Source organism: Opisthocomus hoazin, chromosome Z (genome assembly GCF_030867145.1).
Source record: "Opisthocomus hoazin isolate bOpiHoa1 chromosome Z, bOpiHoa1.hap1, whole genome shotgun sequence".
NCBI classification, from domain to species: domain Eukaryota; kingdom Metazoa; phylum Chordata; class Aves; order Opisthocomiformes; family Opisthocomidae; genus Opisthocomus; species Opisthocomus hoazin.
In genome coordinates, this window is record NC_134454.1 from 90,803,520 (window position 1) to 91,013,025 (window position 209,506).

The 209,506-nt window shown below is 45.2% G+C and overlaps 1 protein-coding gene and 1 long non-coding RNA gene across 11 annotated transcripts; one reads left to right on the forward strand and one right to left on the reverse strand.

Annotated features, from left to right (window-relative positions):
* Positions 1–23,517: 23,517 nt before the first annotated feature.
* On the forward strand, positions 23,518–194,625 carry LOC142358773 (E3 ubiquitin-protein ligase NEDD4-like). 10 transcript variants are annotated; one of them, XM_075447106.1, is made up of 32 exons: positions 23,518–23,623; positions 59,693–59,766; positions 97,814–97,895; positions 102,971–103,009; positions 106,243–106,296; positions 146,544–146,594; positions 150,887–150,948; positions 151,053–151,155; positions 152,089–152,255; positions 154,466–154,598; positions 155,717–155,893; positions 156,976–157,050; positions 159,019–159,078; positions 164,380–164,511; positions 164,984–165,103; positions 167,613–167,810; positions 169,152–169,229; positions 171,253–171,307; positions 171,397–171,453; positions 175,924–175,982; positions 179,111–179,176; positions 180,518–180,747; positions 182,415–182,536; positions 183,392–183,462; positions 185,466–185,561; positions 187,660–187,733; positions 189,784–189,844; positions 190,253–190,312; positions 190,865–190,972; positions 191,213–191,309; positions 191,864–191,936; positions 194,223–194,625. In XM_075447106.1, exons 1-32 carry the CDS (start codon positions 23,576–23,578, stop codon positions 194,323–194,325), a joined length of 2,985 nt encoding a protein of 994 aa, XP_075303221.1. In that variant the 5' UTR covers positions 23,518–23,575; the 3' UTR covers positions 194,326–194,625. The 10 variants fall into 10 exon arrangements, with proteins under 10 accessions (XP_075303221.1, XP_075303222.1, XP_075303225.1 ...); XM_075447109.1 differs by lacking the exon at positions 23,518–23,623 and adding an exon at positions 51,630–51,648; XM_075447107.1 differs by lacking the exon at positions 171,397–171,453.
* Positions 190,489–194,328, reverse strand: LOC142365754 (uncharacterized). Its single transcript, XR_012766624.1, has 3 exons — positions 194,243–194,328; positions 192,539–192,799; positions 190,489–191,524 (listed from the first exon to the last, which is right to left on the reverse strand). It is a non-coding gene; the product is annotated as an uncharacterized LOC142365754 (long non-coding RNA).
* Positions 194,626–209,506: the final 14,881 nt, after the last annotated feature.

Below are 209,506 nucleotides of genomic sequence, written 5' to 3' on the forward strand. Positions count from 1 at the left end.
CTGGACCTGTCTGGCACTTAAATGTGACCCATGCAAATTCCTCCTTTTTCAGGCTGAGACTTTTCAAAATAATTTCAATTTTTTAAGTTTTGCACAATATTTAGTCCCACTCTTTTGCTTTATTGTATTTAGCACACATTTTTAACCTATGTGACCACTCAAACTCCCATACATGCATCAGCAATGTGACTCACTCTTTACGCATTACTTAACCCCAAAAGATGAATATTGATTTTGCGTAACATATCTCTGGCAGAGAGTGTTATTTGCAGAAGTTTTTGTGTGAATTAGAAGAATCTGGGATACCCTTTGTAGGCTTGTTTTCGTGCCTCAGTGTTTGACTCACGACTCTGTAATCTGGTATCATCTTCATGGCTTTATGTACCTCTCACCCGCCTACGTCTCAGATTTATTTTCCTCCTACTCACCCTTTTGCTCACTACACTCCTCCTAGTTCTCCTCTAACTAATCCCTTCATCTAATTTTCCTCTTCTCTATTTGTTCATTCCGTCTTCTTATTCCCTTGTCTGTGGTGCTTGGAGCGTCTCGCCGATAGGATGCCTGGCCAAGGGTCCGGTGTGGACTTCACAACCAAGGGTGAAGAGCCTTTCTGAGCTCCTTGAGAGACTCACGCTGAGTACTTTCATGAGTGTTTTGGTATATGGATTTTCTTAACTGATATTCCTTATCCCACGCCACAACTCTCTTGTGATGTTAATCCTAAGTAACAAGATATCTAGATGGCTTTTGTCAGCCTTATGGATATACTTACAGAGCTGTGTAGGTAATAGTGGTTGTTGTGACAGCTATCACCAGATATCCCTGTGATATGTACTCCTAAAGTGCTTGTTTCTCATGTGCACAAATGCTTGGGGTTGAGAAAACCTGCTGTTACGTGAGGTGGTTTGGAGATGGCAGCTCTTGGCAAAGGAGCTGGTGAGTCATCAGTGAGGCCCGTCTTCAGTTAAGGCTCCTTGCTCTCTTGGAACAAGGGATTAGTGCAGTTGCCTTCTGCTTATGGTACATGAAAAGTCTGTTTAGAGTGTACCCCACGTCTGTATCTGCCTTATTGAGAAACCAGCCCACAAACCCTGGAATTCAGCTACTGAGCAGAAGTAGCATGCTGGTGTCAGAAGACGATCCTTGTGAAAGATGAAGCTAAAGCAAAACAATGTTCAGGCAGATACATCCGAATAAGTAATGTATCAAAACTGGTTGTACCTTATAGTCAAAATGTGGAAAAGCTGAATAAAATAACATATCATACAGATTTTAAAAATGCATTCCATAATTAAAGTCCATATGTAATCTAATATTAAAAAGGGCGTGTAATCTTGTGGCAACATGCATACTATTAGTTTAAATACGGAAACAAATGTCCTTGTGGCAGGTCTTTATAAAAGGTGCTCAAATCAAAAAGGTATTTTTGATTCATTATTACAAGGTTCTGAATCTGTGTCTTGAAGAGAGACACTGCTGCTCAGACATCATCCTCACCTCCAGTCTCCGGGGAAAGATATTTTCTCGTAGTAGATGTGTGACCGAGAGAGCAGTGCTGGTAACAGCGGGGCGTTTTAGCTGCTGCTGAGCAGTGTCTGCACGGTGTTAAAGTCTGCTCTGCTCCTCACCCCACTGCACCAGCGAGCAGGCCGGGGGCTCCGGGGCACGGAGGGGAGCCGGCCCCGCCGACCGAGGGGTACCCCAGGCCGCACGGCGTTGTGCTCAGCACCGAAAGCTGGGGAAGGAGGAGGCCGGGGACGCTCGGAGTTTGTCGTCCCCGTCACCGTCAGGCGTGCCGGAGGGGGCTGAACACCTGCCTGCCATGGGAAGGGGCGAGGGAATCCCTTGGCTTGCTTTGCTTGCGTGCGCAGCTTGTGCTTTACCTGTTAGACTGCCGTTATCTCAGCCCACCAGTTTTGGCACTTTTACCCGGCTGGTTCTCCCCCATGGCACTGGGCGAGGGAGCGAGCGGCTGGGGGGCTGCGCTGTCCACCGGGGCCAGCCCACAGCCCACTCCCCGCCGCAGCACGTGCGGAGCGCTGTATGCTGGCCCAGCCCCACGCTCGTTCCTACGGGGTTTTGCTGTGACCTCGCTGACAGGCAGACATGCAGACTGCCTGTGGCTGGTGCCGTTGGTGACAGAGAAATGCATTTGCAGCTTGCGTTTAAGTTGGACAAACAGTGTGAGAAAACAGGCGGAAAATATTTCAGATCTATTATGCATGTCATTGATTTCATGGTATGCATCCCAGTTTCCTCAGCCTGCAAATGAACTGTTGATAAAGATAATTCAACTAACGTACAGATGACTGATTAATTTTCATACTGCAGCCACACTAATGAAAATTCTACTGAAATACTTACAAGTTTATTTTACATTCTAAAATATTATTGCTGCAGTATTCATTGCTACGGTATTCCCGTGTTTTAAGATTCTTTGAGAAGTTCATTAAATAAATTGTGCTATTACAATTTTCTTTGGTCGAATGCACAGAAATTCTTGAAAGCAATATGAAACTAAATGGAACCGAACAGCTCATTAAACACTAATATCTAAACGCCTCTGCTTGAGCTGATGGGATTTATGCCATATCCTGACAATCACTGTGGAGCCTGATCTTCCTTCTCTTTCAGAGTGATGCTGTTGTTTTCTGTGCCCGCGGATTTGCCAGGGTCTCCAGGCTAGCCTTCTGCAGCCAGACAATAGAGAAGGCAAGTGCCTTGCTCCTTACAAAACTGCTTTGCTATAGCTAGGAGACAACTAAACCCTCTGGTTTCACAAAAAACAAGCAAACAAGAATAGTTGTGCTTCTTTTAATGTAGCATGTTTTATTCAAGAACAGGTATTTTCTGAAAGATTTTATCTGGGGACATTACCTGGTGGAAACCACAAAAGGTCACTTTTTTCCAAATCTTCGTAGCCCTGTATTAATGTGCTGGAAACCTTGATTAGGAGCAAGAGGTTCCCAGCAGAGCAGGCCTGGCCAACTGAGTTTGTCCGTGTTGTTGCTGCTCTTGCTGGAAGCGAGGTGAGGGAGGTTGGCTTCTGTGGGGTCTCCTGGGCTGCTCCGAGCCTCGGCGCCACGGGGAGGCAGGGCAGATAATGGCTTTGAGGGAAGAAACAACTACACGAGACCTTCATTTTAAAAAAGTAATCATTTTACTGTTTTCTTGGACTTCAGTAAAATTAGTTCCTGTTTACACCACTGTAAAATCTGAATAAAGTCCTCAGGCTTTCTCAGATCATTGACTTCTCCGCAGGCAGCAGCTGAACGTACAAATCCAAGCACTGCTGCAGGAGGTGTGTCAGGCAGGCCTAGACGGCCGAGATAGAAGACAGAGAAAAGGCTGGTTTCTCCATGACACAGAAAGCCAAACATTAGAAACTGTAGAGAACACTAATAAAGATTTTAATTTCTGTCTCAGACTTCTCACCTGAAGACCTCCATGTGCCTTGGAAATGCCCCAGAGCCTCTGTTATCATTGTCTTAATTAACATACACAAAATGAAGGCCCAGAAATGGTAAAGGTCATTGCTAGTCTTGAGAGAGGGAGAGCAAAACTCTCTCGTTATGACAGGCAAAAAGATGGTGGGGCTGAAATTTCTTGACATATCCCCTTGAAGTAGTTTGCCTGTTACTAATTGTATGTTTGTCACATTTTAAAGGGTCTAAAAGGTCGGTTTGGGGATCACTGCTGCTCCTCCTGAAACTTCAGGCGTGATCAGATGGGGCTACGACTGTGCTGTGAGAATACCAAAGATTGTGGAGAAGATCCATTTGTTGACTGACCTGCCTTGAATTCTACTAGAAGCAAATTCCTGAGGTCATCTGAATTTAAGGTAAGCAAACAAGTTTGCCTTTATAAAGATGATATTTAAAAAGTAGGCATAGCCCTAATAATGTATCTCATTATTAATAGAAACTGGCATGCTCTAGGAGGAGGGTTGGATTATGTAATCAGCCTTTCGTAGCTTCAGCTTCAACGATTTTCCCCATCAATCTCTACATTTCTCACAGAAGAAATGCCACTATATTCTACATTCCTTAGTAGACTGCCTGCACTAACGAAGTGGGAAACACCATTTCTAATGGGTTAATGTAATGGTGTTAAAATGGAGTGAGTGTGTGTGCATGTGTGTGCAAAATGTCAGTTTGGTCAGAGGCAATCCTAAACAATTCAGCAAAAGAGTGGATGGAAATGTCTGTAACATTGCTGAGTACTGGATCTATAACAGCTACAACATAAGATGAAAAATCAGATACGGGTAGACAAGACTTGTAGAAAATCCCATCAGATAAATCAGGATGTACATGACTCCCTGAATATTTGCATTCACCTAACCTGGACTTTTCGTAGAAATAGTGGAGCTCAGTACCAGTGAGAACCCAGTACCACGTGAATGAACAGTACAGTCACTACTATTTGTAGATGATAGGTGCTTTGCCCTTCAGGCTTGCTACAAAGCCTTTTAGCAAGTCCCCATTTGCCTCCTGGCTGCTGACCAGGACTTTCCTTCTGGTGCCGTTCGCAGCAGTTTGATTGCAGCTCCTCTCTGGCTCCATCATCGCCATGCACATCATGTCACTGACTTGGCAGAACATACGTAGCTGGCCTTTATTAACATGTGGAGTGTTGAATCCACATGCACGTGCTCTGAAATTACCAAACACTGCTTGGTACCGCTTTGCATAAATGAGCCGGTGTGCTGCTACAGGCCGCTCCTGGCGCCAGCACCCTTGCTCTCTGAGTGTCGGCATGCACAGCCCCTACAACAGCTCTTCATTTGGTGTCAGCAATAAACCGAACTGCCTGGTAGTAAGGGGCAGTTCTGCTATAAAAAAGCTCTTAAAATAAAAAATTTCAGTTATAAAAAAGCTCTTAAAATAAAAAATTTCAGTGGTTGTAAATGAGCTTTAAAAGACAGTTGAATTGATTTTGGTTAAGAAAAAAATGTCAGATACTAAAATATGTATAAATCTCCTGAGTTATGTCAATAGGTTCTCATGTAACAGTACATGAGTGTTTGTATTTAACTTTCATGTTGGTGTAGTTATAAAGTAGAATTTTTAAGTGTCCCTCTCCTTTGTGATTTGCTCTTTATGCTAGTTTATTTTAACAAAAAGAAAGAAGTAAGAAAGACAAGCCAGACACCTTTGTATGTAATGCCTGGAAGAGTCTGGGAGCCTCGGCTCAGCGCTGTAGGTCTGGTCTCCTCTGAGAGGGGTGCAGTGGTGAGGCACAGCGGTGTGCTGGCTGTCTTCCCCCACTCTGGGGCATCTTTTCACCTCGGTGTTTTAATGGCCCTTTTTGAAATGTATGCAGTAATCATTACTGATGGAGACAAGATAAAGGACTGCAGGGATAAGGCAAAAGTGCAGAGGGTGTAGGATAAGCGTAAATAACATTGCCTGACACCTGAGTTTTGTGTTTGTCACACGAGTGGTTTAGAGTAGTGAAAATAAGATGCCAGCAGATATGTGTGGATGGAGGCAGACATGCTCTCAGCCGAAAGCAGGCCCCTCGACACAGAGCAGCTGAGAGGTACGATCTGTGAGCCAGCGGCGCAGCAGTGAATCACCACCCTCTCTCTGCTGCTGTAGGCAGAGCCAGTCCAAAATACCTCAGAGAGTTCACAGCAGGTGCGGTTTGCACACAAAAACACAGCTGGAAGCCATGTCGGGGAAAAGGTGACTAAAGGCAGAGTATTTCTTAATAATTCAAAAGGTAAGAAACAAAAGTTACTGACTCTTAGGATAATCTGTTCATGTTCTCTCACCTGCATCCAGCTTACCTTTTACTTAAGTAACACCGTGTGCATTGGTGTACACCGTACTGCCGTTCTTCGCTCCCTGTTTGCTGTTTCTAATTCCTGGTATAATCTCCAGTCTGAGTTTTTAGTGGGACTGTTATCCCACCTCTCTGCTGGTTTGGAGTCCCTGTCCATGCTGACCAGTTGATACCATAACCGTCGTCGGAGACCAAGAAGTAGTGAAGGTCAGGTGGAAGATGTTAGCATATGTGATACGCTGAGGGTAATGACTCTTCCTACGGCACCTTCTGTGATTTCAAAAAGTAATGCAATCCAGTGTACAAAAAGTAATGGTAATAGCTGCGTGACCCTCTGGTATTCGTACGGACACACACTGTGCTACGGCAAACTCACTGTGAGTGTACATGTGCAGAGCAGTGACACCATGGGCCAGATTAGCACCTGATACAAACTACCACTGCTCTGTTTACTTTGGTGGAACTGTTGTTCTTCTGCTCTAGTTGCGGGTTCGTCCTGGGTCTGGTGTACTGCAGGCAAAACCCTCCAGCACAGGCACCCTGACTGCGTAGACAGGCCTGAGGGCCCTGGGTGTGCACCACAGCCTGTCCCAGCCCCGTGCCAAGACGAGACCCCAGCCCGCACTGCTGTTCATGCTCAGGACCTGCGTTAGGAAGGATACCCAAGCCTGTGGGATGAAAAGGCGCTGCAGCACACATTGGTTTCATCCCTTGATCTGGGTGGTGGTGGGAGCAAAAAACACGAGTGCACTTGCTGTGCAATCTAATTACCTTAGCCTAGAAGACAAAGAATGAATTAGCCTAGAGAAAAAGCTGTCCTTCTGCTTTCAAAACCACCCAGGAGTAGGAGGAGGACTCACAGAAGCTTGGATAAGCCTGTCCAAAGCTACTGTGCTGCCACTTGGCATTTAGAATGGGAGAAGCCATTCAGTACCCTACAGACACAGTAGGAGAAATAATTGTTATCTGCAATACAAACACTGATGTTATGAAACCCAAAACAGAGGGAGAGGTCTCTACCCTAAAACATGTGATATGCATGACTGATATGGAGTCCAAATGGGACGGATTGGTGGTTTTGCTGGTTACTGTTTGGAGCAAGAATGATAGAGGAGAGGTTGTGCTTCTTCCCAGAGCTTCCCAGCTTGAACACGGTAAGGTCTCCTTCCATAAATGTCTGGAGAGGGGAATTTTAGAAGGTGCTTGCTGAAAGAGGCTTGTGAATAGGGAAGCTGTATCAGGTGCCCAACAGTACAAGACTAAGCATTTCTGAAAATAAGGGAATTAGCCTGTCTGGACTTCTGCTTGGAAGTGAAATAACCTACACTGCAGCCTTTTACCATCGCTCAAGTTCAAACAGTGCAAATTTCCTCACTGATAATCCTGCAGAGAATGAGCAATACAGGCAACGATCTGGAAACTTCCATGAGACCTAAATTCATGCGTCCCTCTTCCCATGGGCAAGGCTGCAGAACTCGAGCTGACCCCTCTCTTCCTTCCTTCTTTCATTCCTCCTTCCATTTGGCCAGAGCCCAGAGCTGGTCACGTTTGGCCGTATAAACATTGTTTATTGTTGAATTCTCAGCAGTGAAAGGCAACTTTCGCTGCAGACAGCTTGTGTATATTGTCCCAAGTGTTGCAGACCAGCTCCTGCATAGCGGGGAGGAAAGGAAGCTACTGCTCAGCCTTTCTGCATCAGCAGAAGTATGGCTCAGGGGCGTCGAGGTAAACTGGAACTGCTGAATTCTTGCTATCTCTGTTAATCAGACATGAGATGCCTAAAATTGAGTGCTGGAGGTCAGTGAACATTGGAAACGCTGGCTTGGGATTTTCACTGTGGGTATGCCAGCCAAAAATATCATTGCGGTGTCCTGGGCTTGGAATCCTACCCTTACCAAACATGTTTCAAGCTTATACAGAGTGTACCACCATGCCCATGTGTTAGAGTGGATTTGTGCCAGTTCTCAAGGTGGTACACCAGCTTTAATAGGACACACGTGCTAAGAAAAGACATATTTAGCAGGGCAGCCCTCCTAATGCTGTAAGTACCAAATCTTCAGCCAAAAGTCCCTTTTAGAGAAAGCTGCAGGCCTGTTGACAAGGGATTGTGTTTGTCAGTGCTCTCACTCCCAAACAGCCAACGTGTAATGGGCTAGGAGGGGCTAAAAGAGGTTGTGCTATAGCAAAAAAAAAAACAAAAACCCAAAAAACCAAAAGAGGCCCAGGGATTAAAAAGGCAGGTGGCCTAGGAAATCTATTAATAACGCAAGGGACAACAGAATGTGGCTGCACAAAATCATAGCTTTGAGGCACAGCCTGTTAAGGCATGACAGTGGCAAGTAATGACTTTTGGGCAAGATTTATCACAGCAGCTGAGTAACTGTCTCCCAATATACAAGTTACGCATTTGCCATGAGATGCAGGAGACCAGCAGAGTTTTCAAATAAATACTGGCTTGAGCATGCTATATTTTCAGTCCGTAACCGCGGGCTTGCCCCCAGGACTTTACCTGGCTCCATGCTGAACATAATGTTTGCCCTCACTTGTGACTTGACTATTTAAATTGGCAAAAGCAGGCTTGCCATTTCGCAGTGGTTGGTCGTAATGAATGGGTCACCTGCCTGCGTGCTGCACTCTGATGAAAAATAAAAGGAAATTGATAAGAAAAAAGCCTGCTGTTACTCCGAAACTTGAAGCTGGATTGTTAGCAGGTGTATGGCAGTCATTCACAGAAGTCCTGCATATTCTCTCGTAAAGTTTTTGGCCAGTGCTGTGCCCCTGCCGGTGTGGTTGGGCAGAAGGACGGTGTGTGGACAGTCATGGCATGCCCTCTGTTCTCAAGCGCTGTCCTGCCGGGGGGGTAGATGCATCTTCCTGCCTGCAGCAGATGCTGGAAGAGTGGGGGACTTATCTGGTGAGCTGTTTATTTCACCTGTTTTCTAAATCAGGCTATGAATCCTCTGCAGCTAAAAATGTAGAAACTAGCTGTCTGTTTTAGGAGTAGAAAAGCCTTTCATGTGGAAATTCAAAAAGGGAGATAACTGAGCTTCAGGCTGACTACTAGAAGGGCAATAGCATCAACAACAGCTTCTGATCTGTTTTTCAGTCTTATAACGCATTCAGCATGGTAATGGAGTACACAATTGATGACATTGCCCATATCTTATACTTAACCTAAAAACCATGCATGATACTTTACAGAGAAATAAAAATGTTCCAGGATCTAAAACATGAATTCCTCTGTCAGTTGTGTATGGAGAGACTGGAGCAGCAGAGCCTCTTCTTATTTTTAAGTCAAGACCCAAGCCAGCGCTGCTTAGAATGAAGAATACTGAAATGGGTGTTTTTAAAGGTCACTCTGAAGGTCACACAGTGACCCAACGCACTCAGACTGAACACCTTTACGGGTGCAGACAGAGATCCGTTGTAGGACTTTCCGACTGAAGAACTACACGAAACTGAGAAAGCTGGTAGAAAAGGTAATTAAAAAGAGGAGTCAGACTGTATGCAGGCAGGGTAGATATTATCTATCAAAACTGTATTAGAATTTAAGGGTATATTTCTGATTTGAAAGAACCTTTGAAAAGAGCAAAGAACCCTGGGTAAACAACAAACTTCCTTAAGTAAAAGGTTATATCTCCAAATTTTAGATTGTGCCCAACTGAGGAAAGGAGAGAAAAACATAGATTTGTGAAGTTAAATATAACATCATAAGACGACAATCAAGAGAAGACTGTGAGGTATAGAAGATCATGCGTGTTTCTCAAACACATCAGACAGCAAGAAGCCTTGCAGCATCGCTTGATGACAGGCATGTAAGAGGAGTGCTCTGAGAAGAGGTCCTGGCAGTAACGCTGGCTGAGGCCTTTGCCTCCGTGCTCGCTAGCGGAGAGCCCGAGGAGGTGCTCGCCTCGGCGGAGAGCCCGAGGGGGTGCTCGCCTCGGCAGAGCGCCCTGCAGAAGATGGCTGTGGAGCAACGCCGTTAGAGCAGGCAGCACCAAACTGCTAGGAGTTCAGCGGCCGCAGAGACCAAAGTAAGGACATGCTGAGGTGCTGCCTGCAGTAACAAAGTGCTGTTTACGGAGAGGAGTGGCGGGTGACGACGGTTCCACCAGTTTGGGAAGGGCTCTAGGAGGGAACCTGGGAACCACCGTCCAGCAGGTCCACCTCTGCAGACAGCTTGGCAGAAACGGCAACAGCAGTAAGCGCATGGGCAAATGTAAAATAGCAGGAGAGAGTCAGCAGCGTTTGGGGTGGGACGCTGCCTTCGTGCGCCTGTTAGGTCATTCTGAAAAAGTCACCGAGCATGTGGAGAGGAGCGATCTGCCTGACAGAGCTGGGGTTCATGGAAACTTTCATGATGGTCACAGGCGAAACGGTCCTTCTGTGGGGCACTAACTGGCCGTAGAATAAGAGACAAAGGAGGATCCGTTTTTGCAATGCAGAAAGATGACAAGCAGAGTTTCTTAGGGATCTGTGCTGCAACGTAATATTAGGTATGCTCGTAAATAATTTGTTAAAGATCATAAAGTGAAAAGTTTTACTGGTGATTATTAAATTATTAGAGATAATTAAAAAAAGCCAGCTGCAAAGAGTTGCACAGTAATTGCATGCCACTGTATGAGTGGGCAGTAGTACAGCAAGATGACATTTAATATGGATAAATGCACAGTAACACAGAGAGCCAGTCCCGATACCACAACTCAGTGACATGTTCTGCCCTGCTTATGCAGGTTCTTGGTGTTGCTGTAGGTAGGTTTAAGGAAACATCAGCTGAATACCCTGTAGCTGTCAAACAAAACCACACCAGACTTAACAAAAGGTGTGACAGGGCCACAGAGATGAGCAAAGATTAAGAAAAGCTCGCGTACTTGGCGGGACTAGGTGTGCTACAGGTCTGCGGCCTAGAAAGGAACCGAAAGAGGGGGTTATGAGCCGGTGAAAGCATAAGTCTCGGGAGAAGCTGAACAGCTGATAATTACTCCCTATTAACTGTAATATAATAAACAGGAGAAATAAAATTAAACAGTTAAAACTATAGAGAAGCAAACAGAAGGAGGTAATCTTTCACACAGTATGTTGGAATTTGCTATTCCAGGATAATGCCAAAAATTTCTGTAGGTTCAAAAAGGATTTTGATCAGTTCAGAGAAGAAAAACATATCAAAGCCTACAAAACACAGAGATGCAGACTGGTTCAGGAAGCCTTTGAGCTGCAAGCTGCTGGAAGCTGGGAGGTTACACAGTAGAAGTGTCCCTGCACGCTTGCCTGGGTGGTTGCTGCTGGCCGCTGGCAGGGACGAGGTACCAAACCGAACGAGCCTGGACACTGATCACAGCAGGCCTGTGGGCCTGGGGCTTTTCCCCGGAAGGGGTGAGCGGTACGGGGAGCGCTGGTCCAGACGGCTCGCAGGGAGGACCGGCAGGCTGGGGGTAGGATGCTGCACGGGGGGGGGGGGGGGGGACGTGCCCCGAGCGGTCTGACAGGAGAGACCGCATTGCTGGGTAGATACCGCGGAGATTAGAGGCCGTAGTCCTGAATCAGGCAGTGCTACAGCGAGTGCGGTGTCTGACTCATTTGGCACAACTGTATTTCTCAGTGAGTCTGTTAAAAGTTTCTGTGTGACTTAGGTCTACCATCAGATCTCACCTCCCGGTCTGCTGGATGCTCTCCCTCACCTACCACCTACCTACCCTGGCCAGTATCCCATGAGTAGACTCATACATTGCTGAGTGAGCCTGACAGGACGTGTAAATTTGAGAAACTTTACTTTTCATCGCTTTTCCATAAAGGTTTCAGGTTTTGTGGGTTTTTTTCCCCCAGGGATGTCTGCCTGGGATTATCAGTACCGCAGTCATCTGAACAAAACTGAGATTTATTAAACATAGACAGAACATGAAATCCAAGTGAAAGTAACAGCTTGCATAACAAATCTCTTGAGATTAGCATTTCTCCTAAACTAAGCAAGGTAAGACATTCTCAGCTTAGTTACCGAGCAGGCAGAAAAGCCTCTGCACCGTGACAGCAATGCTCTGTCTCTCAGCAGCTCGAGGCCTTCTGCCAGCACGACACTGCTCTCTGGGGACGCGTATCCTCCATTCACCCAGCCTATCAAGTTGCCCCACAGACTGGAAAACTGATGGACCATGAAAGACAGTAAATTGTAAGGATTTCCTGTATGGTCCCAAAAACAGGCCACTGACTGCAGCAAAGAGCTTTAAGAGTAATTAGCAGCCACTTTTCAAAGCCTTGCCGATGCCACACCTCATAGATCAGGTCATGCCATTCTATTATGACTCTTTTTAAAATATCCCTCCCAATTTTTTTTTTTCTTTCCTGTAAACTATTAATTACTGATAGAAACACAGACCTTCTCTCAACTTTTTTAAATATTAATTTTGCTTGTTGGCTCAAATTTACAAAGAAATAGAGAATTTTGAAATTTGTCATGAAGGTAGAAAACCTGCTACTTCTGAGAAATACTGTTTCAGGAAACTTTAGAGACGTGCATTTTCAACCCACTCCTTTTGAAATGAGTGCACAAAACTGTTAGCACAATGACCAAAATTAGATTAGATATTATATTCCTTGCTGTAGAAAGAAAGGACTATACATGCTGAAGTGATCCTAAATACAGAACTGGCTTCATGGACTGCAGTGTTTGTAAGTTCAGACCCTTACTAGGAGCATTTAGATGTACCTAAAAATCATTCTTCAAACCAAACCAAACCCCTTTAGACTGATGAAAATCCAGCAGATCAACTCACTTTTCCTGAATAACCCTACATTCCCTACAAGCAAAGTAGATTGACATGAATTTTACAAAGTTCCTTTGGCCACTGAAGAAAGTAGTTACTTAACAAGAGAAGAGACAACTGGAGAATTGAATGCTTTGTTGAAATGAGCTAAAAGTGAAGGAATAAAAGATAAAACATTTGATCTTAGGTGACTTATGGTAGATAGTATTTAGTATTTATTTGTAAATTATGTAATTTTCATAGCAGTCTCAATATGCCACAGTAGCATAAATATTAATTCAGAAGCAGAACAATTTTGTGAAGATATGCCTGACAAAAATATTTGCCAGTGCTTACACTGATTTTCTCCTGGTAGCTTCCCAAGAAAATGCATTTTTCCAGTAAATCTGGATGTTCTCTGCTTTGTTTTCCTTGAATCTATGTTTACTCCATCTTCCTGTCGCCTCTGCTTGGCTACTGCTCCCACAGTGGTTCTCTCCCCCTCTCAGGGGGCTCCTCAGGCGCCAGGTCTCTGCCCGACTGAGCAGCGGTTTCCGTCGTGTGTCCAGCTGAGGTGAGCTGATGGCCTGCTGCTCCTGCACATGCTGGCCCCTCTTGCTTTCCATGCGGCAGCCCCAGCGGCGAGCTTCCGCTGCATCTCCTTCGCTGCCACCGGCACGCGTCGGCACTGTGCTGCATCCGGAGTCCAGAAAGGAGGTTGCTTGTCTTACTTTGGAAATGGTTTTGATTGTTTTACATGACATTAGGTAGGAAGGTATGAAAGCAGATCTTTATGTCTAACGTATCAGCGCTTTCTGCCTGTGCGTGTTTGACAGACATCCAAAATGTTCAAAACCACGGGGAAGTTACAACACAGTAAAACCCTGTTGAAGGAGGGGCGAGCATCTTGCTCATGCCTGAAGTATGATAGTGCTACTGGAAAAGGAGTAACAATTAACCCAGCCAAAAGTCAGGTCAGGCCTTCCTGCCACTGGAGACAGCTAGAAAAATCCGGTGACTTTACAGACGGCGAAGCCTAGCACAGAGGTGAGATTAACCCACCCGCTGCAGCTGGCGGCTAGCGGTGGTGAGACGGATTGACTCGAAAAGGGGCCTCTGAAGCCTCAGCTCACAGTGCCCACAGCTCCTTCAGGCTTTATCTGCTGATGAGGTACAGCCGAAGGAAATTTTAGTGTGGGATTTTTAACTGGTTGAGACACAAAGTTACCGCAATTAGAGGACACTCCTTCCAATCCCACCACCAGGAAGGTTTCTGCCTTTCCAGGTGTTTGCCTGGGTGTTGTTCCCACACCGCACCACAGACGTTTGAAAAAGGGTGTCCTGACATAGGCTGGGGATTCCTGCTTCATCTTCGTAAAGCAATGAGAGCAGAAAAGAACAGAATTGAGAAAATAACTCAGTAATAAAATATTAACAGCTAATTATGCTTTGTGGGATTTCGATTCAACCTGGTTTATAGCTTTGATGAGTTTTCTATGAAATTGTCAAGATAGATTACAAAATACTAACATGTTTTGAAATAGTTACCCTTTTATGTTCAGAACCAGTTTTCTGTGTTCAGAATCATATTCAGCCCCTAGACATTTAAATAATGTTTTAAGAACGGCACATACTGAAAATATAGAAGCAATGTTGTCATTCAGATGTAAACCTGATGAAATATTAACATTTCTTATGAAATTCTTCCAGAAATAGAGAAAAAATATCACCACTGACAAGATTTACAGTGAGAAAAACCCTTTTTTTGAGCATAAGATTGTTCAGTAACAACATTAAATATTGAACTATGTTGAAGTGTGTCTGTAAACAGCCTTCTTTTGGCTCAGTAGGATGTAGATTTATTTTCTCCACTGTGGAAACAGAATAATGAAATTCTATTTTAAACTAAGGACTGAAAAGACAGTAGGGTAAAATCTATAACTTTCCATTATTACTTTTACGATTTGTTAAGCTCAGTGGAACTAGCAATACATTGTGACTAGAACAATTTTTAAATCCCCTTCGAAATCACTAGAGTGCAATAATCATTTGAAAGACAAAGGAATTACAGAAATCAGCATGCAGCTATGCCCCATCAAATAAAACGCAGTCTCGCTGCGTGCTTGTTAACTAACGCTGTCGTACGCGGTGTCTGAAGACATCAGAGCCGCAAGGCAGAGAGCATGCAGTACGCCCTGTTTTCACGCCAGACTGTTTGCGTTTTGCGTCTAACGAGGCTGGGCAGTCAATCAGTTCAATACCTCAATCCTAACACCACTTGTTTACAAATAGCCCAGTTGCTCATGTAATTAACGAGGTGCCTTTCGTTATCGGTGATGGAACTGTCACCTCGGCACTCTGCACAAGGCTCTTCTGGTGGCTCGAGGGAGAGCGGGAGCGGAGTGTGCCGTGGGGCAACATGCCGAGGGGCCGCGTGCCGTGGGGCCGTGGGGTCGCGTGCCGTGGGGCAGCATGCTGTGGGGCAGCGTGCTGGGGGGCAGCGTGCTGGGGGGCCGTAGCGTGGCGTGCCATGGGGGCCGCGTGCCGTGGGGTGGCATGCTGTGGGGCAGCATGCCATGGGGCTGTAGGGCTGCATGCCGTGGGGCGGCGTGCTGTGGGGCGGCACGCCATGGGGCTGTAGGGCCGCATGCCGTGGGGCAGCATGCTGTGGGGCGGCACGCCATGGGGCTGTAGGGCCACATGCCGTGGGGCAGCATGCTGTGGGGCGGCACGCCATGGGGCTGTAGGGCCGCATGCCGTGGGGCAGCATGCTGTGGGGCGGCATGCCATGGGGCTGTAGGGCCGCATGCCGTGGGGCAGCATGCTGTGGGGCGCTGTCCTTTCTTACTTCGCCACAGTAGTTTAGAAACTGTTGGTGTGAATTTACCGCTTGCAGTAAGTAGGATGGCGTGTCCTTCTGGACGGGCTCTGGCAGCAGTTTATTGTCACAACACTGATTGGTAAGCCGGTGAAGCATCCATCTGATTTCCTAAAGAGCATTTTCTGCTTAGGTTGTGGCTCTATTAATCTGTTCAAGCCAATTCTATAAAACCCAAACCATCTGTATTTGTGAAGATCATCATTTATTTAGATTTTCTTTGTGTCTGCTGTCAGTGGATGATTAAAAGTACTAGGGATTTACAGTGTAAAGTCTATATATTGGCATGCTACAGTGACCTTCTAAGTAGTGTCTCCCAATGTTTGAGTAACAGCTGGTACAGTTAAGTCCAGCAGGAAAACAAAGAACAGCTACAAATAATGGAAATAGCTAAGCTTTTGCAGTGTATAAGGGCTGCAAATAGTGGAAACAGCAAAGCTTTTGCAGTGTTTCAGCCTATTCACTAGGCTTTTGTTATATTCGTAATTACTGGCCCCATGGAGGACTCCTGTAGGGTTTGTATTAATATATTAAATCAGCTCCCTTGACTTATGTTTCTCTTTTTCTTTTTCTTTTTTTGCCCCCAATTTTCTCCCGCCTCTCTCCTGAACATAACACTAACTTGGGTTCTGTTGCTTGACTTGGCAAGAAGGCATTACTTGCTGTTTTTTATTATACCTACCGGCACAGGTACCACACAACCCCCGGGAGCTCCTGTGAGAGACTCCGAGCTGCGCAGGTGGGACAGGAGACTCTGCACACCTCTAGTGCAGCTCCTGTATCAGGTTTCCTGGGGCCTTGTCCAGTCAGAGTTGGAATATCTCTCAGGATGGACCCCAGCCTGTCTGAGCAACCTCTTCCAGGTTATCCACCTGCATCGAGAAAACTCTTTTCCATATGTAATCAGAATTCCCCATGTTCCAACTTGCCCCCGTCACCTCTTGCCTTGTCCCTGTGCACCTCTGAGAAGAGTCTGTTGCATCTTCTCTGTCAGATGTCCCTGAAGCCCTGCTCTCTCTAGGCTGAGCACACATGGCTCTCAGCCCTCCGTGTGCTCCAGCCCTGTAGCATCTCATCTCATCTCCTCGTGTGCTCCAGCCCCATATCGTCTCATCTCCCCCGTGTGCTCCAGCCCCGTATCATCTGCGCAGCCTCAGCTGGACTGGCTGCAGTACCTCAGCTGGAGAGCCCAGTATGGGCTGTACACAGACATCGCCTGCAAATCCAAGCCGTGATGCTTGGCTTTCCTTCCACGCGTTCTTATGAAAATGCTGAAAAGTGAAGGACGGGCCACGGCAGGGGCAGGTGGTGCCACCCGTGTGGGGCTGTGGCTGGGCCGAGCACAGTGGCCCTGTCCGCAGAGGAGCTGCTGTGTGAGAGCAGACACGAGGAGCAGGGCAGCCAGGAAATGCACGGAGACAAACTGTTCTGTGGCTACTTGTATTTCCCTGCTGGGTTTTACGTAGCGTGCTGCAGCGTTCAGTGCCTGCCAACACAGTGTCACACACACTCCGGACGTGCAAGACGGAGGAAACGAGCTCTGCATTCGCACTTGGGTTACTTCTGCTGAGAAAGGCTTCAGCGCAAGCTCTGACAGTAAAGTAGCCTCTTGAAATTTGGAAGTCTAAGGAATTATTTTCCATATGACACTGGTGTTGACATTAAGGATTTGCTCTGGTGCTAACATATGTTTTCTATGTCTATTGGCAGCACAAGAAAACTGGCAGAGCTTGGAACATCTTTTTAGTTCATGTTGTTCGTTATAGTGAACCTGATTGGATTACTAATAGGAGATGTGTTGTTTTAACTTCTTTTAATGTGCAATTGGTACAGAATAGTTTGTGAAATATTTCCAAGTTAATGTAAAAAAATACAGGAGTTAATCTTAGGGGCCCTGACGGAGCAAAGAAATACAGCAAGCGCTTCATCTTAAGCAGATGCTTCCGTCCCTTTCTGTTTAGCAAAGCACGTACGTGTTTGGCTGAGCTGTGGCCAAGCAGTTTTGGCAACCGCTGCGTTCCGAGGGAAGGGTTTTCTCCCAAGAGCACTTCCTCGGTGCCCGCTACTGCGACACGATCTGAACAACAAGAAGCGAATGTGGTCCGGCAGGCACTGGCAGTAGTAAAGGGGTTGACACTCTGCCTCTGGTTTTCCCTGCGTGAACTCTGGTTCGGGTACTAGGTGGGTTGTTGTTCTGCTTGTTGAGAAGCTGTGTTAAAATACCCCATACTCCATACTCAAATCTCAACACGTCAAAATGCGTTCTTAAACTGTTGCATTTAGTTCTAAAAAATTATGAAAATTGGGTCAGGTGAATGTAGGCTGCCTGTGAAGGACAAGCCGTGCCCACCTGCGATGCGGATGCCTTTATCGGAGCTCATTGCCTTGGGCTTCCTCACAGCCAAGAGACAGAAAGAGGCGCTTTCATGGTAACATTCATTTGACTTTTTTCAGATGTCTGCTTCAGGATGATGAGTTGAATTGCTTTCAAAAGCTCCTTTTTCCCTCTGTTGGGGATAAAAGGATCCCGGAGTGACTAGGTCGGATGAATTCCATCCCTGTGCCCATAAAAATGGAACTGTAGAAACAAGCAGCAATAAAATGCAGAGCTGAAGTGATTGAAAAGTAAAATCTGGTCGCTTCATTAAATCCGATACCACAATTTGAAAATCGCAGAATGTATCATGAACCTCACCTGTTTTCTCATTAACAAAAAACCTAAAAGCTAAAGAAAAAGTTTATTTTAATTGTAATTATTATAATAATTGTAACTGGAAATAATTCACTTCAAGCACAATGGGCCAACAAGCTTTCTCCCACTGGAGGAGTTCATAGCTCATAGACCGTGATGTCAAGTGTCACCGGTTCATTGTGGGAAACAGAAAACTTGTCTGAGAAGGGAGAAGACCAATACTAGTACAAAAGTTAGAGGACGGTGTTATATTTCAATCTGAGCTAAAAATGAAACAAAGTTGTATACCTGATATAAGCAAATGTTTATGGTGCAACGTATATTTACAAAACCTCTGTTCAGAGTATACAGAAAAAAGTGATTGAAAGAGACAGGGAGCAAGTGTGCTGCTTGGTAAATGAGCATTGCTGATCTCATTCCTCTTAATCCTTCACACACGTTCTGAGGAAGAGATTCAAACTACCTGCGTGGGGTTTGGAAGAGGGCTGGTAGACACTGGGATAGAGTGAGTTCCATCAGCAGCGTTTTAAGAACATACTGAACCCAAAGAGGGAAGTTTGCCTCTTTGCCAGCTTATTGTTACCTTCATTTTCCATGACATACATTGGTGCCTGGTAAAAACATAAAATGCAGTTAATGTTGTGTCTGCTCTGCAGACTGTCTGTCATCCAACAATGGACTGCTGGATTGCGAGAACGTGCCCTGCTAATTCAGTCCAGAAGCAGATAGTTCTGATCCTTCTCACTAAAAGACATTTTTTATGAAATGTGCTCTGTCACTTGGCATTCAGAAGCAGAAGGATATTCCTGTTGTACTTGGGGGATGTTTGAGCATTTACACTGTAATACCAAGGGGAAAAAAGGACACATTCACTATAACAATTTCCTGAGCAAAATTTAGATTCCCGACTGCTGCTTTCACTGCCTTACATCAGGCTTAGCACGGGTGTGTTGAGGTATAAGGCTTTCTGCTGGGAGTGATGTTATCATACCTATCTGCAGCGGCCCCTTTTCTCTTCACAGTGTAGCAGCACGTGGTGTGCCGACCCCGGATCCCCACAAAACGGCAACCTAAATAGACCAGGCAGTAAATGGGAGAGAGGCTGCCACAGAGGGTGAAAGCACAGTAATTGGTGTTGTCTGGCAATCTCTGAATGCAAAGCAGAGTATCTGCAAAGCATCGTGAGACCACATCTTATTTGTTAGTGAATGAATCAAAATCTCATCAGATAATACTACATACGTCAAAGGTTCACTTTGATGTTTAGTCAGGATCAAGTTGGGGACCTTCTAAAACTAAGTAAGGGAATGCTTCTCGAAGCAAAAAGCTAAAAATTAGTGATACAGGAATTAAGGCATTGCCTTGTACTGCTGCCTATCTGGTATTTATACGCAGGAGCGTGCTGGGGCTGCTCTGGATCTTACGGAACAGTTACATATTTTACAAGAATTTTCTTCTCCCTGTCCCTGCAGTTTGATGTACGCTGGAGAACACGTGTGTTGAAGAGAGATGTCAATTCATTTTGCCCACGGCTCTGAACGTGATGGACACCACCCATCAACGGCGAAGCCGCACAGCCAGGTTGAAGCAGCCAGGTGGTACTCGAACAAAAAAGCAGCGCGTGGGCTTGAAGCCTGTTGTTCAGCAGGGCTCACACTCAGTGGGGCAGCACAGCTCTTGAGCTGGAGCTGGTTCGTGTTTGAACAGCCTGAAACAACTTCCATGCATGTGCCCAGCAAAGAGCTGTGTAGAAAGCATCTCGAGCTCATCTTCCTCTCTGGAAAATCTGTTGTGTCTCTTCAGGCCAATATTATCCTTTTCTCTTGCATCTTGGACTGTTAGGATAATGCCGTTGTGAATTTCACGATGCACGGGAAAAAACTTGTTAGTAGACGTATTCTTGCTTCACTGTGCTCCAGAGAGAACTGACTGGAGGCTAAAAATGGGTGCGTGCTCAGGTATTTTGATGACTTTTATTTGCCAGATGAGGGAATTAAAAGCCAATAGACTGTGGGTTCATGCAGGAAAGCAGATAAAGTATTCTCCTTTTTTCTACAGAGAAGTACGTATTGGCGTTATTATTCAGCTCTTTAGTATGAGTAAAAGAACGGGGGGCAAGTGCATGCATACATTAAAGGGCTGAAATTTTTTTCGTAATCTGTATCGTCAGCCCAGGGTGCATTGGTGCCGGAGGATGCTGCTGAGGAAGCGGACAGAGAGCTTTAGAGAAGGATGAGGCGTTTCCGTGACCAGGAGCAGCTCTGGCGTGGTGCTGCTGAGGTGAAAGGAGTTAGGAGGGATATCACTCCTCAGCCCAGGCCCTAAGCGAAGCACCCGCTGGACTCCGGACTCTTTGGCACAGCGCTGCACACTTGGTTGGGGCCGCTGCTGATGGTTCACAACGATCTCCAGCCTCACGTCGCTGTCAGGGGCCAGATGCCTGCGCCGGCACGGGAACTCCTCTCGCTACGCCCTTCGGTACCTACCTACCAGGGAGCGCCGCATCCTGTCTGGCACGGTTGGGTGAAGCTTCATCTGTAATTGAGAATTGCCATCCATAATATCATCTATTTTTTCTGTGAAAATTTTAAATAATTAACGGGCCTTTGTTATATAAAGAGGCTAGTTGTAAATCATCTGAGCTGCACCTAGAGATTTGTGATGTCAGCATTCCCAAGTGAATTACGTCTCTCTGGGGTGATCTATTGTTCTAAATACACTTCTGGAGAGGATTTACGCATGTAACATTCACGAGTGAAAGAGCAAGTAATCTCCGTCACAGATTTGACACTAAAGCCTTAGAATCCAATGAGGTTGATGTGTTAGTGGCAGAGAGTAGAAATTTTCTGCTCTGTCACCAGAGATCCTTGCATTCAGCCTACGAACATCCAGATTTTTCCCTCGGGGAGAAGCTGTCGGTGGGAGTGCTGCCTGCTTTTACACCACCAGCAGTGTGGCTGCTGGCACGTGGAAGTACAGACCCGCTGCCGTGCCTTCAGAGGCCCAGAGACGGCTGGCAGAGCACGCGTGCCTCGAGCTCACCCTCTGTGCTCATGCCTTGCAGAAAGGACCCGGCTTCTGGGGTCTCCGGGAATCACCAGCTTTACATGTTTGGGTTGCAGTCCAGTTACAGTCGCTGAATTACGGCCAGCTATTTCCTTTTCATTCTACACTTCAGAAACAGAAATGCCCACGATGGTCCACGCCAGGTTCCTGACAGCTTCCAGTTACGGCTCACGGTCTCAGCTGCTGACACACGAAGGTCGGGGCACGCAAAGAACTGAGACGAGTTTACAAAACGGACTACAGAAAAAAAATGTTTCAAGGAATCCCGAGATCACAGAGTTTGAGATGTCCAAGTACCACCTGCGCTTCCCAGAGCTAGCCCTTCAGGTGATCTGGGCTCGGCTTACTGCTGCTTTGCGGTCAGATCCCCGGTGACGGGGCAGGGCTCATCTAACGGCAGACGGGCACAGAACACTGCTGAAGAGGCGGCCTTTTAGGACAAAGCCTGAAGTGACTCGTGCTCCTGCTCAGGGCTCCGAAGCCGCCACGCAAAGAGTTAAAGCAAGACAGAGGTAACTGAAGAGAAAGACCCTTGGGAAGGGGAAGACTGGAGAATCCTGACTCTCTGTGGCACCCAGGAGTGAGAGGTGGTGGAGGCCCTTCTGCTAGGGAATCAAAGGCTGTGATTGAAAAGCTCGGGAATACAGCTCAGTCCAGATCTGAGAAGGATCTGCTGAGCTCAGGAGTAATAAGACTGACTTGATCGTGACGTCAGAACCAGCGAGCGAGCCTGGTGCCCGGGCACTCCTTCGGACCGGCCCGAGCGAGGGGACACCCCGGCAGAGCCCTGGGGCAGGGCAACGGGAGCGCTGTCGGAGCACCGTGCGGGGGAAGACCCTGCCGAGATGCCCCCGTCACCAACTACAGCCTGCGGGTTTATGACCAGGAGACGTTCATGTGAGTACAAAGGCTCCCGCCGTCACACGCCGCACTTTCACAGCTTGCCATTTTAGCTCTCGTGCACTGTTGTCTGGGCAGAGGTCAGATCCCTCCTTCCCCGGGAAGAGCTTTTGTAAAGGCTGGAAAAAAATCTTTCTGGCTTACGGGCTGCTTGTGGAATCTGTCCAGAAAAAGGGGTCTCCCCTTTCCCGTTCCCCTCAGCTCTGTGGAGCAGCGGCCAGGTGGAAGATGGCACCTGAGCACAGAGGTCGGTGTGTCTGTCGGGCAGCGAGCCGAAAGCTCCTCGGGTGATGGGGCTTTGCTCGTGGCCAATCTACCCTTTGCTGTGAAAACACAGTAAGGGGAAAACGGCCACCGAGCCTTCGTTGTTGTCGTTTTCTGTTCATGAGAGGCATCTCGGGGGCTGCCGCCCCTGGGTGTTTCCCACATTCCTCCTCCCGAACGACCCCAGCGCTCCACTGGAGCGTGCCGAGCGGGAGACGGAGGTCACGGGAGAGGAGCTGAGTGTGGGTGCCCAGCCCGGAGCCCCACGCGCTGACGGGAAGCGCCGTCGGGGCCCACTCAACGCACCAGGCCCAGCCAGGCTGCTGCGGCCCCCCGAGGGGTCGGGGACACCGAGCCCCGCGGCGCGGTGCCCGGGGGCGGTGCGGTGCCCGGGGCGCCGGCTCCACCGCCCTTTATCAACGCACCGCGGGCTCAGGGGTAGACGTGGCAGCCGCCAGCTGCTGCCCGGGAAAAGCATCCCGGCGCCCGGGGGCTTCGTTTCCTTCCACCCGCGGCGCCGAGCGACGGAGCAGCCCCGGGGCCTTTCCTCCCGCCCGGCCCCCCGGTGCGGGCCCCCCGCCCGGCCGTGCCCCCGGGCCCTCCCGTCCCGCCGTTAACGCGGAGCGCGGAGGTCGCCCGCGGGCCCCCTGCGCTGGGGTCACGGCCCGCGGCGGGGCCGCCCCCGGGCGGCGGGACAGGGGCCGGGAGGGCGCGGGGCCCCGCCCCGGGGGGACACCCGCGCGCACACCCGCTCGCGCCGCAGCCCCCCCGCGCGGCCCAGGTGCGAGGAGCGCGGGGACCCCGCCCCGCCCCGCGCAGCTGCAGCTCGGCCGCCCCGCCCGCCCCGCGCGCGCCCGGCTCGCGGGCCAGCCCCGCCGCTCGCGCTTTGTGCGGCTCCCCGCGCGCGGCGGCCGGCGGGGGAAGGGCGGCAGCGGCGCGGCCCGGCCCGGCGGGGCCTCCCGCCCTCGGCCGCCGCCATCGGGCCCGCCCGGCCCTCTGCCCGCCCCATCGGGCCGCCGCCGGGGCTCGCGCGTTCCCGCGGCCGCCGCCAGCCCTAGCGCCGCCCCCGGGCAGCACCGCCCCCGGCCCCTTCCCGCCGGCGCTCGGCTCCGGGCGGCCGCCTTCCGCCGGCCCCGGGCGAGCGGCAGCGGCAGGAGGCGGCGGCGGGCGCCTCACCTGGGCCGGGCCGGGCCGGCGAAGCCCCCGGGCGGGAGCGGCGCCCGGCGGGACGCCCCGGGCGGCGGCTCCATGGCGACCGCGGCGGTGGAGCCGGTCTACGGGCTCTCCGAGGACGAGGTGGGTCGGGGCCGGGGCCGGCAGCGCGCGTGTGCCCCCGGGCGTGCCGGTGCCCGGGCGTGCCGCGCCGCGCCGCGGGGTGACAGCCGCCCTTCGCCCAGCGGGCAGCCCCCGCCGCCCGGGCGAAGGGCGAGGGTCGGTCCGGGAGGGCGCCTGGCGAGCCCGCCCCGCCCGGCGGCGGCCGCGGAGACGTGGCGGGGGGCCCCTTGTGCCGGTGCCCGCCCGCAGCCCTGCAGGTGCGGCCGGCCGGAGCCCCCCGCAGGGGCCGGGGGCGGACGGGGCCGGGCCCTGGAGCGGGCCCTGCGCGCGCCCGGCGCCTCAGAGCGGGGCGGCGGCGAACAAAGAGCCGGGGGGGGGGGGGGGGGGGGCCGGGCCGGGCCGGGGGAGAGGCGCTGCGCGGCCCCGGGCCCGCCGGTGGCCCCGGGAAGCCAGCGGCGGATCTGCCGCGGCGGAGGGAGGGAGCGGCGCGGCCCCCCCCGCCCCGGTGCCGGGAGCCGGTGTCGAGCTCGGCCCGGTGCCTGGCGCCGATGGGGCTCGGCGGCTCGGTGCGAGTCGTGACAGGTGATGGCCGCGTCCCGGCGGTACCGGCCGCTGTCGCCGCGGGCGTTGGACCGGCAGCAGGCGCCCAGCCGCCTGCTCTGCTGTGCCGCTGGAGGTGGCGGTCGGTGCCCCCCGTCTCGACACCGCGGCGGGGCCCCTGCTGCGCGGCAGGCAGCGAGGGAAGGCGTCGGGCCAGGGACGAGCCGTGTCGCGGTTCCGCGGGTGCAGCGTGTCCCTGTCGCTGCCGGGCGTACCGCTGGGCCCAGCTGTATCTTTACACGAGTGAATAATGGTAATTACAGCAACGTTACATCCAGGTTTATGGGGCTGAGGATGAAGGGCTGGCTGTCAGCCTGCCTGCGGTGTGGCAGGAGCTGGCACAAGGAGACCTGCTGACTGTGGAGGCTGCCAGATGGTTTTATTACCTGTTATGTTTGAATGGCATCGAGTCTGGATGGCTGCATCGTCCAAGTCTCGTTGGGAAGGAGGTTCTTCGGCTGGAGTGGGTGTTTTTATCGAGGGGGGTGGTTGGTTCTGCCTTTGTTGATTTATGAAGCTGCGAGCGCAGTCGGATTTGAAGTGCTCTGTGTGTATGTGCAGGCAGGGGAGAAGCAGCGCGTTGTGAGAGCCTCGGGCGCTCGGGCTGGCACGCGCAGAACCGGAGGAGAACCTTCTCCGTCCCGGGTTGTTTCTGTGAGCCTCTGTGCGAGGACAGGACTGGCTGGCAGCAGCCCACCGAGCCGCTCGCCTGGCCGGCCCCGGTGTGCAGGAAGGCTTCTGCCTCGCCTGACCCCCTGCCTCGCCGCAGCAGCAATCCGGTGGCGATCCCGCCTGCTCCCGGGGTGCTGATGGCCGGCACCCGCTGAGGACCCGCGAGGCTGGCGGGCTCGGTGCCCAGCGCAGCACCCCAGAACGTGGCTGGCGGGGCGGCGGTGACACACATCTGTGGGTTTGAGTGTGGCCTGAGGAAAAGGGGAGCCTGTGCGCCCTCCTGCCGTGTCCCGGGTGGGTGGCTGAGAGCGCGGTGCTGGAGTCTGGCGGCTGCTGCTTTTCGGGGTGTGCGTACTCGCCGCTTGCTTTTGTCCCTGCCTCCTTCCTTGACACGCGCTGGTACTCGGACAGAATGTTGAAGAGAAATGGATAGACAGAGAAATCACCGCTGCTCAGCACCCCGCTCTGCACCGTGGCTCTGAGCTGGAGGGGCTCTCAGGCCAGCAAGGGCGCAGCCACCGCATGGTGCCCATGTCCCCGGCCAGCACCAGGGACCTGGCCTGCTGCACGGCAGGCACGGCAAGGGCAGGCGTCTGTCGCTCGCCTCCCGAGGGAAAACCAGGCCGTTTGAAAAGAGCTGCTTGGAAGAGCCGGCCCCGGCTCTCTCCGCAACAACCCGCGGCGGCCCCACGTCGCAGAAGCCATGGCGGCTGCAGTCGCCCTGCCTGCGAGGAGCAGCGGGCTGGTCGGTGCTTTGTTTCCTGTGTTGCTGCAGATCGGGACGGTGCTGGGCACTTTGCAGAACAGAGCAGCGATCATCTGAAGATATGGCAGGAGGCTGCAGATGGAAACGGGGTGGAGGAAAGAGGAGAAAGGAACGGGGTGAGGACAGGCACAGAGGAGAACGCGGGCAGTGTTCCGCAGCCTGATGGGCTGCAGTGCCAACAGCCTAAAGCGGTGTCGGGTCTGTGGCGCACATACGGGCGAAGGAAGGCGCTGAAGGAGGAGAATCTCCCTGGGGAAGGCGGCTGTAAGTAAGCTTCGTTAAAGGTACAGCTAACGAGAGGCTGAGAGCGGCGGGCACGGTTACAGGTTCATTGCCCGCTGGCCTGTGTAGTTAACGCCTTCCCATTGGCATTGCCTTGGCCTTGACTCGTCTCTTTGTTTGGAAAAGCAGAATCTCCTTGCTGGCCTTGAGAGGCCGCATCGTGTATGTCGGCATTTTGTTATTTTTTCGTTGTTCCTACCTTGGTTTGAAATGCAGTTCTGTTGTATACTTTGTGTTTTACGTAGGGCTTAAAGTAGGCCTTATGTAGGACTGCCTGCCCTAGCATATTCGCTAGTGAGAAAAAGTAGTTATTTAAATGTGAGCTACACTTGCTTAATGGCTTCCCATAAAAGCAGCAGTATCTCTTACAAATAATTAAGCATAGGCTTAACTCTGCTCGCACAGTGGATGTACGTGTCAGTAGGCCTACCTCATGTCTTAAATTAAACACGTGCTTAGGTGTTTGCAGAGTTAGTGCCTACATTAATCTCTGTGAATAGCTGTAATTCTCAGCAGATACCTTCAGTGTGGACATCTGTTCTCATTTTGCTCAAATGCTCTGACAGGCGTTAAGACACCCGGTAGTTCAGGGACTCGCTGAGTCGCAGATGACAAGCCAAGCATTGCACCTAGCCACTGACAGACCACCTTTCTCTTCAAATGTTGTTTTCATAAATCTGCCTCTCTAAATATGAGGTGTAAAATATAAAAAATTCGTTTTATTAGTTAAAATTACCTGCAAATCACGTTCACTTCCTATGACTTTTTCGCTGTGGCGGGTGGCCTTAGCGTGGGTGCAGGCTGCATGGGGAGGTGCTGGGGTCTCCATCCCTGGAGCTGTTCAGAAGACACTGGACGTGGTCCTGGGCAGCCGGCTCTGGCTGGAGCAGGGGCGGTGGGCCCGGTGACCTCCAGCGGCTCTGCCAACCTCAGCCAGCCGGTGGCTCTGTGGAATGGTATCTGTGCAGTCTACTGGAAGCTTAGGTGCTCTCATGCAATCTCTAAATACCAGTGTGTCTAAAAGCTTATACCCCTGAATAGCAGCAGATGGTTTTGCTCCTGCGTGGAGCTCCCCTCCTTCCATCTGCAGCTGTGTAGCCCTTGCACACGCTTGGTTTGCAGGACAGGCGCTGGTGGGACGCTGTGTGCGTAGCGGTGGCGGCAGCGGTGGCTCTGCGCACGGCACTAGCGGGCCTGCAGCCCTGGCCGGGGGGCAGAGCGAAAGGGAGCCAAACCAGAAGCCCCAGCTCAAGTGATGCAAGTGATTTCCCCCAGCTTCTAGTGTCCCTTTGCAGGGAGTTCCTGAACCATCGAATACAGCGGGACCTTTGGTTTTTAGGTATTACCGGATTAATCTCATAAACTTAATGTACTTTGTAGTCTTTGGGTTGTTTTTTTCCCTATAAGAAGAATGGAAATATTATGTCCATTAGAGAAGTACACCTCTCATTTGTTTCAGTTTGGGTTTTGAGGGTCATGGAATCGAATGTGGCCCAAACAAAGCAGAAGTTTCCGCAGGTATTCCCTACCCCCTGCTCAGTGTTCTTAGGTGGAAGGAAAACTTGCAGCTGCTTGTGTCTGATCTGATTGAAGGAGTAAGGTGTCCTCGGAAAAAGATCCTTGGAGAAAGAGTATCTTTTCATATGTTAGAATACAGGCAGAAAAGAGATTTGTGTGTGAAACTGCTTTCTCCAGTTCCAGCATTTTTCTCTTTTCAAGTTCTATTCAACTTCCATGACTTGTGATTGAATAAACTGAAATTAGAAGCTTCCTACTGAGATGACATTTTGTCATGCATTAGAAATTGTCAAAAAGGAGCTTGTGTTCATGAAAATATCTTGATGCAGGAGATATAATTACATACGCCTTAAAATAAATAGTTCTGGATGTAGTCACTGCAGCTTAACCTTTTTTCCTCATCTGAATTCTTGTGTGCTGTGCTGGGCAGAGCACTGTGTGCGAGAAGTGAATCCAGAAGGATTCCAAGCCCTCGGGAGCCCCTGTGGCTCTGCTTTTAATGGGATGTGCTTTTGGTGAACACGAGCGGAAGCAGTGTGTGGGTGTGATGGAGATGGTACCTGTGGGTGGGGGGAGTTTCTGTAAAGCATGAGCTTATCTCTACTTTATCTAACATCTGGGTAAAGAATAAAACCAAGATTGGCCACAATGATGTCATGGTGAAGTACAGCCTGGGCCGTGAGGTGGCAAGGAATAAGGCTGCGATGCAATGGATGAGGCGTCTCTGGGCAGACTGGCTCAAGGTGAGGCGTGCGAGAAGCTGGCTTTTGTGTCCTGTGTTTGGGTGTTCCCGATGGCTTTGTAGCTCTGGAATGGCCTCCCTCCAGGGTGTCTTCTTCCCATGGAGTGGGGCTGCGTCGCTTGGTGCCCTCCGTGAGATGGGGCTGGAAGGGAACGCGTTATCGCTCTGCTTTTGTGCAGGAATCGCCGTTGGGTTCCGGAGAAGACAGACGCACCTTTTGTGCCCGGCGCTGTGAGCGCAGGCTCTTTAAAAAGAGAGAGGGCTGCGGTTTCTGCTCTGAATACCCTGGTTATGTAAAAGCGCAACGCTCGCATCGGAGTGTGAGCAGGGCCTCGCTTGGTCACGGCAGTGACATGGTGTCTTAGTAATAAGCAATTCAGCATAGTAACTTTTTTATTGACTTTTTAAATGGAAAAAAAAATCTGAATTGGTTTTATAGATTTGAAGTGCATTGGCTTCCCAGGGATAGCACGTATAATTTTAAATGGTGATCAGAAAGTCCAGATAAGGAAGCGTTTCATGAATGAAAGGGCTGGCATACCTACTTGTGCGTACTACACACTGACAAAACTAATAGGCTGTGGTTCTCATTAGGTCAACAGATTTCTGTGAAAGCTTGCATTTTAAACCTGCTTTTAATGAGTTATCGGCATATTTTGGCCACTGTTGTTGACACTAAGTCAATTCCAGTTTTAATGTAAAATTAATGTAATGGCGTTTAAGGTGGTTTGTATTAAGGTGTGGGTCTGAGGCGTGAAGACATTTTAGTGTTGCGTGTAGGCGCGTTCGGAGGTGGCTCTGTCTCTCCTCCACCCCTGCTCTGCTGTGCAGTGGGCAGGTCGCTCTGCAGCCTGGCGAGCGCGGGCAGGGACGGTGCTGCAGCTCCCTGGGCCGCTGGGAGGGAAGCCACCAGAAGCGTCATCTCACGATGGGCATCGTCTCCCGGTGGGCATGGCGCTGGGTGTAGTACTTTGCAGGTCCCTGTTATGGGCTGGCCGTTGGAGGGCACTGTGTGATGGTGAATGCGGAGGAGAAGTTTTCATCTGTCTCTGCACAGACGCCGTTTTCCTGGGCTGTGCACATGGGCTGTGACCCCCACGCCTGCGGATCAAAACCTTTCTGTTGCCACCAGCACCCTGCTCGGTCTCGGCTCGCAGCTTTCTCTGGGAGTTAGGCTTAGTGACTCTCTGATAGGTTTTGGTTTGTTTGTTTCATTTTGAAAACATAACCAGGCACCGCAGGAGTGCCAAATAGGCTTAGCTTTCAGAAGGGAATAAAATTAATGTCTTAGGATGTTATGGGAAGGAAGAGCGCACCCCTCCAGCTTCTAGGTTGGAGCTGTGTCTTCAGACAACGTGGGGTTCAACAGGTTACGGTATTTATCCTTTCTAAACCAAACACAGCTTGTTGTGCAAGACGGGCTGTCTCCACAGGTGCTGTAGGACGCAGAGGCCACGCCGGAGGAGGTGGGACTCGGTGCTGTTATCTTTATCCATGTCCTGCTTGTCACGCCGCGTGAGCCGCAACAGGGGGTTCGTGAGGCAGCGGTGTGCTCCTGTCACAAGATCTGGTGTGGGAGCAGCCTGGTTGGCAGCTGACTGATTTCAGCTGAATCAGGCTAAACTGGCAGCTCCGTAGTCCTAGAGGATTACGTGGGGCCGAGACCTCTTGCTTAATTAAACTCTGTGGCGTATAACCTGGGACTTTTCTGAGCGAGCTGGAAGCCTCTAGGCCTTTTAGTAGCAGCGAGGGATGGGTTATCTAACAGCTTTGGTCAGCAAAAAGTCGTAGATGCAATATCAGCGTGAAGAAGTAGCTTGACTTAGTTACAGTTTTGTAAAGTTTGGTGCCAGTGAACAGAAAGTTTCACTAACTTTTGTTTCTTCCTCTTTTGCTTTCATTGCTATATCCTCTTAAATGTTTGGTTTACTTGTGTTGTATGAAAGAGTTTAGCAGTAAAAGAGATGCTGCTAGACAGCTCTGTCCCCTTTTGGAAAGAAATGAGGTCTAATTTTGCAAACACCCAGTTATTTTTGGTGCGCTGGGTAAGAATGCAGTGGCAGGTTGGGTGACTTCTCCGGCTTGAGCACTGGGAGAAAGGAATGCGGTTTTACTGCTGGCGTGCTCAGCTCAGCTCGGGGCTCGAGCTGCTGCCATGCCAGTATGAAACCCGCCGGGAGCTGTACCTTCAGCCAGGACTAGAACTGTAGCCTTCAGAAGTGCCGAACCCGCTGCCGTGCCAACTCGCTCCAGCGTGGGGTTCTGAAAGCGCTGAGTTCCTAACGCTGGCGCGCTCCCTTCCCCCGTTCCCTCCGTCTTTTCCTTTCCCCTCCCATAAAAAAGGAAGAAGAACAAAACGTGAGGAAAGGGATTGTTTTCTGCAAAGCGGCAGCAATTTACTGGTAATTTTAAAATAAGAGACGTGGTTAGACCGCACAGGCCTGGAAGCTAACTGTGGTTTAAATTGTTTAAAAAAATCCCAAGCAGAACCACCCAAAGCCCCAGCAAGACAAATCCAATAACTCGATTCTTGAAATATATTATGAAATGTCTGTCTTCCAGGTCATGTCTTGACTGGGCAACAAACTCCACGTGTGTATTTGTAGTTGTTCGTTTTTTCCTCCCTCCATTCTTTTAACCTTATTTCCTGTGCACTGGCAGGGTGTAGATATTTGTCACAGTCGTGATTTCTAGGAAATGGGAACCTTGCCTGTAATCAACAGAAATGTCTGCAGTTCCGAGAACACTGGCAGGATGTGAGGAACAGCTCCATGAATGCGCTGGGCTTTGCAGTGAAGCTGTAGTGCCTTGGTTTTGTGCCTGACTGCATGGGCTGGTGGTGTTTGTGGTACCCTGCCAACGCAGGGCGGGTTTTCCTTCTTGGGGTAGTTTACCTGCTGGAGAAGAGCGGATTTGCTCAGCGTGCTGCACAGTCCTGCTGTCCTCTCTCCTTTGGCAGTTCCTGGTTTTGAGTAATCCAGGCTTGGGGACGGAGGTGTGATCATGCAATCTCTCAACAGTTGCTCTGATGAGAGAGAGAGTGTCCCAGGTCTCCTTCACGCCGTGAAGCAGCTTATGTAAATGGTCATCAACTCTTGAAATAAGGCAACAGAAGTATTTAACTTTTTAATAATTGAGAAATTACAATGGAGACGTTGCTTCACAATCTCAGTATTTTATTTATTTCTGCTGAATGCCAGCCAGGCTTTTTTTTCCCCTAGCTTTTGGTGTGTCTGTATGAAATCTTGCTCCATTTTTTTTCTGCTAAATGAAAGCAGAGATGTTTTACTCAAACTTTTTTTTCTGTTTGTTTGAACAAACTTAATAAATGCCTTTTCTTTTTTTTACATTTTTTTAACTGATATTCTGAGTTTTTGCCACCCCTCCTGTGGCCAGCTAGTGATAAGGTGTTCTGGCCAGCAGGTGATGGAAACCGTAGTCTTGCAGTCCTGATTCTGCTGTGTCTAAAAGAAGTAATAGTAATAAAAACAACCGAATGAAAATGAAGGACTGCTTTCTGTTATAAACAGATTGCCTCATTGTCTTGGGTTTGAAGTCGGAGAGGCAGATTCTGTCTCTGGAGGGTCCTTGAGCCGTAGGTCCCTGGAAGCCAGGAGGTAATACCGTTTTGGTGTTGCCAGGTGTTTGCCTGTATCTTGTTCTCTTTCGTGTTTGCTTGTAGCCAGTGTAGGAAGCCATTTGCTGGCCCAGTTGTACCTCTGGCTGGTATCCTACATCTGTGAGCTGAAGCCTTTCTCTTTGGGTCCTTCCAGTTTCTCGTGTTTATTGCGTGCTTGTTTACGCGATACGGATCTCTGAGCTGGAATGGGGAAGGGCCCGCAGATCTTGTGGCTCTGTGACGGCCAGCGCTTGCCCCTCGGGTGGCGGGAGCCGCAGGCGGTCCCGGGCTCGTCCCAGACGGAGCGGGGCTGCGGTGGGATGTGCTGGGCGAGGGGGATTCGCTCCGGAGCGGGGTGAGCGGGCGGTGTCCCGGTGCGGCCGTCCCGCCGTCGGCGAGGTGGAGCCGGGTCCGTCGGGCGGTTTGCGGCGGGGACGGCTGCAGAGCTGCTGTCGCTGCCCGGCTGCTCGGAGCCTGCGAGCGCCGGGGCATGCGCTGCGCTGCCTGCGAGGGTTCGGGCCAGTGGCCTTGCAGGGTGATGGAGGTAGCACCTCGGAGCTCGGCTGGCGCTGGGCGCCTTGTCTGCCCGCTCCGGTGTGCCGCTAAATCCACGATTGCTTTCAAAGCTTTTCAGTCCTCACACGACCGTCAAATGGTGCTGCCTGAAGGTGTCAGAAAAGCTGATTCCCCGCTGTGGGGAGCTGACCAGGCGGTCCCAGCACACGAGCTCCATGCCAAGGGTGGGAAGGTGAAGTCCCCGCAGGGTCTGGTGTGGGAGAGACGTGTCAGGTTTTGCCGTGAGGAGGAGGAGGCCAGGCTGAGGCTGTCGGTGATGGAGACAGCCCAGGTGTCTGGAAACGAAGCTGAAGTGGCTGCTTCTGTGAGAGGCCCCTTGGCCCGGTTTGTTACAACAAACTGAGACGTGTCTGCGTGGCCTCGGGGCGAGGTGCTGGGCTGCGTGCTGCACGCCCGCACTGCCCTGGTTTCCTGCAGCTGGGCAGTGGGCACCTCTGGCCAGGGTCCCTCTCGCTGCCACCACCGGGTCATTCCCTGTGACCACTGGCTGAGTGTCAATTAGGGCAGTGCGTGGGCACCACCTGCCCTTAGCAGAGGGAGTCAAGGCTGCTGCTGTGAGGCCATGACCTCTGGAGCAGCTGATAGGAACCCAGTGCTTTTTCCATGTGGTTGGGAGACTTTCGTCAGCTACGACAGAAATAGTTGCTCTTACGTTGTGATTGATTTTTTTTGTGCATCGAAGGAGCTAAATTAACCTCTCGTTGGATCCAGGATGGGTGGCTTTGCTTTCCCATTGCCCTTCCTTAGCTCCAGCTGCGATCCCTCCCGGCCGTCTGTGCTGGCACGCTTCTGATACTGAGGTAAACTGGTACAGTTTAGCCAAAAAGGATTAAAAATCAATCACAAGTTCGGACAGGTCAGCTTCCTGCGATTCCAGTGAGTTCAGTTTGCCTGCTGTGCAGTCCCATGGTTGTCTCGGAGAAGCGATGAAGGCCTGTGGCTGGGTGGGCCAGGAGGGAGACCGTTATGTTCATCCTGGCTGTCTATTTGTGTTGTTTTGGTTCCATCTGGTCAAGTCTTGTCACTTGACATTTTATTCCTCATTTCCAGTGTCTGTAGGAACAAATTGACTCCTGGAGGTCAGGTAGGGAGTAACAGACACAACACTAAAAATTCCTGTGCGAGTTCGGCCAGGATTTTGGGTGAATGATGCCTGCTCCCACAGCCTTGGCCTGAGGAGGCACTTCTCATGCGGAGGAGTTTTGCGGGCGTGTGTTCCCTCGCAGGGTGGGCTGGTCCCGACAGCGCCGTGACAGCCCTGTGTCCCGACAGTGCCTTCGTGGCGACTCGCCGGTGCTTGCTGCTGGAGCAGGGGCTTGTTTAGATAGCACAGGCGGGATGATGAGCCTTGGTTCCCATCTTCTGCTCCGGTAGTACCTCCCTGTCTCTGCACATCGTGGTCTTACCCAGCAGGAGGGCGTTCTTCTGCTGTGTTGTCATCTGCCTGGCCAGATCTTGTGCTAGTTCTCGCCCACGGTTCTGCTACTAATCCTCTTCCGACAGTAATGCTTGGTAAGAGACTTGCAGGAGACAAATCCAAGAGCATTCTCATGAAAAGCTAGATGCTCCTGGGGTATTAGCAGCCTGAGAGTACCGCAGGTGTTCCTCCTTGCTCCCAGGCTTCTTTCCAGTTGTGACCACAACCGGCTGCCTAACTCAGTAGTCCCTTCCGCGCTGTGTTGTTGTCGCTTTGCTGAGTCTTGATGAGTAAGCGTTACAACGTACACTTTGTGCAGCAAGATTTTTTTAAACCCTTTGAAGAAATAAGCTCCGTTAACTTGGTGCAGTGCTACCTTTAGTAAGCCCAGAGTATTTTGGCAGCCACACATCTCTGTGCGCGCCGGTTCCTTGGTCTCTAGTACCGTCCCGCGCCGGGGCAGAGAGGCTGGGAAGTCGCTTCGAAGGCTCAAGTGGCCGCAGCCCCGAGCCCGCTGCTCTGCAGTCGGTGTGGACCCCGGGGGAGCAGGGGCTGCAGCTGGAGACGTCCCTTCTGATCCAGATTATTCGGTGATGCCGAAGTCTCCAGAGCTGCTGCAGTACTGCAACAGGTTCTCGGAGCATGGTTTTTCCACTTGTCAGAGTTTCTTGTATTGTAGATACACGTTGTGTTGGTCAGTTTATCCTGGTGATTAGGAGGTGGCTTTGGGCTGACTAAAAACTGTTTGGGTTTTTTTTGAGTGCTTTTCTGACAGTAATGGCTGCCAAGGATAACATCTCCTTTGCCCAGTGACCGCTTGCTCAAGGAATCAGTGGTGGCTTTTGTCTGATGTGTGGGCTTCCTCGGCCGGCCGTCTGCATGCCCACGCGAGCGAGCCGGTGGAGCACCGGCAGCGTATTAGGACGCCGGGCAGTGCTGGTGCCATGGCAGCTTGGGAGCCGGGCAGGAGCAGAGACCAGCAGGACCTGGCCACCGGTACGCTTGGGCGAAAGGTTTGGAAACCGGACATAAATGTGGAAGCCTGTGGCATTTCAAAACAGCTTTTGAGAGAAATAATGGTCAGTTAAGGTAAGTGAATCTTTCAATCTTTGTCTTTTTATTTCTTTTTAAGCTAACAGTAGGTATATTTTTTTAATTTTCGATTGTTTTTGCCAAGGGGATTGTCCTGGTGGTGCTGTCCTGTTGCCTCTCTTACCCAGGAGGCGGCACCTCATGCTGTGCTCTGTCTGGCGTGACAAAGAAGCCCTTGCGCCTTTCTGCCCCGATGTGAGGACGCGACTGCATTGCAGGCAGTTGGGTTCCGGTCCGGCGGTGCCGGGCGGGTGGTGGCCGTGCGTCCCTGCAGCGCGGGGACGGGACGGGGTGAGGCGGCGCGTAGGCCCCTCCGGCAGAGCCCCGGCTCCGGCAGCGGCTGGGCTCGCCTGCCCAGTGCTGGGGCAAGGGTAGGGCCGGGCTCTCCAGGGTCGCCCCGCGATTGCTCCAGCGGTCAGGCGCAGCGAGGCGGTACCTATGGTTGGGTTTTGTTTGTGTCTCACTAGTTCCTGTGGTAGTTTAGAAGTCAAAGGCTGTAAACCAGACTGGGGTAAGTGGTTAGGGGCTGGGCGTGGGTTGCCTGCGCGGCCGTTTGTCACCAGGTGCCTGTGTGATCTCAGCGCACGGTCCTGGGAGAGCCCCTGGGGGAGCGGGCGAAGCCGCGGGGCCTTCAGAACCGCTGGCGAGCAGCCTCAGCGTCCTCCCAGTGAAGGCGGTGAAGCGTGTAGCTGATGGGGTTTCAGGTCCTGTGGAGATCTTCGGACATCTTGTGTCACCTTCTTCCTTAGAATATTGTCCACGATTTGGGCTGGAACAGGTGCATGTTTTAAAGGGTTTCAGTCATGACTTCAGTCACTGCATTTTGATTGACATTGTCATTAAAGAAACGCTTCTGATGCTTGCTTGGATTGAGTTAGCAGAAGCTGGTGGTCTTCTCTCATCCTGCTGATGCTGTGAAAATTTACCTTTGATCTGGTTGCTGCTGTCACGGAGTCTGGTTTTATGTGAGGTCCAGTCAGTTCAGTTGTGAACTACCCGTAACCGCATTTGGTTTTCTTCGTTTTGCTCCGGTGAGAGGCGAGCAGACGTAACTCGGCGCAGGTAACTGTAGCCCGTGCGTGTGCTCTGCGCCGCGCAGCCACCGGCGAGCCGGCTCAGCTGCCGCACACCGCGTGCCCTCGCCTGTTTGGGCCCTGCGAGCGATGGAGTTCTTGTTTCAAATGCATGAGAAGCAAAGCCGTCAGCCCATGCAGCATGTGCCATGGGGAGGGGAGCTGAAGGAGGGTGGCAAAACGGCTGCGCGCCGTTGGGGACCGTGGCCGCCTCCGGTTTCCTGGCTGCCGAGGCCCTGTGATGCAGACGCCCGGACTGCAGCGTTCGGGCGATGCAATGCGGGTCCTCGCGCCCGTGTAGCTCCGCAAGCTGGGGCGCGCGTGCTGATAGTGCCCGATAACGCAGGAATGCGCTGCAGCAGCGCCGTGTGTCATTGCTGGCGTTGCCATGGAAACCTGAATTTTACCACCGGCTGGTTTCGGGGTGCTAGCGCTCGGCATCCCCGTGTTTATCAGAGGGGCGCGGCAGCGCGGCAGCGGAAGGCCCCCAGCCTGGAGTTGCACCCCGGGGTTGTTGTGACCGAGGTGGCTGCTGTCGGGAGGTCAGGGGGTCTTCAGGTGTCTCCTGGGGCTGGCTTTGCCTTCCAGGGCCGGGGCTGCTGGGGGGACGTGCTGTCCCCTGAGGGCTGGACCCTCGCCCTCTCCCTGTCCCTGCGGTTGGGCCGGGGCTGCGCCGGCGGGCAGAGCTCTGTACCCCACCAGACCGGGGTGCCTCTGGGGAGGAGTAGCGTGTGGGGAAGAACCCCTTATCAGGAGCAGGCGCTCTGCGCGTTTGTGGTGTGTTCCCTGCAAGCGTGGTGTGTCTGAAAACCCAGGGCCTCCGTGGAAAAACCCGTCCGCGGCTCTTATCTGGACTTCCTGAATTCTTCTCGCTCTGGCATTCACCGAAGTCGTGTGTTTGCCTAGCAACAGCTTTTTTCATTTTGAGACAGTTTCTGTTTTTCTTCCTGCCGGATATCACGATCTGGTTCCTGCTACCTGTGAAAGCAGGCGGTCGTGCTCTTCCGCTCCGCGTCGCTGGGATCAGTGGGAAATACCCAGTTAGGAACAAGGGTGGGAAGAGTTCACGTGTCTGGTCGTTGCTGTTAAGGACTGCTGCGTGAGGATGGGTGCAGTTCCCGACCTTTGGATTTCAAGTCTGATCTCTGGTTGCAATCTGTGCCTTTTAGGCCTTCGTAGATAAAGGTGGTATTCACTGCGCCTTTCAGAGAGGGTTAAGCCCTTCCCCGCTGTGAAACTGCTGGTTGCTGTTGTGCAAGTCCCCAGGCTTGTGTGGCTTAGGCTGAAGTGTACGTGCCGTTTTACTAATGCTGAAGAGATTTTGCTTTTTGAACAATGAGGAGTCTTCCAGGCAAATGGAAAGACGTGGTTGTTGGTAACTGGAAGCAGAGAATGACCCACACTGTGCCATCACCTTAAAAAAGCTTTTTCATGGAGGGGATTCCCTCCCCAATATTCCATAAATGCTTTCAGCACCAGGAAGGTGCATTAAAGGCAGGAGGTATGTGGGAGCACAGGGCAGGGGGTAGAGTGATTAATTGTTGTCTTTTATGGTTTTCTCACCTCGCTTGTAGGTTTTAGGGAAGGCTGGATTAGGAAAGAATAGGATGGCCGTGTCACTGAGAGCTAAAGGTGCTGTGAGGAGATAGCACTGTACTGCTGATGGATGCAGAAATACTTAGATATTCCCATCAGAAGATAATAGCAAATTAAGCAGTAGGCCTTGCATGCTGGTGAAACAGTCTGCTGGGTTGGCCAGCACTCTTAAAGACTATTAAGTAAAAATTACCCTTTTCGTGCAGTGACTTGGGAAAGACTACTTGAGATTCTTCCGTTTATTTCACCTGACTTACAATTTAGCGGTATTTCTTCTGGCCGTGCTGCTGCTGGGGTGGAGGATGGTCTGGTTGGAAAATCGCTGAGCTAAAAAGCTGCCGTGCTTCTTCCTCTGAGATGATCAAAATGAAACAAGACGGTTGTTGCAAAAGGTTGAAGCCGTAGTGATTAATGTTAATTTCTCGCTCTCATTACTGCCTTGCATCTTTGGCAACCTACCTGTGGTGCTGTGACTTTTTTCTGGTTTAGTCATCTTCCCATCCCCTGGCAGTGACTCGTTACATGGGAGGAACTTGTACTTTTCCTCTAGCACTGTTTTCTCCAGCCTGCCTGTTGTGTCGTTCTCTGCAGCAGCGCTCCCAGTTCACCTGTTTGACTAGGTACCTAAGTTTTGTGGCTTTTGGTTTTTTTTTTTCTTTGCTATGAAAATGCTTAGGAATACAGAATAAATACCTCTGAGTGCTGCCTGCTTCGTGGAGCTGTCATGTGACAGTCTGTTTCTCTAGGCCGCTGACTGTCGGATTTCCCCTGGTAGCGAAGCCTCCCGTGATGAAACGGGCTGTGATTTGTGCCGCACAGGCTGCTGCTGTCCCTTCCCTGGCCAGGGCCGGGACTGCTCCTGTTCTCTCCACAGCCTGTCTTGGAAAGCCAGCCTGGATTCAGCAGATAGGGGGTAGTCCTGGGTAGCAGACATCAGGCAGCCGGGCTGGTTCCTTGGGTTAGGAATTACTGCCGTGGGCCTGCCCGCCACTGCCAGAGAAGATGGCTCTGCTGTAGCTGTGACCTCGTCCTTCTCCCCAGGCCCCTGATGCAGCTTCGGGTTGAGGGTTGCAGGTCTTTGAGCAAGTGAAGCTCACCTATTCACACACACTTGTGTATTTCGCATTCGGCAAACTGTTCAAACCATTTTCTTCCCCTCCTGTGCAGGTAGGAATGTGTCTAGTACAGCGTTCCACCAAGAAGCAGAAGGATGATGTTACGGCAGCGTAGGGTCACGCTGAGTTGGGTTGTGTGGTGTGACCCCTTCCCTTCCGTCAGATATAGCGACCAAGAGCGGCCAGCCTTTTTCAGCTTGGGGAACGGAGCGGGAAGAGAATGGATCTCTCTCTTGGGGTTATTTTTCTGTCAAATCGACGTGCTGGCCAGACTCCTCTGTGTCTGAGTGGTGGATCGGGTGGAAGGAAGGTCTGGAGAGTGCACAGCGGCGGGAGGCAGGCGCGCTTTGGGGGTAGTGGCAGTTAGGCTTGGTCTGATATAGCACAGTTGGGCACTCAGTCCACCGTGTCCGAGTTGTCCTGGCTGGGTTTGATGTGTTAGAGCTTCCTGTTTGTTCGTGAATTGTTGGTACCTGTGTAGGTTAGCCTAGGGATCCGAAAGTCTCTTTGATCTCTTGAGGAAAGTATGTGGTGCTTAAGTCACTTTTATTTTAGATGATGTATCTTCCCTAGTCCCTTTATATTGCTTTAGCAGGTTCATCTATGGGACTCTTGTGATTGAACACACTGGGTAAAATGCTGCGTCTTTTCCTCTTCTCAGTGTAATTTGTCTTTTGACAAACAAAAACACAGCTTCAGCTCAATCTCCTCATGGTGCTTTGTGAAGGTTTTATGAAAAAGCCAAAAGTTTGAGAAAATGTTCAGATACTTCCCTGAACTTTCTTGGCAATTGCTCGGGAGCTGTACGTGCTGTTTGCTGGAGATCTTGTGTGCAGAGAGAACGTGTTTGCGAGTACTCGGTGCTCGCTGGTGTTCCCTGCAGAACGCGGGAGGAGAGGAGAGCCCAGCAGACTCTGTAAACAGGCTTTGACCTGGTGTGCAGCTCCTGTGTGCTGGGCTGGTTCCCCCCGCTGAACCCTCTGCTGAAGCTGTGAGAATGCTCCTGCGCTGGAGATGGGTTCTGTTGTCTGGGGGGTATTCGCCTGGGGGCGGGAAGCTGCCGGCGTTGTGTAGCAGTTCTGGGAAGTCTGGGTTTTTTCTCCGTTTTGCACCAAACTTTCTGCTTGCCAGATAAATCTCAGCACAGCCACCCTTGTTCTTATTTTGTGTTTGGTGATGTAACGCAGTCTGTCTAAAGTCCCAACACACACGGTGGCTTACCTGGTGCTGCACGCCAGCGCTGCCTGAGCACTGCTGCAGGAAGTGTTGTCTTTGTGGTCCTTCGTGGTGGCATCTCGGAACGTACTGTAGCTGCGTTCCCTGACTTGGTGGTGGCTCTGCTTCTGATCCAGGGCCATGGCAGTGGGGTTTTGTGGGCAGCTTGTGCATTTCCTAAGTTTTGAGGCACTTTTCTTAGTGTCCTAAGTTCCATAGCAGCAGTTACATTTTCTGGAACTGTTACCTGATCTCCTGGGTGGGTTTTGCTGCATCCAGTATAAGCAACTGCAATATGAATTTGTGTATAGGCCAAATAACATTCCAGAAAACGTCCAAGGCCGTATGTCGGTTTGAACCTCCACCATATACGAAAGTGGTGGCCCATTAAAGGAGGCAGTTCTGTGTGCACTTGGGTTTCGGTATCTCTGCAGCAGTTCCTAGCTGTTGTTCTCCCTTCGCTGTGTGCAGCCACAGTAATAATTTAGAAACAAAATCAGACTTTCTGTAGATCATCTTGTTATTTCTGAAAGGGGATGTAACTTCATTTAAACCTGCCTGGAGGAAGCCGGCCTTGTTCTTCAGACTTCTGTTAATTTGTGTTATCCCAAGAGCTTTTCACTGCTGCACTTCGTTCACTCTAATATTGATTTGTTGTCTTGGAAAAAAAATATCCCATCCTTGATTCTCGATGTTCTGGACTGACTCTCTGAAGGCAAACGGCTGCGTGGCGTTAGAAGCACACGCTCTGCAAGCGCCGCTGTGTCTCAGCTCCCCGTGCCGCTTCAGTGCTTGGCTGCTGCTGCGCTGGGGGAGATGCCCGGGGCTGCAGGACGAGGCTCAAAATTCATCCGAAACTCTTGTGTCTGGAATGGTGAGCCGAGATGTTAATAGTTCCAAAGATGGCTTATGTTTGTGATCACGGGCTGCTGAGGTAGATGCAGCTAAGGAAACGAATGTGGAACTCTCAATCCTGAAAACTTTATACAGGTTGTGTAATTTTGGGACTGCAACCAGTTGTGGTGAAGAAGTTACTGCTTCTACCTGCGTGTTGCTGACCCTGTATCGTGTTGCTGACACCACAGAAGATGGGGTAGAAGCTGTTCAGTTGCCTTGTAACTTGGCTAAGGAGTCTGGAATTGCTGTGCCCCCTGCTCCCTCTTTTTTTCTGCTGCTTCCAAGAACACACATCTGTGCTTCTCTTGGGGGGAGGCCCTGCTCGGAGCTGGTGAATGGCTGACCTTATTGAAGATCTTCTGCAATACATCGATTCTGAATGTGACTTTTGTTCAGGGCATGGAGCCACATTTGTCATCCAGAATGCCTGGCAGAACATAAAGTCCTGCCTTTGTTTTGGGTAATGAGTGATGAATATTTTAATGAGTGTTTCTTAGTCTAGTCAGTGTCAAGTACCATTCTGGGAACAAGCAACTGAGCTAACCTCTGAGCTTCGTCCAGCAATTCCACAAATGCTGAAGGAGTTCCCTATGAGCGATTGATACAATTTAAAAAAAACAACCTAAAACCAAAAGCAAAACCAAAGCAAACAACACACCAAGTCCCCCCCAGCAAAAACCCCAAGCCTTCTACCCTGAGTATTTGTGCAGAAATTATTTATGTAAAATAAACAAAAAAATTATAGAATCATAGGTTGGAAAAGACCTCTAAGATCATCGAGTCCAACCATCAAGTTGTATCATTGGATATTTTTCCTTTTGTTTTTATATGGGCTGCTGCTTTTGTAACATGAGAAAGATGAACATATTTCATTAAAGGAAGACAGGTGCCTTGGATATTAGCAGCATTTCCATGGTACAAATACAACTCCCAATGCGTGCTGGCTGCCTGCGGACTGAGTGCATTGCTCACCAGTCTGCACACTAAATTGGGGTGCATGAGGAGGAGTGTGGGCAGCAGGTCGAGGGAGGTTCTCCTTTCCCTCTACACCGCCCTGGTGAGGCACCATCTGGAGTCCTGTGTCCAGTGCTGGGCTCCCCAGGTCAAGAAAGATGAGGAGGTACTGGAGAGAGTCCAGAGGAGGACTACGAGGATGAGGAGGGGACTGGAGCATCTCTCCTACGAGGAGAGGCTGAGGGAGCTGGGCTTGTTCAGCCTGGAGAAGAGAAGGCTGCGAGGGGACCTTCGAAATGCCTCTAAATATCTGCAGGGTGGGTGTCAGGAGGACAGGGCCAGACTCTTTCCAGTGGTGCCCAGCGACAGGACAAGGGGCAACGGGCACAAACTGAAGCAGAGGAAGCTCCAGCTGAACAGGAGGAAGAACTTCTTCCCTCTGAGGGTGACGGAGCCCTGGCCCAGGCTGCCCAGGGAGGCTGTGGAGTCTCCTTCTCTGGAGATATTCCAGCCCCGCCTGGACACGGTGCTGTGCAGCCTGCTGTGGGTGACCCTGCTTGGGCAGGGGGTTGGGCTGGGGGACCCACAGAGGGCCCTGCCAACCCCGACCATCCTGTGATTCTGTGAAAACAAGACACAAGCGTGTGATTGCTGGGTACCTTCCCGGGCTCCTGGATTGCAACACAGAGCTCCTCGTTGCAAATCTCTTATTCTTGTTACAGGTCTTGTAGTATTTTATTTTATGAATGTTTTTCATAATAGGTTAAGTTTTTTCCATGTCTTTGGCTGTTTATAATGTAATTTTATTTCAGGCAACACATACATATGTGTGTATGTTTATATATGAAAACACAAATGTTTTACGTTCACCTGATTTTGTATAATGTTTTCATTTAGCCAGAGAAGTCTTGAGAATATCTAATATACTCCAGCTGTAGCACACCAAAGAAGTTGGCGAAGCTCTCCAAAATGTGTGAATCCATCTCCTGCTCAATTTCTGGGATTACAGCCTGTATTTCATCCTTTTTACTTTTACAGTTTATCGGGTTTGCTGTGCACCAAGTTTCAAACAGGGTCTTTTTTGTAGTAAATTAATGCTCTGAGCACTGAAATTGCAGGGTAAGGTTTAGTGCCAGCAACGTTCACTAATCTTTCTAAAATTGCTTTCAGAGATGTGTTTTGGATGAAAGCCTCTCTAAGAGATTCCTCGTCGTGTTCCTGCCCTGCCGGTCGTTCTCTGGCTGCAGCAGCCAGTGGTGGGCCGTTGGTCTGCGAGCGCGGGCTGTGGAACAGGTCACCAGCCTTACCTGGGGCAGAAGTAAGCCTCCCAACACAGTTTGTTGTGGGGTTGCGTTTCTATGGAATGCATGTTCTGTCGTTAAACAGTGCAGCTGTCATAAAGCTGACTGTTTATGGTCTAAAACCATTAAATACCTAACAAGAATGTAGATTGTGGTGACATAAACATGCTTGTGTGGTCAGTTGGCAACTAACTGGGCTACTGGAATGAAGGAAGAACTCCTTCCCTCTGAGGGTGACGGAGCCCTGGCCCAGGCTGCCCAGGGAGGCTGTGGAGTCTCCTTCTCTGGAGATATTCCAGCCCCACCTGGACGCGGTCCTGTGCAGCCTGCTGTGGGTGACCCTGCTTCGGCAGGAGGTTGGACTAGATGACCCACAGAGGTCCTTTCCGACCCCTGCCATGCTGGGATTCTGTGAAGTACAACTAAACCTCTCCCCTTTTGATACAGGATCGTCTCTTGTACGTTTTGTATGCATAATCAGCTTTTCAAAAATGCTGAAAAGTTTAGTAGGTATTTGAGATTTGCATGTCTTAGGAAAAAAAAATTGAAGCTGGTGACCAGCACCATACTTGTGAATGTACGTTTTCTATGCATAAAGCTGTAAGATACTGGCTTTTTAGTTACCTACAGCCACTTCCTAGCCTTTTCACTATGGAAATGTGAATATCAATCTATGGCATGATAACGATCGACAATGGCTTTTTTAATCACAGCTGTCAACGTCTCAGAGTTTAAAGAAAGAAGATAACAGAATTTTCATGAATTGCTTTAAACAAATGATCTCTAGGATATTCTGTGTGCATCGGAAGCAGTTGCTTCTCTGAAACATAAACATCTTGAAGCTTGGGCTGCGTATGGAATACGTGTATGGAAACAGCACCTTGTGCAGAGCAGCAGCGTCTCCCAGGAGAGCGGTCGGAGGGGAGGGAGCCCTGGGGCCGTGCCTCTCGACTGGCTGCAGCGGCCGCCTGGGTCAGCAGCCTGTCACTTGTGCGAGGTTGGAAAGTTGTGACCGAAGACTTATTTTCAAGCTATTATATGAAACGACAGAAGCTTTAAAGTTGCTTTTTTCAAGGTGTGTGAAGTGGCGGGGGTAAAATACAGGTTGGTGAGGAGCATGATGTGTGTTAAAAGGGCATCGTTTTCTTACGACGTTTGGCTTTTTCTGCTTAGCTAGTGAGTAGTCCGTTCTCAAGAACTTTCAAAATGAACTGTTGGCCGTTGCAGAGGCTCTTGGGGAAGGTGTTTGAAGCACGTTAAGCTGAGCGCTAGTCCCACTGCTCGCGGGATGTCTGGATCCCCGGCGCTGGTTGTTACTTGCAGGTGAGTGTCTGAGGAAGCGCTCTGGTGCCACGCTCTGAGGCAGGCGGGTCACCCCTTTCTGCCCGGACGCGCCCGGCGCGCCCGCCGGTACCGCACCCCGCGCCTGCCTGCGTTCTTAGCTCTGAGGCACCCGGAGGTCGCTTGGCGTCAGCCTGCCTGCGGTGCGAGTGCCTGGGCATGCGCAGCGTCACGCGTGCGGCTCGGGACAGGCTCCTCTGCTGCGTCGGCGGTGCTGATCGCCGGCCACCGTGAGCGGCTGAAATGCGGGCGTGCGGCACTGAGCCGACGGAGGTGCCGGCTCCTGCTTCCCCAGTGCTGGCAAACCTGCCACGGAGGAACCCGGGACCCCGTCCTGCAGGGCCTGGGGTCGCCCGGCGCCACAGAAGGACGGCAGCTCTGCTCGCGGGGCTCCAGCGCCGACTGGGTCCGCTTCGGCAGCCGCGGGCCGGGTCTTGAGCTGTGGGTACACCCGAGTTCTGGTCAAAGCTCTCCTGCTCCTGCAAGTGTTTTGGAATGTCATTAACCAAGCCAATATTGCTGGGGGTGCACTGATTTGTCAGGGTTGTATGGCCTTCACAGAAATGTAGGTGAGTTCGAGTTTTATTCTACTGAACGTCTTCCTCCTTTTCCAGAAAAGCAACAAGTCACCATCGGAAAGTGGACTTATTTCCTCTGCAAGGGAAGCCTTCCAGAGATACTCGTCTCATACTGCCATTCCACTGTGAAAAACTATGTATAAGCCTTTTCTTATGAGCTGTTCAAATATAGGACCGTGATCTTCCAACCCCATGAATGTCAAAAAACCACCCCAACCCAAACAACAAAAACGAAAAAATAAGGGACCTAATATATACTTATAAATATCTGCAGGGTGGGTGTCAGGAGGATGGGGCCAAGCTCTTTTCAGTAGTGCCCAGCGACAGGACAAGGGACAACGGGCACAAACTGAAGCAGAGGAAGCTCCAGCTGAAGATGAGGAAGAACTTCTTCCCTCTGAGGGTGACGGAGCCCTGGCCCAGGCTGCCCAGGGAGGCTGTGGAGTCTCCTTCTCTGGAGATATTCCAGCCCCGCCTGGACGCGGTGCTGTGCAGCCTGCTCTGGGTGACCCTGCTTGGGCAGGGGTTGGGCTGGGTGACCCACAGAGGTCCCTGCCACCCCCTGCCATTCTCTGATTCTGTGATTCCGAGTCAGGACAGCGACATCCAGCAGCGTGGGAGCTGGTCTGCCAGGGGCCCTGGGCGGTGAGGGGGCTCTGCCACCCGGCCTTTAACGCCACGAGCTGCAGAGGCAGGCGTGGAGGGACCCATGGAGATGACAGACCCGCCCCGCTGCATCCCGCGTCCGGACAGCACTTTCCTGTGGGCACTGGAAGTGTTGACGCAAGGGCTCGTGTGACTTTGTGTCCCGGGAAGCGCACAGACTGTGCCAGCCCGGCTCCTGACGCAAACCAACCCCCGACACAAGCCTGACGTCAGTCCGTCTCCCCACTCAGGCATCGCCACTTTTAAACCAATTTAGCGAGGGGGTTTTATCAAGAAATCCTGGAGGACTATTTAGCAGTCTGAAATCTCTCAAGGCCACACTTCGTGGTCTCCTTTTGCTAAAAAAAGCCTCCCTTTGCCCTCACCTCCTCTAAATTTGGTTCCCTGCAGTTTCTCAGGATACCCAAGGCCCTCAGATAGTGGCTGGCCTGCCCTGACCGGGGAGTGGGGGGCGGAACAGCAGCGTTGAGATCAGCTTGTTGTAGGTAATCTTAGAACCCGGTGGTGTGTGACCACACCGCGCTGCTCGGGGCATCCCCCGGCCCTGCCCTGCCCTGCGAGTAGGGGGTTCCTGGCGCTCGCTGGAGCTGGCCGGATTTAAAATCATCCTGAGACGCACCAGGAGTTTGCGTTGTGGTGCATCCCAAGGCAGACGGTCATTCCAGTGTCTAATAGCTAATTACAGGAGAGTCATGCTGAGGTTGGGTTTTTTTCTGAACATAAAAGCACTGATATTTGTGAGGACATAAACAGAAGTTATTCTTACTGCACGGTTTGCAATAAATAAATCTTGCCACGTTCACCCGTCTGGTGAACTGCAGCGTGGTTTTGGTTCTCGGAACAGCAGCCAGGAGTAGCGATGTGGTGATGTTGTGAACGCTCAAATTCAGTTTAAACAGTGAACAACAGAGTTACTGGGCAGTATGTTGGACCTGGTGTCGTGCTGGGTGATGCTGAAAGCTTTTTCAAACCACGAGGCACAACGAAGCAGGGCCACAGCCACCCAGGTGAGCGCTCCTGGCAGTGGCAAGAGCTGTCCGTTTTCAGAGCAGCTTTCCGCTGCGTGCAGGTACGAGTTGCCCTTTGGCCAGCAGGCCAGCATGTATCTTCTTGGAGCCTTGCACGTGTCGTTGCCTACAAATAGAACTTGAGCTAGATGTTTTCCTACCTGCCTGATTCTTAACCACAGTTGTTTGGAAGCTGTTTTTCTGGGAATTCTGTTTTTATCTGTTTCCAAGCCGTCTCTAACTTGCCATTTATAGTATTATCATTATTTAAATTAGAAAACGCTGCCTTCCCCTTTGTGCCCCAGTGTAACGTGCTGTTGGTCAGCAAACTGAGGCGGTGGTGATGCACAGTGGAGGAGAGGTGAGTGCACCGGGGGTTGTGCTGCCGTGCGGAGGCACCTGGGCTAGCTGGAGGAATGGGCTGGCAGGAATCTCGTGGAGTTCGGCAACGGGAAACGCGTGCCCTGCGCCTGGGCAGGCACAGCCCTGTGCTCCAGGAGCCCGAGCAGCGGGAGAGCGGCCGGCGTGGCCTGCGTCATCTCCAGAGGTCGATCCAGCTCGTCCCTGCCGGGGTTCTCTTTGAGGTGGTACACACTGCTTACTCATGGAGGCGTTCTGATAAATCAGGGGATTTGTATGAGAACTGGCAGTCTGAAATACAGAGTTACCCCTGGATTTGTGTGACATTTTGCATAGGGAAAACCGAGAGGATTTCATAGTTTTTCACTTTCAAAAAGCTTGAATTTCAGTGGCCTGGTGGTTTTCATCATATCAAAAAAACAGCACTTCAAGATCTTTGGTGTTCTTTTAAAAGAATGAACTGTGTCAGAGGCTGGTGTAGTGAAAAGTAAACACCTAATTGTCATGCTGGAAAAGGTGCTTTGAAAACAAGTCTGTTGCGTCCTTCGGTGACTGCTACTGCAGGCTCTGACTCGGTAGCCGAGACCGTTCTTCACTGCTGGGCAAAACTGCTAGACAGTTTTTGGGGAATTGGGCTTCTTGTATTGCTCTTTTAACGAATAAGTTTTGAAGTACTGCTCTCTGCTGTGTGCTGGGAAGTAATAGATCTGTCCAGACATTGACCTGAGGATAACGAATATCTGAAATTAAACCAGCTGGCCTTGTTTCACTCTCTGGTTGGCAGAGCTTTTACGAGTGTCAGGGCCAGTGTAATGCAATCATCCTACATGTGAAAACATAATGCCTTGATTTTACGGTAGTTCGTGCTTGGAGAGCTCTTTTTGCGTGCCAGGAAGTTAGATAATTTGGTTAAATAAAAGGTTGAGGTTTTAATGAATCGGTTGAGTTTCTGTATCCCCTAAGGGAAGGAAAAGAAGTTACTGTCAGGTTTTCCTGTATGAATACTCTGTTTAAACTTGCAGTGAATTTTCAGTTTGGATGCAGATGATCTTGGTGCTGGTCTCTGGTGCAGGATCAGGGTTGGGTGGTTGGTTGGTTTGTTTTTCCTTTCAAAACTAACTCCATGTGGGAGAGTCACTTTCAGGTCACAGACTTCTGCAAATGCACCGGTAGCTCCCTGTCAAAGCTTTGTTTGTATTTTTAATAGCAACGTGTACCAAATGCTTTTCCTGTTTCTTTGCTGCCACCACACTTTAAATACTTCTCTTGGCTTGTCCGGCGAAAAGCAAGATGGAGTTTTCCTTCAGAAAGAGAATTTCCCATACCATAAATTTGTGACGTATACAGATGATTTCGGCGAACGTTCTTTCCTTTCTCGTACTTTACTGGTTTTTTTCCCTTTCCTTTGAGGTGCTTGCCACAAAATGGTGCTAAATGAAGCGGATAGGAGTGATCATTGTGCTTTTTGTGGCAAACTTGTTGCTATTGCAGGCTTCTTGGCGCGGTCCTTCGTGTGGTGTGAGTGGCAGGAGTAGGCGTTCAGACCAGCGTCTGCCTGTTTAGATGGAAGAGCCGAGCAGAGGGAAACCCAGGTATGCCCGAGCCCCGCGCGGGAGCCGGTGAGCAGTGGCGGGCCCTTGGCCGAGGCAGAGCTGCTCTGCTGGCACAGCTGGCTCCGGGGGACCGCTGTGCACAGCCCGCCTCGGGCTGTGGGAGGGTTCCTTGGCATCGGCTGTGCAGAATCACAGGATCACAGAATGGCCGGGGTTGGGAGGGACCTCTGTGGGTCACCCAGCCCAACCCCCTGCCCAAGCAGGGTCACCCAGAGCAGGCTGCACAGGACTGCATCCAGGTGGGTCTTCAATATCTCCAGAGAAGGAGACTCCACAGCCTCCCTGGGCAGCCTGTTCCAGTGCTCCGTCACCCTCAGAGGGAAGAAATTCTTCCTCGGGTTCAGCTGGAACTTCCTCTGCTTCAGTTTGTGCCCATTGCCCATTGCCCCTTGTCCTGTCTCTGGGCACCACTGCAAAGAGTCTGGCCCCGTCCTCCTGACCCCCACCCTGCAGATATTTGTAAGCATTTATTAGGTCGCCTCGCAGCCTTCGAAAAGAAAGCAGTGGCTCACTCAGCTGGAGCCCTTTCGTGGGCGATGTAAATAGGTCTAAACGTTAAATAAGGAGAATAAAGTCTTGTGCAGTACAGCAAGTCTGTTAATTTAAAGTTCTTTTGCGTTCTCTTAAGTATTTTTAAAGACTGCAGGTGACCTGGTTCACACGCTTGCTAAAACTGTTCAGGTATATCTAGCTGCATGGGGTTCAGCTGAGTTTTGTAAAAATAGATCACAATTCATCTGGAACACTGGCATTTTTTTTTAAACATGCAGTAAAAATACCTTGTAAGCAGATTCCCGTGAGGTCAATGCTGTGATTTGAGCCTGTTTCTTAATGAGCAAGCTTTCAACATTGGACTGGGAGTTTGGAGTCCTGGTTCCTCACCGTGTTGCTGATGCACGCGTACCTGTGATCTCCATACCCTGCTCCTGACGTGCGTGTTCTGAACTTGCTCCCTGCAGCTTTGTGTGCAGTTTTGTCCATGTGCATGGCGCGTCCCGCTAAGGCAAGCTCGTTTCTTTCTGAAGCTTTGCTTGGTGTTTTTACCTCCCAGCTGTGTGAGTCTAACCAAGGAAAACATGAGTATGGTGCCTCTTCCTAGAGGTCCTATGTCCTAGAAGTAGGGGTGATCCTAGCCTTTTAAGCATGGCCTGACCTGGCCTGTGGCTACCCTTGAGGAGCTTGGCTTCACATGGCCGTCCTGCAAGCTTACACCCCCATCCTCTCTGCCGACGGCTACGCGCCTTGTTCCAGTGCTCAGAAGAGCAGGTTCCCCTCAGCTCGGGTGAAGACAAGAAGCCAGGTTTTGCTCGGCAGCAGAGCTGTGGTTTCCTCAGACCTTGAGTTTGCCTCAGGTTTTGCCACTGTGCTGTGCAGGAAGTCCTCACCTTGGCCTGGAGACGTGCTGGGGAGCAGCGCGGGTGCCAGCACGCGGAGCTGCAGGCTCCGTGGGGCCAGAAGGGTCTTTCTGATCCAAACCACATGGCGTTCTTTCCTCCAAAAGCTGCTAGCTCTGGTTGCTCTGATTTTGACATCTGCTTCAGACAACATAATTTTTTTGTACAAAATATTGCATCATGCAGCGAGGATTGAGAGTTCTGCGGGGAAGAAAAGGCACGATTTGTTTTACTCTCGGACTTCGTAAGGGGGAACGTGATCAGCGCCTGAAGGGGGGAAGATCTGAGCTGCGTTCCCAGGTTGCTTGTGGTGAAGCTACCTGAAATGAGATTTAAATTCTGGTGCTTCAGCCAGGTAAGCAGGGGCCTGTAACCTAGGGACCTTTACTCGAAGTGTGTTCTCCTGTGCCGAACAGCTTCGCAGAGGAGTGGCGATGTGGTTCATAGCCTCGGTGCCTGGTTTTGTTTTCATTGCAGAACTGAGATTTTTATCAAAGTCTGTTTGTAAAATTGCCACTGACAAATTTGAAGATTATTAAGATATCGCAAGAATTATACGGAGACTTATCGTGTACCGCTGCTATGGCCTCAGAAGATCACTGTGGTGTCCCCAGAGGTCGAGCTGTTGCTTTGGAAGCCTCTGTTCTCCGCACGTCTCCAGGAAGAAGCCCAGCCCAGGCAGGTGGCTGCGTCTCGGAAGAGAGGACGGTCTGACTTAGGAATGTTCTGTGTGAGGGGTTGCCGTGGAATAGCTTCCTCGAGTACGGTTTTTTTCACTCGGCCGTAACGTGGGTTGGTTTAATCCACCAACAGATCAAAGTCAGGATCAGCATCACTTCTGCAGTCTACCCAGTCTTCTGCACTTTCAGTTGCTGAAAGGTTTAGGAGCAGCCTAACGGTATTAGCTTGCTATTGAAAACACTTTTGCTCTTTTTTTAAGTAGATGACAAATACGCTATTTTGTTTTGAAAGCGCAGATCCTAGTTGATTTTTCACAGTAATGGGGAGAATTACAGAGCAGTTTGTTTGGGTGACTGCATGTTTTGGTGAGGTTCAGCACACCAGGGGCTCTGGGTGTGTGTTTGCATTTGGTAACAAAAATGCCAGCAGTTAAAACATTGGCTTAAAGATTTGTTGTCTTTTCCAGTCTGATGTGTTTTGCAACCAAAACACTGAGTTAAAGATCTGTTGTCTTTTCTGTTTTGTTATGTTTTGCAAACTTTCAGGTATAATAAAAACAGAGAGGAGGTGCTCAGTGGATGAAACCGGATTCACAGAGTCTCTGTGTGCAGGCAGCTTTCCAGCGTGATCCGGTTTCGCTCCTTCCCCTCAGTGGAAATTTACCTTGCTGACGCCTATCTTGGTTTGAAATCAAAAATGTCTCTGCACAGAGAGAAGAAAAAACCCCAAACAAAGCCAAGCCAGCACTCCCCCGCCGTGGTTCGTGTTCAGCTTTCCTCAGGTGAAATCCTAGATCACCGTCCTTTCACCTCGTTGCCTTGGTGAGGGACATTTATTGCCTCCATCAGCCAAGCTTCCGCGTTGACCGGCTGCGGCTGCCAGGGCCGCTCTGAGCCGCGGCGGCACAGCACGGCGTGGCACGGCGCGCTGCTGGCGGGGGTCCTTGCGCCGGAGCAGCCGGGCAGCGCTCGGTGAGTTCGGCTGTCGGTGCTGGCGTGAGGGGCACGGGGCGATGGCTGGGTGGGCGCCCCAGCTGCTGGGCAGCTGCCAGGCCCTGCCCCGACGCGGGTGCCGCCGGGGCTCCGTGCCACGCGGAAAGCGTGGAAGGGGGTTTGTCCTTGCTTATGGATGGTTTCTTGTACCTTTTGTAAGGCAGTGGTGGGAGACCGTGTTGGCTGTTTCATCTCTGGTCTGCCTGTCTGTTCAGATACTGGTTTGCATCGATCCGAGCGCTGTGCCTTTCACACTTGCCTGTTCCTTTCAAAAAGGCGAGCTGCTGATTTTATACCCACATCGACTGTTATTTCAGTGCCGCTCTCTTCATGCGTGCTCCGAATGCTTCATGGGGTTTCGTCCCCTACGGGAAGCCGACGTCTGCAGCTTTCCTTCTTGCGCCGGGCTGTGGATCGCTCCTTTCTGTGTATGCAGAACGTACTGATGTGTGCTCCAAAACTCCTTCAGGCTGGGTTTTGTAACTGGTCAGTTTAGCTGGTGTGGACTAAGCCGCCTCTCCTGGGTTATTCTTCGGCGGGGCGAAGCGGAGAGCTGCTGTTGCATCCTTGGTGGTGGGAGGAAGCGCGCAGGCTGGGGCACTGCGTTTCGCCCGTGTTCTTTCCCTGTTGTTGCCGTAACTCTTCCCTAAATTTCCCAGCTCCAGGATGTTTTGTTAATACAAGGGCAGGAGGACTTACTAATAAGTTTTCTTTGTGTGAATGCTTTTAAGGTGTTAGAAATTACTTTGCTGTTCAGAGCACCTGGAGAGGGTAAATGTTGTTTAAAAGTTAATGAAGAAATGTGGATCCTGCACATAAATGTACATACGAGAGTCTCCTAAATCTGTAAACCCATCTGTATTCTCTTAGCTGTTTCCTGAGGTGAACTGGGGTCTGTTCATTGTCGGTGCAGCCTGGGTTTTGCTGCATGATTGGCTTGTGGTTTCCTATCTCGGTTCCACCTAAATCAGCCAAGTCTTCTAAAATACCAGTGTGACTTACAGATGAGAAAACACGAGCTGTATGGAGGTAATCCTTCAGCAAAGAGGAGAACTATGTAACCTCTGACATTTTGGGGGGAGGCAAGAGTACATAAACTTTGTGTTAATCATTGGACAAAGCAGAAGTAAGTATGAACGTGGCTAGCAGTGGAACTCAACATTAATACTTAACCAAGCAGTTCATGGCACCCCTGCTGCTGTGGGTGAGGTAAGCTAAGGTTAGAGGGGCGAGGACAGAAAGAGCATAGGCATAAATAGCTCTGACAAGTGAGGCTTCGTAAATGTTAGCGTTTTACTGCTTCACTGCTAACAGCCCGCCAACAGCCGCCATCCCGAGGTGCACGTGCGGCTTTGGGTTTCTAGCAGTAATGTTGCGATATTATTATTATTTTTTTTTTTTTTTAATCGCAGTGCTCAGAACAATGTAGTTCTGAATTCTGAGCCACGCTCTGCATTGTGGCTGTGAACACTCGGTGGAGGGAGGAACGCGGCGCAGGTGCCAGGCTCGGGCTGTGCCGAGCGGGTGTCGGGGCTGCCGAGGAGCCGCCCACGCTGGGAGCAGGGCCGCCGGTTCCCCCCCCGCAGCTGCGTGCGTCGGGGAGCCCCGTCCAGGCAGGGCGTTACGCTGACAGAAGCACTCCTCGGCGCGGTGAGCTGAACTTCTGTTTCAAACGGTGCGTTGCAAAAAGAAGCTTTGGAGATAATGCTTTTCAAGAGGAACGGCGTTCAGTGGAATACAAAAATGCAGAGTTAGATGTCCATCTTGTCTGGTTTGCTGTTTATCAGTGGCTGTAGTAGTTGTTTCAGACAGTGCAGGGTCCTGCACCTGGGGAGGAACAACCCCAGGCACCAGTACAGGCTGGGGCTGACCTGCTGGAGAGCAGCTCTGCGGAGAGGGACCTGGGTGTCCTGGTGGACGACAGGGTGACCATGAGCCAGCAGTGTGCCCTGGCTGCCAAGAAAGCCAATGGAATCCTGGGGTGCATCAAGAAGAGTGTGGCCAGCAGGACGAGGGAGGTTCTCCTTCCCCTCTACACTGCCCTGGTGAGGCCCCATCTGGAGTCCTGTGTCCAGTGCTGGGCTCCCCAGTCCAAGACAGATGAGGAGCTACTGGAGAGAGTCCAGCGGAGGGCTACGAGGATGATGAGGAGACTGGAACATCTCTCCTACGAGGAGAGGCTGAGGGAGATGGGCTTGTTCAGCCTGGAGAAGAGAAGGCTGAGAGGGGACCTTATAAATGCTTATGAATATCTGCAGGGTGGGTGTCAGGAAGATGGGGCCAAGCTCTTTTCAGTGGTGCCCAGTGACAGGACAAGGGGCAATGGGCACAAACTGAGGCACAGGAAGTTCCGTCTGAACATGAGGAAGAACTTCTTCCCTCTGAGGGTGCCGGAGCACTGGCCCAGGCTGCCCAGGGAGGTTGTGGAGTCTCCTTCTCTGGAGATATTCCAGCCCCGCCTGGACGCGGTGCTGTGCAGCCTGCTGTGGGTGACCCTGCTTGGGCAGGGGGTTGGACTAGATGACCCACAGAGGTCCCTTCCAACCCCTACTATTCTGTGATTCTGTAATTGCACAGGAGGTGGGTACGGTTTAATCTTGCCTCCAGAAGAATATTTCTCTTTAATACAGATTTTCAGCTCTGAGCAGAACCAGGAGAGTGCCTTTTGTATATCCCTTAGCAAGGTTATGGAAAGTGATTTGGAGATGGATGCAGCGGAGAAGTTGTCACTATTAACCACTGTCAGTATCGCAGCATCTAAATCGTCTCCACACCAGTTCTCTGTGATTACTACACGTGAAATGAAGAGGAAGGAATCCAGGTCAAAAGCTCCCGTCCACGATATTGGGGAAGTGGGGAAAGGAAAACGATCTTGTGGATCTCAGGTGTTCCCTTCTGCGTTATAGTGCGGGTGCTGGTGGGAACGGTGTGACCGTGCGGCGGCTGGTTGCTGCTGACATGGAGCGAAGCCGTGAGAACGTGCGGAGTTGAATAAAGTGGCCTTGGCACACGAAGTATTAACTGATCTTGGGTAGGTTAGGGTGGGCCAGTGGGGACTGCGGACCATGAGCTGTTTCTGGAGTGGGCTGCTGCCTCTTGCTTAGAGGGTGGCAGCTCGGGCAGCCAGTGGCTTCCCAGCAGCTGAAGTCCTCTGGTAAGGACAGTGTTTCTCTCCAGTAGCCTCAGTTTTCCTAGCCTTGTCTTCCCTTTACTGTAGCCCCTCTGCGTGTTCCTGCCTCCGGTTCCCAGTGATGTTGCAAGAAGGAAAATTCAGCTGCTGGTGGGAACATGGGGGTTGCTGAGCAGGTGAGGGCAGGTGCCAGCTTCTTGGGGCACAGGGGGGGAGGGAGCATCCCAAGGTTGTGTCCATGGGCCTGACCACCCTGGTGGGTGGCAAGCAATGACCTCTTTTCACTTTCTTTATCCCCTGGCTCAGAGGGATGTTTGAGGCAGTTGCCAGAAAATGGAAGTTTGCACTGGGAGAACAGCTCTATGAAAATGCATTACGTGACTCAGTACTTGCGAAAGTCTTTCACTCAAGATACTTAACTGCCAGTAAATTGTGCCCTGCTGGATTTGTGTGTGTCAGGTTGTTGTCTAGACAGTTGAAGGTTGTCTTTCTGCTCAGTGGCGTGTCGATTCGTGTGGTACCTAAAGCTATTTATCTGTAAAGAACTCATGATTACAGTACGGTCAGGTGGCATCCGTTTGACTTTTCAGATATGCACAGGCTAATTAAGCAAGTACCTTGAAGTCCAACCAAAAAAATGATCTTGCTCTGGTCAGGGGCCTGTCCAGCATCGCTGAGCACGTGTTGCGGCTCGGCTGCGGTGGTGTTGAGGCAGCCCCTCGCTTCCCGCCTCTGGCGGCCGGCGCAGCCTCTGCTCCGCGCGGGGCGAGAGCACGAGCGTGCGTGCGTGCGTGTGTGTGGATCCCTCGCCATGGAGCTTTGCTGCTGCGGTTCACATTTCTGGTTCCTCGATCCAGGTCCCCGCTGGTCTGTGCTTGTGAGTGTCCCTTTTCTGATCAGCCTTGTTAACCCACTCTGCGTGGTCTTGTTCATTTATTCATTTTGCAGATGAGGCCTCCTGCCGTCTGTCCTTCTGTGTGTCCTTCAGCCTCGCTGCAGACTGCCTCCCACACGTGGGATCCCAAGAAGAACCATGGCTCTGCAACATACCACTTCTCCTTAATCCTCCAGAGGTGTTCCCTTGTCCCGCTCTCTCCTTGTGCCTGGGGTTCCCCTCCCTCCTGACCCCAGCCAGCTCAGTCTTTGCGGGGTGAGTCTGGCTGGGTGCTGGTGAGCGTGCACAGAGGCCCTTGGAGGTGGCCCTGGACGTGGCTGCACTGGGTTACCGACTCGGGTCTCGCACTTCCCAGAGGCACCAGTCACCCAGCGAAGGCGTGAGCCGTGAGCCCGGGGCTTACAAGAGGTGTTAGCTTTACTGGCAAGCGGTCTGGCTTTGTGGTTAGCTAGTGCTGGAGTGATGGCTAAGTCTTTGGCTTTTTTTAGTATTATTTAATCCAGAAGGTGTGTCCAGATGACACACAACTCAGTGAAGACATTCTCTGTGCTCGTACATAAGGACTTCCCCATCCTGGAAATCTAAGTATTTGGAGTAAAAATAAAGGGCAAGTCAGCATTTTCTAAGCTCAGCTGAATATTACTGGCAGTTGTAGACTGTAGCCTCTCATTTCTCGTCTCGGTGCCACGTACATCTTTGCGTGGCAGTGCTGGCTTTTAAGCAGCTGCCTCCACCTGTGCTTCATCCCTGGCTCTCCATTTCTTCCTCCCCTTACCTCCCGTTCTGTTGGCGTGCCGTTTGTGGGCTCCGCAAGGAGGTTTTGGGCTGCTGTTTGTGGGCTCAAAGTGTTGACCTAGGTTCAGGAAAACCTCGGTGGGAATGGAGTTCAGTTGGCACTTCCACTGAAAAAAATGTATCTATAAACATGTCCTTAATCTCAACAGGCAGAAGTGCTGCTGAACTAAAGGTTGGCTCGGGCTCAGAGGTGCGAAGGGGTCACTGTATTTGAGGTTTGGATCCTGGGTCTTCTCACTCGAGATTTTTCCACACTTAGTGATCTTGTCTTGGCTACCCTCTGTCACTGAGCCCTGGGTTTACAAGAAAACCAAAACCAAATCCCAGTTTTCTTTTCAGAGAAGGGTGGGTGGAAACTTGTGTCAGGTAATTGGTGCTCAGTGTTTCAAGTCTCTCACTGTGCCTAGCCAAGCAATCCTTTATCTGATTTTTCTGGTGGATAAGGAGGTGAGATTACCTCTCTATTGCTGTGAAAATTTAACTCCTTTCTTTACGTAGGCACAGCATACTTAGAGATAAATGAAGAAACTGGGACACAAGGAGCAGGCATAAGAATATGAAAACTTTTTTTTTTTCTTCTCCCCCCCTGCCCTTCAGTCTTGCTGTTGCCCAGCAGCGTTCCCAGCTGAGGCAGAGGGGGGGATCCCTACGGATGGGAGCTGTCAGCCCGTGCGCAGCCTGGGAAGCTGCGAGCTGCCGCTGGCTCCTGCTGCTGCCCGTGGTGATGCCTGGCAAGCTGAACGTGGGAACCCTCCATCTGTGTCGCTGGAGGCTGTGTGTATCAGAATATTCTCGTGTTAAGCTTTGTATGCGTGTGTGTGCGCAGGAATGCACCCATGGTGTGATGCTGCTTCTGGGAGTGCTTTTAGACAAAACGATACAGAAAGGAGTTCAGTGCATTACAAGAGAGTTATTTTACAGATGAGCTGTCTGCACAGCTGCTTGTATGGTTCAGAATACTGACATTGTCATGTTCTGCAGAAGGATGTTCCATCATCCAAAATTCACCTTACTCCTTGTATACAGTAGGTGTTATCAAAATCAGTATCTTACTGACTGAAGGAAAAAATTTGAGGGTGTATAGGTGAGGCCTTGTTACTAATTGATGCCTTTTAATTCTTTTTTTAAGCCATTCCATACATTTTATGAATATGAAAATTTGAACAAACATTTGCAAAAGCATTGTTTATGCTTGGCAAGATGAAATATTTAGCGGAGGCTGAGGGCCTGAATGTGCGGAGGGAACAGGGTCTTCTGGTGTACTTAAAGTCTGAAGTGAAACTTCAGGTATAGTTTTTGAGAATCTCTCAGTTTAGATGGTCTGGAGCATCGTCTTTTGTATCCTGCAGAACCTGAATTGGGGAGCCTCGCACAGCTGGACTTCCTTCTGCTCTGTGGTGTTTTTGTTTTGGTTTTTTTTTGTTTTTTGTTTTTTGGTTTTTTTAAATATGGGGGGGTTTTGATTCAGTTAATATGCAGAGGAAATTTTAGTACAGAAATAAGATGCCACTCTGGCAAAGCTGGTGTTGGACTTTGTGGGAGGAAGTCTGAGTAGCATTAATAATACAGTAACTGTCAGAAATCCCTCTTTCTGTCCCTCTCTACTTAGTATTACAACCTCTTTTCCTCCAGTTCTCCTTCGGTAAGGTCAGAGTAGTCTACGTGTCTTTTTTCTGTGCTGCCTTCTCTTAATGAAGGAATTTTCTTGATCGCAGTTTGCAATTTCGTTGCCTTTTGTCTATTAGAAGCACTCTACCAAGCATGTTGCAGCAACGTTAGCAGATTGAAAAGAGTTAACATATGGAAAAAAAATTTCAGTGTGCATGAACATAACATGATTGACTTGTTCTTCTTCACATACTGTTTTGTTCGTCTATCTGGTAAGCGTTAGGCTCTTCTGGGAAGGCGTCCTGTCTTCCTAATTGGAAACTACTTTGGACAGGGTGAAGTGCTGCTGGGAAGGATACCAACAAACAGATTTTCAGCAAGGGTTGAAATCCTCAAGCTTTTGTTTTAATGCAGCACAATTACTACGGTAGGATGTGTGTCAGGATGAAACTTGCCCTGCAGACAGGTTCAGTGAGACCTTTGCTTTTTGTTCTCTGAAGTAATCTGTGTCTGACTCCTTCCAGAGGAATGGCATTAGCCTGGACAGGTAGGGCTTTGCTGCTGTGGTGGTTCTGACCTTCCTAATGATCTCAAAAATCTCGGATTCAGCTCACAAATCTGTGTCTCGCCTTGAGCTCTAAAGCAAATAGAGTAGGTGTAGTATCGTCATGCCAGAATAAACCTGTGGGAAAATGTTATTGTTTTCTGAGCAAGCTTCAGGGAACGGAGTCTCAAATTACTGTAATTGAATCTTGTGTCTTGCAGTTCTGGAAGGCTTATCAGAGGAGAAGGCAGAACTGATACGGGTGACTGCGGAACCTGTTTCTGTAGGATCCTTTCCAGATTTAATTTTGGTGGCCTCTTTCTGTAGCAAAAATAAACTGGTCAAACAGCATGGAAAAAAAAAGTAAAACTACCCTTTATACCAATGTTCCTCAGGAGCTGAATGCAGTGAAGCGATAAACTGAGCATTAGGTTGATCTCTTAGTAATACGCGTCTGCAGAAATTACCGTGTGTCATTGAGAGCTGGTTTTGAGCTCTGTATATACCAAGTGATGAGACAGGTTTAAATGATGTCATTTTAAGGTTGTATTTTTAATCTTGCATCCTTTTTTTTAAACCGTGGGCATCTCTCTCACCAAGAGGTATTAGCATTATTGGACAAAAACGTTATGAATATTTTCCCTTGTGTTTGAAGAGACAGCTTTAGAGTCTAAGCAGAATGAATTTCTGTGGAGTATGGATCATTAAGGATTTGAAGTGGCCCTGCTTAGCAAATTGTCTAATACTTTTATTACTATTATTGTTACATTATTATTACTATGATGTTATTACTGTTAATCTACTCTTATTCGGCTTTTATTTAACTCTTGACAGGTCTGACCAGAGTTGGATGCTCTTCACGTTTGGATTCGGGCTATTCCTTAGCACGTAAAGTGTATGCCTCCTTCCAAGAGGCTTTTCTTTTCCAAGTCCTACCTGGGAGAGACTCCTGCTAGCTGAAGGCTGAGAGTTTATTCACAGCTTAACCTCTTGCCATCTTCACAATGAGTTAGAGAATAAACATTAAACCTATTTTCTTTTTTGTTAACAGGAGGAGTCTCGTATCCTAAGGGTGAAGGTGGTTTCTGGCATTGACCTAGCGAAAAAAGACATCTTTGGAGCCAGGTAGGTGTTCTGCATTGACAGATTTACGCATTTAAACAGAATAAACTTAGAGCAAGGACGCTTTGTAATTGATTGTTCATAAAAGTGATGAGAGATCCTATTACTTGATTACAAGCAGTGCAAATTACGGGCTGTGTGTTGGCAAGAAAGCCATTAATCACAGCAGTGCCTGTTCGTGCCCTCTCCCACCGTACGGAGCCGTTCAGAGTTCACCGTCTGCCTCCGCTCTGTGAGCGTGTGAGGAGCACCTCAAACTTTGGCAGTGTTTGGCAATACTTAAAATGAATCCCAGCTGTCTCCCCGTGTGCCCTACATGATGCAAGAAAGACCAAAAGCCAGCTGTTCCCTCTGTCTTATTTGGGGGAAGTTCCGCTTTCCCTGCTGGCTTTCGGTGCCAGGCATCGCGAAGTCTGACTAGGTAGCCAGACGGTGAGTTGTCTTGGTCTTGGACGTATCCAGCTGCCACTGCTGCAGTTCCTAAGGGCGGTACCTTGGAAGCGTAGAACATCTCAAGCTGGAAGGGACCTGTAAGGAGCATTGAGTCCACCTTTTGGAGAGAAAGGCGATCAAAGCATTTTCTCCTGTTCTGCCTGTGCCACGAGAAGGCTAGCAGTAAGTACTAGTGCAGAATGGAGTTCAGAGTGAACTGTGCTGACAGAGTGCTTTTCTGTTAGGCTGTGGCAAGTCCAGGTTTTAGTTCCAGCTGAGCCTTGAACCACCTTGAGTTTTAAACCGGGGACTTAAGAGGGAAAAGAGAAGTTTCTGGAGTGCCTAAGGCAGTCTTCATATGACTGCTTCCCTGTTCATCTGCTTATCAACAGATAGGGCGAACAGACCATAGTTTGCACGGGTCTTTGGCCGAAATGACAATTGTCAAACAAGAAAACTGGTTCTAAATGGTCAAATGGCAAGATAAGGTAAGTTACGTTCTCAAGTATGTGTGTTCTTAAGTCCTTTGTTTTGAAAGAATTAGTCACAGATGTAGGAATAGCTGTTCTCCAAGTCTAGGCTTGCTGTGCAATGACCTAAAGCATCAGATCAGGTCATACTTGAGGGAGAAGCTGGTTCTGAAGCCAAAATGGACCAGAAAGCATTGATTCCACACCCTTCCCCCGTCCCCCTCCCGAAGGTTAATTCAGGTTTGATGTTCTTGCTATCTCAAGCCTACGCATGAGGAAATTCTTTACTGCAAATGCTCTAATCAGAAGTTTTTTATCGGATTGAGATTAGTGGTATCCAATTTAGCTGTTATCAAAATGGCTGATTTCTTAATGTATAAATGAGTCTCCCTGTGGATTTTCCTGTATTGGTTTAATGATGCTTACAAATTGTTCATTAGCTTGCATATCTGGCTTGAAACTACATGAAAGCAGCAATTAAAAGTTTAATCAACTTTGATTTTTTTTTTTTTTGTGAAATTTGCAACAAACGTTCCTTTGGTAGCTGTGTGCAGAATATGGTAAGACAAAGCTTTCATATTTTCTTTCCCCAAATTTGCTATTGTGAGGACCAGCTTTTGATGCTGACCATAAGCAACAACAGCAGCAGCTGATGTGTAGATGTAGTTGGGCACGTAGTGCTCGCTGAGGAGATCCGGGGTGGTGCTGTTAACAGTGCTGCTGGGCCGCACCGTAGGAGCCCCGCTGCTCGCTCGCACCAGCAGCACCTGCCCCGAGTCCTGCAGCTGGCGCTGAGCTGCTGCCGTACCACAGCGAGAGGGAGGAGCGGCTCAGGCCCCGAGAAGGCAAGGCTGCTGGTGCAGATGCTGACCCTGGAGTTGCCACAGTTGTGTGCTAACTATGCTTTCTCTAGACCTCCTTTAATTTGGCCTTTTCCTACAATTACAGATTTTCGGTTTCCTTGATACATTTCATTGGCTGGATTTTGTTTCTGAATTATTTCCAGAGTCTTAAATTTTAGCACTTCTTTGGAAAAAAGCAAAGCTAGTGGTTGAAATACTGAATCTGCTCATTAAGAGGAACTGTGTAGAAATATTGAAGTGCTGTGGCAAATTCACAGGAGTAATCTGAGAGGAGTGGGAATCTTTTTAGTGTTCGTTTGATTCGTTAAAGGATACATTGGAAACTTTACAGCTGAATCCCCGGCATTGTACTATCTCCTCTGGCCGTACTTCTCGTAGAACTTTTGTAAATATTTAAGGTGGCGTGTTCAAAAGAACTACTAAAATTTGCTTAGGAGTTGATAAATTGTGAAAATATCTTTTGTCTTTCAAAATGCACAAAGTTAAAACTGAGTGAAATTTGAACTGAGTTCTACTGATGTGGCCCTTAAATATTTAAATTGGTCTCAGGTCAGTAAGATCTCCATAAAAACAGAGAGTTAAAAACATATTCCCAACTGATGTTTTTAACTTTCTTTTAAACAGTCCTTTAGGAAAAGTTGAGACTAGCAGCATCGTGTATTGTGAACTTAGTGAACTGCTTGTATCGCTGTGTTGGCAGGCTTTCAGAAAGCTTTCTTTTTTTGGCTAAAGTTCCAGTTTAATTTTTCTGTTTGTTTTAGGGGCCTTACATACCTTGGTGAGATACTGACATTTCATGCTGCTTGATGCTTAACTGTGATTTCGGTTGCTACGGATGGTGTTGTTCAGACATAGCTGCTGAGAGTGTGTTGTGTAGTAGCTGCCCCATTAGCAGCTCTGTGGAGGCCCGGTGCGGTGTACGTGATGAAATTCTCATTTGGGGCGGTAGAGGAGAAACGTGTAATGTTTGAGCTACGCAAGAGGAAAAGAAGGGAAATTTGTGGGTGTGAGAGCTGTACACGTAGTATTTTACTATGCAGTGTATGTTCAGGATCCCTTAAAAAAATAGCAGTAACTAATGCTGTCTGTGTGTTTTCTTCTCTTGGTGCAGACATAGACCCTGACATTCCGTTGTTTCCCTCTCCCATAAATAGTTTCTGTGAGGCCACAAGTCTCTTCCAAGTTCATTTCTGCGGTGGCGTAAGTTGTAGCGCGCAGCCACAGGCTGGCATCTGGTGTGAAAGTCAGTCGTGAATCTGTGGGCGCTGGCTGCTAGGCAGTGCGTGGCACCTCAGACCGCGCTCAGCAGATGTGTCCAAGGCGAGATAACGGTGTGGGCCGTGCTGAGGGCCTTCTTGGTAGGTGCAGACACCGCTTGGTGCGCCCACGAGTGCGGCGGGCTGAAGGAGGAGCGGCCGAGTTCGCGCTTCTGCTCCCAGGAGCCCTCTCCGTGCTTGTGCCGAAGGCGTCTTGCAGCAGCTGGTCTCCCCGTGGCTCCGCTTGCCGCCCTCGTGCCTGTTCCTACCGCCATGGCTGGAGACTGGCGGCCCCAGAGCTGGCTCTGCTGCCCCGGGAGGCTGCGGCTGTGTCGGCAGCGGGCTCGGCACCGGCTTTGCCGGGGCAGCAGCCCAGCGCTGTGGCGTCGGGCCGGGCGGCCGTCCCTGCGCGGAGGTGCGGGGATGGCAGGGAGCTGCCGCGGTGGCCGAGGGCGTGCGTCAGCGAGGAGGGCACGGGGGATGCGCTGGAGCGAAGCTCTGAGGCTGCTCCGCACCGTCAGTGGGCTCTGCCCCGGGAGCGTGCGGGGCGACGGGCCTTGCTTTGGAAAATACACGCAGAGAGCAGAGGCAAACGCCTGGTGACTGGTCCCTGCGTAGGCTCGGACAGGGCTGGCTGCTGGCGTTGCGCTGTGTGCTTGCCGCGGTCACAGCAGGGAGGAGAGCGGTCGTCGGCACCCGAAGGCGCAGCAGCACGGTCTGGGGACTTGGACACGCTCGTGGTATCCCACATGCTGGGGAGCATCGGGATTTCTGCTTGACGTTCCTAAGCGGCGCTTCTGGGTTGTGGACAGATACGTTTGGGTTTGGTTTTTTTGTCTGTTTTCAGAAACTAAATCAAGTGTTGAGGACAAATTCCTGATCTTTGTAATGTTCTTTCTGGGAGCACGACGGTGAAGTGACTGCCAAACGTTTTCGAAGGAGTTAGTCTGCAGTCGTTTGAGAGGTGCTGGCATGGCAGAGCTACGGCCCCGCAGCTGGCGTGCCCGCTGCGTGGCAGGGTCCCGCAGGGCGTAATGCTGGGGCAGGGCGGTGAGTTACCGGGTAACTGTGAACGATTCACTACAAGGCATACACTGTGGTTGGCATCTCAGGGGGTTTTCCTTACCGTTTTTAATCAACGTTACCATTACAAAACATTGCCTGGAGGCTTGCGGAGTCTGAAAGGCGTTTCGTGCCTCATTAGATCCAAGGAAAGTCTCCTGCCAGTGTCGAGCGCTACAGAAACCAGTATTTTTCTTCTGAAGACTGTAACAATAAAACGAGCTCAGTGCTTTTCATTTTGCTTTTTTGGAGTTCTTTTAGGCTTATGAAATCATTTCGATAGTAGATACTGATATAGAAGAGTTGTGAAGTGTATGGAATTATGATTACGATGACATGAAATGTACTAGTGTGTAGAATGAAGTGGAGGCCATGAGCCGAGGCGGTGGTTACACGTGTTGGGTTTTGTCTACGTAGTTTTAGCGGAGGTGGCTCTAAGTGGCCAGTCAGTGTAGACAGAGGTGGCTTTTATATCCTGTTTTATGTTGAGTTCTGCAAAATTACAAGTCTGATATATACTGATGGCCAATAGATACTGCAGACTGGAGTTTTGTGAGTCTAGTATTAGCTTTGCATGCTTAGCTCTGAAAGGCACATACAAGCTTGCTGCTCTCTAGTGCATAGGTACATATATTTACCACCTGACGTATACTGTATTTTAATATATACATTATTATTTTACATTTCTTTCAATTCCCTCTCAACTTTGTAAATGTAATGTCTCAATGAATTCAGCTAGTATTTGTATTCTTGTATGTAATTAAGTGTAATGCAGATTATAATATAATTAATCTTAGTTATGCAACATACTGAACAATTATTACTTATTACTATTTTGTTTTTACTCGCACATTAGGAATGATGCTATGAGTATCATCATGGCTGACGCTGCACTGTGTGAGTGACTGGACGCAAATGCAGTCACTGCCTAGAGAACCTTGGCACATAAAATGAAATTTCCTCTCCTGGATGCGTTTATCACATTACTGAAATCTAAGAATTACTTCTCTGGTGACTCGGTCTGTTTGCTGAGCACCATCTGCTTCAGTGGACAAGTTTATGTCTTTCCCTGAAGGTATGTCCAGTGTAGACTTGGGTTTTTGATTAGGTCTTTTCTTCCACTTTTAAAAAATATAGCTAGGTAAAATACAGCACTTGGAAGGTGGCCCTGGGATGGCTGCTGGGTCACTGGGCACAGCGGTGACACGCTGCTTATAAAGGCAGTTTCCGCACGTACACACAAATGCACTCACGAGTGATGAAGGGGAATGCGTACGCGTAAATGAGAAGAAAATGTCCTCTGGTTATTACTGGTTGTGTGAGATAAGATACTATGGTGTGGGTGTTCTTATTGAACAGTTTGGGAAAGAAATACAGACTTGTGTACACTGTAATTGGGTAGATCTGGTGGAGTTTCTTAGCTGCTGCTTTTGCCTTCTACATCATGAAATAAGTGGAAATTGTGGCTGGCTGGAAGCTGAAAAAGGTAAAGTGCTTTTCAGTTAAATTACGGATGTTTTTTCATTAAGAAGAAGCTACACTTCTAATGACATGGGAGCTTATTATGGGTTGCCTCTGGGTTTATTGCTTTTGCCTGCTCTACCCTGAAAATCCAGCAGCCTGCAGGGCGCTGCCGGGATGCAAGGCCCTGCCCTGCTCTGGTTGCCCGTGTCTGCAGTCGGTGATTGAGCAGTGGTGGTGTTAGTGCTAGGGTATGCGGGCTGCAGGCTTCTGGCGGTATTTTAAGTCATACCGTGTACTCCTGTTGAGAGCAAGGCTGCTTGAAACGTGGCCGAATTCCTGAATTCGTCGGTATGCTGTTACTGTGGACTGGCAATGGAAGGCGAGCACGGGTGGCTGTGAATATGCCTTGCAGATGACAAAGGCAGCAGATGTTTACCTTTCAGCTGTTCCTTTAAGTCCACGGTCACTGCTTCTAGTCCAGTTCGAGTTATGGTAGATCCTGTTTTAACTAACAGCAAAATTCTGCTGACAGCTACACCCCTGGCACCGTCCCCCCTAGCGAGTTGCTACCTTGGAGCTGGGTTTTAAAATCAGCCCGTTCCCCTCCTCGTACTGATATCTCCTGTGTCAAGCACACACAGATGACCTGAAGTGAATATTTTAAAAAGGCATTCGGTTAATTTGTGAGAAACGATCTGGCTCAGAATGAGCTGCCTCTTCACAGTGCTGTCCGAGAGAGCGGGGACGCTTGCTCTGCTGCCTCTTCGGTACGCGGCTCAGCGCGGAAGGGTTTTACCCGTAACTTCTGTTTCCTTTAAAATTATTTACTGTGTGTAAAAATAGACAGAACTCAAGCTCTGAAGTTACTTTCTGTGGTGGGCCTAACAAAATGGATTTTGACATCAGCCATTAGTCAAAAATCTTACCCAGTAAAACATTACATTAGCTAGATGCATAGAAGTAATTTTTGGAGAAAGGTTTCAGTAGTGCAAAATGACACCTGTGCCAGAGTGCGACTGCTGCCGATACCCTGTCGGGGGGAGTTCCGGAGGTGCAAACCTCTCAAATGAACGAGCCAGGAGTTCTGGGCACGTAGTCTCAGGCTGCAGTCACAGAAAATGTTTCGGGCTCTGCTTCAAGAAAGCGTTTGATGGGGCAGCGAAACAAAGGACTTGTCCAAAATGTGTGACTAGCGGTAGAAGAGGGTGATGTCAGAAGAGATCAAGGCCTGCTTAGAAGAAAGATGGTGGATAATAGGTATTTTTCTTTGGGAAGCAGTAGTGTTGATTTTGCCTGGCACTGGTGAGTGGAGTGCAGGCGCCCTGGGCTGCGGCGTGGGCGCAGCGGTGTGTCGGGGTGCGGGTTGGGTGGGCGCAGCGGTGTGTCGGGGTGTGGGTTGAGTGGGCGCAGCGGTGTGTCGGGGTGTGGGTTGGGTGGGCGCAGCGATGTGTCGGGGTGCGGGTTGGGTGGGCGCAGCGGTGTGTCGGGGTGCGGGTTGGGTGGGCGCAGCGATGTGTCGGGGTGCGGGTTGGGTGGGCGCAGCGGTGTGTCGGGGTGTGGGTTGAGTGGGCGCAGCGGTGTGTCGGGCTGCGGCGTGGGCGCAGCGGTGTGTCGGGGTGTGGGTTGGGTGGGCGCAGCGGTGTGTCGGGGTGCGGGTTGGGTGGGCGCAGCGGTGTGTCGGGGTGCGGGTTGGGTGGGCGCAGCGGTGTGTCGGGCTGCGGGTTGGGTGGGCGCAGCGGTGTGTCGGGGTGCGGGTTGGGTGGGCGCAGCGGTGTGTCGGGGTGCGGGTTGGGTGGGCGCAGCGGTGTGTCGGGGTGCGGGTTGGGCGGGCGCAGCGGTGTGTCGGGGTGCGGGTTGGGCGGGCGCAGCGGTGTGTCGGGGTGCGGGTTGGGCGGGCGCAGCGGTGTGTCGGGGTGCGGGTTGGGCGGGCGCAGCGGTGTGTCGGGGTGCGGGTTGGGCGGGCGCAGCGGTGTGTCGGGGTGCGGGTTGGGCGGGCGCAGCGGTGTGTCGGGGTGCGGGTTGGGCGGGCGCAGCGGTGTGTCGGGCTGCGGGTTGGGCGGGCGCAGCGGTGTGTCGGGGTGTGGGTTGGGTGGGCGCAGCGATGTGTCGGGGTGCGGGTTGGGCGGGCGCAGCGGTGTGTCGGGGTGCGGGTTGGGCGGGCGCAGCGGTGTGTCGGGGTGTGGGTTGGGCGGGCGCAGCGGTGTGTCGGGGTGTGGGTTGGGTGGGCGCAGCGGTGTGTCGGGGTGCGGGTTGGGTGGGCGCAGCGGTGTGTCGGGCTGCGGGTTGGGTGGGCGCAGCGGTGTGTCGGGGTGCGGGTTGAGTGGGTGCAGCGGTGTGTCGGGCTGCGGCGTGGGCGCAGCGGTGTGTCGGGGTGCGGGTTGGGCGGGCGCAGCGGTGTGTCGGGCTGCGGCGTGGGCGCAGCGGTGTGTCGGGGTGTGGGTTGAGCGGGCGCAGCGGTGTGTCGGGGTGTGGGTTGGGTGGGCACAGCGGTGTGTCGGGGTGCGGGTTGGGTGGGTGCAGCGGTGTGTCGGGGTGCGGGTTGAGCGGACGCAGCGGCCATGACGCCAAGCAGGGGCTGGCGGCAGTGTGGGTGCGCAGGGACTCCCCGTGCAGCAGCCGTGGCCGGTGCCGGTGCTGGTCCCGCTCGTGGTGGCTGGCAGCAGAGGGCACCAGAGAAGGCCTCTGCCTTCGCTGGGGTGGCTTTTGTGATTCTCGCCCAAACCAGCAGGGTTTTGCCCATCTGCACGTAGTAAGTTCTTCAGGATGCACGGGGTATATAGTTCACTACCTGTACATGGAGGAATACTGCTTATTCAAGAATGCAGTCTTGCTAATGAGGAAGAGGACTTAGTAATAATTCCTGAAGTTTATAATGTCATAGTGAAAAGTAATTTTCGCAGATCGTTGCTCAGTGGAAAAGTTTCTGTGTACAGATAGAAAAATTAAAATGTTTCTCACTGTTTGAAAAAGGAAGGGCCCATATTCAGCCGCTCAGTTTTGTCCACCTGCCTGCCATCTACTGTGGTCGACTAGTTTACCCGAATCTGATGGCCTTAAAAGAAAAAGGGGCATGTGGACAACATCTAAGGAAAACCTTTCAGTCTTGAATTGGTGAGGCAGAACTTCTCTTTTCTTCCTCACCTACTGATCACATTAAATCCTTAAGCGGAATGGACTGAAATGATCAGCAGGTTCTACTTTTTTATATAGTTTATAGTTTTATATACTTTAGTTTTTCCTCCTAGACTTAGTGATACCTCATCTTATAGTTGGAAGATTGTCCACATCTGACCGTTTCCCAAGATGCATTTTATGTTTATTTCTACTTCATTTGAACTAATCAACAGCCCCTGCATAATTGTCTGATGGATGAACATAGCCGTTGCTACTCTGCTGTGCAGTGTGAGCCTGTAACTGTGTTTTCGTCTTGCAGTTACGGCAAGCACACAACAGCCAGGGGTGGTGTTTCATTAGAAGGGTCCCGCTGGCTTAGCCTTCGTTTGCAAGAGCAATGCTAAACCAGCTCTCTCTGGCTTGGAGAAGCTTTCTTCTGTGGAGTTTTTCTTTTGTGTATGAAGTATTTCTTTCTGTCCAAAATTTTCAGCCCTAGGACTGTATATACACATTTAAGGATGTCCGGCACTTTAGACTTCAGATGGCTCTTACTCTGTTTTCAGTCTTTGTTTAATGAGCATTAGGGCTTAGGTTGTGTTGGTGTCTCTCTCAGACCTCTGCAGATCTCCCAAAGGAGTTGAACAAGTTTTACTGCTCTGGCACCTTTTCACTGAAGTGCCAGTGAGACTTCATTCCTGTAAATTCAGAATCATCTATTGCAATTCAATATTTCTTTCTCCTTTCAAAAAGGAAAATTTTCCTGTTTTCTGAAGAAGCAGTAAAACCATTTTTTATTAAAGAAACAATATGAGGGCAGGCATTTTCATTTTGTTTTGAAAAAAACCACTTGTCTCATAATCATACGCTACTCTGTGGGGCTGAGTAAAAGGAAGGCAGAAATTACTGCCTTAAAAGAAGAAAATACTAAAGCATCTTGTGAGGGACATCTTGCATCTTACATTGCGAAATAAAGTCGCTGCTCAATCATTAACTTGTAAAGTTTTGCTTAAGCCTTTGCGTTAAACACTGCAGCTTAATGAACTCAAATCACAGAATCACAGAATAGTAGGGGTTGGAAGGGACCTCTGTGGGTCACCCAGTCCAACCCCTTGCTGAAGCAGGGTCACCTACAGCAGGCTGCACAGGACCTTGTCCAGGCGGGTCTTGAATGTCTCCAGAGAAGGAGACTCCACAGCCTCCCTGGGAGGTTGTTACTGATAACAGACCGTGTACCCTGGAGGTGCGCAGTATCTCTCCCTGTGCCATTCAGAGCGTCGAGAACAGAACCAGTAAGGTGAAACGTGGTGTAAACGGGAAGGACCCACAGCTCTGTCCCCGAACAGGACAGTAGCACTGCCCATGCGGAGGTAGGATTCTGGGCAGCGGGGCTGGGGATTCCCTCCTTCCACCTGTCCTCCTTGATGCCACCGAGTGACCTGACTGGGCGTTTCGCTCTGAAGCGGGAGCGACCAGCTGAGGGCTCTGTGATGTTCTGTTTCCTGTCCTGTCCTTTTCCAAGGTAGTCTTCCCTCCACCGTCCTGAGGTACGAAGGAGGCCCTAAGAAACGGAGAGCTGGATGAAGTGTCCTGGAAAGGCAGAGAGCAGGGCCGCAAGAAAAGGGTAACGGCTAGGAAGTGGTATTGCTGCCAGATAACTTATTTTTTTGCATATAGAGCTATGAACTTGGTGTATTCCTAGCAGCCAGGCAAACACAAGAATCTGTTTCTGGCCATCCTGGACTTTGCCCTTTTCCCATACACGCTTTCCCATCTGCAGTTACAGGTGCAGGCGTGTCTGTGCTGCTAGCACGTGAGTCTAAATGGTGGTCTTGTGGTCTTGTCTTGTCCAAGTTACATGCCATGGTTTTGGTTTGGATCTCTCGTGGCTGTCTAGCCTTCAGCTCAAACTTACCCAGAGCTCTTCATCTCTTCCTTGGGCTTGAGCCCTGTGGTGCCTCACGTTACGCTGTTCACAGCAGTGTCGCTGCCCGTGTCGCACGCCTGCGTCGCTTGTGACTGCGCGTCCAGGCTGTGAAGTTTGCAAATGTCTTCAGCATAGATGAATAAGTTGGAGCCCTGCTTGCCTCTCACCGTCCCACATCTCAGTTACTTCCCCATCGTATTTGTCTTGCTTGGGTTGGTAGATGTTGATTCCTTCCTTGCAGAGGGACCAATTTCCCTAACTTGCTGCTTTGACCACCTCACCCTGCTTTCTTTGAAACTGCTGCTCTCTGTCGTCTGGGATTGTGGGCTTCTGTCAGCGACTGCTCTGTGAGCTCTGGCTCCCTCAGTAATCCATTACGTTTTTAAACGAGGTTTTGCCTACTGTCCTTCAGCTGTGTTGGTCATCATAAAACTCCCTTTTGGCGGTGAAGCTTGTGGATGCCTGGCCAATAGTCAGAGGGACCAGTGCTGATACATACCCTGTCGCACTGTCTGGTGCTGTTTCTTGTTTCCTTCTGTTCACCCATTTGTGTCTGTTGTATCTCATCTCGTGCTTGGGTTGTCCCCTCGTAGGGTCATGGACCATCTTTCTGTTCTGCATTTGTCCAGTACGTGGGGGTTTTGCACTTGTAAAGACCCCACAGCGACTTTTTGCTTTCACAGGAATTACAGTTGAACCAATACTTTATGTAAGTGGAAAACAAAAACAATTTTGAGAGACAGTAGTCTTTCTCTGCAGCTTTACCTTTTGTCCCAACTGCTTACTCGCTTCTCTTGTAGTTGTCCATATTTTCACCTACCTGGTAAAAATAAATACATAAATAAAATCATAATTTATGGTTAAGAATATCCTCCATGTTTTGTGGAAGTGAAGACCAAGGAAATAGGGAATACAAGTGCTACAGACAATGCTTTTTGCCCTGAGAAACCCTGGAAGGACATTTTGCATGTCTCGGTAGCACAACAGTTATTTTTTTATTGATGTCTGCTGTGAGGTGATCCTGACGCTTACATAACTGTGTCAAAACGAAGGAAGCTTCTAGAAGCATTTCTCCTGGAAGGCAGCCCCCACTGCGGCAGGCCAGTGCTGGAGCAGCCAGGTGTGTGTATGTGATCGGTACAGGTGATAACGAGTTCAGAACAGTAATTGCGGATGAGCAACACATGTTGATGCAGTGAGCAGCCATCTTGGTCCCTTCCGAGAGGGCTGGCTCTGGCACCCTTAGGTGCAAACCCACGGCGGTTTAAGCTGACTTAAGTAGTGGCTGCTGTGGTGCCATTTCCCGCTTGCCATGCCCTGATGGTGTGGGTTTGCTTACGGAAGGGCTGCGGGTTGGTGCGGGGAGGTGGTTTGCCTGCAAATGAGCGTGTGATCGGAGCCGCGTGGCAGCTCGTGGCTGCGGTGCATCACGTGGCTGCAGCGGGAAGGATGGGACCGCAGCTGCCTGGCGCCGGGGACCCTCACCGTGGACTGTGTGCTGGGGCTGAAAAGGTAAGCCGACCCCGGCTAATGGCAGCCGGCGTCTCCGGGGCCGTTTTCCTCAAATGGTCAGTTGGGGATGGTCTGCTGTGTCCCCACGGGTGCGGGTGGGTGCCCCTCGGCGAGGCAGCCGCCCTGCCCCGTGCCCCGCGGTGGGGGGTGAGCTCCTTCTCCCTGCTGCTGGGGTCCAGAGAGCGGGGCTGGGGGCTGCTGGCGCCTGCGGGGTGGTTCGCCTGGAGGCTGGGGCTGCGGTGGGACTGTGGGAGCCACCCGGGCAGTGACCTGTAGAAAGCTGTGGGCGCAAGAGCCGTAGCAGTGCGGGCAGACGTGGAGAGAAGAAGGTAGAGAGGGATGCAGACACTTCAGAAAATAACTGGTTTAGCGCGAGCGGTTTTTTCCCCAACTTCTCTGTGAGTAACTGGAGCAGGCATAACTTGGTGGTTGGTTTTGGTTTTTGTTTTTGCAATTTTGCTGCTGGCCTGTATAGTTTCTGTTGCAGTGAGTGCTTCTGATGTGCACTAAAAGACAGCAAATTCTATGTGCATTTGTCATCATCAGTGAACTGAAGAGCTGAGTTGTTTCCCTCCTCACTCCCCCCGATGGAAAGAAGTCCTGATGCAGGCTTAATATTTGCAGAGGATAGATTTCAGTCAAGATGAGTTTATCCAGAAAGTTTCATGTATCCTAGTTAGTCGTTGTGGGCATAAAAAACAGGATATAAATGCATCTCAGCCTGTCCTACCCTGTGAGCTCCATTTTTGAAATAATTTTTCAAACAGTATCTCGAGGATCTTGAATATAGTGAGATGCAGTTTATTGTTTCATGCCTGCCAGTGCTGCCTCAGAGAAGGAAAAGCATCACCCAGCTACCTCTGCCCATGTTTTAGGAGGTAATAAATTGTGGATTAGCCCTCTAAATTGAATTATGTGGTGCAGATTTAACCAGGATGCTGTAACTACCCAATTCTCTGTTTCTGTCTTGGAAGACTCCCGGGCTGGCCCAGTGGTGCTGGGGTGCAGAAGCCAGCCCTCAGCTTGCCCTCTGTGCACGGGGGGAGTGGGGTGCTGGTACACAGATCGGCAGGCGTACTGGAGGGGAGCGTAGCTGCCCTCTCCCGTGAGGACGAGAGCCCTGCTGAGGAAGGGTTCACTGCTCCAGGGGCCTGCCAGGACCAGGCTTGCGGCTGGGTCCACAAAGCGCGGCTCTGACTGCGGACCCAGACTTCCCCTGGCCCGAGCGACCGTGCTCCGTTCCGTGATGTCGGTGAGCCTGCGTGACTGCGCACTGCCGCTCCGTCTGGCTTTAAAGCCAGATTGGGGTTTTTTTTTTTCCCCCCTAGGGCAGTATTGCTCCATAAATACTGTTCCACTGCTGGGGGGAGGAAAGTGATGTGCACGCGCAGCCCGGAGCTTCGGTTTGGACACGCTACCAAGAAGCAGTCAATCTTGCTGTTTTCTTAGGGCTTTGCTATGAAATTATTGTCGGGTGAGTTAGGGACAGGGTGGCAGATGTAATTTTCAGTTCCCATTTTTAGACAACTTATTAGAACCGCAGAGAGTGTGCAAGTGTGTGCCTGCGTATAGCCCTCATGGCTGCATGTAACAGTCATACCTCAGGAGCGGGGTGAGGCAAAATTATGAGGAAAAATCCACTCTGTTTCCTTTTTTTCTTTTCCCTACCCTAGCTAAAATAAAACTATCCTGGGTTTGATGTTGTTCACGTTTCTACGAAGCAGCAGTTCTGCTGGGTTACAGTTTTCTGGGCTACAGAAAACCAAGTTGTTCTTGTTCTGAGAAGTAAATAAAGTAATGTCCTTGAACTGTTTAATGAACAGAATGTGAATTAGAAGGTATTTCAATAATGCCTATCAGGAAACATAGTGCTAAACTTTCAGCTGTGCAGCAAAAGTGAAAGACCCTGGGTGGGTGACAGAGGTTTGGCTCTCCTTTTCTGTTCCTTACTCTCCCAAACAGCATGAAGAAGGGTGCAAATTTGGGCTCCTTTGTAGAGAGCTTTGAAGTAGATATAAGGAAGTGCTGCTCTGGAACTATTACTTTGTGAATAAATATATAATACTCTGTTTTAATTGAAAATGAATGTGAATAAGCTGATGCAGAAATAGATCAATAAATAATATAATGCAATTAAACATAACAGGTTTCTAAGCCTGTGATGGTATTAAAGCGTTGCACTATTGTTTATAGATTGTCAGAAGACACAAATGTTATTCTGCTAACATTTAATATCTTTACCTGTACTTGTGTACTTTACCATAGAAATGAGCACAGAGCTAATGCATAACTTCCAGCATATCCAGATTTTAAGAATTTTCTTATAGTTTGAAAAGTTTTAGATTTCATTTAAAAATTTGTTTCCCCTAACTTGTATTTTGAAATAGAAACCCAAGCCCGAGGTGGATTTTCAGGAGCTGACTCTAGTTTGATAGTACAGAGTGATCGTATAGTTAACAGCTTCGCCATTGAACAGGGTCCCTGAAAAGAGGTGCATTTCTCTTAAAATTAGAGTTCCTGCCAGTACTGTGAGATGTTTCTCAACTCTGAGGTGCAGAGTGGAGCTCTCTGACGTGAGAGGCCGCTGAACCTTTCTGTGCAGTCTTATTAGGGAATCACGGAACAGCTGAGGCTGGAGGAGTCCCTGGAAGTCTCCAGGCCAACCCCGGCCCAAGCAGCGTCAGCCGGAGCAGGTTGCGCAGGACCGCGTACTGCCTGGGCTTGAGTATCGGCGCAGGCTGAGACTCCACAGCCTCTGCCAGCCTGTGCCGGTGTTTGACCAGCCTTACAGTGAAAAAGAGATTTCGTGTGTTCCGATGGAATTTCACGTGTTTCAGTTTGTGCCCGTTGCATCTTGCCCTTCTCAGGGCACCGTGGAGAAGAGTCCGGCTCGCTCTTCTTCATCCCTTCCCATAAGGTGTTTTTATACACATGGATAAGGTCCCCCTGAGCCTTCCCTTCTCCAGGTGACCAGTCCCAGATCTCTCTCTGTCCTTGTGCGACAGTGTCGCTTAATCATCTCTGTGGCTCTTTGTTGGGCTTTCTCCCATAGGTCCATGTCTCTCGCACTGAGGAGCCCAGCGCTGGACACAGCACTCCAGATGCGGCCTCACTGGCGCTGAGCAGCAGGGAAGGATCTGCTCACTCAGCCTGCTGGCAACGCGCTGCCTGGTGCAGCTGGGATACCATTAGCTGCCTTTGGGGCAGGGGCACGTTGCTGGCTCGTGGTCGGCGTGGTGACCCCAAGGTCCTTTTCTTCATGAGTTCATTGAGTGGACAGAGCGGTGGGAGGTATTTCTGTAGTGACGGAGTTAGGTTGTGGCACAGCTGGCATAGGGCGATGGCCTCATTCTCCTTCTGCTTCGACGTTTGGATGCAATCAAAATGCTGCTTAGTCGCTTGTTTCTCTACCCAATGCCATTATTAACACAGCAAACTTCTGACATGCTGCATTGAACATGAATGTTTTGTAAATTTATACAGATTTGATAAATATCTACAGAGAGTAGAAATAAAATGAAGAATGGGGCTTATTCAGGAGTCCTGTATTTGGGAGACAATGTTGACTTACGTGACCAGAGTTGGAAAACTAACCACTTTAAAAGATCACCTTTTAGCACATTCAGCAGTTAATTGTATGTCCGAGGAGATGTGTAAATATGTACTGAGTGGGACACTGCAGCCTGACGTGAAACTGTGCTGTGGGGAAATCGCTCATCTTAGCCTGATGCTTCGCTGTCCTCCCTGGTGTGGTCTTTGCCAGAAGGAGCAGTGTGATAAGGTGGAAAACGTGGTGGTGAATCTCATCAAAACCTCCCTGCAGCAATGAGTAATAGCACACAAGAACAAAACTGAACTCCCTCTCTCAGCGGTTTTTGATTAGTGTTCTCGAAGCTGTTCTCTTCGGTAATTCGTGTCGGCAGCCTCCCCGTGCCTTACTTGAAAGCAGCTGCCTTCTCTTTTACAGATGTAGCTGCAGAGCTTTGACAGGCAACCACTAACCTCTGCACACACTAGCTTTTCTTAAATCCATCTTAATATGCATTCTTACGACAAATAGCCATCTTTGTATCCAAGAACTTAATCTTAGGTGATGAGTGATGGCAAATATTGTATCATCTCTAAAATAAGGAAGAGTTTTCTTGGCTTGATTTGTTTTTTCCTTGTGTTCTGGCATACGAAATGTTGCTGTTGGGTGTTTGTGTTACCGGATGGCACTGGCTGGGACGGGCTGTGGGTGGGAGCTCTTCGGCCTCGGCTGGGTGAAGACATGGGACGAAAGCCGTGCCTTTGCTTAACGTCCTGAAGCGTGGTCCTGTTGTCTCCTCTGATGACACAAGTTCACTTAACCCTGTAAATTTTATGCGTGTTCTCTGGATGTGATTGCAGTAAGGGTGAATACTAAGTACCTAAAATCCTGTTGTGAGATGGGGGGAAGCGGATTTTTGTGTCTGTGGCCTTGTGCCTGTAAGTGCAGGGCCTGCGCCAGCCTCCCGTGACCGGCTGGCTCTGAGCAGGGTGGTGGTGAGAGGTGGGGACGTGCCTCCCCCCCGCAGCTCTCCAGCCCTCTGGAAGCAGCCGAAGCCTCTGCCTCTGCGGGCCCCGGCGTGCCGGCCCGTGCCAGCGTCTGCGCCGAGGACTGGGGCCACGCGCTGCGCCGGTTTAGTTGACTGGCCCAGCAGAAAGCGGCTGGGCGGCACATGGGGGAGAAGACCGTTTTTAATTGAGCTCAGTTGACTGAGTCAGTGGTGACGTGGCCTGACAAGTGGCGGAGCTGACGCAGGCTATGGCTCACGCCTGCGAGGCGGGGAGCGCAGCAGCGGCTCGCACTGCCTGCAGCAGAGACCCTCAGCCAGTCGGAGTCTGTGGAATAGCGCGTACTCCCCAGAAACTGGGCTTGCAGTGTGCCAGCACGGTGGGCGTCCATGTCCAGGCGTGGGCAGGGCCCCTGAGGGGAGCCTGGGGCTGTCCCGTGCCGGACAGGGCCGGTTCCGGCCGGTCCGGCAGCCGCCCCGCAGCGCAGAGCCCGCTGAGCGGGGCAGCGAGGGGCGCGGCTCTGCCGAGGGCGCTGAGGCGAGGGCGCGCGGAGAGGCGGGAGAGCGGCCCTGCCAACGCCCAGGTCAGGCGCGGCGCGGGGAGTCGCGCCTGGGGATTGTGAGGGGTTTTCCCTTCTCGCTGTCTCGGGGAGCTGATTGCAAACTGTGGAAAAACGCCGGCCCTCGGCTTCCGTGGGCGTTGGGCTGACAGGAATAATTGTTGTGAAATAGCCTAACACCCTGGAAATTGGAGCCTGAGGGAAGTCTGTGAGGAAATTAATCGTTCAGCCTTCAGAATAAGGCGAAATGCCGAAAAAAGTGAGCGGGAGGAGGTAAAGCCCGTGGGCGGGCGGGAGGCAGGGGCGGGCGTGCTCGTGCGTCTGCAGGCTCGGTGCCTGCACACGAAGGTTGCAGGGGCCATGTGACACTCTTTTTAGCTGCTTTGTGAACATCATAACACATTTAATATAGTTTTTGATGCATTTTGTTACAATAAAAGGCAAAGAGTTGTGGTGGAGGTGTGGGGAGCTCTGGTCTGCTGCCTGCAGAGCTGCTGTCGCCAGGCCTTGCAGCATGGCTGCCGGCTGCAGCGCGAGGCGGCGGGAGGCTGAGCCAGCTGCTCCTTTGCCTAAGGAATTGCTCGTTTATAGCAATGGCGTCAGTGCTATCGGAGCCCATCCTGTGCTCAGTTTGGGCCATGCACCGTGCTGGAAGTGTGGCTTCGTGAAGAGGAGTGGAGTTATCTGCTGAGGCTGGAGCGAGACTGGGAAGCGAGGCAGGTCCACGGCGCGGGGCTGAGGAAAGGACGGTCCCAATCAAGGTGCTGCTGGACTGGGTTATACGTATTTTGGCTGGCATGATATTCAGTGTTGTACTCTCAGTTGTTTAGTAGTAATTGCTTTTTAATAAAGTGGACTTCCTGTGGCACCCACAAATACTGATTTCTGGGAATTTTTGGCAACTTACAGTTCCTGTCCACTCTAGATGCAGAAGGAAAGTTTAATTAAACTGTAGTCTCAGAAACTATCTTGTAGGTAGCAAATGCGTGCTGTCTTGAACCGTTAGCCATATCTGCACCAGGAGATTTTAAAAAAATAAAAAATCTTCCTTCAGATCAGGGATAAGTTCTGTTCAAAAGTGAACGTCTCCTGCGTTTCTGGGCGAAAGCCCTTTGGAAGGGGCTGCTCAGACAGGTATAAGTTCAGACTTACCTTGTACAATTGGGTGAAGAGTAATCTAGCATTTCTTAGAAGTATTAAACTTTGTTTTTGGGCAATAAGCGTATGGCATGCATCTCCTTTTCTGGTAGGTGGAGACATTTAGGCAGCTGTGTTGCCACATCCTTCAGGAGTGTTAGTTACGGACTGGCTTGCCCAGGCTAGTGGCTGAGAGAGCACGCTGACCCTGGAGACCACAACCTTTTCAATTTACACATAGGAAAGAAAATGATGAAATCAGATATTTCAAGGAGAAACAATCGAGTTAGACGTTTACCTGTCAGCCAGGGAGGGGGGAAGGCTGGTTGAATAATGTGCGTGTTGTGTAACGGTTTTGGCCTTCTTACCTACTAATGACTTCAAAGGCTTGTGGCCTTGAGTAGTGCCCTGCCATTTCGAGGTTTATGTGGCTGGTGTGAATGGGGTTGGCCAGCACCAGCAAAGGATGTGGCTGCATGTCATTGCCGAACCTGTAGGATGTCAGAGACTGCTACTCCTTGGAAACAGTAGAGGCCGGGTGCCTTCTGCAAGGTGTTTGTAGAAGTTGCTTTTTTCATTCAGTTGTTGACACAGTAATCACTGGGGAATTTAATTCATTAAACCCAACCCTTGTTGCCAGGTTCCCCTCCTGTTGCAGAGGTCAAGGGTTCAAGTCTCTTAATGGTAGTGCTTTTGTACAGAGCTTGCTACCTTCTGTACTTGGGATAAATAGCAAGAAACTTTTTCTTCTGCTGCTTTCCTAAAAGTTTAACTGTAATAGAAATGTCGGTCATTTATTTGGTGAGTTTTTAGTATGTCTCCATCTGCATCTAAAGTCAGGATTTAAAAGATGGTTTTATGTGTTGTACAATGTAAATAATTTGTTCTTCATTCTTTGCTGTATTCTTTTGTCATTTGTCCTAATATTCTGCATGCTACACTTGATCATCCCTAACTTACTAGTAATTTCTCTGCAGTGATTGTCCTGAATGTTTTATCTTTTTTCACATGCTAATGATTCACCTTACACCATGCTCCTGTAGAATAATATGGTATTTTGTTTGAGGAATGGTGTGTCCAGTCTGCTGAACAGTTTTAGCACTGCTTAGCTTTTCATTGAGACTATCCTACATGGGGGACCATGCTGTGGAAGGAAAAGAATTGGGGGGTTTTGGTTTTCTTAACTGAAAATACATTTGTTACGTCAGCTGGGAGTGGGTTGAAGGGGAGTGCAATGGAGTCCAAGGACAGAGGGTCTGTGAGACCACTGTTCATTGTTGTTGTGCAGATTCACTCGTGTTAAGGCCTGCTGTTTGGTGCTGGGAGTGTCCCCGTAAATGAGGTGGCAGGAGGACTCACCATAGTGATGGCATGATGCGGGTGACAAAGAACAGGCATGAGTAGCTGTTCTGGTACACAGGACTGCCCCGAAGGGCTGAGGACACTGAGGTGAGGGTGGAGGTCACCGAATGGTGGTTCGGCTCCTTTGTTTTGCCTACCTTTTGTGCTTGACTCAATGCCATACAAAGCTTCTGTGACTGGTTGTGACAAGACGTCACTCTCTCAGGTTAGTAGTGCTAAAATACATATTTCTGGTTAGAAATTTACATTGAATTCTGAGACAATCAGTACGTGGGTTTTTTTCTGAAATAGCTGAAGATCCACTCTTTAGTTGTTGGAAACAGGGGTAACATCACTGGCTGTAGTGATACGTTTGCTTTCATCAACTGTCACTTCCTCAGTTTATTTTGTTAACACTGAGGATAACACAATGTGAAATACAGTTGCTTCTTTTGCAGGGTATTTGCTGTTGCATGTGGCATGATGTATGTGGTTTCAGAGGAACACATTTAAAGACTTCCACTGGAACAGCTTAGAACACTGAATTTACAGTTATTTGGGATCTGTTCTGTAAATTTCTGATGATAGATGATATTAGGTGAGGAGGTCTTCATCTGCCTGTTTCATGTGACTATCATCCCCAGGAATTAGTTTTGCAAAGGTAGATATTTATGCAAGAGAGACTCTCAGACCTCTCTGTCTGGAAGTCGTTAGAACTCGTCCGTTTCTGTCGCGTTTAAGGTAGGTGCTCATAGCGATGTCGGCTGTCGGGACGTGAGCTCAGGCACGGCACGTTGCTGTGGTTCTGGCAGTGTGGGTTAGGGTAGCTGAGCTGCCTGTACATCTCTGGGCCCTGTGTTTGCAGACGCCTTTAGGAAGGAAGCTGGCAAACGTGCCTGTCCAGCAGTGACCTCATGACAGAACTTTGCACTTTGAGACATTCAAGGATATGTGGCAATCCATATCGCTTTAACTTTCTGGTCTGGTTGCTGTTTCCCATTCCCACTAACACAGTCTGAGGCGTTTGCTACATGGCTCTCTCCAGTAGAATACTTCGTGTGCTTTCCACCTGCCTGAAACAAAAGACATTCTCTGGGAAGGACGTACATGAGGCTCGCCAACAGCAGCTGCGTGCTGCACTGGAGTTGGACTGGGAGAAGTAGCATCCCTGGAATAAGTGATTGACAGTGTTAGGTTTTCTTGTTTCTCAGTGCTCTTTAACCTACAATGTTTTTCCCAGACTGTGGGGTGGGTTTGAGTGGTGCTGAAAAAGAGGAGGAATCACCATGAAACCTGTTTGCTCTTGACAGAGACTTCGTATGGGAAGGGGGTGAAATAGCTAGAAAAATAACCTTCCTCCCTGCCTGTGAGGGTATTTTTTTCTTTCCTAGTGCATGTTGCAAAATAAGGATCACTGAATATATCTAGATAAAAGATAGCCAGCTCCTTATTTTGCACCAAAAATGTCATACTTAGTAGGCTGTCCTGAGTTAAATTTCCTGAATCCTTCTGAATTCAGGATTTTTTAGTCTGAAGTTGTTAGAAGTCTGGCTCTACCAGCTAATTCAACCTATATTAGCAAGAATGTAAGGTGCTTCTGATAAGTTTCAGTGTTACCTCAGTAACTAAAGATTAACATCAGACTTCAGGCAAGAGGATTCCAAAGTTTTTGGTGTAATTAGCTGATTACTCCTGTTATGCACATGACCAACATGGTCCCTTTTTGAACCTGGCTAATTCCCTAACCACAGTGAATTCCGCAGACTAATTATACGTTTCCTCAGGATTCATATATCTGCCTGCAGCAGTACGGTGGGGCAAGACTGCAGCAGTTCTGCCAGAAGCCTCCCCAGACCTGCATGTCTCATGGCGGGGACAAGTCCCGTTGCTCGCTGCCTTAGCTGCTCATTCCACCTTCCACAAGCTCTGCCACCAAGCAGCACAAGCATTTATGAGGCTTTGCGGTGAACTGGATGAAGGACCTAGTCTGGGTTCATGGCAGCCTGGCCTGAAGGAACGAAGGCTTAGCCTAGGTCTAAGCCAAGGTCCTTTCCCGGTCTGTTTGACCTCTGTTGTGTGAGGTAGGTGTTTGTTGTCAGAAGAGGGACAAGAGCCAGCTTCTAGCAGCAGTGCTCAATTAGGTCGTTTAAAGTGTCCCTGGAGTTGTGGCCTCTCTTGGCTGTTGGTGTGAAGCTGGGTAAGCCTGTTCCTGAGTGCAGCCAGAGTGTGTGGTATTCCTTGGTAGGGATGCTGCCTGGAATTCCGGTGTTGAACTGTTGTGTTCCAAAAGGGAGGTGTCATTCCGTTTTCTTGTTCTTTTTCTTTTTTTTTTCCCTGCTGGATTTTAGAACTTGTTAAGATATTTTAGAAGTGTGAAACAGCATAGGAAGAATTCAGATCTAGGGGCTGACGTATGCAAATTCTCTGGCAGAGCATGCATTTACCTTTGCCTTACAGTCACAAAAAATGGCCTCAAGGAAAATCAGAAAATACATGTGTTTATACTTCCATCTTTTTTATAAGATCAAAAGATACTTTTTTTTTTTTGAAGGCACATTTAGAAAACTGAGCTTTTCTTCATGCTCTGGGAGTTTTTCAGTACAGGAAAAATGCAAAAGGAATCTGGTGTTGTTACTCTCTATTAGAACGCAGCATTGTAAAAGAACAACCTAGGAAGGTGGAGACACTGTAGGTGGAGTTTGATATATAATTTTTAACTCCCTTCTGCACCCACAGGCACTTCTTTGCAGCTGTCTATGATGTGAGTCAGTATCTCTAGCAGCTCTTTGAAAAAGCTTTGCTAAATTTTTTGTAGTGCCAGATGAGGTGTGAGCCTTGCTTTGGAAAGTAAGAAAACTAGAATGAAAACGTGAGGCCTGTAAAACGGCTTTAGCATTTAGTATGGAGAGGTGAGAGCCTAGGCACAATGGATTGAAGTTTGGCTTTTCAGTGAAGGAGAAGGTAAGGCTTTCTTTTCTTTAAAGCAGATATTCCTTTATCCTAGCGCAGTTAGTCACTTCATGCTCTGCTTTAATCACAGTACGTGAGACTTGTAAGAAGGTGAGAGCAAGATCCGATTTCTCTTTTAGAAATCTCATAATTGTTTTGATAGGGTACAGACAGGAAGATGAACCCCAGAAGGCTCATGCTAAAATAAAAAACAGTGAGCAAATGCAGGCAGTATGTTCTGAAGCATCCTTGTGGTTAATTTCTGTATGTTTTGGTTGCACTTCTCCCTTCTTACAGTGGTAGGAATGAGGAAATTCACCAGGAGAAATGGTGCTTGACTCTAAGAGATATTCTGCCTTATAACATTGTTTTTCTACTCTTTGTAAAACTTTGTTAGAAGTATCTCATTATTATTCTAACCTTATTTAATGATGTTTATTTTGGGCTTTTTTTCCATCATCTCTTTGAATCTAAAAAAATGGGATTTTTAAAAATTACTGATCACTTTTTAAGCTCTGCTAAGTGCCTGCACACAGAGAGTTGTCTCTAAGAATGTTTAAAGGATTCTGTAAAACATTTTCAAGTTCAAGGAACTTCCTCTTGCCAAGTATAATCTGTTTCAGCCCTGACGTTAATTGCTGTTTACTACTTTGAGTAACTGGGAGGATTTTTTTTGTGCATCTTAATGAATTGTGCCAGTGCTGGCATTTTCTAATATTTACATTACCCTGGTGAGAATAACTATTACCTGCTTTAAGGGGTAACATAAGTATGTTACTAAAAACAAGTAAGTCTGACAAGTGAGTTCTGGCAGGTTTAATTGTGCCGGTGTCCCTTTCCCTGTACCTGTACATTTAACTTCTCTTGTATTAAATCTGTCATGCCTGGAAAGTGGCAGGCTGGTGTGCTGCTCTTGTTCCGGTTAAGGAAGGGATAAGCACGGGCAAACCATGCAGAGCTTCCTCAAATTTCGGTACAACAGTGTAAGACAGCAGCAATTTCAAATGCATTCTGCTTATTCTCCTTCCTTCATATTTCACAGAGGTTGAGTTAAAATACTGGAATTCTGTCTGTCCTGGGTGTCTGCCTCAGTTATGGCTAAGCATGGCTTGTGAAAGCCAGGGGCTGCAGTGACTGCTCTCTGCAGCAGCTGATTGAGGCTGCCTTAGGGCTACGGGCAGGTAGGAAGATGCTTGCTTCCTTCTTGCTGCAAAGTGATGTGGACGAGTCTAGTGACAAGTCTCAGAGTTCAAAACTAAGCAGCAGAAACAGATCAGTCTTCTGCTTGTCGATTGTTAGAACTGGACAGGAAGGAGACACGGCTATGGAACAGAACAGACTATTCCAGCTGGAAGGGACCTACACCCGTCATCCAGTCCAGCTGCCTGACCACTGCAGGGCTGACCAAAAGCTAAAGCATGCTGTTGAGGGCAGTGTCCAAATGCCTCTTCAGCACTGACTGGCGTGGGGCATCGACTGCCTCTGCAGGAAGCCTGTTCCAGGGTTTGACCACCCTTTCTGCAAAGAAAAGCTTCCTAACGTCCTGTCTGAACCTCCCCTGGCACAGCTTTGAGCCGTTCCCATGCGTCAAATCACTGGATCCCAGGGAGAAGAGCTCAGCACCTCCCTCTGCACGTCCCCTCCTCAGGAAGCGGCAGAGAGCAAGGAGGTCACCCCTCAGCCCCATTTTCTTCAGATAAGACAAACCTGGAGTCCTTAGCGTTCCCAATTCCATAGGAAGATGACGACCTGAGGTCTACAAATGTACATGACAAATCTGAAGCTAGTAATTTTGGAGAATGTTAAAACATGCAACTTCATATTACTGAAGAACAGAGGGAAGCATGTATCAAGGGGCTCAGGAGGGATTTTATTATATCCCCCCATCACTGGGCACTAACGAGCGTGCAGTTTGATGGGGTGAGTGGGTGGGAAAGGTGTTGGATGAAAATTCACGAATAACCAGATAGAGATCCCCTCAAGACTATGGAAAGAATTGAATTTGGATGTCGTGTCAAGAAAAAGCCTTCTCTGCCTTCGTATTTGAGGGTGTTAATATTTCTCTAGACAGAATTACATGAGCTGTTGATGAGTTCCTTTCACGTATGTGGAACAGAGGCAAGAGAGTGATAACGCAGAGGAAGGTGCCTACATTTCTTACAGAAGCAAAACTATCATCTCATTGCAAGACTTGTTTCCTTTGAAACAATAAGGCTATTCTGAAGTAAGTTTGCCTTCATGTGGCAAGCTTGGCATGCACGCAGTTGCATAACAAGCAATACTAAATTTTACACTTGGGGAGGTGGTTTCAGCTTTTAAAATAAAAATAGAGCGGTATAGGGCTTAGTAGTTTCATTGTTCTTTCACATAGTCCTGTGTTCTCCACCCCCTTGTTTTGTCACTTAAAATAAATAAACAGTACGTTGGGTCACTGGCAAAAGATGTTTTGAGAGTTGGTTTCAGAGCTGTTTCAAGAACATACAGCAAATGCAATTCCAGACTCCAGTGGACAACGGAAACTATTCATGGGCCGCAGTTTCACGGTACTCTGAAATAACATAGTTTTTAAAGGACGCTGATCTGTTTGGGTGGAGTTTTTTTTATTTTCAGAGTTTTTGAGGCACCAGTGCTTTCTGTTGTCCTCCACAAGAAGAAGAACTGGAAGCTTGCCTTTTCAAGCTGAGTTTCAAATGAAAGATGATAATTATCTATCAACAATTGCTTGAGCTTTAAGAAAGTACTGAATACTGAGAGTTGGCAAAACCGTGGCAAATGGACAGTTCTGAATGTCTGAGGGATTTCAGAAGTTCCGGAAAAGGATTTCTTAAGACCTCAGGGTTTTTTTCATGGCTGTTGCTCTGCCAAACTCTCTTTGCACTAGCTTGTGATTATGATTAACATAGCCATTCTTTGGAAAATAAACTGGAATCCTAAGAAAATGATGTTAATAAGAGAAGTTATCAGCTTCAAAGTTCTGCTAATCTGAGCAGGCATTGACATTCTCTTTAGGTTTAGGCAGATCACGTCGGGATAGATGAGATTACCGTTTTTAATCATGTTGGGATTTTGTAGGTAGGTGTCCCAAGACCTCAACTCCCATTCATCACCAGTCACTAGTACGATAATGACTGAGCTCATTTCTCTTTTGAAAAACCTGTCTTTACAATCCTGCTTAGTCCTTTGAATGCCTAATAATACCTACAAATATATCCGCTGACTTCTGATATTAGTGGGTGATGACACTGTCAACTATAGAAAATTTAAAACATTAAAAACTGTAACCCTTCAGACTCCTATTATGTTGTTGCATTTTATTATGAATGCACCTGAGGTTGGCTTTTTTTCATGTAATTTCTGCAGCCTTATTGGAAAGAAGGAGCCCTACAATAGGTAAAAGAAACTTCTGCATACCGCACCCCCTCCCCACTAAATCCTCATTATAAAAATAGCTTCTCTTTCATCAAGAAATATCTTCACAGGTAAAGAGGATGTTATAAAATTACTCTTTGTTCGGCTAAATGTAGGTTTATTATGTCCTACTGTTATAGTTGAGTTGTCTCTGCAGTGGACAGCCTCTTGGTCACAGTGACCTTGCTTGCATTGTGTGGCGTTCTCTGTCAGTCCCCCATCTCTCTTGGTTGGTCCCTGGTGTTGCAATCCTTCTATTTGAAAGCCGGCCAGGGTAAAAGTAGGTTACGGGGTGGCTGGCTGTAAAGAACTGCCATCTGTACTGTCCTCAGGCTCCAGACTTATATTTCATTTTGTGTCCACTTTCTCTTTTTACAGTAATGCTGCTAGAACACCTGTGTAAATTTTCACTTGGATATTAACTACATTAACAGCTTTCATGCTAGAAGTCCAGGATTTTGTTAATTTGTCATGTTGCAGGTTTCATTAAGATTGCATTTTAACACTGGTACTGGTGTAAAGATTCATACAGTCTGAGTTTTCTACTTGTAATATTCTGCTTAGTTATTTTGCTGCATATCTTCATTTACTCTTCCCAAGGCAAAACCAGTACTTTTCCTCAAAGCTACCTCTACAGCAAGTTTTCCAAGCAAACTGCAAAACTGTTAGTTCAAACATATGTCAGATCACAGAATCACAGAATAGTAGGGGTTGGAAGGGACCTCTGTGGGTCACCCAGCCCAACCCTCCTGCCGAAGCAGGGTCACCCACAGCAGGCTGCACAGGACCGCGTCCAGGCGGCTCTTGAATATCTCCAGAGAAGGAGACTCCACAGCCTCCCTGGGCAGCCTGGGCCAGGGCTCTGTCACCCTCAGAGGGAAGAAGTTCTTCCTCATGTTCAGACAGAACTTCCTGTGCCTCAGTTTGTGCCCATTGCCCCTTGTCCTGTCACTGGGCACCACTGAAGAGAGCTTGGCCCGATCCTCCTGACACCCACCCTTCAGATATTTATAAGCATTTATTAGGTCCCCTCGCAGCCTTCTCTTCTCCAGGCTGAACAAGCCCAGCTCCCTCAGCCTCTCCTCGTAGGGGAGATGTTCCAGTCTCCTCATCATCCTTGTAGCCCTCCGCTGGACTCTCTCCAGTAGCTCCTCATCTTTCTTGAACTGGGGAGCCCAGCACTGGACACAGGACTCCAGATGGGGCCTCACCAGGGCAGTGTAGAGGGGAAGGAGAACCTCCCTCGTCCTGCTGGCCACACTCTTCTTGATGCACCCCAGGATTCCATTGGCTTTCTTGGCAGCCAGGGCACACTGCTGGCTCATGGTCACCCTGTTGTCCACCAGGACACCCAGGTCCCTCTCCGCAGAGCTGCTCTCCAGCAGGTCCACCCCAAGCCTGTACTGGTGCCTGGGGTTGTTCCTCCCCAGGTGCAGGACCCTGCGTTTGCCTTTGTTGAACCTCATCAGGTTCCTCTCTGCCCAGCTTTCCAGCCTATCCAGGTCACGCTGAATGGCAGCACAGCCTTCCGGTGTGTCTACCACACCTCCCAGTTTGGTGTCATCAGCAAACTTGCTGAGGGTACATTCTAACTCTTCATCCAGGTCGTTGATATATGATGTCAGTCTACATGAACTAAAGGGCTTAATTCTGCTCATCCAGTGTCATACTCTTAAACTTACCTAGCATTCGGTTTTAAAACCTGATGGAAATCAGCAGTGATTCAAGTTCAGAGACTGGTGCTCACAGGAACTGTGGAATGAGTTGCTTTATTTTCGACTTTTTTTTAGATCACAGTGAAAGTATTCATACATCACTTGTAATTGTGGTTACTGAGAGTGCCGTATGGGGTTTTTTGTAATTCTTTCTTCAAGAATGAATAAGTCTGCCTTATAAAAGTCAAGAAAGCAATACTTCATTTTAGTCCCCTGCCTCCTCTCCTTTTAGTCCGTCAATTTCAAAGCAAAAATATCTGGCAAGTACAACTTCAAACCCTTCTGAGTCTGCTTTCTGTGTTCAGAAGTTCAGAAGTTCCCTCTAACCTGTTTGAACAGATCAGATGCTGTATTTTCTTCTTCTGCAAATTTTCCACAATTTTTCTGACGTTCATGTTGTTGTCTGATAAACCTTCTGTGTCAGTACTAGTTTTACCTTGTAAAGACACGATGTTCATTTAGAATACTTACTTTTAGATGGGACTTCAGGGTGCAATTAGCCATTGTAAAGTTCCTCCAGTGCTTTTGCTACTACTTTGACACAGTGTCTGTTCTCTGGGATGCTTTTATATGTTTTGGTTTGCTGCTGTAGTTATATTCTTAATTGTGGATCTGCTTCTTTCATTTTTTCCTGTTCTTTTGTTGCTTCACCAGGTTGCTCAATGCTTTTGCTATGTCTGCTCTCCAAGAAGTCTCAGCTAGTCTCTCCTCTTTTACTTTGTAGCTTGCTTAGTTTTTCCTAGTAGGTGTATTGATCTCAGGAACTTCTGTTGGATTACTTACAGAGCAGGTGAGAGACATGTATGGGATGAGATTTCTTAATAATCAGAAGTTAGAAACCAGCATCATTCTGCAGGTATTAACCCGTATCTCAGTGTTAGGCACGTGTTATTTTAACTTCAGACCCGGTGTGGCTGTATGTGTTCACGTTACTCGAGGAAACCTATTGGTACTGCATGATGACTGGTGTACTTGGCAGCTGTGGAGATTAGAAACAAGAGACTGCAGTTTGCTAGGAAGAACAGTTGGCTTGGTTTTGCTCGAAACCCTGTTGAATTCCATCTAGTTGTGTATGTGTCTTTGTGACCAAGTGCTACCAATGCTGAGAAGTACAGAGAGAAGAGGTTTACTAGAGGTCATGCAAGAGCTTTGAGGTAACACAGGCTTGAAGTACAAGTTACAAAATCCTGTCTCTGCACCCTCATAACTGGGCTATTACTGATATGGTCAGTGTGATTTTTTTTTTTTTTTTTTTTTTTTTTTCCCATATCCCTGTTTTTGTTGGACATTGGGTGGTGGTAAGGTGGCCGTGGGTTAAGTATCAGCTGTAACGGAGAGGAGCTGATCTGGAAGCCGTGGTTGTGGCGTTGGGGCACTGGAAGTTCTGTGGCAGTCGACATGTTGGCTGCAGCAAGGAGGTGGGACAGGCCTTCTCCAAGGCAAGGCTGTTGGCATGCAGTTTGTGATGATTTGGATGAAGGGGTTGCCAGCCTCAGCTCTCTGTCCTGTCTGCCTTGCAGCAGTTGTTCCCCTGTGCTGGTGACAGCTGAACAGCTTGTGGTGCACCAGCTGAGCTGTGGTGTTTTGCAACCAGGTGTAGTGGGGGAACCAGATTGCTGGTTCACCTGAACATGTTAAGAAGAAAACTTCAGCTGTTTTGGGGGCTGGGGTGGGAGCAGTTTAGCTGGCACTGCTATAGGAGGAAGTCATGTTTTTGGAGGAGTTGTGTGTTTCGGTCACCCAACCTTGATTTCCTGCAGAAGACCTCAAGAGACTGGGCCTGGAGTTGGGGGCTGCAGTGCGGGGGGGCTCCCGAGGCAGCAGGGTGACGGCGCCTGTGCACTGAGGCAGGCAGGAGCTGCTGCCAACCCGGCGGAGCAAATGGTGTTGGGAGGACAAGGTCTGTTCTGGCAATGCCAGCATGCCCCGAGCATGCGTGGCGTGGTGGTGTGCGCGGCTGCGTGCTGAATGCTCGGCTAATGCTGGTCGGCGTTGCCTTACTGAGGAGCAGGAGCACCTGCTCCACAAATACAGAAAATCTTAGTAAAGGTATATCTGGGGATTTGTTGCACTAAGGATTCATTATGCAACAAAAAGCTTGTGGTGGGTGTTGTGGTTTGGGTTTTTTTAGGGTGTGTGTGTGTTTGCTTTCTTAAATGGGAGGCTGATTTTAATGTTCATTAAGAATTTTAGTCAGCTCTGACTCTTTCTGGTTGAACATACTCTGGTGCCAGGAAGAGATTTTCAAATTATAAATTATTGGCAGGGAATAGATTTAAGACTTCTAGGCATCAAAACATGTGGAACAGATAAAGATAGTGGAATGAATGCTTTCATCCTTTCCCATTTTAGCTGAATATAGTAAGTACATATCAGTAATGATTTTGTTCTATAACAAATGCAGAATTATATAGAAACTGAGCAAGATACATTGTTGAGTATCTTTTCCCCACAGTAATAGGAAAGGTTTGTTTGCTAAATGTTTAAAATAATGTGCATTTTCCATCTGAATTTATTTTCAAAAAATGGAATTGGGTGAGTCAGGATGAAAAAGCAGATTATAATACAAATTTTACGTTTGACAGTCTTCTCTCATTTTCTGCAACCCTTTTGGGAAGAATGATGTTGAATCCTATAAGGCTGTCTTAATGTCCTTGCTCTGCTAACAGAGCTCTAATTCTACAGTTGTTTCAGACAAGGGAGGCTTTTCTTTCTGTGGATGTACAAGCCGGTCCAAATAGTTAATCTGGAGCTGCTGAATTAGTGGTGTTTAAAAATCAGATGGTTTATTTAGTTGTTGCAATCTGAGCCTGATTCTAAGTAACAAGTTTCTTAAAAGTGTTACTGTGTGTTTTATTTATAGACTTCCAAACACAAGAAGTTTAATATTAGTCAGATATATTCTAGTCACTAAGAGTTTATGTAACTGCAATGTAAAGAACTGCCGGATTATATTTATGACTGTTGGAAACTCTGTCATGTTACTTGATAAATATGTTGAAGAATGATCACAATGTTGCAGGGTTGGCTTGCTGAAACATGCAGTGCAGAGGAGCCAAATGTAATCAGAAGTCTTTGGAAATGGGAGTGGCACCAAAACTGGAAGGGGGGGTGGGTGTGGGGGTGTGTGTGTGGAGTAAAACAAGGGGGAGGGGGAAGGGGTTCATGTGCTGGATTAAGGAATAAGTTGCAGTATGATTACTCGGACTAGTCAATGATATTTTTTGTCTTGTTTATTAATTAAAAAAAAAAAAAACTTAGCCAGTTGCTTGACCACACGCTTATACATATTCATTTTGTTTTAGGTGTTTTAACTATTCTGTATAGAACACAATCAAAATTAATGAACTGCATACAATGTGATTTGAAACTTTACATTTGGAACAAGAAAGGTGCTACTTTCAACTTCTGTTGAAATACACTGGGTACAGAGATCTTTAAACAATGGTGGTAGCGAAGGTAGGGACCAAGTATGAAGTTGTTTGGATGTGGGTTTGGTCTTTTTTAAGAAAAAAACCTGACTCTGGGATCAGAGTGCTGATATTTTTATTTGAGTATAATTGTAGGGCCATAGGAAAGTTCAGTCTGGAAGGGACCTGTCCAGATGGACAACAAGTTCAATCTTGTTGTCAAAGCAGAGTCAGCTGTGTGGTCACCCCAGCCTGCAGCAATTAAAGATGTTTACAGAGTGGAAATGACCACCTGGAACCCGTCCACATGCAATCCCCCCAAATTCCATCCTCTTTCTCAACCTGTGTCGTGCACTTGTGCAGCCCCTGTTGCTGGCAGTGTGGATTAGAAGCAGTCCTTGGCTGTTTGGAGCATGTGGATTTTGAGATCTAAAACACCTCTTGTTGGAGATGCAGCTTCTGTAGCTTCACGTGCAGGCTCGCTGTCCCCTAGAATCTGCTAACGGCGTGTGCGTGCACGCACACACAGCCGGGACAGCCACTCTGCTGTCTGGTGCCCGTGGTGTCCGATCGGGAGGGTGCCTTGTCCAGCCGAGATGGAGGTGCTGCTGCCAGCGGGGCAGCTTCTGGCAGTGTCAAACCAGGTTTTGACTGCTGTTTTGTTCCCTCCTTTCTGTCTGCACTGTTTGAAAAACATTGTGCTTCCATTAAACTTGTGTTAAAGTTGACTTCTCTTTTTTTTCAGAACTCTTTTCATAATCCGCTGGTTATTATTTAATCCAGCTCATAGTCATCTTCTTCCCTAGCACTACCAGGATTCAGCTGAATAGTACTCCGAGTTCTACTTTGTTCTGTGATCTTGGATTTGGAGGATCCCAGCCTTGGGGCGGGAGGGGAGTGGAGCACTCATGCGTGTTCATGTCTCAAATAGATGCACCGTCCAGGTACATCCAGTGTATCTTCCAGAACTGAATGAAGAAGCCAAAATTATAAAGCAAAGTAGATGTCTTCATTGGGGAAGAAGATGTGTATAACCTGCTGGGTTTTGGTTTGACCTTGTTTTGGTGGAATCTGTATGTTCATTTTCAATTTTCGGTAAACAAGGTTTCAATAATAAGCATATTCTTTCATGGTGCTCTAGGGTATCGGGTGCATCTACCATCCTTCCCCTTTCCCCCTTCCTTGCTATTAACAGTATTTTCACCCACTAAAATTTCTTTAGTAAATTGCGTGCCCACTTCCTTCTGTGTGGTGTATGCTGACAGTCACCCGCCATGGCTGGGCCTTCCCTGCCCTTCGTACTTGCTGGAGCTGCCTCTAGTCCTTCCCTCGCGCAGCGGTGCCTTCGCGGATGGGCAGCGTGCTAAGTGGATGGGAAGGTGAAGGCTGCTACAGGTCAGATACAAGTGCTGCTGTAAACCTGATCAATTAGATACTGGCATGAAGAGTCCTGTGGTGAAACCATGTGAGAGACAGAGTGTGGTAACATATTCTGAATTTTGCTTGGCAGATCTCTTCTGATTGGGGAATGGCCTGGTAACAGGCACTTACTGTAGAGGGATAGCCATTGCTCATTGCTTTTAATGCACCCTTTAGGTAAAACGCCCCAGATTAGGATTGAGTGGATTGTTTCCGCTGTACAATCGCTCCATGAGAAACACAGGTAGGCTGACTGGATTTATAGATCTCAGGGGCATCCTGAAGTCCTGAACCTGTCATTTCTTCTCTTTCTGTTGTTCTTTCTGGATGTCTAGGAAGAACCGGTCTGGTTAGACATGGTGGTTTGTGTTTGGTTTGTGTTTTTTCAGATAAATCAACATCTGAAAGCAGGTGTTCTAGTGATGGATCCGTATTATTATGTTTTCATGGCTAGAGTAGTTGAATGTTTTGCTTACATTTTGATTTTTAGCTTAGATTTTTCTAAAATAGGGACATGGCATTTGCAGTTACAGGCCTTTGAATGTGCAGTGAATTCAGTTAGAAGGCTCCCATTCTCATGTGTGTTTTCATTATGGAGATGTTTTAATATCCTTGGTCTCCTACGTCTCTGCCTAGAAATAAGTTTTGAATTTCCTGAAGAAGTTTTGCAGGTAATGCTAGAGTTTAAGAGGATGAGCTCTCATTTGTGATCAACAATAGAAGTTCAAAGGTGGCACGGCACCAGGGTATAAGAGGAATATCACAAAGAAACTTTAAAAAAACCAAAACAAACAAATGAACAAAACCTGACCTTAATTATTGTAAACTTGACCTTTAACAATACTTCTCGTGAAAAGGTCTTCAAGCTTTTGAAGTCTGAAGTTTGAAGTGTCAATGTTCCTAGCATTAAAAAAGCGATTATTTATTGTACAGTGAGGCCTCTCCAGTGACAGTTCTTTAATGGTTCCTCCTCTTCAGACACTGACACATTCACATGCTCTTTGCCACGGACATGTTCTGGCTATGAGGTGCTTTGTTGTTCAAGCACAATTTTGTAGTTTGTGGAAGTTTTCTTTGGCAATCTTCTTGTAAGAATCAGGTGTTCTGTGGGAGGAAATTGGAATCCTTGTGAAAATGTATTTAATTTTAGCGGTATTTTGAAAAGATTCACGGTTAGAGGAAAGTTGCAGTAAATATTTACTTTACCTTGATGCCACTTACCAAGTTTGTCTGGAATAACAATTAGAAGTGATGGAGAGGCTTGCTCTCTGCTTCGGTGATCTGGAGCTGTGGAGAAGGAAGTCCGGTAAGTCCGAGTGTTCCCGTTGCCCAGGTAGCACGGGCGCGGTGATGCGATGGAGAGCAGAGGGCGTAGGCACTTGGCTGAAGTGCCAGCTCTGGAGCTGGTGAATTCTGCATCAGCCCTGCTGAGCACAGCTGAATTTTGCAGAGCTGCCTTGGAGCATCTGTGTTCTTCTTTTTGGTGTTTTCCTTTTCGGTGGGTTTATAGCTGAGTCACAACGCTGATCAAACGTTTGGAAATAGCTCAGTTCAGCATTGTGCTGAAACTACTAAGTCGTCCTGAACTCTGGAGGGCTAGATACTGCAGTAGAAAGACGTCTTAGTCATCCCATTTTAAATTTTTTTTTAAGATCTGCTGAGTTAGAAACAATTTATTTGCTATATTTCAATTTAATTTAGACATTAACTTCACTGAAATCAGATGTGATGGAACTCTGTCCCGAGTGGAATTGGCTGAAACCTGTAAGCTATCACAGACTGTCTTGTTTTCACCAAGACCTTCCTCTGAAGTGACTAATGTAAAAACACAGCTTTCTCCGATCAAAGATGTAGCTCAAGAGGATTGACTGAAATGGTTCCTGGAGCATTTGGCTTCTGTAATATCTCTTAAACCAAGAACTGTGTGCATGGTGCTTGAGAATTAGTTTGTGTTTTATCTGGACACAGAAGATGCCCAGATTCAGGGTTTTGGAAGTATGTCTGGTTTTAGCCCTTGCCATGATGCGATGTGATTACCGTGATACTGTGTCCTAATGAAGATGCAAGTTAGATGCTTTCCTGTAAACTTCTGCAGGGTTAGTGAGAACTGTGTGGTGAGCAAAGCAACCTTATAGACTTCAGCAGTATTTCTTATTTACAGCTAATTCCAGGTGGAATTTAAGTGTTCTGTGGTATCTGATACTCGTGTACTCTTCTGATGGCATGAACAGAAGTTGTGTGTGTGGTGATTGTTCTTCAGAGAAATAAATTCTTTTAGGAAATTTTGGCCTGGAAGCCACAACCTGTGAATGAGATACTGCATCTGTCACTGTTGCTAAATGAGTTTGGCGCTCTGATCCTCACTCAGTTCCTAGAGCTTTCACATGAAGTTTCACAGCTCTTTAGGACAGATCTTGAGTTCAAAGCACAGAAAAAAATTACCAACTGTCAGATTTGTTTGGGCAGCTGCACCTTCCAGAGTTGTGAATGAAATGCTGAATTTAGCAGTATGTAAAGCAGATAACGTGACTTAAACAACTTTTTCTATAAGCTGTCATCAAATCACATCAGTCACAGCTTCTGGATAAGAAACTGTAGTGGTAAATCGCAGGTCTTGTTTCTTTTCCTCTTTACTTGTTTCCTTATGTTCTATTTAACAGTTTTTTTCTTTTTAAATGCTCATTGCTATTCAAAAAGCTAAAAACAAAAGCAAAACCCTGGGCTGGCAGTGCATTTCACATGGCTTAAAGATGTCCTTAAGTGCTGTTTTCTATTTATTTGCAATATTTAATGTGGTGACAGAGTAAGTCAGATGATAGACTTTAGAAAACATTCAGATGACATTGTGACTTAAAATATTTTCTGCCATTTCCCTTTATGCTCCTTCCCATCTCTGCTGTGTGTTGTGTCTTTCCCAGAACAAATGTTAGCACGTTTGCACGCTGAAATGAGCCAGGGTACTGATCGGGCTGGAAGTGACCTCTTCCTTCTGCCCTGCCTGCTGTGTTTAAACTCGAATCCTTCCTGTGGTCCGCTTCTGTGCGCAGCTCTGTGCAGAGGTGTTCTGCCATTGAGGAGCAACGCAAAGGCCAGAACACGTGGCCAGGGTAGAGGGAGGCGTGAGACGGCGTTGCTTGGAGCAGTGTTGACTTAACGTCGGTTTATAGTATCTGTCCAGCTACGTGTTCATTTGCAGTAAATGAATGCACATAAGTAAGCTGTCTCAAATATCATAGAATCATAGAGTAGTTTGGGCTGGAAGGGACCTTTAAAGGTCATCAATGAGCAGGGACATCTTCAACCAGACCAGGTTGCTCAGAGCTCCGTCCAGCCTGGCCTGGAATGTTTCCAGGGACGGGGCATCTCTCACCTCTCTGGGCAACCTGTGCCAGAGTTTCACCACCCCCATTGTAAACAAAACTTCTTCCTTATAAGTAGTCTGAATCTCTCCTCTTTTAGTTTAAAACCTTTACCCCTCATCCTGCTAAAAAGCCTGTCCCTATCTCTCTTCTAAGCCCCCTTTAAGTACTGGCAGGCTGCAGTAAGGTCTCCCCGGAGCCTTCTCCTCTCCAGGCCAAAGAGCCTCTCTCAGCCTTTCCTCACAGGAGAGGTGTTCCAGCTCTTGGATCATTTTTGTGGCCATGCTGGTTTATTCCATAAGAAAGAGGTTATATTTGAATGTATTATTTGCGAGTACTGTGGAAACCATGCTAGCATACTTAAGGTTGCTGTAGCATACAAAATTCCCTTCTTCAGATCTTCTGGAATCCGTTCACATTTAGAGCTCCCAACAGATGTAATATTCTTCAACTGGTACTGGGGAAGGATCTAGCAGACTGTTCTCTCATGCTGGTGTCATGGAGCCTTCCTCCACATCACCCCCTTCCTGGTAGCTACTGTCTCCCTGCTGAAAGAAGTTAGGAAGCACAGGTTTGGAGGGTAGAAACCTGCAGCACAGCAACAGTGATATGCAGCTAAAGTTGGGGTGACCTCCTGTAGTGGCATGTTTTGTATCTGAAAGGTCTCTGACAGAGAGCGCTGTATGATCTCTGAAATATCTCTACTTCCTTCTCCTGCTGAAAAGAGAAAGCGGAGTTGGGGGCAAGATCCGAGGCCAGATTTGTCTATGCTGAATGGTTCTGGCACAGCGGGCAAGACTTTCCTGAAGTGCAGAGAAACTCTAAGGGAAAGTAGCTGTAGTGGCAGCTCTACTTTGTAGAGCTCAAGGTAGTGGTTATAATACCCCGTGGCTGCAAATTTAATCACAGAATCACAGAATAGTAGGGGTTGGAAGGGACCTCTGTGGGTCATCTAGTCCAACCCTCCTGCCGAAGCAGGGTCACCTACAGCAGGCTGCACAGGACCTTGTCCAGGCGGGTCTTGAATATCTCCAGAGAAGGAGACTCCACAACCTCCCTGGGCAGCCTGGGCCAGGGCTCTGTCACCCTCAGAGGGAAGAAGTTCTTCCTCATGTTCAGACGGAACTTAATGTACACTCTGTTTCATTGACCTTGGAAACTGGATTTGATTGGAGGCTGAAGCATTTGTGCAGTGTGTGATCTGCAGTGACCTAGCAATGAGAAGGGCCTGAGAAGCTGAAGCAGGGTCAGTGTGCTGTTTGGTGTGGAAGGTGGGAGCATCTGCTTCATTAAGATTATCCAAGATGCAGGTGAGGGGCTCAGTGTCAGCGGTCGGAGTCAGGCTGCTGGGGTTGAAGTCAGTGTATCTCCCCCAGACCCGGTGTGCGTGGGAGAGCATGTGTGGCATTCACTGGCGTACCCCAGGCTGGGCTAGGCAGTGGGGAGGAGGCCCTGGGTCTGGGCAGGGGTATAGATGGGAGAGGGTCCTTTCAGGGGGACCCACGAGTGTGGGTTGCCTGTAAGACCAGAGTAGGAGTATCTGTTTGTGGCGAGCACCACAGCGGACCAGCTGGTGAGGAGGAGACGTATGGCGTGGGTAGGAGAGCTCAGGATCTGGACGGGGGTATTGGATGAACAGAAGGGCCGTGCTGGTGTCACTGCTGACACCATGCAGCTTGGGTTTATGGTTCAATAAAATTGGAACCGCTTCTTCAAGACAATTCTGTTCTCTTTCCCATCAACCTTGAACGGTTAGTTACAGGGAGTCTCTTCTAAAACCCACAGGTCAAATTTTTTCTTGACTCTTCTTTTAAATGGACTGCCACGTGCACACTAGTGAGCAGAAGCTGCATGCAAGCAAGTGGTTCTTGTCCATAGCAATGGGAAGAAACTGCAAGTTAAATTGTCTTTAATACTATAATCAGTGTTTAATGGAGCATATACAAACACGTATTTTAAATGTTTCAGTAGCTTATTACAGTTACTGAGTTTTACTGAAAATACTTTCACTAGAAGTGTTTAGAGCTGCTACTGTTATCCAATTAAATGACAAATTTGTAGTGAAATTATATTTGGCTGTAAAATTATATTCCCATTAAATATGACATCTTCTTTTGCAGTGACCCATATGTGAAACTTTCCTTGTATGTAGCAGATGAGAACAGGGAACTTGCTCTTGTGCAGACAAAAACTATTAAAAAGGTATGTATATCCTTTTTTTGTTCCATTGTTTTGGAAATACCAGAACACAATTCTGTAACATAATACAACACTTATTTAAATGTTGCGTACGTGAATAGCAACTGTTTTTTCAAACCAAAACAGAAAAACAAGTGCTTGCATCTTCAGTGTGCATGATCTGTTGACAGGAAAACAAAAGAGAACAAAATCCTAATATGTTGCATCTTATTCTCTAAACTTTGGCTTATCAAATCTCATTACATCATTCACTGTTTCTTTTATTAAAGGCGTATTTTAGTGAAAGACATAGCTGAAATAAAGAACTAGGAAACTATTTTAATTATCATTTATTTGACTTTTAGCAAAGATCAAAAAAGTCATAACTCATGAAGAGTAAAGAAAAATAATGGGTTGTCATTTTTATGAAGTTATTTAGCATCAACAATGACTCGGTTGAAATCATTATTGCAAAACAGAATAGTGAGGAAAATTTTGTTATTGAAAACACAAAATGGAATGATGCTGTTCTAAAATCAGGACATTAGGTGTCATGAGAAAAGTGATGTGAAATCCTGGAAGTATGGAAGAGTCGAGCAGACCTTTTCACAGGAGCCAGGGCATGTTTGATGCTGGAAAGTAGAAGTAATTTTTACAAGATTTCTTGGTTAACCATTGGTACTTGTTTCATAACAGCATTTTTGTGTTCATTGACTCCTTTGAAATACCTTCTTTATAGCCCATCTAGCTTAGTTTTATGTAAAGTTTTTAGACATTAAAATCTGTGAGAAGGGTAACTTTTTCAAAAAGGAGTACCTAGTTTGTTGCTATAGTAACAACATGGACTGTGGCATTTTTTTGTTTCCTTAAATAAGTTCAAGATTTAGCGCCAATTCCATGTAAGTATGTGGGAGGTTTTCTTACACTCTGCATATCTTGTTTTTGTAGAGAGTGTGCTTGTTGTCGTGCCATTTCCTGGGATGTGGTTGTGTGGAATCGAGCCCTGTTGTCGAAGTCACATGATGATAAATCTTTCTTACATTTTGAAGGGTAGATGAAAAGAGTAAAATGAGTGTAGGTCAAGGTTTACTTTCTTATTTAAAAAATAATTTGGACCACTGTAGCAATTCTTCATGAATAGCGATACGGGCTCAGGCTTTAGCAGCTACTAAATGGGCAACTCATTTCATCTGGAGAGAACCTGGTGGAAGTCGGAGACTTTTGAACAGTTGCTCCCCATGAACAGTCTGTGCATTCACTTTCATGGGCTTATTTGCAAAATGTATACTTCAGGATTCCTAAAAAATAATGGCTTACTGAAAAATAACTGTCTAGGCAAGTCCAGTTCTTGTAGCATTAGTTTATTGTCCTAAAATAGTGTGGTAGCTTCTGTTAGCTGCAAATGCCCGAGGACGGGAGGGAGATTTTCATCTTTTACCTTTCACTTCAGTGAAATGGAAGAATGTTAGCGTGAGGTAGTGTGAGTCTAGATGATCTCCAGAGGTCCTTTCCAACCTTAGCTCTTCTGTAAATTGTGGCTAAAACTCAAGACAATTATGACAGCAGAGGGGATGAGGCAGGTCACAAAGGTGCGAGAATCCTTTGGCTTTCGAGAGGAATCCTTTGTAGCAAGTCAGTGAAATGGGGAGAGAGGAGGCAGGAAGTGTGGCATGGACGTAGGACTTTATTCCCCCCCTTGTTTCTTAGGAAATAATGGGGATCACATCCAGACTTTTATTCAATTTCTGAATTCTTTTTTAAATTTATTAATTAATTTAAAAATTCTTATTAGAATAACATTGTCCTTATTTGAAAAGATGTTGCTGGTGTAGAATCATGATTACTAAAGACATGGCATATTTGGCTCCTACACATTTGAAATGTAGTGGCTATAGTGCACAAAGTTAGGAGAGGTTGAAATGAGACCATTAGATTGAAAATAAGGTTGTAACGTTACTGCTGATCTGAAGCAATACTTACCAGCTTTGGATCCATGTGGAAGGAGAATAAGACAGTTTGTGAGAAGACCACCATAAATTAAAAAAAGAAAAGTACTGAAGATGTGAAAGTACTGTATTGATTGTATTGAGATAAACTCGTAGACCTTAGTGCTGCTGTAGGAAGGAAGAGAAAAATGACAATGTGTGCACAACAACCCAGCTGTAGACAGAGGGCTGAGGATGAGATGATGCTGGTGTATTCCTGGGATTGCGTCTGCCTTTTTTCAGTGTTTCTTGTAACTGTCACTTAAAGCCTGGACTTTCTCAGTCATTTCCATAATAGTAATATTAACTCATCCATTGGAAAGTTCTAGCTAGTCATTTCTGTTTTGAATTGTTAAATTCCATCTCAATACTTCTGCACTCAAAGCAGTATTCTCCCTATGCAATCTGCAATCTCTGTTTATTACATAAATAGAAAACATCATTAGTATATCTTGATTCTGTGTTAAAATCATTAATAAAAAAATACTGAGCAAAATCAATTAACCCTTCACTAGTTTCTTATTTTTCTACTCATTTTTGTCTTCCTCAGTTGAATGGGTAGCTTTGCGTGTGGCACTGCCTTGCAGGAGTGCCTTTTACATTACCTGTGCGGTTGTGTGGTGTGTGTCCTACTGTACAGCTGGACCGAGCCTTATGAAGTGCTTAGTTACAGCCAAAGGGCTTAAATGCACATTGTTGCCTTACTCTTAAAAAATCAAATTATCGGAACAACTTCAGATTCATCTGGCGTGATTTAGCTGTGCTGAATTTCTGAGGCTTTGTGTTTTGGTTTACCTCTGTCCCCACCCTTAATTATTCCAACTGTAAAATTTGATTAATGCTTTGTGTTTTCTTTCGGAGCTGTGTTTTGAATGGCCTGCTAGAAACACACTCTTCTTTCTGCAGTAGAAAAAGCTGTATTTGCTGTTTGTCATCTCACCATCTTGTAAGATGCTTAGTGTATTTTTCAAATTTCTGCTATACTAGGCTTGTGATTTCCTTTGTCAGTTCTTTTAAAAGTGTGGATGAAGGCTGTCCAGTTTTCTCAATTTGGCTGCACTGAGCTCTGAAGATTTCACTTCTACTTCAGTAGTACTGATCCCTCTTAGTTGTTCTGCCTTTCCCGTATGTAATGTTAAATAGAATATCGAAATATGCTTAGTCTCCCCGTTGAACTGCGTTGGTTAGTGGCATTGTTTCTTACCGTGTTCTCGTTTTATTTATATGGTTGAAAAACCTTCTTTGTGTTCGTTCTAATATCCTGTGGAAGATCTAACTCAGCTTGACTCTTGGCAGTTCTTTATCTGTACAGTACTTGCCCTTTTTAGGATGTAGCTCTTTTTGCTGCCGAGTCTTTTTGTTGTTGTTGTTTCCCTGCTGATTTCCTTTATGAAGTTATTCATGCATTTATTTCTGGAGCCTTTCTTTACAAGTGTTTTTCTCCTTTGCTAGGATTCTAGTGTCTGTACTTTCTGACTTCACCCACTAATTGCTTGACTTGTAAAGGTAGAAGAAACTTCTGCCAGTTACCAGGTCATTTACCAAAAATTGTGCTGTCTGCTACATCAAATTTCCTGAAATTTGTATTTGTGGTTAAGCAGCATTCAAAAATAATGCATTATTGATGGACAGTAGTGCCTTCAAATTTAGTACAAGACCATGCTTCATTTGTTAAATTACATGGAACCTCTTTTGCCAAGAACAGCCGCATTTCATGAATACAAGTATTTAAAAAGTAACTTTTTTTTCTTATTGCTTAATTTTTTTACTGAATACATTTGTGCATCTTAAAGTGAAAAAGCTGAAAGTTTTTCTCTGCCCCCAACCCCTATCCCTACCCTTCACCTACGCTTACTTTGTTCTTTTCTTCTACTCTTTACAATGGTCTTCTCTTTCACAAAGTTTTCCAGCTCTGTCATAAGGTTGTTTAGGAGAAGCAGGTAGAACTCTTCTCATAGTACAGCTGTTAACCACCTGCATAGCTGTTTATGTAGGTATAAGAGTTTGGTCTTCTTCAATACTATTATTTCCTTTTGTCCTCCTTTTTCCTCCCAAATTTTCTAGAACAGCGTTTTCAGATTTCAGTATTTGATTTCACTGATAATGAGTTACATGTACAGTTGGGTTGAGATTGAGCCCCAGTGTAAAGCGGAATGGAGGATGCACAGCTGTCGGCACGATGTGATCATACGAGTGCCTGTGGAGCTACGATGTGGCTCCTGCGTTTCCGTGTTGTGCAGGAATGCAGTGTCGTGAGCCACTGTGTCCTGGACCTGAGAAATCTATTGTAGCTGTCAAGGAGTTCCGCTGAACAGCCGAAATTCTCCTTCTCTGCTATGACAAAAGTTTGGTGGATGTAGAGCGAATTTTTACCGTTGGCTCTGCTGGTGAATCTCTGCTGTGTGAGAGAATGAGGGAATGATTTGGCAGGAAAACAAAACCATTGGACAGATCATACTTGGTTTTCAACTTATCTGAATCTGAGTTGCCCAGATTGTTAATGTTTGTGGTTCTAATAGTTTTTATCAATTTATTATTTCGTGCTTGAGCTCCCTTCAGATTTCAGCCTATATGCGTATTTTATTCTGTACATTTTATTCAGGTTATTAAAACAATTAAAATTCGCTATAGGCTTGGGGGAGATAGGAAGAGTATCATACCTGTTCAAGGGACATAACCTTTCCTTTTGTTCTTTTTTCTTTTTCTGTTTAATTTACAGTATAAATATGTCCTTATTTTTGTAGCCTTAAAGTTGTCCTTATGCTTAAATATACTTTGTAAATCTGGGTTTAAATGAATCTTGAGAATGAAATGTCTTCAGGTTTTATTTCTATAGGTTCTCAGTGATTTGGCTTTTACTCATAGAATCCTATTTATACTTCACATCTATTTTAGGATCATCTGACTCAAATATCCTCCCGTTTGCTTTAATCAGTAGAGAATTCCTAAATAATTTGTTGGCAGTTCTTTGGGGGTTTTTTGTCAATTTTTATGACATGCTTTTTTCTCCTTTTTTTCCTAGAAAATTGTCACTTGCGTGTGCACATTTTGATGATTGCAAAATGACAACTCTGAAGAAATTTTAGTACATAAATATGTTTATTTCTTTTACAGACACTGAACCCAAAATGGAATGAAGAATTTTATTTTAGAGTAAGTTTTCCTTTACTTGCAATCATTATTTTAGCATGTACAATTAATCACATGGCATTTTATAATGTTGGGAAGAAGCTTATTTTTATTTGTTGTTTATATGTTTACATAAACAAATACTTGACATAATTGTTCTTCTGTTTCTGTAGTGATGGAGCGATCAGCAGAAACTGGCATAAGATTAATTAGAAATGGACTGTTTCACAATTTGAGATTTTATTTAGAGCAAGTTTTGAGTTAATTAATCTGGCAAAAAATTCTTTTTACTTGAAAATGTATTTTTAGCAGACAGTGTTTGCTGTGGTTTTAAAATGTTAGTGCAGTGGCAAATAATCAGAGGTATTTCCAAGAGCTGTATGAAATCTAAGCTATCACAGCAAAAAATAATGAAATATGAATGTAGAGAAGGAAGGTAGAAAAAGTAATTTCTCATGGCCTTTGTTACTTGCCAAAAAGGTCAAAACATGCTTTTTTTTTGGTAGTTTCATTTTAAGCTTTCTATATCTTGCTTAAAATGAAAACCAAGTTATAGCTAAAACAGTGATTTTTATCAGAAAAAATTATTTTAAATATTGAAAATGGTAAAGGAGGGGTTAAAATAGTGATTATCAATACCAATATAATATGAATGAGGAGGGCAATAACAAATTGGTTATTTAGTTGCTGCAAATAATTTTCCAAAGAAGGACTTAGTGCAGCTGTAGCTTTCACAAAAAGAGGTTAGATAGAATTTCAGTGTTATTTAAAATTGAATCTTAAATAGCTGCTTCAGAAAAGATGTCACTGTAGGTGGTTAAAAATGGGGAGCAGATTGAATGTTGTTTATAGAGTCTTAGTGATTGACCGTCTTGCTAATAGGATCTTTTAGATATCTAGAGAGTTCCCACCAATCTAATTGTTAATACACAGGGGTTTGAGCTTTAACTGGAATTTTTATTTTTAAACATGTACCAAATACCTTTTATAGGTTTTGCAGCTGGGTGGTATGTATCTAAAATCATCTTTATATAATGAAATATTTTTATTTTTATAATATACTCAGAGGGTAAAATGTGGACTTAGACTTTTTAAAGTTATGCAGAGTTCGGAGGAACTGTCTTGATGCTAAATTGCAACTGGGCCTAAGGTTTTCTGTTTTCATCAGAATGGTTTTTGATGTTTGCACACTTCTCGTTTTAGAGGTGGCTCTACCATGGGATAACTTAAGCTACCTGCCTGTAAAAACGCAGAGGAATTTTAATACTATATTTTACTAGAAGGTCATTACCCTAGTAAGAGAGCATTTTTTAGTGAAGTGTTCAAAGGCCTTTGCCTTCAGCACAGAGGACAAATTATATGGAGAGGTTACCATCGTGATCGTCGCACGGGAAAGGGAAGTGAAAAAGTTTTAGACCATTTATCTATTTGAAGACATTTCAAGCTCTCCCCAGTTTGATCCCAACTGCATAAGTGATTGAGAAATGGGTGACCTCACCGGCATGCGCCCAGCTTTATGAATACTGGTCTGATGAACATGCTGAGTTGCAAGACAGACTGTAAGGAACCAATTCATGTGTTTTAAACTTCAAGATAAAGCAAACTTGTTACGTATATTTGTGCTTATAATTTTAAATTATGTTACTAAAGGTAGCCTTTTTAATCATTCACTTTTCCCAGGAAAAGAAAATACACAAAACTGCCACAATTTGTGTTGCTGAAACTACTGATATAGTTCATAGAAGCTGTGTTAAAACATCTTGAAAATCCTGAAGAATAATGTGCATGTCATAAAGTAATGCGTACCCTTTCTTGTGTGTCACAGTTCTCTGATTTTTCTCGAAACTGGGAAGTCCATTGCCACCCCCACAGAACTATGAGTCCATTGTGGAATATTACTTCTACATTTTCTTAATTAAACAAGTTGAACATAGTAACCTGGCTTGACATATTTTTTCAGAAAAATTTTGTAAGTGGATCAACTACTGTAGAACTTTTTTCTTGTTTAATAGTGGCTGTTTTGTCTTCCTGCCAGAGTTCTCTTTTTCGTAGAACAGTTTGGGTGGGAAGGGACCTTTAAAGGCCATCCAGTCCAACCCTCTGCCATGGGCAGGGACAGCTTCAACTGGATCAGGTTGCTCAGAGCCCCATCCAGCCTGGCCTGGAATGTTTCCAGGGGCGGGGCGTCTCCCACCTCTCTGGGCAACCTGGGCCAGGGTTTCACCACCCTCATTGTAAAAAAACCTGCTTCCTTATATCTAGTCTGAATCTCCCCTCTTTTAGTTTAAAATCAATTACACCTTGTCCTGTCGCTACAGGCCCTGCTAAAAAGTCTGTCCCCGTCTGTCTTGTAAGCCCCCTTTCAGGCTGCAGCAGGGTCTCCCCTGGAGCCTTCTCTTCTCTAGGCTGAACAACCTCAGCTCTCTCAGCCTTGTTTTTGTTTGTTTTTTTTTTTCCTTTTAAATGTTGGCAGTCTTTTTGGTTAAATTTACTTCAACATCAGTAATTTTTCGGAGTGATATTTGCTGGTTTCGAGTGTTGGAGAGACTTCTGTTGGGTTTTCCACAGGCGTGTGATAAATGGGCTAGAAATGGTGAACGATGGACAGTCCAAACTAGATGACTGTGGAATTCTGAAGGAAATACAGTAAAGCTCTTGCTCCCTACAGTTTAGTTGAGCTTTGCAGCTGTACAACAACAACAACAAAATATCTGGAAGCCCTGATAGTCTGTCCAGCCTGGACTGGTTCCCAAAACACAGAACCTTGTCACTTTGGCCACGCCACCTTTCCTGAGCCCAGGTTAGCTTCGCTGGTGTGGTCGAGGCTGCTGAAGCCCCCCTTAGTCCTTCCTGGATGCAGCACGTACCGGGGGTGACATGAGGCAGAAGCAGCCTGGTTTGCCCTGTGATGTCCTCTCCAAACTCCTCTCGGCCATCTGTCTGCGCGCAGCCCGCCAGCGTGAGCAGCCGTGCCTTTCCTCTGCAGAGCTTTCTGTAGACAGAGAAAGGCAGTAACTGTCTTGCGTTGAACACGGTAAATGAGAGCTTTTAATGTAACTACTGGCCTTTTTCTGGTTGCAGTAGCGTTTAGAAACAAAGTGTTCCAGTGCTCCAGTTTAAGTAAAACTAAAGATTTATGTAAAACCTGTTAGTCCTGTTCTGTTTGCCTTGGTTTAATCACTGTATGAACTACTAGCCATATACTGTTATCTCCAAGCTAATGAACCTAAAATGACATTATTTGCATTTTCTCATAGGTAAACCCAACCAATCATCGTCTCCTGTTTGAAGTGTTTGATGAAAACAGATTGGTGAGTGCTTGTCTTGATAGTGTTTTACTAATCACGAGGCTCTGTGTAACACAGCTAATGAAAATATAGCACCTCTTAAAGGTGTATTTTTGTCTGTTGTTTAAGTAAGTGTGCTAAGAAATGCTAATAGAAGCAGAAGAAACATCTGATTTGGGGGCTAACAGAGCATTAAACACAGAAGTAATAACCGTGCTGGGTCAGACCAAAATGGTCCTCCTTAACCCAGTATTCGGACAGTGAAAACCTCATCACATTCTTCCTGAGGCTTCTCCACTGCAAACCAATAAAGTCCCAACCTTTTGAGTCACTTACAAAGCAGCTGCTTCATCCTGTGATCATTTTACCATCCCTTTCCTCTACCTTTTAATACTTCTGCATCCTTTTTTGGGATGCGGTTACCAGAAATGCACATCGTACTCAAGATGTGGGTGTAGGAAGGTTTAAGGTAATGGCAAATAATGCTCTCTGTTACATTTTCAGTTCTGTGCTTCATAATGCCCAGCATATTGTTAGTGTTTTTAGTCTTGAACTTAATTTGTCTGATGCTGTAGCTCTTCTAGAGAAGTCTTCCAGCACCTTACTGCTTCTTGCTTCTGTTATGAGTAAGCAGATAAGCTTTTCATGCAGACATACATGGAGTAAGTGACACTGTCATTCTGAACATACTAGGTTAAGTATGCCAGTGGAGTGGCAAACTTGGTGAATGACTCTTGGGTTTTTCGCTTTTGAAAATTGTAACACTATCTCTTTGTGGTATCAGGTATTAACATTTTGTCGGTTGGGTGCAGTACAACCTCTACTGAACTTGTTTGCTTTGTGAAGATTAGGATCAGTGTTGTGAAGATCCTTTTATTCGAAAAAACTCGTTATGGAAATGTCTGTCTTCAAAAAATACATTGTTTTCCTCTGTCTTCCTATTAAATATAGAGCAAAGAAAAACATACAAGCTGTAATCTTCTGGGGAAAAAGAGAATTTACACCCAAATGGTTATATCCTCATTTAGGTGGAAGTAAATTGGTAAATCTGTGACAATGTGGATTTAGAGTGGGCTGACTGTGAGTATATTGATTGACATATAAGGATCATAAAGACCTCTTGCACTATTAAAACTGTCCTATACCTTTTGAACGTAAAGGTGATCATCAGTCAGTTCTTGCCAGCTCTAAGGTTCTCTTCCATTGCCAGCTGATGCAACACTGCAGCAGAAATGCTGTAACAGTACCTGTGAGGCAGAGTGCGTAAACCCGGGCTCAGGCCTGTGCGGACGTCACTGCGTGGCTTGCGTGTGTCTTGGGGGATGGTTGGTGTAAGTTTGTGTTGGTGTGCAGGACAAAGCAGAACTCGCCGAAGAGTCTCCGCCCTGGCCTTCAGAGCCCAGCAGCACGTGCAGGAGTGTCCATGTGTGACAGTAACGGGATGGCAGTTCAGGAAAAAGATCTGTCGAGTGACAGCTGAGAAATGACAGGTTTGGTATACTCATTTCAGGTAACGTTGCTCAAGATCTTCAAGTTTCAGTGTATAGCACTGGCCTTATACTGACAGTTCTGGTACTTCATTGTTGAACTGTGTTCTCTTCTTCCTGTGCTGCTCCTTCTGGAGGCAGAGTCTGTCCTTGGGCTCGTAACCTCCTTGCAAGGGCAGCAACCTGCCGTTGCTTTCCTTTCAGAAGGTATTCAGAGCTATTGACAAAGCAAGTACACTGGGGTTTTAGAGCAGCAAATATCCATCAGGTTATGTTTACAGAATGAGGAGACATGGAACTGATTATTTTGGCTTTACTCTGAAATACTTACTGTCTATATTTGCATGGGTTTTATCAGAAGAACTTTTGTCTTCATAATCCCAACTTATCAAAACACTTTCTGTCTTTGCAATATGTCCTTTCCTTTCTGTCCCTCAATCAAAACAGGGAATATATGATGCAAGCTTCATCTTTGGTGCAGAGAGAGACTGTGTCTTTGGATAATATGTTTTATCTGAAAAATAAGATAAAATAATATCAACACCTGTGCTTCCACAAGGCAGTCTACAGTATTGTTGCTGTGTAGAAGCTATTCACGTTTTTCTTGTTGGCTCATAATCTGCTTAAAACAATAGGGGATTGTGCTGTCTGTTGGCAGGCGCGTCGTTTTAAGCTTCCATTTCTCTCGTGATTGGTCATTTTCTGTCTTTTGTAAACAAGCTGCTTGCCGACAGAGGTTTAAATGTCTAGATAGAGTATTGACCCTCCACCTACAAATTTTCAGAGCTGTTGACAAACCCTATGCTTTCAGGTTCTCCTAGGGAACCAATGTCCAGGCGTTGAAACGAAGCTACGCTTCTTGTTAAACAGAGTTTCTTTTCTATTATGTACCAACATGTGCTACTGTGAGCACACCTCACATGTGAGTATCCTCAGACCCCTGAGTCCCTGCGTTGTGATAGAGCTGAATTAGGGTGTTTGTTTTACGTTTTGGTGTATCCTGTCTGTCTGCTCTTCTGAGGTCTTTTGGCTCTTGGAGAGCGTAACTGTATTCCGTGCTGGCAGTCACACTCGTGGTAATATTGCGAAGTTTCTCACTGGAGGCTGGCCAGCAACGGGCAGAGTTTCTGTATGGTGTTTCAGACAAATCAGTACAAAACGCCGTGCAACACCCGTCTCCGGTTTTCGCTCGTCTTTATTGCCTGGTAAAACTGAAAAAGAAACTTTGCCTCCTGCCATCTTGCACATTTCTGCTGTTTTTATTGTGTGAGAAATCTTTGCCTTGTGTACGATTGCTTTGTTTGTTGTAATTTTTAAGTACTAAAAGGGACTGCGCGGGGTAGCGTAGGTTATATTGCGTTCGTAGGGACAGTGTAGAAGTTGTGGCTTTTTAAAGGCAAGAAGTTTGTTGCTTAATCATGTTATGCGCACAGTTAAAATTGAAAGCATAACCGTGCTATATTTATTCACGCTCTGCCACGATAGCCTAATGCTGTAACACACCCCAAAATGCTAAGCTTGAAATAATTTTTCTCATTTGCATGTGGAGTTAACGGAGGCTTTTCACACTAAATCACAGTGGTTTTGTTGTAGTTCAATTTGTGCGTGTGTCCTTTGTACAAATGTGCCTTGTGAATACGATGTGGTTTAGATTTATAGCAGTGCCGAGGGTGTTTGCTGCCTTAGTCAGCTGTGAGAGCTCTCCCGCTGGGGCCGCTCCTCTCTGATGGAAAAGGAGCAGCTGTGAAGGTGCTGTTTCAGGCTCTTGCTGGCATTAAAAAAAAAAAAAAAAAAGGAAAGGAAAAAAAAAAAAAAGAAAAAACAAAACCCCTGCTAGCTCGCATTGGAGAGGGGGAACCGGGCCACGTGACTCCCACCATCCTACCCTATGTCACAGTGTGTAGGAGCACTGATTGCTCTTACCCAATCATGCCTGGAATGCTGCTTGCCACTTGGGCTATTTCTGCTATCTGTCGCTATCAGGGCTGCAGTGCTAACGGTTTGGCAGATGGGACACTTTTTCTCGGAGTTTATGTCTTTGGTTTTTAACTTCTGGCAGTGCCTGAATTGTTGCTGTTCTCCCTCTCCTTTTCTTCTCTCTGTAAAACCATGGCCCATCGGCTGCGGTTTCATTTTGGCTCTGGGCGAAGCAACACAGCCCCTGAATCGGAGATCATCGACCGGGAGAGAGAAGATGATTTTTTCATGGCATTCCACACTTTGCCAAGAAGAAACAGTCCTCACACTTTCTCCCGACACAGAGCAGATTGTGGCGGTGGTGGCAATTTGCAAGAAGTGGGCTCCTTAAAAAGGAGTACATCCATGTTTATTCCCCAGCTGCTGAACAGTATTGATGTACGTCCAACGAGAAGCTCGTCAATGCAGATCTCTCTTCAGCGCAAAGCGGCGAACGGCTGCGCGGACGAGTGCACAACCCTGGAATCTCCTGAGGAGACGCTTCCTTGTAAATTCTCTGGCTTCAGGGAGCATTATGCACCCCCTGTTGAAAACCGTTCTTCTTCTCCGAGCGGTCCAGAGGTGACTCCTGAAAATTCTCCTCCCAGGCTGACAGAAGAGTTAGGGCAACAGATTAATGGGACCGTTTGCTGTAATCGTAGAATATTTTGTACTGTTCCTTCTAATAGCCAGAGTGAGGATGCTTCATCAGCTACCCAAGAAGATGAGGTGAATGAAGCAGCTTCAGGTTTAAACATAAGTGGTGTGAGGATTCAGCATCGGGCTTCAAGTGCGGACGCGCCTCAGGTTACTCTACTGCCCTTCGGTACCGAGGCTCAGAATAATGCTTCCACCCCTGAACCTCGGCGCTGGTCTTTGCAACATGTGCCAGATACGTCGGCAAACTCAGGGAAAAAGTTCTTTGTTCTCCAGTTACAGCAACCGCAGACAAGTGGTGCCAGTGCAGGAGGTGAATATAACTTTGGTTTTACTGGAACAAAAGGGGACAGATTGGTCAGGTATCCTCGGATTCGGCTAGAAAGGAGTACTTCCTACCCTGTCCAGCCTCCGACACAAGAAATAAGCCCCACAGATGATGGATTGAATTCAGAACTGCATGGAAATGGCAGGAATGGGTCAGATACATCTAGAAGCAATTCAGCAGAGCGGATGCCCCAAGGGCAGGGATGCTTGTTTAAAATCAGACCAGATCAAAACACAAGGCAGCAGCACTTCAGAATTCTTGTCACCCGTGGTCCAGAAGAACAAAATCAGGTTGTTGGTAAAGAGGGTCGTGGTACCCCTGGTCCTACAGCAGCCAGTGCCGCAGTAAGTATGATGCATATGCTGTGCTAGTGAAACACAGAATTGCCATACAAAGGCTTCTAGCCTTGAGGCAACTGAAGCACTTCCATTGTTAACGCTAGAACATTCTGCGTTTCTCTGGAGCAAGCCACGAATCGTCTCTATTTCTAATCTAATGTAACTTTGCTCTCAGTTATGATTACATCCAGTGTAACATTTTGAGATCCTAATGTCATATGTTTCTTAATTGAGCATTACATCAGCTGGAAAGATTTTATTTTTTTTAAATCAGAACATTCAAATAGCAAATTAAGTGTTTGTGTTAATTTGGCTGACAGACTTTGCTGCATGAAAAATTCTTTATGCACTCTGTTTTTGAAAACAAATAGTTTGACACTTAAGTATAATGTACACACATGTGTGCCTCTACAGGATTTTAATATGTGTGTTGTAATGCAACAGTAGCTAAGACTATAGAAATCTTATGATAATTCCAGTCAAGATACTCGTTTAGCAGATAAAGTACCAAGAAGTTAGAAAAAAATCCCCTTTCTTATAGAATTTTTTATTTTTTTGGCCTTCTGGAAATTAAAACCGTGTTCTTTTTTTGTGTGTGCCATAAGTCTTGATCAAACAACTGTAGGAGTAGGTTGGCTCGACTAAGTAAACTGTCCTGTTGTTTGTATTTGCCTTGATTTTGCTTTAAGATGACAAAATGAGTCTTCTGGCTTTTCTTTGTGATAATGGGAGAGGATTGATGTTTTATGTTTTTAAGCCACTTTTTAAAAGACCGAAGTAGGAATGAAACTTAAGGGTTTAGATTAGTCATTTGCTTAAATTGCTTTGCCGTGCAATTTAACACTGCCCACTTGAGTTCCTAAGCTCAGTGATGCTGTATATAGAATAGTAAGCGCTCTGTCTCCAGCTGTGAAAACAGATTCACTGGAAGAGGTTGTGGTCTTCCTTGCTTGTGTGCTCTCGTTCTCCTGCGCTTTCGTTCGGTGAAATGTAGTACAGAAAGACAGCTGCTCACTGCAGCAAGGCCATATGATGACTCTGCAGCTTTCCTATGGAAAAGCTAAGTCTCCAAGTTATTCCAGTATAACCTTCTTTTTAGCTTTTCAGTAGGCGTTGTGAATAGAAAGAAAATCACAAAGTATCCCTAAGCTTTTCTTTTAAAAAATAAAAAATCCCTTGCCAGTACAGGTTTCACTTCAGTCTTTATAAGCTAGCAATTTTGTGAAGTAGTGTGTAATGTCTTTCCTGCCAGCCTGAGAACATTTCAGCAGGGAAATTTGGAATGCAGAAACTTCACTGGTTTTCTTCATTTGACTTTCATGTATGCCGTACACTATTTTAAGTGTTGTCATACTAAAATAAATCTAAATCTCATATTAAAAATGAAATGGGGGGAAAAAAGAGGTGTGCCTGCTTTTCCCTTTCCTGTTTGTTATCCCTGGCTCCGCTGCTGTAATGGCTGTTCATGGAGAACCACCCTAACCAATGATACAAGTAGCTATAGCACAGCAAGCCTGGCACTGAGGCAGCAGAGGTTTGCAGAGCTGGGCCCCAGTGTCTCTGCAGTAGCTCTCGCTTTCCTAAAGGATCTACCCCCCAAAGTCACTTCTTTGATCTGCGCTGTAGTAATGATTCACATACCAAAAGCATAGTTCAGTGTTTCCAGAGGAGAATTATGAAATTTGTTCCTACGTGCTCTTCGTTTTAGTTACCATGTGAAATCAATTTAGTCAGCCATGAAGCATGGCAGCCACAGAGGCGCTCAGTCCAACTGGTACTTGCATTCTTTAGTGCAGAAAGTTTCAAAATAAATAATTAATTGAAACATAGAACTTTTTTGTGGTGTTTTCTCATAGTTGTAGTAAGCCCAGAAATATTGTGGACAGAGGGGACTGGCTAGGCAAGATGCCACAGGAAGCGTGGGGAATGAAAGCATTTTGGTGAAAGTTTTGCTTTATTTTGTCTACACATAAAACATTCTTTAGTAAGGTGTCATTTTTAATCTGTCTCACAGGAGTTTGCTTGGAGGACCTACGATGCTAAGTTAAGGGTGTGCCTGAAATATTTGTTCTGTTAAGCTGAGGGGAAAAGTTGCCATGTTTTATAGTTGTTGGTGTGAAAAAAATAATTCTAGACTCTTCCAGTTAAACAAGTTTGTGTGTATTTGATTGATCTAGGGCATGGGCCTGGGGCTGTACGCAGCAGCTGCTACAGCCTTATTTATCTTGAGTGAAAACATTCAAGCGGGCGTCTGCAGTCCTACTGCGACCAAGTGTTTATGACCTTTCAAATATCTTCTGTTTTAGACAGGAGCAGTTTTGGGCAAGCAGGATGTATTTCATTACAAGTCATTATAAAATATTAAGTAAAGTATGAGCTTATGTCCAATTGTGAAAAATCTTATTTGGAAGCCTTGTTACAAATTCTTTTGACTGCTATGTTATTTTATATGTAATGCAATAGCCTGCTGCTAAGTGTGTGTATATACTGTGGCATATAACAAATACTCACATTGTTTATAATTTGGGTTCTGTGAGTGCATAGCTATATTTGTGGGAAACACTTCAAAAATCTCATGTATTGGACAACTGTTTTAGAGACCTGACAAAGGCATCTTTGTTGTGGTAAAAATACAAAGCGCCCTAACAAAATGTTGTTGTAGTAGTAGTATTGAATTATATTCAGTTAACAGAAATGGCAACTCTGAACTCTGCAAGCCTGCGTTTCTCACAACTCAGCTTTTATTTTCTTTTCTTAGAAATAATTTTAGAATAAATATTGTTGTTAAAGTACAGAGAATCTTATGCTCCTGAGGTCACAGAATCACAGAATGGTCAGGGTTGGAAGGGACCTCTGTGGGTCACCCAGTCCAACCCCCTGCCCAAGCAGGGTCACCCAGAGCAGGCTGCACAGCACCGCGTCCAGGCGGGGCTGGAATATCTCCAGAGAAGGAGACTCCACAGCCTCCCTGGGCAGCCTGGGCCAGGGCTCTGTCACCCTCAGAGGGAAGAAGTTCTTCCTCATGTCTCCAGATATCAGCTGGGATTGGGGCATGTAAAACAAAAAGAGCCAGCTATGATAAACACAGTTCAGCAGTCACGAAGGGCCAAAATTCTGCGTTGCGCAGTGCCCGGAAGATTGGAGCGTGGGCACCTGAGACGGGCGCCTCGTTCAGGCGGTGCTGTGTGGCAAACCAGCGACTGATTGCCAGAACTCTAGGTGAGACACTGTCTTTGGCAAAATTTCCTTTATGTGAAAGTGGAAGCAGGGTTGGGTGAACACGTGCAATGCACGTGATGGCTTTCACATGGACTCTGAGGCAGGTGGTTAAAAAATTGATCGGAAGAATATGGAATCCAATGGAATGAAGGAACTAGAAGTGCTGCTCCTCTGCTGCTGCCTCCCCCAAAGGCTGTACTCTCCGCTTCCCAGCCTTACTCTGCCCTTTGTTGTGGGTCACTCCAAACTTCATGCTTCTGTTGATACCCTTCATTTTGCTGGGGAGCGGGGTACCAGTTCCATTGTTTCAATGGCAATGCTTTTGTGGGAGACCTCTGGCTATCATTGGGGCCGTGGACTTCAGATGTATCTGTGGTGAGCTTTGGGTTTGATCAGGAATGATTTTTATTGCTTAAAGCAGAGCCAACTATTGTTAATAAAAGCTGTGTACGGGAAAGGCAGAGTTGTTTGCTAGAATCCTTCTACAAAATTAGTAATTAGCGACTGATCATTACATGACTGCAATGCAGATGAGGAACTCTTATAGGAATCATATAGTAATGTATTTTAATGCATTACTATGTTACGACGTATAGCACAATGGATTTTGACAGTTTGTTTTTTTCTGGAGGGGATGAATGGTCCTCTTGGTTCTTTTGTTCCACTCGCCATTTTTCTTAGTTTCAGTGATACATCTTCTGAGTAAAAAGATTGCTAGTAACCCTTCTTACCTTAGTGACTTCCTGTGATTTGGAATAGATTTCTACGAGGGCAAAACTTTGCAAAGAATAGATAGCAGTGCACTCAGAAAAATGCTGCTTCTGGGCAAGTTTAAAACCTTGAGCCCTCCTCTTTTACAGCCCACTAGGAGAGCTATGAGTCGAATCTGTTTAATCATACTGGGGATTATTTATTTGTGGTTTTGACCTAAGAGAAAGCAGGCCAATGAGATTGTTGATGAATTCAGAGGAACTACTGGTGAAAATTTTCTAGCATTCAACAGTGTTACTAAAGTAGTATCTAATATTAAATTGTGTATATAAAAGATGCACATTTCTGCTCTAGGATTAGAAACATATTTCTAAAGAATTCAACACTTCTATAGAACTTCCTGACACAGTGAAACTCTACTACAGTATTTCTATCTTAGTTGGACTGTGAATTAATATCAGATATATAGGAACTTATGTTCAGAAATACATACAAATTCTCTGTGCAGGACAGTATATATAACTGACCCATCAGAGGTATGTATTGGCAGGAATTTGTCAGAAAAGGGACGTGATCCTGACATACTATATCATATATTCTCAAATAAACGGCAAAATGTGCCAATTAACTTGCCTTGTAGATTGTTGTTTGCTATTATCCTATTTTTGGTCAAAAAAAAAAAAAAAGGCTCTTGACACACCATGCTCCAAGATATTCGTAATCTATGATACATTTAAATAAAAAATAAAGACTAGTCAAGGGATGACCAGTGTGGGGCTTTTTAGTCTGAATATTTATTCTGTAGACAACGTCACAAATTGTACAGTTTTCAGTAGCAAGTGTCTGCTTTAGTGTTGCTATGCCGTCGTCTTTATATTTCTATATATCATTGTCTCATGAGTTACCACTCTCAGCGCTGTGGATCACTGTTCTCTTAACTGGAGACAGCTTTCTGTGCACAGTGATATTCAAGGATGAGGCATCTGAATTGCCGTTAGCTAGCTAAGCCTTCGCTGCAAGAAGCAAAAGAAAGTGAAATAAATTTCATTGTTTACAGTCCTTTGAAGACACTGAATTTGTAGAGGAGCCTTCCGTTGGCCATATCTTTAGGCCATATTTCTACTTTAATATGTACTTACTTATCCGTTTGTTTCAGATTTCTAGTCTGTCTTGGATTCAGTGGGTTGGGAAAAAAGAATTTCTTAACTAGCAATTCCATCCTGTGGCCTGACCTAGCTCTTAATGAAGAAGTAGCAATTGTCTGTACTTGCCCTGTGCTGAGCCTTAATTTATAAGGCATGTACTATACGACAATTAAAAAGGGCAGTGGAGGAATGACATTGTTCTGTACTCTTATCAGTGTGACTTGCAAAATAAGAGACATATTTTGGTTCGTATGAAATTCAATTCTGGATTGAATTTTTTGATTTTTTTATATTAGTACATAAACTGATACATGTGATTTTTGTATAAAAAAGTCCTTCAATGTTTCTGTGTAAACTATGGCAAAGTCTGAAAGTCTCTTTCTTGAGATGGTATTGAGACACCAAATGGTTTATGTATTGCTGATCAGCACAAAAAAAACTGGTAAAAATATTTTAAAGATGAAATAAATTGACGAATGTGTCAACCAACCGTTGAAAGAATTTGTCTGTTTCAGGTTACTTAATGCAGTCCACAGAGACAAATCTTAATTTTCTCTTCTGGCATTGCTGCTCTTGCCCACTCCTGTGGTCATTTACCAGCCGATGCTTGGCACAGCATTCAACACTTAATTTAACATCATTCATCATTTTTAACTAGCCCCCATGCTGATACTCTTTTGGGACTCGAGTTAGTATGGGACGTTGTGGTGCTTTTGAATTGGAAAAGAGGTTTAATTGCTTCTCTTATAATTTCTGAACCAAATCTAAATGTCCGAGAACTGCAAAGAATAAACAGACAAACATGGGACAGACCCTGTTCCTAAGGAATGTGTGTAGCACTGTTTACCTGCCTATCCTATTTCATGTGGATGATGAAGTATATTAGAACCAGCAGTCACTCCATGAAGATCTAACGTGCAGAGTGCAAACATACTTGGCATTAGAGACTGCCATCCGTGCAGGTGTAACAGCAATTAGCTGTGCAGAAAGTTAAAATTGGCTGCATTCACACTTCTGATGTTCGACGTGTGGTGCTTGTGCCTGAGCCATGCTGAGCTCTTTCTGCATCTTCCCTTTCAGAAGCCGTTACTGAGTGGGGTACAGCAGTCTAGATCGTACAAAATAAAGAGAAGTCAAATTCTTATCACTTGTTTGCTAGCTTTTACCAGGAGCATATTCTTGAAAATTTACAGGTCGTCTAAAACAGGCAAAAGCTATGTCAGAAGCCAGTATTTCCTCCCAAGTCTCTTTAAGGACAGCTGAAGCAGTGCAGCTCGCCTGCACGCCGGCCTTGGGAGGTAAACCGGTGTGGAAACGGTTCTGTGCCGTTAAAAGGCTGCTTTCTCCTCCAGCAATACACAGGCCTAATGCTACGCAACGGGTTTCTCTTTTATTCTGCACGTGTCTCAGTTTGGAGACCTACTTCAGGGATTGCTGCCTGGGCTCTAAGAGGCATTTCGAGAACATAATTCGTGTTGCCCTTAGCTAGCTGTTTGAAATAGCTCAAACGAAGAGCGCTGTGAACTTCGTCTCTCCACTTGCTATACAAGGAGCACGGTGACTACCTGGAAAGCCTCTGTTCTGTTGACGTCTGCAGGTACAGGTGGTGAATTCCATCCCTCAAGTCTTGTTAGGTTTTCTGTCAAGGACGAAATCAGTTCTCCTGCCCTACTCTCTCCTCAACATACCTACCTCGAGGTTGCAGTGAAAGGTATCTCCCTGACCAGAACAGACTGCACCTAGAGATTACTGTTGTTCTCATCCTTTGCTGTTCAGGGGTCTGCCTCAGGTTACAGCCCAATTCGGGCCTTGCCTTCATGCATAAATTCCCCCCCTCCAGAAATCACCTGGCCCCCTTCTTAATTAGCCTCTCCATCAGCTTGCACATCTTTTCTTGAAAGATCTTCCAGTCCTGGAAGGGGCAGGCTGTCGCATTCAAGCACATGCAGAGCAGCAGCTGGGTTTACAAGGAGGAAAGTACCAAGGGGCAGACTGATTTGGGTGTTTTTTGTTTTCTTTTCTTACTTTTTTTCTTTATGTGAGTGGAGGACAAATAGTGCATTGCAAGTGAACTAGCTTGCAGAATTAAGAAATCCATACGTAATTTTTAGTGAAGTTTTCAGAGAGTCAAGAATTGGCGATCCTGTCTTCACCCTATCCCTACACATTCTCACAGTTCCCTGAGAAATGACTCTGGATTTTATTAGACTTCGTTGTTAGGCTTTTTTCTCGCCAGAAGCTGTCTCTTGTGGTATTTCTGTGTAAAGAAACCGGAGTAAAACTTCGAGCAGAAGAGCTGGAAATAACACCACTTTTTTTTAGGAGCAGTAATAAACTATTTGCTCCTGCATGGAAAAATTGTGTGCTGAGTTTCAGTACGCAGTGATCTCTTTAAAGCTGAGTTTATAAGACTCTCAATTTATAATGGAAACGCTGACACAGTCTTAACACTGCAGGTGCCAGCCAGAGCGGCTCTGGTGTAGATCTAACCACAGAAAATTACAGATAAAAAACCAGATATAGCATCTTGATTGCTTTTTATACTATTTAGCTATTTTCCTATTTAAGAAAAGCTGTCAAGTGAAGAATTTAGGAAAATGTGTATTTTATGACTGTCCTAGTTCAAAAAGCTATTCTAACTCCAAATCTGTCCTGTTTACTTAGTTTCCAGATTAAACCTTGTTATACGTTACAGCATACATTCATCTGAAATCTGGTGCTCTTGTCTGTTTTTTCATCCGACAGGATGGCATTGGTACCTTCCAAAAGTCAGCGATTATTTACAGAAAAATACACCCATAAAATCACCAGTATGACTGTGCAGGTTTCTATCTCCAAAAAGAATGAATAAATAAAAAGGAAAAAACTGGCCTTCATTCTATTTAAATCCTCTGATATTATACATCTATCAAAATGCTGGGCTGTGTCTTATATGTGAGAAAAGCTAATTCTAGAGTTAAAATGCTGGGCATTATCATTACCAAAATACCATTCCGGTTTCCAGGTCTGTCGTGCTGACTTCTGAAGCCTCGGGGGGAGGGGGGTACAGTGTGCTGGAAGTGAAAGTCAAAAGAAAAATGTGCTGCTGATTAGATGAGTTGTGCAAATAAAATACGTATTGCACTGTATATTGTGGTGTAAATGCAGAGTTTTTTCAGTTGCTTTGGGTAGAAACCTTCATCTTCCCTTTTATCCTGACTTGAAAAGAATAACCTCCTGGGCGACTAGCGTTTCTGGGCTATGTTTTATGCATTCGAGAAAAGAATAAGAGAAAGTCAACTTTGTTATAAGGTGGGATTTTTTTTATCTTCAGTGAAAGGGAGATTCAGCTATAAATTTGCATGACCTGACTGGCTGCCTTTTCAGTTACTTATTGAGGTCAATGCTACTACAGAAAGAGGTTTTTTTTAATGGCAAAGAATAATACATAATCACTGTTTATAGTAAATAAGGTAACAGGAGCCTACTTATTCAGTGTTAACTTTAGTATTCAACACGTTGCTGGACATACACACAAGTATAAAACTCTGGAGTATGGTATTTTCAATGCTTTTGTTGTTGAAGGCAAGCTATTTTAATATTAAAAAGAAAGGTATTCATAAAACAGTGAAAATCCTTTCAAACCAGATATTAGAGGCTGATAGTAATCCTCCTGGAGAAGGTTATAGCGTGTTTTACGGCAGGCGTTTAAAACAGTCAATGTAATTTAGAAAAAAACAAAAGTTTTTCTGCTTTTAAAATTATTTCTACTCTACATCCTGTAAATAAAAACCACAGAATATGAAGATGTGAGAAGAGCAATATTGTTTGAGGGATGATGTTAAATCAGAATGATTTAAAATATTCTCATATTGCTAAATAAAATTGAAAGCATTGTTATCAAAGCTAAGAATTATGTCCATGATATTTTGCACATATCATCCTGGCTGGTGAAAAACTCCTCTAATTTAAGTTTTGTGCAATTTAGCAATCGTACATTTATCTTTCAGTACTTCATGTTGTAAAGACTTTAAATTGCAAATATCATAACCATTTAGTTATTTGAAATCTGCTTCAAGCATGGTTTTATAGTCGCAGATCATATTGCCATGAGACATTTATCTGCTTCAAATTCTGTGAAAGTGGAACTAAACTTTATTGTTGAAAAGTGGATCAGAATCTCCTTCAATTTCCACAGAGACTCTTGTGCTCTCGCTCCAAAGGTTTGGAAGTGGAGGCTGCTGTAGTTGCTGTATTACTAACACTTCATTATTTTTAGAAACTCTATCAGAGGGCGCTTGCCAGCACGCTGAATTATTATAAACACAAGTGAGCTGTGCTTGTTGGGAAATGGTTGCGGTGTACTTGGTGATGCAGCTTGCAGTTATGTAGCAGTGCGCTTACTCACATTCAGCTCTTCAGAATTCAGTAATCCATAACAGAGGCTTCTAGCCCTGGACAGATTCGTGACGGTTTTCTCTAATATTTGACATTAAAGTATAGGATTGCAAGAGATACTCTACAAGGCACCCTAGTCAAGCTACAGAGCGGCTCTGAAAGATTTATTTATATAGTTTACAGTAGTTGTGTCATTATCAGCCTTCCCGATTCGCTTCCAGCCCCACGAACTGCGCATTCTGGTGTGGGAGCACTTTGCGCTGCCGTGTGACTCGCTGCCGGCCGTGCCGGGGAGCGAGCCAGAGGAGCGGGCTTTGTTCCCCGCAGGCTGCCATCACACCTGCCCAACAGAAACGAGAAGCCAGGGGTGGGAATGGCCTCCTGTGGAGAACCGGGCAGAACCACTGTGAGCTGAACGGCTTAGTGCAGACAGCAAAGGTGTCTGTGCCCGATCTTCTAGAGGTCCAGCTCGCTTGGGTTTGTCCCGCACACATGGTGGAGGTTCACACAGCAGCACAAGATTTTGGCTGGTTTGTGCGATCTGAAGGTGTGTGGCTGAGTCGACCAGTCTGCAGTTGTTAGGAATTCTGCATTGACTTCAGTATGATTGAAGCCGCACTCATGGACTCCTTTTACTACTCTGCGCTTACGTTTGGCCATAGTCATTCCAAAGCCTTCAGCTTAATAGCTCTAGTAAGGTAAACAGAAGCTGCTCAGACTGGCTTCTCAGAGGTCGTTTTCACTATAGGTATGGTCCATGCTTAAACGTTGCTCTACAGGTAAACAGGTCCCTGCTCGAGTGTGGGAGAAAATCCCAAGCTGCAGTCACAGTGCAGCAGTTCCAGCCAAAGTCCTGTTCGAGGCATAGCAAATAATCCTTTTAAACAGGACGAGGGGAGGCGGACAGTTTGGGACAGGTACAAGCTTTGCAGAAACAATGCACCTTCCAAGCACGGTATTACGCGGTTGCCACTGGGAAGGCTTGCCCGGGCAGCACAGCTACCCCACAGGATTCACTTGCTGAGCTGCAAGCCTGTAGGTCTCCATTTACTATACGTTTCAGTCTGTTCTCTATTGACAGATGAGCGTGCAGAAATTTCTAACAGCTTCAAAAGTGGTAGCAGGTCCTCCAGTCCTCAGAATTACGCCTGTCAGTTCTGCATTTATCAGTCTTTCTGAGTCATTGGGAGAATTTTAAATTCTCACGTATTTTAAAGTAAAAAATTGGCTTGTTCATATATTGGTGACGTACTGCTTATTGTCTGCTTTGTCTCCTGGTCTAGATAAAGTGTTATTCAGCTTGGGGGAAAAAAGAAAAAAAAGAAAAACAAACCACAACCCAAACGCTGAACTGTAAATTGAGCTTTCTCTGACTACACTTCTCTGTGGGAAAGATGCAGTAAATGGATGCTGCCGAGTGAAGGGGATGTGCCGAGGACGGTTGTTCATCTGAAAGGACGATCTGTACTCGGTAAAAGGTTGCTTCTATTTGCATAGCAACCATCGGGGAAGAAAAACTGTTTAGGAAACGTGGAAACCTGTCTGCGTTTTCCTTGTGTTCCTCAGGCTGATACACCTTTGGAAAGGCAGCCTTTGCTGTTCCTGTGACAGGGAGACAGTGATGTCCTTAATATTTGCTTGTTTTATAGATTTACGTTCAGAAACATGTTGAAGGTTTTCTCCTGCTCCCAGGGTGAATGGTATTATGGCATTACGGTTCAGGAAGCACCTCAAAGACAGGCATTTTATTTTAAGACTAATCTTCTGATTCTGAATTTTAGAAAACAAATCTGACGCCAGCTCTGTGATGACGCTCATCTCTTAGCGTGTGTCCATTAAATAGTCCGTCTCTCGTTTCTGACGTTGCTGCCCTTTTTGCTGTGCAGTCAGTTGTGCACAGTCCCAGGTACAGCACTGCAAAAGAACAAGTAAAATGAGGAGATTTAGGAATTATAGTGGAAGTAGAGTTGAAAACGTAATTATCAGTTTGGATATAATGCAGGGTCTAAATACGCTTTTGTGAGTAAATTCTGGGAATAAAAAATTTGTAATGAACTAAATTATATTTCCATTTTCAAATGATTACCATTTCTTTGAAGTGAAGCTGTATGCTAATCAACTTCTGAAAGTTTTTGGTGATACGTGAAGCATGAAATGCAAAAGCAGCAGCTCCAATTCGGTGCTTAAAGCCAAAACCAAAGGGGTTTTCAGAAATCTGTTAGTTTGTGGTGATGTTATTTGAGATCTGTTAAATGTTTTTAATTTACTGTATTAAAATGTTTGATCTTAAGTCAGCAAGTGAAATACAATTTTTTGATGTTTGCAGATGCAGACTTTGTGGGTAGTGACACCCTAGCCAAGCACGGGGAAACCGTACAGGAGCCGTTTAGATGTGGGAGACTGGTCTGAACAGCTTTGGTTTTGCCTGAGGTCACCAGTTTTTAGTATCTTTTTGGCCTTGCAACATCTGCCCTAATGCAAACACTCTAACTGAAAGCAAACCTTACCTGCTTTATATCTAATGAGACAACTGGAAATAAAACTGTGTCTTGCTGTTGCCATCCCCACAGTAGACCTTGTGGTGGTTTTATCTTAGGCAACTAGCTTTGCTTTGTGCTGTTTTTTTGATACTTAGTTTTTTGTTAACTTAGGAGAAATTTAAAAAGAGGGTAGAGAAGGGTTTCTGTCGAGAATTTGGTTGCTCTCCCTATGTAGACTTGTAAATACTGTGAATTTAGTTCAGTTAACTAAGTGCCTAACTTTGCAGAGCGTATCTGTATGTAAAAATGTAAATTATCTTAATTTTCCATTAAATAGATGCATCTTTTTCGCACAGGAGGACCCGATATCTGAAATTTAGCAGTCCTGCCTAACTTCTCCTGATACTAAAAACTGGGTGTTATTACAATACAGATGTAATTTAGTGCTTATTTGAAGTTACGGAGTGTCGTCTGCCCTGAAATAGTTCCTCTTTCATAAAGCTGAGAGCAGACGGAATGGGAGAAGGCAGAGGAACTTTGTAACGGTGGGGTATGCGCCAGGGTACGTCTGTCCGAGGGTGTTCTGCGGGGCAGCACCGTCTTGCTTTCCTGCAGGAAATCCCACGGCTGGGAGTGCGGTTTGCAGAGCACGCTGTGGTGCTGGGAGCTTGCGTCTGACCTCTTCCCTGCGCACGACTGACTGCAAAATACTTGATATTCTCTCTTCTTCTTTTTTTTCATTGGTTACGCTCAGCCTGTGTTACTGCTGTATTGGTCTGTCACCCGCCACGCACTGCCCTGGTACCATTCACTAAAGAGCAGGAGCTGGGGGTCTGGGACGTGCCAGAGCGGCAGTTGCGGAGGGAGAGGACGTCCGCGGGCGAGTTTGCACTGCGCCGTTCTGGGCAGCAGTTCCCCATCAGCTGCCTCTCCTGCCCCAAGCTGCTGAGCTGTCTGCCTGCTGCTCGGGGTTGTTTGTGTCTGCAGCAGTGAGTTACAGCAGTGCTGGGGCGGGCAGGTGACATCAGTTGGATTTCTTGTGTCGGATGCCAGCCAAAACAGATGCGGGAAGAGGAGGGAGAAAAGAATTTGGAGTCGTCCGTTTACAGCGCCAGCTCCATTCTCCATGGAGCTGATGTGTGTGTTTGCCTTGTGCTGTGTTCCCGGCCACAGCAAGTGCAGTCTCCTTCACAGGCGCTTCTGTGAGCCTGGAGTCGGAGAGAGCTCGCTCTTGCCTTTTGTTATGTTCCGGGGTTTTATGGGGATTAGCATTTCTGACCAAACATTTGCAGCAAATATTTCTGGAGTTCTAGCTTTCCTGGTTTTCGTTGTAATCAAATTTTAAATACATGAATATCAACTCATTGTGCAGAATTTCAGGATACAAACAAAACAGATTGGTAGCTGATTTTAAAAAAATGCCCACAACATGAAACAAAACTTTACACAGTTTTTTCCCCGTGTTCTTTCTTTTTCACCCTGAGAGATTATATTACTAGTTACCCTACTGTTTTTTTTACTGACTGAAATTTAAATGAATAATTACCCACCATAAAGACCCTGCAGTAAATATTGACTGGTTTACATGAACTACTAACGATCCTTTTCTTGAAGAATTAAACAAAAATTCCCCTTATTCTAGGTTGAATTTTTATAACTTCCTAAATTCCGTCAGAAACCAGTTATATGAGAGGAAAAAATCCTTGACTAAATGAAATGGTTAAGATTGGTATGTTTTTGGTTTCGTGTCATAAGGTAAGAGCTAGGGTAAGAATACAGATTGTTTGGGTTTGTTTGGGGGTTTTTTTGTATCAGCGTGTGAGCTCTACAAAAGGTCGCTCCTGAGGAATGGTCTAGTAACGGTACCATTCCTCAAACAATCCAAAGTATAAACAAAGACACTGCGTTCTTCCTTGATGCAAAATACAGTCCCAGCTGCAGAGGGCTCCTGAACAAGCGCTTCTAAGGAAGCGTGGGCACGGCTGTTTCAGAGCTGCAAAAGGGAGAGACCAGTAAGTCACCGGAACTTCAGCTATCCTTTCTGTCCGAACAAGTGTGTTACTGCTAACCGTTACAGTTCAGCAGGTCTCAAGGTTCTTTGTCTCAGCAAGAAAAAAAGTAAGTGGTTGAGCATGTATTGGTGTCATGATCATTTTACAAAATTTGAGAAGACTCCCTTAGCTAACTGGCCACTAATCAGCATTTCAATGGCCTCAGCATAAGGTAGCGCTCTGTTTCTCTCTGGTCAGTGCATAGCCACGTTTCCCCTCAGTGTCCTGATAAATAACAGGTATAATGCGTTCTTGTGTCAGATAAACTTGGCATTTAGACCTCTTAGTATGCATTTTGGATTTTTTCCTTAACATTAGGAAAATCATTAAAGCAAAAATGCTGCGTCAGATACTGCCAAGTCTAATGCCTCCTTGAACGTAAGTGCTACTCAGATCAGAGGGCTGAGAGAACGTGCTTAGTACCTTTGGAAAATTTCGTCTGAATAAATGTCAGCATGCTCTCTCTGACTCCGTTACTGCTATCTCATTTCCCTGCCTCCTGATTCTTTCATGACTTTTTTCCTTTGTCACTGTTCTCTTTTGTTTAACCTCAGTCTACAATTCCTCCATCAGCCACATACCGAAAGTACTGCATCACAGTCCCAGATAAACGTGTTGATGGGTCCTAATGTAAAATAACGGAATACTTGGAGAAGGTGCTTAATGTGACTTCTGCTCCCTTACATCCCTGGCAATTTATAGGACACTCACCCATCATTTAGGAGGAACAGAATTTTGAAAGTACTGCTGGAGCTCTAGCATGCAATTTTTAAACAAAAGCCTGATCCTGCATTTTTACTGAGGCTGCCTTAAATTGCAGTTTTCGAGAGTGCTGCTAATAAAGGTGCATTTTCGGCTTCTCCAGACTAAGGGAGAATTCAGCACGGAGGGGAAGGAGCTCTAATTCTGGTAGCTGGACATTAACCGCTACGCACTCAGTGGGAACTGTAGCTTGTGTAAATGTTAGTTGTTGTTTGTCTGCACGTACAGCCAAGTATTTTATTAGGAGTTCACAAGGGGTCAGATAAACATTTAGTGGCTTTCAAAAATTGTCTCTGGTCATTTGAGTACGGTGTGTTATGTGGTCAAGTTACAGTGAATTTCAAAGCACTGGGGGGATTACTGGTCTTTCAGACCGCCTCGAACTGTTTATAGTGGCTTATGGCCAAGTGTATAGCATGTTTCGGGAGACTATGAAATAGCAGAAATTAGTCAGTCTGCTGAATGGAAAATTGGGGACTTTTAGTTCGCTTTGAGTCATGTTTTGTTGTATTTTACTGCTACTTTGAAGTTAGTACAGTAGTGTGTGTATCGAGGAAAACAAGTTCAGGAATACTATGCGGTGATAAAGGAATATTGCGTCAGTGTAACGATGTGTGTGTGATGGATTACCCAAAACGTGATTGTTCTTCAAGAACTTTTTTTGCACTATTGAAACGGTTTTTTGCTGCAGAGTTCTTTGCTTGAAAATTATTCTAATTTATATGGAGAAAGTCAGTAAATTTGACCATAAATTGTGGAAGAAGAGCTGCAGAGAGCAGAATCAGTAGTTAGAAAATTTATGAAGTACACCATTTTGCTTGCTCACGGATGTGTATGCAGAAAAGGTACCCGTTAAGCCTTACGGAAGTGATGACTCACTAATCCCTGTGTTTTCTGGGCTCTTTATTAAAATAGCCATTCAATTTTTGACCGATTTTAAGAGAGAGAAATTATGACTTCTGTATTTTTTCCATTTTGTCCATGTTCAATTCCCATAGAAGTGACAGTCTTAACATTTTTCAAAGGCAGCTGCATTTCAGCAGGCTCTAAACCTGGCTGTGATCTCCCCCTGTCAAATCTTAGGGTGTGGTCAGGACAACATGGGAAAAGATTGCTGTCATACTTTTCAGCTGCTGCCTTCAAGAAGCAGCAGGAGGCCAAAGTAACATTTTAAGAGAAGATGATGTCCGGTTTTAGCTTTTTTTGCTATCCTGTTGCTAGTCTTTCAGCATGGTTGCAAGAGTTGCGTACATTCTGCATCTTGAGCTCTTACATCTGTTGGATCTCAGTTGCTGCAGTTCTCTGGGGTATATTGTAAGCATTGATACAGCTTTAGAAGGAACATAAATTGCCCTAGGTCACTAGAGCATTTATACTCTTACAATACTTGGCTTTTCTGAGGGTTATATTTCTTAATTGCCTTCTGCCAAGAAAGCAAATGTGAAGAAGAATTTGGTCATGACATATGTACAGTGAAATCCAAAAGTCTGAATAAAGGGCTGAACTGCTGTTGATGGGGAAGAGAAACAAGGAGGACATCTCGTTGAGCGAAAGAAGAAGGTAGGATTAAGTAGGTTAGTGAAAAGGAGAAAAGAAGAAATGGTAATGGAGACAATAAAAACTCTGTGTCACTGGCATGGTTCATAGTGTCTGCAGCATAAGGTGCTATTAATGAACGATTTGCCAGCTAATTATCCTCTTTTTAATCCACTTAATGTTGTACACCATAGCAGAGTTTCCCAAGCCTATCTCACTTGCTTAACAGTATTAGTGGAAATAGTTCCCAGCTACAGTTATACTTCACTTTAGAAACCCGTTCGCTATAGTTTTGGGAGTTACTGTTTTTTGGAGGTGAGCTATGTGAGCAGCAGTACTTCATAGTGAATAATTCTGAAAGGAAGCAAAGTATAAGTTAGCTAATACACAGGGAGTGTGTTTAACAGAAACGCAATTCTGCTGGGAAGATCATGGAATTCACGTGTTGTGAGCGCAAGGTGCTGCATTATGGCAGATAACTTTAAGCACCGAGCTGACTGAGAAATGCACTTAGTGGAGGCTTTTGTCTGTCGTTGTTGCAGGTCTGAGCAGATTTAAAAATCTGTTACTCCGACTGAACTGCGTCTCTTCACTGACAGAGGGAGCTGAAGGCAGCTGCCCTGCTGTGTTGGAGGTCCAGGGCAGCTAGAACGAAACTTGACTTAGGTTCTCAGTCTTTTAGACCTTTGCTGCTCTGCCCGTCGGAAAGAAAAAATGCGTTTCTCTGACCCGTGGTTGGACCGCATTGGAGCCTGCAACGGTGGAATCTGATACTTTCCATTTATCTGTATTTCACAAGTTTGTGTGAAATGCTGAAACTGTTTAGTCATTTTCTTCACATGCTCACAAAAAAGGTTGTTGGTGTTCTGTGTGTCCCACACTGCATTGATTTATGATTGTTTTTCTGCAGTATAAACTTGGAATTGCAAGGTCATACCCCACCTATACTACTAGTTGTATGACACAAGTAGCTGTGGGTAGGTTGTGTGTCAGTTCACAAACACTGTGTGCTGTAGTATGCTTCTGTGCATCCTCCCCAGGGTCTGCCCTCTCCCAGGCGAGAAGCAATGCTAAATATGAGTCTGAGCAAATAATGATTTTTTAGGCTTCTGTGAAAGTTCCAAGTAGTAAAGTGCAGCTGTTTTTACTTTGGAGAGACACCAGCCTCTATTCCTTGGAACAATCCTCCTGTTGTAAAGAGTTAGCCTCTCATCTAAAATTTTTCAACTTTGAATATTGTTGTTTTCTAAATTCTGTACCTTTTTATACTCAAAAAAAGAGAATTTGAACAAAGCTTACTCTGTTAGGTATGAGGGGTAGTGATTCCTTAGTGATGAATCCTTCTGTGCGGTCTCAAGCATACTCACAGCATGAAAAATGCTTTTGCCTCCATTTCCTGTACCAGTGGCAATACATATTTAATTTTATAAAGACAGCAGATACATAATTTTGAGGTCAATGAGTGTTGGGGCACTCAGTAAAAATTTCTAGAGCCATTTGAGCATTAGTGGAAAGGTTAATGGTAGATTGCTAAGATACTCTCCTCAGTGCCTGATTCTTCATATCTTGAAATACCCAAGAATTTCAGGCACAGGTTAGTACCCTGTGCTTGGAGAGGCCTCGAAGTCGGAGCAGTATGCTTTTGCAAATTTAGTAATTCCTCAGCTCTTGGGAGCTGCTTGCGTGATTGTGTTACCTGCTGTTTGTTGGAGCACTGCACGTTCTCGATGTGCTTTACTTCTGCTCCATAAAGCAAACATTTCTTTGCTGTTTTGAAAAGCAATGTTTTCCAAACCTGACGTCAAGAGAGAACGTTACTTTCTTCCATTATTTGCTGACTCTGTAACGCAGGTGAGGAAGGCTTGAGGACTTTGAGGTGAGGGGAAGGATCACCTCCCTTGGCCTGCTGGCAATGCTCTGCCCACTGCAGCCCGGGAGGCTGCTGGCCACCTTGGCCATGAGGGCACATTGCTGGCCCGTGGTCAGCCTGGTGTCAGCCAGGACCCGCAGGTCCTGCTCTGCAGGGCAGCTTTCCAGCCACTCAGCCCCCAGCCTTTCCCAGGGAGCGGGTTGGTTCCTCCCTGGGTCAGGGCTTGGCATTTCCCGTTGCTGAACTTCACGAGATTCCTCTCTGCTTGTTACTCCAGCCTGTCCAGGTTCCTCTGAATGGCGGCCCAGCCGCCTGGTCTGTCAGCCGCTCCTCCGGGTTTTGCATCATCTGCAAACTTGCTGAGGGTGCATTCTGTCCCATCATCCAGGTCAGTAATTAGGGTGTTGACCGTTATAGGTCCCAGTATCAGTGCCTAGGGTGTACCGCTATTGACTGGCCTCCAGCTGGTGGGTGGCTCTGAAGTTGTGACTGCTTGCAATGCTTTCATGTCCCGGTGACATTAAAAAGATGTTAACTGCACAGAGTGGGTTATAGCATCATGTCCTAATGCTGCTAAAATATGTAGATACCTTGATTTAAAATACAGTTGTCAGTTAAGTTAGGTATATATGCAAGATTGTACTTCATGTAACTTAGTTACTTTGTGTAACTGTCAAGAAAAAAGGGTTTCAGTGTGAGTTCTTATGAAAAGAGCAGTTTTCTGAAATGTGACAAAAGCAGTGTGAAGTAAGCAGGTTAAGATTTTCTGGCATCGTTGCATAGTTTTGCAAATTAACTCCCAAAACGCAATACCTCTGCAGGCAGTCTGGTGATTTTGAAAAGATGAGCAGGTCCGGACAGGTTAGAGATTTCCTCAGTTCTGTGCTGCTCCCCTGACTGCAGCTGCCCATCATGGGAACGCTCTTCTAGCGTCGTGTGCTGATATGACCGATACAGGTTGGAGAGGTCAGGTTTTTCTGTTATGTTGTAGGGCAGATGATTGTAGAGAATTGCCCCACCAGCTTACAGTTCTTACTTGTTCCTTCTGCGTTAGTGGCAGCCGCTAGGGACTTTTGTCCAATCTTTTTTCAACCATGGCAACTTAAGTTAAAAGAAAAATTACAGCTAAACATCAGTAGCAGGTTAAGCGTGCTCCATAGTGCAGCTGCGGTTGTCCAGCTGAAAGCTTGCTGGCCAATACATCACGTTTTGCCATGGGAAACTTATACAGGCATTTCCTGACGGAAGAGAGAAGGGTGTACACAAAACAAAAGCTGGTAGGGGTGACTGCCGATCAGTGCGTAAATAAGCCTGTAGGAGCTGACTGGTAAGGGTTCCATTTTTTGCCGTATTTTTGTCTTTAATTTTGTAATTGCACATGAGTTTCTGTCATCAGGACGTGCAGCTCTCTCAGCATGATGATTCCAGTAGTGTCTCCTTCTGAGTGGGGATTCCCCATCCTAATTTTAATGAGAAGCCATAAACTTGTGGCTTCACTTGTTCATTTTAGTTTGTCACTAGCGTGATTTCAGCTCTTGGGATGCAAATAAAATCAGCTCACGCACAATATTTTGAATATATTGGAACTTACTGGTGCATACTTGATTATTCGATTGTGAATCTGTAGTCCATTTCAGTGTCGTCTTCTCACAGTGCCTCGCTGTTCTTTCTCAGAGAGTTAGAATGAAACTTCCTAAGATTGTTTCATTTTTTGTTCTGAGATCTTTTTTTGTCCGTAATTGCTTCATTTCCTATGGGACAAGGGACAGAAACTGTCCCAGAACATTTAATTTGTTCTAAACTTTCTACCTATTCTTTCACTTACGCAGATTGGTTCTGTTCCTATTTTGCAAATCCTCTCACAACTCAGGCCAGTTTTAAGGTTCTCTCAGGCAGCAACTCCGTCCTCCTGCCAAGGCTGCTCCTTTCCTTTTTCCTCACTTGGTCTGTTCAATATCTAAAGAAAAATGGATTCTCATCTTTTCAGTGGCTGTTCACAGTGCAGTAATACTAATAATAGTAGGTATTCACTCTCGACATACGTCACAGATACAGCCTTTTATAACTGTGACCCATGTTAGAGCAGGGAAAAGTCTTTTTCCAGAACTCCTGTGTCATACATTTAATTATAATAGGGATCTAAATAGGAAGCCATTTTATTAAATGAAAGGAATCAGTCTTTAACTTGCTGTCTTTTCCTGGCATAATCCAGAGGTTTTTTTGGATGTTACTCACATTGCAGGAATGTATCAGATCTTGGCATACATGCCCAATGTTTTTTAGTATGTTTAAATAAGCAATGGCAACACAAGAGAGATATTTTAGAATTTAAATAATTTATGCTTACGTACTGGAGCTTGCTTCATCTGTTGAAGTAAGGATCTAGTTGTCGTGGTTGTCCATTCCTGCTAGGAAATAGGCTTTTTTGTCTCGGCTGTGACACTTGCGGAGCACTACTGCCTCAGCTCTGAAACTGCAACTTGAACGTGACGTCTTTTATTTCTCCTTTGATTCGTGAAGGGCCTCTGTCTGCAGGTTACACAGTTTTATCTTGTCCAAGATCGTTAGTCTTGAGCGAGCATGCACGAGTACGTGTGGTATCCTGGGAACCAGCTGTGCAGTGTCGCATCGCTTGCTGTCCCTAATGGATGGAAATGATACCAGAGGGTTTACAGTAATTAAGTCTTAAAGTAAAAGTCTTAACATGTGATAGATCTTGTTGAATGAGAATAAATTCATTCCAATGTGCAGCAGTGTTCTCGAGGTATCGTTACTACAGACAGATATATACACATCTATTCGAGTCTATTAATATACCTGATGTACCCTGTTTTTTCTTACTGTTCCCAAGTTGTTAGGAAGTGCTGTAAAGTGACACGTTTTACTAAGCTAGCGGGCAGTGGGAAGGCATTGTTCCCATTAACGTGTCCCCACAACAGGCTTGACTTTGCGCTGGGAAAGAAGGTGTTGTGGAAACTAAAATGTAACTCATGCTGTTCTTGTATTAAGTTTCTGTGAGCACAGTTAGAGGAACAGTAAGTATGTATTTATTTTTGTACAAATGAATAACAGAAGATAATTCTTTAGGAAATAAACTGGTCTTTGTATTTTGCTCTACCTTCACTGAGAAATTTGGAATAGAAAAAACCACTACCACCAGAATTTATCAATTTTATTCCATGATTAAACTGTATGCCTTACAGTTGAACACAAGCACTGAATAACTTCATATTACTGTTAGACAGTAAATTCCGTCCCCAAATAAAAATCTCATGTAGAGCCTCTATCAGTAGAGCTATTTGTAAAGATGAATTAAAAATAGAAAATACCAAGTCCAAAAAAATTATACATTTAACAACAAAACTTAAGTTTGCAATGTAAAATACTACTTCTAAAATATTTATAGAATGAAACATCTTTCCTTTTTTTGATAAAAATCAGGAATATTTTATGTCACAAAAAGAAATAGTGGAAAAAAAGGATAAAAAATTGAAAATCCAGCATTCAGATATATTGGTTGGAAAACAGAAGATAGTATTTACACACTTACAGAATCTGAAAGAAGCAGCTCCATCAATCATCTGTGCTGTCAAGTCACCTGGTACTGGTTAGAAGGTAGCCTTATGAAAGGCACTGTTATCCGGAATGTTATGAACGACACATTGGATCGGCCTTAACAAACAGAAACAGAAGTTTAGAATTACACTAATTTTACCAAACTTCAGCCTCTGGGAGATTAGGCATTGTGTGATCCTTGTGATTAACGATCTGGTTTTGGTCAGTAGAAAAAGACATCCCCTGTTGCTTTTGGGCACTTGCCTTAGTCTAAGGGTGATCCCAAGCCGTAAGCTTGTCCCACAGGAACATAAAGTATTTATTTAGGAGAGGAGTTTTCTAGTTGCATCCTAACTATACCGGGGAAGTTAGAAGTTCGTACCTTTCTTTGTTGTTGTTCAACATAGCCAATTTACAGCCTGCATATGACTAAGCACCAGGGCTGTCCGTGGATGTGATGGGCTGGCCGGCGTTACCAGCAGGTGGTTTCTGCTGTGTTCTGCGCCATAGTGCGCAGCAATGCTTAGCGGTTTCTTCAAAGTGCACCAAGGGGGAAGGAAAACTTTGTGCTTAGAAAGATGCAGGCACGCTGTATGCACTGAAGGTACTACCTAAAAGAAGTCTTCAGTTCAAACGTTGGAGTTGTTGCTGCCCAGTTCACGCTTCTGTCTGCTCTCAGTCTGGCATGGGTCAAACGACTGCAGGTTTGGAGCTGAGGGGAAAGAGGAGAGCGCACTGTGGACTTCCTTAGGCTGCAAGGTGCTAGGAGTACCTTTTTGGTGAATATCTATCTAACCCACCTTGGGTGGTCAGACTGGTGAAATCTGGAGAGGATATTGATGAGGCGTCGCGGGGCTTGGAGAGGCTGGAGGCAGCCAGGGTATCTCTGGTTTGCTGCTGAAATAGCTCCCTGGCAAGGCAGCGTTGGTAATGAGAAAAACATTTTCCAGTGCGATGCCTTTCCAGCTACGAAAGCAGTTAGTAAGGACTGATGTAACTGCTGCTCCACATTGGTTGTGCTTTTAAGAACACGAAGTTTAGACTTGCAAATATTTATCTATTCTGTCAGTATTTGGAATACGATTTGAAGTGCCACCTTTTAAATAAAAGTTCTAAGAACTAATTCCAGTAGTAATAAAGTGTAATTAGTTCTAATCATAGGATTTCTAATCTGATAATTTTAGTGTTAACTATTCTTCCTCTTGCTTTTAGTTCCTACTTTGCCATGTTTTAAGTGCAGAAGTAGAGAGTTGTGTATGTGAAAAGCTTAGCCTTACTTTTGCAATAACGCAATTTTAATAAAAGCTTGATACAGGAATAATTTTACAAGAAAGTTTTTCGTTTGGTCTAAAATGCACAATCAGTGTCAGCTTTTCTTTTTTATTTTAAGCTATTTTTATCATGATTGTGGAAGGAAGGAGAGACTGCAAAAATACAGTGAGACGAATTAGCTAATTAGACTGATATTTGAGGTTTCCACCCATAACCGAAACCAGAGTTTAAGGTGCTGCGTACAAATGTAGGTGACTCGTTGAAATACACTGGAATAGTAATGATGTCAGGTATTGCCACAGAAGTAAGCTTTGAATTCATGTCTTGTTAAATGAGATTTTTCAGTTAAACTTTTGCAAGTTCTGGGGAGAGTGACTTTTTGTTTGCTTTTATATTACTCTAAAGTGATAACCAGGTTAATTTTCAGCTCAGATTTTAAGGTATGACCATTCAAACCTTTAATTGGTTAGAGCCTTTTTGGTTAAGAAGCAAGTAGTAAAAATCTTGTGGCCCAGTTGCATAGATGAACTGGAAAGTATAGTAAATTGCCATGATTATCAAATGGAAAAATGGAATTTGAGTTACGCTTGGGAACCAGGAAGTACTGATGAAAGTATTTTACTTAAGAAAGGGGAGGTTACACTGGCAACTGGCAGAATCCCTTGAAGTTTCTGTAGATGAAAAGAGTTTTGTTGCGGTTCAATTAGTGAAAAGAGAGAAAAATTTCTGAAACTTGCCAGCTACAAATTCCTTTCATCAAATGATACATGAATATAATAAAATAATAATTGTAGCTTTATTCATGTGAATGAGAGCAGGGAGTTGATATGCCTTAGGTGTACAAAGGTGTACAAAGGTATCTGTGATGGCTAATTAAGATGTTAAGATTATAGTCAAAAGCAGTTACAGATGAGTGTGCTTTGTTTGAATTAATAAAATCAAGTCTTGCTGCTGGTTTTAAAAAAAAAATTAAAAATGCTTATGAACACATCCTCTTCTGTTTTCTGCGGTCCCTTTCATTTTCAAAGACTTCAGTAAAAGTGAAGTTCAGTGTTTTCCCCGTCCAGCTACCTTATTATAAACCTAAGGCTCAAGGAGTTAATAGACAAATTAAGGAAGCTGGAGGTCTAATGGTGTTTGTGGGGAGAAGGGAATCTGTGTGTCTTGGTTTATAATTGCTTCTGTTTTCGTTAAACACATTGCCCTGTTGAAGAGGAGAAAATGATGGATTTTTACTGTATTACCTGTAAAAATATTTTTAATGCAACAATGGCTTCCTGTTTTAGAATAATTGCTCTAATAAAATGAATGCTGGTTTTGTTCATGAAGTGACACGAGTAGGACTTTGCCACATTGTTACATCACTGTAGTGGGTTTGCTGATAAGGGGGAAAAAGAGCTGTATTAAGGTAAAACGTGTGATTTCCTGTAGTTTTGTCTAAAGGTAGCAGGTATTTTCTGCTGTTGGGTTGGTATTTTTCCTTACGGTATGTGCAGCTCTGTTATATTGATGGTGTGAACACGTAGAGGTGTGTAAGGCAGACAGTCTTTAAAACTCTTGGAACAGTTTTCCTGGCACTTGGCAGTGATGGTACATCATATCTCAAGTGCAGGGCTTAGGTAATACAGAAGTAAAATTACCTTAATTCTTGTTTACTTTTACGCTTTGTATTCTAACGATTTGGCTGCTGACTTTGCTTAGTAGTGGTAATGGCATCTTCACAGTCTCATGTTTTTCTTTGCCAGGTAGGTTTATTTTGCCAGTTTCTCCCAGCTTAAACTGTGTCATTAGCTTTTGGGTTTTAGGAAACACCAGCTTAAAGCTCGGTTGTACGTTCCCAAAGCCTCGTGTTCTCCTGCACCTTCAAGGGGTGATTTACACAGACGTGCTGATCGTTCTTTGCAAGTAAGGCTGCCGGCGTTAAAATTGTCCCATCCTGAGAAGAGCCCCTCAGCCTTGTTTGGTTCCGTGACAGGGCACCTCGCTGCAGCGGGCACCCCGTGGGACTGCCCCTCTCCCCCAGCGCCCGCAGCTCCTGCTGTCGGGCATGAAGGAGGGAGGAGGAGCTATACAACAGAAAATAAAGATTTGACCCACAGGCACCCACAGGACAGGAGATCTGAGTTTCTAGTACAAAAATGTTGTGGTTTTTATTATCTAGCTCTCGTTTGCAGCTTGAAGGTCTCGCCTTCACATGCCTCCAGTGCAACCCGGTTAGAGTTGACGAGTACAGCGCAGAGGTGTGCACCCCCATAGTTCTGCAGTCCTGTCCGTGCGTTTACCTCTCCATCCTGCACGCTTGTGGTGGAGCGCTGCTGGGAGAGGATGATCTCGGAGCAGCTGGGTGTCGCACACCCTTCTCATCACCTGACGCTGCAAGGGCGCCCGTCAGATCCCTGCCTGCACAGGTGTCTGCGTTGTGATCCAGAGCCCCCAGATGATGTGCCCATCGGTGTCCTTCACACAACCATTCTTGCCACGTTAGGCATTAGCCACTAGTATTTCAGTGATTTGAAAAGATTGCAAATAACATAGCTTTAATTTGTTTAGAATAAAGTTAAATTTAAGGTGGGCTCTGAATCTCATCAGATTGTTTCTGCCGTCAGCCCTGGGTAGTCCAGGCCCTAATAATTTAGACACGTAGTTGTGCACTGAAACATGGTGCAGGATGTTTGCGGTCTGAGAAGTGCATGGACTTTGAGTATTTTACTTTAAGCAGAAGCTGCAGGGATTAACAGTAAAATTTACTATAGGGCTCATGTCGGCCAGCTCTGAAATCGAGCAAGATCTGCGTTGGAATGTGGCATCTGTTTAAACGGTGCACAGAAATAGTACACAACAATTTTTAGGTCAGGAAGCTGGGAACATCATGATCAACTGAAAATGCCAAGGGAATCGTAGGTGGGTGGAGTGTTATTACCCAGTCTGGTGTGCGGCCAGGGAACTGACAGATCTCTGAAAACCTCTGTGGGATTGTTGATAACCACAGCTGATCGGGATTCACCTCCACGTCCCGGGGGGGTGTCAACATACAGCAGTACAGATTCTGCTGTATCCTTGCTTTTTTTTTTTTTCTCTGTTTGCATCTTGCCTGTTTCTCTGTCCATCACTACAATTTCATGTACAAATGTTGATGAGGCATTGCTCCAGTGGGGTGCAGGTGGTGCTGGTTCCCAGGCCAAGGCGACCAACAGTACGTTTTGACACAGTGAGAGTGTTCAGTGGAAACCTGTTTGTGATCGTTCCCAACGCACATCTGAACTGCCCCTCCTGCTCTGGCTCCTGCCTCTCTGCTGTACCGTCCATCCTCCTCAGTTATGCCAGTGAAATTATTCATGGAGTCACTTCTCAAACTAGATCAGGCAATTAATGTGTGGTTTTTAAAGGCAGCTTAATTTCTTGATCTAGTTCATGCAAGCAGAATGGGCGGTGCAAGATGCTACAGTGCTGGGAAGGAAACAAGCAGAAAGCATGGGATCAGGAATGACCTGATGGGCTTTTGTCACTAAGTGCTGATTGTAACGATTGTAAATGGGAACTTCATTGCATGGACTGGAACTCTTACATCAATCAACCCTTTATCTAAATTATTTTCTTAATGTTTGCTTGGTAAATGACTGGATGCAGCTGTTGATGCTACTCACCGTATCATGTGAATACCTGGGTCACACAGTTTCGCAATCGTACGTCTGCATTGATACCATAACAACATGTAGGTGTTTGAGGTCCTGTATCTGAGCTGATAGCTTGTAAACCACTCAAATTATCCTGGCTGTTGACTTTTTAGATTTATAACATGAATTCATTGGCATGGAAATAAAGTCTTAAGATATACAGAGTGAGCTGTGCATTTGGCATAACCAGGTACTTTTATCAAGTTCTGCTGCAGAGCCAAAGTGCATCTTAGGGGTCAGAAGACGCAGCACAGGATTTCACCAGTTTGGCCTGTTACAAACTGCAGCATTGGAGTCTGTTCTGGAGGAGAACTGTGGGTATTAGAAGTGGTTTTTTGTGTACGCGTGCAGGTTTTTTTAGTAGTATATTTCTGTTGATTAGAGGTTTTTTGCTTTTCAAGTTCCTCTAAGAGATATCAGTTGAATGATAATGTGTTAACTTACCATCTGGCTGCTCCCAGACCTTAAGTGGAAATATATATGAATAGTCATTGTGAAGACGCAAGATCAAAATAAAAACATAAACCAAAAAGGTATCTGTGAAATTTCATCAGCAAAGTGAATTTAAAAAACGCTAACAGGGAAATTATCTACTAGAGGTTGCCTAGCACGCTGGAGTTCAGCAGTGAAGGCTGAAGTAGGTCTTGAGTGTCTGGAGCTGGAAGCCTCTGCGTGCGTGCGGGTCCTAGGAGAGAACTGCCGCAGCATACTAGGCCGCCTTTCGATGCCGCGTGCCTGCAGCCGGTCAGACATGACCATACCATCCTGTCCAAACCGAAGTAACTAAAAAAGAGGGTTTTTTTCTACCTAGTAGTCACAGGGTCATTGAATGGGTGAGGCTGGAAGAGACTTGTGGAGATTGTCTAGTCCACCCCCTGCTCAAGTCAAAGCAAGCAGGTTGCTCAGGGCCTTGTCCGATAGGAATTTGAGTATCTCCAGTGATGGAAAATCCACCGTGTCTTTAGGCAGCCTGTTGCAGTGTTTGACCAGCCTCACAGTAAAGAAGTTCTGTCTCAGGTTTAAATGGAATTTCTAGTGTTTCGGTTTCTGCCTATTGCTGCTTGTTCAGTCACTGGGCACTGCCAAGGCTGGCTTAATTTTCTTTACTCCCCCAATCAGATATTTATAAGCTGAATCCCTGTTGTCAATACCAGCTGTGGCAACCAGTTGTTGACCTGCGAGATCTGCCCACGCCTCCCACACATCCTTCACATCATCCGTGCAGCCTTTTGATGGAAGCCCTGACTGACCTGTTTTGTACCTCTGTTATTTTCTGAATTTCTGATTTCTATTTAAGCTGGAATAAAGCTAAGCAAACTTTCAACTGCTAGTAGTAGCTGCTCACGTGTGCTCAGCTATTACTCGGATCTTCTCTTACTTTGCAGTGGTTACTGTGATGTCCTGTTTTATAGTGAATACTACATTTAAGCATACTTAAAGAATTCAGACTAAATAATAGGTGTACATCTGAGGTCATATTTATCTGTTATTTCAGAATAGAAATAAGCAGGTAGTCCTGCGAGAACATGTAAGAAAATAGGAAGGGAGGAAGACTTTTGTTGATACATGCTTATCTAGAATCCCACACGTACTGGGCAGTGTTCCAGCTTTACTTGGGATTTCCTTCTCCGAAGAGCTGCTTTATCTGTGTGACCCTTTTTCAGACCAATTAGTATCTCTCTCGTTCTTGGAAGCTTACTAGAACCCTTCTTGATGTGCTGTCTTTCTGAATTTGAGATTATTCTGTAATTTTGTTAAAAAAATTAGCTGTCAGTTGTTAAGGGTCTGTAACAGCTTAACTGTTAACTATAAACGCTTTCCCTTCTGGAAGACAACAAACTTAAATGTTTGAAATTAAGGTCAATACAATGTTTTACTCATACTGTTTCTATTTAAAGGTGACTCCCATTTTGTGTTGGTACCAAGTAAAATCGAGGTGCATGTATACCATCCGAAGTTTCAGCTAAATTTCCATGTTTTGTGCCTAGATGTTGAAGGATGCTTTCCTTTCTATACTTTTTTGCTAGACTAAGGGCTTTCAGGCTGGTGTAACCTTGTCCCAGGCTTTTCTTACCGGCTTTACAGCTTGGATATATATCAAATTGCAGACTAATTTTTACATGCATTTGCCTTGTGAGTGTCATCTTGTCAAAATCTCACATGCTGAACAGTTGTTTCACATTGTAAGTTGTTTGGCACAAGTTAGAATATTAAAGTCGTTCTATTGATATTCAAGGCTTTTTGAGTCACTGACTACTAGTAACACTTAATAGTAATGAAGTGTTTTTTCATGCTGTTGCCTGTAATGATGGCTGTCCTCTAATTTTCATCTTTAATGATACCATAGGTAAACCCAAACTCTACTACATGGTAAAATTATACATACGTTTACTCTGTTCCAAATCTATTTTAAAGTAGTATCTCCTTTCTTCCAGCAGTTATTACTTGTGCTACATGTCCTTACCCTCCTCAATTGCACATATCTCCTTGTCTGTATTACCTTTCTAAATTAAAAGGAAAATCAGGTGCCTGAACTTTGCTACTCCTGCTGCTCCCAACAATAGTACCTAATTGTGAGAATGACCACCTTTTGGAAGTGAAGAGTAATTCTGAGTCTGCGAGTGTGAAGTCCAGCCTAGTGGTGCCCTCCCGCACAGTCTGCGTGTGCTGTGCCTAAGAGGCAGCAGTTAGCTGACCTTGAAGCTTCCTGTGGTTCTGGGGAGGTGGGATGGGGGGGGGGGATAGAAGGCATCAAGGAAGAAGTGAATCATTCTTTAATTGCTGGGTTTTCTAAGCTGCTACTACCGTCTGTCCTGGCTGTCTGAGATATGCACAAGGATTGAGTGGCTGATAGCGAAACCCTTGTCCTGTTGGTTCTCACCATGCATCTTTAGTACTTCCTGCAGCGGGTGGCATACCTGTGTGCAGTCGTCGTGGCTTTGTAGCTGCAGAGTCTGAGTCTCGAGCTGGAGTGGGTGGTGAATTTTTTTCTACTTAGGACTTGGGAGAACTTTGAGGGCTTGGGCTGAGTGGTTCTTGTACTGCATTTTATTAAATTTGCTCCTGATCATTTCATCAGCTGCTTGACTTAGTGAATTTTTGCTACTGTTTTTTGAGGTGAATGACATTCAGTGATCAGTTTAACTAGCAGATTGAGCTGAAATGTTTAACGTTAGATTATATTCAGTACAGAATTGACTCATCTGAGTACTGAAGCAGGAGTGAGTGTCTCCCTTTATTTCCCTTATGTTGGACATCGCTTAAAACAAATGTGTTGTGCTGGATGGGTTCCATGAACCTCAGCAGGTTAAGCATCCTTTTTCCCATTGTAATTTGCTGGATATCTATGATTTTTCTACACTTAGGATTCGGTGTTAGTGACCAGGTTTCGTTGCGATGTCTGCATTGATGTAACGGGTGACTGTCACACACTCAAGAAATTCACTGTACAGAATACCTAACATGCTTGATGTGTTTGAGCACCCAGAAGAGAAATGAAAGGATCCTTGCATTAGTATTGCTTTTCTACAAGATCATTGTGAAATAAGCTGGATGGTGGGACAGATTTGGGTTTCCTGAATAGGCAGGATGTATTTGTGTCTCTGCCAAAAAATAGAAGCGATTACCTTTTATTTTGAGAGAGCTAGCAGGAAAATAGGACGGTATTTGAAGTAATGAGATTTTACATCCTTTGTAAAACTGAATAAATAGCAGATTTTAAAAATAATGCTCATTTACTGAATCAAATAGCCATGAGCTTTTTTGCTATGTTCAAATATCATTATTCTAAAGTGGGCTTTTGTCCTCCTTGAGTTCCAAATTAAAATGGATGGTGAGGAATACTTGTCAGTTTGTGAAGTGACCTGCAAAATAGAACCAAAGCTTTCCAGGAGTCTCTTCTTTACCACGCAGATTGGTTCATCTTTTCAGTGACTTTCTTCTCTTCAGAAGGAAAGGTACTGAACCAACCAAACAAAACGCTGCTGGCAAGCGATCGTTTGGAACAGAGGATGGTGTAACTTTTAAAAATTGCTCTGGAGTGTTAGAGACTAAAATGTTGGGATAGCTTTTGTAATACTTTGTCTTAGGATCTGCAGCAAGACTGTTCGTAAAGCATCTGAGACATGCCTCTACCCCTCCCTGCCGTGTGCTTTTCCTTGCTTATCAGGCCCACACAGAAGCCACGTTCCAGATGGCGCAGGATAAGCACTGAGAGAACAGTGACACCCAGGCAGGGCCTGGCCCCTCCAAAAGGCAGCACACGCTGGCGGATTTGTGGTCCCTTTGTGGTCCCACCAGCCGTGTAACCCGTGCAGGGCCTTACACAGCCGTCCCACGCAGGCAGACGTGGCAGTCCCTCGACCCACAGCCACGGTCCGGCAGGCGTCCTGTGGCCCGGCAGTCGTGGGCGAGGGCAGAGCAGGCCGGGCGTTGCAGGTGTGGGTGCTGCCAGGTGTGCTCGAGAGGAGGTCCCGTGCTGAGAGTGGCTGCTGCTGACAGCTCCGGCTGGTCGGTAAGATTTTTCTTAGAAACCTGAAACAGTAAAACTGGCAGTAAAGATTTTGCTGGCAGCTGCAGTCTCTCTCCAGCGAACTAACTTTTCCTTCTGTTTACTGCTTAAAAAACTAAGTACCTGCTTGCCTCCAGATAATGTTTTATAATGACCTGCATAAAGTAAAGGTTACAATGATACATGTAAGCATCGTTTCCTAGCCAACAGCTCTGAAGAACAGTTCAGTAACTGTGATTGGTAAAATCTGTTTCAGGTCATAGGCTGATAAGCATCTGCATCCTGTGTCTTTGCTGTTAAGAGCGGATTACTCGCTGTCTTGGGTGGGGGGAAGATCAGACCCGCACGGGAATTAGCAGTCTGATACGGAGCTAAACAGGCATGCTGATGGATCAGATCACCCTTGTGCTTTAGTGAGAAGGAGATGCTTGGAACAGACATTGTTATAATGAGAAACGTGAGAAATAGCGTACTGAAAAGTCAGTACGTGATAGAGCAGGAAGAAGGTTCACGGGGCTTGTGAGCTGCTTTTCTGGAAGCAGGGAGCCCCAAGACAAGACTGCCTAAATATTAAAAATGTGGAGGCCTGCAAGACAAAATGCTTTTCACAGAACAAAAATGTCCTAAAATGCTAAATATGAATATACTAACCTGTCCTAAATAATTTTTCGTATAAATGTAAGTGCATAGTCAAGCGTTGGCTAAGTATTCATTTTTACAAGAACCTGAATACTGGTAAAGATGACTGTATTCACGCTAGGAGTAGCTGAGGAAGTAATTTTTTTAAAGTGTCACTGCAGCTCGGTGGCAGAGCCGGGCTAGAACTAAGGATTTTCCAGTTCCGCTCTAAACCACAGACAAACAGATTTTGTCGGTTCAGCTGCTTTTAGGGCTGGGTTTACTTTTTATTCCTGAAAACTTGGTCTGGGTAAAGTGAAGACCTTTTAGCACTAGTCTGGAATTTGCGCAGTTCTTACAGCCCGGGGTACCATTGCGGCTGCAGGCACAGCGAGGCTGCAGAGCGTCTGGAAATGCCCGATACAATCAGTTATTCAGTGTAGATGCAGCGGTTCTCATGATTCCTAGATGTGTTAAAATCAGAGAAATCTGTGGCATACTTACAGCATCTCTGCTTACAGAATATATCAGATATTTCAGGCTTGGTACTTGCATGCAAGTCACCTGTGTGTGTGTCTGTTGAGAAACACCCGAGGGAACTTTGCAGACTCACCTCTTGATGTCCCTGCCATCTGCATCAGCCCATGGTGGGCTTTCCTCGCCGTCTCGGCGCAGAGGAAGGACCGTCTTCCCCACGTGCGCACGGATACTGCGTCCGTGTCTGGTCACAGTTCTGTTTCTGACCAACCTGAACATTTCCCACGTCCATGAGTTCTGTTTTGCTTGAACTAAAAGCTGCATGAACCGATCTAGAAATAGGTATATATTTTCTTCCCGGGAGTTGAGATTTGAGTAACTGCGTTGAAGCAGGAGGTGGGAAGCTGTTTGGTATTTGTCAGCATTAGGGGAGAAAAATGTTAATTGTCTAAAAGCAGTGCATGCTACCAGGGTTTTCCAGGAGTTGCTAGGAAGAAGATTAATAGTCAAAATTCTGTAATGAAAAATCAGTTAGCTATTTTCGCTTATATTTGGAAAAAACACAGGCGCCTTGGTGCAAATACTCTTTTTGTGTTGTTCCATGGGTACATAGCACAGCAGTATGTGTCCATGCTTTGGAGATCACGGGACTTGATGCTATCTTTGTAGTAGAAGCAGAATTCTTATGATGTTATCATATATAATATGAATTTTAATATTAAACTTAATGCTCTGCTATGAGAAATATGTAAACTTGGCTTTGGAGCAGCAGTATGCACTTCCTGGAATTCTGTGCATAGCGTGGTTATAAATAAGCAGCAGGTTATTTGGGAATCACTAGGGCTGATATCTGGTATCTTAAACAGTATCTGGGAGAAATTGTTTTCCCTGACAGGCAGATGATTTTTGAAGAATGGAATATGCTTTATTTTGAGAGTTTTTATCTTACTAATGAATACCAAGTATACGTCAAGCACAGTGACTGGCTCACCAAGCAAACACATATATCCTATTTAATTACTTTATACCTCGTTTGTTGCCAAAATTTCATGCCTTTGACTATTGAATATAACATTTCCAATCTAGATCAAAATGCCAGAATTCCTCACATGTAAGGAAGATACTAAAATGATGGAGAAGTGTAGGATTGTCAATATGTGGTTTAGGTCTGGCTTTAGGATAGTTTAATTTTCAAGGCAGTTGTCTTTTACTTGTGTGTGTGTGTCTATAGCATTGGAAACGTACACCGCTGCTCGTGGTCCGGTAGTCAGTATGAACTGTACTTTGGTGGTGACTTGATTCATTTTCAGCGTGTGAGTACTCTGTCGCATTCTGGGGTACTGCATAACACCAGTAAGCTACTCAGACGCGTGGCATTTGGAGGAAGTGCGGTGCAAAGAGATAGAAAGGAATCTCTCCACACAGCGCCTGACTATACCGTCTGTGCTTCTGGTTGATTTTATTCCTGGGTTGCCTTCTATTGCTTGCCAGCAAGTAATCAGCTGATCCAAGTGTGTGTGATTCAGACAGGGAGATGGCCTATGTTTTTGGTGTGCACAGGGATGTGTTGAGGGTGGATGGGTAGTAACAGCCAGATGTTAAAGAGAAATAACCCCTGAGATTTAGATTAATTGACAGTAAAAGGCACCAGTGCAACTCTGCTCTTCAGGTGACACTGTTACTCATAAAGATTGTGAAGTGCTGAAATAGTTTTGAGGTGTCTCTAAGTGATGAACGTAACACCTGAGCAGTGTTTTAAAATTATAATTGATTTAAAGCAATCACAGTCCATTCAGTACAGAAGTATTTTCAGCTAGAAATGTTGTATCGAGTGTAACTGAATATACAGACTGAACAGACATTATTGTTTGGTGAGAGCTGGTGCTTTCTGGGCTTTATTGAGCTGTGAAGTGAGTGATAACAGTACACGTTTTCCATCTCAAAGTTTAGCCTTAGTTTGTCCACCTCTGCTGATATTTCATGTTCCTTTTCTTCTCGCTGTTATTGTAGGTAGATTGCTAGAAGTGCACTGAGATATCTTGTGTGAGTTGTTGTGCTCTTTAAAGTGGTAGGTATCAATGGGTGATGAGGCCGCTGCACGCAGCCCTGTCTGAGCATCTCCAAGAATCACCGAGTACTGCAAAGATCAGATAGATCTTTGAACTTCTAGACCTTGAAGAGCTCTCTTTATCCTATCATCTTCAGAGCTGTAGAGTGGGCATGGAATGTAGCTGGTGGAGTTATGAGTAATGCTTCAAATACCCAATAATAAAGGTACAGGGAGCTGGGCACCAGGTCCCACAGCCAGCTTGGCAGTGGTTACACCTGTGGGAGATGGCGCCTTTGGGTCGTTCCCTCTGAGGGAAGCTGGTGATCAGACAGACAGTGAAGAACATGAGGAAAAGTAGTGTTTGTCACTTCTGCTTGGACACAGCTGTGCATAAGGGAATTCCCCCATGCATGATGGCCCTGTGTGACCCGAATGTCGGAATCACCACGTCCACGTGCCTAACCTGAAGCGATGTATGAATGGTCAAGTCTTGAAGTGGGAAATACAGCATTACTCAAAAGGCTGGTTACAGGGTGTGTAACTGTTCCTCACAAAGTAAGCATGCTGACTTAATGGAACAGCATTCTTTGAAAAAAACAAAAAGTTCTAATATTTTTGTTTCTGTTTGGTAAAGTGATAAAACAAATTAATATTTTGGGGAAAAATGTTTGCAATTCATGCAGTTGTATCTTCACTGTTTGGATATTGGGTTCCCCTCCCTTCCCTGTCAGATGTGCATATGAAGTTTTCCTTAAAAAAAAAAGAAAGAAAGAAAAAAGTCACCAAATTTTGACATGAATATTTCAGCGACATGGTGAACAGTAATTTCACTCTGCTTTTTAATGCATGCGGAGACTAATTCATAGAAAGAGTAGATTATTACTTTGTGCGTCGAACTGTGTGTAGGTTGTCAGAGGAAACAGAATTTCGTCGGTGCTGAATATAAACACTGTGGCCTAAGGAGCCGTTGTGGACTGTCACAGAAAGCCCTCGGCTGAAAGAGAGGAGTTGTAACAGCAGATAATGTGCAACAATGAAGGGGTAGAAACCAGTAATTGCCACAATAATGGTACTCACCCATCTTTATTTTTGCTTCATTTTGACTGGATTGATGTGTATCGTTTTTTGCTTTTCTGATGCAAAAATGACCTTAGAGGTAAAATGATTCCTTTTTCTGCCCTTTTTTTCTATCTGACAGACGAGAGACGACTTCCTGGGTCAAGTGGATGTGCCACTCAGTCACCTGCCGGTAAGCAGTGCTTTTGTCTCAGCATGCTCTTTTCTGTTATCACCAGATGTGAAAAACCCTGATGATATGTAGAATTTATTTTCATAAGTAGTCCAGTTAAGTTTTCTTAAAGCAAACATTCTCAACAGCATTAGAGGCTTAAAGAAAAATCTTATGGACAACAAAGCACCACCGTGCACAGAAATTAGGAGAACTTGTTGCCTTTGCAGGGTCAAGGAAGGCAGTTGTTCCCTGGTGTCTGTTAAAGTTTGCAGCATCCAGGATTCAGTTCTCATCCTGATTCTTTCTTAAAATCTTTCTCTGGTCTGAGCCTATTGATGAATGACGTGCGGCCAAGAAACTGGTTGTTTCTCACCTTACCATTGGTGATTTTTGTCGTGTGAATCATCCAGCATCTTCCTTTTCATGATTCTCCCTTACAGTTGAAACAGTTGTACTCTCCCTTAGCAAACTCCACTGCCTCCAGAACGTCTGTTAAAGCACTGAAAAAACCCCACATTTTTGGAGTCCAAATGTTGCCCATTTAGTTGTCCTGGGTCTAATGCTCACCTGGTGGACTAGGGCTGCATTATTCATAACTAGTTCATTTTGGATGGTTTGTTTTTTAAAATGTCATCGTAGTCCAGGGGCAGAATTGTTACTGACTCCAGTGTGTTCAAGCCTGCACTGCCAGACTTTTCTCACTCAGAAAGTCTAAGGGAAGGTCTTTGTCTCTGCTTTCAGTTGCTGGGCCCTCATCAAATCTGTTTCTATTGGAAACTGCTGAAAAAGCTGAAGACATTGTGCTGGGTTGGAGATTCTGTAGGGATGCTGTACTGAAAAAGAAAAATAACTAAAATCTAATATTTTTTGAAATGGTATTGGTGATGCTGAGTATTTTACAAGGAATTATTTTACACAGAGCCTGCCATCAAAGAAGGTGAAGTGATGGAACAAAGAGAGTCCATAAGACATTCCAATTGAATGAAGCTTGAAGTTAACCTCAGTTTGTACCCACAGCAGATAAAGTCTATACATCGCTTAGAAAATGTACTTTACATGATGCTAGGTGTATGTCTATAGTACTACCATCTCATGCAGCAAAAACCTCAGCCAAAACATTTTTCAAATAGAAGAAGAGAACTCTTTATCTGATGGGTAGATTTGCTTCAGTTTCTCAGTATTGCTGTATGGTCGGTCTTTTTTTTCCACTTAGTAGACAAAAATCCTAAATGAATTTTGCAGAAAACATTTGTGCCAAAAAAGAGTTTCTTTTTGTCTTTTTGTATTCGTGTTCTGCTTTACCCTGTGCTTCAAAGCTCAATTCAATCACGGACGAAAGAACTGAATTTGAAAGGCCATAGCACACAAAAAATGTGAAACGCTGCAGTTGTTTTTAATCTTCTTTGTAAATAGTGTAAAATAATCTTTCTACTTCACAAAGTTTTGTAGAAAATTCTACATACATACATATATATCTATATATTTATAAAATGATTTTTTTATGCTTGGTAGAAGTGTTTTCTGATACTACAAGTGTTTTGGATGACTAACATTGTCTGGATGTAGTTAGTATTTTTAAAAAGTAGTACATGTTAATCTTACTCATTTTCATGGTCTGTGAGGGCTTTATTGTATTTGAATGGGTGAACGTGGGAATGGTGGAAGTCAGCGAGACGGTTTACACCAAAATAAGGTGTCAGTTTTAGCATGACTGTTGCTCTTTGTGCCTGAATTCAACTTCTTGCTATTGATGGATGTTTACTGTAGGAGGAGAGTGGCTTTGTAATGACTCTCACAGTGATGCTTATTGAGATGTGTCTGTTATGGTTGATCTTCAGTCATAACACTGTTGTTGGCTTATAAACTATAATCGTTGAAAAATATGATGGAACGATCACAAATGAATTCTGGTGAAAAGTGCCTCATTCGACTCTCATGTGAGCTCATGTCGTATGAGCTGTACTGCGTGGTGTTATTTTGTCCGTACTTGTGTGTATGTTTCCATATGCACAGGCATTATCTAAACAGCCTGTGCATAACTGTAGAAAAAGTCCATTGGTGCTGAGCTATATGGTCCTGCAAACACTGTGCTGTAAAATATGAAATTATGAGGCATGTAGGAGTGCATGCCTGTTTCGCAGAGTCAAGTAGTGTGTTTAAGTTCCTTTTTAAATAATTTAAAGTCATCAGCAATATAGACATCACACACTTTCTGTGACCGGTTTTGAGGAATTGGCAGCTTTTTGTTTTCCTTCCGTATCCTGCAGGAAAAGAACAACTCTCCTCTCCCCTCACTGGGGACTGAAGTAGAACGTGAGCATGCGTATCTCTCTAGCTCGTGTTGGGGTGGAATGCTGAGCTTTTTCAAATTGTTTTGAAGTCTTCTACTGTCTTTACATAGAAAATCCAAGTTTGTAAAGCTTCCTGGTTCAGCTACTGAACTGCTATTGAAGAATAATATCCTTTATGCTCACGTGAAATTTTTCAGTCCAGAACTTCCCAGTTCTTCTAGGCTCCCTGGAAAGTGCATGTGATTCCTGCACAAATTGCTTCCTGGCTCTCCATCTTTGCAGAAAATTGCTTCAGCTCCAGAAGCCACTTTTTTTCCCCAAAAAATCCTCTGGAAAAACCCACAATATGTATCTCAGAATGGCCATTCTTTTTATAGCTGTAATGTAGCAGCGTCTCCACAGGGTGCTTACCTGCCTGCCCCTGCATGTCTTCTCATACTCTGTAATAAGCAGTTATTTATGTGCTTATTAAGGTGGGTGTACCAATTTGATGCTCAGGGAAACGTACTGTATATCTTTATGTTCTAATCGATATTCATCCTTCCAGTACCTAAATAAGAGACATCGTGACATGTTTATTAACAAATGTTTGCTTCCTCATTCTGGCTGTACTGCTGATTTGTTTGTCAATATCCTTGTTTCCTCTAGTAGTATCTAATTACGATCTACAAAATTTGGTTAAACTATACAGCTTCTTACATTATGTACATCACGTAGAGTTGAGTACTAAAAGGCAGTACTTCCGAATCACACATGCTGTGACGCTCTGTTGATTTAGTTAAAATCTGCTATCTCTCTGAAAACATGGAAAGGCGGTCTCTCACCGATGGACACTCAGTGCAGGAGATGCCTTGCAGGAGAAGAGTTCATTCAGTGAAGAGAAAGTCTGTATGCTATTTGATATAATATCTGAGATAATGAGTTAGGATTGATTTTAAAATTCTTATTTATTGACTTTGAAATGCAACAGACAACAAGGCTTTCAATGGACAGTAGTCTGGAGCTAGATTATTCTCTGCTTAGAAAGGTTTAGTTGAAGAATTGGACTCGAGAAGCATTCCAATTTGTAGGGTTAGGGCTGGGAGGGGATTTACAGATATACTGTCATTTTTTTTTTCCAGTGGTTGGCAGACAGGCGCAGCATTCTGAGAAGTGCCCACTAACTTTGTGCTCATTTTGAGAAGGTCTGGTGTTAATCTGAAGTACTAGATCTCTAGTCTTACTGGAGTGTGTATGATAATGTGCTTACTCTTGCAGTGTAACACAGTTCAAGCTTCCAGTTTTGTCAGCCCAAATGGTACGATCGATTAGCATAAAGTACCTCAGGCAATCAACAGATTAAGTATGTATAGGGATTTCTGATTTTCTTATTTACCTTGTCATTTTTAAATTCCTAGTTTTGTACTTAGAGCATCTGTGTTCTCGCAGACATGAAGGAGGTGACGTAGTTTAAATTCTCATGTCATAGAAAGCTTTCAAGGTTTAAGCCTTTATGAAACTTATAATTAAATGGAGATCAGACAATGTAATCGGTCAGCCTGATAATATTACCTGTGTACATCATAAAAGATTTCAAAGTCTTAATTATTTGTGAAAGTCTCCACTGCTTTGAAATAAGCCAACTGAGGAGGAGTGTTACTTCATCGCTTTCTAATGTGCAAAAATAACACTGCTTTGCAGTAGATGCAACCTTTTCTGACGCTGCTGTTGGGTGACTGGAATAGGTTGGAAGGGCTTGCTTTAGTTGGTCTGTTCCACCTTTTTGTGGGTTGTGAATGCTGCGCACGCTTCAGACGGAGCCGTGGCTCAGCCCATCGCTGGGCTGTGCAAGGCCGTCTGGCGGGCTGCGGCCGTGCACCAACGGCTGGGGGAGTGCGCTGGAGAGCTCTGCCTGCTGTAACGTTGTCATTTAAACATCTTCTCCAGTGTTGCTACTGCAGCCGTGATGTGAATGTTCTTTATATGTCTCTGTACTTGTGGGCAAGCTCTTTAATTTGCTGTTTTCTTAAATGCTTGTAGACTGAAGACCCAACCATGGAAAGGCCGTACACATTTAAGGATTTCCTTCTCAGACCAAGAAGGTGAGGGGGAGGACCTTTGTATTTTAAAACATTTCTAACTTCAAGGTTGGTTATTTGCAACTGTTTAAGGGTTGTTGAATGAAATGTACCTCATTGTCTTCTAGCCACAAATCTCGTGTAAAGGGTTTCTTGAGACTGAAGATGGCTTATATACCTAAAAATGGTGGCCAAGAGGAAGAAAACAACGATCAAAGGGATGAATCTGAGGTAAGGCTTAATGCTTGTGGAAGCATTCAGGTTATTAGAGATTCGAGTATAATTGTAGAAAAAGTTGCACCTTTGAAAGAGGTACACCGGTAGCAGTGTTAGTAGCAGCTTACTCTCTCCCCACCCCCCACCCCCCTTTTTTGTTGTTTTGTTTTTACTGTAACCTGGTGTTTTCTCAACCGTGTGAAGTATTTCAAAATATTTGAGCTGCCACAATGAATTCTAAAGTCTGTCTGACTCTGTGAGCAAGTAGAAGTGGAAGTCATGCCAAGCAGAAGAATTCAGAAAGTCTCTGCAAGTAATTCATAAACATAATGGTCTGTATTAGGTACCTCTTCTTCAGAGGCCATTTCATAATAGGTGTTACAGTGTTTTTCTTTATTTCCTTGGCAGCGTTGACTTTGCAGAGAATAAAGCTCATGCAAGCACAGCAGGTTTAAAGACTCAATGCTCTTATCAGCTATCATCCCCTTTAAGAATTAGCTGTGATTAGGGCTGACAGAGTGAATGGCAGCCCAGGTCTGCCATACTTACTAATGGTGTGCAGCCATCATCTCCAACTTGGGAATGAGGGCTCTCGTCCCAAGCCAGACATCTCTGAGTTCAAAAGTTAGCAGCTGATTCTTCTTGACTGCTTGACTGGGAACCTGCACCCGGCCGCTGCTAGAACAATCAACCACCCAAATACATTTGGGAATCCCTGTTGTAATAGACTGATGGTATTTCAGGTTTTTGGTCATTGAGATGAGGGTCCGCACTGTAACCACGGAGCTTATTCTGTTTCTGTGTGGTTTACATTTAAGTAATTTTGAACTTCTCTGGAACATGTTCAAAATGTGCACCTATACGCTAATGTAAGCAACAATCAAATAATTGCTCTTTAACTTGAACTTTAAAATCTTTCATTTTGATTTGTTTTTATTCATTCTTAAGCATGGATGGGATGTGGTTGATTCCAGTGACTCTGCATCTCAGCGTCAGGAGGAGTTACCACCTCCCCCACTGCCTCCTGGGTGGGAAGAAAAGGTGGACAACCTGGGGCGGACCTACTATGTCAACCATAACAACAGGACTACTCAGTGGCATCGACCAAGTTTAATGTAAGTGGCAGTGTAGCTCAATGTTATGTGGCTGTTCTGAAAAATTTTCAGTGAGGGTAGTGATTTTTTCCAGCAATGTAACCATTCTGAATTTACAAGTCTTAAGCAAGACTTTTACGAAGCAGTTTGTAAAGGCACACTATTCAGTAACAGGTTAATCCTGACTTTGGTGCTGTGCTACATGTCTGAAACTATATTCATGGAAAAATTTTCACAGATGTGCTAGTAAATTGAGCACCAAAGTCTGGATATCTTCAGTTAAAAAGGAAACATAATTTTGTTTTAAGAATGAAAGAGACTTCCCCATTCCCAGCAAATCGCGTACACACACAGGTATTCTGGGAAATTCTAGGAAATCTGAAGGGGTGGGAGGGAAGGCAGTGCACTAACAACGTACCTTAGAATACTGGGAGACGGATGTGGAATTTTTCAGTAAGTAATTTAACAGGAAGAAATTACTTTCTTCTGTAGACCCTGTTGAAAGGGTAAGGGGAAAAAAAGTCAACTCTATTAGTTTTTAATGAAGTGAAACTGATTACCTTTGAGGATATCCTGATTAGTATTCAGTGTATAGACTGAATTACCTGCGTACACTGGTTGTGCTAATGTGGAGTTCATGTTCAAGCCTTTGTTACATGTTTCTTATGATCAGATTTATAAAGCTGTAGCAAGCTTACAGTTTAAAAAGTATGCATAATTGACGGTAGCAAGAGTTATCCTGAAATCATGTATTAGTTAAAGATCTTGCATCATTTTTTTGCAGTGAATATTCTATTGCTTATTACAACAATAATGGTTATTCTTTCTTGAGTATTCATAATCATAGCTAAATTATGCAAATGTGTGTTGTGCTTATTTAAAGCACTATTTATTCTTGTCTGATGCATTTAACTTCAAATTGAATTAGTTTTTGTTCTGTATGTTTTGAACTATTTACTGTTGAACTATTTGAGCTAGTTACTAAGCAATGTGTATTTTGTTAAGTAAATCTCATTAACTACTATCAAATGGTCAAGAAATGTCTATAAAAAAACAGGTTTTGTAAATTACTTGATTTAGAACTTCCTTGTGATCTAATTATGCTAAATGAAGTAAAGAGTACATGGATTCAGAGATGTTTGACTGGCAGATACCAAAAAGTAATCATCACTAGAAAGCGTCATCGTCAGGTGGGTGTATAGAATGAAGGCCTCAGGGGTTCCCTTTTAGCTGGGTATCATCACGGGTAGTTGAGAAACAAATGCATAATTACTGCTGATAAACTTTATGCGTGACACCAGGCTCAGTGAAGAGTGAAGACTTTAGAATGATGCTGTTTAGCCTTTACATTCTAGGAACCCATGAAACCACTAAGACCGGAAGGTTGCATGAGGTTGAAAGTAGAGACATAACCTCTCACTTCTAGGCCAGTAACCCAGACGCTGTCGGTGATCAAAGAACAACATTGAGTGCTGTGCAGTCCCTGTCTGCAGTAGGAGGGTGAGAGCTCACAGTTCTTTAAAATGTGCAATGATAAAATGACTGCACAAAGAAGTTTTTCCTGAACATCACCATCTTTCAAAGTTGCCGTCCCTCATCCTGAAGGACAGGCTCAAGTAAAATCCTGCCTTCTAATAACATCTGCCCGTGGAGTGCTGTAATGGAGATTTATATCTGTCTGTGCCCATCAAGAAGTCCCACAAGCCAGGCGGGTCTCCATCTGGGGAAGCAGGGTGTTTTCCATTTCCATCACTGATGATGTGAGCCAAGCTGGTGGTTGCAGCCAGTTCAAAAAGTTATCCATACTGCAACAGCTTGCATTTGCTTTGGCTATCGCAAAAAGGAAAAAAACAGTTGGCATAAAGGCAGGGACAAAGGTGAAATCTCTTTTTCAGGAATGATTCTGGTCACCACAGGCAAGACTGAGTAATGATGGGTTAGTATATTTGAGCATGGACTTCCATTTCTGCTCAGCCAGCTTTGATGTACAATGAATGTTAATTTCCAGTGTAACATGACATTTGTGAAGTGCTTCCAGTTTTATTTCCTTTGGACTGAGGGATTAAACGGTCTCCTGTTGATGAAGCATGGCGTATGCAAGAATAATGATTTTTATAATCAAAAGCATTAATGAGCTTTTGAAAGCAATGGACAAAGTAGGTATTTTGCTTTAACATTCATTATTTTCTGTTCTTTTCTCCTTCACATGCTTTCGTTTCCACACTGTCTAGTGATGTGGGATCTGATTCAGATAACAATATCAGACAAATAAACCAAGAAGCAGCCCATAGGCGGTTCCGTTCTCGGAGGCACATTAGTGAAGATTTGGAACCAGAACCTATGGAGAGTGGAGACATTCCTGAGGTATGTGAAGGTCTTGGTTTTAAGAAGTTGACGAAACTCCAAGCTGTGTTTCTCATTTGTAAGCTAATTACTGTAAAACTTACATAGTAATGCGTTCACGTGGTGCTGATGGAAATTGCCTAAGTAAAAGAGCAGTGACACAATAAAAATCCTGAACAGAGCTGTGCTTTCAAGGTCCCGTGTATTTGTCGGTGCCTGATAATGTATGCACAGTAGTAAATACTATGCAAATGCTGAGACAAATGTAATTCCACGCATTGCTTTATATATATATATGTTGATAGAAACACTTCCAATATTCTGCTTTGAAAAACAGTGGAATAAATTGTGAAAAGAAGGGCAATGTACTTCAGTTTTCTTTAGTGTCTTGATTTAGAGAAAGATAAGTTGTTGGCTTTTTTCCCAAAGTACTTTGTTTCAGTTAGAATTCTGAGATCTTATGGATCAGGGTGACTGTTTAATTTATAGCCAGACTAAATAAAATTAAATATGGTGGGTATTTGTAGGTCTAAGTGAGAGTTTGTGCAAAGGTCAAATCCCATTCAACTTTAAGGAATAATTTATTATGTGAATTTCAGGCAAAATTCTTTGAGAAACCTAGTTTTAGTTCCCTAAATATTATTCACAGCAACAAATAGGCTGCTGAAACTATTGCTGCACTCGTCACCCGTTAATATTTGATTTGCAGATACTAATGAGTACTTTCTATTATGCATTTTATTCTAAATTAAAATCAACAATTGCTTCTTACAAGTTTTTGGTAAGAGTGCAGAATTAAATGTATATTTTGAACAAAATTTCAAGTGAATTTATTTAATGAGAACTCTTTTTTAAGCATCTTTTCATCTACATCATTTTCTTTGTTGAATCGTAAAGCATTGTGCCATCGTCAGCATGAAAACCGCTTTGAAGGCAACGTGAGGAGTGTTTTTCCCTGTGACTGCTTCACACTGAGTAGAACGTTTGTGTGTACTGGGGATTGGTTTATTTTGTTAAATATTAAGGCTGATTATCCCCCCTGTGTTTGTCACAAGGAGGTGGTCACACAGAAGATAAAGGGAAAGAAGACTCGATCTGTCTTTATAAGATCCTTAACATAGTTTCTTCTCTTTTGTTAGCCGTGGGAAACCATTTCAGAGGAGGCAAGCGCAAGTGGAGATTCCTTAAGCTTGTCGTTGCCACCTCCTCCGGCATCTCCAGTATCCCGTACCAGTCCTCAGGAGCTATCTGAGGAGCTGAGCAGAAGACTTCAGGTCACTCCTGATTCCAATGGGGAACAACTCAGTTCTTTGATTGTACGTGACATGCTGCTCTTTCTATAGAAACTTCTCTTACTGTCATCTTCTGTTTGATCTAATCTGAATCATTTACGTGCATGGGCCAGCAGTGTTCGGCGTGCAGCCCCAGAACATCTGCCAAGGCAGCTCACGTCTCTGCGCTGTGCTTCCCGCTGCTCTGGCCTCTGTGAGGGCTCACTGGCCTGAGGCAGCCCTTTAAGGCTGAGCTGGTTCCATGGGAATGAACAGTGCCTACCCTGGGCTAACAGACCCTCACAATGTGGAGGTTGGCAAGCACAGTCCAGAGACACCCAAGAGCTTCATTTGGATTGGGCCAGGTAGGCAGGAAAAGTCTGGCAATTCCAGTTGAACACAAGCTATAATCCACGTGCTCAGGTATGTCCACATGACATTTCCTCTCGATTCCGCTTCCCAAAGGCTTGTGAGATCGGCTTCATGACTTTGCATGGAGAAAGGTGGGGTCCAGGGTTTTTCCCAAACCCACCAGCTCTAAACTGGCTTTACATAACTGGCTCAGATCTGCAGGTTGTGGGCTGAAACCAGAAGCCCTTACAGATGCATTTCCCCAACAGCATGCCTGTACTGGGATATCCAGCCTGACCTTTCGTTGTTTTGTACAGAGGCAGCTCCGGTGTCTCTGTGTCCATACGTAGTTAATCTACAACACAGCCAAATTACCAACAGATACAACATCCCATTATGTATTTAGTCTTCCCCTTTACTGCTCATTGCACAACTGTTAATTTTCCTGCCTGTTTTCCCAGATGGGATGGCCTATCCTCTTCTCTTTGATCACGTCAATAAAGCATTGTAACTTGAATGCTAAAGATGAGTACAAGATGTGTATCCAAGTACCTTCTTTTCTCAGTTAATCTGAAACAGTGTAGGATAGAATGCTTAGAATTTAGATTTTTCATTGCTTGCCACATTTCTGTAGATACACTAAAACTAAAGGCACTGAAACGTGAATATTAACTTCTAGGGGTTTGGAATGAATGGGAGAATAGTAAAATTACTGAATAAAAACCCATGTTTTAAGACACCTTAACTTAAAGACATCTTTCTTTTCCTTTTCTCAGCAGAGAGATCCTTCTTCAAGATTAAGATCTTGCAGCGTAACAGACACAGTTGCTGAACAGTCTCAGTTATCCTTGGTAAACCAAAGCTAACTTCTATTTCTTTTTGTTTGAACATTCTCTGATTCTGAATCATATCTTTTCTTAGGTCAGTTCTAGTTAGATATAGATCAGTAACCCATACAGACAAATGACTATCCCAAATAATAATGGGTACCAAATTAATATCATCACGGTCAGCAACTAAAATGAGGACAGTTATGAGAGAGAAAAACAGTTTGAGACTGAGAGCATAGTCACACTAACTTTAGTTATCTAACATAGAATTTTAGTTTACTAAACTCTAGATACATAGTCAGTGGAAAGAGAAAATCTTCCAAGGGCTTTTTTCAGCTGGGTTAGGAAAGGGCAGGAGCACCATCTGTACTTGGAACTGTACAGCTATGGGACTCTCCTATCAGGTACATTTTTGTGTCCTGTAAATTGCTTTTACTTGGAATATATAGGTCTGTATAACATTTAAAAGGATTGGCGTTTTACCTGGTTGTAGTTTAAAGGAGCCTTTTTGCGATAGTCCTGGTACGATAGAACTGAACAGAATTGCATCTGTTGCAGATTTTAAATCTGAGTAGTTTAGGTAAGCAGCTGCTTCTGCAATCTTGTTTAAGTAGATTCTTCAAACAGAAAAAGATACAAAGGCGTTTTTTAAAAATAGGTTCTCTTTCACATCCTAACCATGCACACCTTTGGTGTAATTTATAGAAACTTCTACATACTTTGTCCTACAACCCAAGCATGAGGATTGCAGATGGGGTAGGCTGTAGAAAGACTACTTGAAATAGGATTGTGCAAGCTACTATTTTGAGTAAAACTGTTCAGACTTTCAAAACGATTTAATATTTTTTAAAATGATACTTTTCTTCTTGGATTTTTCCCCCCCTTTTTTTTTAATTAGAAATATATTACATATGAATCTGCAAATAGCAAATTTGTGTATCTTTGTTGTGGAAATATTGAGTAAATAGAATAGGTCAATAAGTTTGTTACTAAAAGTGATGTCTCTCCTTTGCTTGTTCTTTCTGTTGCTATTGGGCAGACGTTTACAATAACCATAGTGGTTTCTTCTTTGTTTAATTTTTTCACATGTCTAGAAGTTGTTTAGTGTGTCTACATTTGCTGCTTACAGACGCGTGTAATAGCTGCTGTTCAAAGAGCTGCTTCTGAAGTATTATCTGGCTCTGTACCTTCGCTTCTGGGTGAACGATGGTGTGGTTTCCAGTACAGCGATGCCTTAGCTGTCTTCTCTCTCTGCTAGGCAGAGCTGACTCCTACCGCCATCTGTTCCAGGGGTGTTCTGCTTCTTGCTTTAGTATCGCTTTCCGGAGTCTGGCTATCTGTAACTGGTGTGGTCAGGTTGGGGTGGGTGAGCCGTCTTGGTTGTTGTAGAACACTCATTTCATTAGCAGATGTTCAAAGCAGCAGAATTGAAAGCATTGCTCTAAACCAAGTATGTTACCTGAGCTTAATGATATTTAATCCTTTCTGAGCTAATAATAATTTATATTCTAGCAACTAAATACATACCTTCTTTCTAAATGCAGTGCTGTTCTTGACTGTATTAATCCTTACTGAAAGTTCACAGTTCCATCTTCTTCGTCTGACTTTCTGTGCACTCATTGATGACCTGAATGAATCCATTTTGTTTTTAAATACCTTATTTATGGGCAGAACATGCAAAATTGGGGGGGGGGAATCATGTTACATTTACAGTAAATGTTCTTATTAATATTATTAGCAATACTGGATGTATAGAAGTAGATACAGGAACTCTTGAAATTAGTTCCTGTAGTGGTTTTCATATGAGATTCTGACTTGGTTATCAGTGATTGATGGCTCATTTTTTTTGCTGTTGTCTTAAGCATTATTTCCATCTAATTGCTATCTTTTAATAAATTTGAGTGTCTGATTTCTTACTCCTGAAGATGTGAGAGTAATCTGTGCCCTTCATCACTAAATATACTTATCTATAACATTATCATTTAACAGCAGAGTGGTCCATCTAGGAGAGCTCGTTCTTCAACTGTCACAGGTGGTGAGGAACCAACGGTAATAATACTCTTTATCAAGCACTGTCTCTAAATAAAATGTGGGAGGTGGTATACAACAAGGAACTTTTTTTCACAGAGCAGCAGTGTGTTGAATGAAATAGAGCCTCTGAATCAATAGTTATGTTTTTTGTTGTTGGTTCAAATTTTCTCAAAATTTCTCAAAACACTGCAATTCCACTCAAGTACTAGCATGTTCTAATGATGTGGATACTTAACAAAGCTATGCTCTAAGGAAATAACATAGGCCTCTAAAAAATGAAAGATACAATACCTAATTCTTTAAAAACTGATATTGAAAGAAACGGGGATCAGAGACATCAGATCCGTATATATGTAGCTGTGTTTTTAGTTTGCATCTGTCTTCCCTTGCTCTCCATGAGACTAGATAATTTTAGTTTGTGAAGTTGATCTTAATTTGAGAACCGTGGGTGTACAACGATATATAACTCTTAATAGTCTTATTTCATGCTAGTTTTCATTTTCCAATAGTTGTTCAGCAGTCCAAGGCTGAATTTTTAATTTGATCATCCAGCAAATTTCTGGAAGTGCTTTTCTGGAAGGGTTATACACGGAAAGTGGTTTTCATTTATACTGGGCTTTGTAAAAAACAACCCATGCTTTTTAATCTGATGAAATGTCAGTCTCAAGTTATTTCGTACAAGTCATTTTATAGTAACTATCATAAATAGCTTGTATGAATATATGTGCTCCTAGATAATTTGTTGCAGGGAAAGAAACATAATATAGACTTGGCATGTTTTCTATCTGTATGTGGTAATGTCAGATCTTAATTTGGGTGTTGATGCATCATTCTGTAGTACTGTATACATTTACTGGTTTTTGAATTTTAGAGTCAGAGGAGCATACTTGCATTTTGTTCCTGCAAAGAGCTTTCTTTTGTGTGTCCTGGCAAAACCTGCTTGACTTGTTAATCATTAGTTAAAATGTATGCTATATTGGACTGTATTGTAAAGAAGGTCTTTTGCTGGCAGAGCATCTTGTCTGGATTTCACTTTTTAGAGCAAAAAGTATTTTTCTGCAAATAACGGAGTTCAAACTTCACCGACTCATAATTAATACAGCTATATCATAGATGTTTTATCTAATTATATTGCAGCTTACTAATGGGACCCTACCACTTTGTCTTCATTCAGCGTTCATTTAGACTCTGAAATCCAAATTTGCAGAGGACTTCGGACTTAAATAAGATTCATGCATTTAAATCCAAAAACATTATCTTCAAAGATTGCCATTTTCTTTTTACTTCAGGCACATGACGTTTGTAGGCGTACAGTCTAGCAATAGTAGAAGTTTCTAGGTCACTTCAGTTTTGCTTTCAGGATCCCTGTAAAACCCCTCCCTGGGCTGGGGCTCTCGGATGATGGTGCTCTCCAGCCCCAGTCTGTGAAGAAGCCCAGTTCAGCAGGCATGCTGGGAGCATGCCTGGCACAGAGGCACCGAGCTGGGCGGCACACAGCTGCCGTGCTCTGGCCTACCAGGTGGTGATGCCCCTTTTTAGAGCTGGCTTAGCTGAATTGCTGAAGAGCAACAGGCTCCGAGTCCTGTGCCCTCCCGCGCGTGAGATGTTTCATGGCTCTCTCAGGGACAGTCCCAGTGCAGAAGGTCTGTCCTCTTGCATCTGTTTTGCAGTGAGAATGAAAGAAGTGTTGTGCTGGCGAGGGAGCGATCACCGTGCTGGGCTCTTTAGCCTGAGGACCAGCGCACCGGGCGAGTCGAGCCCTTCCCGGAACAGCCGTTAAAGCCGAGAGTGGGATATCCAGATTGGTTGCTCTGGTTACTGTTGGTTTGTGTGAGAGCTGAGCCTGTCTGCTTTGGAGTGTGACGGAAGTCGGTACCAGTCTGTGCTGATCCGCGGTTTGTCTTGGCAAGCTTCGGGGCTGGAGGAGGCTATTAAAGGGCGTATTCGTGCAAGCTAGCAATCTGATTTTTCTTACCCCTGTGGGTCCAAGTCTAAGCATTTAGGGAGCTCATAAGAAATTGATACACTATGTATTACGTGTAACTGGAAAAATATTACATCTGCTCTAGATACAGTGTGGCTGACCTTTGATATTGGTCAGTGACAGAAGATGAGTAAATTTGTTACTTGAGCGTGTGTAATGAAGTAGGTGTTGATAATGGTAGATAAAGTGCATGTTTGGGTAAATATATCTGCGGTTATGAAGCACTTTGCTTGTCAGGATGTCCTTTTTTTATTTTATTCAAAGTCCTGAAGGACCTTTACCATTCCTCTGTGAAGGCTGCGTTGTAAAACTAGGCTGAGGAAAACAGAAGTTAAGGCATCATATGTCCCACCATCTCCATTCTCATGACATTTTGTCCTTAACCGTAATACTTTCTTTTCTCCCTGCGATTTATTGAAGACAGTTGTTGAAAACCATTCAGGTTTTGGGTAAAAGGCTCTTGATAAAACTCCCAAGTTTCTACTCTGTGTGATAGAATATCTTTTACATGGGTGTCTAACATAATGGACAAGAGATTGAAGGGCAAATTCCATTTTGCAGATTGCATTATGGGCTGCATTAACCCAGAATGAATAGTAAGGAGAAGGGCTGCTGGTAGCTGAATTTATTCTGATAGGGTGTTAAAGGGAAAGGAAAAATAAGGTGGTGTAACTAGAGCATCTTTCTTGGTTTTCTGTATCTTCACAGTCGAAGTTGATAATTTGCTGCATGCCATCATATAGTGAATAGATTGTATATTATTACAGCTAAAGGATTCAATGTTTTAACTGAAAAATCTCTGAATTATCCACACCTTGTGTAGTAGTCATCCATTGGTCTAGAAAATGTGTGAATGGCTGTTAGCCCTCACGACTTCTCCCAGACTATTACGTACCGTAATTATCTCATTTTTAACTCAAACGTCGTCTGTGGACAGTTTTCAGACCACTTGCTGTGGCCTTATAGTGACCACTGATTAATGGTTTGGAAACCTTTGGAACAGTCTTGGAAAACGCAGTCTCCTTATCATTGCCTGCCAGCTCTGGGAACTGAGACAAGTGGAAAAATAGCGTAGTCTTTCCAGCACTTGACTATTTAGGAAAGAAATAAATCAGTCTCACAGTTTGTTTCAGTGGTATTGCTTAGTTTCCTCAGCTGTTTTCCTCTGTTTTCTGTTTCCTGTTGTAGTATATGAACCTTCTGATCTGTTCAGTATCTTTTCTCAGTTCCTTTCTTGATTATCTGGGCAGTTCTCCAGTTCATTGATGCTCTTCTCTGAAAAGCTAATATACTGACTTGGGCAAGAGCCCTGGGAAAGAGGCCTGAAGAATATCAAGCAAGAACAAGTATTACAATTAATTCTTCTGCTGGAGTAAAGAATGTGGAGTGTAGGAAAAGAATGTATCCTAAATTTCAGCAGGAGCCTTCAGAGGCAGAGAGAGAGTTACCTAATTCTACTGTGCGATGTAATTCATGTCTTTGATCTTTGGGTAGTAATTTTCCACCATATACTATTTTTAAATGGAATGCTTAGAAAATACAAATCACTGTTTGTAAGGACGTGGAAATAGTAGCTTCTTGCTTGCGTTGTGGTTGGTGTGGTGAATGGAGCTACAGACCTAGAAACAGAGAGGCCGCTGGCCGGGTGGCCTTAGCTGTGGCTTAGTACTCCCCATGCTCTTGTGAGTCTGCCTGGTAGCTCCGAGGATGGGAAAAGCAAGTAATGTTTGTAACAAGATGCAGAATGCTGGCATTGAGGAATCTAAGTAGTAAAATAAGGAAAAACAGTGAAACTCTTAGAGTTGAAGATGTCAGTAAATGAATTGCAGGTGTTGAACTGGGAACTGGAATCACACTTAGCCATCTAAGTTTTACTGATTAATTTTGCATTCATCCTGTTCATCCTGTGTATGCTCTAAGTGGTTAGAGGTTTTTCTTACAGTGTCAGCAACTGTAGTTGCTAGAGATTTTTTTTTCTAATCTGGCAAAAAAAATTTCCTTTAAAGTAATATAAGTTTGATATAATTAAAAATCTTTTTTGGGATATTTCTCACAGGACTTTAAATTTCAGTCCTTTTAAGCTTTTACTACTCTTCCTTTTACTGTTATGTGGCCAAAAAAAAATAGTTTCTAGTGCATCAAACTCTGAATTAACGCATCTTGCTGATTCCACTTCATTACAGTTCTCTAGTTCACCGCTTTCGGCATGTATAGGTCTTAAATAGTGCTTGAGTATGGAATTTTATGGTGACTACTTCAGGTTTAAAATAAATTGAATATTAAAAGTACACAGCCAAAGGATAGAAACAAATGTTTAATCAGGCAGGACTCCCAAACTAGGACGGGACTAAGCTTCATAAACTTGTAGATTTATGTAGAGTGGATGGTCTAAAAATGATAACTGGCTGGACATCTTCCCCTTCTCAAATACATAGTCAGATGCAGACAGGGTCAGTGTTAAAAACCCTTTCTAGGCTATCTTTCTTCAAGAAGCTTTGCTGCTTGTGCTTTTTTTTTTCTTTCCTCTGTATGTCCCAGAAAAAAATGTCAAATTGGTTTAAGCAGGGCGTGTTTTCCTCACAGGAAGTACATGCCACAACATCAGCAACACACAACAACAGAATTATTGTGTTGAATAGTGACATAAGTTGTTTAATGACAGTTAGTGCCTTGTGCACCGTTAACCATTGCCCGTGTATTTTCATTAGAACATTGTCTTTCATGTGGAAATTAATTTAGTGAAAAAAATCTTTGTATACTAAAGCTGGGGCTCCAGTTTAGGGGTGTATCTTGTGTCTTCAGGACACCTAACCCTGAATACAACATTTGTAACTGTAACAAAATGATTAAACCTCAGTTTTTAAACCCACAGTGGTTTCTTGCAACTGATTTAAGGAACCCTGTGGTAAAGAACAGAACAGAACTTTGGAGATTTTGGCCTGACTGCACGGTTACTTCAATGCTTATGTATCCATACTAATGAAAGGAAAACACATCCACCGTTTCAAGGAAAAATCAAAGTTCCTTTTTGTCATTGTGTGTAATCTACAAATTAAAAAGTTTGAGGGCATATAAGCTTAGTTGTTTTCTGAACAAGATACCTGAATCTGTGCAAAAGTGAATCAAAAGACCTATTGTGAGAAAAAATGGTTTGACTCAAAGGTATATGAAGATGACCTTACATTAAATGGAACCAGGAACCATATTCTTCTATATGTTGTGTTTAAGAATGTTGTAAATTAACAAGTTCTTTTTTTCATAAACAACAGACTTAGGAAATACGTTTTTTTTTAGCTATTATAATGTAACAATACAGTGATTTCTTGCTTGAACAGCCTTCAGTGGCCTATGTACATACTACACCAGGCTTACCTTCAGGCTGGGAAGAAAGAAAGGATGCAAAGGGCCGAACTTACTATGTCAATCATAACAATCGAACCACGACGTGGACACGGCCCATTATGCAGGTAGGAAGATCTGTTATAACGCTTAATTTAGAGAGCAAACACTTAGCATGTGTTGAGTGTCATTTCAGTTGAAGCAGCTCTTCAGAACTCTGAAATTTAAAAAAAGAATAATAATCCTAGGCATTGTCATGACAACTCAGGATAACCATAAAAAATTGCAATGATTGGGTTTTTTTGTTACTACTTTTAACTATATTGAGGTACAGAGTAAGTTGATTGCGACAATGAAAGGAGTTTAGATAGATTCATCTGAATTAAGAAAAAGGCAAATGCGTTCTTAGGATTGAATTGGAGAGTTGTGTTGATCTGTTAATAGTGCCGTATATTATTTGCCCTTCCAATGGAATTAAATAGTTAATCTTTAAGAAAGTCTATTTAATATTTCATCATAATAATAAATAATTGCGTCATTTTTTGAGTGTCCTAACTCTGGATGAGCTGTGTTTCTAACTTGGCTTTGCTCCTGAAACAGCTTGCAGAGGATGGCATGGTTGGATCGGCAGCAAACAGCAGCAACCATTTAAGTGAACCCCAGATCAGACGGCCTCGTAGCCTCAGTTCACCCACAGTCACTTTATCTGCTCCGCTAGAGGTGAGAAACGCCGTTACCAAGAAAGATCTCTCATGTCTGACTTCTCATTCTTTGTGGTCCGTGTAACTTTTTATTACCTTTTTAGTTATGCCACACAGCTGCTTTTCCTCGTTACTGCTTTTGCCCTGATATGTTGCGGTTTGCTGTAGCAGTTTTCCATCTGGATCTTTGTATTGTACAACTGTATTACTTAACTTTTGTGGTCATTGAGTGATGTATTTTATATACGATTATTTGGTTTTGTCAGCTAAAACATGTATGCATGCCTGAAATATAAGCTGTCGTGACTCCCTGCAAGTGCTTGGAGGGTATAAAATCAGAAATATTTTTTTTAAGTTGAAACATTTATTTTGATGCTAATAACTTTGAAAGTGATGCATGCAATTGCATTTGGAAAATCTTTGCATTAAGATACTGAGTGTGGTTTATATTCCTCATCTTTCAAAAGGATATTTAATTTCTTTTGATTATCTTTAAAAGTAATTCGGCATACTGTCGAATGATGTTCACTGCAGCATGTCTGAAAAATAACTGAAGTGGCTTCCTACGCAGTCGAAGGCAGTGTGTGTTTTACTTCTGAAAGTGTGATTAAAACTCTTGAGTCAGTTAAACGTGGCTGTGTTGAGGAGAATAAGTTCTTAAAAATGTCTGCTTCAAACTTCAGGTGTGGCACCTTATTTGGCCTTCTCTCTCACCATCTCTTTTCTGCTTCCACCCCTTTTGCCCCTGTGAAAGTTTGGCAACAATCAAGTGAAGATTGTAACATTTAATGCATTTTGTGCATCATTATCCTTAGTTCCTTGTACTGAAAAGTACTCAAACTATTGAACAAGTTGTTAAACAAAGGTACGATTATTTGACAGATGGTAGTGAGGTGATTCTAGTTCATATTTAAAATAAATTATCTCTGCTTATATGTAGTGCAGATAAACCCTTCAACAATAAATGACTTAAAACTACCCTTGCCATTGTTAGTTTTGAATACCAAATTTACAGTAATGTATGTGAAGTAAAAAATTCTGAATATCTTAAACTAAAACATAAAGGGTGTTCCTCTCCCTTCTGACATTTGAAACAGTTGAGCTGGTGGAAGTCATTGACCAAGCATCTGAAACGAGTTTCTCAGGGCGATGAGCTGGCTTTTTAGGGCAGTAACCTATTCCGTAGCTACAAACCCCGTATTCTCTTCGCTTCAGAATATTCAGCTGATCCGTGTGGTTAGTTTGTTCAATGCTGAGAAGCCACGAGGCTGCTGAAGAGCACAAACTTGTCTTATACCCACCTCTGAATTTATATTTTTTTTTAAAGTAAGGTGTAGGCTTACTAATATTAAAAACTTAAAAGGATACAACCATGAGAAAAAAAAGAGTTCAACTTCTTAGAAGTTACTACATTTGTTTAAATATATTTATTTTATTGTAAAGCGTTCAACTTCTTTGTGTACAAGACATAGGGAAAGCTTTTATTTAATGCAAGATATTTTGAATATTACTTCTGAACACGGTAATCTAACTGCCTTTTCCGTCCAAGTGCAGCTCAAAACAAGCCACAGATAAGGCGAGAATAATTTTGTAAATATCCATGTTGAGGCCTCATTTTCTAATACAATACTCAAAAAATAGTAATTAATGTAGGCTAAGTTAGAGAATTGCCAAAATAAGCATGCATAGATTTAATGAATCTTAATTAGCAAAGAAAGAAGAAAACAAACTGTTACCACATATCAGCTAATGAGTACATGTTTCTGGAACGTAACTGAAAAGTACAAATGTGAGCAAGAAGTAAACATTGTACTGAAGTCTTGTTCCCGGAGTGGGATAGTCTGTGTTTTCAAAGGTGAGTGAATCTGGATCCAGTTTTTCAAGCTGCGTAGGCAGCTAAATGTGCAGCTTCCAAGTGAAATTTAAGAAAAGGCCCACATCGTGTAATGTCTGGTTTTAACCAGTAAGTGTTGATCAGTGAAGCAGTTTTGCAGCTGTGATCATTTCTAAAAAAAATAAATAAATAAATAAATTGTCCAAAACCTGTCATTGCAAACCTCCGTTTATCTTAGGAACTTGTTTTCAGTTCACATTTAACTGTTTTGTCTGAAATTACAGTTGAGAAATTCATTGAAAAGTGGGTAACGTCGCCTGACATTTGGGATACTCTCTTGTAAAGTGAGATACATTGCACCATGAAGCCCGAAGCAGTACTTTTTTTTTTCCTTTGTAAAATGCAATATTGACATGTACAGGGCAGCCGCAGTAAAATAGATAAGCAAATGTAAATACTGTGGGCATGATCATTGCAGAGGGAAGTGATAAAACACTGGGTCTTTCACAGCAAAAAGCTCAGTGTGTTATAAGGAGCAGAATTTAGCAAAGTTAGTTGGAGGAAATCAGTCCTAGCACTGGATTCTAGTATTAATTATGTCTGGAAGGAAAAACTGTTTGCTGAAACCGAGTTTTGTTCGTTTTACAGTATGGAGTGACGTATGACAAATCTTAATATCTTTCATTGTCTTCAGGGTGTCAAGGACTCACCTGTGCGCAGAGTGGTGAAAGACACCCTTTCCAACCCCCAGTCTCCACAGCCCTCACCTTACAACTCACCTAAACCACAACACAAAGTTGCACAAAGCTTCCTTCCTCCTGGCTGGGAGATGCGAATAGCACCCAACGGCAGGCCCTTCTTCATTGATCATAATACTAAAACTACTACGTGGGTAAGAGAAGCTCTAGCTCGTGAATTTTCAATCAGTTGCCATCTTGTAAATGTTTCTGCCTTTGTTCTCCTGCCTGTATATCCCCCGTTTTATTGTGGCGTTTGTCTTGTCTTTGAGGAGGGGTTTGTCAGCCTGCCTCCCCATAAAGCTGATGTAGGGATCCCCCCGAATCCTCCATGCAGTCACATAGGGTAGCGATAGATCGGAGTAGCTAATCCCGTGAAATTACTGCAGTGCTGCTGTTGCTGCACTCGGAGAAAGGAAACTTATTTGTTCGTATCCTCTTAGATTTTGGCGCATTTGTACATCAGATACCATGCAGTAGTGTTTTGCATTTTGTATTTGACCTTTTTATACTTGACAGATCATTGCATAGGAGTATTGTCCTTTAAATTCCCCAGATTTGGGGTTTAGAGGCATACAGTGCAATGGAGCCTTGGATTGTTGTTTAGTTTGAGGCTGTCCATAATTGTATTGTATTTCACTGTGTCTAGCATTGTTTTTTCGTTAATACGATGCATGTTCATTTTCTTCAGTTAACAGAATCCATTTTATTATTTGTTTTGTGTTAAGAGGATCCATTTTTCAGTAATTCTGCAACTTTGGTCAACAAAATGAACAAATAAAATTACAGTAGGAAAAAAATTTCAAAGACGACCCACTATTTTACATCACTATTGAAATATGAGTTGCACTTTAATTTGTTAGGCATCGTTCATATTCTGTGACCATTATTTACATGACATTTTTAATGGTGTTCCCAGGTGCATGCGAGTAAATTATGTGTGTGGAGATCTCAAGCATTTTTTTGTCTAATTTTGTCTTCGATGACCAATTTTACTTGCCCCTTTTTGCCTCATTGGTCATTGATGTAATAATACCTGTGCATTAATAAAAATGTAAGCAGCTCATTTTCATAATTTTTGAGCCTTTTTGTGATAGGATGGCTTATTTCCCTTACGTTCTTAAGAGCCAAAAATGTGCATATGTATCTAAATGGCACTTATGGGAGTGCATGCATTCCTCAGAATAGGGCTGTATTTTTTGAAGCATATCTCTAGACAGAGCGTACGTAATGGAGTCAGTCTTACATCACCCTAACTAAATCGTAACATTTAAAAAATCATTTCAATATATGAATCCTAATCAAGTATGCGACACATCCAAATACTAAATGTTCTATCGCTATCGTATGTTTTGGTTTATTCTAAAAAAAAAAACAAAAACCAAAAACCAAAACTGTGATGTAGGAAGATTTCTTTTCCAGATAGTTCTGTTTCTGTCTTAGTCTATAGACCTAACTTGATCTGTTGGATTTACAGTTCTGTATTTCTGTTACAGGAGGATCCACGACTGAAATTTCCAGTGCATTTGAGATCAAAAGCATCTTTGAACCCTAATGATTTGGGCCCTCTTCCTGTAAGTGATAATGTGTATGTATTTGAATATATACCTGCTGTCTTATGAATCTGATCTATTATTGCAGTCATATATTCTATGTGGAGACATACGTTGCTGTCATCACTTTCCTGAATATATTAAAGCTATGTTTTTATATTGCACCAACAAACTTTATTGTGATCTGTGAATCAGTCAGGCTCTTTGAAGCCAGCTCATAGTATTTATGAAATAATTGCATGTTTCTTTGCTTATCTGAAGCTTTGAGCTTTGAAGAAACTTATGACTGTGCTTTTAGACAATTACCTGTTGCTGGAGCAGATTGTTCAAAGTGAGCTCTATTAATGTACCAGCATATGTTGGCATTCAGAAATCTAAATAAATATTGATTTTTCAATGAAACTTCCATATTCTGCAGAGAAAACTATCATTTTAATGTCTGAGGTTTTGTCACACTTGTAACCCAAGTATAATGTTGATTTACAGCCTTGTCAAATACAGAGCTTTGCTTTGTTTTTAAAAAACTGCTTCCTTAATGGCGGAGACTAGTCTGATTTTTCTAAGGTGCTGATTTTTATGGTGTAGTGTTAATTCAGCTCATTGCCTCATACATACTAAGCATACTTTTGAGAAATTGCCATTGAAATTGTGCTTGCAACACTGGAAACCTTAGTGCCAGGGACGCACTAGTTGTCACCAGCACTCTCGGTGCTGCAGCACGTGTGTCCGCAAACAGCTGTGTCAGCAGAAGAGGCTACTGTCCCACCCCACAGGACATGGCAGGTTACATTATTTTAAACAGTTTGAATACCGAGGCTTTAATCCTACTCTTTCTCATTGAACTGGGTTACAGTTTACTTAGATGAGCCACTCTGCCAGCAGACCAAAATGAGTGCTGCTTTTGGGCAAGAGTGGTGACAAACGCTAGCTTTGGCAAGGGGTGATACCCTCTGTTACCAGCTGCGATCAGACAAGCTCCTCTAAAACATCCTAAAATCTCACTGCCCTTGTCTTGGTTAGCAAAAAGTTTTGCCTTGTATTTAAATCAAGCTAGGCCACTTATCAGGCCCAGTGGCTTGAATCACTGATGAGATCAAAAACTCGGCGCAGCTGAGCATACCTATTAGGATGCCTTTCCTGGTTGCAACACAGCAGTAATGCAATTTGGCTTTAAGAAAACAGCTGTGGAAGTAGCTATTCTTCTGCAGTTCTGCAGAAGACACGTTGCTTAGATAGGAGGCACTGCATGGGTAACTGAAGGGCCAGGGCACGATTTATTCTGTTAATTGCAAGAGTTAAAACATGCAGTGACATCAGGATAGCCTGACATATGTCACTAGAAATACGTAATGAGTAACAGATTTAAACTCAATTAAACAATCCATTTTTGAGTGAGGTGAGAATGACTACAGAATCTAACAACAGTTTCTCAGAAAAGATTGAAATGAAATAACTTCTCATCTGTGTTTTGTAGAAGTGTGAAGCTCATGTGGAGCATACAGGTGGAGTGAGTGCTAGACTGCTCAGCATTGCATACACAAACAGTGGGCCATTTATTCTCCTTTCTGTACTAAAATGATCTGGAAAATGAGAAAAGGGAGTGAATGAAAAGGGAAGCGTTGAGGACTGAGTTACACATTCCAGTCCCACTGTAATGGGACGTATTTACAGTAAATAACCTGCCTGTGTTTCAGAAGTAGAAGCAGAAGCTCTCAGACCTTAATCAGTGATGGACAATCTATTTTTTGTGATCATTTCCTCACAGTAGGAAATGAGTATAAGCCCTGATGCAAGAGGATTTCACTTCCAAGCTTTAAGAAAGAATTTACTGTATTGGATAGAGAAACCTGTACAAATAGCCAGTTCTTTGAACCCTCCTGGATTTTTGCCCTTGATATAATGCATGTGTGATCATTTTGTGTTTTCTACCTCACAAGTGTCTATCAGACATTTGAAGTAGGTGTGGATAATGTATTGCTTCATGCTGTGTGAGAGTGGTAGTAGTTCACTTATTTCCTCTCTTTTTTTTGTTTCCCAATTGCAGCCTGGCTGGGAGGAAAGAATACATTTGGATGGAAGAACATTTTATATAGACCATAGTAAGTAAGCCCTCGGGTACTACAGCAAAGAGACAAAGGGAGGTAATAAATATTGAAGTGAAAGCTTTATAATTTTACTCTTCATTTAGGAAGCCAGGTGTTGATATGTGGAGACATTGATACCAGAGACTTAGTGCCCTCGTACGGTACTGTATATTCACTGAAAGCTTGCTTTTAATTGGCTCATCAAGCTTTGTCCCTCTCTGACTTGTGAAGCATTAACATTTCTTCTTTGTGGTTTCTTTTGTTCTTGTTGATATTTTGGGTTCGTTGTTGTTGTTGTTGATGATCCCATGGCTTATTTGCACTTAATAAATTAAAATACACACTAGGAATAGAAAATAAGATGAGAAAAGATCATATAGCCACAACTCCACATGTAGGCAGTGGAGAAATTAGCACTGATGAGTACTCTTTCTTCTCCTTTAAGAAGGTATTGTGGCAGTGCTGATTCTGATCTTATTTCCTATTTATAGCATGTTAAACTGCACCCAGCCCATTAATATTATTCAGTTCTGTTAGTGGAGTTCTAGTGTAAGTGATGTTTCGTTGTAGACTTGTCTTACGACAGCACCTCAGAACTACTGTGTGAGTTTTCGTCGTTGTTTGAAAATAAAGCAGCCCAGAAAGGTTGGGTTGTTTCCTCCGCCGCCTTTTATTTTTTTCCCCCTAAGACTTCAGCGGGACTTTTTAATGAGGCATTCCTACTGGTGGCATAATCTTCACAGAAACAGATAACTCTCAAAACCATTAGAAGAGGTTACATATGCTATGGAAAACTTAAAAAGTTAAAATCTTAAACTGTTATGCGTATTTGATAGTATTATGTTTTTCCTTCAGTATCAGTAACACTGACTCCGATGCTTATCTGTAGCTGTAGATATGACATTATTAAATCATTATTAAAAGACTGTCTCTAACGTAACACAAATTTTGAAATTTTATAAATAGTTCTAAATAAAAATCAGAAATAATACACTTGTCAAGCACAAGATTAATGTCTTTCAAACATCAGTACAGAATTATTATTCTTTATACCTTCTATAATTGTTTTTCCCAACAGATGCGTGGAAACTTAAATATGGCAAATTATTCTAAACTGCTACCACTGAAGAGTCACAGCATAGAACTGTCTTACTTAAAATAACCTGTATAATTGTTGAGTCTCCCAACCTCCTTTAAAAAGTTTTAATTTTTCAGTCTCCTAAATCTACTGAACCATGTGTTAGTCCCTAGAAGTAAACTAAATGATAAAGTTGTACATTAATTAGAATTCCCCAAAGAATTTATAATTGTTGTAAAACTAAATTTATTTGCATCTGAAATCTCTCTCTAGTCCCTCTTTTGATCAGAGTTTTTTTAGCTTTTCACGTAGCAGTTTTTACAAAAATTTAGAGGGTTTTTCTGTAATGCTGCTTGTTTGCAGCAGCACTCGCTTTTGGTCTCAGACTGGTGCCACACCATGGCGTTTAGAGGTGGGCTCTAGGAGCAGAGGTGGGGACCGGGTCAGCTCCGTTGTGGTAATCTTGTGCTCAGTATTTAGGGGATGACTGCGAAGAGCGTTCAGTGCCCAGGGAGTCGTCTTGAGCAATCTCAGCAGTAGCATTTGTTTGCACAGAATAGGTAAGGAAGCACAATGACATTTGACCGTAATGACAGGTTTGTGACAGAGCCTGCTGCCTCTTCACTTGTTTCACGGCTAGCTTGAGAGCGTACGCTGAGATCAGTCACGGGTGTGATCAGCTCTACTCACCCCAAGTATGCACGTCTCCGTGTCCATTACCGTGATGAACTGGCCCTTCTCTGCCCAGGCCATTAGTGAAGATGTAACAAATGCAGGCAGTTTTATTATTCAAATACAACAGAAATATTGGAAGTATTAACACATTCAGCTGCTGCTAATGTCCTCATTCCCCAGATGCATTTTGTAATGCTTCTGCGTAATTATCCAATACTGTTGTCCTATTTTCGAAATGTTTTTCTCATCCCTGAGAGAAACTGTAAAAAAGTAATGCAGCCAGCACAGAAACCTCCTCTTGTGGAGCCATACAAGCTGTTATTAAGCATGCCGTAGAAACTAGTAAAGCAAAGTACTGTTACAATAATTTAGGTATTACTTGTAACAAAGTAGCCTGAAAATACGGTATTTTTAGATTTTAACTGTAAACAGTTAAATTTCTGCAGCAGTCAATCTTTTAACAAGAAATACAGTCTCTAGTTCATGATTAGTCCTTAGCTAGCTGAGTCAACATTATTTACCATATTAAATAGTACTTCTGTATTTGCTAGGAGCCTTTACAGGAGAAGATGATCCACCTGCTGGAAGGTAGCATGAAGGAAAACACAAAGGTTTCCCAACCATAGGCAGAACAGTTAGCAGTGGCTTGCTGACAGAGGATGGATTTATTAAATGGGTTCCCCTCAAAGTCTGTGTTGGATCCACCGTTTTTCAAGATATTCATTAGTGATTTGACCAATGAATTAGGGGGAATGTACTCATTAATTCAGTAGAAGACAACAGTGGAGGAGAGGTGACAGGATGAAAAATCAGGAGTCTGGTGAATTGCCGCTGTAGCGTCAAGCAAGATGCTGTTTAATAAGAATTGCAAAGTTTTACTCAGAATGGGTATAATTAGCAGAATTTTGATTGAAAAAGGCATGAAAAATAGCATCAACTGAACATGAGTTAACTCATCCTGTAAATAAGACCTGAAGTAATCCTTTTAATCTCGTCAGCACTGGTAATGTCTTGGCTATGATAATACTGTGTCTGCCAGAAAAGAAAATAGTGGACCACTTGGAAAGGGACCAGAGGAAGGAGAGGAGAGAATCCTCAAAGAATCGGAAAGGCAGAGTATTGTATTTGTGTGAGGGTAGATTTTTGAAAATGTGCTGCAAAAGGAGTGAATTTGTTATCCACATCCACTTCGGATAAGACAGAGAATCTTGAGCTACGTTTCCAGGTAGAGTGGTTCAGGTTAGACCCTTCTAATTGTTGGGGCATTTGAGCCCTGGAATATCATTTATAAAATGACGTCCCTGTCACTGTAGTACTCTGAAAAAAAAAGTTTAGACAAAGATTTGTCAGTAACATCGTACGCTCTTATGTTTGTGGGGCAATAAGAAAGAATTGACAAACTTGCAGTCATTTCCAATTCTGTTATCTTTGATTTGATAGAAAATTACCACCATGATTTGTGGCTGTCATTTTCAAGTAGGTATCAGAAATGAATTGGTAGAAAACCAGTAAACTGTGTAGAAGGAAATTTGACTGAGCAGGCTGCCGCAAGATGGAAAGGGCCAGGTTGGGCATCACGCCTTCATGGCAGGCTCTGGCCTGTCGATCTCACGTGGCTTCTGGAGCTGTCGGTCTAACAGTCTTCCTCCGTAATTTCGATAAGCACTAAATAGACTTAATGTGTAAGGGGAAATAAAATGGTAATTTAATATTAAATTCACTGGTAGATCAAATTTCTTGAAATGTGCTGGTGATTTTTTTAAATTTTCTTCAGTTAACATTTAGTGAATGTCACCTTTCAAATCCCAGTCCATGTTAAAACTAGCTTGGGACGCTCAAAACTTTGGGTCTTTTCCAGCTGTAGAAACATGGAAAATACTTGTGTGTGAATATAAGTGGGTTTGGTTCTTTGCTTTTACCTATAGGAGCCATAAAAACAGTTTTCTTGAAGCTACACTAAGCTAAGTTTATTCCCAAACCTCGCAATCACAAAACTTAAAATCCGGACTAGTGTCTTAACACGCAGTTGAGCAGTCCAAGCAGTGCAGGTAACAAGCAGATGTGTGACTGGTACCCTTTCGGTGCAGGAAATGGATGACTTCAACCTCGCTGTTGCAGGTGGCATCTGGTTTGGTTTCTGGAGCATTGTCTTATTGTTGCAACATCATCATTTTGTTGTGATTCTGTTGTCTTCAGAATCTTGTGAGGAGCAGTTGTCTGGAGGCAGGGAGAGTTACGGTCCTCTGTAACCCTACTGTATCGCCCTCCTGGTGCTTTTAAAAGCTGTTGGTGAAAAGAACTGTCGTGTTACTGCCAAAATCTCCTTTGGTCAATGGTCTCTCACACCATAACTGTATGATTTTGCCTCCCTTAGTGGTCCTATAACCTTTTCATAAAACCAGTGTCTAGGACATTCTTTTTTAAAGAGGTGTTCTTCCCTCCAAATTTAAATACAGACTGTCTTTTAGAAGTATTACATTTTGGCTGTCTTTATGCAAAATTTCAAAGAAGTAAACTTAGTCTGTCATTTGGCGAGGTTTTGGGGTTCCTTTACCTTTCAGGCATGAAGTCTGTGTATTTCTAATACGAGTTGAATCCAAGACCATGTTCAAATAGAACATGTTTACTGCTACAGATGTTGAAACAAAAGCAGTGTAAATACACTGGATTCTGTTGTAGTTTTGCATTTTTGAATGAGTGTTTTCAACTAAACAGTGTGATGGGGTTTTGATGTAGATGGGTGAATGCAGCCTTTTCTAACCCTGAAATACTGAGTTGTAGGAATGGTAGGGAAAACAGTTGTAGGGAGATAAGACCAGCATAAACTCACTGTGTGGTAACAGGGAAGTAACGATATAATTTCTTTTGTTATTTACAGATAATAAAATTACCCAGTGGGAAGACCCCAGACTGCAGAACCCAGCGATCACTGGTCCAGTAAGTACCGCTATGTTTTTTTCCATTAAATGCTGTGACTGGCGTACATTTGGTGTAGGCAGGAGGCATTGTGGAGCAGCAGGTCACGCCTGTGGTCCGGATCAGGTCAGACTCTGCCTGATGAACAGGCGAGGAGGCAGGACCTCTGCCTGGCGTTGCCGTTGCTGCTGGACATGGGAGGCTCAGGTGCCAGCTTTTGTGAGTCTGCAAGGGCAGGAGGAGCTGCCAGCAGGTGACAGCCTGCCAGGGTGCCCCAAAACTGGTGCCTTGTCCTTGGCTGGTTTTAACTTTTCATATTTTTGTGTTACTTCTGGGCGAAGCTCCATCCATTCGGAAGCTGCATAGCTAAATAGTCTGAATGGTGTTTCATGCTCTGAAACACGCGGAAACCCATCATTACTCATTTGTTCCATTCTCCTCCTCCTGCGACCTGAAGCTTTCTGTGCTAAGTGATGATGATGAATGTGGTTTCTGAAAGAGATCTGCTACTGATGTGATCCCTGGCTGAAAAATAAAAAAGTTAAGATTTCAGCATGGGTTTTGCTGTTGTATTTGCTGCTTATTGTGATCGTGAAGTTGCAGGACAAAAGCAGTAGAGTGATATCCTTAGCTTACTTTTGACATCCAAGCAGATGAATTGGGGGGTGGGGGGGAAGTGATTTTTAGATAAATTATATCTAAAATAATGTAAGTGTAAAATATTATTCAGATTTTTTCTTTCTCCACACTTCCTCATATTATAAATTACTTAGTATGGAACAAACAGTATTAAATCTTTGCATCTTTTATTCCTCCATTGTGTTAAAATAGTATATTTCCATATTAAGCTATGTGAAGGGCACGTAGCCGCTCTGAATCAGAAGTCAGAAGATCTTGGGAATTTCAGACCAAGTTCTTTGTGCTGAACCCTAGATTGTAAGGTCTTAGGGATGTGTACAGGAGAAATGTTCATATTTACCTGTTTTCTGAGTCATTGCTGACAATAGAATTTTACTCAACTATTAATTTTTGGATTTCTGAATAATAAAAAGCTGTTTCCACTCAACATGGGAGAGTTGTGACTATGTGGATTCAGAGTGTAAGAAAGATAAAAAATGGGTCCGTCAGTTTTAAGAGACATAAAACTTACTGCAGATAAGCTAAGAGATTTCAGAATATCAGCCTTAGAAAAAATAAATACATGCTGTTACTTCAGTATCAGATTTTCAAAACATCAAATATATGGAGTGATTCATCTTTTTTTGACCTTTTTATGCTGGTTAATGCCAGGTTATGCCATTTTGTGGTATTTTGAGTGATAAAAATTCCAACCCTAAGATGTTTCCAGGTGCCAAGAATACCTCTTTATTTTGGGTGAATCCTTAGGATTTTTAAGGGTCTCGGGACACAGCAGATTAACTACTGCGTGGTGTAATTCCAATTGCTCTCAGACCTATACCTGTCACAGTATCACTTCTCCAGCCTGCTCCTGTTCATTTGTATGATTGCCAACTTTGTTTTATGGCCGCTGCATCTGAAGGCTGGATAGTGGAGGTTGCAGTGGTAGGGCTGGCAGTCGGGAGTATGGATGGCTCTTACCTTTCTCCTGCTTGATGGCTGATGAGCGCCTGGTACTCTGCAGTACCTTAAAAGGCTTGGCCTTTCTGGACATTGGCATGCATTTCTTACCTGGTGCTAAAGCCAAGGAGTCTGATGAAGACGAGTAGGTGGCAGAAAAGAACGCTGTTGTCTGCCTGTGATGGGCAGCGAGTGGCGTATGGATTGGCGTCAGGCGTGGCAATCTTCGAGCTTAGCACCAAACCCTTCCTTACCTGCACGGTATGTTGGCTGGAAGGAGAGGCACAGAGTTAAAACTGAGGATTCTTTCAAAACTCTGAATGACAGAGCTTGTGAGAACCTTTGTTGAACCTTGATTTTTGTGTGCCTGCAATCATTCCGCGAGGTCTTTCAGGTATCTGGAAATCCACAGAAATATTTCGGACACCTGTGGAATTTGTTAAGGGGTGTTTACGTATGCCAGAATCCGATTTCGAGCTCTGATGGGTAATGTAGTTCTACCAACCTTCACTGTGCCTTTTTTTTTTTTTTTTCAACTGTTAAAAGTGTTCTGTTATGCTGCTGTTACTTAAAAATGGGGTCTAACTCACAAGCAGCTGCGGCGAGTGAGTGTTCAGGTAAATACTTTCCAGTGACTAGTACTTGGTTCAGAAGAATGCTAATTTGTTTATTAGATGCTTTCAGATTCTGGATTAAAGATGTTATGAAGGTGTATATTTTCATTATAAGTAATTTAGAAAATAGTTTTGCTATAATTTGATGGTAGTTTGATAACTATTAAGAATTAGATTCATTCACATTGTGCTGAAAAGATGATTTCCAGCCATAGACATTCCTCTGCCTAGTTGACTCTGCTGTGTCAGTATACGTCGTGGAGGGCAAGCAGCGTTTGTGGTTAATGTCGTAGCTTTACTGGAGCCCCTTGGCTTGTTCTGAGGTTCATTTTCAAAATTCTTTTAATTTTGTGTCTTTTGAGTAGCGCCTATCAATGCTTGGCACTTTCAGCTGTGCAAATCCATGTTCTGTGGTAACGTTAGCCATTTCTAAAACTCGGTATCATATGGCATGCTCATTATTTCCTAATGAGACATATGGATGGCAGCAATACATTCAAAATTTTTTTCTGTGTTAAAAATTGTTTGTGCTCTTTTCTGTTCCTAAAGGAAGAAAAAAATTGAGGTCAAGTAGTTGATAAACAGAAGAACTGTTTCCAAAGTTTTCATACCTTTTAATTCAAATTACACACCGAGAAATGGGAAAATTTTGGCTTCTGTACTTCATAGAGTCATAGAATCCTAGGTTGGAAAAGACCTCTTAAGATCAAGTCCAACCATCCACCCAACACCACCATGCCTGCTAAACCATATCCCAAAGTGCCGTATCTACGCGTTTTTTAAACACCCCCAGGGATGGGGACTCAGCCCTTCATGTGTGGTGGGTTTTATTAGATGACCTATGGCGTACATATGTAGACAGCATGTCTTTCAATTTCTTTTTTGTTTAAATAATATTGGAATATCAAATCGCTGAGTAGCTGGAATAATCTGTATTTGTGATTCTCTCTCTGACAGGCAGTTCCGTATTCCAGGGAGTTCAAACAGAAATATGACTATTTCCGGAAGAAGTTAAAGAAACCAGTGAGTAGAAACGTGCTGCTTTGTGCTGGAATCAACGACGCGGTCTCTGAGCGACACAGCAGACTGTCCCAAGCGTAGATGCAGAATGGCGGCGTGTCTTGCTGTCACATGCCTGCCAATTTTTGATTGTGCTACTCTAAAGGGGTTAAGTAGGAATCAAAAAAAAGGAAGCAAAGTTTGAATTTGGTTTCTCAACAAAAACATTTGCAAATCTTAGAGACTCACATTTTTGTGCATTAATGCAAAATCGAAGCGATGAGGCAGCAAGGAAGTAGCAATGATTCCCTGTTATTTCCCGTTTCAACGGAGACTAATTGATATGTTAGTTTACAAGCCCTTAGGCTGAAAATAGGTTTGAGGATTGATACTGCTCCTTCATCTTCAGCAGTGGACTTTGAAGGGCAGAGCCCACAGTTGTGCTGGATCTGGCACAACCTTCTGGTGTTCTTGTTCTGTGAAAGAAGTATTTTCAGTAATATTTTTAACGTAAGAGAGCATTCAGTATTAGCTTACGTGTGATATTGACTCATAATTAACAGCACACAGCCTTGGCAACGCCAGCCGTAGTTTGAAGAGGAATGTGCCGTTGTCTTTACCTGTTTATTGATGGCTGCTTGAATTTTCACCTGGAGTTTGGCAGTGATGGACACAGTAAGCACTTCAGTTGGCAGGAAAGGCAAACCTTCCGAGTCAGTTGTGTCAAGTCACCTTTATCAGGAAAACTGTACATGGCTGTAACATGGCTGTTTGTCCATCCAGCCTGCTTTCCGTGCGTTCTTAACCCAGTTCTCCTCTGTCTTCTCTGAATTTAGCTCCCTGGGCTAAACATAACGGGCGTTAGCTCCCTCCTATTTAGACAGAACTTCTAAACCATTTTGGCAGCCCAGTTCTCTTCTGTTTACATCTTTGCAACTCAGTTCTGTTGTGCGTGTGGTGCTGTAGGTGTTCTTGTTGTGAGACTGTTCTGGCCTTCACAGATACGTGAGTAAAGCGGTTGCAGAAATCTTGTGCATTTGTTACCATTTTAAGCTACAATGCCCTTAAAATAGGGCATAGCAATATCAATCGTTTTCTCACTTATGTTTGGTTGTTTTTTTACTCTTCTTGTTGTTTTCATTGTTTGGTCAAATATAGAAATCTCTGAACCACTCTGTTGGAACTTACCTAGTTCACCGTATGCTGTCAACTTGTAGACTTGGAGAGCACTGGAAAACATAAATAAAGGGAAACTTTATACATCAGAAGTCTAATCTGTTGTTTAGTTGTTACCACTGGTCAGTAACTTGCCTGAAGACTTACTTATTGAGACTAACAAGTCTAATATAATCTCCTTTCACATAGGCTGATATACCGAACAGATTTGAGATGAAGTTACACAGAAATAATATTTTTGAGGAGTCCTACAGAAGAATCATGTCCGTGAAGAGACCCGATGTACTAAAAGCCAGGCTCTGGATTGAATTTGAGTCAGAAAAAGGACTTGACTATGGAGGTGTGGCCAGAGAATGGTTTTTTCTCTTGTCCAAGGAGATGTTTAACCCTTATTATGGTCTCTTTGAATATTCAGCAACGTAAGTGTCCATTAAATATTTCCATTCATAAGGGATATACATTAGATTTTGCATAAGAGGCAATTTACCCTGGCAAGCAGTTAGATCATCCTTCATGGTGCTTCAGTGTGCGCTCTCACCAGTGACATTTCTCTGTTCTGTGCTATCATTTCGTAGTTGCTCTTCAGGGAACCTTTCAAATTGTCACTGAAATCTCAGAAAACATTTTGTTATTAAGACAATATTCAGTGTTGCCTTGCTTGCAGAAAAAAACTGCAGTTTTCGAGGCTAGCGTGAAAGGAGTGATGTCAGACAAGAGACTCTCTTTCTGCCTTCCCACTACATGGTACAACACCTGCCTTCCACCACTGCAGTGCTCCGTTATGATTAGCTCACAAAACAGCTTCTCATTTACATTTCAGTAGTTACACCGCAGGGGCCTTACGTAAGTTTAAAATTGCTTTTGTCCAACTTTAAAATCTTTGAGCAATCCATTAGTGTAAGTGACAGAGCAAGTCTCTTGCTTCAGGCACGTTTGTTGCAATAACGCTGTGTGCGATTCTGCGTGGTGTGCTCGGCTGCAGGGAGGGAGGATTTCTTAATTGCAGGCAGTAGTGTTGGTGGGTTTATGTCCATATCAAGCTCACTCCTTTCTCCAGGAAGTGCTGAATAGGTTGTAAAGTAGATGAACACAGGCTGCACAAGGGGAGTTTTCTCGCGCTCGTGTCTCAGAAGAGACACGTTCTGCTGCTGAAGGGAACCGCAGCACACCCAGCGCTGAGGAGCGCAGACGCCTGTGTGTGGGTGGAGTTCACGGGATCAACATTTGTTTGGAAATGTTTCTGCTGATGGGATATAGGTCACTGGAGATATTTAAATATAATGTTGTTTCATTTTAGGTTTGGAAGGCTAACTAGTTATTTTAAGAAATAAGACCAAAAAAATCTCCTTAAAACCCCGTATCTTTCTTCACCGATGAAGAATGTAGTGCAAACTGAAAATCGTGCTTTTACACTGATGTCTTGTTCTGACACACACTTTCCCATGAGCCTCAGTGCTTTGTTACCCAGTTAAGAGATCTTCGTCCGTTAATGGTTTTTGCAGTGTCCTGGGGGTTAAGCGTGTTTCAGGGAAGTTCTCCAGTATGTGCAGTTTGAGATGCCAGTAGGAAAACCTTCTTTATCCTAGGATGGCTGGACCATGGGTCTAAATGCCTCTTCAGTACCTTCAGATAAATCAGGAACTAAAAGCACCTACTGCAAAAGAGAATCCTAAAATTTTAAGCCCTGAAATTTGGCTGGACAGAGTGAACGATCAAGCCCGGCAGAAGAGATAACTTAGCCTCAATTCTCGTTCCACTGATGGCAAAATTTTACTGCTTTCCATGGTGCCAGGCCCTTGTCCTTCGCGGAGGTTAGCCCAGCCCTCTTCCGCTTGCCACGGGTGGCATCCTGTGACCCGCAAGCAGGAGTTTCAGACACCGTTGTCAAATAATCGCTGTGGTTGTAGCAAGGCAGTTTTGACTAGGTCAGCCTCCCCCCGACTGTCAGATCCTGCTGCTGAGGAATACATGGATAAATTACGTTACTACACGCTTGCAAAAATGAATAGGAATTATTAATGTATCTGAATATCTGGTTATTTAAAGACTTGATTATTTAGATATTTTTTTTCTTTCCCCAAAAAAGGGACAACTATACACTTCAGATTAATCCTAATTCAGGTCTTTGTAACGAAGATCATCTGTCGTATTTCACATTTATTGGTCGGGTTGCTGGTCTGGCGGTATATCATGGGAAGCTGTTGGATGGTGAGTGATTGCACTGGATGGCTATGCTACTGTTACTGGATTTTTATTAAATGAAATCCATCACTTCAATAATTCCTATGCTGTAGAGTGCAGTATTTCTGGAGACAAAGTCTGAGAGAAAGTACGGGAACTGGAACTGTTGGAAATTGCATTCCTGATGTGAATGGTGATTCAAAAATAATAGTGTCTTACTCACCAAATACGTTTCATATAAAGTTTTGCTCCTTTCTCCACTCGTGTTAAAACTACAGGATCAGCATTGCTAAATAATCACAACGGAAAATCACTACATTTGTATCGGCTGTTTCCACGCAAACCTGCAGCCGGAGCAGCTCTGTGGGTGTCAACTGCAGCTCATTTTGATCTGTAAAATTACTACTGAATGTTTAGTGAGAAAATACGATTTCGGCCAAACTTTGAAATCCCACAATAAGCAAGCAAGCAAACGTTATCAACTGACTTATTTTAGTTAGCAGTAGTGCAGCACATTAGAGGAGGAAGCTCACCATCTTTGTTTCCCTAGCATCTCCTTTGAGAGAAGAATGCCATTTCTACATGGATTAGAGTACCTTGAGCTCAATTCCCCATCTTTTGTGTCTCTCTGCCACTAATGTTACGGTGTTTAACGGCGTACGGCAATTAATGGCATAATGATTGGACAAATTTGGCTTTCTGTGCCAAAATAAAAAATGAGCCTGCTGCGTTAACTTGAGCAGTTACAACGCTGTTACTTTCAGGAGGTTTCTTTTTTGCTGGCACGCTGGGAAATAGCATGGTGTGTTATCTGCGAGCAGTCACGTCTTTGCCTAAGGTGAGAATGCGGAACCGTGGAGGTAACACTGCCCTCTCTTTCAGGCTTCTTCATCAGGCCTTTTTACAAGATGATGCTGGGGAAACCAATAACCCTGAAAGACATGGAGTCGGTGGTAAGATAACAGTTAAGCCGTATCAGCATTGGCAATTACGTGGGGTTTTTGCCTCTGGGGGAATTTCTAAGAGCTAACAATTCCAGTAAGCTGCGTGGTGGAAAACACGATGTCGTAGCTGCAAGAACTTTAGACAGATATGTACATAGTTTTTAAATAAACTGAATGTTTCCTGCTAGGCCAGGTGTTTCAGTACCAGTGCACTAACAGTGGGGAGAGGGACAAGGGAAGAGGGGCATGGATAGACCAGTAAGAACCACAGCATAAGGTGTCTGATTATACTCGGGTTTTCCACCGGGTCAGCTTTCTCCCCGTTACAAGCAGCACCACCACCAAGCCCTACCGCTTTCTTGTCATGCTGGGAAGCAGAAAGAGGGGGATGCAAGGGCTCGGTTCTGACCTGGAAACACGGGAAGCTGCCCTCAGTTCTGGAAGCAGAGGTGGTTGCCCAGTGATAAACCGGTCTCTCCAAAATATATTTAATGAATGCAGCGCAACGTAGGCCCTTGTGTCCATTTTGGTTTTGCTCCCTGCACTTCCTCTACTGTCACACCTTCAGCATTAATTGCAATCAAGTACTTTGGCGTTTGGCGCTCCCCAGGAGAAAAGCGAATTGTTTTACAAGTTAGTAGTCTCTAACTTTGTGTTGTAAAATGACAGACAGCAGTAAATGGGGTCCTGCAGCTGCCCAGTCCGGATGTGCAGTGTACTGGTGTGGAAACAGAGTACATTTCAGATCTGCACAACAGCTGAATACAAACGGTTTCCGCTAAGCTAGCAGGATGATGCTGCTTTTGTCTTTTTGACCTTTTGAGGTCTGTTCCGTTTTTGCACTGCTGTGGACTCTGGAGAACCATGGAGCTGTTGCTTCCCCACTTTCTCACATCTTCCTCTGCCAGGCATTACACAGAGTAGTTTGTGTGGGCAAGACCGCTCCAGGTTGCCTGTGCAGGGGCAGGGCCTGCCTGCGAGCCTGGCCGCTCGCACCCTGCGCTCCCCCGAGACTGCCTTCGGCCGCAGAGCCCGGTGACTCGCGGGGCCGGCACAGGCACAGAATTACCGAAGCCGCCATGGCTTGAGCTCTAGTCCAAGCTTAACACCAAGCTCAGGAGATGCATTCACGCTCCTGTATTCCTACAAGGAGCTGGGAAACCTTTTCCTCTTATCCTTAGCTCTGCAATAGCTGTCCTTGGTCTTGTCAAAAGTAGACTCGGTATGAGGAGAAGAAAATGCAGTTTATTCTTTTTGATGTTTTAGAGTTTTACAGACTTTCACTTACTGACAATACACGCTGCTTCAACTGCTTAATCTGTCCTCCAGCTCCCACTGTCTCAGAGTCACCAGATTTTGGCAGGTCATTCTTCTCTTGAAGCATACATGAGTAAATAATGTTTTAACTTTATTTTTAGATTAATTTTTTTGGCTCTCTTGCTGGGAAGTATTTAGTGATAGCTACACACACTTTTTTTTCCCCCTTTTTTTTCTTCAGTCAGTCTTTAATTATGAACCTAATGCATGGTGAAGATACAATCCTTTTAGAAATTATAGGGGTCTTTTATTGAGCAAACTTCAAGGCTTTTAATAACAACAGTGCAATCGGTTATTGTATAATATATTATCGATGTAATGAAGTGGTATATAAATTGAAAAGAACGTACCATTTTCTCAAGAAGACATTTTCTAACCAATTATGTCACACCTCTGTATACATGTTTACCAGATACATACATAGAGTCAATTTACTGTGTTGTATAATAATGCAATTACAAGTCAATTAAGAGTAGTTAGTTACACGAGTCTAAAAATACAGCATCTAAGAAAAACCCATATAAATAAAGCAATCCATCTTGCCCTGCTGCACAGTAGCTGTGCAAATAAATGAGCTCTCATCTTTCCAGTCCCTTTGGAGTTCTAGTTTTAGACATTTGTATTTGTTGAATTTAAAGTTATTTATACATTAATGTTCACATTTTCAAACTTTGTTTAATTATAATCTGCTGTAGGATAGCGAATACTACAACTCTTTGAAGTGGATCCTGGAAAATGACCCTACAGAGCTGGATCTCATGTTTTGCATAGATGAGGAAAACTTTGGTCAGGTAAGTGCTATCCCAAAAGTCCGTATTTCCGTCTTATTGTTGGTTATTGCCGAAAAGGAATTAAATACTGAGTAGTATCGCATGGTTGTGAACTTGATCAGGGCTGCTGAAGGTAAATGATCAGCATAGGCAGGCTGTGACTCTTTACCTCTCTTCTTCCTGAACTGTCCAAGACTGGGCTGTCACCGCAGGACCGGGTGCTTGGGTCGGCGAGCAGCGTGACATCTGTGAAAAGCAGTCCCTGAAGCTGAGCGAAATGCTTGCAGTGGGGAGCCATAAAGGTGTTACAGCAGCCATCTTAGAAGATGGTCTCAGCTGGGGCTGTTTGGGGTTTTATAGGCTGAAGGTATTCTCAAAGGACAAGGTAAGTGGTAGAATTACAGTCGGTGAAGTGCCTTGTTCGCAGTGTCTTGTGTATAACGCAGGCAGATGATACAACAAAAGCAAGCATGCCTCTCTTAAAAAGGCTCACGCTCTGTGGAGAACTTTCTCCATTACAAATGAAAAATGTAAGATATATTTATTGAACTGCTGAGAAGTGAGTAGGTGGGAATATCATTCATCAGCCAAAGTCATAACTCACTTTATCACTAGAAGCTGTAAGAACAGCTTATGGTACAGTTTGTCTTGGATTTACAGTCGGTCTTTACAGAGAATCCTGTTAAAACAAACTTAGAGATCTGTACCTGTTTCTGGATGGAAATAACTTGGGTGCAGATAAATGTCTTGTACATAAGGTATGTGTTAAATTTAATTTGAGGACTTAAAGGCAAGTAAATCACAAGTTTACTTACATGAGCTTGGAACTTACTTGCCTGCCATGATCCAGGATTTTCATACCTTTATCCTACTCAGCTTTGACAGGATAGCAAACCTTGTCCTTGTTTGTTCTGGACTGTCTTCTCTGGTCTTTATGGAACGAATGGACTACTGTTTCCGAGGTCTGTGGGCTCCTTATTAATTACTTTTCCCGAGCAGTACAGTCATCTTTTTTTCCCTACACAGTAGCAGGTACAGTTAGTCACACAGACCTGTTGTACTGTTTGTCTCCTTGAAGCCTTCAGCGTTAATCCAGTCCTGAAAAGAGCCTTCCAGCCTCCTCATTTCACAGCTCCATTTATTAGCTAATGAATTTACTGCCTTACTGTCACTCAGCCACAACATCTGATTTCATTATTAAAGATCAGTAACAGCTTTAGAAATAGGCTTGGTTGAATGTGGGTGCAGAGAGCCACGTCCTGGTTGCTTCCACTGGAACCATGCTTTTGAAGTGATGGGACAAGTTGGCTGGAACAGAGCGACAGCTTGGAGCGATCACTCGGCTTTCCTTCTCTCCCAGCCAAGCCCGCGTGCTTCACCAGCAAGTGATCCGGTCTTAGGCCTGCGCGGCGTGCGAGCACCAGGCTCTGCCGTCAGGAGAACGCTTCTTCGTGGCGGCAGCGAGGGAGCGTACGGGTTGGGAACGCTTGTGTGTGGGCACTAACTGGTGCAAGCTGCCAGCTCCCAGCTCCGCTGGCACCTGCCCAGCATTAACTCTGTGAATTCCTACCGGTAGCTCACAGAGCTGCGTGCATCGCGGGGGCTGTGGCTGTAGGTGCTTGTGAGCTGTAATCAGTTTGACTTTTTCAGCCTTACGCTCCATGACGACACCATCCTTAGCAGTCTGGGCGTAACCATTTCTGTCATCTGGTTGTCTACTGTTTTGGCCTTTTTATGAAATAGTTTCTCTCTGGACTTTAAGTAATCAGTTTTTTTCAAGCATTTTGAAATATGAGAAGGCATTTGTCTACCCTTATTAAAATGGAATGTACGTTTTCTTTACCCAAATGAACCTGCTGCTCAGGACTAGAAGTTTGCTTTTGAATGGTTTGCTCACTTGCTAATGAGAAGAATTCATTCTTGTAAGTGATCATATAATAATTTGCTCTTGATGCTGCCGTCTTTAAACGTGGAATGTTTTGATGTCTGATTAGATACTATGGCATAACAGTTTTCTGATGCTGCTTGTAAAATGCCACTCAAGGAGAGTGGATTTTGTGAGAAATGCATCCTGGAATAATGTCGTGTTGTGGTTTGTCTTTTTTCTTTTGAAATACAGACATATCAAGTCGACCTGAAGCCAAACGGGTCAGAAATCATGGTAACAAATGAAAACAAAAGGGAATATATCGAGTATGTATACGTTTATTGAATTTATCCTAAGCGTAGGAAGGCACAGTGCACTTGTCTCAGACTTTACCCTGCTGCAATTACTGTAGTTTGGACTCCAACAGATCATCAGAGATCCTTTGACCAGAAAATCTTACTGTTAACATAGTTTGATTATATCCTAATCCTTAGGAAGTTTGAATTTTAACCTCTACTGTGGATTACTGTCCTTACACTAACCAGGGGAGTCTGTGGAGCCAGAGGAAACTATTTTCTTGCCAGGTAGGCATGAGGAACATCCAGGAAGGGACAGGAGTGCTCTGAACGACAGGCATCTGCCTCTGCGTCACTCGAGGGGAAGAAAGGGCACCTCTGGGGTGCGCTCCCTACCACCTTAATGCAGACGGGCCCGTTCTGCCCGGTTGCATCCCTGCTTCTGCCTGCTGCCCAAGCGCCGAGCGTGACCAGCTCTGCGCTGTAGATCTCCAGAGTAGCGATGAATTTCCACCCTCTCATTCAGAAATGATTCATGCAACTTAAAATTTTTCAAATATTTTCCCCCAGAATTCCCTTATCATGGATAGAACCAGTCTAGTTGTGTAACAAACAAAAAAAACCCGCAGCAAAGAAAACCCCAATAAAACCCCCCACCAAGCTGCAGGTGTAGTACCAAACGTAATGACTCTTGCCTCTGTGTCCTGTTAACCCCCAAATGCTGCGTTCTTCTGCGGATGTGGTGCTCACGGGCTAGCCAGCCTGTAGATAAGGAAGACTCGCTCTCCAGCAGCACATCGGGTGGCTTGTTTGCATTGCTTGATTATGTAATGCTTATTGCAGAAACAGAGGAAGATAAACTGACTGAACAGCCGCGAATCAAACACCAATGTTCTTTCTTAAGGAAAACTCACACTAGAACTTTCTCGGGACGGGCAGATGAGCAGTACCCAGGGCCGTCACGCCTTCTTGGGAAATGCAGTTTACGTAGCATTGGCCAATATAAGAACAAAAATAAATTACCTGAACTGCTTGGGTTCCCCGAAATCCCCACCCAGGCCTGGCGCGATGAGCGGCAGCGCGCTCCGGCGTGGCCCTCGCCCCGCTCCCCTGTGCTGCTGCCTGCACAGACCCGGCCCGGGGCGTCAGTCCCAGTGTCGCTACCAAAAATTGCCCAAGTCTAAGCAGGCTGTCTAGGTTTAATTGTAAGCTTTCCTCTGTTTCTCTGCCTGTCAGAATGTAAAATAATAAACTCATCTATAATTGCTGGCATTTTTAATTAGTGCCTCTTCAAAGGCGAGGAAACATTAAAACAGCTATATTTGTGCCAATAAGGAATGAAGCGCGCTTCGGTAGGAAAGGAATCGGATTTCTGCAGCATTGTCGTAGACCCTGTGAGGTGTTTGGGCTGGAGGTGGTTAGCACTGAAACACAGGCCTTTTCCTTTGGTACTGCAGGGTTTACTCATCTATTTATTTATTTATAGGCAGGCTGCTAGATGTAACTACATCTGTCCTCAAATTTTGTAGACTTTATTGGGAATTGCTAATTACTCAGAGCTCTGGAAGAATGAAATGTCACTGAGGTGCCCGATACCAACAGTAAATACGTCGTCCGCACTCCAGAGTGCAGCCTCGCTTGGGAAGAAGGAGCGCAGCGAGGAATTTGTAGGCTGCGTCAATACACGGGCGAGCCTTCTTGCCGTGCTCCTCCTCGAGTTAATCTCCATAGCACAGACAGCTCGGGGTGTCTGGTAGTGTTACCGTAAAAAATTCTTGGTGATGTAGAAAAGCCATGGCTAAAATACCTGGAAATGCATGTGTCCGGTTTGTACTGCACGGCAGTGTCAAAATACTCATACGGCCACGTGTTCACCGGCACGGGGGTCGCTCAGCCCTTCGCTCGGTCACACAAGGGAGGTGGGAATCAAAGCCACTCGGTTTCCGTAGCGTCCGCGGGTGGCTGGGAGGCGGCTGCAGTCGCACCCGCGTGCCAGAAGCCATCAGCCTTGCTGAAGCTCCGCAGGCGTAGTTTGCAGTCTGCTGATGAGTGCTTGTGTGTTCTTGTTTATCTGCTACAGCCTGGTCATCCAGTGGAGGTTTGTAAACAGAGTGCAGAAACAAATGAACGCTTTTTTGGAGGTAAGGTTCTTTAGCTGGCGTTTCGTTCCCCCCAAATAATTTCTTACCATGTAGACTTTCTGTACATCCGTGTGTGCGTTAAGGGAGTGGGAGCTTTGCGTAACCACACAGGTTCTGGAACGCTTATGGTTTATGATTTCACAGTTTACCTTGTGTAAGAATATATAATCTTTCCCCTATGAGAATAAGGTCATTCTCTTTCAAGCTTAAATTATTTGAGCTTGAAATAATTTAGTGATTAATTTTTTAAATCAAGGACTCATACTTCAGCAACTGTGTACTTCATTTTCAAAACTTGTCCTCATCCTTTGTCATTTACTGAGGTTCCCTGAAGCCAAAGATCCTGTTAGATTAAAAACTTCATTTCACGTGCTATGAGAATTTTAACTTTGCTTTGCTTGCTTTCAGGGATTCACCGAACTTCTTCCTATTGATCTGATTAAAATTTTTGATGAAAATGAACTAGAGGTGAGTAGTTAATTGGCATCCAGAGACTACAGGTCAGTAACGCTCATCACAAAAAGTCGTGTTATGTTCTAAGCTCATCATCCATTACTTACTCACCGTAAGTGAATTTGCAAAGATGCTTTGCTTTTAGTGGGAAATGAGATTTTTCTCCCTAATTAGGCAATCTATTGACCACATAAAAGCACAAAAAATTGTAATTGGTCAGTGAGGTGGACGAGTATGTGCATACAGAAGCGTGTGAGTAGCTTACAGAATTAATGCCATTGTGCCGATACCAGTCCTATAGTGAGCAAAATACCGTAACAGCTGCTGTCACACAGAGCACGCGTCCGTCATCGCGTACAGTGTTTCTGCATGTAGACAGAATACAAAACAGACACTTTGAGAATTCTCCTCAAGAGAAGCTCAACTCTCCTCTGCGTTTGCATTTATATTTGCGCCACTTAGCTGTGTGGAAGCTCAGGCAAGAGGGGGAAAGTGCAACCTTGTTGTGTACGGGACACCCCAGCGCCGTCTTCGGTTAACGCTGTAACAATTTGCTTCCACCTGCAGCTACTGATGTGTGGCCTTGGCGACGTTGATGTTAACGACTGGAGACAACACACAATCTACAAGAACGGTTACTGCCCAAACCACCCCGTTATCCAGTGGTTCTGGAAGGTAAGGCTGTCCACCGCCCTGGGCTTCGCTGACGGTTCCTGAAAGTCCCTGTCTTGTTTTGCCGAGAAACAAGAGATTGGTCAGAGAAAACCTGGTGTGGGACATGTATCACATCCTTCAGACTTAGATGTCCATTACAGCCCAACATAGGTCATCTCCTGGTGCTTCATTCTGGTTTTTAGCAATGATGCTTGCGGCTGTGCAGGTGAAAAGACACTGACGGCGTGTGTTTGCCAACAGGCCGTTTTACTGATGGATGCCGAGAAGCGGATCCGATTGCTGCAGTTTGTTACTGGGACGTCACGCGTGCCTATGAACGGATTTGCTGAACTTTACGGTGAGCTTCCTTCCCGTTCCCCTCCAGAACGGCTGTACAGGCGCTCCGCAACACCACCGAGGAAACCGGGTCAGAGCCAGCCTTTGACCCCCGCGTAAAAATTCTCCCTCTGGGCAGCCAGAGCTCTGGAGAATGTGGGGCGTGCACGGAGGAGTGCAGTTCGGTGCACCTCGGGCGCTACACAGACACTCTCCTAGCTCCCACGGAAGTTTGAGCTGTCAACAGGAGTAACACTCGTGTCAGAGGAAGGAGAATGCACCTTTAGCCAGGCACTTCTTCAGTGCTTGTGTCTGAGCTTGCTGCTTTTGCGCTATACATACCCTACGCACAGGCAGTTAGATAAACTTAACAAGCTAACTGGACTTGGAAATAACAAACCAGATTCCTATTTCCTTTAACGTAGTTTTAATCAAGAGAGTTTGTACTGAGTATTTTATACCAGCTGAAAGATGTAGCCTATGATTTGTACAAACATTTAATTTTACAGTAATATTTAGGTTGTCTCTACAGTGTCCCAGCAATGTGTATTTCACGTGATTTTCATTTTCAACCAGGTTCAAACGGTCCTCAGCTGTTTACAATAGAGCAATGGGGAAGTCCTGACAAACTGCCCAGAGCTCACACCTGGTAAGTCACACAGGCGTAACGCTGGGTCACTTCTCTGCGCTGCTGGACTGCCGAGAAGGGGGAGGCTGGTGACGGTGCTTATCTCTGACATCTTTTAGCTCTTTTATAAAATGGGATACTCTGAAACCTGCACGCCTATGTCGGGGTGTGCGTAGGCGTGTATTTAAAAGGCAAAGAACAGCTAGTGTGTATCTGCTGCCACAGGAGGTAGCAAGGCTCAGCTGCAGCACCGTGCCATTGCTCCTGAGCGTTCCCAGCGATGCTCGTTGGCCCTCTGACGGGCGTGGGGCCGGCTGCGGGAGTTGCCTTCTTAATGCTGTTTTACTGTATTCCAAGCAACCCTTTCAACTCGGGACTTTTCTTCTAGCAACTCCTTGCATGTTAAAGTAGGTGTTAGAGAGATGAGTGAGCTTTCCCCTACTTCATTTTACACTACATTTGAAGAAATTGCTAGCCCTGTATACCCAATGTTAGCTATCACATTTGAAGCCGTGTAGTAGCCTGCAAATCGCTTCGAGCGCTGGCCAGTTAAACTGCCAGTCTGACAAAAGGGAAGCAATTTGAATCCCTTCTGCTTGAAGCCTTTTCCCCGTATCGCATACCTGCAGCTCCCCGTTCGTGAGCGGTCCCTGCAGCACGCTGTGTGTCGCAGCGCAGGCAGCACAGCACCGATGGTGTGCCGTACGCCCACGTGTTGTGCAGAATCTGGGAGCAGGGTCCTCACTGCCTCCCACAGAGAGCCCCGAGAGCTCAGGGGCTGTCACCACGGCTGTCTTGCTGGCTGAGCGTCCTCTTCAGGTTGCAGTCCATCCCACCACAAACACCTACAGGTTGTTTCCCACTGCCTTTCACAGCGGGAAAACCTGGGAAAGGGACAAGCAAACATTACAGTTAAGGGTACAGTCACCATGACATCTGGTGGCTCCTCGATGACACCGCAGTCATGGCAAAGGCAGCGTAGGAGCAGCTCTCCAGTTTGGGGTTCCTGTCAAAACTGGGATAGGGAAACACAGCAAGAGGAATTACCTCTTAGGCTTTAGTCATTTTTCTGTGAACGTTAAAACATAGACCTGTTCTCTTCCGCTCCGTCAGGCTGAAGGCTTTGAAGAACGCAGGATAGGGAGGAACCTGTCTAAGAGACACTGTGAAAAGGGTAACAGGAGTTCAACAGAGCGCACTGGAAGGAAAAATAGGGCCTCGCCTTGTAGGGCTAAGATGATTCAGTGCCTTCTTTCATGTGTCTTAGAAATTTAGCACCTCTTCCTCTTCCCTTCTAGAACACTAAGAAATTGCAGGCTGTCCATGAGCTGGAAAAGCAAAACCATTTGTACAAATAGGGGTTGAGGCTTTTTCTCCCCTTGGTGCTGCAATTCTGCTTCAGGTATCACCATGCTGCAGGCAGCTTTTACTCCCACCCTCATTGTCCACAATTCTGTTTTTCCCTCGTCCTAGTAAGTGGGTGTAATGAACTACAGAAAGTCTGACGTAACAAAACGTAGCCATAGAAAGCCACGCTGCATAGAGGCCATAAATCGTTGGACAATTCACTAAGAAAGTGAGGTCATAGCACAGCTGACTTAATTGAATCCGAATTTACAGAACGTGCAAATACTGAAAGCATTCGATACAAGTCTTCGACTTGCGCTGTTGCGTATCAAGAATGTGGCTGGAAGGCAGCTTAAACTGTGCTGTGTAGGAAAAATACTTTTTAGAACATCCGTACAGAATAGTGATCTTTCCATAAAAGCAATCATTCTATAGAAGTAAAAGTTTTATTTACAAAAAGATGACAGCAACAAAACCCACAACACATGCCAACATCAGCTGTCCTCTTTGCGTTTCAGTTATCCACTGGATCTTACAGGACCTTTTCAAGCCCTTCCTTTGGGTGTTTGTCATTCTCGTTCTTTTCCTCCAGAGGGTGGGGAGTCCATCCTCTAACCTCAGAGCCCCAGGAAACCAGCCTGCTGACAAAGATGAAGTGTTTTCAGTCGAATAAATATTGGGGGGGGGGCTGTTTCTGTCGGGTTTTTCCTTTCCGAAGTGTTTTTTAACAAACGCCGGCTGTGAGCTGCAAAGAGAAGGGAGGCACGCGGGTACAGCTGGCGCAGGCAGGGCTGCTCGGCGGAGCTGCCTGCAGGGACACACTGTGGCGACTGCCCGCCTCAGCACAATAAGACACATCCTCTGTCAAGGCCCCCAGATTATTTCACATTTTCTGTTTCTTTAAAATTACGTGTATTTTTCAACGGATGATTAAATGACTCTCTTCCTTCTTAATTTCAGCTTTAATCGCCTAGACTTACCTCTGTATGAATCTTTTGAAGATCTGCGAGAGAAGCTCCTGATGGCGGTGGAGAATGCTCAAGGGTTCGAAGGAGTGGATTAGAACGGCGACTGCCTCCCCCCTTCAAGCAAGTTCTGCTTGCACTCCTGCATTTGCCTGGCGGGCCGGGAGCGGCTGTGGCGGAACGGTTGCACAGCGTTGGTTCATGGAGCAAACCCTCGGGCGGTGCAGGTGGCCGAACCCCCAGGTCTGAACTGTGCTCTGGGGGTGGCTCCTCGGCCGCTCCCCCGCAGACTGCCAACGGCTCAGCATGAACTCTGGTCACATTTCAGCAGGACTTACTCTATTTATGTTGTGCCTCTGTAGGCAAAGCCCTTAATAAATATTTTGCATAATTTCTAATGACAATGAATGGAATTAATCATTTTACAGGTATCGTATTACAACTCTTGTTTACTTTTTAATTGATTTAGACATTTTCAGATTTTATTTCATTACAATTAAATATCATATACTTGGAAAAATAAGCATTTTTCTTAATTCCCTACCAGACTTAATGCCAGTGTCATTTTTTCAAAGCACATTTTGAGCCTCGTGTTCCCAAAGCATTAAGAAAGCAGGAGAAAGCCACGTTGGCAGTTTTCTCTACGTGGGCTATCTATCGAGAGCAACTCTTTCCCTTGAGCACATAAATATTTTTCTGTATCCAGAAGTATGGACTGGATGTTGCGGTTTTGTATAAATATTAGAATAGTTACAAGTCAAGGGAGAATCATAACATAGCATGCCAAATCTCATCTTCAATAACGACATTGCCTCATCCTTGGTAATATGTACATGTACGATAAAGCATTTTGGGGTAGGGTTGGCATTAATCGGTTTAGGAAGATATGCTTAACCCTGTCGTTATCTTTGTATAGTGATTCTTTTATTATCCTCTCCTCTCTACTGTTTGCAACAGAGGCATTTTGAATGAAACCTGGCACTGTGCGATTTGGCACTATGGAAAACAGGTCTGTTCTGTCTCCGGTTTGTACGCGTTTGCTAACGATAGCTAAACCACAATGGGTTTTCGGTTTGTTTCTAACTGCACCAACTCTAAAGGCACTTTATGTAACACATGGAAGGCATATCTGGTTTTTATCATGGACATTAATGTGACTATATTCCTTCTCACTGCACATGTCTTCTGGTGCAATATCTATCAATTGTGAATTTGGCTGCTGCTGATGTATAAACGAAAAAAACAAACAGATGTAGAGCTGAGCCTGCAGACATGTTCCTCAGCAATTGTTTTTGTGATTTATTTTTTACTTAATCACAAAGATTTATTTAATATACACTGCTATCTAATCAATTTTGTTACCTATGACATGTTGCATGCTGAAACTATAATGTCTGAGTTGCATCTCTTTTGTGACGGATTAAAAGTGAGAGATTTGTATTCGATGCACTGCGGTGACATGGTTACAGTACGGCTGAAGCAGGTTCGAGGGTGCGGCCTCAGCAAGGTAACGCCTGGTTCTCTGCGTCTTCCCTGTGTGCTCACCTGGGCATAGGCCTTTTCCCCAGGAACCCATTTAAAGCCTGTGAAGCGAGATGATGTTGCATGCCGAAACAAAATTTCACCTCCTTGCCAAGAGCTTTGTAGCCCTGCCCTCGCCCTCTCCCCACCACCCGCAGGCAAGTGCTGCCGGCGTCCGCGGCTGAGCAGCTGTGCCGCAGGGCAGCGACGCTGCGGCTGGCCAGGCTGCTGGGAGGAAGCCCCGATGCTGCTACCGGTCCGCACAGGGTTGTGTGCTGGCGAAACGTGCAAGGCGCTCATGGGCGCACGAGGAGGGTCACTCCACTGTCTGAACACAGCTTGCAATTCCCTTCCTGTTACCCATGTTTCCTGAAATTCCTCCCTGACCGTCTACAGCTGATGAGTGAGCTGGAACACGAGTAAGCGGACGGCCTCCGAGCAGCTGGAGAAACACCGCGCTGGGGCTTGGCTTGGGAAGGGGCATGGGGAAGGCAGAGAGGAGGAGCAGGAGGGGGGTGGTAAACCCGGGTACTTCTGCTGACCGTTGGGATGGGCACGCAGCTGGCTGTAACACGGGCTCCCCTGAGGGAAGAGTCATACTCCCAGCTTTGCTCTCCTGCCACCCCTGCCCTCCCTGCACAGCCCCCCAAGGTCGCTTTGGTTTGGAACCAGGCTGTTCAACGCTCCGTGAAGGTGTTCTTCCTCAAAGCCCAGCTGAACACAACAGTAAGCCAGCTTGTTACTTTTGGTTGCCCAGGTTAGCTGCGCGGTGGGATACAGCCTCTGGAGATGCCCTACAGTGCAACGACCCCCCCCGTAGGGCTCAGTAAAGGGGGAAGGGGGGGTCGTCTTCTGCTGGGCTCGTTTAACTCAAAGCCACAGTGCTATTACTGAGGTCCTGAGCTGGATTCCAGCCTTTCCACCCAGGAGTCCTTCGGGAGCTCCTGAAACTACATTTGGAGGAACCTTTCTAGGAAAAAAGGTAGCTAAATGTCATTTACTTAAAACATCTAAACCGCAAAGCAGCCAACACTCCAGTGGGACTTGTACCGTGGAGTGCAGTGCCTTTCTTCACACAGTACGCTCCTGTATACTGACAGTTAAGAGCCTTCACCACAAAATGGCTCAACAGTGTTTTAAACCATTCTATTCAGCTACTTTCTTTCTTTTCTTAATAAATAGTAATCACAAAGGTGGTACCAAACCATTACTTGTTTGGTCTTAAGAGGCCTTAAGGCAAGTACTTCATAAACATCTTAGTCACAGTACAGAATATGGGGTCTGCAGCTGTATCCTCCTGTTCCCATTGTGAGGCTGTGGTTAGCGCACATCACACCGATTACGTTACCCCCCCCCTTGCCTGCCTAGCTGCTGGGAACAGCAGCTGCTTCTCTGTCAGGCCAAGAGTAACACCCCGCCACTCTGCCAGCCCCAAGGTGTGGGGTATTCCTGTCTCTGCACTGACCTCTCCCACCGTGGATTGGGAAGGGAAGAGCCTGAGCGCCACGCAGGCATGATGAGCGTGCGGACAAGCTGACCAGGCAGCCAGCACGTCCCGCTCCCCCTGCCCAGACCCGACCGGTCATCCCAACCGCAGCATCCAGCGGGAACCTGGGACAGCTGCAGATCCAGGGAGGGAAGGGGGACAGTTACACCGCGCCGTTAACAGTTTAAAACAAGTGCTCACACCCATAGGACCGCAAGCGCTACGTATCAGTATGTACAGGAGAAAAAAAGGTAGGCCACAAAACTTTTCTATGTAAAATTGCAACAACACAAACACAGAATCACAGAATAGTAGGGGTTGGAAGAGACCTCTGTGGGTCATCTAGTCCAACGCTCCTGCTGAAGCAGGGTCACCTACAGCAGGCTGCACAGGACCTTGTCCAGAGAAGGAGACTCCACAACCTCCCTGGGCAGCCTGTTCCAGTGCTCCGTCACCCTCAGAGGGAAGAAGTTCTCTACAGCCTTCACCCTTCTGTTACAATGCTGCACTAAGAAGGCCTGTCTGAAACATGTGGGAACCCGACAGAACCGGACTGTGACTGCACTGGCGTTACGCGGCCGTGGGGTCTGCCGCGGTGCCCCCAGAACCCCGTTAGACACCACCCCCTCGGCCCCAGCCCCGTGCAGTCCTGCGTCTGTCTGTGCGCTTCTCACCAGCCCCTGTCCCCATTCCGCCTCCACTTACACCTGTGAAAACACCCCCTGCGCACCCCCAGACAGCAGCGCGTGCTGCATTCCGTGCGTTAACCTGCTCCATCGGATGGCGAGAGGCCAGCGAGCAGCCGGCGCCACTGCAGATCTGTCACAACCACGCAACAGCGACTAGGTTAGGATTCCCAAAATCCAGACAGAAAACTCCCGTAAGCAATGTCGCTGTGTTCAATCAAATTTAAAACAGATTAATGTTTCTAAACACGCAAAAGTGTCAAACATTTCAGGTTAAATTCAGAGTTTCATAATATTTTTAACCACCTCATACTAGAAGGCTATTCAAAATTATGCTGAACTACCTTAAAATTTATTTTTAAAGTACTACTTATAAGTAATGCTCATTTTCACAATTAATAGAGCTTTAAACTGTGGTTGGATTTGATGCACTGTGGGGAAAGGATTTGTTTATGAACAAAAGTCATTTTTTTCATTTATTTTCTGAGGAGCAGTGAAAGAAAGTGTAGTTTGTTTTCCTAACAGCAAAAGCTCAAAGTGACAAAATGAAGCTGTTGTAATGAAATGATGCAACTTAAATATTTAATAAAGAATTATGGAAGCTATAGCATTTTATACTTCAAATATGTTTTTTATCTAACTGAAGCTTTGTTTTGTTCAAAAAAAATTGCCTTCAGGTCACAGTTTGCAGGAAGGCTTTCAAAGCCTGGGGTGTGGCTGGGGGAGCCTATGTGCAGCCACATCTGTCCCCACTTTATTTTCGGCTGATGAAACACACCATCCCCACAACTCACATTGCCTTTTCTGTTAAGCAGTGTGAATGTCTAACTTATAAAAACCCCACACAAAACAAACAAAACCAAACCCAAACAAAAACCCGCAAACCTAACAAAAAAACCAGCCACCACAAGCCACGCTTCTGACCTGGCAGCTCGCTTTAAGAACAGGGTCTGTTCCTCCTCAGCAACGTCAGCGCTGAGAGAGCTGCAGAGGGACCGAATTCTCTGCTCGTCTTAACACAGAGTCAGTAACACGTTGTCTCCTGGCTTTTGAGCTTCATGTGAAGCCCAGGCTACACACACCACAGACCTGACTTCCACCGACACACACCAAGGGTCACGCAGCACACGCCTGCAGCTGCAATTTCCTGAAGAAAGAGAGAAAAGGAAAGGGGGGAGGGAAGAGGCTCCCCACCACACGGCCCTCTGCCATCCACTTAAGCCAGCGTCCAGGAGTCCAGAAACCGGAAGAGGAACACGGGCAGCCGAGGCAAACAGGCAAAAAACCCTCTGAACATGACCCAGAAGCACCACCTGCCACGTGAGGTAGTGCTGGGCTTCCCAACAGATGTGACCAGCTGTGTGAATGGGGTTACAAGGCGCTCACTAACGCTGCCATACGACGTTGTAGGACACCGAACCCCGAGAGGATGCAGCCTATTCAGCCCCGCACCCGAGCTGTTTCTGCGCACGTGGGTGATGTTGTGGTACACCATCTCAGCTTGCAATTGCAGCATGACTTACTCCACCCTGTTAATTAATGCACCAGCCTCTTTATTGTTCAGCGATATCATCAGCACAGAGCAGCAATTAATTTACTTTATATGAACTTTCTGGTGCCTGTCCATGTTTTCCTCCCTCAGGCACTGGTTTCTCAAAGGGCTGCCCATCGCCTCCCCTTTCTTCAAGCCGCCACCTCTTCCTAACCTAGAGCAGCCGGGGTACACGTCCCAGAGTCAATTCTACCCCCTAACACCGCAGCCTCCCGTGTGCCAGCACTAACTCGGCTCTGCTGGTAACGTGCTCCTTTACACGGGCAAACATCTTCGTACTGCAACGGGACAAACTCTGTGTCGCACCGAAACATACAATTCACCAGCACTCTTTGCAGCAGAAGTGTAAAAACAAACAACAAAACACCTCGACACACACCTCTCTTCCAGTGATACCTACATGTGTATTCATGTACTGCCATAGTTGCAGCCAGTATGTTGCAAAAAAAACCCAAAAAACACACCACCAAAAATACACCCAGCAATTCTGTTTGTGTTCCTAATTGGAAATGAAAAATAAATTGTGGCAAGGCAGTGTTCCAAATTGTTAAAAAATACCTGTGCAAATCCTCACAACCAGCACATATGCTGTTTGCATATGGCTAGAAAGGTTTTGTTGTGCCTGACCAAGCCAACCAACCAACCAAGCCACCGTGTTCAAACTCAACATCAACCCCGCTCTGCAGCCCCCCACCCACAGGAGACGCTGCAGGAACCGCGTTAGTGGTGAACGCATCCGTACTTCCAGCCCTGAAACTTGGTCGCTTCCTAGCCTGACATCTCCTGTTCCTTACAAGGGAGAAACGCTTCACTATCCACATTAATTCTCTTTCTTTTTAAGCTTGCTGCCATTAATAAAAGCAACCATACCAGATCAAATTAAAGGCCCAGCTGGACAAGTATCTGACTTGCAAATTCTGCCAAAACAGCTTAAGGGTAGGGCGAATCGTAGTGCTTCCAGCAAAGGCAATTTTAAATATGAGTGACAAGCAGCTCAAGGACTTGCCACAGTGGTGATGGCTTCTTATTCTTTGCATGTAAATAGCCATATAATTCATATATTTTTTTAAATCAGTATTTTCTGGTGTCATGGGAAATTCTAGTATTTGCAGCTGCTTGCGCACAGTGTCTGTGCTCCTTTCCAGTCCGAAGGAGTATCTCTCCTTTGGTCTGAGCCTGACACCCCTTACCTGTCACCTAACAGGCCTTCATCCGTGTGCTCCTGGGACACCTCCACCCTGCTCGCTGTCTCTGCACGTACCGTCGGAGGTCTCTGGAAGCCCCAGCAAGCGAAGGCAGCCAGGCTGGCAGCGTAACACTTCCCACACACTCGTGCGGATATCAGCCCAGGCTCTCGCACTCGTCTGTGCCTCACACAATGCCTCTCGAGCAAGGGCTGACTACAGGCCCACGGCAAGAAAGCCTGACGCGAACGGCCCCAGGAGCTGGCTCCCTCGCGCGCAAACCAGTCCTCGCAGTGGCTTGCGACCCAGCCAAGGGGCGACTAAACCGACAAGCAGTACAGTCGCACTTCTGGCACTGGCCACGGCCTGCACAGCAAGTCCACCAACTCTGCGGGCTGGCAGAGAACTTCCCGTAACGCCTGGAATTGCCTACTGCAATCCTGGTGCAAAGCAGCTTCCAGGGTGTAGGGACACAGGAGTGCCGAGGGCAGCACCAGGCCCCACTGCCCCCCAGCATTAACCCTTTGTGCCTTGTGCTGGGCTACACTCCCGCCGCTCCGCAGGACGGCGGCGCAGACAGGCCTTGCAACTAGTATCTGCTCATGCCTAGAAATTCATTATGTGTACGAGGACGTTAATTAGGTAGGGATAACACAGCAGAGCAATTGTGCATGTGAGAATTACACTTATTGAAGACAGTTATAATTATGTTTAATGAGCATTTGGGCATTGAAAACCTACCGGCAATCGCAAAAGGCTGAAATTCCTCCAGAAAAAATCTGGCCCATACACTCTTCTCAAAGCCAACCTCTCCTCTGCTTCAGCAAGCTTCAGTCTTTTAAATCCAGCTGAATAACAAGCTGAATTCCATGCTTTTCTTTCACTCCGAGGTTGACTCTACATAAAACCCACTATCATTTACGTTCCTACCTAATATCCTCATGAGAAAGCCACCCAGGGTTTGCTATGGCAACCCAACAGGAAACACTCCTGTTTCAAACATCTCCAATACAAAGATTACAAAGATAAATAATCTCTTGATGATTGCCACTGATTATTTTCCCCAGCTTACGATCAAGAGCCTTGTTCAAATTCAATTTATTCTTGCTCAAATGCATCTGCTGTTTTCACCCGACTTATTTTCTGCCATTTGCTGTGGGTGTTTCGCTAGCTTGACATATTAGACTCTCAAGTGCAACACAACATAAACTTCTACCATTCCCAGCAAGTTATACTATGAAAGCAAAGATGAATGCAATAGCCACCTCACTAGGAGCTGGATTTTCCACTGGCCAAGCCCAGACCCAGCGGGGTGTGCAGGTACCTGGCTCCCAGCGAGACCGGGCGGTTACCAGCACTCAAATAGCAGACAGAGACACGGCAGGTTCGCAGGTCTGAACATTCAGGAAGCTGAAGACTGTGCAAAGAAATTCTGGGATGACGTGTGGTGGCTGTTCAGTCAGTTGCTGTTGGCTTTGCTGAAGCCAAGGAAGCCTGGTTTCCAAGTTAGGTCCCAGAAACAAGACTCTAGGCATACAAAACAGGGAATGCTATATATTCACAGGGACAGCAATCAGGTTAACCATGAAAGCTTAAATTCAATCTTTGCCTAGCTTTTATATGCTTGGACCTGATAAAACTGAAATTCTCCTTTGGTCAAAGGAGGTGATTCTCACTCTCTACTCTGCTCTTGACAGGCCCCATCTGAAGCACTGAGCCCAGTTCTGGGCCCCCAGCCCACGACAGACCCAGACCTGTTAAAGCAGGTCCAGAGAAGGCCACAGAAACGACCCAAGAGCTGGAAAAGAGCTCTCCTATGAAGAAAGGCTGAGAGAGCTGGGGTTGTTCAAACTGGAGATGAGAAAGCTCTGGGGAGACCTTATTGTGGCTTTTCAATGTTTAAAGGGGGCTTATAAGAAGGACGGAGGGGGAATTTTTAGCATGGCCTGCAGTGACAGGACAAGGGGTAATGGCTTTAAACTGAAAGAGGGGAGATTCAGATTAGATACAAAGAAATTCTTCCCCCTGCGGGCGGTGAGGCCCTGTCCCAGGTTGCCCAGAGAAGCTGTGGCTGCCCCCTCCCTGGCAGTGTCCAAGGCCAGGTTGGACAAGGCTCGGAGCACCTTGGGCTGGTGAGAGGGGTCCCTGCCCACGGCAGGGGGGTTGGAACCAGATGATCTGTAATGTCCCTTCCAACCCAAACCGCTTTGAGCCTGACTCTATGATTTTAATACGGTGAGCTTGATCTTGTGGAGTGCTGAACGCACTCGCTCTCATCTGTAATGCAGATTTTTACAGCAAAGTGAGCAATAACCACTGCCTCAAACCAGTCCAAGTAACTCACGTTGCACGTATTGCTGTGGCTTTGCTACGACAAGAACAGAATATTTGTACTCTGGTTTCCAGTTTGTCACTATACAGTCTTGCCAGCTTCAGCTAGCACAGATGCAATTGCACAGGTTATGAACACAACTCCATTTCTCCTGCCTATGTGCAGAAACAGGTGGGACAAACCCAGGGCTTCTGCTTGTTCTGCTAATTTAGCCAGTTACTTGCTCCATTTTGTCACTTTTTCAGGCTCACTATGCACTTCTGTGTTTGTGGGTATGTATGCATCTCTGTGCCATAGAGGTTTTCTGTATGGGCTTCAGAGCTTTTCTCCAAGTTGTGGTAAACTCAGTTTTCATTCTACAGACCTCTATCACTACTGGATTAGCTAGAGGACACGACCTCCCTGTGAAATCAGTTTTGAAACAAAAGGTAAACTTTGAGCCTTGGACTAAAGTTAAAGAGTAACAGAGATGGACGCTAGGTCAATACTTGGCAAATATTAGTCGCATGCAGCGGACAGACGCTTCTCTGCTGTATCTCTAAATACTCTGGTATGCTGATGCAGAACATACCTTTTGTTTTATGGGTTTCTTTACACAGAACGAAAATCAAAAAACATCAAAGTGCTAGAGGTTAATCTTTCATGTAAGTCTAGGAACTTCCTTCCTCTGCAGTCCATCTAGATTTCAGGGAATCGAGGGCTACTTGTTCCCTACCATCCCAGTAACTTCCCTTGCTCCAGTGCTTTACTTCTGTGAACAACGGCTTTTAAGAAAATCGTCAAGTTTTAAGCAGTCCTACGTGCAGCTGGTTCACTGCCTCTGATTATTTAATAATAATGTAAACAACATGTAATCACAATTTCTGTTATCTCAGTGGCTTGTTACTACATGCACATCTTGGACTCAATGTTTCCCAATTGTGCCTCTAGGTTTGAGGTGTTGTTTCTTTTTTTTAAAAAAGGAGCATGCAGTCCAAATTATTAGTTCTTTTTTTCCCCCCTTTCATAAAGGACTTTGTTATTTGATAGCAAGGCAGAAAAGATCTCCCTGTCACTCCTTTCTGCCTTTTATTTGTAACAACAGTACCAACGCTAATGCAAGAGTTGGCAGATCATCCAGTATTCAGGGAGAATTAACCCCCAAGACAGAAAGGCAGGTAGTGTTGTACTACAAGGAGGCAGCCCAACACAAATCAAAGGGTTCCTCAGAAACCTGGACTTCACAAATGCTCTCCTACCTACCTGTGGGCAGTGGCACTGTACCAGAATAATATAAACTGGAACAGTCTAAGCGCAGGTGCAAAGGCTCTATGCGTATCTGCCATTGAGAAGAACAGTTTGGCAGCAAACTGTAGCACACTGGCATAGAGAAGAACTTGCAAGTACTCTAGTAAGATAGAAAAACGCAACTATCTTATGATTTTTTTGACTCTGAATTTGCAGAATAATGAAGAAGCTGATGTACTGTTTGCTAAGAAAACCTTTTATGGTGAACTCTCACCAGCACTGTACTTCTTCAGTGGCTTTTAGAACACAGAGCAATCAACCAGGACTGAAATGTAGAGATAAGCACTAAAGAGAGTCAGTATCAGTTATTCGAAACCAGAAGTCTGGACCACAATTTGAACCTCCTCCAGTGTGGATTCCTGGAAGCAAGACCTTCCCTCATCTCTAACTTAGATGAAAACAAATGAAAAAAGTACCCCTGCTTCCCAAGAAGATCCCTTCTCCTTAGAATTTTTAACAGTTGCTTTTGCGTCTAGTCTCTCTCAGGTCTTGAACGCAGGAGTCAGAAAACTCAGATCAGATCCAGGTCCCAAACCTCTGGCCTCCAATGTATTTATTTACATTAAATCCCCAAAATACAGATTTGCGATACATATCCAATATATATTGACAATTTTACGATAAACAATTAGAGATTTGTGATGTAGACCATCATCTCAATTTATGCTTATTCTTACTACAAAGTTGTTATTTATTCCATGGCAAACACAGTCTTCTAACAGCATCAGTACAAGTAGCTCTGTGTTTTGTTTTGTTTTTTTTTTTAGTTTCTGTGATAAAAGCATCATTTTTCACCCCCAGTAGCTGCATGGAGCAGTAAGCACAGAGTCAGGCTTGGCTCTGAGCAATACTGATGGGAACATTCCTTCCAACTTATTGCGAAGATCCATTTTCTTAGCATTACCTTACACAGCTTTCACTTGGCTCTACAAGAAAGGAAAGGGATGAAGAAAACTGTGCTACATCCATTCCTAAACTTCTTTTAGCTCTTGTTCACAAACTCAGAACATATTGTACCCCTTACTGTTGCTCTTTTGTTCACAGGACAAATAACTGTCAAAACCAAGCCGATCACTAACATCTAAACTCACAGGAAAAAAGAGCAGATGGAAGCAGTTCAACGCACTTCAGAGGGCTGCTATAATATATCCACTACAGCTTAGGAAATGACAGTTTCTTACATTTTGTATTGAAAGATAATTCAATCTACAGCAACTTCCGTGGAAATATTTCTGGTATGAGCATCTTTTGCCCAAAAAAAGAAACCAGGCAGCATAAGACAGTATTGGGGTGTGGGGAATGAAAGATGAACAAGTCAGGCTGCTAGTGTAAGCAGCAGTCCACACCAGGCTGCTAGGGAAACAGCTTACGAGGGAAGCAAACATAATCTTCAGGGGAGTCAGAGGTCTTTCTACGCTGACTGCATGCACAAATAAGCGTCACCTAAGAAAATGCAGAACATTTTAAAACTTAACAATATCTAACAACATAGAATACCAGCATAAGTGGCATCTAACAGAGATAACTGAGAGTCATTTGACCGTCACAGCAACTTTAAGTTAATCTGCAGAAAGAACTGTCATCGGATTTTCCTGTTGGACAGTTACTAACAAAAAAAAAAAAAAAAAAGGCCTTTCTCTTTCTGTAAGGCCAATGTATATATACACATACATATCCATACCACCTTTTATCTGTGCCACTGGCATCTGTTTAACTAGCTTTGTTTGAGCACATCTGTCCACATCCTGAAGGACAGGAGTCCAACGACCAAACAGCCAGTTCATCTGGTCATCTACCGAGTAGCTGTTTGTTCTTGGCTATCGGTTTCTATTGGCAGACCAAAAGCGGGGGCCAGGAGGCTAACACCACCCAAAAATATCAAGCCAGGGATTCAGCAAAACCTTTCACATTGCAAAATGCGAGTTACACCCTAAAATACATTGAAAAGCCCACTACAGAACCTTGGAAAACTCCTAGAGACAAAACTGACAACTACTGCCTCCATTTTGTTTGCTCTCCTATAGCTTGATGTCCGGTTATATGACGACATCGCGTTTCACCCCGGCACCTTCAGTTCTTTAAGAACTTGTTAGATTTCCTGCAAACACAAAAAGGCCCACACAAAGCAGGTTTCCCTTCTCTGAATGGGATGCACTGTATTTTTCCATACAAAAGCATTCCAACTCTTTGTCAGCGTCATACGTCCTCCCCCCCCGCAAACTTCTACACTTTATTATAGTCTGTCAGACATGACATAAGCTCGGTGCATACATTCATGAGGTATAGCTAACAAGATGAAAAAAGTCTTGAAATCTGAACTGTCACACCACCAGTTTTAACAGGCCAGTCAAATGAACTTGTTAAAATGGTCATGCACGGAACACAAGGTCCTCTGGATTGACAAATTTGTCCTTAAAATAGGTGAATTAGAGAACTACAGAGAGAATGTTGATTTTTATTAAAAATTAAGGACTTCATCCAATATCCATCACTTCCAATTTGCATCACTTCAGTAGGCGCTGCATCAGAGAACTCAAATAACCAAAACATACACCCTTCGCTGGTCTGTGCCCAATTTCCTCCTAGTCTCCTCATGCTCCCAACCATAGTATCTGAAAGCTGGACTAAAAAAACCAAAACCCCGAAAACTCCCAAGCTTCATGGACATAAAAGGTATAATAATTTCAAATAACACTTACAGCAACATTTTTTATTTTAATCCAAACTGTAATATTCATGCCAGCTTTCAAGAATTAAATAAAAATGCACCTACAAATTAAATTGAAGACTTTTTTAGGTTTGCAATTTCTGCTTGAAGTATTTTGTCAAACAATGTGTTTCAGGAAAATCTTATTTGAAGAAAACCTTATTCTTTGGGGCAGAGGCGACAGTAAACATACAAATAACTTGCTTCTCAGTCAGTATTCTTCAGACTTTGAAATAAGCCTCTAAGTAACTTCAGAAAACTGTGTGATACCCTAATTACTACCACTGATCTACCTTTTAATCAGTTTTTGCTAACAATTATGCCACTTGGTATTTCCTTTTTACAGCCCCTAGAAAGCAGTACCACTACCCATATTGTGGTGGTGCCAAGGAACCTCCTGAACAGCAGGCATCAGTAGTAAAATCAAGGAAAAACTGATCTTGAACATTGTTTCAACTATTTCTCACCTGCTGCTGCTTTGATGACATCATCTTGCTCCTCCTAAGCCTTCTCAAGCCCGAGTATAAACGCCTGCTCGTCTCAAAGCTTCTGTGGCCCAGCCCAACACTAGCTACCCGCTCCCATTCAACACTGAAATGTCAGCTCTGCCCACCACTGGAAAGGCAACCATCAACTGCTACTTCTGTTTTTAATGAAGTGCCTTCATTCCTTCACACCTGACAGAACAGATGCTTGGTTTTTGAGAGTACTGGTGTATTAGCAGCCTTCAAAATCCTCTGTATTATCTCTTTCTTCATAAAGCTACAAAAATAACCAAGCTACTTACCCAGAAGAAAAAAGCAAGACAAAAAACCCCACCCCACAACACACCATGACACGTAGGCTGCTAGTGTATTTAAAAGAATGCAAATTCTCATTGTTTCCTTCTGCTTCTTCATCAAGTTCTCACTCATCTTTCACTGAGACTGTAAAAGCCTTATGGAAGAAACCATAATTTTCACTGCATGCACTTCAGACTCTGATGTTACTTTGTTTGGTACCTGGTGGTCACACAGCTGAGTCACAGGATCGTATCTGTTAAAGCTGGGAACATGTTGCCCAGAGAGGTTGTGCAGGCTCTATCTGGGGTGCATTTCAAGACCCAACTGGGTAAAGACCTGAACAGCTTAGTGAGATCCTACAGCTAACTCTGAGCAGGAGGTTGGACTACAGACTCTCCGGCAGCCCTTGCGACCTGAACTATCCTAAGATCATACGATCTTACTGTGCAGCTAGCGCTCAGCAATCCTACCAGCTGACAGAGCGATGCTGTTTTCTCATTGTGTCAGTAGGATGGGGTTTGCCGAGGCACACCGCTGGCTCCTCGTGAGCCTGCTGCCCACCAGCACCCCCAGACCCCTCTCTGCGGGGCGGCTCTCCAGCCGCTCCTCTCCCCATTTATAATTGTGCCCAGTGTCACTCTGTCCCAGAGGCAGAATCCAGCACTGGGACTCATTCAGTTTCATGCCACCTCTGATTGCCCAATGATCCAATCTATCTAGATCCCTCTGCAAGGCCTCTCGTCCCTTGAGAGAGTCAACAGCACCTCCCAGTTTAGTATCATCAAACTTGCTAAGGATGTATTCAACTCCTGCATCCAGATCATTGATGAAAATGTTGAACAGCACTGGCCCTAGGATTGAGCCCTGATGAACACCGCTGGCACGCCACAGCTCTGTAACCTTCCTGCAAAGCCCGACCCAGCTGCCAGCACCTAAGAGGAGTTCCCTGTTCAACCAAGCTAGTCATCTACCCAGCTTGCTTGAAGTTTGACACAATCAGATTGCCTGCTCCTGAGCGAGGTTCTTTAAAAAGGTGGTGGTTCTCAAAAACTGACCACCACTCATGGACCCCTAAGCCCTCAAAAGCCGTTTCTCAGGGGACATTGCTAACTAGCTCCCCAGGTAGCTTAAAGTTTCCTCTCTCAAAATCCAGGGTAACAACTCCACTGACCTTTCTTCTCATTACACCAAAAATTTTAAACTCTACCATGTCACGATCACTGTGGCCAAGACAGCCACCTACCATCACACTTCCCACGAGTCCTCCTCCATTCACAAGTAAGTCTAGAAGGGCATGCTTCCTAGCTGGCTGAGTACTTGTGATGAGAAATTATCTTCAACAAACTTCAGGAATTTCCCAGACTTGCTTGTCACAGCAGTGTGGTACTTCTGTCTGGTTGAGTTACCAATCCTAAATTAAAGTTGGACTTTCTGTTCCACTAGCGTTTAAGAGCTGTGAAACCAACTGAATCTTGCTACACAAACCACTTAGTTGCATGAATTGCCCCAGAGCGTTTGCTCATTTACCCGAAGTTAAAACAGAGAACTGGCTTACTGCTTAGAGGGCCGACAAGAACGATTAATGTTTAACACTCCCAGGTTCACGTATGTGAAAGGCTCCAACAAACTACCCATGAGAATATCGTACCTTACACCAGTCACACTGAAAATGCATGTGCATTTTCCCCACCAGAAGGCATATTTCACAACATGAAAACATGAATTTCTCTCCCGATCAGTGA

Coding starts and splice junctions, on each gene's coding strand:
- LOC142358773 (XM_075447102.1), top strand. CDS start 109,869: ATGGCCCATCGGCTGCGGTTTCATTTTGGCTCTGGGCGAAGCAACACA. Junction 171,454..175,923: donor AGACTTAGTGCCCTCGTACG/GTACTGTATATT, acceptor TGTTATTTACAG/ATAATAAAATTACCCAGTGG. Junction 189,845..190,252: donor AAATGAACGCTTTTTTGGAG/GTAAGGTTCTTT, acceptor GCTTGCTTTCAG/GGATTCACCGAACTTCTTCC.